The sequence below is a fragment of the Vulpes lagopus genome, chromosome 23 (genome assembly GCF_018345385.1).
Source record: "Vulpes lagopus strain Blue_001 chromosome 23, ASM1834538v1, whole genome shotgun sequence".
Lineage (NCBI taxonomy): Eukaryota > Metazoa > Chordata > Mammalia > Carnivora > Canidae > Vulpes > Vulpes lagopus.
Window position 1 is genome coordinate 49,138,132 of NC_054846.1, and position 252,390 is coordinate 49,390,521.

The following is a 252,390-nucleotide window of genomic DNA, read 5'->3' on the forward strand; positions in this document are numbered from 1 at the left end:
CGTTAGAAACGTTAGCTGTTATTACTAGAATTCTTCCTTGCTCCTAGCTGGATTGTAACACCCAGAACAATGTGTCGCTGTTTCAAGACTTCAGGCTTTTGTTCAAATATGAAGAATCTGTTCCCTCCTAGTGGGCCTAGAGAAAATGTCTTTGAAGACCGCTGAAGCATGACTTCTGGAACTGTTGGGGACCTTGGCTCATCCTCAGAAGTCCTGGAAAGCTATTCTGGCTTTTGCTCCTCCCCAGAATTTACCATTTAGTCCTTTGTGCCCAAAACAACATCCTGTAAGGCCAGAAGCTATACAAAATACCTCTTTTTAAAAATATATATTTTTTATTTATTTATTCATGAGAGACACAGAGGCAGAGACACAGGAAGAGGGAGAAGCAGACTCCATGCAGGGAACCCGACATGGGACTCGATCCTGCATCTCCAGGACCACACCCTGGGCCAAAGGCAGCTGTAAACCACCGAGCCACGGGGGCTGCCCTCTTAAGCTATTTTATATGTTTATATGCCTGTCTCTTCTTGCTACATTGACTTTCTGGAAAGTAAGGTTTGGATTACACACACCTCATGTCCCTAAGACATAATAGAGCACTCGATAGAAAATAGGAGCATGTAATAAATACATTATGTCCACACTGCCTCTATCATGGCCCCCCAACCACCACCATCCTATTAACTGCCTTATGTATCATAGCAGGATAAAAAATGGGAACATGCTGGGATGCCTGGGTGGCTCAGCAGTTGAGCATCTGCCTTCTGCTCAGGGCATGATCCTGGGATCTGGGATCGAGTCCCACATCGGACTTCTTGCCAGGAGCCTGCTTCTCCCCCTTTCTCCCCCCTTCTCCCACCTTTCTCTCTGTGTGTGTCTCTCATTCATTAATGAATAAATAAAATCTTAAAAAAAAAAAAAGTAAGAAGATTTTAAAAAATGGGAACATGCTGTGTCAAGGTGCCTGAGCATCTCAAAATTTTTCTGCATTTATCACCCTATCTAGCAACAATCATAATGTTGTTTGTTTCCTTCTCTACCTGAGAATGAACAGTTATTTGGCCATTATTTATTTCCTTCAAGAGGCAGCAGGGGAAATGTAGAAGTTCAGAGCTTTATAGTGGATGGTTATTGCTATGGCCAGGTTAAACCAACAACACACAGTCCTATTTCAGCCAGAAAAAAAAAAATTATTGTATCTTCCATGTGCCTGGACTGGGGCACCTGGACTTATTTGTGTCATTCAAAAACCAGAAGAGGGATGCCTGGGTGGCTCAGTGGTTGAGTGTCTGCCTTCAGCCCAGGTCATGATCCCTTAGTCTCGAGATGAAGTCCCACATGGGGCTCCCACAGAGAGAGAGAAAGAGAGAGGCAGAAACACAGGCAGAGGGAGAAGCAGGCTCAACACAGGACTTCATCCAGGGACTCCAGGATCACACCTTGGCCGGAATGCAGAAGGCTGAAAAGTCACTCATGAAGATAGACTGTTTCTAAGAATAATTTCCTTTGGTCCCCACCATCAGCACTGAAATTGCCTGCACTTGGGCAAGGGTAACAACAACATTAAAAAGGAATGTGTTGAAAAGTCAAATAGTAGCCACACAAGCTGCCACCTAGGAAATTTACTTAGTAAGTTTCCTCTAAAATCCTTAAAAAGAAAAAAAATAGGTGCATATCTGTTACTAAGTTGTTGGTTGCTGAAAGCATTAGGTGGGGCATTTGTTAGGAAGAATTACTTGGAAAAAAAAATTGCTTGGTGTCAGGGCAGTTACTAAGAAAATGCTTGCATGAATCATGGTTTGCTCTATTTCTTAGACGTGAGGCTCTTAAATTTTTCTCTGCCAATTCAAGTAAGTATGGCTCTTTGCTGGGTGAAGCACCAGTTCCCAGCTCAGTTCTTCAGAAGATCTGACTCCCTACACCTACTTTTTTTTTTTTTAAGAATTTATTTATTGGGGCAGCCCCTGTGGCGTTTGGTGCCGCCTGCAGCCCAGGGCGTGATCCTGGAGACCCAGGATCGAGTCCCATGTCGGGCTCCCTGCATGGAGCCTGCTTCTCCCTCTGCCTGTGTCTCTGCCTCTTTCTGTGTCTCTCATGAATAAATAAATAAAATATTTTTTAAAAAAAGAATTTATTTATTTAGGGATGACTGGGTGGCTCGGCGGTTAAAGTGTCTGCCTTCGGCTCAGGACACAGGGCAAGCATCCCAAAAATAATTTAAATAGTTTAATGAAAATGTTTTCCTTGTTAATTACTACTGTTGCTGAACTATTAAAAATTGAACCATACAAGATGGAGAAAAAAAAAGAAATATACAAGATAAGATTTCTATAAGCCATATCCTCCCCAAATACGGCCCCAATGCTATGGTGCATTTCCTCCTGGGTTCTGCATAACTGTAATTGCCTGTACCTAATGTTGGTGACTCAGTTTTCCCACCACCTTTCTCTGTTTAAGCTAGCATGAAACTTTGTTCATAAGATGTTCTTAGACATCATCTGGTCTTCATTTTTTTTTTTTTTAAGATTTTATTCATTTATTCTTGAGAGGCACAGAGAGACAGACAGAGACACAGGCAGAGGGAGAAGCAGACTCTGTGCAGGGAGCCCAACATGGGATTTGATCACGGGTCTCCAGGATAACACCCTGGGCCGAAGGTGGCGAAGGTGGCGCTAAACCGCTGAGCCACCCGGGCTGCCCTGGTCTTCATTTAAACAAAATACTGAAATTAAAAAAAAAAAAAAAAAGGGATCCCTGGGTGGGTGGCACAGCGGTTTGGCGCCTGCCTTTGGCCCAGGGCGCGATCCTGGAGACCCGGGATCGAATCCCACATCAGGCTCCCGGTGCATGGAGCCTGCTTCTCCCTCCGCCTGTGTCTCTGCCTCTCTCTCTCTCTCTGTGGCTATCATAAATTAAAATAAAATAAAATAAAATAAAATAAAATAAAATAAAATAAAATAAAATAAAATAAACAAAATACTGCGCAGCACTGATTTACTATGGTAAGCGCAGTTAACTGATTCATGAACAGCCATTGCCCCTTCTTTATAGCTAATTAGATACTGCAGGCAAGGCAGTTCAGTAGGAGTATAAAGCAAATGTCCTGTAACAGTGATCATTTTAACAATAGGAGTTGCTAACCTAATAATAGTCTATCATAAATTTATAAAGCATTATATTATACCTATAAACCATTAACGGTAAATGTATATACCATTAAAGCTAAATGCTTTCTTCTAATTGCCTCAGTTCTGTTTTTATCTTCTACCCTTTCTACAGGTGTCATTTTATTTTACTAAACTTGTCTTATATTTACAATAAGGGCCTCTGTGTCACACAGCTTTAGGGGGTGATATTCACTTTATGTTTTCCATGAATAGTGTCCCAGGAATTGGGCAGCACAGCAACCCTGTTTGTAGTAATGTTTCCAGTATTGCAGACCTTTCATGAAGTGAAATATTATAACTCGGGATCCCTGAGTGGCTCAGCGGTTTGGCACCTGCCTTTGGCCCAGGGCGTGATCCTGGAGTCCCAGGATAGAGTCCCACATCGGGCTCCTTCCATGGGGCCTGCTTCTCCCTCTGCCTGGGTCTCTGCCTCTCTCTCTCTCTCTGTCTCTCATGAATAAATAAATAAAATATTTTAAAAAAAGGAAATATTATAACTCTTGGTTACTTGCATGATTAAATATTTACATATGAACTGTTATCTCCTCAAAAAATATATAGAGCCCTAGACCCTCAGAGTTGGAAAGAATCACAGTTAACTAATTTAAATTTTAGTTCCCACCATGTGCCATGTACTCTTCTAGGCCCTGCCCTCCATGCCTTACACTAAGCATGGAGCTTAACATCCAACCTTCTACCCATTACCAGAATCCCTTCTTTAGTAGGCCTAATCATCTCTGGGCCTTGACTTGAACACTTCCATGATGACTGACTCCTAGATGCTCATATTGGTGCTCTCTGGACTGTCCATGACACCTAAAAAAGGGCGGCAATTCAGCTGCATAGAACTATAGTATTCTCCTGTAGAATACAGTCTCCCTGCCTTGGGTGGCTCAGAGTTCTAGAGTAGTTTATTATACAAACATACATAAATGAGATCCCATGTAACTCCCCTCAGCCTTAGTTTTATCCTCATGAAAATGATGTAACAGAATTATCTCTCACAGAGTAAGTTAACCATTCTTATGATCATCATTATCTGCATCAAAATTTGTTGGTTTGGCTCCAACCTATCATCTGAGTCTGTCAAAGAACTAATGGATTTGGGGCACCTGGCTGGCTCAGTTGATTGAGTATCCAAATCTTGTTTTTGGCTCAGGTTATGATCTCAGGGTTCTAAAATCCAGTTCCAGGCTCAGCAGGGAGTCTACTTGAGAGTCTCTCTTCCTCTTCCCCTGCTCCTCCCCCACTAAAATCTTTATAAAAAACTAATGAGGTTTTTAAAATTTGTATTTATTTATTTATGAGAGACACACAGAGAGCCTGATGTGGGGACTCGATCCTGGGACCCTAGGATCACACCCAGGGCTAAAAGCAGGCATTCAACCATTGAGCCACACAGGCATCCCAAGAAAAATAAAGTGTTGATTTGTCTTCTCTTCCTCCGTCTTCTGTCTCCCCATTTTTAGGAGAACTAGAATGAATGCACGAAGAAAGTTGAGACCAGAGCATTAAGGCAGAATTGCTCATGGAAGCACCACGGTGGTGTATCAGTAAGTTGGACTAACAGCAGGATTTGAAGCCTATGTTTATACAGTTAAAGTGGGATTCTACTCTAATGATTTGATGCTTCAGAGACTATGGCTCAAATCCTTTTAACCCCCTAAAACCAAATCCTTATATATATTTTAAGTGTTTTTTAATAATTTTTTAAAAAGTTGTATTTATTTATGACAGACACAGAGAGAGGCAGAGACATAGGCAGAGGGAGGAGAAGCAGGTTCCATGCAAAGAAGCCAATGTGGGACTCGATCACAAGACCCCAGGATCATGTCCTGAGCCGAAGGCAGAAGCTCAACAATTGAGCCACCCAGGTTTCCCAAAACCAAATCCTTTTATTTTTTTTTACCAAATCCTTATAAACATAAGCATTTATCAGTTATTTTCAGCATCAGTGTTATCAATATTTTGATCCTGATAATTCTTTTTTGGGAGTGTGGGGGGCTGTCCAGGGCATGATAGGATGTTTAGCAATATCCTGCCCTATATTTTTTAAATTTATTTATTTATTCATGAGAGACACACACAGAGAGAAACAGAGACATAGGCAGAAGGAGAAGCAGTTTCCATGCAGGGAACCTGATGCAGAACTCAATTTCGGTACTCCAGGATCACACCCTGAGCTGAAGGCAGACACTCAACCACTGAGCCAGCCAGGTGTCCTGATATCCTGTCCTCTAGATGCCAGGAGCAAACCGCACCCCCCACCATTACCAAATGTGCCCTGGGGGACAAAATTTCCCCAAGCTGAGAACCTCAACCCCAAGTTGAGCTAGAGAAAGTCAAATAAATGACTTGAGGACTCCTAGCCTATCTAACCTTCTGGCCCATTTGTCTTGGCTGGTAGGGTCTTCTCTGCCTGGAAGCAGGAAAAAAAATAATGTATTTCTTTCATGTATTCATACTTCTAGAAATCTTTGCTAAAGCTTCCAGAAAAGAGTGCCTTGACTGTCAGAAGCATTGCAATTAGGAGACTGATGATACTGAGACCAGAAAGGCTCACACCCATTTTAATGACTCTTTGGCTGTTCTGAGAGCCACTCTGCCAGATGGGAAGGAAAAGAAGACAAAGGACAAAGGCTCTGAAAGCATGCTGATGGAAAAGGAGAGCTTTACCTCTGGGCAAGGAGGCTTCACTAATTCATTCCTAGCCTCAACCACACCTCTAACCACAAACTGGGATCCCGCCTTTCATGGCGCCCTTAGTCATGTTCCCTTAGCTCCCTGTAAACTGTAATTCTGCAACTAGAAGCATCTCCACATTCTCACCTTCCACCTTCCCCAGAGGAACATCAAGGCTGATGAGTAAACCCTAATCTGAGAACTCTTAAGACCAGAGTGAGATAGGAAGCAAGGCCATCCTATATGATTGAACAGTTTGGAATCAAAGACACCACTGGAAGTCTGGTAACCTGTCCAGAACCAGGTTATCAGGCATGGTTTGCCAAGCCAGGGCTTGAACTCACAACCCTGAGATCAAGACCTAGGCTGAGGGGGATCCCTGGGTGGCGCAGCGGTTCGGCGCCTGCCTTTGGCCCAGGGCGCGATCCTGGAGACCCGGGATCGAATCCCACATCGGGCTCCCAGTGCATGGAGCCTGCTTCTCCCTCTGCCTATGTCTCTCCCTCTCTCTCTCTCTCTCTGTGACTATCATAAAAAAAAAAAAAAAAAAAATTAAAAAAAAAAAATTAAGACCTAGGCTGAGACCAAGAATCAGACACTTAACTGACTGACCCACCCAGGTGCCCCAAAAGTTGGCCTTTTCTAATTCTGAGGTAACACAGAATAAAAAGCCAGTACATGCTATAAACCAAAAGGTTTCTTTCCCCTCAGTATTCTCCTCAACTTAAACAGACCCATTTCCCTAGCTGTTCCTTATGTGAAGTGATTTCCAACCCCCTTGTGCTGATCATCTCCCCAGAGCTCTGAGCTTAGCATAATATTCAGCATAGTATTCCTTATCCTGACACATATACCCTCCACCATCTGACATCCTGTCCATCCTCCCTCCATGTTGTTCTAACTATAAAGCACAAGTGTATAATCCCTGAGTGTACCATAATGTTACACATCTCCTGCATCCTATTCACAGTCTTATTTGCCTAACTCTTGCTTGTCTCTCAAAAGTGGGTTTAAAAGTCACCATTCTGGGACACCTTTACTGATAACCTCCCCGTTCCTAACCTGATTTTCAGTGCTCCTTCCTCTGTATTTCTACCATACACTGTGCTCTGTGCTTATTTCTATCAGATACCACCTATCACATCATTCCATAATTATTATTTCTTTTTCCGGCTCCTGCTTCCCCCCATGACCATGATCTTAGTAAGTCAAAGATATGATAGTAGCAAGTACCCCATAGCATCAAAGAGAAAACAGATTGAGAACCATTGCATTGGACTGTCCTTTCCTTAAGGGCAGAACCACATCTTTACCTCTTCACCTCCAGCATCCAGCACATGGCCTGAAAGGAATTGATGCTCAGTGAATGTGGAGTAAATGTATGAATACCTCAGGCAGAAGGGAATTGCTCTCAGGTGACTAGCCACATATTTAGTGATTTTTTTTCAATATTTTATTTATTTATTCATGAGAGACACAGAGAAAGGCAGAGATATAGGCAGAGGGAGAAGCAGGCTCCTTGAGGGGAGCCTGATGTGGGACCCAATCTGGTCAGTCTGGGACCACGACCTGAGCCAAAGGCAGACGCTCAACCTATAAGCCACCCAGGCAACCCAGTGATCTTATTTTTGAATGTCATGGGACCAAGCTGGAGCCAGAAAGCTGACGGAATCCTATCATCACCCCATTCCTTTATCTGGTCACCCCAGGTCCTTTATCTGTCATAGGTGTGCAAGTTCCTTATTCATTACCAACAGCAGAGAAATTACTGAACAGGTATTTGCTGAGTTAATCATTGTTACAATTTCCCTACTTTCAAGAACTGAGGTTCCTGCTGCCTTCCCCCATAGGCTAGCAAGATTAAATAATTAACTATAAAATAAAAAGCATGGGGTTTCTGGGTCATTTAATTGTTAAAGTGTCTGGCTTCAGGTCAGGTCATGATCCAAGGGTTCTGGGATTAAGCCCCCTGTATGTCCTGTTGGACTCATGTCACTGTATGTCATGTTGGCTCAGTGGGGAGCCTGTTTCTCCCTCTCCCTCTCCCTCTGCCTGCTGCTTTTGTGCTCCCGCTCTCTATCAAATAATAAGTAAAATCTTAAAAATAAATAAATAAAAAACCCAGCCCTACCACATTTTTAATACTACTTTCTGTGTTCCCTGGGTTGGGGGGGTGTGCGGGAGAAGCATTAAGAATCAGCTCCACTGAAAACTGAGCCAACCACAGCCATTCTGGTCTGGACAGTGACCCAGAACCACTGACAGGAGTAGTACTAATCTGGGCCTGAGAATTACACTATGACCTCTGTCCTCCTCCTCTTGGGAATAGAGGTGGGGGAGTACAAGCATTTTTTTCAGAGTGTAAGAATTGGGGCCCTAGTATCTTAGGTGGGAAAAGCCAGTGTGGAGACTTTCACTGGAAAATGTTTTTGGTTTTTTTTTTTTTTTTTTTAAGATTTTATTTATTTATTCATGATAGTCACACAGAAAGAGAGAGAGGCAGAGACACAGGCAGAGGGAGAAGCAGGCTCCATGCACCGGGAGCCCGACGTGGGATTCAACCCCGGGTCTCCAGGATCGCGCCCCGGGCCAAAGGCAGGCGCCAAACCGCTGCGCCACCCAGGGATCCCATGGAAAATATTTTTGATCAGTAAGTGTTACACACTAGATTTTCTACTTCAGTCCCAAGAGGGTTTCTAGATAGGCCCCTGGCCTGGGAGTTCCAGAGCTCTAATTAGCTACTAATTGGTCAATTAAGTCATAATAGTTTGTCCAACATTCAGATCTTAAAGTATTTTATCAAATGAAGAAACTATTTTGCTTCCTAGGATCTTACTGGAAGCCGAGGCTTATATGAAACATAGTGTTGGGATCCCTGGGTGGCTCAGTGGTTTAGCGCCTGCCTGTGGCCCAGGGCATGATCCTGGAGTCCCAGGATCAAATCCCATATCGGACTCCTTGCATGGAGCCTGCTTCTCCCTCTGCCTGTGTCTCTGCTTCGCTCCCTCTCTGTGTGTCTCTCATGAATAAATAAATAAAAATCTTTAAAAAAAAAAAAAAAAGAAAGAAAGAAACATAGTGTTTATCAAGTACCTACTATTGTGTTCCAGGGAACTCTGAAATCTCATGATCTTCTTGCCCCTCAGAAATGGACTCACTATCTCTCCTCTAACAGAACATGACCAAGACGAGTATTCTGGCTATAGCTGGTCTGTGCCTAAAAGGGCAGCCTCATAGGAAAGGCTTATCTGCTAGGTTCTCTAGGAAAAGGAAAACAGATTTCCAAAGCCTAGCACTAACAAAGCTCACAGAAGTCACTTTCTTGTCCTAAATAAGCAAGAAGGGCACCAGTAAGTATCTAGGGCTTTAACCTTCACCCACATTCTGGCCAGAGAAGGAAATCTGGGTTCCAGTGCAGGGATCTGGCTCCTGGGCTCGGTCATGGCCTTGTCAGAGCTGGAGAAGAAATCCCCACCCCCACCCTAGGCTCAGGGCCAGCCTCCTCCCTCGTTGTGCACAACTTTGATCCAGGGGCAGGAAATGGCACCCTGGCTTTTTGAAGCCCAAGGACTTTGATCGTTTGAGCTGAATGACCTGAATAAAACTAGTGCCAAACCTGCCTTTTTTTTTTTTCCAAACCTGCTTTTGATAAGCACCTTTTTAATTTTTCCCCTTCATTTAACATATTGTAGACATTTTTCTTTTCTTTTTAAGATTTTTAATTTATTTATTCATAGAGACACATAGAACGAGAGAGAGAGAGAGAGAGGCAGAGGGAGAAGCAGGCTCCATGCAGGGAGCCCAATGTGGGACTCGATCCCAGGACCCCAGGATCATGCCCCGGGCTGCAGGCGGCGCTAAACCCCTGGGCCACTGGGGCTGCCCTGTAGACATTTTTCTAGTACAACACAGATCTACTTTCTCCTTGTGGCTACATCATTTTTGTTGTATGGATGTACAATAATTTATTTTTTTTTATTTTGTTTGTTTTTTGTACAATAATTTATTTTGCCAATTCCGTCCTTAGAACATTTGAGTAATTTTTCTTTAACAGCACAGTAAATATCCTTGTCACTTTATTATTTCCTTTAATATAATTTTTTTTTAATTTTTATTTATTTATGATAGTCACAGAGAGAGAGAGAGAGAGAGGCAGAGACACAGGCAGAGGGAGAAGCAGGCTCCATGCACCGGGAGCCCGACGTGGGATTCGATCCCGGGTCTCCAGGATCGCGCCCTGGGCCAAAGGCAGGCGCCAAACCGCTGCGCCACCCAGGGATCCCCTTTTTTAATATAATTTTTTTTAAATTTTTATTTATTTATGATAGTCACAGAGAGAGAGAGAGAGAGAGGCAGAGACACAGGCAGAGGGAGAAGCAGTTATTATTTCCTTTGAGTAAATTCCTAAAAATTGGTGTATCAGAAAGGATGAAAAAAAAAAAAGGGGGCAGCCCGGATGGCTCAGCAGTTTAGCATCACCTTCAGCCCGGGATGTGATCCTGGAGACCTGGGATCGAGTCCCATGTCAGGTTCCCTGCATGGAGCCTGTTTCTCTCTCTCCCTGTGTTTCTCATGAATAAATAAATAAAATCTTTAAAATAAATAAATAAATGTTACTATATATTATGAAATTATCCTATAGAAAGATTATACGATTTTGAATTCCTATCAATAGGATATGAGTAGATCTTTTTTGTCATACTGTCCCCAACACTGGAGATTTATTTTTAATTTTATCAATCTGATGGGGAGAATGATTTGTATTTCTTTCATTGTTGAGTATATTCGAATACCCTTTTTTATTTATTTTATTTTATTTTCGAATACCCTTTTTTTAAAAAAGATTTTATTTATTTGAGAGAGAGAGAGTGCATGTGGGTACACAGAGGGAGAGAGTGAGAAGGAGAAGCAGGCTCTCCACTGAGCAGGGAGCCCAATGCAGGCTCCATCCCAGGACCCTGGGATCATGGCCTGAGTAGAAGGTAGACATTTAACCTACTGAGCCACCCAGGCTTGATTTTATAGCAGTTTCTTACAAAGTAACATTTGAACCCTTTGACCATTAAATACTGCAAAATCTTTTCTTACTTTGTCATTTGTCTTCTAATCTTGCTTATGCTGTTTTTGCTGCACAGTTTTCACTTTTGAAAAAATTTTTACTTATTTATTCGTGAGAGACACACACAAAGACAGAGGCAAAGACACAGGCAGAGGGAGAAGTAGGCTCCATGCAGGGAGCCTGAGGTGGGACTCGATCCTGGGACCCTGGGATCTCGCCCTGGGCCAAAGGCAGCGCTAAACTGCTGAGCCACCCAGGCTGCCCACAATTTTCACTTTTATCTAGTGAAAACTGATGTAGGAAAGATGTCAGGGTTTGAAGCCGACAGTCAAGAAAGAATTCTTGAGATGTGTTTGGTGCAAAACAGTGGTTTAATTAAAGCACGGGGACAGAACCCATGGACAGAAAGAGCTGTACTGGCATCATGAGCAGTGGCCTATTACATACTTTCAAGTTGAGAGCAGGTTAAGGATAGGGTAAGTCTGTAGGGAATTTGGAAGCAAGGTTTCCAGGACCTTGAGGGGGCTAGTTATTGGGGGAACAGATTATTTATTACTGCCTAATAAAACCTTAGTCATGACACCCTTTAGATGTATATCAGTAGGTTATATGCTTGGGGGATGATTGCCAACATGTATCTTGGGGAGTATAGATAAAGGAAGTTTCCAAAGGAATTTTTATATGCTAAAATAGACTTAGAGGATCCTGGAGGAGGGTCTGGCTTAGATTGCCTTTTGCCCTCAGCAAAGTGTTAACATCGAGGCAGGAATGTCACCCTGCCTGTTTCAAGGACTTGTCGATGAAATGTACGTAGTAGGAAATTTAATAATTTTTCTTCTGCCTTTGTTTCTCACAACAAAAACTGTCAATATTTTCCTTTATACCTTTTTTTTCTTAAAGATTTTATTTATTTATTCACGAGAGACACAGAGAAGCAGAGACACTAGCAGGAGAAGCAGGCTTTCTGCAGGGAGCCCAATGTGGGACTTGATCCTGAGACCTTGGGATAAGGCCCTGAGCCAAAGGCAGATGCTCAACCGCTGAGCCACCCAGGCATCCCTCCTTTATACTTTCTAACTTTGAAAAGTTAAGAAAGTCCTTTTCCACCCTAAAATTATACAACTATTCTCCTATTTCTTCTTTTAGGATTTTATTTGCTTGTTGTTTAATATTCAAACCTTTAAACCTTCTGAAATTTACCTTTGTATCTAGTATAACGTAGGAATTCAACTTTTTAATCCCCATATAGTTAGTCAATTATCCAGACATTTGTATGTGGCAACTAAGGTTCCTTATCAACTGGTTTCATCCTACTTCTCCAATTTCACCTCCCAATTTTCTGTCCTGCAGCACCATGCCCCCTTCTTATCATACCATATATAGTTCCTAGAATGTATGATCCTGTTTCATTCCTCCACAATTTGACACATTACTTTTTTTGTCTACACTGCCCTTCCCTAGCTCCCTTTATTTTCCTGGCCAGCAACTGTTTATCCTTCTAGAAAATTTCTGGCACGCGGTAGGTGATATGAAAATATTGGGATTCGGAGCTGATGGCCAAGAAAGAATTCTTGAGATATTTTTGGTGCAAAAAGGTGTGTCTATTATAGTAGGGGGACAGGACCTATTGGCAGAAAGAGCTGGCCTGGGATTATGAGGAGCAATTCATTCTATACCCGGAGTTGGAGTAGGTACAGACAAAGGAAGTTTCCAAAAGGATTTTCATATGCTAAAAAAGACTCAGGATCCTGGAGGTGGAGCTATTGTCAAGCTAAAGTTGTTTGTCCCTTTAGGGACAATTAATTAATTAATTAATGCCCTTTTAGGGGCATTAACATTAAGATAGTTGGGAATTAAAAAAAAAAAGATAGTTGGGTATTCCTGGAGGAATGTCATACTCTGCCTGCCTCAAGTATTTGTCAATGGGTTGTGGGTTATAAGGAAATTTAATTTTTTTTTTTTTTGGAAATTTAATTTTATCTACATTCCCTTCTTTTTTTTTTTTTTTTTTTTTATTATTTCTACATTTCCTTCTGCCTTTCTACCCCATATCAGTAGGTATTATTAAATGTTTGTCAACTGAATGAGTAAATCAATCACTTCTGCCCACTTTTAGCACCAAGTGGCCTCTGTGGGTGACATGTGCAATGGAAGGATGTAAAATTGGGAAGTGAAGTTGACAGGGGAAATCCGTACTGCCATATGATTTAGGGTGTCAGCTTCCTGCTGTGGTTCTGCATGCTTGCCTTGCCAGACGGGCCCATGTCCCTCCTGTTCCCCTCCCTTTTCCAGCCCCAGACCAACAATTTCAGTTGGCTGTAGCCTTCTTTCCACTACTTCACTGCAGCATTGATCTTTGTGACTTTGATTACTGCACTGATACAACCATAGCTTCTACACCAAGAGCTGGTGCTCTGCATAAAGGTGTGTATGCACACGTGTCTGAGAGAGAGAGAGAGAGAGAGGGAGAGAGAGAGAGAGCTGGAGAGAATGAAACCTTTCTGCAGAGTCCTCCTCCATTCAGAATTCCTGCTATCTCTCTCAGGTCTGGGGAGCAGTTTCAGCAGCTTTACTGGGAGGGGAAGGGATGGTTCTCTTACTTCAGCCTCCTTTGCAGCAATCTACTCTGAATAAAAATAATAATCCTTACCATTCACTAAGTCCCTACTCTGCACTAGCAGGCAGTTTACATCCATTGTTTCATTTAAAACACATCGGCAGGAATCCCTGGGTGGCGCGGGGGTTTGGCGCCTGCCTTTGGCCTGGGGCGCGATCCTGGAGACCCGGGATCGGGATCGAATCCCACGTCGGGCTCTCTGCATGGAGCCTGCTTCTCCCTCTGTCTGTGTCTCTGTCTCTCTCTCTGTGACTATAATGAATAAATAAATAAAATCTTTTTTTTTTAATTGTTTTATTTATTTATGATAGTCACAGAGAGAGAGAGAGGCAGAGACACAGGCGGAGGGAGAAGCAGGCTCCATGCACCGGGGGCCTGATGTGGGATTCGATCCCGGGTCTCCAGGATCGCGCCCCGGGCCAAAGGCAGGCGCCAAACCGCTGCGCCACCCAGGGATCCCAAATAAATAAAATCTTAAAAATAAATAAATAAATAAATAAATGAATAAATAAATAAATAAATAAATAAAACACATCGGCAGCCCCGGTGGCCCAGCGGTTTGGCGCAGCCTGCGGCCGGGGGTGTGATCCTGGAGACCTGGGATCAAGTCCCACATCAGGCTCCTTGCATGGAGCCTGCTTCTCCCTCTGCCTGTGTCTCAGCCTCTCTCTCTCTCTCTGTGTGTCTCTAATAAATAAATAGGTAAAATCTTAAAAAAAAAAAAGAAAAAAGAAAAAAGAATTGCATGCTGTTCTGAATAAGCCAGCTAGGTACCCCCTCCAGTTCTTTTCTTAATTCACTCTAAGCTTTGTCTGCACTGCTACACTGAAGCCTCTGTGTCAAGATCACCAATGGCTCCCATTATTCCAAATCCAATAGTCAAGCCTTAGTCTTCATTTACATGAAGCATTTGTCCTGCTTGATCATTCTTACCTCGAAAATATTTATTTGACTTCTGGGATTTTGCACTCTACTGATTTTTCTTTCATTTTATTGGCCATTCCTTTTCTGGGTCTTTTTCCTGACTTCTAGATGTTGCAGGGCTCTCCACATGAGAATCCTTGGTTCTTATTTCTCTTATGTCTCCCTGATTCCCTAAACTCATCCAATTTCAGGTCCTTAGACATCATTTATACAGCCCTGACCTCACCAATGGGCTCCAGACTCATATATTCAAAAAACCTACTTGGCAACCCTTTTTCATGTCTTCTTCTTCTTCTTTTTTTTAAATTTTCTTTCGTGTCTTCAAAAGGCATTTGTACTACTTACATTTCCCATTTAGTAAATGACACCACCAGTTGGCCAGTTGCTCAGGTCAAAAATCCCAGGGGTCATTCCTTATTCCTCTTTCCTTGATATTCCTCATCTAATTTATCCTGACAGCTGGGTCTTTTTTTTTGGGGGGGGGGGTCTTAAAAATGTATCCTGAGGCTGTCCGGCCAGCTCAGTCAGTAAAACATGCAACTCTTAATGTTGGGGTTATAAATTCAAGCCCCATGTTGGGTGTAGAGATTACTTAAAATTAGGGATGCCTTGGTGGCTCAGCAGTTGAGAGTCGGCCTTTGGCTCAGGGCATGATCCTGGAGTCCTGGGATCAAGTCCCATATCAGGCTCCCTGCATAGAGCCTGCTTCTCCTGCCTGTGTCTCTGCCTCTCTGTGTGTCTCATGAATAAATAAATAAAATCTTAAAAAAAAAAAAAAAAAAAAGATTACTTAAAAATAAAATCCTGGGCGGCCGGGGTGGCTCAGCGGTTTAATGCCACCTTCAGCCCAGGGCTTGATCCTGGAAACCCAGAATCGAGTCCCACATCAGGCTCCCTGCATGGAGCCTGCTTCTCCTTCTGCCTGTGTCCTGCTTCTCCCTCTGCCTGTGTCTCTGCCTCTCTCTCTCTGTGTCTCTCATTTATAAATAAATAAAATCTTTAAACAATAAAATAAAATAAAATCTTGAATAAAAATGTATCCTCAATCTGACCACTTCTTACCACCTATTGCTTCCACTCTTATTTAATTCACTACCACCTCAATTATGGTTTACTCAACTATGGTTTACTCTTAGAGCTGCCTAAGTGTTCCTCACACAGCAGCCAAGGATGTAGGCTAAATGCCAGGGCAATATCTTGCTTGGTCACTTGTAGCCCAGGGCCTAAGCCTCAACTCTATTCTGTTAGAGAATTCTAACTCAGGGAAATTTACATATTCAAAGGACTGATATATAAATTAGAAAATCAATATATTAATTCACCATGAAAAGACTGCATTTCAAGGATTGCTATGTTTCTGGCTGCCCTCCAGAAGATTCTCTTTTTGGCATTGAGGAATATAGGAAGCAAAATATTAATAAAAACCTTGGGGGATCCCTGGGTGGCGCAGCGGTTTGGCGCCTGCCTTTGGCCCAGGGCGCGATCCTGGAGACCCGGGATCGAATCCCACATCAGGCTCCCGGTGCATGGAGCCTGCTTCTCCCTCTGCCTATGTCTCTGCCTCTCTCTCTCTCTGTATGACTATCATAAATAAAAAAATAAAAAAAAAAATTAAAATTAAAAATAAAAAAAAAACCTTGGAATCACTTTGATGATCAATTTAATATATATGGAATATATGAATGTATATTCACTCTGGCTGAAGGAAAGCTGGATGGACTCTTAAGTTCCCATTTGCCCATCAGAGGGGACCTTGCCTAGTTACTACCTTTCTTCCACAACAATTTCTAGTACCTCAATTCCTTTAGTCTTTGCCATTAGAATGATGCTAAGTAAGTTGGTTTCCTAGGTATGCTATGACATATTACAGTTTGGTAGTTTTATTTATTTATTTATTTTTATTTTTATTTTTATTATTATTATTATTATTATTATTATTATTATTATTATTATTTTTGGTAGAGTTTTAGAAGTTTGCTGGTTCCAAAACTAAAACTGGTGGCATTACAATCCCGGGCTTCAAGCTCTATTACAGAACTGTACTCATTAACACAGTATGGTACTGGCTCAAAAACAGACATATGGAGCGGGACACCTGGGTGGCTCAGTGGTTGAGTGTCTGACTTTGGCTCAGGACCTAATCCCCAAGTCCCGGGATTGAGTCCCACATCGGGATCCCTGCATGGAGCTTGCTTCTCTTTTTGCCTCTCTCTCTCTGTGTCTCATGAATAAATAAATAAAATATTTAAAAAAACAACAACAACAGACACATAGAGGTCCCTGGGTGGTGGTTCAGTGGTTGAGCATCTGCCTTTCGCTCAGGTCATGATCCTGGGGTCCTGGAATCAAGTCCTGAATCAGGCTCCCTGAAGGGAGCCTGCTTCTGCCTATGTCTCTGCCTATGTCTCTGTCTCTCATGAATAAATAAATAAAATCTTTAAAAAAAACCAAACAGACATATAGATCAATGGAACAGAATAGAGAACCCAGAAATGGACCCTTAACTCTATGGTCAACTAATCTTCGACAAAGCAGGAAAGAATATCCAATGAAAAAAGATAGTCTCTTCAACAAATGGTGTTGGGAAAATTGGACATACACATGCAGGAGATTGAAACTGGATCATTTCCTCACACCATATGCAAAAAGAAATTCAAAATAGATGAAAGATCTAAATGTGAGCTAGAAATCCATCAAAATCCTAGAAGAGAAAACAGGCAGCAACCTCTATGACCTCAGCCATAGCAACTTCTTGCAAGACATGTCTCCAAAGGCAAGGGAAAGAAAGGCAAAAATGAACTATTCTGACTTCATCATGGTAAAATACTTTTGCACAGCAAAGAAAATAGTCAACAAAACCAAAAGACAACTGACACAATGGGAGAAGATATTTGCAAAAGTCTTGTTAGATAAAGGCCTAGCAAATAAATAAATAAATAAATAAATAAATAAATAAATAAATAAATAAAGGCCTAGCATCCAAAATCTATAAAGAACTAATCAAACTGAACACCAAAGAACAAAGAATCCAACCAAGAAACGGACCGAAGATATGAACAGACATTTCTCCAAAGAAGACAGACACATGAAAAAATGCTCAACATTACTTGGCATCAGGGAAATACAAATAAAAACCACAACATAGGGATCCCTGGGTGGCGCAGCGGTTTGGCGCCTGCCTTTGGCCCAGGGCGCGATCCTGGAGATCCGGGGTCGAATCCCACATCGGGCTCCCGGTGCATGGAGCCTGCTTCTCCCTCTGCCTATGTCTCTGCCTCTTTCTCTCTCTCTGTGACTATCATAAATAAATAAAGATTTAAAAAAAATGTTTAAAAAAAAAAAAAAAACACAACATACTACTTCATACCTGTCAGAATGGCTAAAATTAACAAGTCACGAAAGGGAAGCCCTGCAGCCCTGGTGGCCCAGTGATTTAGCACCACCGTCAGCCCGGGCGTGGTCCTGGAGATCTGGGATCCAGTCCCACGTCGGGCTCCCTGCATAGAGCCTCCTTCTCCCTCTGCTTGTGTCTCTGCCTCTCTCTCTCTCTCTCTCTGTATGTCTCTCATGAATATTTATTTATTTATTTTAAAGATTTATTTATTTATTTATTTATTTATTTATTTATTTATTTATTTAAGAGAGAGAGAGAGAGAGAGAGAGGCTGAGGGAGAAGCAGACGCAGGGAGCCCGACGAGGGACTGGATCCGGGTCTCCAGGATCACGCCCTGGGCGAAGGCGGTGCTAAACCGCTGGGCCACCGGGGCTGCCCGTCTCTCATGAATAAATAAATAAAATCTTTTTTTTTTTTAATTTTTATTTATTTATGATAGTCACAGAGAGAGAGAGAGAGAGGCAGAGACACAGGCAGAGGGAGAAGCAGGTTGCATGCACCGGGAGCCCGACGCGGGACCCGATCCCCGGTCTCCAGGATCGCGCCCTGGGCCAAAGGCAGGCGCTAAACCACTGGGCCACCCAGGGATCCCCAGAATATGTGGTATGTATATACGTGTGTGTATATATACATATATTTTTTTAAGATTTTATTTATTTATTCATGAGAGACACACAGAGAGAGGCAGAGACATAGGCAGAGGGAGAAGCAGGCTCCATGAAGGGAGCCCGATGTAGAACTCCATCTGGGGACTCCGGGATCACACCCTGAACCGAAGGCAGATGCGTTACTGCTCAGCCACCCCAGAATCTATATATAGCTATATATATAGCTAATATATATATATCATATATACATACGATATATATATCATATATATATATATATATATATATATATACACACAACAGAATACTACTCAGCCATCAAAAAAAAAAAAAAGAAATCTTGCTGCTTGCAACAACATGGATGGAATTAGAGAGTATTATGCTAAGCGAAATAAATCAATCAGAGAAAGACAATTATCATACGATCTCACTTATGTGTGGAATTTAAGAAATAAAACAAAGGATCAGGGCATCCCTGGGTGGCTCAGTGGTTTAGTGCCTGCCTTTGGCCCAGGGCATGATCCTGGAGTCTCGGGATCGAGTCCCACATCGGGCTCCCTGCAGGGAGCCTGCTTCTCCCTCAGCCTATGTCTCTGCCTCTCTCTCTCTCTCTCTGTGTATCTCTCATGAATAAATAAATAAAATCTTAAAACAACAACAACAAAGGATCATAAGGGAATAGAGGAAAAAAATGAAGCAACACAAAATCAGAGAGGGAGACAAACCGTATGAGTCTCTTAATCATAGGAGACAAACTGAGGGTTGCTAGAGGGAAGAGGGGTGGGGGGAGGGATAACTGGGTGGTAGATATCAAGGAGGTCATGCATTTGCTGACCACTGTGATTTAGTTGAGCCATCAACTCTTGATTTCAGCCTAGGTCATGATCTCAGGGTTGTGGGATTGAACCCCTTGTTAACATGGGCATAGGTGTGTGCTCTTTCTCTCTCTCTCTCTTTATTTCTCTACTTCACTTTTCTCTACTTCACCACTCTAATTCAGACTCTTACCACATAGGCCTTGGCCTTCTGGTAGCCCCTAATTTCCAACTATTACTCCATCCATTTTGTGTATTTTACCCAATTAATCTTCTCAATGAACTGCTTTAATTATGTCTTCTTTCTGCTTAGAAAACCTTTACTGTGTCTACAAAGTTCAAACCTCTTGGCTAAGTGTTCTACATAAATCTACTCTGCAGCTGAGGTGGCCCACTTGCTAAGAGTACCTTGGTTCTTCTTGCCAACATACTTTTGCTAATTGATTTTCTGTAAATGCTCGTTCCCTCCATTTCTACCTATCAAAATGATTCATGGGAAAATACCATCTCTAAAGTAATAGCTTTCAACATTTTCTGGTTGATATCCTTTGAGTCACTTCACAAATACCCTTGGTCCTACTATTACATACATTTTTTAAAATTTTAATTTAATTTATTTGAAAGATTTTTATTTTATTTTAATTGTATATTTAAAAAATACATTGCTTTTATTTATTTATTTTTAAATTTTATTTATTTATTCATGAGAGACAGAGAGAGAAAGAGGCTGAGACACAGGCAGAGGGAGAAGCAGGCTCCATGCAAGGAGCCCAATGTGAGACTCGACCCCGGGTCTCCAGGATGACACCCTGGGCTGAAGGCAGCACTAAACTGCTGAGCCACCCAGGCTGCCCTTTTATTTTAATTTAATTTATTCATGCATGAGAGACACGGAGAGAGAGGCAGAGACATAGGCAGAGGGAGCAGGCTCCCTGCGGGGAGCCCAATGTGGGACTTGATCCCAGGACTCCAGGATCACTACCTGAGCTGAAGGCAGACACCCAACGACTGCATCACTCAGGTACCCTAATTTATTTTATTTTTTTTAAAGATTTATTTATTAAAAAAATAAATAAATAAATATTTATTTATTTATTCATGAGAAACAGAGAGAGAGAGACAGAGACAGAGACATAGGGAGAGAGAGAAGCAGGCTCGCCACAGGGAGCCCTATCTGGGACTCATCCAGGATCCCAGGATCACACCTTCAGCTGAAGGCAGACACTCAACCACTGAGCCACCCAGGCATCCCTACATACACTTTTTAAACTCTATTTTTCCCATATTCATAGACATGATTGAAAATATACTGAATTTCTATGACTAGATCACAAACTAATAAACAATAATTATTTTAGTAGTTTAGACTGCAATAACACAATTAAAAACAAACACACATGGGACACTTGGGTAGCTCAGCGGTTGAATGTCTGCCTTTGGCTCAGGCGTGATCCCGGAGTCTCAGGATCGAATCCCACATCAGGCTCCTGCATGGAGCCTGTTTCTCCCTCTGCCTGTGTCTCTACCTCCCTCCCTCCCTCTCTCTCTCTCTCTGTGTCTGTCATGAGTAAATAAATAAAATCTTTAAAAAAAATTTTTTTTAAATGTTAGCTAAGTCATGTTTCCTAAACTAGTCTCTGGCATTGTAGAGGGTTCCCAGTTCTATGGATAAGAAAGAACACAGAGTCACAGGCCACAGTGAAAACAGTGAAATGTGGTACAGTGGCCTCATGCACAGGTGTACTTGCATGCTGGGAAAAGGAGGGGGTATTGGAGCTTGGATCTGGAAAGATGAAGAAGCAGACTGCCCACAGAGCTTGGCCTTCAGGGGGCTCTTGAATTGGACAGGATCCAAGGGACTGAGAAAGAAAATAATGTCTCTGTGCACAAGCTTATGGCCATTCCCAGTAGCTACTGGGTGGGATTCTCAGTCTTTTTTAAAAATGTTAGGTCTTGGGGATCCCTGGGTAGCTCAGTGGTTTAGCACCTGCCTTTGGCCCAGGGCATGATCCTGGAGTCCCAGGATCGAGTCCCACATCGGGCTCCCTGCATAGAGCCTGCTTCTCCCTCTGCCTGTGTCTCTGCTTCTTTCTCTCTCTCTATATATATATATGTCTCTCAGGAATGAATAAATAAAATCTTTTAAAAAAGAAAATATTGGGATCCCTGGGTGGCGCAGCGGTTTGGCGCCTGCCTTTGGCCCGGGGCGCGATCCTGGAGACCCGGGATCGAATCCCACATCAGGCTCCCGGTGCATGGAGCCTGCTTCTCCCTCCGCCTGTGTCTCTGCCTCTCTCTCTCTCTGTGACTATCATAAATAAATAAAAAATTTAAAAAAAAATTAAAAAAAATATTAGGTCTTTTATAAGACTTTATAGTTGGCATCATCCCTTTGCTACAGAAAAGTTAACATCCTTTTTTATAAATAAAAAAGATTTTTTGAAAATAAAATAAAATAAAAGATTTTTTATTTATCTATTCATGAAAGACACACAGAGAGAGAGGCAGAGGCACAGGCAGAGGGAGAAGCAGGCTCTATGCAGGGAGCCCAATGTGGGACTCGATCCTGGGACTCCAGGATCATGCCCTGGGCCAAAGGCAGACACTTAACAGCTGAGCCACCCAGGCATCCCCAAGATCTTGTTTAAGGTATTCTCAGCACGCTAGCAGAATTTTTAGCACACTGTAGGACCTCAGTACTAGTTGAATGAAGGACACTACTGAATGGAACAAAACTCAGCCATTAACTCTTGGAGGTGAGTCTGGATATGTGGTCTCCCTCTCTTTCCAGGGGTACTTATTGACACTGGTAAGAAGTCTGGAGAGGGTCTGAGAGTATGCATCTCTCCTCATTGTCTTGCCTCAAGTTTCTTTTATTTAGGTAAAGTATATAGGCCTACTCTGTTTCCAGGCTGTGAGCTTCCAAGGTGGCTCCTTTATTGTCCTGCTTTGCATATGGGAATCTGTTATGGGAACCTGAACTTTGTTTTTAGTTTCTGCTTGGACACCCCAATCTAGAGTAAACAGGAAGTGCCAGCAAATAAAATACCAGGATAGCCTCAAGACACTCAGACACTTGGGAAGAGAGGGTGTGTTTCCTCATCCCTCTGACCTGACCACATTCCTCTCAGTCTGGATACTCCTGCCTTTGGCTCAGTGAGGGAGGGTTGAGAACTTGTCCCTCTCACCTAGTTGTCCAGAGAGGGTCATGCCTTCCTGCTTCCTAGGAAGCCCTTCTCACTTTCCAGCTCTTTATCAGTTTCAGCCTCTTCCCCTTGCATCCCCAAAGGCCTCCTCTGTATAAGCACTTCTCATTCTGCATTCTTTTTTTTTTTTAATGAAAGATTTTATTTATTCATTCATGAGAGATACAGAAAGAGAGAGGCAGAGACACAGGCAGAGGGAGAAGCAGGATCCCTATGGGGAGCCTGATGCGAGACTCAATCCCAGGGCCCTGGAACCATGCCCTGAACTGAACGCAGATGCCAACCACCGAGCAATCCAGGCATCTCTCATATGTTGAAATACTGATGCCCAATGTGATGGTATTAGTACATGACACTTTTGGAGGTATTTAAGTCATGAGGATAGAACCATCATGAATTGGATTAGTGCCTTATTAAAGAGGCTCCTGGGGCTCCTGCGTGGCTCAATTGGTGGTACTCTGTTATAGCAGCCCAAACGGAGTAAGAGACTAGGACTTAATAAATGCTCAATAAATGTTAGCTAAAAGCACAATTCCATTATTCTCTCCTCTTTTCGCATCTGCCTTCAGCTCAGGGCGTGATCCCAGAGTCCTAGGATCAGGTCCCACATCGGGCTCCCTGTGGAGAGCCTGCTTCACCCTCTGCCTGTGTCTCTTCCTCTCTCTCTGTGTCTCTCATGAATGAATGAAGCATTAAAAAAATACTTTAAAAAAGATTTTATTTATTCATGAGAGACAGAGAGAGCAAGAGGCAGAGGCAGAGGGAGAAGAAGGCTTCTCACGGAGCAGGGAGCCTAATGCGGGACTCCATCCCAGGACCCCAGGACCATGACCTGGGGCCAAAGGCAGATGCCCAATAAACTGTGCCCCCCAGGTGCCCCCCACTTTTTTTTTCTTTTTTTAAAATAGGCTCCACACCCAATGGGGCCTTGAACTCAGAACGCTGAGATCAAAGCCTGAGGTCAAAAGTTGGACACTCTACCAACTGAGTAACCCAGGTGACCCTTTCTCCCCTTTCTTATCTCCAGTCACTCACTGGACACTACCATTTATTTATTATTTATTTATTTATTTAATTTTTAAAGATTTTATTTAGTTATTCATGAGAGATACAGAGAGAGAGAGAGAGAGAGAGGCAGAGACACAGGCAGAGGGAGAAGCAGGCTCCATGCAGGGAGCCCAATTTGGGACTCAATCCCTGATCTCCAGGATCACACCCTGGGATGAAGGTGGCGCTAAACCACTGAGCCACCTGGGCTGCCCTGTACGCTACCTTTTAGCACATGTTCATGTTCAAGTTTCCCACATAGTGAAAAACTATCTGCTTTTCTCTCAAGCCACTAATCTGTCACTTTCCTTTTCTTTATATTCTTGAGAAATCTGTTCTCTGATTCTCCACATCTCATATTTTGTTCGTTCCTAAATCCTGACCATTTGGCTCATGGGTAACCATTCCACTGACCTTCACAAGGTCACCAGTGACCTTCATGTCAATCAAATCCAAAAGTTTCTGCTGCAGAGGGGCAGCCTGGGTGGCTCAGCGGTTTAGCACTGCCTTGAGCTTAAGGTGTGATCCTGAAGACCTGGGGTCGAGCCCTGCGTTAGGTTCCCTGCATGGAGCCTGCTTCTCCCTCTGCCTGTGTCTCTGCCTCTCTCTCTCTTTTTTTCTAAGATTTATTTATTTATTTATTCATAATAGACATAGAGAGAGAGAGAAAGAGAGAGAGGCAGGCAGGGGGAGAGGGAGAAGCAGGCTCCATGCAGGGAGCCCGATGCGAGACTCGATCCCACGTCTCCAGGATCAGGCCCTGGGTTGAAGGTAAACCACTGAGAAGGTGGTGCTAAACCGCTGAACCACCCGGGCTGCCCTATTTAGCTCTTTCTTGAAACTAACTTCTTTCGTGCCATTGTATTCTTATGGCTCAGTTTGGGTTTATGGGAGGCTACAGACAGTTTCAGATAATCTTGCGGAAGGTCATTTGAGAGAGCTCCCAGAAGTTCTGGGGGAAAAGTGGTAGCTGACATGAAAGCGAGTAGTGCCACAACCATTTTGCCACCATGAGGAGGTCAATTTCAGGATGAAGATGTGAGGGGTGCTTGGGTGGCTTAATGGTTGAGCATCTGCCTTTGGCTCAGGGCAAGATCCCGGAGTTCTGGGATCGAGTCCCACTTTGGGCTGCCTGCAGGGAGTCTGCTTCTCCCTCTGCCTACGTCTCTGCCTCTCTCTGTGTGTTTCTCATAAATAAATAAATAAAATCTTAAAAGAAAAAAAGGATGTGATGTGAGATTGAAAAGTAGAGAGAAAAAAACAGAAGAAGGATCCTGGTGTCATTGTTGAGCTGCTGATTCAAACCAACTCTAATCCTGCCTATATAAGTCCATAAATTTCCTTCATTGTTGAAGCCAGCTTAAATTGGGTTTTCTGTTAAGTGCAACAGTCTTTTAAAAATTTTTTTTTAAAATATTTTATTTATTTATTTATTTATTTATTTATTTATTTATTTGACAGAGAGAGAGAGAGAGATAGAACACAAGCAGTGGGAGTTGCAGGCAGAGGGAGAGGGGCAAGCAAGCTCCCGGCTGAGCTGGGAGCCTGCTGTATTGCTGGATCCCAGGACTCTGGTATCATGTCCCGAGCCAAAGGCAGACTCTTAACTAATTGAGGCACCCAGCTACCCCGTATCTTAACTTATATGGGGTAAGAACAGGAAATTTCGGGAAAACAGAAGAGGAACATTTAATTCAGCCTTTCAGGGAAGGCTTCTCAGAGGAGATATTTGGGAGTTGGGGATAGTTGAAGGAAAGAGTGCTCTAGGCAGGGGAACAGCATATGCAGACTCAACGTGGGAGAAAATATAATGCATTTAGGAAACTACTGTCTGCTGGAAATCTAAGAGTGATTCTGACTCTTTTTTTTTTTTTTTTTTAAAGACTTTACTTATTTATTCATGAGAGACACCGGGAGGCAGAGACACAACACAGGCAGAGGGAGAAGCAGGCTCCATGCAGGGAGCTCTGCATGGGACTTGATCCCAGGTCTCCAGGATGACACCCTGGGCTGAAGGCAGGTGCTAAACCGCTGAGCCACCCAGGCTGCCCCTAACTCTTCCTTTAATTTTACTTCCCATGTCTAATGGATCACCAAATACTGCAGTTCTGCTCCTAAATACATACATATATATATATATATATATATATATATATATATATATATATAATTATTTTTTTTTAATATATTCTTGGGCAGCCCTGGTGGCGCAGCGGTTTAGCGCTGCCTGCAGCCCAGGGCGTGATTCTGGAGACCCAGGATTGAGTCCCACGTCAGGCTCCCTGCATGAAGCCTGCTTCTCCCTCTGCCTGTGTCTCTGCCTCTCTCTCTCTCTCTGCATCTCTATGAATAAATAAATAAAATCTGGGGATCCCTGGGTGGCTCAGCGGTTTCGTGCCTGCCTTTGGCCCAGGGTGCGATCCTGGAGTCCGGGGATTGAGTCCGGTGTCGGGCTCCCAGCATGGAGCCTGCTTCTCCCTCTGCCTGTGTCTCTGCCTCTCTCTCTCTCTCTCTCTCTATGTCTATCATAAGTAAATAAAAATAATTCTTTAAAAAAATAAATAAAATCTTTAAAACAATATATATATTCTTTTTTTTAAAGATGTTGTTTATTTGACAGAGGGAGTGCAGAAATGTGAGAGCACAAGTAGGCAGAGTGGGAGGCAGAGGGAGAGGGAGAAGCAGGGTTCCTGCTGAGCAGAAAACCCCAGTGCAGGGCTCTATCCCAGGACCCTGGGTTTATGACCTCAGCGGAAGGCAGATGCTTAACTCACTGAGCAACCCAAGCGCCCCTGCTCCTAAATATTTCTAAAATGTATCCTTTCCATGAGTGTGAGTTGCTGTCTTAGGACAGACCCTCATCACCTCTCACCTAGATCACTGCCTACCACCAAGTGTTCCTGCTTCCAGGTTTGCACTTATATCAGTCACTCCCTTCGCTGCTACTACTACAATGACCTTTCTTTTTTTTTTTTCTTTAAGATTTTATTTATTTATGAGACACACACACACACAGACGGAGACACAGGCAGAGGGAGAAGCAGGCTCCATGCAGGGAGCCTGATGTAGGACCTGATCCCGGGTCTCCAGGATCATGAAGGCAGCGCTAAACCGAGCCACCTGGGCTTCCCTACAATGACCTTTCTTAAATTCATATCCGATCATGGCATAATCCTGTTTAGAATGTTTCCCAATTTTCTTCAGGATAAACTCTAAGATTTTTAGCTTAGCACACAGGGCCTTACTTACTTCTCAGATCCCATCTCTTTCACTTTCCCCATAGGGATTCCAATCTAGAGTTATACCAAATAACTTGCCATTCTCTTCAACAACCTCTTTTTCTTACCTCTGAACTTCTTACATGCCTTCCCTTCTGCAGAAATGCCTGACTCTATCTTCTTCTGTAATACTACTGCATGTCTCCATCAGGATGCTTTCAGTTGCAAATATCAGAAAACCTTGATTCAAACAAAGCTTTACACAAAAAGGAAATTTTATTATTATTATTATATTTTTTAAATATTTTATTTATTCATGAGAGACACAGAGAGAGAGTCAGAGACATAAGCGGAGGGAGAAGCAGGCTCTATGCAGGAAGCCCGACGTGGGACTCGATCCTGGATCTCCTGGATCAGGCCCTGGGCTGAAGGCAGCGCTAAACTGCTGAGCCACCTGGGCTGCCCCTATTATTATTATTATTATATTATTATTATTATTATTTAAGATTTTGTTTATCGAGTGGGGAATAGGGGCAGAGGGAGTGGAAGAAGCAGACTCCTTGCTGATCAGGAAGCCTGATGTGAGTCTTGATCCCAGGACCCTGAGATCATGACCAGAGCCATCCAGGCACTCCAGAAATTTTATTATCTTATATAATTCCAGGGATAGGGCAAATTCCAGACATAGTATGACAATCAAGGCTTAATATTTTTACTTCCCTGACATTCTCTTGGCTTTGTCCTCCTCTTTGTACTGGTTTTATCTTCATTCTGGAACCAAAATGACTGTAGCAGTTCCAGGGTCACATCTGAATTTGATCATCAACATAAACAGATCATATTTATATATTTTAAAAAATATTTTTATTTATTCATGAGAGACACAGAGAGAGGCAGAGACATAGGCAGAGGGAGAAGCAGGCTCCCCATAGGGAGCCAGATGTGGGACTCGATCCCAGGACCAGGGGATCATGACTCGAGCCGAAGGCAGATTCTGAACCACTGAGGCACCCAGGTGTCCCAGACCATATTTATATCTAACTTGAATTATCCCTCTTGCATTTTATGCAATCCTGAACCTAAGGAGAGATGTGAAAAAAACACATCCACATTTTAGTCATATTCATTCAGTTCTAATTTGACCTTTTCTCTATTACCTCTTTTTTTAGAGTTCCTTGTGATTTATTTCCTCTTCCTCTTCTTCCTGTAGCATCTGATACTATTTTTACTCATTGTATCTGTTAGGCTTCCTTGGTTATAAGCAACAAAAACTGGCTCTAACCAAAGAAAGAGAAAAGCTTTTTGGGAAGGCTATAGGAGAACTTGCAAGATAAAAGGGAAGGTATGGCAGGGAATTAGCAGGACCCAGGTGGCTTCAGGAGGTCCTATTGGCAGAGGTTGCTTGGCAGCCTCGGTAGGGTGCTAGTGAAATGCATTTCATGATGAAAGGCATGAAATTCAGTTGATTCTAGTCTTTTGATGACTATATTAATAATTCAGACTCAAGGAAGAAATATATTTTTTTAAAAAAAAGATTTTATTTATTAATGAGAGAGACACACACACAAAGAGGCAGAGACACAGGCAGAGGGAGAAGCAGTAGGGAGCCTGACATGGGACTCGATCCTGGGTCTCCAGGATCACGCCCTGGGCTGAAGGTGGCTCTAAATTGCTGAGCCACTCGGGCTGCTCCAAGGAAGAAATACCTAATTGGTATATCTTGGGTCATTCACACACATGTTGACTAGGTGAGGGCAGGTAACTGAATTATTATTATTATTATTATTATTTTAAAGATTTTTTTTTCATTCATGATAGAGACAGAGAGAGAGAGAGAGAGAGAGAGGCAGAAGACACAGGCAGAGGGAGAAGCAGGCTCCATGCAGGGAGCCCGACGTGGGACTTGATCCCGGGTCTCCAGGATTACGCCCTGGGCCAAAGGCAGGCACTAAACCACTGAGCCACCCAGGGATCCCCAGGTAACTGAATTAATGACTGCTGAATTTCCAACAAGGAAGAAATTCTCCAAAAGAAGGAGGAATGGACATTGGACAGCCAAAAAGCAATACATTCCCACTATCCTTCCTACCTGAACTACTCATTTCCCTTGCATTCTGAGACAACTCATTCACTTGGTCTCCTCCTACCTCTCAGGCCTCCTTGTTTTTACACTGGGGCAAGGCACCCTAGAAGTTGACTGAGAGTCTTACCTTTTGTAAAATGGGAGGATGGTTGCGAAAGAAGTGATGTGTTCTTGAGCCAATCTGTTTTATAAGCTGACAACTACTGCTTAGAAAACTCTTGGAGGAATAGGGTTGTACCTCGTATGAAACATTCCCCAGCACCAGATCTAAGAGCAAAAGCCCCAATGCTGGGGAAGGAGAAGGCCTCAGCAATTCATATGGTGGCAAGGTCACCACCTGATTGCTTCCCTTCAGACATTTAAGAAGTCAGACTCAGCAGAAAAAAATATGGAGTCTGTGAGACTGCAGAAAAGTGGGAGGGATGGGATACATGGCATGTGTCTCTTGATGGCAAGTCTTTGGTATCCTTTTTTTTTTTTTTTTTTTTTTAATGAAAGGACCCTTAAGCCTCATCAAGGTAAGTGTCACCTTTCAAATTCTTTTTTTTTTTAATTTAACATTTTATTTATTTATGAGAGACAGAGAGAGAGAGCGAGGCAGAGACACAGGCGGTGGGAGAAGCAGGCTCCATGCAGGGAGCCCCACGTGGGAATCGATCCTAGGTCTCCAGGATCACACCCTGGGCTGAAGGCAGCACTAAACCGCTGAGCCACCCAGGCTGCCCAAGTCTTTGGTATCCTAACATGAGTCTGAGGGGTATTAAATTCTGATCACAGAAGCTGGAATCTTGAGTGTCTTTATGAGGATAGTTAGCATCAAACGTTGGACATTTACTCTATCAGGACACTACCTATATTGAGGAAACAGGGAGTAATCCAGGGAGCAAAAAAACAATAGGAAAGAATAAAGGAGCAGGGGACTCGGAGGTGTGGGGAGAAAAAGGCAGAGCTACACAGAGGGGAAAATGTAAAATGCAAGCCACCTCTCAGGCAAGGGCTATTTCAACCATAAAATCCATGAACTTAATAGCTGTGTGACTTTGGGCAAGCTACTTTACCTCGGTGAGTCTGTGCAATCTGTAAAACTGGAAGGTGAATACCTCCCTCACAGGCGACTTCCAATGTGCTGGTAACATCTGTATCTTCACTTCGATAACAATTATATGGGGGAGGGGGGGACTCACAGAGCTGCACATTTAAGATTGCTGCGTTTTGGGACGCTTGAGTGGCTCAGAGGTTAACGCCTGCCTTTGGCTCAGAGCGTGATCCTGGATTCCAGGGTTCAAGTCCCACACTGGGCTCCCTGCATGGAGCCTGCTTCTTCCTCTGCCTATGTCTCTGTCTCTGTGTCTCTCATGATAAATAAATATTTTTAAAAAAAGATTGCTGCATTTTTCTGTATGTATGCTATACTGTACTTCAATTAAAAAGCTTACAAAAAAAAAAAGCTTACAAAAAATTTAAAAAGAACACTCCCTTGGGGCAGCCCCAGTGGCTTAGATGTTTAGCTCCTGCCTTTGGCCCAGGGTGTGACCCTGGAGACCGGGGATTGTCGGCTCCCTGCACCAAGCCTGCTTCTCCCTCTGCCTGTGTCTCTGCCTCTCTCTTCCTTCTGTGTCTTTCATGAATAAATAAGTAAAATCTTAAAAAAAAAAAAAAAAAAGAGAGAGAGAGAGAACACTCCCTTTACAAGATTGTTGTGAGGAAAAACATGTTTAAAAACATGTCAGTAAAAACATGTTTATAGGGGCGCCTGGGTGGCTCAGCGGTTGAGCGTCTGCCTTCAGCTCAGGGTGTGATTCTGGGACCCAGGTTTGAGTCCCGCATTGGGCTCCCTGCGTGGGGCCTGCTTCTCCCTCTGCCGGTGTCTTTGCTTCTCTGTGTCTCTTGTGAAAAAATAAGTAAAATCTTTTTTTTTTTAACACATGTTTATAGGGGATCCCTGGGTGGCTCAGCGGTTTAGCACCTGCCTTCGGCCCAGGGTGTGATCCTGGAGTCCCCGGATAGAGTCCCACATCCGGCTCCCTGCACGGAGCCTGCTTCTCCCTCTGCCTGTGTCTCTGCCTCTCTCTCTCTCTGTGTCTCTCATGAATAAATAAATAAATAAAACCTTCAAAAAAAATAAAACATGTTTATAAAGTCTAACACAGGACCTGGGACATTAATTTTTTAAGATTTATTTATTCATTAGAGACACACACACACAGAGAAGCAGAGACACAGGCAGAGTGAGAAGCAGGCTCCATGCAAGGAGCCCTACATGGGACTCGATTCCCGGTCTCCAGGATCAGGCCCTGGGCTGAAGGCAACGCTAAACCTCTGCGCCAGCGGGCTGCCCGGGACCTGGCGCATTAACGCGCAGCCAAGGTCCACAGTCCAGGGTCGGGACCCATGCACTTTCTATCTCTTGGAGCCCATAGGCCTGAGGTCTTCCTCGTTACAGACAACTCTTAGGCTGCGGCTACTTTCTGAGCCTGTTTACCTGACCAGGTAAGCGGGCCGGCCTCAGGTAGACGCCGGGAACCTGGCTGACTCTAAGGGAAAGGAGCGGGAGCTGGTTCTTTCTTTCTTTTTAAAAAATTTTTATTTATTTATTCACGACAGACAGAGAGAGAGATGGAGGCAGAGACACAGGCAGAGGGAGAAGCAGGTTCCCCGCAAGGAGCCCGACGTGGGACTGGATCCGGGATCGCGGGACCGGCAGGCGTTGGTTCGGTGAATCCAGGCGGAGGCGGCCGGAGGAGCAATTGCCACGCGACACTGTGGCCCTCCCACTCCCGCAGCGGCCGCTCCCCAGAAGGCGGCGCGGCCTAGAGCGGCGGCGCGCGGTGCACTGTGGGCCAGCAGAGGCGCGGGCCGGCAGCCGCCGGAGCCCCCACGTGGCAGACAGCTGGGGGTTCGGCCAGCCCCGCGTGCTCCAAACTTGCGCAGCGAAGCGTGTCTAAACTCCTGCCAATCCGACCGCTAACCCCTAGAGGTGGGGAAGGTGCAGGCTGCCTGCTCTGGCTTCCGCCAGCTCCTCACGGGGGACAGGGGTGGGGTCCGCCGCCGCGCGTGATGTTGAAAGCCCAGCCCTCTCCCCTCTGGGAGGAGCTTCCTCGTCGCTGCCAGACTTAAGCCAGGTCCCGGCCTTCAGCATCGGGCCATCTTCCCTCGCAGCCCAGCAGGTCCCGGAGCTGAGGCGTGTTGGATCGTGGGCAGGGCACAGAACCGAGCAGAGGTCACACTGCCTCGTTGACGCTCTGCGCTCCAGCCGGGGTGAGTTGCTGCTGCTGCTCCCATCTCCTCCTGCCCTCCCCGAATAGAGCAGAGAGCTCAGGCTCTGGAGGCAGTCTGACTCGGTTTCCCATTTGAACCCTGTGTGGTGATGTTTAAATTCTCAGTTTGTCTGGACCTCAGTTTTCTCACCCATGAAATGAGTTCCTACATCGCAACTGCGGTGTGAGTTAAGTGAGATAAAGCTTTTAAAAGCGTGTGTCCAGGGATCCCTGGGTGGCGCAGCGGTTTGGCGCCTGCCTTTGGCCCAGGGCGCGATCCTGGAGACCCGGGATCAAATCCCACGTCGGGCTCCCGGTGCATGGAGCCTGCTTCTCCTTCTGCCTGTGTCTCTGCCTCTCTCTCTCTCTGTGTGTGACTATCATAAATAAATAAAAATTAAAAAAAAAAAAAAAGCGTGTGTCCACTGTTAGGTTGCTCAGGAAGTTTTAGTTGAACTCTTTTGAGGACAGGTCTGAAACCTGGACTTTGCCATGAAGAGGTGGGAAAATGAAGAAGGAGGGAGCCAGGTTATGAAAGATATTACTAAGGAGCGCTTAGGTAGGCAAGAACTGCTGGAAGACTTTGAGCCTTGGAGTCACAAGGTCAGATTTAATGAATGGATTGTAGGGAGAGGGGCCGCACTGAAGCAGAGAGATTGGTGGTTCAGGTAGGTGTGGTTCAAGCTAGAGCAGTGGCGGTGGAGACAGACATGGATGGACTGGAGAAAGACTTAAGAAATATATTTTTTATTTTACTTTTTAAAGATTTTATTTATTTATTCATGAAAGACCAGAGAGGCCGAGACACAGGCAGAGGGAGGAGAAGCAGGCTCCATGCAAGAAACCTGATGTGGGACTCGATCCCGGGAACCAGGATCACACATGCCCTGAGCCAAAGGCAGATGCTCAACCTCTGAGCCACCCAGGCGTCCCATGAAATAATATATTTTTAAATTCTTTTCACATACATCAAGAAGTACATGAAGTGTTACTGCAATTTTAGGTTTTACATTACAGTTTAAACTATATCTGTTAAAAAAATTTACCAATATTAATAGGATTTTTAACCCAGCCAAATAGACCAAGTCTTGGTCACTGTTACTGTTAGTTCTCTGCTGAGCGGGGAGACAGTGCAGGGTTCAGTCCTGGGATTATGATCTGAGCCAAAGGCAAACGTTTAACCAACTGAGCCACCCAGAGGCCTCCTTCCTCTTTGTTTGCTCACCAACACGATTTTTGCAGGAACTCTGGCCTTTCTATGGAATTGCATAGATACTTCCTAGAAGTGGCTGGAATGAGTAAAGTTAGTTTAGGCACCTGTGGTGGGTTTGGGAAAGCTGGGGCATGTTTTTCCATTGCTTCAGACCTCTGTTACAATGAGACTGGAATCTGAACTGTCACCAGATGGGGTTACTGTTAATTCGGCTCTTCAGCCTACCCATACACAGGCTGCAAGACCTCCCTAAAAGAGTCTTTTTTTTTTTTTTAAATTTTTTTAAATTTTATTTATTTATGATAGGCACACAGTGAGAGAGAGAGAAGCAGAGACATAGGCAGAGGGAGAAGCAGGCTCCACGCACCGGGAGCCCGACGTGGGACTCGATCCCGGGTCTCCAGGATCGCGCCCTGGGCCAAAGGCAGGCGCCAAACCTCTGCGCCACCCAGGGATCCCCCCTAAAAGAGTCTTGATGGTTCTGATCAGACCTGTTACTTTCCCCAAGACCTCAGTTTTCTTTCTTTTTCCTTTTTTTTTTTTTTTAAGATTTTATTTATCTATTCATGAGAGACACACACACACAGAGGCAGAGACACAGGCAGAGGAAGAAGCAGGCTCCATGCAGGGAGCCCGATGCGGGACTCGATCCCGGGATCCAGGATCATGACCTGAGCCGAAGGCAGATGCTCAACCGCTGAGCCACCCAGGCGTCCTGATCTCAGTTTTCTTATTTACACAGTAGCGATTCCAGTATCATCCTGTATGAAAACATGGTTGTTGTTTTTCTGAAAATGGTAAAGGGCTTTGATATCTTTCAGAGATTATTCTTTCCAGGTTACCCAAGAAGTAAAGAAAGAAGGTGATGAAGGCAGTGACTTCCTCAGATGTTCCCCCCCCACCAGCTGTTAAGTTCTCCCCCTTGACACATTTGCCTTTGTGTGTGTCTTTATTGTGTATGTGTGTTTGTGTATGCTTACATGTGTGTTTCTTTCTTTCTTTTTTTTTTTTAAGATTTTATTTATTCACGAGAGACACAGTGAGGCAGAGATACAGGCAGAGGGAGAAGCAAGCTCCATGCAGGGAGCTTGATGTGGGACTCGATCCTGGAACTCCAGGATCACACCTTGAGCTAAAGGCAGATGCTCAACCGCTGAGTCACCCAGACTTCCCAACACGTGTGTTTCTATGTGTTGTATGGGCCAGGCATTCTAGGAGTGAGGGGTTCAGATAGGTATTATGCTCTGACCTCAAGGAGTACCTTGGTTTGTGAGGGAAACAAATATAAACAAAAAACTGCCACCATGTGCATAGCTATTGGTGCGTGGGAGGAGAAATGCTAGCCAAAGGATGAGCAGCAGTTAGCTAGGCAGGGGTAGGACTTGGGGAAGCAAAGTGTGCCTGGAGTCACGTAAGTGAAAGCTGGTTCTGTAAAGTCTGAAACCTGGAGTTTGCCATGAAAAAGTGGGAAAGTGGGAAAATGGGAAGGTGGAGGCCACGTTATAAAAGGTGTTACTAAGGAGTGTAGACTTCATACTGAAGGTAGGCAAAAACAGTTGAAAGATGAGCCTCTGAGTCACATGGTCAGATTTAGTGAATGGATTATAGGGAGAGGGGCTACACTGGAAACAGGAGATTGGTTCAGGTAGGTGTGGTTCAAGCTAGAGCAGTGGCAGTGGAGACAGATATGGATGGACTGGAGAAAGAAAAAAGAAATATTTTGAAATCCTTTTCACATACCTCAAGAAGTACGTGAAGTGTTATTGTAGTCTTAGGTTTTACATTACAGTTTAGAGCAAACTGTATCTTTTTAAAAAATATTGACCAATATTAATAGGGTTTTTAACCCAGCCAAATTGACCAAATCTTGGTCACTGTTACATATTTAAAGTAGTTTTCTATGCTGGCTTCTTAGAAGTACAGGCAAGGATATACTCTCCTACCCATCACCTGTCAAACCATAATCTGATAGATAATACTAAAAAATGCCAAATGAACTAAAATAATTTATTTAGATATTTTTTTCAAGACCCTGTGGATTGTACTATGAATTGTTTAACAGTTGTTATCCAGGGCCTTGAGTCCCTGCTGAGAGAGGTATACCGAATGAAGAGCATTGGTCAGGCACTGTGCAAAGTACTTGATAGGGCGTCTCTTCAAAATGGGGGAGGGGTCCTGAGATTCAAATCCAAGTCTGTGCAATCGCAGGCCTTGAACCATTTCCTTTGTGGTTTGCTGCTGGATACAATGAGTAGAGTTTTGGACATGTTGAGTCTTAGATACCTATAGGATGTATGGGTAGAGATGTCCAGAGGGAGCTGCAGGTCCAGGACTGGGTTGGGCAGAATCAGTGCTTAACATGGTAAGTGAAGACATGAGCTTAACTAGGGAGTGGGAGGAGGTTTGGAGACAGAACTCTGAGGGACACTAACATTTGTGAGAGATAGAGGAGAGGCCCATGCAGCCGGGAACACTCATGTAAATACTGCTTCCTCTTTTTCCTGTGTTTTTAAGTTTCCTGCATCCAGGCAGCAGCTGTAGAGTCCTCCTCTGAGAAGGGAAGACAGCCCCAGACAGAAGGAATGTAGATGCTGATTTGGGAATAATAAAACCCGAGTCCTTTTTTTATTTTTATTTTTATTAAGGATTTTTTTAATTAAGGATTTTAAGTAATCTGAACATCCAACATAGGACTTGAACTTACAACCCCACGATCAAGAGTTGCGTGCTCTACCAGAGCACGATCAGAGTTGCGTGAGCCAGCCAGGTGCCCCTAAAACCTGAGTCCTGGGCAGCCCAGTGGCTCAATGGTTTAGCGCCGCCTTCAGCCCAGAGTGTGATCCTGGAGACCCGAGATTGAGTCCCATGTCAGGCTCCCTGCATAGAGCCTGCTTCTCCCTCTGCCTGTGTCTCTGCCTCTCTCTCTCTCTTTCTCTCTCTCTGTGTCTCTCATGAATAAATAAATAAAATCTTTTTTTTTTTTAATAAATAAAATCTTAAAAAAAATCCCTTCCCTCCATCAATATCAAAAGTATTTACACAGGATACATTTTTTCCTCCCCCACAGAATACATATTAAAAAAATAAATAAAACCTGAGTCCTGATACCACTTATGCCCCCCTCCCCACCATGCAGCTTTTCTTTTTTATGTGTAAATCTTCTCCCAAGTTCTTTTTTTTTTTAAATTTTTTTAAAGATTTTATTTATTTATTCATGAGAGAGAGAGAGGCAGAGACACAGGCAGACAGAGAAGCAGGCTGCATGCAAGGAGCCTGATGTGGGACTCGAACCTGGGAATCCAGGATTACACCTTGAGCCAAAGGCAGGCGCTCAACCACTGAGCCACCCAGGCATCCCATTTTTAATTTTAATTTTTTAGGATTTTATGTATTTGAGACAGCGCACAAGCAGAGGGGAGTGAGAGGGACAGAGAGAAGCAGCCTCCCCGCCAAGCAGGGGGCCTGACGTAGGGCTCCATCCTAGGACCCCAGGGTCATTACTGAGCCAAAGGCAGACCCTCAACTGACTTTGCCACCCAGATTCACCACCACCCCCTTTTTATTTTTATTTTTTAAAATTTTATTTATTTATTCATGATAGACAAAGAGAGAGAGGCAGACACAGGCAGAGGGAGAAGCAGGCTCCATGCAGGGAGCCTGACAAGGGACTCCAGGATCACGCGGGACTCCAGGATCATGCCCTGGGCCAAAGGCAGGCGCTGTACCACTCAGCCACCCAGGGATCCCCCACCACCCCCTTTTTATTTTTATTTTTTATTTTTAATTTTTTTTACCACCCCCTTTTTAAAGATTATATTTATTAGAGAGCCTGTGAGGAGGGGAAGAGCAGAGGGGGGAGGAGAGGGACAGTCAGACACTATGCACGGAGCCCAACACGGGGCTCCATCCCAGGACCCTGAGATCACGACCTGAGCCAAAGGCAGATGCTTAACTGACTGAGCCACCCAGGTGCCCCAAACGTCTCCCAAATTAACATAAGGGTTTCTGATTGCTGCCAGAGGCCAAGCTAGGCAGTTCCTGACAGCTTCAGAGCCTGTTAATGCAGGAGAAGGCTGGAAAGTGAATCCCCGAGGCAGAAGATGAAGAAGTCAGGAGCTGGCAAAGTATGATTTCCTGTCCTAGAGAAAAACATTTGTTCTCTGTGCCCCTCCATTCTTTCCTTTGAAGCTCTTGTCCTTTGAACCTCTTCGTTAGGTGTTCCTTATTCTATGACACCCCCCCTCACACACACCCCCTTGCCCCGCGCCCAACCTCCCGGCCTCTTGGGTTTTTGTTTTTTTTTTTTCCTCTTGGGTTTTCTGTTTCACCATCAAAAGGGAGAAGCAAGCATCAGGTTTCTTCCTTTTTGCCTTAGACTAGGCTTTTGTTCAAGCTCTCAGCCTAAGTCCATGTGTAATTTCAGAGTTCTCCAATGTGTGCTAGGAAATCTGGAAGAGGCCAGCAGGTCACCTGTTTGGGGATCAAGCACAGGTCACCAGCCACAGACTCTGGTGGCAACTGGCAGACTAGTTCCTCCTGTGAAGTCCAGACAAACTTGCCTGATCCCTGGGAAGTTTGGTAACAGTACTACCCTCAGTGATCTGTGGTTTGCTGCCCAGACTGAACAATTTTGTTTCTGTTTCAGCAGAAAAAGGTACCCATAAACCATGGTATGCTAGACTATAAAAATCTTCCAGAGTTGGAAGTATTAGGAAAAACAATTGTGGTATGTCAGTTATATTTACAACTTGTCTTATTTCCTGCTCTACCATAATATTCTTGATGTCTTTTCAGAACTTAGAAACAAAGGTTATATTTATAAAGTTATTGCTGGCAATGAAATCAATCCCAAGGAAGTGATATCTATAGTATTGAGGAGATCAAGGGAAAAGGTTATTTCAAGCTCATTGGCTCTTAGGTTGAGCATTCTTTTTCTTTTCCCTTTCGCTTGGATAACTCCTATTCATCAAGACTTGATTGACTCACGGACGCCTTGCTGGCTCAGTGGTAGAGTATGCACCTTTTATTTATTTATTTTTTAAGAGAGAGAAAGAGAGAACAGAAGTGAGAGGGAGAGAGAGAGAAAGGCAGACGCTCAACCACTGAGCCACCCAGGTGTCCCTTCTTTTTTTTTTTTTTTAGATTGGTGGATTGAGGCAAAGGGAGATGGAGAGAGAGAATCTTTTTTTTTTTTTTTTTTGGAGAGAGAGAATCTTTTTTTTTTTTTTTTTTTTAATTTTTTTTTTTTTAAATTTTTTATTTATTTATGATAGTTACAGAGAGAGAGAGAGAGGCAGAGACACAGGCGGAGGGAGAAGCAGGCTCCATGCACCGGGAGCCTGATGTGGGATTCGATCCCGGGTCTCCAGGATCGCGCCCTGGGCCAAAGGCAGGCGCCAAACCGCTGCGCCACCCAGGGATCCCTGAGAGAGAGAATCTTAAGTAGGCCCCACACCCAGCTCGGAGCCCAATCTCAGGATCCTGAGGTCATGACCTGAGCTGAAATCAGGAGTTGGACACTTAACCAACTGAGTCACTCAGGCGCCCCAAGCATGCAACTATTGTTCACGGGGTTGTGAGTTTGAGCCCCAACATTAGATGTAGAGATTACTTAAAAATAGAATCTGGGGATCCCTGGTGGCTCAGCGGTTTAACGCCTGCCTTCGGCCCAGGGCGTGATCCTGGAGTCCCAGGATCGAGTCCCACATCGAGCTCCCTGCATGGAGCCTGCTTCTCCCTGTGCCTATGTCTCTGCTTCTCTCTCTCTCTCTCTCTCTCTCTCTCTCTCTCTGTATCTCTCATGAATAAATAAAAATATATATATATTTTAAAAAAATAGAAAATCTTGGGCAGCCCCAGTGGTTGAGTGGTTTAGCGCCACCTTCAGCCAAGGGCCTGGTCCTGGAGACCCGGGATCAAGTCCCATGTCGGGCTCCCTGCATGGAGCCTGCTTCTCCATCTGCCTGTGTCTCTGCCTCTCTCTCTCTCTGCGTCTCTCATGAATAAATAAATAAAATAAAATAAATAATTTGTCTTAAAAAAAAAAGAAAAAGGAAAGAAAATCTTGGGCAGCCTGGTGACTCAGCGGTTTAGCGCCGCCTTCAGCCCAGGGTGTGATCCTGGAGACCTGGGATCGAGTCCCATGTCAGGCTCCCTGCATGGAGCCTGCTTTTCCCTCTGCCTGTGTCTCTGCCTCTCTCTCTCTCTCTCTCTCTCTCTCATGAATAAATAAAATCTTAAAAAATAAAATAAAATGAAGTCTTTTGGGATGCCTGGGTGGCTTAGCGGTTGAGCGTCTGCCTTCAGCTCAGGGCATGATCCCGGGATCTGGACTCTGAGTCCTGTGCCAGGCTCCCTGTAGGGAGCCTCCTTCTCCTTCTCCTCTGCCTATGTCTTGCCTCTCTGTGTGTGTCTCCTGGGATCACATCCTGAGCCAAGGCAGATGCTCAGTCTCTGAGCCACTCAGGTGCCCCAAAAATAAAATCTTAAAAAAAAAAAAAATCAAATATTATTTCCAAGAAGCCATCCTAGCAGGGTTACTCTTTTCTTGTAGCAGTTGTGCAGATTTTAGTCCTATCTCATACATTGTACTAATACCCTCTCTCCTCACTACACCAGCCCATAATAAACTCCAAGAGGGCAGGGACTCTGAATATGTGGGTCTCTTAGGCCCACCACAAGACCTGGAGTATTCATCTTTTACTGACTGAATGAGTATTTGTGGGCCCTTTGGAGACTTCTGATTTTCAAAGCTCTCCAAAGAGGGTTGCTCCAGTAACACCTGTTTTGTTCAGTTGGAAATTTTCTTGTGTCTATAATTTATTGCTTTCTGCTATATCTGATTCCCCTTCCTGGAAAGCCTTCTCCCCTTGACTCCCCTTGGGGAAGTCCAACTTAAAAGCCAATGTCTATATTCCCTGGTCCTTGCCCTACAGACGTCATTTGCTTTTCTGTAGCACATTGTAATAGGTGTCTACTGTGAGGTACAACACATGAATATTAGGAGTCTGTTTACCTGGCCCTTTTTTGTCTTTTTCCATTGGCTCCTCCTTGGTTCCTTTGCTTTGCTACTTCTCAGCTGTTGATTTGGGGGCAAATAACTTCACCTCTCTGAGTTTGCTTTTTTCTTTTCTTTTTTTTAAAGATTTTATTTGTTCATGAGAGACACACACACACACACACACACACACAGAGGCTGGTGGTATGCTAGTGAGCCACCCAGGGATCCCCTGAGTTTGTTTTTTTCTTTTTTCCTTTCTTTTCCTTTTTTTTTTTTTTTTTTGATAAAGATTTTATTTATTTATTTATTTTATTTATTTATTTTTTTTAAATTTTATTTTTTATTTATTTTATGATAGGCACACAGTGAGAGAGAGAGAGAGAGAGAGAGGCAGAGACACAGGCAGAGGGAGAAGCAGGCTCCATGCACCGGGAGCCTGACGTGGGATTCGATCCCGAGTCTCCAGGATCGCGCCCTGGGCCAAAGGCAGGCGCCAAACCGCTGCGCCACCCAGGGATCCCAAGATTTTATTTATTTATTCATGAGAGACACACAGAGAGAGAGAGAGGCAGAGACACAGGCAGAGGGAGAAGCAGGCTCCATGCAAGGAGCCTGACATGGGACTCGATCCTGGGTCTCCAGGATCACGTCCGGGACTGAAGGCGGCGCTAAACCACTGAGCCACCTGGGCTGCCCTGAGTTCGCTTTTTTCATCTAAAAAATGGTATACTGGGCAGCCCGGGTGGCTCAGCAGTTTGGCACCTGCCTTTGGCCCAGGGCATGATCCTGGAGACCTGGGATCGAGTCCCACATTGGGCTCCCTGCATGGAGCTTGTTTCTCCCTCTGGTGTGTCTCTGCCTCTCAATGTGTGTGTGTGTGTCTCTCATGAATGAATAAATAAATAAAATCTTTAAAAAATTAAAAAATAATAAAAAAATAAAAAATGGTATACTTCCCTTGTAAGACTCCACTCTGGCCTAGCAGCATGCAGATCAGACCAGTCTGTGAGGGACTAGGAGAATCTCTAGTTTCTGAGAGCCTCCTGGGAATGTTTGTTTCATCCTCAGAAAGGTGACCTGTTCCTGAATCTGTTCTGTCACTTGGTCTCACTTTGACTTATCGTGGCCTTTGCTATCTTACAGTGGCTTGAGACTTTATGTTGTCAAGTCTGGGTACTTCAGGGAGCCACCCACCTTTGTTTTTAGGTATTAGAGCTCTCTGACACAGATCTTTAGCCCGGTAGAAGGAAGGACAGCCAGGCTGGTGGTCCAGTTAATGTTTGTCCAGGAACTCCTAGCTTTGGTTGGTTCTGGTTATGCTGTTTTAGCTGCCCTCTGCTTACAGGCATGTATGCACAATCATGTATTTGTTGTCTCACGTCTGTGCTCCCTTTACCACCCATGTTTTATGGCACTCTTGACCAATGGGTAGCAGAGGCTCAAGCAGCAACACTGACCCCCATACCATTCTCTTCCCATTGGTGTTTCAGGGGGCGATGGCGGCTTCATGTGTCCTCCTACACACTGGGCAGAAGATGCCCCTGATTGGGCTGGGCACCTGGAAGAGTGATCCTGGCCAGGTGAGAAATGGAGGACAGGGAGGAGGGCTTCTTGCACCTCTGCCAGGGAAAAGGGAGAATTTGAGAGAGGGCCCCTGAATTTTCCCTAGCAGCCCCATCCTGGTACTCTATTTCAGGTAGGGATGAGCCTGAAAGGCACTGGGAAGAAACAAGGGAAGAAGAGGCCAGCAGTGAGCCCTTGGCTTCCTCAGCTAACTCAAAGGAACGGCTGCGGGGCCCAGAAGGGCTAAGGGAATAGGAAGGAACCGTTTCCCTAATGAGATCTGTACTGAGTCCTGTGGCAGACATGGGACCCCACTGTGGCCCTGTGCTGATCCCTAATATGGCGTTTATGTGCTGTGATCATATCTTCCTCTCCCACACAGGGCTCAAGGGCTGGGCCACTCCCTAGTGTTCAGTCCAGAAGTAGGCACATGATAGGTGTCAGGGTTTGAAGAATAGCTGTCAACTGTAGAGACCAAGGGTTAGTAAACTTTTTCTTTTCTTTTAAGATTTGTTTATTTATTTATTCATGAGAGACGCAGAGAGAGATGCAGAGACCGGTGGAGGGAGAAGCAGGCTTCTCACAGGGAGCCCAATGTGAGACTCAATCCCCAGACCTGGGATCACACCTTGAGCCTAAGGCAGATGCTCAACCACTGAACTACCCAGGCATCCCAGCAAACTTTTTCTTAAAGAACCAGATGCTTAATGGTTGAGATTTTGCTGGACAAGTTGCAAAATGGGGGCAATTATATCCTTAAGTAACCTTTTAAAGATGTAACAACCATTCTTAGCTGAAAAAAACAAAAGGCTAAAAAAAAAAACAAAAACAAAAACAAAAAAAACAAAAAAAACAAAAGGCTAGCTGGAGTTTAATAACCCTAGTATAGACTCTTCCAATTTAGGGGAGTGTGGGAATCGAGACCAGCTTTCCTAGGGTTGTTGTAACTAGAGATGCAGCTCCCACCTGGGGTGGGGCATCTTCCCAGGGCTTCTTCCTGCTTTGGAAATCTGAGTCAGAGTTTAGAGAAGTTTGGGGATTAAGTTTGAGAAGGACTTTTGGCAGGGAAAAGAGCCTCTTCTCTCTTGGAATTAGGCTGGTATTTGTGGTGTGCTCTGCCTCTTTTTCCTTTGTTTTCCTTCCTCTAGCTGCCTAGAACCCTGGAGCCAGGGTGTCTGTACTCCAGGCAGTTGCTGACACCGCCCAGGACAGGTCTAGGAGCTAGGTAAAGGCAAGGGGTGGAAATCAGAACCTGGGCCAAGACTGGGGGTATGGGTCAGCAGGATGAGGGGAGTACGTCTGGATAGTAAGAGCTGTACCTAGATGGAGACTTTTTTTTAAAAGATTTTATTTATTTATTTTTTATTTATTTATTTATTTTAATTTTTTTAAAAATTTATTTATTTTAGTCACAGAGAGAGGGAGAGAGAGAGAGGCAGAGACACAGGCAGAGGGAGAGAGAGCCCGACGTGGGACTCGATCCAGGGTCTCCAGGATCACGCCCCGGGCTGCAGGCGGCGCTAAACCACTGCGCCACCGGGGCTGCCCTGATTTTTTTTTTTTTTTAAGATTTTATTTATTTATTTATTTATTTATTTATTTATTATTTATTTATTTATTTTAAAGATTTTGTTTATTCATTCATTCAGAGAGAGCGAAGAGAGAGGCAGAGACACAGGTGGAGGGAGAAGCAGGCTCCATTCAGGAAGCCCGATGTGGGACTCGGTCCCAGGTCTCCAGGATCACACCCCAGGCTGCAGGCGGCGCTAAACCACTGTGCCACCGGGCTGCCCTTAAGATTTTATTTATTTGAGAGAATGAGAGAGAACGAGCTTGAGGGAGAAAGGGCACAAGCAGAGGGAAGGGGTAGAGGAAGAAGTAGATTCCTCACAGAGCAGGGAGCCTGATCCCAGACTTGATCCCAGACTCTGGGATTATGACCTGAGCTGAAGTCAGACATTTAACTGACTGAGCCACCCAGGCACCCTAGATGGGGATCTTAAAAGGCAAGGCCCTGGCACCCTTGGTTCTGCTTTTTTTTTTTTTTTTTTAATATAGCTGTATTTTTATTATTTTTCTTAAAGATTTTTATTTATTCATGAGAGACACACACAGAGAGAGGCAGAGACACAGGCAGAGAGAGAAGCAGGCTCAACGCAGGGAGCCCGACGTGGGACTCGATCCCGGGTCTCCAGGATCACACCCTGGGCTGAAGGTGGCACCAAACCACTGAGCCACCAAGGCTGCCCTGGTTCTGCTTCTGATGCCAGGTTTCTAGTTTGTTTTTTAGCAAATTGACTGACCTGTCCGCCTACTTTGTGTCTGCTTTCTTCTCTCCCAACAGAGGGCTCTGGGCCCAGCTTCCATCTCACTTCTCTGCCTTCCTTAATTTTTTCCCCCCTCTCAGAGCTCTTTTGCTCCTTCGAACTCCCAGAGCTCACTTGATCTACAGGGCTCCGTAAGGATCTCTCAGTGTAGCACTGGCCTATAAATTATTTACCTGTGTATTGTGTTTCCCTAATCAGCTCCTCAGACCTAGAGAACCAGTCTCCATGACCTAAACTTCTGTTTTCTTTTAATGTATCCATCCATCTACTGAGCGTCTGAGAGTACCAATGTTAGGTTTTTTTGTTTTTTGTTTTTTAAAGATTTTATTTATTTTTTCATGAGACACACAGAGAGAGGGGGGCAGAGACACAGGCAGAGGGAGAAGCAGGCTCCATGTAGGGAGTCTGACGTGGGACTCCATCCCAGGTCTCCAGGATCATGCCTCTGGCTGAAGGTGGCACTAAACCGCTGAGCCACCTGGGCTGCCCCAATGTTGGTTTTTTACTAGGCCCCACTGAGATTGCTTGGGTAGGAGGGAATCTAGGGGATTATTAGGCCAGCGCAAAGGGTTTGGGGTCTCTGAAGAGGCTTCAAGTCCCCTAGACTAGAACCATTTTTCATCTTCCCACTCCTACATTATGGATAACTGCCCCTTTCCCCATTAGTGACCCTCAGGAGGGCAGTTTCTGGCCTAGGCCAACAGAACTGAAACCTTTGCATCTCACCTGGCAGGTAAAAGCAGCTATTATGTATGCCCTGAGTGTAGGCTACCGCCACATTGACTGTGCTGCTATCTACGGCAATGAGGCTGAGATCGGGGAGGCCCTGAAGGAGAATGTAGGACCTGGCAAGGTGAGGACTAGGGTGATGGAGGGGTGGGGTGAGGGCTGGAGTCCTGGCTGGAGGGATCTGGCAACGTCTTCCTTCTAATTCCTTGCCCAGAGGTGAGGGTAGGTGAAATTATTTACCTGTGTATCGGTTGCCCATGGCTCTTCTCACTATGGGCCCTGCCCCTGTACCAGGTGGTGCTTCGAGAGGAGCTATTTGTGACTTCTAAGCTGTGGAACACTAAACACCACCCCAAGGATGTGGAGCCTGCCCTCCGGAAGACACTGGCTGACCTCCAGCTGGAGTATTTGGACCTGTACCTGATGCACTGGCCTTATGCCTTTGAGTGAGTCTTGCCAGGGTCTTCATCCAGCGAGTCAGGTGTTGGGGGAGTTATGGTAGTAACTTGTAAGGCACAGGAGCAGGGCAGGAGAGGAACATTCCTCAGCTTGCCATGGGAACTCAGCCTTTTATGCCATCACAGCCAAGAGTTTAGCTACAGCAAAGGAGTGTAGCTTCACATGAGGTGGATCCTAGGGATACATGGGTGGTCCCTCCCCCTCCCTTTATTCATTCAGGAAACTACTGGCTTCTGCTGAGCTAGGCCTAGGATTGCAGTAGAGAATCAGCTCCAGCAGAGGGTATGAGAGGAGCCTACCAGGAGCTCTGTGCCAGTCCTAGAAGAAGGTTGCAAGAACATGCAACTCTTTGAGGAGGAAGGAGTTCAGAAAGACTTCCCAGAGGAGAGGAGATACAATTTGTATCTAGGAAGAAGAGGAGAGGGAATGGGCGTTCTATATAGAGTTAACACCTGGGTCATGACCTGAGAGGGTGGAAGAGCATGCTTGTTTTTTTATTCTTGGCCTTTTGCCCTTTCTGGGCTTGGTATGGGGACACAGAGTGGCTGGATGGGCAGATAAGGCAGGAGCCTTGCATTTGTGCCCACTCATGGGGGGCTGTCTTTACTTAGGCGGGGAGACAACCCTTTCCCTAAAAATGCCGATGGGACAATCCGCTATGACTCTACCCACTACAAGGAGACCTGGAAAGCTCTGGAGGCACTGGTGGCTAAGGGACTGGTACGAGCACTGGGCCTGTCCAATTTCAACAGTCGGCAGATCGATGATGTGCTCAGTGTGGCCTCTGTACGCCCAGCTGTCCTGCAGGTGAGCACAGCAACACAGATCTGTTGCTTTGAGGGCATATGTGTGTGCGGGAACATAAGTGAGCAGATGATGGGTCTACTTCATGGAGATGGCTAGCAAGTTTTCAGAAGTGTTGGCGTAGGAATTTTCTGCATAAAGGAGAGCATTGAGATAACTACACTGGAGTTAAAAAAAAACTAAAAAGTCTTTGATTCAAGCACAATGGAAATAAATGTGAACGATGTATGTGTAAAGTAAGGTTCTGTCAGTAAGAAGAAGTACTATGTATTGGTTCATATCAAACACAAGAATGTTAGAAAACCAAAAATAAAGACATTGAGGTGTGGGAAGAGAATGAATTGGAGTGGCAGGTGGAGAGTGGGGAAAGTGGGCTGAGGGGAATTGGGGAATCAGCAATGCAAGGTTGGCCGAGATGTGGGGGCCTCACAAGCTGGGTGAGACCAGCCGATAGTGATGGGTTTTTTTTTGTTTGTTTCAGGTGGAATGTCACCCATACTTGGCTCAGAAGGAGCTGATTGCTCACTGCCAAGCACGCGGCCTGGAGGTGACCGCTTATAGCCCTCTGGGATCCTCTGATCGAGCTTGGCGTGATCCTGATGAGCCTGTCCTACTTGAGGAGCCGGTAGTCTTGGCACTGGCTGAAAAGTATGGCCGGTCTCCAGCTCAGATCCTGCTCAGGTGTGGGCAGTCTTGGGGAAAGAAGTGGGGAGAGGGCACCTGGGTTGGGAGGCAAGGGTTGAGTGATTCCTTATCCAACTACCTGAGTGAGGCTGCTAATCTTGCTGTATAATCTAGGGGAAGCTACTCTGAGGCATGTTCCCCATTCTATTGGGGCTCAGGGACACCAGGAGTTTAGAGAAGGCTGTGTGGAGGACAAAACAATGATTGTGAGTACTGACTCCTCTTCCTAATCTACTTCAATCCCCCACCTAGGTGGCAGGTCCAGCGGAAAGTGATCTGCATCCCCAAGAGTATCACACCTTCACGTATTCTCCAGAACATCCAGGTACTTGGTGATGGGTCCTGTCTTCTTGGCCTCAACCTTTAGCCCGTTGGGACATAGTTTGGCTCCGACTCTGCCTGGCAAGAAGAAGAATCCTGGCTTCCACACACAAAGCTGATTTTCCTGATCCCTACTTCTTATCCCCAGGTGTTTGACTTCACCTTTAGCCCAGACGAGATGAAGCAGCTAGATGCCCTGAATAAAAATTGGCGATACATTGTGCCCATGCTCACAGTGAGTATATATCACCTGCCAGAGTTAGGGAGTATAAGATTTGGGGCAGAATTCTGGCCCAGATCTAGCCTCTCGGCCTTGCTGGTCAGAGGAGGAGCTGGATGTTGTTGGTAGGATTGCTGTCCTGAACACTGTGGGTTCTTTTCTTTTTATTAAGCTTGGGAAAGTAATAAGGCTTGGGGATAAAGCAATAGCCTTTGAGTCCCAGTCCAGCTTCGATATCTTGTGACCTAGAACAAGTTATTTAAGTTTTACAAGCCTCAATCTATCTGTAAAAGTATCCCAGTTCTTGATACATTGCAAGTTCTCAGTATATGGTATAAATGAGAAGAGGCTTTAAGGCATTCTCAGTCTTGGTAGAGGAATTGAGGTTGGGTTGAAGCCTGTTACGGGTAGGGAAATAAATAGTTCCTTATTCCAGTTGAGACTATGAACTCTTAGGGGCAGGGACAGGTATACACCAGGCTATGGATTGCTAGAATGTCAATACTGGCATTCTCTGGTGCTCAGGGTCCTGCCACTGCCATCTGGCATAGTGCTATTTATAGGTGATGTTCAGGAGGATTCAGGGAAAGGCCCTGTGTCTTTGGAATGTCAACTCCTGCTAATAGAGTCATCTGTCTGTCTCTTTCCAGGTGGATGGGAAGAGGGTCCCGAGAGATGCAGGGCACCCTCTGTACCCCTTTAATGATCCATACTGAGACCACCACTTCCTGGTTTCCATCCCAGCTCTTCAACTACAAGGTCCTGCCACCCCCAGAAAGGAGTTAATAAAGCCATTGGAGCAGCCACACTACTTGCTTATTTGTCTGGTCAGACCTGAGATGGAAACTATTTCCCTTAGAGCTGCTGAGCTGAGGGATGCTGGATGCCACCTGTCCCAAGCCCCGACTTCTTTTCTTTTTTGTTTCTGGAGAAACCAGTATGTGGCTGAATTCCAGTTCTACTTTCTTGAATTAGGTACAATTGAGGTAGTACTGCCATCTAGTGGCAGCTCACAGCACTACATACTGTCCCAGAGTGCCCAAAATTAGTCTTCTCAGAGTGCCATCAAGGTACAGAGAGTCGTGTTGTTTCCTGGCACTGCTGGGCCTGGGTCTTGGATTCCCAACCACGACCACCACCACCTTGTTCAGTGCCTAGGTTTAGGACTATGAAGAGCCAAAAATACCTGTATATTTATAAGTTCAGGAATCCCAGCTTACAAAATCAGGAAAGGTAGGGATAGGGGCTTTGTCTCAGATGCTACAATCAGTGTGCATAGGCTCCGTGAAGAAGGTCTAGTGAGTCTGAAAACTGGTCACTCTGCACCTATCTTAAGGTTCTATCTTATGTATTTTGTAGTCCCACCAAAGGCTACTGAGGCTTTAGGAGAGCTTTTAAAAAATTCTAAACTTAAGTCACACAAAACTAATTTTAGTTTTCCAGTGGAACCATTGTTCTTCATTCAACAAATATTTATTGAGTACTTCTATGAGTTAGGCACAATACCATACCCAGGAGACCAAGACACATAGGTCCCTATGGTTTGAAGGAGGAGACAGACTTTAATTGCATAATTAGTTTAATTGCACTTAGAAGAAGTGCTATGAAAAGTGCAGAGTGAGGAGCCTACTGATTTAATCAGCTGAGGTATGAAGGAGGAATAGGAATTAATTAGTTTAAAAAGGTGAGAGTGGGAATAGTCTTCCCTGCAAATTGGATAGCTTAGGGGGGAAAAGCCTTGAAACTAGAAGTTATTGGAAAAACCTAAAGAAGTCTTCCATAAAAGCAAACAAACAAAAAAAAGTCTTCCATGATAGAACCTAAAAGTGAGGGGATCCCTGGGTGGCTCAGTGGTTTAGTGCCTGCCTTCAGCCCAGGGTGTACTCCTGGAGTCCCAGGATTGAGTCCCACATAGGACGCCCTGTGTGGAGCCTGCTTCTCCCTCTGCCTGTGTCTGCCTCTCTACTCTCTCTGTCTCTCATGAGTAAGTTAACAACAACAACAAAAACACCTGAAAGAGTGCAGATGGAATGGCATGGAAGAATGCTAAAATTAGGTAGGGCCTGGTGATAGCCTAGGAAACTGAGTTGGATTTTACTTTTATCCTGTATACAGCAGGAGGCCGAGGAAGAGAAGCCCCTGGGTGGCTCAGTTGGTGGGGCATCTGCCTTTGGCTCAGTTCATGGTCCCAGGGTCCTGGGATTGAGCTCTGCATTGGGCTCTCTGCTTGGCAGGGGCCTGCTTCCCCCCCCTTCCTCTGCCTTCCACTTTGCCTACTTGTGTTTACTCTCTCAAATAAATAAAATCTGGAGGAAAAAAAAAGCCAAGGAAGAGTTTGGAGCAGAATTAATTTGGTTTTATTTGTGTCTTAGCAGCACAACACTGGTGTAGTGGAGAGAATGGATCAAACAGATAAAATGTAGATAAAGGGAAGCATGATGGAAGTTAGTCTTTTTTCTCGTCCTTTGTACCTGAAACAACCCACACCTTAGCCCATTATACAGTTAACAAAAGTTACTTAAATGTTCAGTTTAGCTGTCACTTCCTCTGAGACATCTTTCCTGACCTCACCCTCCTCAGGTGGCTTGCTATACAATTCCATAGCTCCTTGACACACTTTGATGATCTAAGTTTCTACAGTTATGAAGTAGTTTGAATATGAGGCATATTAGTTTGCTAGGCCTGCTCTAATGGTACCACAGAATAGGTGGCTTAAAGAAAAGAGATTGATTTCTCTGGAAAGCTACAAGTCCAAGATCAAGTTATCAGCAGGATCGCTTCCTTCTGAATGTCATGAGGGGAGGATTTGTTCCAGGCCTTTCTCCTTGGCTTATAGGTGGCTATCAACCTGTGCCTCTAGATTTTCTTTTCTCTTTGTTGTATCTACATCCAAATTTCTTCTTCTTCTTCTCCTCCTTCTCTTTCTCCTTCTTTTGGCACTAGAAAAAACAGGATTTTATTATTCCAGTTATAAAGGGCAGGTCTTTGTAAGATGAGGGAGGGGATTCTGACAGCAGGGAGGAGGCCCCTACTTGCTGGTGATGAGTAGGTTCCATAGGACCATGATGGCCAAGTCCTCACACAGAAGCATCTTGGAGATGTAACAGTCCTTGTTGATTGACTTAGATTTTTTGCTTAGCCACTCTTGGGGACCTCAGTCCACATCAGTTTCACATTCTTCAGCACCATGTTGTAGTGCCTGTCTCCAAATATAGCTACATTCTGAGGTATTGGGAGTTAGGACTTAGTATATAAATTTGGAGAGGACACAATTCAGTCGATACCAGGAAGCAGAGGTTATAACATTAAATTATTCACAAATAAATAAATAAATAATTCCCTAATAAATCGACTGCTTAAAAATTATTCCTGACTCAAACATCTCACGCTGCTTAACTTTAGCATTGCTCTCTTGACATCTTTGTCTAGTCACTGGATAACACAGCATGCATTCACTGCAAAGTGAAGTTGCAAATTTTGTAAAAGATTGAAACCATGAAATGGTGATGTATGGTGAACTTCATACACCATACCCAAAGCCATTGAAAAGTGAAGATCTGAGAGTTAACCAAAAAAGAAAAGCAAAGATGAGGACACTCTCCTTTATTATTATTTTTAAAGATTTTATTCATGAGAGACACAGAGAAAGAGAGGCAGAGACATAGGCAGAGGGAGGAGAAGAGCAGGCTCCATGCAGGGAGACCAATGTGGGACCCCACTTCCAGGACTCAGGGATCACACCCTGAGCCAAAGACAGAAGCTCAAACACTGAGCCACTTAAAGATTTTGTTTATTTATTCATGAGAGAGAGAGAGAAAGGCAGAGACACAGGCAGAGGGAAAGCAGGCTCCATGTAGGGAGCCGGATGTGGGATTTGATTCCAGGACCTCAGAATCACACCTTGGGCTGAAGGTGGTGCTAGACCGCTAGCCACCAGGGCTGCCCTACATTCTGCTTTCTTATATCGAGATTTTTTATACACAAGTACAACCTAAGACCTCTCAGAAATTGCCTTGGGTCTGCAAGAGAGGAGGGTATGTCTCATACTCAAGTAGGAAAAATGAGACTTTGTGGCATTGTGTAGAAGGCATGTGAACCCTGTAGTCAGATTGGCAAACTTAAAAAAGGATACTTAAAAAAGGGACTGAATAAAAAGGGATGGATAACATGCATTTGAAAGAAATCACAGGGCAGCTTAGGTGGCTCAGCGGTTTAGCACCACCTTCGGCCCAGGGTATGATCCTGGAGACCTTGGATCAAGTCCCACATTGGGCTCCCTGCTTGGAGCCTGCTTCTCCCTCTGCCTGTGTCTCTGCCTCTCCCCCCCACCGCCCCGCCCTCTCTCTCATCTCTCATGAATAAATAAATAAAATATATATATATATATATTTTTTTAATGATAGTCACAGAGAGAGAGAGAGAGAGGCAGAGACATAGGCAGAGGAAGAAGCAGGCTCCATGCACCGGGAGCCCGACGTGGGATTCGATCCCGGGTCTCCAGGATCGCGCCCTGGGCCAAAGGCAGGCGCCAAACCGCTGCGCCACCCAGGGATCCCAATAAATAAAATCTTTAAAAAAAAAAAAAAGATCACAGTATTTGTTTAGGAGAATATCCATGAAGGAGCCCTGACATTTGTTCAAAGTACTAAAACACTGAAAATCCCTTTCTTGGTTGGGATGTTAACTTCTAGAATGTTCATGACAAGTTCTATTGCTTTTTTTCTCTACATTTCTCTCAGTGGATCATCCACACTTCCAATACCTGTATATACATCTGGAACTATCAATATGCCCATTCAGATATAAATGCTTGTTTTGTTTCTCTAACACTTGGGCCTTTGGCCTCTCAACGTTTTACTCTATCTTATTTTCGTTTTTGTTTTTGTTTTTTTTTTAGTTTTTATTTATTTATGATAGTCACACAGAGAGAGAGAGGCAGAGACATAGGCAGAGGGAGAAGCAGGCTCCCCACTTAATGGGAAGCCCACCTCGGGGCTTGATCCCAGGACCCTGAGATCATGACAGGAGCCAAAGGCAATGCTTAACCAACTGAGCCACCCAGGCGCCCCTCAACTACAATTTTTGACTTATATTTATTTATTTTGCAAATTTTTTTTAAAGATTTTATTTCTTTGTGAGAAACAGAGAGAGAGAGAGAGAGAGAGAGGTAGAGACACAGGCAGAAGGAGAGGCAGGCTCCATGCAGGGAACCCAATGTGGGACTTGATAGAGAGAGAGAGAGAGAGGTAGAGACACAGGCAGAAGGAGAGGCAGGCTCCATGCAGGGAACCCAATGTGGGACTTGATCCCAGGTCTCCAGGATCACGCCCTGAGCCAAAGGCAGATGCTCAACTGCTGAGCCACCCAGGCGTCCCAGTCTAACTGCTGCTTAAAAATTTTCAGCCTAACCTTTTACATCCTTATCTCCATCCTCTATTCCTAAAGGTAACTGCTGCAAACCTTCTCTTGCCAATCTGGTTGCCTCTTGGCTTTCCCCCATTGGGATTCTCCTTTCTTAGCTAGGTCAATTACTACCTGTCCGTCACTTTTCCAGCTTTTAAAATTTTAATGCTGTGGCTTCCTGGCCCATTATATTTAATCTTGTTTTACCTTAACAGCAACAACAAAACAAAAAACAAATAAAAGAATTTCGTTTATTGTTATGTAGACAGGCTTCAAAAGGGACTGGATGGATGTAAATGTATGTGTTCAACCCACCATCTTTAACTAGAAGTCTTCCTTAAATCTTGTTAAATATAAGACTCCTGCCCCCTTCAAAGTCCCATTACCTTCATTACTTACTATGAAATTTGGTTCTTATTTTAAGTAGATTCTTTCTTTCTTTCTTTCTTTCTTTCTTTCTTTCTTTCTTTCTTTCTTTCTTTCTTTCTATTTTTCTTTTCTTTCTCTTTTTTAAAGATTTGAGAGAGAGGGAGTGTGAGAGAATATGAAGAGGGGAGAGGTGCAGAGAGAGAAGTAGACTCCCTACTGAGCCAGATGCAGGGCTCAATCCCAGGACACTGAGATCATGACCTGAGCCTAAGGCAGACACTTAACTGACTGAGCCACTCAGACACCCTTAAGCAGATATATTGAGTTTCTGAGTGAAATTTCTTCCAGTTTTATTTATGATTATACTAGGATTGCTTCATTCATTCATTCATCTAACAAGTTCATTTTGGATACCTAATATGAGTCAGCTACTATTTTTTTTTAAGATTTTATTTATTTATTCATGAGAGACACAGAGAGACAGACAGAGACACAGGCAGAGGCAGAAGCAGGCCCCACGCAGGAAGCCTGATGTGGGACTTGATCCCGGAACTCCAGGATCATGCTCTGAGCCGAAGGCAGATGCTCAACAGCTGAGCCACCCAGGTGTCCCAAGTCAGCTACTATTATATGCATTGGGGATTTAGCCGAAAACAAAACTGAAAAGGTCACATGGAGCCTATACTTAAAGCTGGGTGAGAGTAAACAACAACAACAACAAAACACCCAAGTAAATAACTTCAGATTTTGATGAGCACAATGGAAGAAATAAACAAAAGGAAGCTAATTTTGATTGAGTGGCCTAGGAAGCCCTCATTGGGGAAGTAATATTTAAGATGAGGCCTAAAGGATGAATAAGAGCTAGTCATTGGGAGAAGAGCTTTCTAGGCAGTCAGGTAGCAAGTGCAAAGGCTCCTGGATATGAAAAAGGGCTTGGGTGTTTTGAGGAACAGAAAGATCAACATAGTATTAGGATGGTAAAGGAAGGAGAACAGTAGGAGATGAATTTGGAGAGGTGGATTGGAGCCAGATCATGTAGGGCCTTGCAGGGAATGGTAAGGAGCTCAAAACATCTTGTTTTCTTTTCTTTTTTCTTTTTTTTCATTAGAGAGGAGGAGGGGAAAGAACAGAGGCAGAGGGAGAATTTTTTTTTTTTTTTTTTTTTAAGATTTTTATTTATTTGAGGAGGGAGAGGAGCAGAGGGAAAGCAGGGAGAGTCCCAAGCAGGCTCTGCAGTGGCAGAGCCCCAGTCAGGATCTATCTGAGGACCCTGAAATAATGACCTGTTCCAAAATCAAGAATCAGATGCTAATCCAACTGAGCCACCCAGGCGCCCCTTAAAATCTATTTTTAAATTTTTTTTTTTTTTTTTTTTTTATCCTTGGGTGGCTCAGCGGTTTAGAATCTGCTTTTGGCCCTGGGCATGATCTTGGAGTCCCAGGATGGAGTTCCAAATCAGGTTCCCTGCATGGAGCCTGATGTGGGACTTGATCCCCAGACTCTGGGATAATGCCCTGAGCCAAAGGGAGATACTCAACCATCCCTAAAATCTATTTTTTTTAAAGATTTATTTTTATTTATTTATGATAGACATAGAAAGAGAGAGGCAGAGACACAGGCAGAGGGAGAAGCAGGCTCCGTTTTAGCTGGTGGCTAAAAGCCACCCAGGATTTTAGCCATCCCCCCTAAAATCTATTTTTTAAAAAACATATTATTTAGGGGATCTCTGGGTGGCTCAGCGGTTTGGTGCCTGCCTTTGGCCCGGGGCGAGATCCTGGAGTCCCACATCGGGCTCCCTGCATGGAGCCTGCATCCTCTTCGCCTGTGTCTCTGCCTCTCTCTCTCTCTCTCTCTCTCTCTCTCTCTGTGTGTGTCTCTCATGAATAAATAAATAAAATCTTAAAAAAAACTATGTTGTTTATTTGAGAAAGAGAGAGCATAAGAGAGAGATCATGAGCAAGGGGGAGGGGCAGAGGGAGAAACAAACTCCCCTCTGAGCAGGGAGACCTACTCAGGACTTGATCCCAGGACTGGGGCCATGACCCCAACAGAAGGCAGATGCTCAACTGACTGAACCACCCAAGTGCCCTAAAATCTATTTTTCATACAGCCAAGTTCCTCAAAGTCAGAAACCGTATCTTTTGTCCTTAGGACCTAGTACAAAGCCTTGCACATCATAGTTGCTCTGTGAATATTAGTCTAACAGATAAGTGGGTCACACAAAGTACTAGACGTGTTTCTCAGACCCTAGCCCTGGCTGCAAGGGCTCTGAAGAGACCTCCCCTTCTCCAAACCAAATCTCCAGTTATCATGTAATCAGACAATAGTAGTCATTTAATGAGTGCTTTTAATGAGCCAGGTACAGTGCTGATCGTGAAATAAGCATTACTTCTAATTCAATATTCTTTTTATTTTTTTAATGATTTTATTCATTCATGAAAGACACACAGAAAGAGGCAGAGACATAGGCAGAGGGAGAATCAGGCTCCCTGCAAGGAGCCCGATGTGGGACTGGATCCCAGACCCTAGGATCATGCCTTGAGCCAAAGGCAGACGCTCAACTGCTGAGCCACCCAAGCGTCCCTCTCTCAATATTCTTAAGGAGTGATACCAATATTGTCCTCATCTTACATATAATCTTAAAAGATTACATGACTTGGCTCAGGTCACCCAGCTAATAATGGAGATCCCACGTGTTTGCCACAGGAATTGGTATTTTCAGGTCCAGTTCTATGCCACCCAGATTTCAAATTGCCTGACCCTTTACAGAGTGCAGGAAAAATCCTTTGCAGAAATATTTCCCATTGTGTCCAATCTGGACAGAAATAAAATTCCTGTTCTGATCACTGTAGGGAAGGCCAGAGTTGAAGGCAATGGAAGATGCTCCAGGTGTGAGAAAATGCGACCATTGCGGCCTGCCAGTTATCTTCCACTCTGCCAGTTGCAGGAAATGAAGCACACTGCTTTCCAAAACCGACTTGTCTTGCAACTTTCTGAACAAGTCACACCTTCCCTAAACCTTGGTTTCTGTTTCTACCAAATGGGACTGATAATCTCGACCTCACCAGTAGCTTTGTTTAGATTAAATAAAACGGCTAACATCTTTAAAGTGTCTAAGCACAGGATTCTGGCACGTACTGTGCAAACGACAAACGGTACCTCTGAGTGGAGGAAAAGAGCTGGGAGCACTAGATCAGCTAGATTTGGAGTGTGGGTAGGGGCTACGAGGATGGCGCCAGCGGATTGGGCGAGCCGAAGGGGGCGGGCCCAGAGGGAGGAGCTAGCCGTATCCCGCCGCAGCACTGACTTTGAATCAAGCGCGGTAGTTTCAGCGGTAGCCAATCCTAGGGTAGCATTTTCTTGCGTCAATTGTTGCTGAGGCTGAGAGCCACGAGTCTCACCGAAATCAGTTCTAGCCGTTGCTGCTGTACCGGTGCTCAGCTCTTACGTGTCCATCCGTTAGGACTGAGAAGACGGGCAGAAAGTTTCGGATCACCTCCCTGAGTATCAGGGCCGGAAAGAGACTCTCGGCTACTTGCTCCAAACATGCAGACCAGCACCAGCTTCCCCTTCTGTGGAAGCCGCTGGCCGACGCCCAGTCAGGAGTTGTAGTACCAAGATTCCAGTTTTTACGCGACTTGCTAGAGAAGCAGGAAGTTGCTTTTTTTTTGGGGAAGGCGGGCCAGGCAGGGAAGGTACCCCGCAGAGCAAGTCGGCGAGGGCGGGGATGTCCTTGGGCTGGACTGGGGCAGAGTCCTGGCTCTTTAAATTCGAGGGGGAGGATCCGGAAGTGGATGGGCGGGGCAAAGGGCTTTGGTATATATAGGGGCCCAGCCGCGCGGGGTCTCCAATCTGCCATTTTCTGTCCCTGAATAGGTTTTTGGCTTCCCAAATTCCCTCTGTTTTCCTCACAGACTGTATTCTGCCCGCTGGCCCACCACCTCAGGGGAACGATGGCCGCAGAGTCCACAGCTACTGCCGCCATCGCTGCGGAGCTGGTTTCCGCCGACAAGTAAGCGGGACTGTGGAGCGCTTGAGGCACTGGCCAGTCCACGGGGAGGGGGTGGTGGACGGGGGAACCCCGGGAGGAAGAGACCGGTGAGAGGAAGGACTTGCCTCCACTGAGGAACCGTCGCAGTTCGGGGAGGCCTGGACTGTAGAAACCCACCTTTGCAGAGAACCTCGCGTATTAGCAGTAACACTATTCGGCTGGCGCCCCCTGCCCCGCTTTTCGCGGCCGCCATCTTGCCGGGGGCAGCGGCGGCTGCTCCGTCGCCTGCCCCTTTCCTTCCTCCCCCGGCCCGGGGCTATCCGCGAGGAGGCGGGGCCACAGGGCTCCTGTCCGTCTCTATGCCCCTACAGTCCCTGCACTCCTTGCTTGCACCTCCAATAGCGTTCCCAAACAACCCAGGAAAATAATTAACAGAGATTTGGCGCCAAAAAAAAAAAAAAAAAAAAAACCACGAGGAGGGAGGCTGGCCCCGTGGGCTCGGGAGGGGGCGGGGCCTCCAGGGGCGGGGCCATACGCGCGAGCGTTCGCTTTCCTCCGCCGGCTCAGGAGCAGGGGGCGGGGTCCTGAGGAGGCGGGAAAACTCCATTGTTTGGGGCTGTGCGGCTAGCGGAGATTTCTCCGACTTCCGCGGTGTGGCGCGGTGAAGCTTGTTTTCCACCGTCTCTTCGCGCATCTCCTAATCTCCAGTTCTCAGCTGTCCTCGTTCTTAGTGGAGAGAATAGTGACTCTTTAGGCTTTGGGACTGTTGGCGAGAGAGACTTTACTGTTTCGGAGGCGTTTTATCGAGACGCAAAGCATCTTCACCTAGGGTTGCTTGGAGCTCTGATTACTTCCAGCAGTGTTTGGTTGCTAGGCGAATGGGTATGTGTGCACAAAGTGTCTTAGGAATATGGAGTAGAAACGGTTGCTTTGAAAGCGCCACAATGCTCGTCAAACGGAAGGTATTTCTTGAAGAGTGAGAGGGAACACTCCGTTAATTTGAGGAAGCAAGTGCTCTTTCCCTCTGGTGGGTCTGACTTCCCAGTCGTCCCTTGTTTTTTAGGGGCTTTTGCTTTTTTCTCTTCTGCACTTAAGAAGTTAGCTTCCTCCTCTATAAAGAGAAAGGTTATTGTGAAATTTTATGATTGGTCAATAGATTTACACTCTGATGGTGTTGATACATTGACAATTACTAGAGAATTACTTATCTCTACCTGTGCTACCCACCACTTCTTGGTTCGTTTCCCTGTGGGTTTCATGTTGAGCAGTGGTTCTCAAACCACCCTCAGAATCACCTGGGAACTCCTAGAAAATGCAATTTTAGTTTCAAGTTCCGTTTTCAGACTTCATTGATTTGTGTGTGTGTGTTTTGTTTTTTTTTTTTAAGATTTTATTTATTTATTCATGAGAGACACGGAGAACGAGAGAGGCAGAGACACAGGCAGAGGGAGAAGCAGGCGCCATGCAGGGAGCCCAACGTGGGACTCGATCCTGGACCAAGGATCACAACCTGGGCTGAAGGCGGTGCTAAATCGCTGAACCACGCGCCCTGCCCTCTATAGCTAAAGTTAGTAGTGATCTAGTCTCCAGCTTCCTGGCAGGTCACATACACAGAGAAAGTACTGGTGTGCCTCCAGAAAGGAAAAATTATTAAGTGCCTTCTACCATAAGGTGCAAACTAAAACCGGCCAATTCTATGTATCAAGTGCTTTTTTGGGTGTTTTTACTTAATCCACATGAGTTTGCGATGAAGTAGTTATCTTCCTTTTATAGGTAAAAATAAAGATTAGAGTGGTTAAATAATGTCTACGTTCATAAGTGGCACAGTCTGGGTTAAATCCCAGTATTTTGATTTTATACTTTTTAAAAATATTTTATTTATTTATTTGAGGGAGCACACAAGCAGAGGGAGAGGGAGAAGCAGACTCCCCTGTTGAGCACAGAGCCCGACAAAGTGGGGTTCAATTCAGGACGCAGGATCATAACCTGAGTTGAAGGCAGATGCCTAACCATCTGAGCCACCCAGATGCCCCTTGATTTTATACTTTCATTACCCATGAATAAGCTTACCTTGAGAGTAAATTACATGAAAACCTAATTAGTCTGAGAGAACAGTAAAGATGGCATTTCTCTGTGGTATTCAGAGGTAAATGTCTAAAGTGTTTAAGGGGAAAGGTAAAGAAAATGACTTATTATTTATTTATTTTTAAAAAGATGTATGTATGTATTTATTTATTTATGAATGATAGACATACAGGCAGAGACACAGGCAGAGGGAGAAGCAGGCTCCATGCAGGGAGCGCGACGTGGGACTTGATCCCCGGATTGCAGGATCACACCCTGAGCCCAAGGCAGGCGCTAAACCGCTGAGCCACCTGGGCTACCCTGTACTCAATCTTTTTGATAGCTGAGAAATATTCAAGTGTGTTGTGTATATTTTTATCCATTCATCTGTCGGACATCATGGCTTCTTCCAGTTTGGCTTTGAGGACATTGCTCCTATGAACATTGGGATGCAGGTGTCTCATTTCACAATCTCTGTATCTTTGGGGTAAATACCCAGTAGTGCAATTGCTGGGTCGTAGGGTAGCTGTATTTTTAACTTATTTATTTTTTTCTTTTTTAAGGATTTTTATTTATGAGAGGCACAGAGAGAGAGGCAGAGACATAAGCTGGCTCCCCACAAGGAGCCCAATGTGAACCAAAGGCAGACCCTCAGCTGCTGAGCCACCCAGGTGTCCCTATTTTTAACTTCTTGAGGAACCTCCACACTTTTCCAGAGTGGCTGCACCAGCTTGCATTCCCACCAACAGTGCAAGAGGGTTCCCTTTTCTCTACATCCTTGCCAACATCCTGTCTTGTTAATTTTAGCTATTCCCACGGGTGTAAGGGGTATGTATTGTGGTTTTGATTTGTATTTCCATGATGGCAAGTGATGTGGAGGAGTGTCTGACTCTGTTTCAGCTCAGGTCATGATCTCTGGTTCATGATATCAGCACCTCATCAGATTCCACACTCAGTGGGGAGTCTACTCTTTTCCTCTTCCTGTGCCCCTCCCCCTGCTGGCATGCACAAATGCTCTCTCAGATCTTTTTATTTTTATTTATTTTTATTTTTTAAAGATTTCATTTATTCATGAGACACAGAGAGAGGGATGCAGAGACACAGGCAGAGGGAGAAGCAGGCTCCATGCAGCTTGACCTGGGACTCGATCCCAGGTCTCTAGGATCAGCCCTGGGCCGAAGGCAGACGCCAAACCACTGAGCCATCCAGGGATCCCCTCAAATCTTTGAAAAAAAAAAATTTAAAATGAAGTCCACTCAATTTTTTTTTTTTAAGATTTTATTTATTCGTGAGAGACAAACGGGTAGAAACACAGGCAGAGGGAGAAGCAGGCTCCATGCAGGGAGCCTGACAGGGGACTCGATCCCAGGACTCCAGGATCACACGCTGGGCAGAAGGCAGGCGCTACACTTCTGAGCCACCCAGGAATTCCCTGTTTCCTGTTTTTTTTTATTTTTTTTTATTTTAATTTTTATTTATTTATGATAGTCACACACACACACACACACACACACACAGAGAGAGAGAGAGAGAGAGAGAGGCAGAGACACAGGCTGAGGAAGAAGCAGGCTCCATGCACCGGGAGCCCGACGTGGGATTCGATCCCGGGTCTCCAGGATCGCGCCCTGAGCCAAAAGGAAGGCGCTAAACTGCTGCGCCACCCAAGGATCCCTTTTTTTTTTTTTTTTTTTTAATATTTTATTTATTTGATAGTGAAGAGGGAGAAGTAGACTCCCCGCTGAGCAGGAAGCTCAATGTGGGGCTTGATCCCAGGACACTGGGGTCATGACCTGAGTTGAAGGCAGATGCCTAACCGACCAAGCTACCCAGGCGCCCTAGCAATTTTTAAAAAGATTTTATTGATTTATTTGACAGCACAAGGGCAGAGCAGGAGGCAGAGGGAGAAGAAGCAGGCTTCTCACTTAAGGAGGATGCGGGGCTCGATCCCAGAACCTGGGATCATGACCTGAGTGCAAGGCAGATGCTTAACTCACTGAGCCACCCGGGTGCCCTGCAAACAAATGTATGTATGTATGTATTTAAGATTTTGTTTATTTATTCATGAGAGACAGAGAGGGAGGCAGAGACACAGGCAGAGGGAGAAGCAGGCTCCATGCAGAGAAGCAGGTTCCATGCAGGGAACCAGGATCAGGCCCTGGGCTGAAGGTGTTGTTAAACCGCTGAGCCATCCGGGCTGCCCACATGTATTTAATATATATATAATGTGTTAGGTTTTAGAGATACAAAGATGAATTCAGTCTCATTTTCTGGTCATCAGATCATAATCTAATAGGGCAGGTGTGTATTAAGTATACACATTTGTTCAGCTTGTATCAATCTGGCTTCTTTCCTTTCATGCCATCTAAGCAACATTACTAAAAATAACCATTGATTGTCTACATGCTAAATTAGTTTTTATTCTTAGCTTTCTAATTAGTTCTTAACCTTTTTGCTGCATCTAATACTGGTCACTCCCTCCTAATTTTGTTTTTCTTACCTCCATTTCTTCCTATCTTTGTTAATAATTGCTATTGATTCATTGAATAAAGTGCCTTGTCAACTTTCTTGTTTGATTTTCAAAAATCCTGTGAGATAAGTACTATTATAGTTGATGAAACTGAGGCACCTCACAAGCTAAGTGGCAGTCACTTGCCCTCTCCTAGTGATTCAGAATTGGTCACTTATTTTCACAAATACTGACCAGGGCTTGTGCTTGGTGCTAGGAGACAGCTAGAATAAGATAGATAGGATTTTTTTCCTTAGAGCTTAATCTTCTTGGGCAACCCAGAAAGTCAGTAGGCAATTGAAGTATAGTATGAAATGTGATGTGGTCATACATGTTAGTAAATCATTTGTGTAATGGAGTAAGTTATTTCTCTGTAAAATAGAGGAGTATTGCCATCTACCACAAAATTTGTGAGAGGATTAAATGAAAATGAATAGGTACTGCATGTGTTTTTGGCAGTCAGATGTTTGCATTGAATTTTTTTTTTTTTTTAAGATTTACTTTTTTTTCTACTTTTTTTTTTTTTTAAAAGATTTTATTTATTTATGAGAGACACACACAGAGAGAGAGAGAGGCAGAGGCAGAGACACAGGCAGAGGGAGAAGCAGGCTCCATGCAGGGAGCCTGACATGGGTCTCGATCCTGGGTCCCCAGGATCACACCTGGGGTTGAAGGCGGTGCTAAACTGCTGAGCCTCCCGCGCTGCTCTAGAAAATACATTCCTGATTCAAAATCCAGAATGTTGGTTTTACAGTAAAGTGTCCTCTACCCCTTACTTCCTAATTTTCACATAGTTTTTCTTCTCACAGTGAACCAGTGTTAGGAATTTATTATGTATCCCTAATGACAACCTTATGCATGCATATAGAAGCAAACTAGGGGCACCTGAGTGGCTCAGTGGTTGAGCATCTGCCTTGGAGTCAGGTCATGATCCCGGGGTCCTGGGATCGAGTTTTACATCAGGCTTTTCACAGGGGCCTGCTTCTCTCTCTGCCTCTCTCTGTGTGTTTCTCATGAATAAATAAATAAAATCTTTAAAAAACCAAAACTGTGTATAGTTATTAATTCTAAATTGTATAGATGATAGCCTGTTTGACACATTTTTAGGCATTTAGCAATACATGTTGGAGATCATTCCTCATCAGGGCATAGTTTCCTTAATTTTTAATGGCTGTCTTGTGCTCTATTTTGTGGCTATTGAACAAATTACCTACTGATAGACGTTGGAGTTGTTTCAAATACTGAGTTATTATAAATAGTGCTACAGTGAGTAACTTGTATATGTGCTGCGAAGCCAGCACTACAGTGGATAGCCTTGTAATAAACAATGGAGTAGTGTATCTGCAGGGTAAATACCTTTCCTTTTTTTAACTTAAAAAATTTCATTATAACTAACATACAGTGTTACGTTAGTTTCAAATGTACAGTATAGTGTGATTCAGCAATTCTATACATTACTTAGTGTTCATAACAATAAGTGTACTCTTGATCCCCTTCACTTATTTCACCGTCCTCCCCACTGAATTCTCTGGTAACTATCAGTTCTCTAATAGTTGAGTGTTTTTTTGGTCTATTTTTTTTCCTTTGTTTTGTTTCTTAAATTCCACATATGAGTGGAATATGGTATTTATTTTTCTCTGATTTATTTCACCAAGCTTTTTTTTTTTTTTTAAGATTTTATTTATTCATGAGACACACACAGAGAGAGGCAGAGACACAGGCAGAGGAAGAAGTGGACTCCATGTAGGGAGCCTGATGTGGGACTTGATCCAGGGATTCCGGGATCATGCCCTGAGCCAAAGGCAGATGCTCAACCTCTGAGCCACCCAGGCGTCCCATTCATTTAGCATTTAACATGTTCTTGGGCAGCCTGGGTGGCTCAGCAGTTTAGCGCTGCCTTCAGCCCAGGGCGTGATCCTGGAGACCGGGATCGAGTCCCATGTCCGACTCCCTGCATGGAGCCTGCTTCTCCCTCTGCCTGTGTCTCTCTCTCTCTCTCTCTCTCTCTCTCTCTGTGTGTGTGTCTCTCGTGGATAAATAAATAAAATCTTAAACAAGGGATCCCTGGGTGGCGCAGCGGTTTGGCGCCTGCCTTTGGCCCAGGGCGCGATCCTGGAGACCCGGGATCGAATCCCACATCAGGCTCCCGGTGCATGGAGCCTGCTTCTCCCTCTGCCTGTGTCTCTGCCTCTCTCTCTCTCTCTCTCTCTCTCTCTGTATGACTATCATAAATAAATAAAAAAAAATTTTTTAAAATCTTAAACAAAACAAGTTCTCCAAGTAATTATCAGGTTGACTGAAGTTTGTGAACCACTGCTTTAATTCATCTCTTCTTCAGACTATACCAGTGCTACCTTAGTTCAGGCCCTTTTTATTTGTCTAGGCCATAAACAGTGGAAGTAAATTTTCTCACTGGTGAGTGCTTAACAATGTTATTTTTTAAAGTATTGTTTTAAAAGATTTAAGTAATTTGTTTTTGAAAGATTTTATTTGACAGCACAAGCAGAGAGAGCATTCAGCAGAGGCAGGCAGAGAGAGGGAGAATCAGAATCAGGCTCCCTGTTAGCAGGCCAGGTCCCAGGACCCTTGGATCATGACCTGAGTGGAAGGCAGATATTTAACCAACTGAGCCACCCAGGCACCCCAGTATTTTATTATTTATTTGAGAGAGAGCACATACAGGTGTACGAAAGCTGGAGAGAGAGGGAGAGGAAGAAAGAATCTGAAGCATACGTGGACACTGGGCCTGATGTCATGATCACTAGAACATGACCTGAACTGAAACCAAGTGTCAGCCAGCTACCTGACTGAACCACTCAGGTGCCCCTACAATGTTATTATTTTTTTTCAAGGTACAATGTTATTTTTATAATGGTTTTACTGATTTTCTAGTTTCTAATTTTATCTACTTCAAACTATTTTTTGTACTACAGTTAGAGTATATAAAATATAAATTTGATTATATTATACCTGAGTCACTTCAGAATAAAAACTTTTGGGATCCCTGGGTGGCGCAGCGGTTTGGCGCCTGCCTTTGGCCCAGGGCGCGATCCTGGAGACCCGGGATCGAATCCCACATCAGGCTCCCGGCGCATGGAGCCTGCTTCTCCCTCTGCCTGTGTCTCTGCCTCTCTCTCTTTCTCTCTGTATGACTATCATAAATAAATAAAATTAAAAAAAAAAAAAAAAGAAGCAGAATAAAAACTTTTAAAGCCTTACATGGCATTAAAACAAAATAATCTGGCTCCTATAAACTCATCCACTTGCTCCTTGTTACCTCTTCTAAATGGAAAGTGGGACAAGGCAAGTTAGATAAAGTCTAGTGCTTGGAATTTACATTCTAGTTTAAGGAAGTGTTCTCCAAGATAGGGAAGAATTAAGCTTTAATAATGATACAGAGATTGACACTGTATGACACTTGCCTTATTCATGACTTATTTTTAAACATTAGGATTTTTATTTTTTAAAAGATTTTATTATTTATTCATGAGAGAGAGAGAGGCAGAGGCAGAGACACAGGCGGAGGGAGAAGCAGGCTCCAAGTAGGGAACCTGACATGGGATCTCCCAGGCTCTCCAGGATCACGCCCTGGGCCGAAGACGGCGCTAAACCGCCCAGCCACCCATGACTGCCCAACATTAGGTTTTTTTTTTTTTTTTTTTTTTTTTTTTAAATTTTTATTTATTTATGATAATCACAGAGAGAGAGAGAGAGGGGCAGAGACACAGGCAGAGGGAGAAGCAGGCTCCATGCACCGCGAGCCCGACGTGGGATTCGATCCCGGGTCTCCAGGACCGCGCCCTGGGCCAAAGGCAGGCGCCAAACCGCTGCGCCACCCAGGGGTCCCAGGTTTTTTATTTTTATTTTATTTATTTATTTTTAAAGACTTTATTTATTCATATAGACACGGGGGCGGGGGGGCAGAGACACAGGCAGAGGGAGAAGCAGGCACCATGCAGAGAGCCCGAGGTAGGACTCTATCCAGAGTCTCCAGGATCAAGCCTGGGGCTGCAGGTGGCGCCAAACCGCTGCGCCACCAGGGCTGCCCAACATTAGGTTTTTTATTTTTATTTTTATTTTTTCAAAAGATTTTTATTTATTTATTCATAGAGACAGAGAGAGAGAGGCAGAGACACAGGCAGAGGGAGAAGCAGGCTCCATGCAGAGAGCCCGACGTGGGACTCGATCCAGGGTCTCCAGGATCATGCCCTGGGCTGCAGGCAGCGCTAAACCGCTGTGCCACCAGGGCTACCCACATTAGGTTTTTTAAAAATGAGATCTAATTGACAGTTTCAGGTATGCAACGTAATGATCCAATGTTTGTGTATATATCGGCTAAATGATTGATTGCTACAATAAGTCTTGATAGGACTTTTTCCAGTTTATTTTTTTATTTTTTATTTTTTTGACTTTTTCCAGTTTAAACTAGCTCTTACAAAATGGACAATGTGTTTAAAAGATTCCTGCTTAGGGATGCTTGGTGGTTCAGAGGTTGAGCGTCTGCCTGTGGCTCAAGGCGTGATCCTGGGATGGAGTCCCCCATCGGGCTCCCCACAGGGAATCGGATTCTCCCTATGCCTGTGTCTCTGCCTCCCTCTCTGTGTCTCTCATGAATAATAATAATAAAAAAGATTCCTGCTTGGAAGCGGTGGATTGAAGGTGATAATGCAAGCACAAATAGCAAGAATATGGCAGAATTAGCACTTATGTTTATAGCTTGTACTCCTAGCTCTTTGTTAGCCATATTGGGAAGTTAAAAACCAGGGCTGTCAGTAATAAACCCACTAGCAGATACTTGAAAATAATCTATTTAAGATAAAGTCTATTTCTTTTAAAGATAAGATAGATTTATTTATTTATTTATTTATTTATTTATTTATATTTTTAAAATTTATTTATTCATGAGAGACAGAGAGGCAGAGACATAGGCAGAGCGAGAAGCAGGCTCCATGCAGGAAGCCTGTTGTGGGACTCAATCCCAGGACCTCAGGATCACGCCCTGAGCCAAAGGTAGACCTTTGGGAGCCACCCAAGCATCCCTAAACTTGGTATTTTAACAGTGGGAAAGTACCTGCTTTTCAAAAGAAACATGCTATGGAGAAAGCTTTTTTTTTTTTTTTTTTAATGGTTAAAAAAATTTATTTAAATTCAATAACATAAAATGCATTATTGGTTTCAGAGGTAAATGTGATTCATCAGTCTCATACAATACTCAGTGCTCATTAAATCATGTGTCCTCCTTTTTTTTTATTTTTATTTTTTTAAGATTTTATTTATTTATTCATGGTAGACACAGAGAGAGGGAGAAAGAGACACAGAGACACAGGCAGAAGCAGGCTCCATGCAGGGAGCCTGACGTGGGACTCGATCCTGGGACTCCAGGATCAGGCCCTGGGCTGAAGGCAGCGCTAAACCGCTGGGCCACCAGGGCTGCCCATCGTGTGTCCTCCTTAACGTCCATCACCCAGTTACTCCATCCCCTCATCCCTGCCCTCAAGCGACCCTCAGTTTATTTACTGTGATTAAGAATCTTATGGTTTGTTTCCCTTTCTGATTTTCTTTTTTTTTCCTTTTTTACTCTCTGTTCCCGTTTTGTTTCTTAAATTCCATATATGAGTGAGATCATAGAATTGACTTTCTCTGATGGACTTATTTCGGTTGGCATAATATCCTCTAGTTATGTCCTTATCATTGCAAATGGTAAGATTTCTTTCGTTCTTTGTTTTTTTTTTTGATGGCTGAGTAGTATCCTTGTGTGTGTGTGTGTGTGTGTGTGTTGACCACATCGTCTTTATCCATTTGTCCATGGACATCTGGGCTCTTTCCATAGTTTGGCTATTGTGGACATTGCTGCTATAAACATTGGGGTACAGGTCCCCTTTTGAATCACTACATTTGTATATTTGGGGTAAATAGGCAGTAATCGCAATTGCTGGGTGGTAGGGTGGCTCTATTTTCAATTTTTTGAGGAGCTCTCATGCTGTTTTCCAGAGTGGCTGTGCCAGCTTGCATTCCCACCAACAGTGTAACTAGGGTTTCCTATAGGGGAAAGCTTTTTATTTTTTTTAAAGATTCTATTTATTCATGAGAGACATAGAGTGAGAGAGAGAGGGAGAGAGAGGTAGAGACATAGGCAGTGGGAGAAGCAGGCTTCATGCAGGGAGCCTGATGTGGGACTCATCCCAGGTCTCCAGGATCATGCCCTGGGGTGAAGGCAGGTGCCAAACCATTGAGCTACCCAGGTGTCCCACCTCTAAAATCATCTAAACACCTGTAGCTTGTTCTCTGTACTAAAAAGAAACGTGCAGCTGTGCACCAGAATACATACAGGTAAGTTGTCATAATAGGCAAAAACTAAAAATGAGACAAATGTTCATTAAAGTTCAAAAAACCAATTAAAGGGGCATCCCGGGTGGCTCAGCGGTTTAGCGCCTCCTTCATTCAGCCCAGGGTGTGATCCTGGAGACCTGGGATCGAGTCCCTCATCAGGCTCCTCGCATGGAGCCTGTTTTTCCCTCTGCCTCTGTATCTATGGCGCGCGCTCTCTCTCTCTCTCTCCCATGAATAAATAAATAAAATCCTAAAAAGGAAAGTGATTAAAAAAGAATGTTTTACATTTACCCTCATTTACCATTGTCAGTGCTTTTTATTTATGTAGATCCAAATTTCTACCTGGTATTACTTTCTCTACCTAGACTTCCTTTATTTATTTTTTTAAAGATTTTAAAATTATTTTTTCATGAGAGACACAGAAGGAGAGAGAGGCAGGGACACAGGCAGAAGGAGAAGCAGCCTCCACGCAGAGAGCCTGACCTGGGACTGGATTCCAGGTCTCCAGGATCATGCCTGGGGCCGAATGTGGTGCTAAACCACTAAGCCACTGGGGCTGCCCTTCCTTTAATATTTTTTTTCTCATAGTTGGCTACTGGTGTAAATCCTCTCTCTTTTTTAAAAAAAATTATTTACTCATGACAGACACACAGAGGCAGAGACCTGCAGAAGGAGAAGCAGGCTTCCTGGGGAGAGCCTGATGCTGGACTCATCCCAGAACCCCAGGGTTCATGACCAGAGCTGAAGGCAGATACTCAACCACTGAGCCACCCAGGCGCCCCTAAATCCTCTCTCTTTTATAGGAAAGAAAAGGATTTATTTCTTATATTTGAAAGATAATTTCTTTAGCTATAGAATAGGTTGATAGGGCACCCCCCCCCCCCCCCCCCCCGTGGCGCAGTGTTTTAGCGCCACCTGTGGTCCAGGGTGTGATGCCGGACACCTGGGATTGAGTCCCACGCCAGGCTTCCTGTATGGAGCCTGCTCTTCCCTCTGCCTGTGTCTCTGCTTCTCTCTCTCTCTCTTTTTCTCTGAATAAATAAATCTTAAAAAAAATAAAAAAGAATAGGTTGATAGTTTCTTTCAGTATTTTATTTTATTTTTTACTTTTAAAGATTTTATTTATTCATGAGAGACACAGAGAGAGGCAGAGAGGTAGACAGAGGGAGAAGCAGGCTCCATGCAGGGAGCTTGATATGGGACTCCATCGCCGGACTCCAGGATCACGCCCTGGGCTGTAGGCCAGGCGCTAAACAGCTGGGCCACTGGGGCTGCCCTATTTCAGTATTTTAAAAATAATGCTTTACTATCTTCTGGCTTGCGTTTCTAACAAGTTGGCTATCATTCTTATATTTGTTATTATGATTAAGTATCTTTTTGTCCTTTGCCTGATTTTATATCTTTTTTTTTTTTTTTTTAACCATAAGCTCCATACCCAACATGGGGCTTGAACTGACTATCTTGAGATTGAGAGTTGGATGCTATACTGATTGAACCAGCCAGGCACCACCCCTATGGTTTTTTATCTATCACTGGTTTTTAGCACTTGACAGTTATGTGCTTTGGTGTGTGTTTTTTTTCTTCGTGTTTCTTTTGCTTGGAGTTTGTTGATTTTTGGATCTGTGGATTTATGCTTATAAAAATTGGCAAGTTTTCTGCCATCTTTTATTTTTAAAATTTATTCAATTTTTTGGTGTTTATTTTTGCCATAGTTTCTTTCTTTTTTAATATTTATTCATGAGAGACAGAGAGAGGCAGAGACACAGGTAGAGGGAGAAGCAGGCTCCATGCAGGAAGCCCAACATGGGACCCTATCCCTGGACTTCAGGATGACACCCTGGGCCAAAGGCAGGCGCTAAATTGCCGAGCCACCCAGGGATCCCTGCCATCTTTCTTTAAATATTTTCTCCATTCCTTTATTTTTTTAATAAAAAAAAAAAGATTCATTCATTCATTCATTCATTCATTCATGAGAGACACACAGCCAGAGACACAGGCAGAGGGAGAAGCAGGCTACCTGTGGGGAGGGAACCTGACATGGGACTTGATCCTGGGACTCCAGGATTGGGCCCTGGGCCAAAGGCAGGCGCTGAATCGCTGAGCCACCCAGGGATCCCTGACCCTAGGATTTCTAAATGAGCCAAAGGCAGACGTTCAACAACCCAGGCGCCCTTCCTCCATTCCTTTAAATATTTTCTCTCCCACCCCTATCCTTTCAGGACTCTAATCCACATTTGTTAGTCTGTTTAGTGTTTCATACTCATGAAGTTATTATTATTACTTTTTAAAGATTTATTTATTTATGATAGAGAGGCAGAGACACAGGAGGAGGGAGAAGCAGGCTCCATGCTGGGAGCCCGACGCGGGACTCGATCCCGGGACTCCAGGATCGCGCCCGGGGCCAAAGGCAGGTGCCAAACCACTGAGCCACCCAGGGATCCTGAAATTATTTATTTATTTATTTTTTAAATTTTATTTATTTATGATAGGCACACAGTGAGAGAGAGAGAAGCAGAGACATAGGCAGAGGGAGAAGCAGGCTCCATGCACCGGGAGCCCGACGTGGGATTCGATCCCGGGTCTCCAGGATCGCGCCCCGGGCCAAAGGCAGGCGCCAAACCGCTGCGCCACCCAGGGATCCCCTGAAATTATTTTTTTAATTAAAATTAAAATTTATTTATTCATCAGAGGCAGAGACCTAGGCAGAGGTGAAGCAGGCTCCCTGCGGGAAGCCCGATGTGGGACTCAATCCCAGGATTCCGGGACCATGACATTATTTTTTAAGATTTTATTTATTTATTCATGAGAGACACACAGAGGCAGAGACACAGCCAGAGGGAGAAGCAGGCTCCATGCAGGGAGCCTGACACGGGACCTGATCCAGGATCTCCAGGATCAGGCCCTAGGCCGAAGGCAGCACTAAACTGCTGATCCACCCGGGCTTCCCTACTCATGAAGTTCTATTAAAAAAAAGTTTATTTTAGAGGGGCGGGGGGAGAGGACAGAGGGAGGAGAACTGAAAACAGACTCTGCATTGAGCATGTATGTAGCCTGTCATGGGACTCAATATCATGACCCTGAGATTATGACCTGAGCCAAAATCAAGACTCAGAACGCTTAATTGACTGAACCATCCTGGTGCCCGAAAGTTCTGTTTTTGTTTTTTAAGCCTTTGTGTTTCCGTTTTGTATAATTTTCACTGCTGTCTTTAAATTCCTTTTTTTTATAAAATTTTTATTTATTTATGATAGCCATAGAGAGAGAGGCAGAGACACAGGCAGAGGGAGAAGCAGGGTCCATGCACCGGGAGCCTGATGTGGGATTCGATCCCGGGTCCCCAGGATTGCGCCCTGGGCCAAAGGCAGGCGCGCCAAACTGCTGCGCCACCCAGGGATCCCTGTCTTTAAATTCCTAATAATATTCTTGTTTAGTCTGATCAGTGCTAACCTTATTAAGTATATTTTTGTCTCCAGAAGTGTTATATGAGAAAAATATAATTTTTTTCTTTTTTAAATACCTTCTATTTTTCGTCCTGCTTTCCTTACATTCTTGAACATGTGGAATACATTTATTTATTTATTTATTTATTTGGAATACATTTAAATAACTGCATTTATGTCCTCATCTATTTCTATCATCTATGTCCTTTCTGGTCTGTTTCTATGATTACCTTTTTTTCACTATGAATTTTATTTTTATTTTATTTTATTTTATTTTATTTTATTTTATTTTATTTTATTTTATTTATTTTATTTATTTTTCACTATGAATTTTAATTCTCTGCTTCTTTGTTTGCCTGTTACATAACTTATCAGACATTGTGAGGTTTATTGCCGAGTGGTGGTTTTTGTGTTTTGTTTTTTTAATTCCTTTGGCTATATTTTGATTTTGGGATGCAGTTACTTGGAAACAGTTCAGTCCTGTTAGGATTGCCTTAAGTTTTATTAGGCAGTCCTGGATCTGTCTTTAGTGGATTTAAAACTCTATTACTAAAGGGGTACTTGCCCTCTGTAGTGCAGGTCTTTGTACCCTGGCTATTGGGAATGTGAACTATTGTCGACCCTGTGTGATCTCCAAAGATTGATCTCTTTTTTGGTAACTCTTACCTAAGTTTCCTCATGGAGAAGCTGATTAGCAGTTAGCCAAAGACTGGAGAGAACCTTCTGTAGATATCTGGAGCTTGCTGTCTCAAACCTGTGTATTCTAGCCACCTCGACCTCTCCAAACCCCAAATTCTTGTCTCAGTTCTATAAGACAGCCCTTTTGGGTTCTGTGCTATGGACAAAATTCTGTACGCAGTAAGTTGTGGACATTTACAGGGCTTATTTCATTTATTTCTCTTCTCTCAGGTCAGTGTTCTGTGCTACTAGCTGTTCATTGTTTGAAAACTGATATTTCATGTTCTTGGCCATTTTTTAGTTGTTTGAGGTGGGTGGGTGAGTCTGGTATCTGTTAACTTCCATTATGGCTAATAGTTAAAAAAATAGTACTTTGACCCTCATCTATGTGGGGTATAAAACATTTTGTGTATTTTTGTTGCCAGTAGAGTGCCTCAATATTTGTAGCATGTATATACAGCATTCCTGTGTGTGTGTGTGTGTGTGTGTGTGTGTGTGTTTATTTATTTATTTATTTTTAATTTTTATTTATTTATGATAGTCACAGAGAGAGAGAGAGAGAGAGGCAGAGACACAGGCAGAGGGAGAAGCAGGCTCCATGCACTGGGAGCCCGACGTGGGATTCGATCCCGGGTCTCCAGGATCGCGCCCTGGGCCAAAGGCAGGCGCCAAACCGCTGCGCCACCCAGGGATCCCTGTGTGTGTGTTTAATGTTAGGGAGTATCTCCCTTTATTTTAACTTTTTTTTAAAGATTTTATGTATTTATTCATGAGAGGCAGAGACATAGGCAGAGGGAGACTTGATCACCACCTGAGCCAAAGGCTTAACCACTGAGCCACCCAGGCTTCTCTCATGTGTTTGTTTTTGTGCTCATATTCCATTCTATTTGGATATTTGTGTTACTGTCACATTGGGTGATCCTAGACTGGTTTGTGATCTGTTGTTACTAGTCTACAAAGATCTGTTGTTACTAGTCTACAAAGAGAGAAGTATAAAAATTTGGAGTATTTATAAAAATTCATCTAATGGGGTGCCTGGCTGGCTCAGTTGGAAGAGCATGGGACTCTTGATCTTGGGGTTTTATATTTGAGCCCCATGTTGGATGTAAGTGATTCCTTTTTTTTTTTTTTTTTTTTATGATAGTCACAGAGAGAGAGAGAGAGAGAGAGAGGCAGAGACACAGGCAGAGGGAGAAGCAGGCTCCATGCACCGGGAGCCCGATGTGGGATTCGATCCCGGGTCTCCAGGATCGCACCCCGGGCCAAAGGCAGGCGCCAAACCGCTGCGCCACCCAGGGATCCCCTGGATGTAAGTGATTCCTAAAAAAAAAAAAAAACTTAAAAACCCAGCAAGGCGTGACTTTTTTTTTTTTTTTTAAGATTTTATTTATTTATTCATGAGAGACACAGGCAGAGGGAGAAGCAGACATCTCTAGGAGTGACTGTTTAAAAAAAAAAAAATAAAACACAAAACAACAAAATCTGTTGTACATTGGGGATCCCTGGGTGGCTCAGCGGTTTAGCACCTGCCTTCGGCCCAGGGCGTGATGCTGGAGTCCCGGGATCGAGTCCCACATCAGGCTCCCTGCTTGGAGCCTGCTTCTCCCTCTTGCCTGTGTCTCTGCCTCTCTTTCTTCTCTGTGTGTCTATCATGAATAAATAAAGTCTTTTGAAAAAAATAAAAATCTGGTCCTTCAACCACAGGTAATTTGAGAAGCTTCTATTAGAATCTGGCCAAAATAACCCCTTAGTGAACTATTTGAACATAACTATGTATGACAAAATGTTTGTAGGTGAGGATCCACAGCCATCATTCCAAGATTCTGGGCAGATTATCTGCTTGCTTACCTGCAGCTAGAAGTACTGCCTTTTATTTTTTTAAATGTTTTATTTATTTATTCATGAGAGACATCACAGAGAGGCAGAGACATAGGCAGAGGGAGAAGTAGGCTTTATGCAGGGAGCCTGATGCGGGACTCCAGGAGCACGCCCTGGGCTGGAGGCAGATGCTCAACTGCTGAGCTCCCTAGGTGTTCCTGAAGTGTACTGCCTTTTAAACTATTCCTCATTCCTATAGATCTAGCTATAAAGTGTCTGCTTATTTTCAACCCAGTTTTTTCCCCATTCCTCGGGGCTTTTCATTAAACTTGTTGATCAATATAATGTTCACAGAAGGATTAGCTTTGTGCAGTGGCAATATCGTAGCCAATGAATGAGGTATATCCGAGGCAAGATTATTGCTAATTCACAGAAGGATTAGGAGTTGGAAGCAAAGAGTTTGAATTCTCCTGAAAGTAACTGGCAAATTTTTAAAATTAAAATTTAAATCTTTGAAGTATGTTCTAAGACTCAGACTCCCAATATAATTCTCACCTGTCATTTATTTATTTATTTATTTTTAAAGATTTTATTTATTTATTCATGAGAATACACAGAGAGGAGAGAGAGAAGCAGAGACACGCCGGCAGAGGGAGAAGCAGGCTCCATGCAGGGAGCCTGATGTGGGACTCGATCCTGGGTCCCCAGGATCACTCCCCGGGCTGAAGGCGGCGCTAAACCGCTGAGCCACCGGGGCTGCCCTCATCTGTCATTTATAATATCTTCTGCCTTTCTCTGTCTTTCTAAATAAGCTGTCCCCTCTGCTGGTTTTGTCTTGTTTTGTTTTTAAGTTTTTTTTTTTTTAGTGGTCTCTACACCCAGCGTGGGTCTTGAACTCACAACCCCCTGATGAAGAGTCCCGTACTCTATTGACTGAGCCAGCCAGATGCCTCCCTGTCCCTTCTGCTTTTTTAACTGTTTGGTTGGAGACTGACTGTCTCCAAGGCACACAGTAGGTACTAAAATTAAAATATCTATTGGATTTAAATATCTATTGAATTGAGCAAGCTATTTTTTCATTTATCTTTTTATCTGTTTAACATATTGCATATGTTACTCATCTCTTTTCATAAATTTGTTATAACTAAACAAGAAGAAAGTCCAGTTTTAAAAAACTAATAGGCTACATTCTGTTTGTGTTTTTAAACTTTTGGAGAGTTTTTAGTTATTTTCTACATAGGAGAGCCCTTTTATCTTCTATAGCTTCTGTTCTCATAGTTCTAGCTTTCTTGCTATATGTACTCCCAATTCTGATTTATTGCTTCTGGGTAATACTTGGTTGTAAAGTACCTAGTAGTAAGGTTGCCTCTTTTCCTACTATTCTTTTCTCCATTTCACCAGTTTTGTTTGTTTCTTTAAGTAGGCTCCATGCCCAGGATGGAGCCCAACACAGGCTTGAGCTCACAGCTCTGAGATTAAGACCTACGCTGAAATCAAGAGTAGGACACTAAACCGATTTGGCCATCCAGGTGCCCCTCTCCATTTCACCAGTTAACAGAATTCTTAGCTCTTTTTTGAGATCTAGCATGCTTTGTGGGGCACATTTAGAAATGATGTATGTCCTTATCTGCCTTTGGGGTATATTTGAAAACTGATGATTAGAGCAGGTACAAATGCCAAGGATTTAAATAGCAAGTGCATGGGGGTCAATCTATAGGGTTCCTACTAGTAACTTAACAACCATGTCTTAAAACCTATCTTAAATAAAGTACAACTGTATTATGAAGAAATTGCAAATACAAGTGGATTGTAAATTTTTCTTTCACTTTATTTACCAGCTAAAAAAATTTTTTAGGGATTGCCTGGGAGGCTCAGTGGTTAAGCGTCTGCCTTCAGCTCAGGGTGTGATCTTGGAATCCCAGAGTTGAATCCCACATCGGGCTCCCTGCATGGAACCTGCTTCTCCTCCCTCTGCCTATGTCTTTGCCTCTCTCTCTGTGTCTCTTGTGAATAAATAAATAAAATTTTTTTTAAATTTTTTTTTTATTATTATTTATTCATGATAGAGAGAGAGAGAGAGGCAGAGACACAGGCAGAGGGAGAAGCAGGCTCCATGCACCGGGAGCCCGACGTGGGACTCGATCCCGGGTCTCCAGGATCGCGCCCTGGGCCAAAGGCAGGCGCCAAACCTCTGCGCCACCCAGGGATCCCAATAAATAAAATTTTTAAAAAACATTTTAGGGAGGTGTGACGGGGGTGTGACAGGGGGAAGGGCCGAGGCAGAGGGAGAGAGAATCCCAGGCAGACTTCCTGTTGAACCTAGAGCCTGTCTCCGGTGATCCCATGACTCTCAGATCATGGCCCTAGCCAAAATCAAGAGTTGGATGGTCAACCAACTGAGCCACCCAAGGCACTCTTATTTACCAATTTTCAAAATAATGCAGTGGTTTCCTGTCATTCTCCAAAGAAAACTAATAAGTTGTTTTTGTTAGAGAACTCATTGATTTAAATATTTGAAGCTTTTAATCCATTGTAGCTATTATTTTTGTTGATGCTCAGATTGACACTTTTTGACCAGTGAGATTTTATTCAGGCCGACTCTTGTTTTTTTTTTTTTTTTTTTTTTTAATTTTTTTTTTTTTTTTTTATGATAGTCACAGAGAGAGAGAGAGAGAGAGAGGCAGAGACACAGGCGGAGGGAGAAGCAGGCTCCATGCACCGGGAGCCTGATGTGGGATTCGATCCCGGGTGTCCAGGATCGCGCCCTGGGCCAAAGGCAGGCGCCAAACCGCTGCGCCACCCAGGGATCCCTCAGGCCGACTCTTGAGTGTACTTTTGTAATTTTTTTGTACATTATTATTTTTATTTTTGTACGTTATTACACATACCAAACTTAGAGAAAAGTTGTAAAACTTCTATAAAGAAAACTTTTATTGCTTTTCCCTGGATTCCTCATATTTGCTTTATAATTCTTTTTGCATGAATGTAAATATATATGACGACTTGGATACAGCTTCGTTGCTTTCTGGCATGAAAGCCAAATTCACCTTTGTACTTTCTGTGCCTTGGCTTAGAATCTTTTTTTCTTTTCTTTTCTCTTTTCTTTTCTTTCTTAGATTTTATTTATTCATGACAGAGAGCGAGATAGAGACATAGGCAGAGGGAGAAGCAGGCTTCTTGAGGGGAGCCTGATATGGGACTCAATCCTGGGACATCGACCTGGGACGCCGGGAGCACACCCTGAGCTGAAGGCAGATGCTCAACTGCTGAGTCACCTGGGCATCCTGAATCTATTATTTTTCAATGGGGTTTTGGTTCCTTCTAGTGAGAAATATATTTTTTGGAGTATAGTCTGAGTATCTGGGGGTGGGGTTTTTCATTGGTACTGAGTTGGTCATTATTTCTAAATCTTTTCAGTAAACCCAACAAAATTTTTTAAAGATCTTTTTTTTTTAAGCAGTTCTTTTCTCCAAGTTTGTCTTTTTTTTTTTTAATTTTTATTTATTTATGATAGTCACAGAGAGAGAGAGAGAGAGAGAGAGAGAGAGAGAGAGAGAGAGAGGCAGAGGCAGAGACATAGGCAGAGGGAGAAGCAGGCTCCATGCACCGGGAGCCCGATGTGGGATTCGATCCCGGGTCTCCAGGATTGCTCCCTGGGCCAAAGGCAGGCGCTAAACCGCTGCGCCACCCAGGGATCCCCCTAAAGATCTTTATTCAAACTTTTCAAAACTGAATATTCATGGAAACTTTGGGTTTTTTTTTTTTTTTTTAAGAACTTTAGTTTTAGTGAGCAATTTAACAGAATGTGAGGCTTTTAGGAATGCATATGTTAGATTATAACATATTTCACTCTTTTCCACCTGATCCTAAACTCAAAGCTAGGATGTGACCATTTTGTTTACTGTAGTATTCTCATGCTAGCAAATAGGCATTTAACAGATATTTGAGTGAAGATTAAATTTGATTATGTAGGTGAATAATACTTTTGAGATCTTAGTATCCTATTGGGCACTTAATAAATGGTAGCTCTATTATGGCTTTATTTTTTTCTTAATTTATTTAATTTCCAGGCTTAGAATAGCTTTCATCTTATTTTTTTTCCCTTAATTTTTCATTACAGGATTGAAGAAGATGCTCCTGCTCCTTCTACCTCTGCAGATAAAGTGGAGAGGTAAGATTATTTACAGTACAGTAGATTGATGTTTGGAATATAAACTAGAACTATATAACTTAAGGGCAGTATTATTCTTAATAGATAACAGTTGAGACTGAATATTAAGATACTTGTCTGTAGTTTATGGAGCAGGGAGCCTGATGAGGGTCACCGTCCCAGGACCCTGGGATCATGACCTGAGCTGAAGGCAGGTGCTGAACTGAGCCACCCAGGCACCCTGGTTTTTCATATTGAGTAAAATATCAGAATTGAAAGTTACTTAGTTCTGCTCCTCATTCGTTACTTGCCTATTCTTTTTGAATATTTCTGCTGATTTAGATCTTTATTTTTTTTAAATTACTTATTTGTTCATGTAGACATAGAGAGAGAAAGAGAGAGGCTGAGATAGAAGCAGACTCCACGCAGGGAGCCCGACGTGGGACTCGATCCTGGGACTCCAGGATCGCACCCTGGGCCAAAGGCAGGCGCTAAACCGCTGAGCCACCCAGGGATTCCCCGCCCCCCTTTTTAAAGATTTTGTTTATTTATTCATGAGAGAGGCAGAGACACAGGCAGAGGGAGAAGCAGGCTTCTCACAGGGAGCCCGATGTGGGACTTGATCCTGGATCCTGGGATCACGCCCTGAGCCAAAGGCAGGCGCTCGGACTGCTCAGCCACCCAGGCCTCCCCGTATTTATGGTTTTTTTTTTTTTTTTTTAAGGTTTATTTATTTATGATAGAGAGAGAGGCAGAGACACAAGAGGAGGGAGAAGCAGGTCCATGCCCGGAGTCCGATGTGGGACTCGATCCCGGGACTGCAGGATCATACCCTGGGCCAAAGGCAGACGCCAAACTGCTGAGCCACCCAGGGATCCCCTATATTTATGTATTTTTATTTATTTTTATTTATTTGTATTATTTTTTTAATTCATGTATTTTTAAAGTAATCTCTACACCCAGTGTTGGGCTCAAACTTATAACCTTGAGATCAAGAGTTTCCTGTTCCATGGACAGAACTAGCTAGGTGCCCAATTTTTAGGGCTTTTAGTTGTACGTTTAGAAAGTCTGTTAATCCATTGGAGTTAATTTTTGTATGTGGTATGATAGACGGTTGAAGTTTACTTTATTGCATATGGATATCCAATTATTCCAGTACCATTTGTTGAGAAAGATGATTTTTTTTCCCTCATTGAGTTGTCTTGGTACCTTTGTCAAAATTTCAAATGGTTGTAAGTATGTATCTGTTTTTGTGTTCTGGTCCATTTCATCTATTTGCCCTTTTATGTCAATTCCACATTATCTTTTGCTCTGTCTACCTACATATTTTTCATTTATTTTTCTTAGAGGTAGTAAAGCTTGCTGTATGAATTTATGGTTCTTTTAGATTCCTTTTTTGTTTGTTGCTTAATTAGCAAATGTTTATAGTGACATACAGTATGGGCTTTGTGAGTAGATAAACCTTAAGAGAAAGTAATCTAGGAAAGCTGTTGAGAATATTGCTTTGGGATTTCTTTCTTTTCTTTCTTTTCTTTCTTTCCTTTCAAGATTTAATTTATTTATTCACGAGAGACACATACAGAGGTAGAAACAGAGCAGACCGAAAAGCAGGCTCCTTCTGAGGAGCCTGTTGTGGGACTTGATCCCGGGATTCTGGGATCCTATCCTGAGCCGAAGGCAGATGCTCATCCGCTCAGCCACCCAGGCATTCTTTTCTTTTGCTTTTATAGTGATGAATAAATGAGTTAACTAAGCTTTGCTGGAGAGGTCAAAGTTTGAAAGAAGTCAAAATGGTTTAAATGTAACAGGTATTCAACAAATGTTGTTGTTGTTGTTTTAAGTATTTGATACTTGAAAAAATATTTTTTTCTTGCAGCCTGGATGTGGATAATGAAGCTAAGAAACTGTTGGGTTTAGGACAGAAACATCTGGTGATGGGGGATATTCCAGCAGCTGTCAATGCATTCCAGGAAGCAGCTAGTCTTTTGTAAGTATTGTGTTTTGCTATGATGTGCTATGTTGTGTTAAAAGGTTTCTTTTCTTTTTCTTTTTCTTTTTCTTTTTCTTTTTCTTTTTCTTTTTCTTTTTCTTTTTCTTTTTCTTTTCTTTCTTTCTTTTCTTTTCCCTTTCCTTTCCCTTTCCTTTCCTTTCCTTTCTTTTTTTAAATTTTTATTTATTTATGATAGTCACAGAGAGAGAGAGGCAGAGACACAGGCAGAGGGAGAAGCAGGCTCCATGCACCGGGAGCCCGATGTGGGATTCGATCCCGCGTCTCCATGATCGTGCCCTGGGCCAAAGGCAGGCTCCAAACCACTGTGCCACCCAGGGACCCCTCTTTTACCCCTCTTTTTTCTTTTCTTTTCTTTTCTTTTCTTTTCTTTTCTTTTCTTTTCTTTTCTTTTCTTTTCTTTTCTTTTCTTTTCTTTTCTTTTCTTTCTTTTCTTTTCTTTTCTCTTTTCTTTTCTTTTCTTTCTTTTCTTTTCTTTTCTTTTCTTTTCTTTTCTTTTCTTTTCTTTTCTTTTCTTTCTTTTCTTTTTTCTTTCTTTTGATTTTATTTATTCATGAGAGACACACAGAGAGAAGCAGAGACACAGGCAGAGGGAGAGGCAGGCTCCTCACAGGGAGCCCGATGTGAGACTTGATCCTGGACCCCGGGATCACTCCCTGAGCCAAAGGCAGATGCTCAACTGCTGAGCTACCCAGGCATCCCAATGTGTTAAAAGTTTCTTATGGGGCAGCCTGGGTGGCTCAGTGGTTTAGCACCTGCTTTTGGCTCAGAGCTTGATCCTGGAGACCCGGGATCGAGTCTCATGTCAGGATCCCAGGATGGAGCCTGCTTCTTCTCCCTCTGCCTGTGTCTCTGCCTCTCTCTCTCTCTAAGTCTCTCATGAATAAATAAATAAATAAAATCTTTTTTAAAAAAAAGTTTCTTATGGGGCTGGGGAGGGAGAGGAGTTTTAAAAGACTGGATATTTTTCACGTACAAGTTTATTCCTGTAACTAATGATAAGACTTACATATCACTGAGCAAATCTCACTCAGTCTTTGCTTTTACTGAGTAAGGTCGTTTGTTTTCCAAGGACTTTTTATAGTCCTTTTAGTAGGCTCTATGCCCAGTGCAGACCACAGTGCAGAGCTCAAACTTAAAACTGAGATCAAGGGATCCCTGGGTGGCGCAGCGGTTTAGCGCTTGCCTTTGGCCCAGGGCGCGATCCTGGAGACCTGGAATCGAATCCCACGTCAGGCTCCCGGTGCATGGAGCCTGCTTCTCCCTCTGCCTGTGTCTCTGCCCCTCTCTCTCTGTGACTATCATAAATAAAAAAAAAAAAAAAAAAAAAGAAAGAAAGAAAAAAAAATAAATAAAACTGAGATCAAGACCTGAGCCCAAATCAATAGTCTGATGCTCAACTGACTGAGCTACACAGGTTCCCCTGTTCTGGGACTTAATTTTAAAACTTGAAGTTCTTGGGGGATCCCTGGGTGGCTCAGTGGTTTAATGCTACCTTTGGCCCGGGGTGTCATCCTGGAGTCCTGGGATCAAGTCCCACCTCGGGCTCCCTGCATGGAGCCTGCTTCTCCCTCTGCCTGTGTCTCTGCCTCTCTCTCTCTCTCTCTCTCTCTCTCTCTCTCTCATGAGTGAATAAATGAAATCTTTAAAAAAATAAAAATAAATACTCTTATAGGCAATTATTCAATTTTTAGAGTAGATCTTTTTTTTTTTTTTTTTATTAAAAGAGTTTATTTATTTATTTTAATTTTTTATTTATTTATGACAGTCATAGAGAGAGAGAGAGAGAGAGGCAGAGACACAGGCGGAGGGAGAAGCAGGCTCCATGCACTGGGAGCCTGATGTGGGATTCGATCCCGGGTCTCCAGGATCGCGCCCTGGGCCAAAGGCAGGCGCCAAACCGCTGCGCCACCCAGGGATCCCTAGAGTAGATCTTTAAGCAGTTTATAAAATATTTCTTTTTTTTATAGATGTGTAAAAGCATATGAAATGTAAGGTTTATATAGCTAAAGTTTAGAGGTGAGGGGATGCCTGGGCGGCTCAGCAGTTGAGCGCCTGCCTTCGGCTCAGGGTGTAATCATGGAGTCCCGGGATCGAGTCCCACATCAGGCTCTCTGCATGGAGCCTGCATCTCCCTCTGCCTGTGTGTCTGCCCCTCTTTCTGTGTCTCTCAGGAATAAATAAATAAATAAAATCTTTAAAAAAAAGTTTAGAGGTGGGATTTGAACCCAGGTAGTCTGACTCCAGGGAATAAGCTGTTAGCTCTATAACACGATACTTTCTACATACTTTATTCATTTTTTAAAAAATATTTTATTTATTCTTGAGAGAGAGAGAGAGAGGTAGAGACACAGGCAGAGGGAGATGCAGGATCCATGCAGGGATCCCAATGTGGACTCCATCCCGGGATTCCAGTATCACGCCCTGAGCTGAAGGCAGATGCTCAACCGCTGAGCCACCCAGGCATCTCTACTTTGATTCATTCTTCAGGTCTCAGCCAAAGGTCCCGTTACTGTTCTGGGCTATACTGACATTCATCTTACGGGAGGAAAAACACCTGTTAATGTAGTTTGTCTCTTAGATTATATACTATAACTGTAGCAAATTGATGTCACTTATATATATAGAGAGAAAGACCAGGCACTATATTAACTTTCTACATTGTGTGTGTGTGTGTGTGTGTGTGTGTAAGATTTTTTTTTTTAAGATTTTATTTGTTTATTCATGAGAGAGAGAAGGAGGGAGGGAGGCAGAGATACAGGCAGACAGAGGGAGAAGCAGGCTCCATGCAGGGAGAGAAAGAGAGAGAAGAGAGAGAGAGAGAGAGGCAGAAATACAGGGAGAGGGAGAAGCAGGCTCAACTCAGGGAGCCTAACATGGGACTCAATCCCGGGTCTCCAGGATCAGGCCCTCTGCCGAAGGTGGCACTAAATCACTGAGCCACCTGGGCTGCCCCCAGCTCTTTTTATAAAGTAAGCTTCAGGGGATCCCTGGGTGGCTCAGCGGTTTAGTGCCTGCCTTTGGCCCAGGGTGCGATCCTGGAGTCCTGGGATAGAGTTTCGCGTCGGGCTCCCTGAATGGAGCCTGATTTCCCTCTGTCTGTGTCTCTGCCTCTCTCTTTCTCTCTCTGTCTCTCTCTCTATCATGAATAAATAGAATCTTTAAAAAAAAAAAAAAAAAAGCTTCATGCCCAGCATGGAGCCCACAGTGGGGCTTTGTTTTTAAAGATTTTATTTAGAAAGACAGCATGATCTGGAGGAAAGGCAGAGGGAGAGGAACAAGCAGATTCCCCACAGAGTGCAGAGCCTCACACAGGGCTCAATCCGAGAACCCTGAGATCATGATCTGAGCCAAAGTCAGAAACTTAACCAACTGAGTCACCCAGGCACCCCCCAGCATGGGGCTTTGAACTCAAAACCTTGAAATCAAGAGTAGACCTTTAACTGAACGGCCCAGGCACCCCATACATTTTTAAAGTCCCTTTGTCCTTAACTTGAAAGCACGAGAAGGGGGAAGTATTAGTTTCCTGGAAGGATGTGTCCCTGAAGAAATGTCATTTTATAATTTAAAGAACTAGAAATATTTCAGGTTAGATGTTAATTTAGATCTTTCATGTTTATTCTCTTTGTAGAGGTAAGAAGTATGGAGAGACAGCTAATGAGTGTGGAGAAGCCTTCTTTTTCTATGGGAAATCCCTTCTGGAGTTGGCAAGGTATGTCTTTCAAGCTGCACTGTTTTTATTTTTTAAGATTTATTTGAGAGAGAGCAAGTGCGGGGTTTGGGGTGGCAAGGGAGAGGGTGAATCCTTAGGCAGATTCCCTGCTGAGGGGGGAGCCCAATGTGGGGCTCCCATCTGACAAACCTGAGATCATAACCTGAGCCAGAAGCAAGAGTCTGAGGTGCCCCACAAACTGCAATTTATTTATTCATGAGAGACAGAGAGAGAGAGAGAGAGAAGCAGAGACATAGGCAGAGGGAGAAGCAGGCTTCACGCAGGGAGCCCTATGTGGGACTCCATCCTTGCATTCTGTCACCATGCCCTGAGCCAAAGGCAGACGCCTAACTGCTGAGTCACCCAGGCGTCCCTCAGACTGCAGTGTTTAAGTAGGGTATTTTGTTTGTTTTTTGTTTTTGTTTTTTTAAATTTTTTTATTTATTTATGATAGAGAGAGAGAGAGAGAGAGAGAGAGGGAGGCAGAGACATAGGCAGAGGGAGAAGCAGGCTCCATGCACCGGGAGCCCGACGTGGGATTTGATCCCGGGTCTCCAGGATCGCGCCCTGGGCCAAAGGCAGGCGCTAAACCGCTGCGCCACCCACGGATCCCCTAAGTAGGGTATTTTGAATCGCATTAATGGTCTATTTAAAAACTTAAGTTTCAGTTTTTGCCAAGATTATTTACTACCTTCACAACTTTATATGAGGCAGGTAAGACTGGTTTCACTAAGAAAGGGGGTTTAGAAGGAATGCAAAATATTGATGGAAGTTTTGGAAGGCACTTGATGCAGAGTAAACTTATGCTTGGTTTTGACTTTTAGGATCTTTTGAAGCAGAGATCTTTCTATTAGAGAATGGTCAGTAATTTATTAAGGTCCAATAGAGAGCGAGAATTTTCTTTCTTTTTTTTTCTTTTTTTTTTTTTAATTTTTATTTATTTATGATAGTCACACACACACATATAGAGAGAGAGGCCGAGACATAGGCAGAGGGAGAAGCAGGCTCCATGCACTGGGAGCCTGACGTGGGATTCGATCCCGGGTCTCCAGGATCGCTCCCTGGGCCAAAGGCAGGCGCCAAACCACTGCGCCACCCAGGGATCCTCTAGAGCGAGAATTTTCAAAAGCACTCTCAGAACAGTCATCCTCAGCCAGGACTGAATGAAGGACAATTTGAAAACACTACCATATGAAAATGTTTAGTAAATAAAACAGTCTTAACTATTGGAAAGTTGTGTATTTTTCACTGGAGTTTATTAACCAAAATAAAATCTATTGAGGGTACACAAACTAGCAAATATTTTATGCCTCATTTAATCCAGTTCTGGTAAGTATTTTGTAGGTCATTTTGATGATTTGTCAGGAAAGTCTTGCCAGAATGTTTTTAAGCCAACTAGAGGAATATGGGGTAGATACAAGGTTTGAGAAATACGGCCCTATGGTAAAGTGAATATAAATTGATCTTTTTTTAATATATTTTATTTATTTATTCATGAGAGACAGACAGAGAGAGAGAGAGAGAGAGAGAGAGAGAGAGAGACGCAGAGACACAGGCAGAGGGAGAAGCAGGCTCCATGCAGGGAGCTGGATGGGGGACTCGATCCTGGGACTCCAGGCCAAAGGCAGGCGCTAAACCGCTGAGCCACCGGATCCCTAAATTGATCTTTTGATAATAGTCATCGGTGCTTTTTAGGCAGGTGGATGAGGGGTGTGCTTTTTTTTTCTGAGTGCTTTTATGGCCTTAATTTATATTAGTTTTGGTCACTGCTTTTCTTCAATGAATACTTAAAGTTTATATTCTCTGCACTTGATTGTTTTTCTGTTGCTTTTATAATATAGCACTATAATTTCTGTTGTAGAAAAACCATTAGGTTCTAACTATCATAACTTTGGTGCTTTGTCCTTTTGTTCTAGAATGGAGAATGGTGTGTTGGGAAATGCCCTAGAAGGTGTGCATGTGGAAGAGGAGGAAGGAGAAAAAACAGAAGATGAATCTCTGGTAGAAAATAATGATAACATAGATGGTATGTGGAGTTGCGTGTGACGTTCAGGAGATGCGACGTTTATTTCTTGTGTACAAGTGATGGGAGTAGGTCTCTCCCTGTCCTGGATGGTTTCTCCTAAGTTGCATTGGGTCGTACCTGCATCTGGTGGAGACTACAGTGTGGAGATAGCCAATTACTGAAATTGACAGCAGGCTTTTGTAAAAGGAAAACTGAATTTCCCCAATAAATGTGGTCATTTAAATTGACATTTTAAATATATAGCAACTTTAAATATTTTTCTAATGCAAATATTTAAAAGTCTGCGCAGCTCAGTTATTTTATTTTAATTTTTTAAAAGATTTTATTTATTCATGATAGACCTAGAGAGAGAGATAGGCAGAGACACAGGCAGAGGGAGAAGCAGGCTTCATGCAGGGAGCCCAACGTGGGACTCGATCCTGGGTCCCCAGGATCGCGCTCTGGGCCAAAGGCAGGCGCCAAACTGCTGAGCCACCCAGGGATCCCCAGCTCAGTTATTTTAGTAGCAGTGCTTCTGGAGTATTTTTACATTTTTTTGTCTAAGAAAAGTAACTTCTTAGTGGAGTTTGGCTACTAGAGTTTTACATATTAGTTGGAGGTTTATAATGTTTAGAGGAGAGCATAAAGCTTGGCATCTCTTAACCTAACTGATAATCAAAATGCTCAAGTAAAAACAATATCTAATTTAAGGAGCTTGGGTTTCTTTTGCAATAAGTTGCTCTGCTATCTGGGACTTTTCCCTTTGCTTTTCTCAAGGGGGCAGATAATTTTTTAGGCCATCTGCTAAAATTTAAGCCAGGCTGTTTGAGGGTTTAAAGGGAATGTATTTTTAGTTTCCATTTATGCCTTTATCACTAAATTCGAAGACATGTTTATGCTTCATGTTCTTTAACCATGTAGAGGAAGCAAGGGAAGAGTTGAGAGAACAGGTTTATGACGCCATGGGAGAAAAAGAAGAAGCAAAAAAACCAGAAGACCAGTCTCTGGTAAAGCCTGAAATTGATAAAGAGCAGGAGAATGAAATGGAGAAGGGTGGAAGAGAAGACATGGATATAAGTGAGCCTGCAGAGGAACTACAGGAAAAAGTTGAGTCCACTCCAGATCAGTTAACTGAAACCACTGAGGCAAAAGAAATAGCAGCACCAGAAGGACTGAATGAAGCCAAGGTCACTTCTGGGAAGCCAGAACAGGAAGCCCCAGATGCTGAGGAAGGAAAATCAGTTTGTGGAACTGACGTGCAAGATGAATGCAGAGAAAAAGGTCAGGAGAAGCAGGGAGAAGTAATTGTGAACATAGAGGAGAAGCCAAAAGAAGCTTCAGGAGAGCAGCCTGTTACAACTCTTGAAAAGCAGGATACTGCAGTGGAGGCAGAAGCAGAGCCTATAGATTCAGCAGTCAAGCCAGTGGCTGGGGGTGGGAATGAGCCAAAGGAGCAGGTAGCAGCTGCCTCTGAAAATGAGCCAGGAAGGGCTGTTCTTGAGCAGCTGGTAGGGCAAGAAATGCCTCCTGCTGAAGAGTCACCAAAGGTGACAATAGAGCTTGCAGAGGCCTCAGCTGCAGAAGCTGGGTCAGAAGTCTCTGAGAAGCCTGGGCAGGAGGCCACAGTTCTCCCTAAGGATGGTACAGTCAATGGATTGTCAGCTGCAGGAGATCAGACTCCTGTTGAACAACAGACTAATGTAGAAGAACTGACAGAAACAAAAGATGGCTCAGGACTAGAGGAGGAGGTCAGGGCAGAGTTGGTTCCTAGCCAGGAGGAAACTAAGCTGTCCATAGAAGAGTCTGAGGCAGCTGGAGATGGGGTTGAGACCAAGGTACCCCGGGGGGCTCCTGAGAAATCGCCTGAAGACAAAGTTAAGATAGCTGCTAATGAAGAAACACGAGAAAGAGAAGAACAGATGAAAGAGGGTGAAGGTAACCGGGATATGCAAGAGCTGCAGTGGGTGGAGTACATTCTGGATTTGACTCACTAATCATGGGTAAAAGTCAGCCTTCCATTCAGGATTTTCCGTCTGCCTTTGGATTAGAAAAGGGCTAAATGAAAATGGGGATAGCTTAAGAAGATTTTGATAAGTTGAGCAAGTCAAATGCAAGTCTTCAGGCTTATAAACTAACGCTTTTACTAACTGCAAAATAGGCCTTCTCTGATTTCTGAGACTTGGCTAGCTATCAGTAACTTATACATACTAGCCAATAAAGGTGGATGGGGGCTGGTGGAGTAGGTAGGGAAATAGTGGGCTAGGCTGGCAGAGAATGCTGAATGGATGTTCACTTGCATGCCTCTGGATTATTTAATTTACTGTTCACATGGTTCCTATTCTCTGCTTTAGGAAGCAGGATTAGAACAGTAGAATCCAGTGAGTTGGTACACTTAAGCAGGCATGCCATTTAAATGAAGGCAGTTAACCACAGTGAAAGAATTCTGGTGACTCTCTTTTACTTTTAGTCTTCAGGAAGTGTTCAGAGGCTTATTTACATTAGTTTTAAATTAGCCTCCTCCAAAAGATAACAAAAAACTTAACATTTAGCCCTCTTGCTGCTTTCCCCCTCATTTCATGCTTGCTTTGGCTGCTAAACCGAAGTTTTTGTTACTTAGAACATAAACTGTGGGATGCTTTGTGTAGTATCACTGGTTTAATTTTGATTCAATTCCATCAAGATGTATAAGCCTCTAGCATTTACATAATTGGCACGTCTGACTTGAGTGGTACTATCATTTGAGGATTCTACTGTCCGTAAGGCTTATCTAACGTTGATATTAATAACTACAGGTATATTCCAGTTAATAGTTATTAGTTCATATAACTGACAGACTACTTTAAGAGTTCTCATCAGTTTTAGATTTTCAAAGACCCACTATCAGTATTTGCAGCTCATTCTGGTAAAACTACATTTTACCTATGTGCAGGTCCTTGCACTCCAGCCAGCACAGGCATGGTAACCAGAAGTGAATTGGCTAAATGATAGCGCCACTGGGCTGCTTATTGGGTTTTAGGAGTTCTTTATGGAAAAAAAACTGAATGCCTCAATTTTAAAAAGCTACCATGTCTTAATCTTTAATGATAGTGATCAAAGACAGAAGATCTGCTGGCTCTATTAATTTGGACTTTGAATAATAAGGTATAGTATAGTAGAGAGGTCCTGCTTCTCCAGTTCAAAAACTATTCAGTTGGATTATAAGTAACATTGTTAGAGTTCCCTCACATTCATTATTATTATTATTTTTAAAGATTTTATTTATTCATGAGAGACACACAGAGGCAGAGACACAGGCACAGGGAGAAGCGGGCTTCATGCCAGGAGCTCCATGTGGGACTCGATCCTGGAGCTCCAGGACCATGCCCTGAGCCAAAGGCAGACGCTCAAACGCTGAGCCACCCAGGCGTCCCAATTATTTTTGATTCCAAAAAAAAATACTATACAGTAGGTAGTACTCCTCTGGGGAGAGCATGAAGAAATTGAGACTTAGGGCTTATGTTACTTGTTTAGGGTCAAACACACTAAGTCATAGAACTAGAGTCAGACCCTAGATCTGACTTGAATGTATATTCTTCTCAAGCCTACCTCACAGTGAGGAAGGAGACTTTTATCTGGTCACTCTTTTTATTTATTTGTTTTTTAAAGATTTATATATTTGAGAGAGTGAGCAAGTGAAGCAGGGAGAGAGAAACTTTAGCAGATTCTATGTTCAGCACAGATCCTGATTGGGGGCTTGATCTCACAACCCTGCAATTGACCTGAGCCAAAAACCAAGAGTCCTTTATTTTTTTTTTATTTTTTTTTAAAGATTTTATTTATCTATTCATAGAGACACACACAGAGAGGCAGAGACACAGGCAGAGGGAGAAGCAGGCTCCATGCAGAGAGCCTGACGTGCGACTCGATCCCGGGTCTCCAGGATCACGCCCTGGGCTGCAGGCAGCGCCAAGCCGCTGCACCACTGGGGCTGCCCCCAAGAGTCCTTTATTTTATTTATTTTTAAAATTTTTATTTATTTTTGATAGTCACACAGAGAGAGAGAGAAAGAGAGGCAGAGACATACGCAGATGGAGAAGCAGGCTCCATGCACTCAGAGCCCGACGTGGGATTCGATCCTGGGTCTCCAGGATCGCGCCATGGGCCAAAGGCAGGCGCTAAACCGCTGCGCCACCCAGGGATCCCAAGAGTCCTTTAAACATCTGGTCACCAACATGCCTCTCTGGTCACTTTTTTTTTTTTTTTTTTTAAGATTTTGTTTATTCATGAGAGACACACAGAGGCAGAGACCTAGGCAGAGGGAGAAGCAAGCTCTCTTTGGCGACCCAATGCAGGACTTGATCCCAGGACCCCGGGATCACACCCTGAGCCAAAGGCAGACACTCAGCCACTCAGCCACCAAGGCATTCCTCTCTCCTCTTTTTATGTAGCAACATTAGCTTGCAAAAAATCTTCTAAGTATTTTTTTTTTTTTTAAGATTTTATTTGACAGAATGAGTGACAGCACAAGCTGGGGGAGCTATAGGCAGAGGGAGAAGGGAGAAGCGGACTTCCCACAGCTGGGAGCCCAGTGTGGGCCTTGATCTCAGGACTCTTTTTTTTTTTTTTTTTTTTTAAGATTTTATTCATTTATTCATAGAGAGAGGCAGAGACACAGGCAGAGGGAGAAGCAGGCATCATACAGAGAGCCTGACATGGGACTCCATCCAGGGTCTCCAGGATCACGCCCTGGGCTGCAGGTGGCACTAAACCGCTGCGCCACAGGGGCTGCCTGATCTCAGGACTCTTGAGATCATCTGAGCTGAAGGCAGATGCTTAACTGGCTGAGCCACCCACGCATCTCCTTCCTCTTTTTTTTTTTTTTTTTTTTTTAAGATTTTATTTAAGTGATCTCTATACTTAATGTGGGGCTCAAACCCACAACCCTGAGATCAAGGGTCCAGTGCTCTACTGACTGAGCCAGCCAGGCACCCCATAGGTTTTCTCTTAAAATCCCATTTTCTACCACCTCTCAGGCTGTCCATATCCCTAGTAAAGATAGTTGGTCTGTTCTTTTCTAAGTGTCATGCTAGATATGATTGGTAAGTGAACAAAGCCTAAAAGTTATTTTTTTCAAGATTGATTTATTCATGAGAGACAGAGAAAGAGTGAGGGGGGTGGGGCACAGACCTAGGCAGAGGGAGAAGCAGGCTCCATGCAGGAAGCCCAATGTGGGACTCGAGCCTGGGTCCCAGGATCATGCCCTGAGCTGAAGGCAGACGCTCAACTGCTGAGCCACCCAGGCGTCCCCAAAGTTTTTAAATTTTAGGCACAGAGCGTGGCCATTCTCAGACTATACTGGTCAATCTGTAGTGTTTACCTGACTTAATCCTGTGGGAGTTCTAGAGTAACCAGAGAATCAGCAGATTGCCTTTACTTTGTCTTTAAGAATTTTTCTTCTTTGTGCTGTTCTGTGCCCTTAACTTTTGAACAGGCTGCAAATCAGAGAAATGGTATAAAACTGTGTTTCCCTTTTCTCCAAGGCATACTACAAAGAAGATTCCATTTTTAGAGAGGCTTGGAAAATATTTTAACAGATCACTTTACTGAGGACATAAAGGCATTCCAATATCTGGGTATAACTTACCAGGTTGGAAAGTATTGTTTTAAAGTAATGGCTTTCTCATAACCTAGCTTCCTTTCCACCATTCCTTGAGGATAGTACATATTTCTCAAGGAAAACCAGTATTTTTTTCAGATATCATAAGAATTTTTATTTTAAAATTTGATGTAAAAATAAGGTTTTATGTCAAATTAGATGTCACCTGGCATTCTGGTATGAATAGGAACAGATACGAGATAATTTAAGAATACAGAAGAACAATACATATTTTGTCAAATTTTCCTACAAATTAGGAAGGTAAAAGTGTTTGTTTCATAGATAAACTTCACCCATCTAGAGAATTTTTTTTTAAAGATTTATTTATTCATGAGAGACAGAGAGAGAGAGGTAGAGCCATAGGCAGAAGGAGCAGAGAGAGAGAGAGGTAGAGACATGGGCAGAGGGAGAAACAGGCTCCATGCAGAATGCCTGATGCGGGACTTGATCCTGGGACTACAGGATCCCACCCTGAGCCGGAGGCAGACTCAACTGTTGAACCACCCAGGCGTCCCTTGTCTAGAGAATTCTTGAGAATGGACTGTATTGTTAATAGAACCACCCATCTAGTCTAACAGTACTGAGTATACAAATGATTTGGAAATATGGGTACAGAAAGATAATGGTGTATTATGATGGTATTTATTTCAGAAGTACTAAATTACATGGTCAGCATCAACAGGGGAAAAGTGAGCCATTTGATAAAATAGTTTGCTATAGGTTAATTAGCCTGTAACTGGTTCTTAGAGGAATTTTTTTTTTTTTTTTAATTTCTTAATGTAATCTCTACACCTAGTATGGGCTAGAACTCCCAAAACTGAGATCAAGAGTTGCATGCTCACTAACTGAGCCAGCCAGGCACCTTTCTTAGAGAACTTCTTTAGATTGTCTTATTAATTTATAATGTTTAGGAATTTTCTGTGCCTGTTCCCATTCTGAGGCAGTATTGTTAAACATAAAAGTCCTTTAACCTGACATGGCATTAAGGCCTAATTGCATATTTATGTTCCTATAATAGCTTGTTAGGAGACCGTATTTGGGTTCTTTTGCTTGTGTTAAAATGCTTAATGAAAAATGGCAGAGGTAGGCACGTTATACCCAATTCATGCGTTATGTGCCCCCCAAGGCCTATTTTTATTTTTAATCACTTGACATTGCTATTTATTAGCAGCCTGTCCTTAAAGGCAGTTGACTTGTGAGTGTATGTTAATATGGTGAAATACAGTGTCAATATGGCTACAAATTTTAACATTATAGTGGAGTAAAACAATTGGTTTTGGTACTGCTCACTCAATTCTGTACATGCTAGAGCTGGCTGGAGTCTGTGGCATGCTCATTGGTTAGAGTTGCTAAGGACTACGCTTTTCTCTTCACAGCTGTGTTGTGGGAAAGCTAGTCTCTTGAGCATTCTTGTTCTGAATGGACTGGAGTAATTTAACTTTTGTACTTTCTCAGCTCGTTAGTATTATATAACAAATGGCTGCTTAAAGACACCAGGAACACTGGCTGGGATCTCCAAGTGCTGTTGGCTAAATAGATGGGAGGGGAGCTTCTAGTGACTAAGAGACTATAGTAGCTAATCTTTTTTATCTGAATGATCCAGATTGACTTTTAGAAGAAAGACAGCCTTCTGATCAGTGAAGATGTAAACCACAGACACTATAGGATATACAATCTAAATCTAGATTATACTTGAATTAGACTGTAATCGCTGACTTCATATGCAGTTCAGATATTAACTGATTTAGCATCTGGTGTGTTCTACCTCAGAATATAGGTTATTTAACTGGCATATATTGGAATCTTGACTAGTTAGAAGATAGCTTTAGTATTCTCAATACTGAGGAATTTTTACTTACAGAAACTGAAGGCTCAGAAGAGGAGGATAAAGAAAATGACAAGGCTGAAGAAACACCAAATGAATCACTTCTTGAAAACAAGGTAAATTATTATTCAGTATCATCTTCAGCTTTCTTATTGTAGGACTGTAGCTTACTAGGGTAGGCCTTATTATCATAGCCATTTCTTGGTTAGGGATTGGGGACCCTTTATTTGTGCCTAGAATCCACACATCCATTTAATCCCAGGATGTCCTATCTATTAAGATAGGACCCAACATGTCACTGTTAGATACCATTCACATAAGGTGATAACTTGGAGAAAGATTATAGGGTTTTAGGTTTCTGTAGGTTTTAGGGAGAAAGCCTAAATTTTGAATCCTATATCCTGTGGGGTTTTTTTTTTTTTTAAGCTGTATTAAATGATACATTTAGATTTGTGATCTAAAAATGCCTGTCTTCTGAATAATACCAATGATTTGGATATACCTTTTAGTCTCTTCAAGAAAACGAAGAGGAGGAGATTGGGAATCTAGAGCTTGCCTGGGATATGCTGGATTTAGCAAAGATCATTTTTAAAAGGTAAAACTTATGGTGTTTCTAGGCTCAGGTTGGGAGTTTGGAGGTTGGAAGTAGAATATCAGTTAGGCTTGGATGAACGCTATTAGGATTTCTGATCTTTTCCTTTCAGGCAAGAAACAAAAGAAGCTCAGCTTTACGCTGCACAGGCACATCTTAAACTTGGAGAAGTTAGTGTTGAATCTGGTAATACATTTTCTCTTTCCTTTAATGTTCCCCTTTACCCAATTCTTCCTCTAATTCCTTAAAATTCAGCTTAATTGATCATCAGTTGTGGGCAATTGAAATAAGATTTTATTTATTTGAGACAGAGAGGACAAGCAGGAGGAGAAGCAGGCTGTCTGCTGAGCAAGGAGTCTGACACCAGGCTCCATCCCAGGACTCCGAGATCATGACCTGAGCTGAAGGCAGACTCTTTTTTTTTTTTTTTTTTTTTTTATTTATTTATGATAGTCACACAGAGAGAGAGAGAGAGAGAGAGAGAGAGAGGCAGAGACACAGGCAGAGGGAGAAGCAGGCTCCATGCACCGGGAGCCTGATGCGGGACTCGATCCCGGGTCTCCAGGATCACACCCTGGGCCAAAGGCAGGCGCCAAACCGCTGCGCCACCCAGGGATCCCGCTGAAGGCAGACTCTTAACTGACCCTGGCAGTTGGCTTTAACATGGCAGTTGGTTTGGGTTCCTATAGTTCTTAGAATAGTGAAAAATCTCTTCTGAGTCTTTTTTAGTCATTTCCCCCCACCCCACCCCCAGTTTCCTGTACAGTGATCTAAAATTAGGAGTATTAGGACACCTGGGTAGCTCAATGGTGGAGTGTTTGCCTTTGGCTCAGGCCATGATCCCGGTCTGGGGATCGAGTCCTGTATCAGGGTCCCTGCATGGAGCCTGCTTCTCCCTCTGCCTGTGTCTCTACACCGCACCCCCGTCTCATGAATAAATAAAATCTTTTTTTTTTAATCTTTTTTTTTTTAAATTTTTATTTACTTATGATAGTCACACAGAGAGAGAGAGAGAGGCAGAGACACAGGCAGAGGGAGAAGCAGGCTCCATGCACCGGGAGCCTGATGTGGGATTCGATTCCGGGTCTCCAGGATCGTGCCCTGGGCCGGAGCAGGCACTAAACTGCTGCGCCACCCAGGGATCCCTTGAATAAATAAAATCTTTAAAAAAAATTAGAAGTATTATATATTAAATCCCATCCATTTGCTTGCTATTCTTTTTCTCTTTTTATTAGAAAATTATGTCCAAGCTGTGGAGGAGTTCCAGGCTTGCCTTAACCTGCAAGAACAGTACCTGGAAGCCCATGATCGTCTTCTTGCAGAGACCCACTACCAGCTGGGCTTGGCCTATGGATACAACTCTCAGTATGATGAGGCAGTGGCACAGTTCAGCAAATCTATTGAAGTCATTGAGAAGAGAATGGGTGAGTGATCATCAACCGTTTGCTGATAAGCTTGACTGGATCCAGTAATCGACAAGATTAAAAAGAAAAGGATCCTTTGGTGGTAACTCTTACTGATCACTTCAGCCTGTTCTTTGTAGCTGTACTGAGTGAGCAGATGAAGGAGGCTGAAGGATCATCTACTGAATATGAGAAAGAAATTGAAGAGCTGAAGGAACTGCTTCCTGAAATTAGAGAGAAGATAGAAGATGCAAAGGAGTCCCAGCGTAGTGGGAATGTAGCTGAATTAGCTCTGAAAGCAACTCTGGTTGGTTTGGTTTCCTTTTAAAGTTTTGATAATAGAATGTTTGATATTGTTGGAAGGCTCATGGCATTAATGTTCCATTTGCCTAGGAACCATGACATGGTTTCTAGGGAGTTGGTGGTTAGAAAGAATGTGAGCATTTATCTAATTATTCTTATCAAATGGTATAATGCTTAAGAAATATACTTTGGAGCCAGACTGGGTTATATGTCTGTATGTGACCATGAGCATGTTACTTTAGTGTTTGCTTAATAAATGTAAGCTATTACTTCCATCTTTGAGAACTCCTCTGTATAGATTAGTAAGGTATTGATGGCTTTTAGCTTTGGCTCTGCTTTTGACTGCTGGAATGTCAAGGAGCTTTCTATGCCACAGGTGATGACATGATATGGAGGAGTTAATTTAACATCTACACTGTGCCTAAATCCCCAGTTTGGGGGTAGCAGGTGCAGGTAAAGTGGGGATGGATGAAATTGCTATTATATGTAGGCCCACTAGTATTGAGGTCTTAATCAGTTATTTGATAATTGGTACCTACCTGTGGTAGGTGTGTGGGTGATCCTGGTACGTTCTTTTCTGGGGCCCACTTGGGTCTGTCCCCTCTCATACAGGTGGAGAGCTCTACTTCAGGTTTCACTCCTAGTGGAGGCAGCACTTCAGTCTCCATGGTGAGTATTCAGGTTATTTTTGTCACTTAATATTAGGCCTATTTGTGTCCTGTGTAGTTGTACATTGTTAATAAAGTCCTTTTTGTCAGGTTGCCAGTAGAAAACCAACAGATGGTGCTTCCTCATCAAATTGTGTGACTGATATTTCCCACCTTGTCAGAAAGAAGGTAAATCTACATGTGGTCATTTCCCTTCTATTTTCTTTCCGTTTGCTTTTGTTTTGTTTTTTTTGCTTCACATGATACATGAGGAATCATTTTTAGTATTTGGTGTGATAAGTCATTCGTTTTGTGAAGTTGGTGAGGATTTGAGTGAAGGTAGTTTTCACTTGAATATGTGTTCTGACAATTTTTCAGGCCTCTTTTGGCCCAGGACTATCAGGGAAAGCTGCTGAGAATTGCTTACGTCGGCTCTTCTTTTTCTTTGATAGTAGTCATTGAGCTGCAGACCTGCTGATAGTTAAACTTCTGAGTCTGCCTTCTCCTTCTGGTTACAGTAGTTTTTTTCTCTTGTGAGAGACTGATTCCTTTGTTTCTGGATTCACAAACTTGGGGTTGGCTTACTGTTCAGATCTATTCTTCACACTCACTCCCACCCTTCCCAGTAGAGAGGCTGGATTGGTATGTTGTGGTTTCTAATTTATTGTAGGAGCAGAGGTTGGCATCTGCTTCCTATGGCCATGAGAGGCCCTGAGAGCCATGGATCCCGCTTTTGAGGATATCTGCACCATGGGGTGGCAGCAGTGGGGGAGGAGAGGCGTGAAGGGGTTGTTAGTTTTGCAGTTCTTGTAAAAAACATTCAGCACATTTGTGAAGCCTTCACAATTCTATCTTTAGAGGAAACCAGAGGAAGAGAGTCCCCGGAAAGATGATGCAAAGAAAGCCAAACAAGAGCTGGAGGTCAATGGAGGCAGTGGGGATGCCGTCTCCAGTGGAAATGAAGTTTCAGAAAACATGGAGGAGGAGGTGGGCAGTTAAAGAGGGCTTGGACGACTCTTGCCTTATTTCCCTTTGTTCTCAGGCCCTGGGGAAGCTAGTCCTCCTAAGTGCATGTTCCTCACCTTGAGACTGTTTGGATTACTTGAGTGCAACCCTTATAAGAACAATGCAGGGAACTATTTGGTTATAGAATGTAGGATGTCTCTCTCATTGATGAATGGAAACTATATACATATCATAGGTCCCACTCTAATGAATGTATGAGAAGGCACTTGATTGACAAGACCATTGGGTTACTTCTGCTTGTTCCCTTTCCAAGTAATGTATGAACATTGGCTCTGTCAGCCAAACTATAGAGAATTTAGGATATGGCCTTACATTTTGTGGTAATTGTCCTGTTAGTGTAGGGAGCCTAGCAAGGTTTAGGAGACCTGTTCACTTGCTCTAAGGCCTGCTTGATTGTATAAGACAATAGCTTAAACTAGGGTCATTTATGCCCAGGCTCCCTATTTATCTTCCAGGCTGAGAATCAGGCTGAAAGCCGGGCAGCAGTGGAGGGGACAGTGGAGGCCGGAGCTACAGTTGAGAGCACTGCATGTTAAGAGAGGGCACAGAGCCTTCCTCCTAAGGGAAAGTGTTTTTGTATATAATGTATTTTTTCACTTTGGGGGGATTCTTTTTGTATAACTTCAATAAAGATTGTAAGCAAAGGTTGAGGCTTTGATTTTTTTTTTTTTCTTAAATACTGGCTGAAACTGTGCCTTGGAGCACTCTGGGTTTATAGAGTGGTCAAAGGTGTACCCCTCTCTCCCTTTCTGTACTGATCTGTTGGAAATTCTCATCCAAGTTCCTGTCTAATGTGGAGGTGATCAAATCAAGCATAGCCATAGGCCCTTTGTTTTCCAATGGTGCTATATATTTTTCCCATTTTAAATACCGGACTGCTGTCTTGCAAACCCCTTTATTTTGGTGCTTTCCTTTGATGGGGGCTATAGAAGCAAGACTTGGTTAAGATCTTTACTCTTTGGTGCTGATACTGTTTGATGGACTTTGAGCTGGTAACCTACCTGCCTGAGCCAGGCCCTAAAGTGATAATTTTTATGCACCTAATCTCCAACTGGGGGTCAATAATTCTGTCCTGTTTTAAAAAGAACTCTGAAGAAAACTTGTGAGGGAGGGGTGGGGGAAGGTGACCCCTGAAGAAAACCAGTGTGCTAACTGGAGAACTGAGTGTTCTGGTTTGAAAGTGGCTATGAGACTGGATGCTTTGGATGTAGTTGGAACAGTTTGTGGGGAGGCTGGCTGGTGAAGTTTTGTTTTTTGTACAGAAAGGCTGAAATATATCTTATTACTTGAATCCAAATTGTTACCCATCTGCAGTTTTGACTTCTCAAATAAAGATGCTAAAAAATGTTGCTGGTCTGGACTTGTGTTTAAAGATTTTCCATTGGGATCCTGTGCTATCTCAAGCATTTGAATGTGGGATGTGGGGTTGAAAGAAACTGGGCCACCAGTGTTGGCTGCCCAGTCTAAGAGTGCTGGTGCTCATGATTCTGATATATTTTTTTAAATTTTTATTTATTTATTATAGTCAGAAAGAGAGAGAGAGGCAGAGGGCAGAGACACAGGCAGAGGGAGAAGCAGGCTCCATGCACCAGGAGCCCGACGTGGGATTTGATCCCGGGTCTCCAGGATCACGCCCTGGGCCAAAGGCAGGCGCCAAACCGCTGCGCCACCCAGGGATCCCTGATAATATTTTTTGAAGATTTTATTTATGAGAGAGGCAGAGGGAGAAGCAGGCCCCATGCGGGGAGCCCGACCTGGGACTCGATCCCAGGGCTCTAGGATCACGCCCTGGGCGGAAGGTGGCACTAAACTGCTGAGCCACCTGGGCTGCTCAGGATTCTGATATTAAAGCCATCCCCTTGAGACCTCACTCCTGTTCAGGGTGCAAGGCTAGTGGGAGACCCCTCCTGCCTGAACTGCTTCTGCCCCTGTGACCCTTAGTTTAAGAACCCGTTATGCCAAAAAAAAAAAAAAAAAACAAAAACAAAAACAAAAACAAAAAAACCCTTTATGCACCAGTTACTACTGGGATCGGAATTCCAAACAGGGCCTGCCCTTACCTAATGGGATATAGTAATTCTGACCACCCACAGGGCTACTTTGGTGCACTGGACAGTATTTCAGAAACTGCTATTTGAATGTCCAATGTCTGAGGCAGTTTTTCAGTGTATATTTTGTTTTCTAAAGAAATATAAGGGAAAATGGTTGGAATTTTTCTGGGCTGGTCATGGTAACTCATGGCTCCAGAATTTTTGGCTTTGGACTTCCCGAAGATACCCCTGTATTGCATGTTTTTCCAAGTCCTGAAGATTTTAGGCCTTTGACCTTTGGTTGACACTGGGTTCTGGGGCTAGGCCGGATATCAAATTTCAGCCAGATTTTACATGTGACCCTCTGTAAGTGTGTAAGGTACGGGAGGGCCTAGTTTATGGGGACCTTTATAGCCCCAAAGGCTTCCCAGGGGATGTCCTGAATGAAGAAGTGTGGTAACAAGATGGGCTTTAGCAAAACAGCAACAACAAAAAAAAATAGGTGAGAACAAATTTATCAAGTTCCTTTAACAAAGAGTGCCCCCTGCTCATATTTCAAAGAATTTATATTCCAGGCAATATTGCAAGAACTCACATGGGGTGGGGATGGGGGGAGACAAAAAAAAAATCCTGTTTTACAAAAGGAAAACTGGTGAAGAAACACCAAGTATTTGTGGAAGGTGGTAAAGCTGTGCTTGGACCTCCTATCTTGAGCTTGTATCTGCTATTTACTGTCTAAAACCCCCTGAGAACATGGAGTAGTAAAGCTGCAGGTCTGGCAACAGGCCTCATTCTAAAGTCCTAGTTCTGTGTATGGGAAGCTACTCATGTCCACGTTCCTTAAACTCAAAGCCAGAGGGGGTGGGTCAAAGCTGGGATGAGGGCCCAAACCCTCATCTGTCCTTGACTCTGCTGCTGAGGGGCTCTTCTGCAGGAGGAGGGGGGTCGACAAAGCCAGCTGTGGGGACAAGGGAGCTTGCTTCTAGTGAAGGTAAGCAGGACATCTGTGGACAGGGATAAATTTATCTTTAGCAAGAGGTTAATATCTTGTCTACCTAATGTAAAACCAGGTTAAAAACCTCACTGCTGATTTTATCCCTTTATATAGTTAAAGGAGTTAATTCACAGAAAGCTTGGAACATGGTGCTCAACAAATGCTGGCACTGAACCACGCCAATGACACCTTGGTGTCCCCAGCTCTAGGCAGGCCCTTACTGGAGGTGGATATTGGTACTCCTGGGTGCTTGCTGGGTTGATCTCTGCCAGTGTCTGGACACCCGCATCTCTTCCGTTAACCAGTCTCAGAAAGAGCTCGGCCTGACCTACCTGGAGAGATGAAATGGTACTGCATCCATCTGTACCTGGAGAAGCACCTGGCCCCTGTCCTCCAAACTCACCTGGGGAATCCCATTCAGCTGTCCAAGGCTAAGGCTGGGGTCCAGAGGGAGGGTCCGAAGTGGAAGACGCCAACGTCCACTCAGCACCCTTTGATCCCAGTCAAAGAGCACCAGGGAGGTCCAAGCCTTTGGCTGTGGTTCCCCAGCCCCTGCCAGCCCCTGCCAGGTCTGTAGCTCACAGACCAGGGATACTGATGGTGAAGGTGGCAGTCTAGAAACAACCAAAACGAGGTGTCGGAAGCCAGAACTGTTCTTTCCTAGGGCAGCTCTCCGAGCCAGCAGCCCTGTATACAGATAAGAAAACTCAGCAGGATGAGGGAAGAGCCTCAATTAAAAAGCACCAGAGTCGGTCTCCATGTCCTGACCTGGGTACAGGCTGCCTGCTGGCAAGGATGGCACAGTTGCCCACGGGCCCCGGAGCTGGAGGTGGGGGCAAGCAAAGGGCTGGAGGCAATGCTGTGGCCCCTCCTGTATCCTGTCCATCGCGGGTCAAGCCAGTTACCAGTCGCACCCAAATCCAAGAAGCCTCAAGGCCCCGAAGGAAGTCATAGAAAATGACCAGGCCAGCCCTGAAGAACACAGGTCTCAGCTGGCACCTATAAGCCCCATTACCCGCCCCCTCCAACTCTCAACCCTGACCGCCCTCCCACCCCCCAACCCTGGCCCTCAGCCGTCAGTTCCCCAACCCTAGCTCTTTCTAGTAGGTCTCCAGTTCAGAGTATCAGAAGAGGGAGCAGGCCTCACCCAGGGTCGTAGGGTGCAGGGCCCAGAACGTCAGGAGCGGGCAGGAGGAAGTGCGGATCCAGGCCTAGGTTTCTGGTCATGGTTCCCAGGGCCCGCAGCTGTGAGTGGGGGAAGCGCTGACTCCGGCGCGGCCCCAGGCACCCCGGCTTCCCAACTACCCAAACCAACTGCCCGGGCCCCACGCCCTGGGCCCTCACGGCCTTTTCGGCGCCACTCAGTAGGACGCCTGCCGAAGGTGGACGCGGCGGCAGCGGAGGAGCCACCGGCGGAGGGAGGCGTGGGGGATCTTCCCTCCTCAGGCACGGGCTGGGATCCACCACGGGGCGAGGCTCCCTGGGCCCTGGGAGCAGAGTTAAGGGTAGGGCAGCCGTGCGCAGGCCGCGGCAAGTACCAGGGCTGAGAGGCCCTCTCCCTGACGGCCGGCGATGGCGGGGGCAGGAACGCGCAGCCACAGCGCGCCCGGTCCCCACGCGTGGTCCCTCTAACCCCTTCCTCTGAGCTCGGCCTGCTGGGAGAGCGAGACGGCGCGGGGCAAGGACGCTCGCTGACCCCAGGACGCAGGGCCTGCGCCCCTCTGCATCCGCAAGGCCAGGATTTCTGCCTCCAGGCGCCGGTTTTCAGCTTCCACTGCCAGAAGCTCCTCCAGGGCGGCACCTGTCCGTCTTCCTGAGATGAAAAAGTCTGTCACCTCTGACCCCTGGTGACCAGCTGGTGCGATCGGATCCGAGCAGCTCTCTCCAACTCCAAAGCCTCTGGTCAGGGCTGGACTCACTCCAGCTAGCCGTTGCCACAGAGGCACCCACGGTTTCCACCTTCGGGTGGTTCCCACGCCAAAGCTGCCCGCCCGCCCTTTCTCCTCCCAGAATTAAGGCCACGGCTTCCGAGAGGCCCTCCCGCTGGCTCCGCCTGTTCACCTCTGCGGGGCTGCAGCCGCCGCAGATCCATTGCTGATGCCTCCACTTGCAGTTGGCACATGTGGCCCAGAACGTCGGGGTTCCGGCCCCCACCTCGAACGTAGGCCTCACGCAGAGCCCTGGGGACGCAGTGGCGGACAGGACGCAGCAGGGATTTTCCAGGACTGAGCAGCGCTTCGCCCCAGCCGGCCCACCCCGGCCCCCGGTCCTTACCCGATCTCGGCAGCCAGAGTCGCCGGGGTGGCCTGCAGCACCGGGCAACACAGCTCCGCCTCTCGCGAGGCGTGGGGCCGGGTCCTGGGGCCGGGGGCGGGGTGGGGGGTGGGGGCGGACCCGGCGTTGCTGCTCCCGACGCCGCCGCCGGGCCCCCGGAAGCCCCGCCCCCTCCCGGGGGGCACGTGCGGCCCTCCCGCTGCTAGGGGGCCTCCGCCTCGCGCGCCATGCCCCGCCCCGGCCCCGGCTCGGCCCCGCCCCGCCCCCCCCCGGCCGCGCGCCGAAGCCCCGGCTCCCGCTCTCACCCGGGCTCGGGCTGCAGCAGCCGAACCTGCGCCCCCAGCGCGTCCAGAGCTCCGCGCGATCGCCTGGCTTCCGCCCGGAGTTCTCGAAGCTCCCGCTCCAGGCCTCGGAGGCGCGCCTGTCCGGCCCGGGTCTGGGCCAAACCTTGGAGGCGTTGGCTTAGTTCTGAGGCGTTAAGGGACCGAGTCGCAAAGGGTCCGACAAACTCGAAGCCGAGGGCGGGGGCTCCCCTCCCCTCACCCTCGCGGCGTCGCTCCAGAGCCCGGCTCTGCGACTCCGTCTCCGCCACCCGCTTTGCGTGAGTCCCTTGCAGCGCCCGAAGCCGCTCCCCAGGGCTTCCAGCAGCTTCGGCGGTGGGGCCGTACGCGGGCGCCTCCCTGCGGGGCCCTTCTAGTCCCCTGGGGACCTCTGTTATCCAGGGCAGCATGTCCTGAAGGTACAGCCACAGCCGCTGCACCTGGACGTAACGGGAACCCGCGAACCCGCGATCCATGTTGGGGTAACCTGCCCCAAGATGGCAGGGACCTGGGGGAGGAGGCTTCATTCGAGCCAGTGGGGAAAGCGGGGAGTACCTCCTCGGTTAGCTGCTTTAGAGCCAATTCGCTGGCCGCCTGGTCTGGGAGGCCCTGGTGTTCTTGTGGCACAACCTGGCGACAGGGCGTGGGGTGAATCCGAGGCTCCGAGTTGCTTCAATACCCACCCGTGCGGCCACGGACGCGGCCCTTTCGAGGGGGGTGACCCGGGGTCACCTCGCGGGTCAGACGGCCAATGCAGAAGCGCTGAGTGTGGGTGGCCAGCAGTGGCCAGGAGCGGAAGACCATGTCACAGGACCTACAGGACAGGAGCCCTGGCTCCTCCGGGGACGCGGCCATGGGACGGGACCCTTCACTCTGCCAGCCGGGACCTGCGGGAGGGAGGACAGAGCAGGGCCAAGGGGGAGGACGAAACTAAGCCAGAGGCTGAGGCAAGGCCAGGTTGGCCGAGTTTACAGGATTGTGTATGTTTGGGGAGGAGACTCTGCTCCCTGGGCAGCAAATACAGGTCTGGGCAGGTCTGGAACATGGGTGGGGAAAGGCTCCCCGCTTGAAGAAGCGTCACCAAGTGGGCTGCACCCCATTCCATGAGCACAGTCGAGGCCCTTCGGAGGCTCCCCCTTGGGTTTCCTGCCCTGGCAGCTGCCCCAGGCCAGCCCGTTGTCACACACTCCAGTCTCCACCAGGGAAGAATCTTGTCCTTGTTTTGCCCAAGTGGATGTCGCCCAGGTTAGTGTCACTCCCCATGCTGGGGAACACCTGGGGAAGGAAGCCGTCTGCCTTTGTGGGTTTTGGGCCAGGAAACCTGTCCCTCCCCTAAGCCGAAGCTCGCCCGCAACCATGGCTTTTGCGGCACCAAATCGAGCAGTTTATCCCTAACGTGCATTCCCGATTCCTGTTTTCTTGAGTAGTTCTGTCTCTCGAGGGAAGAGAATTCGCAGCCCAAGGGATGAAACTTCTGGGAGGACGTAAGGAAGCAGATGAGGGAATCCGATGTAGAAGGGTAGGTATTCCTTCACCGGAGGCTGGCCTGGGGCCCAGCAGGCCTCCTGTGCTGACCCAGCTCGGCCACTTCCCCATATGTACTCGGCCACCAGTGGCAGGAACTCCGGCAGGGACTCCGTTTCTCGGCTCCCTTTCCTAAACAAGCAGGGACGGACTGCGGTAGCGTCCCCAGCACCAGGTAAGGCCGAGGTGTGACCAGCAACAGGTTACAAGCGTTTCAGCGCATGTGATCTCAGCCAGCTTAATTTCAAGCAAGCAAAAGGGCAGATGCTAAACAGCTGAGCCACCCAGGCGTCCCTAATTTCCAGTTGAATGCTTTTACAACTTAATTCATTTTACAGTATTTCACGGATTCTATGATGCACTTTTTTCCCTCTCACATTTTATTTTTATTTTTTTTTATTTTTATTTTTTTAAATTTTTATTTATTTATGATAGTCACAGAGAGAGAGAGAGAGAGAGAGAGAGAGAGGCAGAGACATAGGCAGAGGGAGAAGCAGGCTCCATGCACCGGAAGCCTGATGTGGGATTCGATCCCGGGTCTCCAGGATCGCACCCTGGGCCAAAGGCAAGCGCCAAACCACTGCGCCACCCAGGATCCCCCCTCTCACATTTTAACACTGAAATCAGGACAATGGAGTATCGTAATTGGCAGGGTTTTTTTTTTTTTTTAAAGATTTGATAAGAGAATGAGTGGGGGTAGGGGCGGGGGGTGGGTGGGGGAGAGAGAAGCAACTCCTTGCCGAGCAATGAGCTGGACTCAGGGCTTCATCCGACAACCCTGAGATCATGACCTAAGCCAGAATCGAGACTCGGAAGCTTAACAGACTAAGCCACCCTGGCGTCCTACAACTTTTCTTGTTTTAGAGGAAGTCTAAACATTGTCTGAAATTGTCATTATCTAAATTTTTAAAGAGAAAGAGTAAACACAAGCAGGGGGAGTGGCAGAGGAAGAAGTGGGCTCCCCACTGAGCAGGGAGCAGGATGTGGGGCTTGATCCTGGGATCATGACCTGAGCCAAAGGCAGACACTCAACCGACTGAGCCACCCAGGTGCCCCTGTCTAAATGTTTTAGGACATTTTTTTTTAAACATAATGTCTTAAAAGATTTATTCAATGAAATATGATACAGTTCTTACTGCTCTCATCTCAACCACCATTGCCACATGAACTGCTGACAACACTGGGAGAGACCCTGTACAGGTGGCAGATTGGGTCTCTCTGCCTTCCTAGCCTTTAGAATCTAGCAAATGTCCTGCGGCTCTTTCTGCCCCTAGCCTCTATCCCTTCTGGAGACACTCCCAGTTGGTGATCTTTCTAACATGCAATCAGGGCTGTTACTTCTGGCTGTCTCCCATGAAAGTACGATCTCGGACCCCTATCTCCACTGGGGACCGTGCAGAGATGGCCAAAGAGTGCCAGTGTCAGGAAATGCTTACTGTAACTTCTTGTCCAACAGGTTTTGGCCTAAGGTTTCAGTTTTAATATAACTGTTTATTCTCTTCCCTCCTGGGCCGGATATTCCCTGCATCCCCAGAGCTTTGCAAAATGCCAGGGCTGTAAAGAGATTGCTGGGAAGTGAACCTTGCATGGAAACTGTGCCTCCTCCACTGGTCACCCAGACAGCACAGGCTTTCCCATGTTATTATTTAGCAGGAGAATTGAGGTACAGGCCTTCCTTAAAATAGGCACAGTGATACATACCCAGGCAAGTGAAAATCAGTTTCAGGAAGGAAACTTGGGTTTCTGATTTTATTACTGATAATTTATTGCACAAGTTTTTCTGCATCAAAAAAGTATCTGCTAAAAGGAGAAACAGCTGTGTCTGAATTCAGACTTCCTTCAGACTTCTGAAAGTATTTCCCCCAAAGAATCCACTCATCTAATTTTAAAGGAAATATACTTCTTACACAAGACAATCCAAACTGATGCAAAATATTTATTCCAAGTTAGTTATTTTATGCAGTAGTTTTTCCCCTCAACAGACTTGTGATAACCACATCTTTTAAATCTGTAAATAATGTTATCAAAATAATCTTAATCTTTGAAATCTCACAAAAATTTATATTTTACAATCCACCCTGAATATCAAGGCTGCAAGAATAACACATTTCCTATATCCAAATATTTTACAGCTGTACCCAAGAAGGAAAAGAAAGAAAAAGAAAGAGAAAAAGAAAAAGAAAGAAAGGAAAGAAAGGAAGAAAGGAAGAAAAGAAAGAAAGAAACAAAGAAACAAAGAAAGAAAAAACCATGTATGCTTGGTTAAGGGCTAACGTTACCCGAGCAGCCAAAAATAAAATAAAATATCCAAATTATTAGCATTAATTTAATACAATTATAACTTCAATAGTCACTTTGTCATTGACAATGATTGCTTGAGCACAGGGGTGAGTGCCCCAAGGGCTGGTAGTAGAAGCTGACTGGTGTCTCCTCCTCTCTGCACAGCCAGCTCCCACCTGTGCATCGCCCCATATATACTGTGTCTGTGTGTGTGTGTATTTAAAAATTCTTTCCCATCACACAAACTTCTCTCTATTAAGCAGATAACAGGGAAGAACAATAACAACAAAAGCTAAACAAGCCAATTGCTCTCTCTTTGGGATATGATTATTTCCCTTGTGCATGAAGTATTCAACAACATAAGAAAAGGAAAAGAACGATTTCTTTTGTATACTCCCTAAACACACAAGCTGAGTTCACTGGGTCAGATTTGTGAGCCTTTATATGCCTACTTCCAGGCATCGTCATCAGATGTTTCGCTGCTACTGGTTTCCGTGTCTGAGTCCTCAAACTCTGCTTTACAAGTGCTTCTCCAAGCGGAGAACAGGCTGGAACCGCGGCTCTGCAAAAAGCCGTTCTTCCCAAAGCCGTTTCTTCTCAGCTACAGTTAGCACAGGAAAAAGAGAAAACTGTCAAAAACTATAGTGGCAGCGGGCCCTGGAAAAGGCCAGTACTCAAAATTCTAGACAGAATATAGAGGCGGCTCCTCTTTAAAAAAAAAACAAAAAAAACATTTATTTATTCATGAGAGACACAGAGACACAGGCAGAGGGAGAAGCAGGCTCCATGCAGGGAGCCTGATGTGGGACTTGATCCCGGTTCTCTGGGATCACGCCCTGGGCCAAAGGCAGACTGCCCAACCGCTGAGCCACCCAGGTGTCCCAAGAGGGGGCCCTTCTAAGAGATTCAAGATTTCTTATAGCTGTGCTTTTCAAACTTTATTTTTTATTTATTTATTCATGAGAGAGAGAGAGAGAGGCAGAAGGAGAAGCAGGCTCCATGTAGGGAGCCCGATGTGGGACTCGATCCGGGTCTCCAGGATCACACCCTGCACTGAAGGCAGGCGCCAAATCGCTGAGCCACCCAGGCTGCCCGCTTTTCAAACTTTAATGTGCAAATCAATCACCTATGGATCTTTTTTTAAAATGCAGATTCTGGGACACCTGGGTGGCTCAGCGGTTGAGTGTCTGCCTTCTGCTCACGTTATTTGTCCTTTAAATATAAATACCATAAATATAAATAAAATATAAATATAAATAGCACCAGAATGTAAAATCCAAGAGGTCTGCAAACTCCATTTATCTTGTTCACTGCTATATACTCTAGGACCTGGCAGTGTCTCACCCACAAAAAGAATCCAACTATTTGTTGAATAAATTCAAATAGGCTGTTTCTTGGCTCCAGAGAGAGTATCAGAGGCAAACCTCAGGGCCGGAGGCAGGGGAGGACGAGTCTGCTTCCCTAGAGACCCAGGTCAGCCCCTAACTCTGGAACACAGCCTTGTGGCTCTGATAAGGGGGTAGAGCTGCCACGATGAAAGAACATACTAGTTTCTGAGATCTCCTAGCCTGACCTAGTTCTTTTGTCCACTACTGGAGATCCCTACTGCCTAGGCAGTGATACGCTCCTCTGTATTTCTTCTATGGCAACTTAATTTACATTTTCTTTTCCGAGCTCCTTCTCTCACACTAAACTGGGGCCAAGTGCAAGGACTGTCCTGGTTCCTTTCTTTCCTCATCCTTAACAGGTCTCCAGGAAAGGTTTAGGACATACCTGCTCTGTTTTCATGTGGAACTCTCTGAGCTCATCTTCTGTGAGGGGGAGGCAATTCTCATCATTTTCGGGATATTCCTGCCATCCCATTGCTTTCAATAACCTGGTAGAGGGAGGTCAGGCAAAGAAAATATGACACCTTTCAGCACAAGTGGGAAGCCCACAACTTTCCAGAGAAAATTAACTCACCCAGGGGCAATGGTAGTCCCTTAAATTTTTCTTTTCTCCCCAGTAGGATAAGCTTTTTTTTTTTTTTTAATTAATTAATTAATTTGAGAGAAAAGAGTGTAAAAGAGACAAAGTATATGAGCACGGGGAGGGGGGGCAGGGAGGGAAGGAAGAGAATCCTCAAGCTTTCTGCTGAGTGAGCCTGATGCAGGGCTCAACTCTAGGACCCCCAGATCATGACCTGAACCAAAATCAAGAGTTGGCCGTCCAACCGACAGCCACCCAGGTGCCCCTCCCCAGTGGGATAAGCTTTAATTATGGCTACTTAGTTGTTTGAATTAAACGAGGGATCTCCACAGTTGCTCTTTCCAGAGTGTAAAAGCTACAGACAGGAGATAGTAGCAGCAGCAGAAAATAAGACCGCATAGGAGCCAAAGTGTAAGGGCCCTCTCTGACAGAACAAAGAAAGAACTATCACTTTTGTCTTTTGTAAGCAAATTAGCACATCTCCACATGTAGCTAAGTTCTCTCAATTTCATGGCAATGTGGTCTCCTTCATGCTCTTGTGATCTTGCTGACTCCTAAAGTTCTTCGGGATAGGAACTTCCTTTCAGAAAGGTACTGCCACACATGGCAGGCCCCCCATCTGCTATCCAGGTGCCCAAACTGTTGGCGGCTCTGTGTTTAAGACCCTCATTTAAAGAATAAGCTCCATCCATGGGGATCTTATACCTCCCAAGGCCCTTTAAAGGGGTCTTATAATGGATCACTTGGGCTAGGAGGGTCCAAGGGCCAGCACAGCAGTCCTAGAAAACAAGTTCCCCTCTCCACCAAATGGAGTTATAAACAGAGTCTGAAACTAAACTACATGAAAACCTTGGAAAGCAAAGCTGGCAAATCTGTACAGTTTCCAGTGGGCAACAGACCAAGCTGGGGCATAAAAAGAGAACAAGTTATGGTGCCCATAGACACTTCTCTTTGTAGGCTAGACTCAATCTGACATGCCTTAGGATGTTCAAGCTCCTTAAAGGCCATACACAGCATGCCCTGTAATCTGATCTTCACTTACCTGTGCTCTGCTTCCAGAGAGTGTGAGAGGACTTCCCCTTCCTCCTCCACAGGGAGAGTAAGACCATTCTGATGACAGCCTTCCTCACCATTTTCCTTTGGTTCAGGTGTGCTGTTGTCTTCCAACTGAAATAAGAAAGGACACACTTGGTTTAATGATCCTTTGTGGCAAGATACATAATCTGTAAGATTAAGGAGTCAGAACTGAGGAAAGCGCTCTCCAGAAAACAACTTTAGCCCACACGTTTTCCCCATTTAAAAATGAGGATTTGCGGGGATTCCTGGGTGGCTCACTGGTTTGGCACCTGCCTTCAGCCCAGGGTGTGACCCTGGAGTCCTGGGATTGAGTTCCGCATCGGGCTCCCTGCATGGAGCCTGCTTCTCCCTCTGCCTGTGTCTCTGCCTCTCTCTCTCTGTCTCTCTCATGAATAAATAAACCTAAAAAAAAAAAAAAGAGGATTTGCTTATCTTACTAAGATTTCTAAAGTTTACCAACTGGTCAGGAACTTAACTTCAGGTTATGTCAATGGTGGTAGATGTGAAGTGATACTAATGCAGTATCAATGCTCTAGTCTTAACAATTTGGACTAGAGAACTACTGTGCTCAACTTTAAAAAGTTCACCTTCCTAGAGTCTTTTGCAACTAGGAGCTGCCATCTGACAGTGGGCCAATGTTGTGCTCATTGCAGGGTGTAGCTTTTAAGAAAGCATTTAAAAAAGGGACAGACATTACCTTCCTTCAGGTTTTTGGCTTCCTGTCCTTTCCCTAACCAGAATATAGAGGGGAAGTATAGAGGGCAAAACCACTCTAGTCCAAGGTGACCAAAAGTTGTAAGCTTTCTTTGTTTCTTTCTTTCTTTTTTTTAAAAGATTCTATCTATTTATTCGTGAGAGACTGAGAGAGGGGCAGAGACACTGGCAGAGGGAGAAGCAGGCTCTGAAGGGAACCTGATGCAGGACTTGATCCCAGGACCCTGGGATCATGCTCTGAGCCAAAGGCAGATGCTCAACAGCTGAGCCACTCAGGCATCCCAAGTTGTAAGCTTTCTGATAATCCCAATGAACTTAATCTCTTAGCCTGCAACTTCTTTGTGTTTTGTTTTTTAAAGATTTTATTTATTTATTCATGAGAGACACAGAGAGAGGCACAGAGACACAGGCAGAGGGAGAAGCATGTTCCACATAGGGAGCCTGACGTGGGACTTGATCCCGGTTCCCCAGGATCACATCCTGGGCTGAAGGTGGTGCTAAACCGCTGAGCCACTCGGGCTGCCCTAGCCTGCAACTTCTAACTTTCCTGTTGTGGGATATAAAAAAACCTCCCTCTTGTTTTATGCTATTTTTCAGATTTTCTTATACTGCAATTAAATATAATCCTGATAAAAGCTTCTGTAATTCATCAACTTTTTACAGCACTACCCAATTCAAGACTTTAAGAAAGCACATACACAACACAGGAAAATCCCTTTGCTGCCCCAGAAAAACCTTATGCTCTTACATCCTCCAGCTTGTCACAGTCTCTGTTCTCTGAGAAGTCTCCATTCCGGTCATCCTTTAGAGTCTTCAAAAACTCACTCTTCCTGTCGGTAGTTCGGCGGGTCAGCTTGGTCAGGCGAGAGGAGCTGATCTCAATTGGAGGAGTAGTGCTGGAGGGACTCTGGGCAAATAACACAAAGAGGTTGTTCCTGATAGCAAACAGCAAGAACTGGGATTCTCTGGGTCACTTCTACATGGTATTAATTTCTGGAATCTGGTAGCCTAATTATCACTGTGTTTTTTTTTTTTTTTTTAATCAAAAATAAACTATCCTTTTCATTTAAACAGATTTCAGCTTCTCAGGGTTTTTGCAGTTAAGACTGGATGGCTTATACAGCACCTCTGATCTTTTTACAGACTCGAGCCACAATGCCAGTCTGCCACAGGCTGGACCCAGTCTACCACACAGAGACTACTCCACTCAGCTACTGCCCATCTCTGGGCTAAGCACACTACAAAAGAAATGGAATTAGAGCTGTACATGTCACACCGTGTATCTTAGTTTTAGTAAATGGCAAATTGGCAATTGCAGAAAAGGCTGCTTGGCCTTATCTTCAACTCACCTCTTTATTTTTTTTATTTTTTTAAAAACTATTTTATTTATTTATTCATGAGAAACAGAGAGAGAGAGAGAGAGAGAGAGAGAGAGGCAGAGACACAGGCACAGAGAGAAGCAGGCTCCATGCAGGGAGCCTGACGTGTGACTCGATCCCTGGTCTCCAGGATCACGCCCTGGGCTGAAGGCAGATGCTCAACCGCTCAGCCACCCAGGTGTCCCTCAACTCACCTCTTTAGGAGAGCTTAAAACTGCGCCACCAGCCAGTACTGGTTTGGTAACAGAGATTGGACTGGTAAAGGCGGACTCCCGGCCAGAGGAAAGGGATCCTGATTTGTGTTCCATTCTGTTAGCTTTCCATGCACTGGGCTATGTGGGAAGAAAGAACAAATCAGACCACGTATGGAGACAGAAGCTCAGCCTGGAAGATCACATGAAGCAGAGTAAAATGTTATGTGGGGACACGAGTACTAGAGCTTACCCATCTTAACATGTTTGGGAGGTATGCAACCTCTTTCTGAGGTTAGACACTTGAAGGAAAAAAGCAGATGGGAACCAGAAGTGTCCTGGGTTATTAATAGGTATACTCAAAGAGAGCTCTGGTTCGATAAGTGTGGGAGATGCTGAGGAGAGTAAAGTTCAACAGTTTTCTTCACTATGCCATTTGTCAAAGCATTTAACTATACATGCGAATTTGAGAGGCAATATTTTCTAAACTTACTGGACTGCAAAATGTTCTCTTTTTATGGTGTGTTTGTTAACCTCTGATGTAATCCTGATTTTTAGTTTTTAAATAATTTTTAGGGCAGCCCAGGTGGCTCAGCAGTTTAGTGCCACCTTCAGCCCAGGGCCTGATCCTGGAGACCTGGGATTGATTGGGCTCCCTGCATGGAGACTGCTTCTCCCCCTGCCTGTGTGTCCCTGCCTCTCTTTCTCCCTGTGTCTCTTATGAATGAATAAATAAAATCTTAAAAAAAAAATTTTTTTTTATTTATTCATTTGAGAGAGAGCACAAGCAGGGGGGGAGGAGAAGAGAGGGAGAAGCAGACTACCCCACTGAGCCAGGAGCCTGATGCGAGGTTTGATCCCAGGACTTGGAGATTATTATGATTTGAGCCGAAGGCAGGCAATTAACCATTTGAGCCACGCAGGTGCCCCATAATCCCAATTCTTAGAAAAAGGAAAAAAAAAAAAAAAAGCTGTTTTCCAGGAACTTCAACAACAGGAAGCTATTTCTAGGCCAGGGTGGGCAAGTAAATGGCGAGATAATTCTGGTTTGCTCCCTTCTCTGCTTGGCCTGTGGGGTCTAGGACCATTCTGTCACTATGGTCCTGGTCCCAATTATGGCTGGGCACCATTGTGCAGCTGGAATATTCCTTTTTTCTTTTTCTTTTTTTTATTTTTTATTTTTTAAAGATTTTATTTATTTATTCATAGACACAGAGAGAGAGGCAGAGACACAGGGAGAGGGAGAGGGAGACGCAGGCTCCATGCAGGGAGCCCAATGTGGGACTCGATCCTGGGTCTCCAGGATCACACCCCAGCTGCAGGTGGCGCCAAACCGCTGAGCCACCTGGGCTGCCCCCTTTTTTCTTTTTAAAAAGAGGTACTGGGGATCCCTGGGTGGCGCAGTGGTTTGGCGCCTGCCTTTGGCCCGGGGCGCGATCCTGGAGACCCGGGATCGAATCCCACGTCGGGCTCCCGGTGCATGGAGCCTGCTTCTCCCTCTGCCTGTGTCTCTGCCTCTCTTTCTCTCTCTGTGTCTCTCATGAATAAATAAATAAAATCTTAAAAAAAAAAAAAAAAACCGAAAAACTCATTTATACCTCACAAAAACCTTAAAAAAATAGGTACTACTATCCCATTGTATAGATGATAAAACTGAGACTTAGCACTTAATAAACTTGCCCACGGTCATATCACAAAGAAGGTGCAAAGAGGGGATGCCTGAGTGGCTCAGTCCGTTAAGTGTTTGCCTTTAGCTTAGGTCATGATCCTGGGGTCCTGGGATTGACCCCCACGTTGGAATTGGGTTCCCCATTCAGTAAGGAGTCTGCTTCTTCCTTTCCCTGCTGCTCATGGTCTCTTATGCTATTTCTCTCTCTCAAATAAATAAATTCTTAAAAAAAAAAAAAAAAAAAAAAGGTGCAAAGTGAACTCTATCTACTCCAGAGACCTGCTGTTAATTTCCACGCCATACTGTTTCCTAGGCAGTAGTTGCTCTCTTGACTTAACGTTCACATTCTTTCCCTTCTATATCAGACAAACAAGTATCTTAAACCCTTTCAAAGATAAATCCACTCATCAATCAGTTTTATTCCCACTCATTTCTTCCTAGGCCATGATCCTTTAATGAACTCTTTCAGATATACTCCAAGTTGCCCTCAAGGGCTTCTTCTTTTTTTAAAGATCATTCATTCATTCATTCATTCATTCATGAGAGACACAGGCAGAGGGAGAAGCAGGTTCTCTGCAGGGAGCCTGATGTGAGACTCGATCCTAGGACCCCGGGATCATGACCTGAGTCAAAGGCAGACGCTCAACCACTGAGCCACCCAGGTGCTCCTCAAGGGCTTCTTCCTAGATTTTCTTCATCCTTTCACTTAACTTTCCCATCACCTACATTCTATTTACTTTTATTTTCAAATCTCAAAGTTGCCACTACCTCCACTTCCACCCACATAATTCCAGAACCCCCTGAGATCTTGTTTCATCCCTACACTACTCTCCTAAAACCTCAACTCAAAGGTCACCTAAATCTTCCCAAGTGCTAAGGTCAAAAACCCTTTTTCAGTTACTTTCCTCAACCTGTTAGCAGCATTTGTCAAGTGTTGACAAACCCAGTTGCTATCTTAAACTCATCCACCCAAATTTTTGTGATAGCATGCTATTTTTTTTTTGATATCTGAATTAGTTTCTTAGCCCCACTGACTATATCATTATTTTAATATTTATAAATTATTAAATATTCCTCCAACTTTTATTTTCCCATTCTTTACTGTCTTATCCTCTTTCCTTAGAGATCTTATCCACCATGAAGGCTTCATTTATTTTATTTTTAAAAAGATTTTATTTATTCATTCATGAGAGACATACATAGAGAGAGAGAGAGAGAGAGAGAGAGAGAGAGAGAGAGGCAGAGACACAGGCAGAGGGAGAAGCAGGCTCCATGCAAGGAGCCCGACATGGGACTCGATCCCGGGTCTCCAGGATCCCACTCCGGGCTGCAGGCGGTGCTAAACTGCTGCGGCACTGGGGCTGCCCGAAAGCTTCATTCATTACCACTAGGATAAGGACCTCTTGTCTGGATATTTCCCTAGTGCTCACAGGAGTAATTAATGATCATTTACAATCCCCCCAAATATGTCCAGTGTTTTCTGGTTTCAGAACTTGTATTTAACTGCTTCTCTTATGATCTGCAATACTCTCCAGACTTTTTTCTGCCTATTCAAATCTGGACCATCCTCCAAAAGTCAGTTCAAATGACAAATTTGCAGCAAAATTTTCCTCAATGGTCATAATCTGAACTGATCTTGATCTTCTGAACTGACTGAACACTAATGTTTAATTCATTTAGTTATTCTAAGTCTGTTTAGAATTTGTTATTAGCATCTGTTACTTTATGCATAATCACACGACCTTTTATATTGTTATATCTTATCCCAATTAGACTTTCAGTTCATGGAGAGTCACAACCAATGTTGTTACTTCTCTGTATTACTCAGAACCACCAAACACTGCTTACACACAGAGGAAAATGAATAAATGCTCTTTAGTTTCCCTCTCAATAACAAAGTAAATTCTATTTTTTAAAAAGATTTTATTTATTTATTCGGAGAGAGAGAGGCTGAGTCACAGGCAGATGGAGAAGCAGGGAGCCTGGTGTGGGACTTGACCCCGGGTCTCCAGGATCACACCCCAGGCTGCAGGCAGCGCTAAACCGCTGTGCCACCGGGGCGGCCAACCAAGTAAATTCTAATTACTTGTGTATGGTGGCTACAATTCATTAAAGCAATTATTACGTGCTTTTGTGAGGGTGCTAGGGATACAAATATGAAAAGGACCTGAAGGCTGCCCTTAAGGAGATTACAAGTGAGGAAATAAAGAGATGCAATAAAGTGTTATAGATATTATGATAAGAGACAGAGTGCTATTCAGAGTTATAAAGATTAATGAGATCTTTAGATGTGTGTGATAGAAAAGGATTCAGAGCAAATGGCATGAATTTGAAGGATGAATAATTTCCTACACAAGAGAAAGAAGAGGTAGTAAAATATAAAAGATGGTTTAGGCTTAGAGTATAAAGAATTATTCATGCCACTGGCGAAGGAGTTTGACTTGTACTGTACTGTAGGATCAGGGTTGGCAAGGAATACCCATGGGTCTGAGGCTTGTTTCTATATGGCCCATGAGCTAATAATATACTTTTTACATTTTTCAAGTGTTGTAAAAGAAACAAAAATCAGAAAAAAAAGAAAAAGAAAGGAAAAATATAACAAAAACTGTATGTCATATGTGACCAGCAAAGCCTAAAATATTATCTGGCTCTTTATAGAAAACGTTTACCAAACCCTGTTATAGACAGTTTGGGACTGCTGAAGTGATTGAGGAAAGGATGTCATATATTCAAATTGTTTTAGGATGATCATTCTGGCAGTTCTGTGCAAAATGAATATAGAGAGATGAGGAAATAGTAGGGTGCACTACAATAGTACCGGGAGGTGACAAGGGCATAGGACATCATAGAGGGAATAACAAACAGGGAATTTATAATTGCTTGGTAGAGGGGAATGAGTAATGAGGAGGAGGAAATAAGAAGCCAATCTAGAGAATCAGCTAAGTGATCAGATGGATGTTCATGCTATTAATGGAAACAGCAAATGAGGAGAAGCAGGTTTATGAGATAAAGGTAATGAGTATGAGAAGCCTATTAAAAATCCAGTTAGCAGAAGTAGAGAGTTTGGAGACAGAGTAAAATACTATACATATATTAGATATTGAATGAATATCTGGTGAATGATTCAACGGGAAAAAAATAAATTTACTAAAATTTTTCCTGGTTTCCAGACCTCTGCTATAGAAGGTTCTTACATGGATTCCAAATCATACCTTGGAAGGAGGTGGTGCAGGCTTAGGAACCAGGTTCTTATAGACACTTGGAACCATGGTTGATGATTTGTTCCCATTTGCATGGTGAGATCCTGGTGAGGTGAATGCAGCGGAGAAGGCAGCAGAAGGATCTTCTTTGGAAACTTTTTTGATGACTAGCATTTTGGAGGGTTGCTTGGCACTAGGTGGGTTTTCTGTGAGACAAAATAGTGAAGAGACAAAAGAATGTCAAATAATGGTTAACATGAGGCACAGTTAATATGAAGTCCTCACTTTCAACAAAGAGCTGTCAGTTGAGACTGAGGGACAAACATTTCCTGGTATGCACTTAACAGGTATTCTCGAAAATGACAATACTTGGGAATTATAGGAAAAAGGCAGCATATGAATCTAAATTCATAAATCAACCAGGAAGCCCAAAAGTGTTAGTAATCCTTTAGGGGCATAACTTGTCTAGTGTATGATGTGTTCACTCAGGCACACACCAAACAAGAATGTATCCAAGGGTGACAGTTCCTGTCAGTATGAGAATGGAGACAGATGTGGAAATTGGGGAAAGGAGGCTACCTTGGGACCTTCTGATGAGGCTAAGTGAAGCAAAGCTTTACACTATTAACAAAGGGGAAACAGTACAACAGGCACCTTTAATCCTATAGTTCAAGATTCAAAACCAGTACTTAGATATATTAAAGCCTTCCTAATAAGATTCCTAACTACTGAATAGGTCTAGTGTAGGGACTAGGAGAGTCTCATTTGTAAATGCCAACAATTCCAAAACTACAGATTACATTTGGTATGAAATACACTGATTTGTCTCTTAATTTTTTATAAGGCTAATTATTCCCAACATGTACACATAATCATGTGTATTTATGTTTTTATCCAGCCCTCTACAACAAGCAACATTTATAACTGCCAAACCTGCCCCTTAACCCCCTCAAACAAAAAAATACCCTCAACTACTGGAACCTGGTTGAGCAAAATCATCTATAGGATGTAGTATTATACAGCCTTTCAAAGAACATTTCAGAAGATTAGTATGAATGAATGCTTAGAATATACCGTTATTTTTTTTTAAGCCTTTTTTTTTTTTTTTTTTTTTTTTAATGATAGTCACACACAGAGAGAGAGAGAGGCAGAGACATAGGCAGAGGGAGAAGCAGGCTCCATGCACCGGGAGCCCGACGTGGGATTCGATCCAGGGTCCCCAGGATCGCGCCCTGGGCCAAAGGCAGGCGCCAAACCACTGCGCCACCCAGGGATCCCTAGAATATACCGTTATATTTGCCTACCAAATATTTAGGAGACAATTATAACACATAAAATTCAATTTAATTGTTACAAATGAATTAGCAATGTTAATTAAACATTACTTCTTACAAGCTTTAGATAATTCTCCCTTTGCTTAAAATCTGCTTTCAAATTCAGGGCTCTACAAGCTCTCAATTATCTGTATTATGACTCCACTACCATTATATTTCAATGGTATTCTGGGTGGGCAGAGTAAGAGATGTAACAGGTGTTAGTTACCATGTGCAAATGGATGAGATGAAGAAAAAAAGAGAAAGAAACAAACAAAAAAGAAATAAAGAATTTTTGCTCCTCTCCATGCTAAGAAAAATGTAAAATTGTGCCTTTAAAATGGCAAAATCTACCTACCCCACACTCCAGAAGGGGTCCCAATAGGTCTGCATGGCTGATTCTGTTTGCCAGCTTCTGGATTCAAAGAAGGCTAGGAAAAAAGGGATATTAATGGTTGATAAAGAAAGCTAATCATTTTGGCACTTTTCACAAAGTAGCCATCACCATGGAACCTATCTGATAATTATGTATCAGCAGCACATATTTAACGCTGTATTCAGAATCAACAACTGAGCAGAAGATATCAAAATGCTAAACCAATAGATCTTACATTAATCTCAGGTTCTCTTTGGTTTCATTTCCTTTAATGTAAGAGGATTAAAAAAATTTTTTTTAAATAAACAGACTAAATGTGCAAGTTCTCATCTTCTGATAGGATATGCACGCCAAATAAGGAGGCACAGAAAACTGAACGGACAAGAATGTAGATCACTTTTCTCAGATTTAAGGACAATCTGGTCAGGGAAATGTGTAGTATGTGTAGTTTTTCTAAGACTGCTTTATGACAGAAGCAGACCATGTGCCAGGCTGGGACTGTGCTAGGAATACAAAGGCAATTAAGACCATTAAGAAGAGCCTCTGTGCCCACAAGAGTCACAGTCCCTACTACAAAGATATACACTTGTAGACAAATAAGCACAGTAAAAGGTTACAGGGTCTATGATAAAAATTTATTATTAGGGAAGAAGGAATAGCCAATTCCATGTGAAAGAAGTGCTATCAGAAAATGTTTCATTAGAGGTTTGATGGACTAAGAAGAATCCTTAAAAGATGAATTCCAAAGCTGGAAAAGTGATTCCAGGATCATATTGTTCAATGAATACCCAGACAGGAAAGTATGATAAAGAATATTCAGAGATCTGCAAATAGTTTAGAATGATTAGTACTAGGGAAGAAAGGGACCTTCCTTTCTGTGGTGAAAGAGAGGTCTGGCAAAATAGGCAAGAGCCAGATTTTTTTAGGAAGACTAAATTTTATTCTGTAGATATTGAAGATCCATCTCTCATGCAGTTAATATAATCCATAGTCATTTAGTTTACAACAGTCCAGTAGCAGCTTGAAGGATGTGTTTGAGAAAAAAAAAAAAAAAAAAAAAAAAAAAAGGATGTGTTTGAGAGGTTTAAACATCAACTAGGAGACCATTAGAGGAGACCAATTCCTTAGTTCAGGAGAGTAATGAAGGTAACAGGAATAGAGAAAGAGATGAGGGAAAGGATGGAAAAGTTAAGAGCAATAAACTGGACTTAACAACGAACTGTACAGGAGGTGTATGATACTGGTGTCCATGCCCCAACTTTATAATGTGTAATAGAGTAGGAAAATGGCTTTTCAGTACAATTACACACAGAACATTGAACAAACAACAGAAAGATGCTCAGACTCCATTATGGGGCTTCTGAATCAAAAATTCTCCAGGGATGGGGCCCCAGGTGTGTACATCAAGGTGAGCACCACAAGCACAGAACAAGCACAGATACATACATAGTGAACAACCAACTCATATTTAAATGGACAACATAGTGACAAAATATGAAGGACTGATAAATACACTCTACTGGATGGAAAACATAGGTAGCAGGAGTCCCATGGATAAAAGCTGTATTTTCCTATTTTAATTTGCTTGTGTTCTTAGTCACATTTTATTTAGGGTATTCAGAGATACTGCCCCTATTTATATGGTATCTTTTCTTTCCACTGATTTCTTAAAATAGTAAAATGTAACACAGATACAAAAAAAAAATGCAGAAAGCAAATGGGTAAAAGTTCTTGTAATCACCACTCGGGTCACTCAGTTTAAGCAACAGAATTATTACCAGTCAAACCAGAAACATTTTATAAGCTTCATTCAAAAAAACAAAAAACCAACAAAAATCAAAACAAACCTACCTCGCCTCTAAAAATAACCATTACCTCACCTATAGTGATCACTTCTTTGCTTTCTTTTACCACCCGAGGTCATATCCCTCAAAATGAGTTTTGTCTCCAAAAAACATCTCTTAATTCTCTTAACCTACAGGTTACTTAAAAAAGAAATCTTACCCCTCTGTATTCCCTATAAACTGGTAGTTGGTTCTAGACTATAGAACCCTTCTATACACATCTTTATTTTTGCAAGGCAGCTTCTTGCTAGTTTTGGGTTCTTCCATTAGGAGACACATAGTGTCTGATTATGCTTCTTTTTGTGATGTTGGCAGACATAGATGCTCATGGCCTAAAACTAAAACTAACTCACTACAAGCTGCAAAATGATGATCTTCCAGTTTTATCATTCCTTCTTTATTAGCTAGTATCCTTCCATAAGGAACCTCCTCTCATCTATTTGGTGACTTAGTGGTTCAATCCAGAGGGATAGGTAGACTACGTGCTTGTTTCTAAGGTGAGGTATCACTGTGAACTCACATCACAAATTTAATCAGTATCTTTAACTGATGTATGAAATATTTGTATTTGGCCAGTGGGAACCTCTTCAATTTGGCTTCTGAATCCTTATACTTTTTAAAAAAGATTTTATTTATTTATTTATTCATGAGAGACACACAGAGAGGCAGAGACATATGCAGAGGGAGAAGCAGGTTCCTTGCAGGGACCCTCATGTGGGACTCAATCCCTGAATCCCGGGATTCCGGAATCCCAGGATCATGCCGAGTTGAAGGCAGATGCTCAACTGCTGAGCCACCCAGGCATCCCTTCTGAATTCTTTTGATACAACTCTAGTAGTCTTTAATTACTTCTTTGCTATGTAGTATGACAAAATATCCCAAGCTTATCTTACAAATATCCTGTCCAGAAATGGTATTTCAAGACTACAGTCTGGGCACTAACAATGCTAACTGCTAAGGGGGCTGGTCAGTTCTTAGATCTTTTCACTGGACAGAATCTACATATATGCATTTCCATTTTTTTAAAAAGATTTTATTTATTTATGAGAGAGAGAGACTGAGTCACAGGCAGTGGAGAAGCAGGGAGCCGGTGTGGACTTGACCCGGGTTCCAGGATCACCAGGCCAGGCAGCGAAACGCTACCACTGGGCGGCCCCATACATACTTGTTAAATCATAAAATATTCATGCTTTTGTAGTTGCTAATACAAATTGAAAACTGAAGTGCTTAAAAACACGTGGGGAATAGAGAATTAGTTATGATATTTGATGAGATGAGGCTCAGTATAAAGATTTGATCTTTCATGTGTGTGAACAAAATCAGAGAATGCATGAATAAGATGAATCACCCAAGAAAGAATGTAACATATAAAAGATGGTGGCTTAGAGTATTTATTCTGCTAACATTTGACTTGTACTGTACTGTAGGATCAGGGTTGGCAAGGAATACCCCATGGGTCTGAGGCTTGTTTCTATATGGCCATGAGCTAATAATATACTTTTTACATTTTTCAAGTGTTGTAAAAGAAACAAAAATCAGAAAAAAAAAGAAAAAGAAAGGAAAATATAACAAAAACTGTATGTCATATGTGACCAGCAAAGCCTAAAATATTATCTGGCTCTTTATAAGAAAACGTTTACCAAACCCTGTTATAGACAGTTTGGGACTGCTGAAGTGATTGAGGAAAGGATGTCATATATTCAAATTGTTTTAGGATGATCATTCTGGCAGATCTGTGGCAAAATGAATATAGAGAGATGAGGAAATAGTAGGGTGCACTACAATAGTACCGGGAGGTGACAAAGGGCAATAGGACATCATAGAGGAATAACAAACAGGGAATTTATAATTGCTTGGTAGAGGGGAATGAGTAATGAGGAGGAGGAAATAAGAAGCCAATCTAGAGAATCAGCTAAGTGATCAGATGGATGTTCATGCTATTAATGGAAACAGCAAATGAGGAGAAGCAGGTTTATGAGATAAAGGTTAATGAGTATGAGAAGCCTATTAAAAATCCAGTTAGCAGAAGTAGAGAGTTTGGAGACAGAGTAAAATACTATACATATATTAGATATTGAATGAATATCTGGTGAATGATTCAACGGGAAAAAAATAAATTTACTAAAATTTTTCCTGGTTTTCCAGACCTCTGCTATAGAAGGTTCTTACATGGATTCCAAATCATACCTTGGAAGGAGGTGGTGCAGGCTTAGGAACCAGGTTCTTATAGACACTTGGAACCATGGTTGATGATTTGTTCCCATTTGCATGGTGAGATCTGGTGAGGTGAATGCAGCGGAGAAGGCAGCAGAAGGATCTTCTTTGGAAACTTTTTTGATGACTAGCATTTTGGAGGGTTGCTTGGCACTAGGTGGGTTTTCTGTGAGACAAAATAGTGAAGAGACAAAAGAATGTCAAATAATGGTTAACATGAGGCACAGTTAATATGAAGTCCTCACTTTCAACAAAGAGCTGTCAGTTGAGACTGAGGGACAAACATTTCCTGGTATGCACTTAACAGGTATTCCTCGAAAATGACAATACTTGGGAATTATAGGAAAAAGGCAGCATATGAATCTAAATCATAACTCAACCAGGAAGCCCAAAAGTGTTAGTAATCCTTTAGGGGCATAACTTGTCTAGTGTATGATGTGTTCACTCAGGCACACACCAAACAAGAATGTATCCAAGGGTGACAGTTCCTGTCAGTATGAGAATGGAGACAGATGTGGAAATTGGGGAAAGGAGGCTACCTTGGGACCTTCTGATGAGGCTAAGTGAAGCAAAGCCTTTACACTATTAACAAAGGGGAAACAGTACAACAGGCACCTTTAATCCTATAGTTCAAGATTCAAAACCAGTACTTAGATATATTAAAGCCTTCCTAATAAGATTCCTAACTACTGAATAGGTCTAGTGTAGGGACTAGGAGAGTCTCATTTGTAAATGCCAACAATTCCAAAACTACAGATTACATTTGGTATGAAATACACTGATTTGTCTCTTAATTTTTTATAAGGCTAATTATTCCCAACATGTACACATAATCATGTGTATTATGTTTTTATTCCAGCCCTCTACAACAAGGCATATTTATAACTGCCAAACCTGCCCTTAACCCCCTCAAACAAAAAAATACCCTCAACTACTGGAACCTGGTTGAGCAAAATCATCTATAGGATGTAGTATTATACAGCCTTTCAAAGAACATTTCAGAAGATTAGTATGAATGAATGCTTAGAAATATAACGTTATTTTTTTTTAAGCTTTTTTTTTTTTTTTTTTTTTTTAATGATAGTCACACACAGAGAGAGAGAGAGGCAGAGACATATGCAGAGGGAGAAGCAGGCTCCATGCAAGGAGCCCGACATGGGACTCGATCCCGGGTCTCCAGGATCACACCCCAGGCTGCAGGCAGCGCTAAACCGCTGTGCCACCGGGGCGGCCAACCAAGTAAATTCTAATTACTTGTGTATGGTGGCTACAATTCATTAAAGCAATTATTACGTGCTTTTGTGAGGGTGCTAGGGATACAAATATGAAAAGGACCTGAAGGCTGCCCTTAAGGAGATTACAAGTGAGGAAATAAAGAGATGCAATAAAGTGTTATAGATATTATGATAAGAGACAGAGTGCTATTCAGAGTTATAAAGATTAATGAGATCTTTAGATGTGTGTGATAGAAAAAAAAAAAAAAAAAAAAAAAAAAAAAAAAAAAAAGGATGTGTTTGAGAAAAAAAAAAAAAAAGGATGTGTTTGAGAAAAAAAAAAAAAAAGGATGTGTTTGAGAAAAAAAAAAAAAAAGGATGTGTTTGAGAAAAAAAAAAAAAAAAGGATGTGTTTGAGAAAAAAAAAAAAAAAGAAAAAGAAAGGAAAAATATAACAAAAACTGTATGTCATATGTGACCAGCAAAGCCTAAAATATTATCTGGCTCTTTAAAGAAAACGTTTACCAAACCCTGTTATAGACAGTTTGGGACTGCTGAAGTGATTGAGGAAAGGATGTCATATATTCAAATTGTTTAGGATGATCATTCTGGCAGTTCTGTGCAAAATGAATATAGAGAGATGAGGAAATAGTAGGGTGCACTACAATAGTACCGGGAGGTGACAAGGGCATCATAGGACATCATAGAGGAATAACAAACAGGGAATTTATAATTGCTTGGTAGAGGGGAATGAGTAATGAGGAGGAGGAAATAAGAAGCCAATCTAGAGAATCAGCTAAGTGATCAGATGGATGTTCATGCTATTAATGGAAACAGCAAATGAGGAGAAGCAGGTTTATGAGATAAAGGTTAATGAGTATGAGAAGCCTATTAAAAATCCAGTTAGCAGAAGTAGAGAGTTTGGAGACAGAGTAAAATACTATACATATATTAGATATTGAATGAATATCTGGTGAATGATTCAACGGGAAAAAAATAATTTACTAAAATTTTTCCTGGTTTTCCAGACCTCTGCTATAGAAGGTTCTTACATGGATTCCAAATCATACCTTGGAAGGAGGTGGTGCAGGCTTAGGAACCAGGTTCTTATAGACACTTGGAACCATGGTTGATGATTTGTTCCCATTTGCATGGTGAGATCCTGGTGAGGTGAATGCAGCGGAGAAGGCAGCAGAAGGATCTTCTTTGGAAACTTTTTTGATGACTAGCATTTTGGAGGGTTGCTTGGCACTAGGTGGGTTTTCTGTGAGACAAAATAGTGAAGAGACAAAAGAATGTCAAATAATGGTTAACATGAGGCACAGTTAATATGATGTCCTCACTTTCAACAAAGAGCTGTCAGTTGAGACTGAGGGACAAACATTTCCTGGTATGCACTTAACAGGTATTCTCGAAAATGACAATACTTGGGAATTATAGGAAAAAGGCAGCTATGAATCTAAATTCATAAATCAACCAGGATCTGCAAAATAGTTTAGAATGATTGTTTAGGATAGAAGGACCTTCCTTCTGTGTGAAAGAGGTTGGCAAAATGGAAGAGCAGATTTTTTGCTAAATTTTATTCTGTAGTATTAAGACATTCTCTGCGTCCCATTGTTTCAAAGTCCAGTAGCGCTTGAAGGATGTGTTGAGAAAAAAAAAAAAAAAAAAAAAAAAAAGATGTGTTTGAGAGGTTTAAACTCAATAGGAGACCATTAGAGGAGACCAATTCCTTAGTTCAGGGGTAATGAAGGTAAAGGAATAGAGAAGAGTGAGGGAAGGTGGAAAAGTTAGAGCAATAACTGGACTTAACACGAATGTACAGGAGGTGTATGATATGGTGTCATGCCCAACTTTATAATGTGTAATAGAGTAGGAAAATGGCTTTTCAGTACAATTACACAAGAAATTGAACAAACAACAGAAGATGTCAGACTCATTATGGGGCTTCTGAATCAAAATTCTCAGGATGGGGCCCAGGTGTGTACATCAAGGTGAGCCCACAAGCACAGAACAAGCACAGTACTACATAGTGAAACCAATCATATTTAATGGACAACTAGTGACACATATGAAGGACTGATAAAACATCTACTGGATGGAAAAATAGGTAGCAGGAGTCCATGGATAAAAGCTGTATTTTTATTTTATTTGCTTGTGTCTTAGTCACATTTTATTTAGGGTATTCAGAGATACTGCCCTATTTATATGGTATCTTTTCTTTCCACTGATTCAAATAGTAAAATGTAACACAGATACAAAAAAAAATGCAGAAAGCAAATGGGTAAAAGTTCTTGTAATCACCACTGGGTCACTCAGTTTAAGCAACAGAATTATACCAGTCAAACCAGAACATTTATAAGCTTCATTCAAAAACAAAAAACCACAAAATCAAAACAACCTATCGTTAAAATAACCATTACCTCACCTATAGTGATCACTTCTTTGCTTTCTTTTACCACCCGAGGTCATATCCCTCAAAATGAGTTTTGTCTCCAAAAAACATCTCTTAATTCTCTTAACCTACAGGTTACTTAAAAAAAAAATCTTTACCCTCTGTATTCCCTATAAACTGGTAGTTGGTTTCTAGACTATAGAACCCTTCATACACATCTTTATTTTTGCAAGGCAGCTTCTTGCTAGTTTTGGGTTCTTCCATTAGGAGACACATAGTGTCTGATTATGCTCTTTTTGTGATGTTGGCAGACATAGATGCTCATGGCCTAAAACTAAAACTAACTCACTACAAGCTGCAAAATGATGATCTTCCAGTTTTATCATTCCTTCTTTATTAGCTAGTATCCTTCCATAAGGAACCTCCTCTCATCTATTTGGTGACTTAGTGGTTCAATCCAGAGGGATAGGTAGACTACGTGCTTGTTTCTAAGGTGAGGTATCACTGTGAACTCACATCACAAATTTAATCAGTATCTTTAACTGATGTATGAAATATTTGTATTTGGCCAGTGGGAACCTCTTCAATTTGGCTTCTGAATCCTTATACTTTTTAAAAAAGATTTTATTTATTTATTTATTCATGAGAGACACACAGAGAGGCAGAGACATATGCAGAGGGAGAAGCAGGTTCCTTGCAGGGACCCTCATGTGGGACTCAATCCCTGAATCCCGGGATTCCGGAATCCCAGGATCATGCCGAGTTGAAGGCAGATGCTCAACTGCTGAGCCACCCAGGCATCCCTTCTGAATTCTTTTGATACAACTCTAGTAGTCTTTAATTACTTCTTTGCTATGTAGTATGACAAAATATCCCAAGCTTATCTTACAAATATCCTGTCCAGAAATGGTATTTCAAGACTACAGTCTGGGCACTAACAATGCTAACTGCTAAGGGGCTGGTCAGTTCTTAGATCTTTTCACTGGACAGAATCTACATATATGCATTTCCATTTTTTTAAAAAGATTTTATTTATTTATGAGAGAGAGAGACACAAGCAGAGGGAGAAGCAGGCTCCACGCAGGGAGCCCGATGTGGGACTTGTTCCCGGGATTCCAGGATCATGCCCTGGGCCAAAGGCAGACAGACGCTCAACCACTGGAGCATCCCCATACATACATTTTCAAAGATAAAATATATCATGACCTCTTATTGATATTTCTAATATATACTGAGAAACTTGAGTTTTTACCAAACACGAAGGGGGAGAGGGAGAGAATCTCAAGCTGACTCTCTGCTGAGCATGGAGCCAGATGGGGTGCTTGATCGCACAATCATGACCTGAGACAAAATCAAGAGTCGTCAGTCCAATAGACTGAGTCACCCAAGTGTATTTGTGACTTTTATAACTGAAGATTAGTGTGCTAAGAGTATAAATCGTTGGCTAACATTTTGAGTACTGTAATTCTTATTCCATTGACTTCTGTTATAAAACTTTGTCAAAGTCTGATTTTCTTTCTCCTATAAGTTACTTGGACTTGATGCTCAAAGGATAGTTTTCTTTTTCACTTGAGCCTAGCATTTTATAAGTCTATGTAGGTACTGGCTGTTCTAGCTATATCCTTTCAATTCATAGCTTCAAATCTTACTGTATTTCAGAAAGTTATTCTTGAATTATAATTTTTAGCCTTTAAAAAGCTGTTTTTTCTGTGTGTATAGAATATTATATATATATCTTATATATATATAATCTTTTCTATATATATATCTTATATATATATAATCTTTCTTTTTTGGCCAACTATGTATCATTTCTCAATTCTAACTTTTATTATTATTTTAAAAACAATGATGCAAAAAAAAATAAAAAATAAAAACAATGATGCATTATAACATTTTTTATTAAGTAAACTCTACCCCCAGTGTGGGGCTTGAGCTCAAGACTGAGACAGAGTCATGAGCTCCTCAATTCTAGCTTTTTTAAAAAAAGACTTGAGAGGGAGGAGAGAGAGAATGTGCACATACACAAGGAGTGGAGAGGTGCAAAGGGAGAGGGAGAATATCAAGCAGATTCCTGAGTGTGGAGCCCCACTTGGGCTTGATCCTACAACTCCAAGATGAAACCAAGCCAGTCACTTAACTGACCGTGCCCCCTCGTGGCCCCTCAAGTCTTTTATTTTTTTTAAACCCCCTCCACTTTTTAAAAGATTTTTCATTTATTTATTCATGAGAGACACACAGAGAGAGGCAGAGACACAGGCAGAGGGAGAAGCAGGCTCCATGCAGGGAGCCCAACACGGGACTCGATCCTAGGACCCCAGGACTACACCCTCGGCCGAAGGCAGCGCTAAACCGCCAAGCCACTGGGCTGCCCCGATTTAATCTGTTTCTCCCTCACTTGAAAATTTTCTTCTGGGGTGCCTAGGTGGCTTAGCTGGTTAAGTGTCCAACTCTTGATTTTGGCTCAGATCATGGTCTCAGGATCGTGGGATCGAGCCCTATACCGGGCTCTGCACTTGGTAGAGTCTTATTCTTTCTCTCCCACTGCTACTCCCCCAAATACTGTAATAAACAAAATCTTTAAAAAAAAAAAGTTGTAAAAAAAAAAAACAAAACCACCCACGAAAGTTCTGTCCTCTTCTAATTCTTGAAAAACATGGACTATTCTCTTGTGTTCTTTAGTCTCCATTTTTCTCAAATTTCAAATTATTTCCTGATTTCTAGCACCTTGAGTTTTTCTGGTTTAGACTGTCCTTATGCCATTCTCTTAGGATCATTTAAATTTTAAAATATTTTAAGTAATATTGTAGTAACAGTAAATTTTAAAATGGTTATGTTTTGTGGAAATGCTGTACAGGTATACTTTGCACTGTCTGTAAGGATGCTATTCTATTCCTTATTCTCTTGATCCTTTGTGTTCATTTACATTCAGTTTTTGTGAATGTGGGTCAAGATAGCTTTTCTAACATCAAGCTTTAGAGCTCTCTCTTCTGTTATTTTTATAGTATTCAAAAATATGGTGCCTTAGTTTCTTTCATGTCCTGGCTGTCATCCCTACCTTCTTTCCTTTTATCTGAACGTTCTCTTTGTTTCCATTGTTTCCATCTCTGCAGCTCAATATGGATTCTATTTCTGATAGTTTACATTCTAGAAGGGAATATTGGCTGGTTAATACAAACAATGGTAGTACTCAGTGCTATTTATCAACTTCTCGCTTCTTAGTCCAAAGTCATCCTTTCTGCCCGCTCTGTGTAAATGTGTCCAGGCACTTACATTTTTTTCCTTTGCTAGCTGGCAGGTTAACTTTTTGTCAGTAGAGACCAAGAGAAAGATTTTTTTTTTTTTTTAATTTTTTTTTTTTTTAGATTTTTTTTTTTTATTCCAGTGTGCTTAGTCAGCAGGCTCCTGCAGCACCCAGTTCCTGCTAAGCCAGGTTCTAAAGTGTGAGTGAACTTTGACTTGAGTGGTTTTGGTAGCAGGGACATGTGAACAACTTTACCAAGACCTCAAGGGGCCAGGATTTTCAGTATGTTCCTAGGAGAAGCACTTCAACAACTCTTCTGTCATTCAGTGAGCCACAACTAAGCCCTTTCTAACAAGGTCTGGTGGGGATGGGGGAAGAGGAAGACTCTTCCTTGGGCACTCTATCTTAGCCCTAGGGTTAATGGTTGTCTTTTATATTGGCTACTTCCAAATTCTTCAGTGTTCTCTTTATTACTAACCAACTCATTACCCTAATCCTGTACTTTCCCTCTTCAAACTATTCTATGGTTTCTCTCTCGATTGATCCAGACAGACCATACCTCATTCCAGAACTTCTATACTGACTAGTTTTGTATAACCACTCCTAATTTCTAGCTGTTCTCAAACATACCCTCTAAACTATCTAGAAGCAACTGTTGGTTCTTTTGGGGTTGCCAGATGTTCTGTTGCTTCCTTCAATTCCTCCTGCACAAATGCTATCACTACCCAGGTATTATAGTTTTTGGTGGTTTGTCTCTGTAATGACACCTTACTTTATTTTGCTGTAGATAACTTCCATGAATTTTTGTTGTTGTTGTTGTTGTTCAATACCAGTTGCTCTCTGCGTTTTTGTTTTTTTTTTTAAACAACTTTTAAAAAATGACAGAGCCCAACACAGGGCTTAAACTCACGACCCTGAGGATCAAGACCTGAGCTGAAATCAAGAGTTGGAAGCTTAACCAAGGAGGCACCCAGGTACCTCTCTCTCTGTTCTTTCTTATTATTTTGAAATAATTTCATCCTTACAATAAAGTTGCAAAAATAAACACATTCTGTACATCCTGCACAGATGTCTAGATTCTCCTCAACATTTCACACCACTTGCTCCAACATTCTCTCTAAATGTTATTGTTTCCTGAACCATCTGCAAGTTGAAGGATTTGATGCCATTTACCCTTAAATCCTTAATTATGTATTTCTTTAAAAACACATGAACACAGTGCAATTATAAAAATTAGGTAATACTACAATAAATGCTACAGTCTAATCTAGAACACTTATTCAAACTATAACATTGATTACTTTAATGGTAAAACAAAATTTTAAAGATGTACACTGTTTTCTCCCATCCAGTCTCCAAAGGATCATGTTTGTTGTTGTTGTTGTTGTTTTTGAGTAGGCTCAAGGCCAACGTGGGGCTTGACCTCATCACAATCCGGAGGTCAATAGTCCCACTCACTGAGCCAGCCAGGTGCCTCTCACATGCTTCCTTTATCTTATTTCCCTTTCTTTTTTTCTAAGATTTTATTAATTCACGAGAGATACAGAGAGAGGCAGAGACAAAGGCAGAGGGAGAAGCAGGCTCTCCGAGATGAGCCGGATGTGGGACTTGACCACAGGACCTGGGATCATGCCCTGAGCCAAAGGCAGATGTTCAACCACTGAGCCACCCAGGCATCCCAGTTATCTTATTTCTTTAGTTTTCCTTTATCTGCAATTTTTTATTTCAGGACAACATTTTTAAAGGGCAGAGGGCTAGTTCTTTTGTAGAATCTTTAGTAATTCTTTAGTAGAAACTTCAAATTGAGTTTGTGTGATATTTTTCTCATGGTTAGATTCAGGATATGCATTCCTGGAAATAATTTACAGAGGTGAGGTTGCATCCTCAGTGCATTACATCAGGAGGTTTATTATATCTATTTCCCCCATGACTGGTGATAATCTATTTTTTAATAAAATTTACATAAAAGGATATGCACATATATTAAATATATCATTCTAGTAGTTTTGAAAAATGCTTGTAACTCCTCAACCTCTCCAAAAATAAAAATTACTTCCTGCAACCAGAAGATTCCCTCATGCCCTATCCCAGTCAATTCCCACTCACTACAGGCAACCACTGCTCGGATTATCTTTCCAACCATAGATTATTTGCCTATTCTAGAATAGCACATAAACAGAATCAGAGAGTATGCACCATCTTGTGTAAATCTTCACTGAAATTTATATTAGTCACTCTTTTTTAGTCACTCTTTATTAATGAATATATGTAGTCCATTACATGATTATACCACAAATTTTCTATTCTTGTGTCAAAAGACATTTAAACTGATTCCAGTTTATGAATAAAATTATAATAAATGCACATATACCTTAGTTTCTCTTGAGTAAATATCTAGAAGTGCTGGATCATAGGATAAGTTTATGTTTAGTTTTATAAAAATTTGCCAAACCTTTCCCCAAGTACAAAACGGTTGTACTACCTCATGCTCCTACAACATATGAAAGTTCCAAATGCTTGAAAATGTCACCAAATTTAGTGTTTTCAGACTTACAAATTTTAGCCATTTTGGTAAGTGGGTATCAGTATCTCATAATCTTAATTCCAATTTCCACATTTCCCTGTGACTAATGACACAGACCATTTTTTTTCACGTGACTGTTGGCCGTTTGTGTATCTTCCATTGTGAAGAATCTGTTCAAATTTTGCTCATTTTTAAAAATATTGAGTTGTCAGAGTACGTGGCTGGCTCAGTCAGAAGAGCATGCAACTCAATCTCAGGGTTGTGTCTGAGTCCGGCAGTGGGTAGAAATGACTTAAATAAACTTTAAGTTTTATTTTTTTTAGAAGAAAGTGCAAGTGTGTGAGCCCTGGGGTCGGGGAGGGTGCCCAGAGGGAGAGGGAGACACAGTTCAAAGCTGATTTCTCATTCAGCACAGAGTCCAATGTGGGGCTCAATCTCACAACCCTGAGATCACAACCCAAGCTGGAAACAGAGTCCCACACTCAACTGACTGTGCCACCCAGACACTTCTAAATAAATAAACTTAAAAAAAAAAAAAAAAAGAAAGAGGGGCACCTGAGTGGCACCACTGGTTAACTGTCTGCCTCGATTTTAGCTCCGGTCATGAATACAGGATTCTAAGATCCAGCCCCAAGTTGTGTCAGCTTAGCACTGGGTGTGGAGGCTGCTTAAGATTCTTTCTCTCATAGGCAGCCCGCGTGGCTTAGCGGTTTAGCACCACCTTCGGCCCAGGGCGTGATCCTGGAGACCTGGGATCGAGTCCCATGTCAGGCTCTCTGCATGGAGCCTGTTTCTCCCGCTGCCTATGTCTCTGCCTCTCTCTCTCTGTCTCTCTCATGAATACATAAAATCTTAAAAAAAAAAAAAGATTCTCGTTCTCCCTCTGCACTCCCCCAAATCACACTGTCTCCCCCGCAAAAAAAAAGGAAAGAAAAATATATACTGAGTTGCTTTTTTATTATTGAATTCAAGGAGTTATTTATATTGCAGATGCAAGTCCCTTTTCATACATACGCTTTATAAATATTTTCTCTTTTTTAAAAGATTTTATTTATTCATGACACACACACACACACACACACACACACACACACACACACAATTATTCTAGGACCATTTGTTAAAAATACATTTCCTTCTCTATTGGTCTGCTTTAGTATCTTTGTTGAAAATCAAATGGCTGGGACACCTGGGTGGCTCAGCGGTTGGAAGTCTGCCTTTGGCTCAGGGTGTGAACCTGGAGTCCTGGGATTGAGTCCCACATCAGGCTCCCTGCATGGAGCCTGCTTCTCCCTCTGCCTCTGCCTCTGTCTCTGCCCCTCTCTCTGTGTCTCTCATGAATAAATAAAAATCTTAAAAAAAAATTCTTTAAAGAAAATCAAATGACTATATAAGTTTATTTCTTTTTTTTAAATTTTTTATTTATTTATGATAGTCCCACAGAGAGAGAGAGAGAGAGAGAGAGAGAGGCAGAGACATAGGCAGAGGGAGAAGCAGGCTCCATGCACCAGGAGCCCGACGTGGGATGCGATCCCGGGTCTCCAGGATCGCGACCTGGGCCAAAGGCAGGCGCCAAACCGCTGCACCATCCAGGGATCCCTGTAAGTTTATTTCTGAGCTATTCTGCTTCACTATTGGTCTATCCTTATAATAACATAACATTATCTTATTATAGCTTTGTACTAAGTGAAGTTAGGTAGTATAAGTCCTCCAACTCTGTTCTTTTTCAAGATCACTTTGGGTATTCCAGGGTCTTTCTAGTCAATGAAAATTTTAGAATAACTTAGTCCATTTCTGTAAAAACCCATGCTTGGTGGTGCTGTGCAGAATCTGTAGAACTGATGTCCTAAACATGTTGAGTCGTCTAATTCAAAGCCTCACATTCACAATGATATATCTCTTTTATATACATTTTCTTTAATTTCTCTTGGCAATATTTTGCGAATCAGTATAGAAGTCTTTCATATCTTTCGTTAAATTTATTCCCAAACATTTTATTCCCACACAGTTTTAAAAGTTTTTTTTTGCTTTACAAAAGCATTTTATAAAACTTCATTTTCCAATTGTTTACTGCTAGCACATAAAAATACAACTTTATTTCTAAAAAGTAAGCTCTATGCCCAATGTGGGGCTCAAACTCATGATCCTGAGATCAAGAGTCACATGCTCTACCAACTGAACCAGCCTGCAGTTAATTTCAACATAGGTGACCTTTACTCTTTACTATATAACATTGCAAGTTTACTATCTACGTAGACATTACTATCTATGTGACAATGCAGGGAAAATTATTTAACTTGTCCAAGATAACTGAGACTGTTAAGTCAAATACCATTTTAAAACAAAAAATAACTTTCTAATTATAAAATGTACAGTATAGAAAAACATATAGAAAAATCACTGTAAACATGTCTACAAAATACCTAGATTTTGCCATTTTTGGTTAACTACTCTTTCTTGACAAACCCCTTTCTTCTTCAACCAGTTAGTTCCCAGACTCCTTATTGCTATTTCCACATATTCTAGGTTTCCTCTGAATAGATCACTCTCCTTGGGTGATTCTTATCCATTCACCATCGTCAACTATCATCTTTACTTCCATGTGCATATCTCTAGATCTCACCCATATTTTTTGTACGAAGAAATTATCTTCTCCCTTCAATTATGCTGTTTTTCCTTTTCAAATAACTTATATTCATCAATCTACTTAAAATTTTTTTTTTAATTTTTATTTATTTATGATAGTCACAGAGAGAGAGAGAGAGAGAGAGACAGAGACATAGGCAGAGGGAGAAGCAGGCTCCATGCACCGGGAGCCTGATGTGGGATTCGATCCCGGGTCTCCAGGATCGCGCCCTGGGCCAAAGGCAAGCGCCAAACCACTGCGCCACCCAGGGATCCCTCATCAATCTACTTTAAATAGAAATCTTATTTTTGACTCTTTCTTCTCTAGTTACAATACCTCAGGTTCCAATCCTTTAAATTTGTCCTCCAAACCATGATCTTTTACAAGCTAAATGTCTGTCAACAGGAAAATGGATAAATAAATCCAGTATACTCACACAACAGAATATTATATAATAGTGAAAAAGATTTAAAGCAACATTTCCCAACCATGGTACTACTGCCATTTGGGGCTAGGTAATTCTAGAGTTCACCAGGTGTGCATTGCACCATGTTTAGCAACATCCCTAATCTCTACATACTAGATATAAATTGCACTATCTCCAGTTGTGACAACCAAAATTTGCATAGATATTGCCAAATGTGCCGGGCACACATTGTAAAATGTGCTCCTGGCTGAGAACCACTGATCTAGAGCTATATGTATCAATGCAGATAAATCTCAAAACAACTTTAAGCAAATACAAGAGAACTACAATACTATCTGTATAAACATAAAAATCAAGGAAAATGATATATATTACTTATGGATACATATATGTAGTAGAAGTTTATCAAAAACATGAAAAAGCACTGAAATCAAGATTACCTCTGGGAAGGAAGTGAAGAGAGTAGGATTAGGGAAGCTTTCATTTGGTGATGTGCATACTTGACTATTTTTCTCCAGACTTTTATGTACATTTCAGATATTTTAAAACACAAATGTAGTATTAATTTCCCTTATTGACCTAGTTTAGGTTTGACTGACAGCTAACTTCCACTTAAATCACTTAGCAGGCATCGAATGTGCTACTTTAATATCTTTCTTTGTTATTCATTTCCCACTGGAAATGCCACAGAACTGATATTGAGCCTTCTTATCAAACTCTGCCAATTAGTAGTACAAAACCTATTCAAAAGGTGCTCTTAAATACTCAAGCAACTTCCACTTTACTCCACATGACTTCTAGTTTGCTATAATCTTTTTCTTTTTTTTTTTTAAACCAAAGCATGTAAGAAACCAAAACTTTTAATAAAGAGATCCTAATAGACTTTACCATATGCTCATCTGGCTCTGGTCACAATGTAAGGTATACTTTTAGATAAACATTCATGTCATATAAATTATAGTTACAGTGGGTTAATTTACTTACGTGGAATAAAATACAAAAAGAAACTCACAGGAATACAATTAAACTTTTTGTTGTTGCTGGTCTGATCAAGGATTTTAATCAAGTTCCCAAAGTGTAATGAGCAACAGAGATTTTAATTATACCCATTGGTCTTTCTTAAATGTGCTAAGTTTATTGAATAAATAATGAAAGTTATAATTTGGTGTCATAGTAAGTTCTGGACCACTGGATACTTAGAACATTCTGTACAAATATTCAAGGTCAGGGCAGTATAAACCTTTCCACAAATAAAGTTTTGAAGAATAGGTGCCTGGGGGTTAAGAATTCACATTAAAAAATAACATTTAAAGAAGCCCAGAACATTTGCTATATGAGAAGAGGAGCTGACACCTAAATTTGACTCTTATTCAGTTGGCTTTATTAATTTATTAAATTGACTGTCACGGAAGTGATTGGCTAATTTAACGTGCTACCTAAAAATAACTAGAGCTGTTTTGTTCAATATGGTAGCCACCAGCTAAATGTAGTTGTTAGGCACTCAGAAAGTACGTGATTTATACCGAGATCATGCTACAAACAAGTATAGAATACACAAAGGATCTTGAAGACCTAGTACAAAAAATAACGTAAGTTACCTCACTAATGATTTAAAGATACCAATCACATATTAAAATAATTTGGATATGTTTTGTTAATAAAATATAGTAAACTTTTTTTAAGGTGCACTGAAAACTCTTCTTCAGGTTAAGAAGCCAAAAGGCATATAATTCAACATACAACAGCAAAGTTTTACTGTATATACAGGCAACAGCTTAAATACTTACAATTGCATATTTGTAACATCACAATTATTTTATATAAAAGAAAAAACTTAGGATAGTTGGAGAAAGACAATTCAACATGCAAGACTACATCTTTATACATAATTTGAGTATCAAATTTTGAATGCTGACCTTATAAAACTTAAAGGGAATTAAGCATTTTTAAGTTTCAAAGGCATAAAGATGAAAAACAAGATCTGCTAAAAGTTACAGAGGAATTTTCATCACTATCTTCCTACTAATCAACTCCTTCCCTCTAAACACAGTAAAAATCTAAACGTAGGGACTTTCTTTTTAGTAATTTCTTCAATCTTATTATTAACAGTCTTCTATTTACAGCATTATTTGTTAGGTTTTAATCACACATCTAAACCTTCATACTTACAAAGTCTTCCTCTTCAAATTGTAATTTTTCCACCTTGTCTTCTTTCTTTTCTTCCCTAATCTCTGTAGGTGGCTTTTCTTGAAAGGCACAGCCTTTCCGGGAGTGGAAGCTGCCATTCCAGTGGCGATGGTTGCCTGTGCCACCCCCACTACGCTGGTTCATGCCATCATGACCTCGGGAAGAGCCATGCCAACCAGAGAGGTTCCCTGTGATTCCAGCATAAGCTCCTTTAGAGACACCAGAATCCACTGAATCGTGGCGGAACAGGGAGGGTTGGTGCCAGGAATCTAGAATAGTAAGGAGAAATAACACATTAGATTTCTGCTTCCTGATCTGATTAATAGTACTACCAAAAGCTCTTCAGGGGACCTTTTAAAATAAAAGATTAAGTCCACAAAAAAGAAATCAAGAAATTATCTTTCTTAAAAAATATAATTTCTACATTAAATCTTCAACTGAAAAAAATGACACATGAGAACACAAGAATGTTAAAAAGCCAACGTAACTGAATAATGACAACTGGAAGATCAAATTGAGAAACTTTGTTTTTGAAGATTTTGTTTATTCATTCACGAGAGACACGGGGCGGGGGGCGGGGGGTGGAGGCAGAGACACAGCCAGAGGGAGAAGGGAGAAGCAGGCTCCATGCAGGGAGCCCGACGTGGGACTCACTGAACCACCCGGACTGCCTGAGAAACATGTTTAAAAAACATCATGTCGGGCAGCCGGGGGTGGGGGCTCGGTGGTTTGGCGCCGCCTTCGGCCCAGGGTGTAATCCTGGAGACCCGGGATCGAGTCTCACATCCGGCTCCCTCCCTGCATGGAGCCTGCTTCTCCCTGGGGCTGTGTCTCTGCCTCTCCCCGCCCGCCCCCCCCCCCTCTCTCTCAAGAATAAATAAATAGGGATCCCTGGGTGGCTTAGCAGTTTGGCGCCTGCCTTTGGCCCAGGGCGTGATCCTGGAGTCGCGGGATCCATTCCCATATCGGGCTCCCGGCATGGAGCCTGTTTCTCCCTCCTCCTGTGTCTCTGCGCCTCTCTCTATGTCTATCATAAATAAATAAATAAATCTTAAAAAAAAAAGAATAAATAAATAAAATCTTAAAAAAAAAAAAACAAGAAACAAACCATCATATCAAGATTATGGACATGCACCCCCAATGTGGGCTCGTCTAGCTTATTTTTTTTTTTCGTCTAGCTTAAATACAGTCATGGAAGTTGGGCATGGCTCACCTCCTGTGGTACGTAGAGGTCCATTGTTAAAAAAGCCATCAGAAGAATTATGTCGACGGCGGCTTACTCCAAATCTACGGTCTCCTCGGGGTAGGTGCTCTCCGTGTTTTTCGAAGGTGGCTGTAGGTGACTAAGATGGTAAAGTACAGAGAAACAGATTAAGAAGATATCAATCTCAGTATCTTATGTTTTGCATCAGCCTTTCAGAAAACAAGTAATAATAGTGGAAGAAACCCCCATTATGAGCATATGGGTCATAATAAGGTACTATAGGCCCCTAAGTTAGAGAAGTCCTAGGTTACATATTCAAACAAGATTGGGCATTGTCAGGGCGGTATGGTCATAGACATAAGTTACACATTCACTCATTAACTCATTTACTGTATCCCAAAAAGGGAGAAAAGGCAGCTACTTCAATTATTTGCAAAAGAGAGGGTGAAGAAAAAAAAAAACCCTACTGATACCCATAAATAAGCCCTCAAACTTTACACTTAAAGATATTATGTTAACCTTATAATAGGAAAGGAAAAGCAAGATGTTTGCTTAAAAAAATTCTAAATAGGGATCCCTGGGTGGCGCAGTGGTTTGGCGCCTGCCTTTGGCCCAGGGCGCGATCCTGGAGACCCGGGATCGAATCCCACATCAGGCTCCCGGTGCATGGAGCCTGCTTCTCCCTCCACCTGTGTCTCTGCCTCTCTCTCTCTCTCTCTGTGACTATCATAAATAAATAAAAATTAAAAAAAAAAAATTCTAAATAGCTTCATTATTTCTGTAAATTATTTTAGAATTGGGGAGAAAGAAATGGTTTAAATACCACCCCAACTTGGTAGGCCATTAACAACTTTAACAACGACATGGTTTTTATAGTTTCATAGCACTTACTTCTAAACATTAATTTTATATTCATAACAGTACTATAATTTGGCATCCTCATTTTACTCATTTACACATGAGGAAAGAGGTCAGGGAAAGTAAGTCTTTAAGGTTATACAATGTAAAAGTGGCAGATTGAGAAACACGGTTATAGATGAATTCTCATGTCCCTCCCTATTCCAAATAATTTATTCTAGAACATTCTATAGTTTCAAATGAGAGGTCAAAGTCTAAAAAACTGAAAAATATGGACATATTTAACAAAGGCATAGAGGAAAACTACAGGTTGGGGCAAAGTTATCTTTACATCTATTTCCTTGGTTTTATAGTTTTTAGCTCTTTAACTTCAGTTATAATCCACTTCAGGTTAATTTTTGTGTGTATGATAGAAGATTGAGGTCAAGGTTCTCACTCCCCTCCCCATAGATAGATAGATAGACAGATATACACAGTTCTAGAACCATTTCCTAAAAATACTAAATCTAAATCACTAAATGCTAAATCACTTTGCATTAAATTACCTTGGCACTTTAGTCAAAAATCAACGGACTGTATGTATAGGACTATTTTTGAATTCTCTATTCTCTTCCATTACTTTATGTCTATCCTTATCCCAACACTGCATAACTTTGTTTACTGCAGCTTTACTGTAAACAGTGAAATCTCATTTCCCAATTCTTTTTACTTACTTCACTGTGCTAAATTATTCTTCGCAGATAATAAGATCTACATACTTTCATTCTTCAAAAATATTTATTTATTTGAGAGAGACAGAGATAGTGACAGAGAATAAGCAGGGAGGAGAGTTGAAGAAGCAGGCTCCCTGCTAAGCAGGGAACCCGACGTGGGGTTTGATCTCAGGACTCTAGGATCATGACCTGAGCAGAGGGCAGACACTTAACCAAGTGAGTCACCCAGGTGCCCTCTACATACTTCTATATTATTATTATTATTATTATTATTATTATTATTATTATTTTAAAGATTTATTCATGGGAGACACAGGCTCCACGCAGGAAACCTGACGCGGGACTCGATCCCAGGCCCCCAGGATCAGGCCCTGGGCTGAAGGTGGTGCCAAACCACTGAGCCACCCAGGCTGCCCCTACTTTTATTTTTTAAAGATTTTATTTTATTTATTCATGTGAGACAGAGAGAGAGAGAGAGGCAGAGACACAGGCAGAGGGAGAAAGAAACAGGCTCTACACAGGGAGCCCAATATGGAACTCAATCCCAGGATTACGCCCTGCGCCGAAGGCAGATGCTAAATCGCTGGGCCACTCAGGCGTCCCGCTCTACCTACTTTTTTTTTTTTTTAATTTTTATTTATTTATGATAGTCACACACACAGAGAGAGAGAGGCAGAGACACAGGCAGAGGGAGAAGCAGGCTCCATGCACCGGGAGCCCGACGTGGGATTCGATCCCGGGTCTCCAGGATCATGCTCCAGGCCAAAGGCAGGCGCTAAACTGCTGCACCACCTAGGGATTCCCCCTCTCTACTTTATTATTTATTTTTTTTAATTTTTTATTTATTTATGATAGTCACAGAGAGAGAGAGAGAGGCAGAGACACAGGCGGAGGGAGAAGCAGGCTCCATGCACCGGGAGCCTGATGTGGGATTCGATCCCGGGTCTCCAAGATCGCGCCCTGGGCCAAAGGCAGGCGCCAAACCGCTGCGCCACCCAGGGATCCCCCCCTCTCTACTTTTAAATGCTTTCCTGGATCCCACACCTAATCCCCCAAGCTCACCATCCCCAACCTTTTTTTTTTTTTTTTTTTTTTTTTACCATCCCCAACCTTTGGGTCAGATTATATCAATTATGAGATCTTGGGAATTTCAAAAGGGCAATTCAAAATTAAGTTTAGAGCAAAAGACTGTGGGTCTAGATAGATCAGGAACATCTGCCCCAAAATTCACATTTAAAAACAGGGAAAGGGGCCTGGCCAGGTCAGTCAGTTGGGTGTCTGACTCTTGATTTCAGCTCGGGTGGTGCTCTCAGGGTTGTGATTATCAAGCCCTGTGCTTGAGATTCTCTTTCCCTCTCCCTCTGTCCCCTCCACTCCATTTTCAAGAGTAGGCAATCTCTCTGAAAAAAGAAAACAAACAAACAAACAGGGGCGCCTGGGTGACTTAGCCAGTTAAGTGTCCAACTCTTGATTTTGGCTCAGGTCATCATTTCAGGGTTCTGGGATCAAGCCCTGTGTCAGGACATGTTCTCCCCCGTCACACACACACCCTTCCCTCTGATTATGCTCTCTAAAATAAGTAAGTTCTTTAAGAAAAAAAAAAAAAAAGGAAGATAGGCACCCCCCCTTTTAAAATTACACATCAATTTTGTCCCTCCTCTATTAGTTGCCAAAACGGGGAGCATTTTTTTTTTTTAAGATTTTACTTATTTATTCGTGAGAAACACAGAGAGAGGGAGAGAGAGGCAGAGACACAGCCAGAGGGAGAAGCAGGCTCCATGCAGGGAGCCTGTTGTGGGACTCGATTCCGGGTCTCTAGGATCACGCCCTGGGCCAAAGGCAAGTGCCAAACCGCTGAGCCACCCAGGGATCCCAATGGGGAGCATTCTTAAGTTTATTAACTTTCCAAAGGTCTTCTTTATCAATAGTTGAGGTTGTTCTTTTGTGTACTGTGACTAAGGATGCTTCACTCTATATGAACTGGTTGTTGTCACTTGTCTATTCCTAATACAACATACATCTGTAATCATTAGATTATTGCCCCTAAATCAGAATTTCTAGGATTTTATATGAGATCCATGTAGTAGTGAAAGTCTCTTCCTTTCCTCCTTATCTACTACTATAGACAAATTGCATTCACCCTAACGGTCTATTTCTCAAAAAAAAAAAAAAACTATTTCCCTTTTACCTCTACCCCTCTTTACCTAAATAATAAATTAGCAGATATGTTTTAGTTCCAAAGTGTAGTGCAGTTAATCCAGGAAATCTTAAATGTGCCACATAATGAGAAAAGCTTAGCAAACAATGAAAAAAAGAAGAGGGAAAGACATTTGGCAGTGGGCAGTGGCAGGGCCCACAATGACTTAGACTGCCTAATTATTTATATCCTGTTAAAATAAATTAGTAAGTCTATGAAAATATATTTTAAACAGGCAAAACTGAATATACAAGAACACCTAGACTGAAAAATAGAAGCCATTAATAAGTTGGGGATAAAAAGAACTGGTATTTGGAAGGTTACTATAGGAATGAAGAATAATACCTTAGCTGACTGTGGTGTTGAGAAATTTAGCCAAGCAGGAACAAAGTCATGCTGCGCCATTTAGGTCCAGTGTCTCTTTTCAGCAAGGTGAGGCATCCAACCTCATGGCCAGGATCTGAAAATAAGAAAACTCAAATCATTTACATTTGTAAGTATCTGGTATCAATGTAGAATCTGTGATTACTCTAAGATCTCCTCTTTACAGAAAGACCTGCCCTCTGAGCCTCTCTAAGATTACTTATCAGGCTCTATATCTCAAAGAGGTTCTAAACAAAACCAACAGTCCATGAATAATGACTATGAAAAACGCATAATCAGAAAACTTTGACACAGATCTGGAAGGTTATATGAAAGCTAATGAATTCTTGAGTTTTAACAGAAGAACATTAAGAATAAACAACTACTTTAAACTACTGATACTAAAAAAAAAAAAAATAAACTACTGATACTTATGAAAAGAGATTAATCTGCTTCAGGTACTCTGGTAACTTGTGGCAAAAGCAGAAAATATCTTCCTAAAGAAGGAAGATACAGATTCTCAAGAATTGTTCCATTTAGTTCCCATTAATTTCCTCAAATACTAACTAGTATCAGTTTTTTTTTTTTTTTTACGGTCACTATCAGTTTTTCTAAGAGATCCACTGGTGTCTCCACATCACCTCACTCAAGTTCTCCAAAATTAAATATACTAGAAAACAGTATACACGATACAGTTTCCACAATACATAACAGTCTTCTTCCAAAATTAGACATAGGAGAATATTTACCCCAGAGTGTAACCTCTGTGGTCCTGTTTCCCGAACTCCTTGAGTCTGCCAGCTGGTTTTCCCACGAGGTTCTCTTGTTAAAAGGGTGCTTAAATAGGCTGGCCAGCAGCACGCCTTGTGATAAAGCACAAGGAAGCCAGGCTCTGTATGTATTACTCTCTCAAGTCCCCTCAATTGCTCATCTTAAACTATCCAGGTTCCTGACACGTCTCCAAAAAGGGGAAGGGGAAAGGGGAAGGGGAAGGGGAACATAAAAAGTATTTGTTACATTTAAAAAATGGGGGGAAGGGGAAGAGCTATGTCTATGTTCACCTCATTCAACTTCCTTGAGTGATGGCACTATTTTGTTGCTTAAACAGATAATACATGGACATTTGCACATCGAGTGCAAACACTGTTCATGGCAAGGTCATAGCTGGAAAAACAAGTGAACTCATGTGTGGGCAAATAATGGCATCCAAGCAACAGGTCAAAAATATAACATCAAAGAGCTAAAAAGATCTTCTGAGCAATCAATTCCTGTGGCAAAACATCCACATAACAAAGCCCTTAATTTACAAATCTCATTATTCCTACAGAGCTGCTAAAATGTGTGCAGATATTTATATTTGTTTTATTCTTCAAAATCTAAGGACATAAAGAAATCTTGTTTGTTTTTAATCTGACAGAAAATATGTTTTCCTCCAAAGAATAGCAGCTTTCAAGGCAAATTTCTTGGTAACATAAAGCTCCCAAATGTATCTTCTATTTCTTTGGTCTTCACTATTTATAAATTCACAGCAAAATTAAAACAAGTAGAAAGAAAGAAGTTAAGGAGCAGTCAGTCAAGGAGGAAGTAAAACAGTTCCTCAGTGAGGTTTTCTTCTCTTCAGTTTTCTCTCTTTCACTTGTTCTGCTTCTTCCTAAAGACAACTGAACTGGAAGGTGATATGAAGAAATAATCTTCTACTGCTTCAGTAGAGTGGTCACTTATAATTTTGGATCCATTTCCATCATTATTCAACCATTTGAAAGGCCACAGGAATCTATCACTATAAATGAAAAAGCAAAATAACACAATATCACAAGAGGCAAAACTCCTTGTTACATAGAATTGCTAAAATAAGACACATATGATCAATCAATAATAGGTACTAGTAATCAAAACTTAAATCCAATTTAGAAAAAAATAAATCCAATTTAGGCATTAATTTAATGTGCCACCACCTATAGCAATAACATAATTCACTATAATTCTAAGGCTTTCTTTTTTTAAATATTTTATTTATTCATAAGAGACACACACACACACACACACACACACACACACACACACACACACACACAGAGGCAGAGACACAGGCAGAGGGAGAAGGAGGCTCCACGCAGGGAGCCCGACGTGAGACTTGATCCCGGGACTCCAGGATCACTCCCTGAGCTGAAGGTAGGCGCTAAACCGCAGAGCACCCTGGTCTGCCCTTTTAAGGCTTTTTAAAAAAGATTTTTGTGTATTTATTGGACAGAGAGAGAGCACAAGGAGGGGAAGCAGCAAGGAGAGAGAAGCAGGCTTCCTGCCCAGCAAGGAGCCCAATTTGGGGCTCAAATGACCCGGGCTGAAGGCAGATGCTCAACCGATTGAGCTACCCAGGTGCCTCTCTTTTGAGGATTTTTAAAGGACTTTAGAAAAGTCACCTGAACAGAGTTTTGTTTTGTTTTTAATTTTTTTAATTTATTCATGGGGGAGGGGGGCGGGCAGAGACACAGGCAGAGGGAGAAGCAGGCTCCATGCCGGAAGCCGAACACAGGACTGGATCCTGGGACTCCAGGATCACGCCCTGGGCCAAAGGCAGGCACCAAACCGCTGAGCCACCCAGGGATCCCTCACCACAGCTAGATTTTTAAAAACAAATCATGTGTCATAGCATTCCTTCCTTTCCAGATACCTAGTTATCAACTGAAAGGCTTAAGCTCTTAGGCTCTGACTTAAGATATGCAGTAAGAGATGACACAAATAGTTCTTTGGCAAATTCCCAACATTTTTCCAGGGGCTAGAAAGTTTTTGATATAAGAGGAGGCTTGCATCTGTAGGCAATTCTGGTCTATACTGGTAAAGTCTAATTTGGAGGATATATCTCATATAATAAACTGGTGGCCTTGCTCTAGTGTTTTAGGTTCACAGGAATCAGAAATACCAAATTTGGGGCAGTAAATACCTTTGTGGGGAAACAAAAGGAATCAAAAAGAGGTCTTGGGTGACTTTAACTGCATCTGTAACGTATTTTTTTTTTCCTTTTTTAAAGGTTTCATTTATTTATTCATGAGATACAAAGAGAGAAGCAGAGACATAGGCAGAGGCAGAAGCAGGCTCCTGGCAGGGAGCCCGACGTGAGACTTGATCCCAGGTCTCCAGGATCACGCTGTGGGCTGAAGGTGGTGCTAAACCACTGAGCCACCCCGGCTGCCCATATAGTTACTTTTCAAACCCAACTAGGCATGTTCTAGTCTCCCTACTGACATTTATATACCATCTTTTTAGTCAATTCTCAATTCCAAGTATCTCTAGCAGAGTCCCAGTTGAGGCAGTGAACGCAGAGGAAATATTAATTGGCGATGATCTGCTACTGGTGTGAAAGTTCTAAAAGCTGACATATATTCCATAATTACTTACCTATCAGCCTGCACGGATACATAGGATATAAAGTTATATAAGAACGTGGTCTATGGGAAAAAAAAACAGAATGTGGTCTACGCACACATATGCATAATATGTGGTGAGGAGGAGATGGATAACAAATCAGAGTGTTTAGTAAAAGGGAAGAAATAAACGAAGATGAAAGAGGACAAAAAGAAATTCCTGTTCTGGAAGCAAAAGACTAAAGAGATACATAACAAAATGCCAATAATGGTTTTATTTATTTTACATTGCTGGTAGAAATATTAAATGGTATAACTGCTGAAAACAATTTGTGGTTCTTCAAAAAGTTAAACATAGAAGTTACCATATATGACCTAATATTGCCACTCTTAGGTATATATCCAAGAGAAATGAAAATATACGTCTACACAACAATTTGTAAATCAATGTTCACAGCAGCTTTATTCATAATAGCCACAAAGCAGAAACAATCTAAATGTCCATCAATAGATGAATAGAGAAACAAAAAGTGGCATATCCATATAATAGAATATTATTCAGCTATAAAAAGGAATGAAGGGCAGCCCGGGTGGCTCAGTGGTTTAGCACCACCTTCCTGGAGACCTGGGATCGAGTCCCAGGTCCGGCTCCCTGCATGGAGCCTGTTTCTCCCTCTGCCTGTGTCCCTGCCTCTCTCTCTCTCTCTCTCATGAATAAATAAAATCTTAAAGAAAAAAAAAAAAGAATGAAGTATTAATACATGTTACCACGTGGATGAAACTTGAAAACATTATGCTAAATGAAAGATACCAAATACACAAAATGGCACATATTATATAATTCCATTTGTATGAAATATCCAATCCATAGAGACAGAAAACAGATTACTGATTATCAGGGGCTGGTGAGAAGGAAATGTGACTACTTAATGAATATGAGGTTTATGTTTGGGATAATGGAAAAGTTCTGCAACTGGATAATGGTGACTGCTGCAAAACACTGTGAATATATTTAATGCCACCAAGTTGCATACTTTAAAATGATTACTATAGTAAATCTTAAGTATATTTTGCCACAATTAAAAAGTATAATAAAGTGTTAAGTCATCAGAAATAGTCAATATTAAATATAAACAATCCTCTATCTCATCCATTTTTTAAAGATTTACTTATTCAGAGAGAGACACAGAGAGAGAGGCAGAGGGAGAAGCATGCTCCATCTGGGGACCCTGATGCAGGACTTCATCTCAAGACCCCGGGATCACGACCTGAGCCAAAGGCATACCCTCAGTCACTGAGCTACCCAAGTGCTCCTCAGTACCTGTTTTTTTTTTTTTCTTTTCACAAAATGGTTTCATTTTTCATGTCTTTCAGTTTTGCCTGGAAGTCAGACTTAGCTAACACAAATAGAGGAGTACAAAAAGAAAGGCAAAAATCCCATACTTGTTAATTAACATCCTTATTTAGTACACCTGCTCCATAAGGAGTTTCCTAATTTTAGGAATCATACTTTACAACTGGAGAATAAGAACCACAGTGTAATTCAGAAGGCAGCAAATTTAGAAGACTTGGTTCCAGGCCTGATCTGCTTATTAGATGTGTTACCTTGGATAAGTCCCTTAACATCTTACAGCCTGCCTCAGTTGTTTGTTTATATTTGTTTTGTGAGCTCTACACCCAATGTGGGGTGTTCTTAAACTTAAGACCCAAAGATCAAGAGTAGAATGCTCTGATTGATCCAGCCAGGTGCCACTACCTCATTTTTTTCTTGTTAACCCTTGGAATGGATGGCTAATTGACATTAGAGGGAGAAAAGAGAAAAAGATAAGGTGTGTTAAGAGTTATATAGATCAGTGTCTTAAGAATTCTCCCAGAATAGGACTAAATAATCTATCTGGCTTTAGTTTCATCCATCCTTTGATTCAGAATCAATTAAAATGTGGTTTTTCTCATTAAAAAAAAAAAAAAGATTTTATTTATTTGAGAGAGAAAGAGGAAGAGGAGAGAGTGCAAAAGTGTGGAAGAGGAAGAAGCAGGCTCCCCAACAAGCAAGGAGCCCAACACAGAGCCTGATCCCAGGACCCTAGAATCATGACCTGAGCCAAAGACAGACACCTAACTGCCTGAGCCATCCAGGCACCCACTGTTGGGAGTATTTCGATTGCCAAGTGTCATGAAAGGAATTTCTGTTTAATGATCTCATCTCTTGAGCCCTTTACTACTATCAAGGAATGCCTTGCTTCTGAAAGCAAATATGAGCACAGAAGATGGGGATAAGGTATAGAGCATTATTTCATGTAGTTAACAGACTCATCCATGCTCCTGGTAAAGAATGCTTCATAATCTATTATAAAGCTCAGCAAGGACTTGTTGAACTGTGTCTAAAATTGTGTCTAAGCTGCACCAAGGTGTCCCAGTTTCATGTTTCACATGGTTCTAAGTGTTGAGGGTGAAAAGATCCAAATTTACCTCCAAGAGATCAATGTTACATATCTGAATAAAAGGGACATATCGTAAAGTTTGAAAATGTGCTTTTTAAAAAAGAAATAAATTAAAAATATGTTGGGGGTTTATATTACATTTTCCTGAATAGGTATTCAGGACATGAAACATTTCAATTAACTTTTGCTGAAAGATTTTGGATACTATAAATCTATATTCATTTTTAAGTGCAAGTCTTTTGTTCATTGTCAATTATCAAGTATTTCAATGCACATTTACTCATTCCTATCATATACTTATTTGCTTAATATAAAGTAACTTCGTGAATTTTACTCTTCAAAAAGTTCCTAGAAAAATAAATCACGCTCTTAAAAACAGAACACCTACATCTACCTATTAGGTAGGATAAATGGTCCTGAAAAGCAATCTAGAATATAATGCCTTAAACTTATAAACAACAAAAATCATTTCATTTAACTCCAATAATTTCTCCCTCTCAGATGCTAACATCCCATTTTAATTCAGTCTAAAGCAGAATTATAAACATATCTTCAACCATGAAATGAAATTTCCATCTCTACCTGCACTAGATGCAATAATTGCAGTTACTGCTATTACACCACTGAGGTTTGTCCCTAATAGAATTTTTAAAGTTTTATTCATTTGAGAGGGAGCAAGAGAGAGAGAGCAAAGCATGGGTTAGGAGTGGGGTGCAGAAGGAGAGGGAAAATCCCAAGCAGACTGTGCACTGAGCAAGAAGCCCCATGCAGGGCTTGAGCTCACCATCCTGAGATGATGACCCAAGCTGAAATCAACGGACACTTAAACTGACTGAGCCACCAAGGCACCTCTCTAATTTTAATAACCTATGGGAAAGGATGCCTGGGTGGCTCAGCTGTTGAGTGTCTGTCTGCCTTTGCCTCAGGAAGTGATCCTGGGGTCTGGGATGGAGTCCCACATCGGGCTCCAAAAAAGGAGCCTGCTTCTCCCTCTGCCTATGTCTCTGCCTGCCACTCTATCTCATGAATAAATAAATAAAAGAATTTTTTGGGGGGGAAAAAAAAACCTATGGGAAAATTAAAAAATACAGTGTCTTAAAAAAAATAGTGTCTAAATTTTAACCAATCTTTTTAAAGATTTTATTCATTCATTCATTCATTCATTCATTCATTCATTCATGACAGACGAGAGGGGGGGGGGGCAGAGACACAGGCAGAGGGAGAAGCAGGTTTCATGCTGAGAGCCTGACGCGGGACTCGATCCCGGGTCTCCAGGATCATACCCTGGGCCGAAGGCAGTGCTAAACCCCTGAGCCACCTGGGCTGCCCAATTTTAACCAATCTTGTGTTTGATTTTAGCTTCATAAAACTTCTATAAGTGCAAGAGTAATAGATACAGTAATTTAGTAACTTCTTTAGAAAAGGCTTTTGGGGGATCTCTGGGTGGCGCAGCGGTTTGGCGCCTGCCTTTGGCCCAGGGCGCGATCCTGGAGACCCGGGATCGAATCCCACATCGGGCTCCCGGTGCATGGAGCCTGCTTCTCCCTCTGCCTGTGTGTCTCTGTCTCTGTCTCTCTCTCTGTATGACTATCATAAATAAATAAATAAATAAATAAATAAATAAATAAATAAATAAATAAATAAATAAATAAATTGAAAAGGCTTTTGGGTCTAGCTGTTAGAAACTGACAAATTTAATGACTAGGTAACAAATTATTAAACAGATCAGGTAATTTACAATCTAATCTGTGTTCCAGTGTACTTTGGAGGTATTACAGATTCAGTTCCAGACCATGGCAATAAGGCAAATAGTGCCACAGAGCTAGTTAAATAAACTTTTTGGTTTCATGGTGCACTAAGCTGTTTACACTATACTGTAGTTTATTAATAAGTGTGCAGTAGTATTATGCCTAAAAAAAGTACATATAGCTTAATTAAAATATTTTATTGCTAAAAACTGCTAACCATCATCTGATTTTTCCAACTAGTCATAATCTTTTTGCTGATGGAGGGTCCTTACTTGGATGTTGCTGCAGCTTCTTATTGCTTTAGCACTTACTGCTTCAACTCATACTTTTCTGTTATGGAGATGGCTTCTTTCCTCAAACCCCATAAATCCACCTTTGTTAGGTTTAAACCTTTCTTCTGCAGCTTCCTCACCTCTTTCAGCCTTCAAAGAATTGAAGAGGGTTAGGGTCTTGCTCTGGATTAGGTTTTGGCATAAGTGAGCGTTATTATGGCTGGTTTGATCTTTTCAGACCACTCCAACTTTCTTCACGTCAGCAATAAGACCATTCTGCTTTCTTGACATTCATGTGTTCACTGGAGTAGCACTTTTAAACTTCCTTCAAGAACTTTTCCTTTCCAGTCACAACTTGGCTAACTGACTCAAGGGGCCTAGCTCTTGGTCCATCTCTGCTTTCAACATGCCTTCCTCACTACGCTTGATCATTCCTAGCTTTTTATTTTATTTTTATTATTTTTTAAAGATTTTATTTATTTATTTATTCATGAGAGACAGAGAGGGAGAGAAGCAGAGACACAGGCAGAGGGAGAAGCAGGCTCCATGCAGGGAGCCTGACATGGGACTGGATCCCAGGTCCCCAGGATCACGCCCTGGGCCGGAGGCAGGCGCCAAACCGCTGCCCAGGGATCCCCACATTCCTAGCTTTTGATGTAAAGTGAGACACCTGTAACTCTTCCTTCCACTTTGAATGCTCAGAGACCATTGTGGGGTTTACTGCCTAATTTCAACATTGTTATGTTTCAGGAAATAGGGAGGCCTAAGGAGAGGGAGAGAAACAGGGCAGGAGTCAGAACAAACACATTTATTAAGTCTGCTGTTTTAGTGGTATCCAAAACAATTACAATAGTAACACCAAAGATCACTGATCACAGATCACTATCAGAAATATAGGGCAGCCTGGGTGGCTCAGCGGTTTTACACCGCCTTCAGCCCAGGGTGTGATCCCAGAGTCCCAGGATCGAGTCCCACGTTGGGCTCCCTGCATATAGCCTGCTTCTCCCTCTGCCTGTGTCTCTGCCTCTCTCTCTCTCTCTCTCTCTCTCTCTCTCAAACAAACAAATAAATAAATAAAATCTTATATATATATATATATATATATATATATATATATATATATATATATATATAGTAATAATGAAAAAGTTTGAAATACTGAGAAAATTACCAAAATGTGACAGACATGAAGTGAGAAAATGCTGTTGGAAAAATAGCACCAAAAGACTTGCTCAACAGAAATCTTCAATTTGAAAAAAATGCAGTTATCTGTATAGTGCAGTAAACAAGGTATGCCTATATTCCACAGACCTGAAAAAGGATGTAACCTAGTTCTTAGCTAAGAGATCACTAAAAATAACTTTTGATGACAGACTGTGAAATGATTCTTGGAAAATAACAAAATTCAAAGGAGTGAGTGGCACTGACATAAAAAAATCACATACAGCATTCTTAGAAATCACATTTGGGGGTGCCTAGGTGGCTTAGTCAGTTGAGCAACTGATTCTTGGTTTCAGCTTGGGTGGTTGATCTCAGGGTCAAGGGATTGAGTCCTGTACTGGGCTCATGTTGAGCATAGAGCCTGCTTGGGATTCTCTTTCTCCCTCTTTCTGTGGCCCTTCCCTCCACCACTGCATGTGCACACACTCTCCCTCTCTCTCTCTCAAAAAAAGAGATTCTCTCCCTCTATCCCTTTTCCTTCTTAAAAAAAAAAAAAATCATATCCATACAAAATATATGAAGAACTTATAAAGTTCAACTAAGAACAAAAAATCCCATTTAAAAAGGGGAAGACATGAACAGACAATTCTCCAAAGAAGACATACAAATGGCCAACAGACACCTGAAAAGATGCTCAACATCACTCATCATTGGGGAAATGCAAATCAAAACACAAGCAACAAGCTGGCGAGGATATGGGTCAAAAGGAACCCTCAGGTACTGCTGGTAGGAATGCAAAGTTGGTGCAACCACTGTGGAAAATAGTATGGAAGTTCCTCAAAGTTAAAAATAAAACTACCTTATGACCCAGCAATCACACTACTAGTTATTTACCTGAAGAATACAACAACACTAATTTGTAGAGATACATGCACCCCTATGTTTATAGCAGCATTATTTACAATTGCCAAGATGTGGAAGTAGCTCAAATGTCCATCAACTGATGAATGGATAAAGATGTGGTATAGGGGTGACTGGCTGCCTCAGTTGGTAGAGCATGTGACTCTTGATCTCGGGGTTGTGAGTTTGAGCCTCACAATGGGTGTAGTGATTGCTTTTAAAAAAAAAGATGTGGGGATCCCTGGGTGGCGCAGCGGTTTAGTGCCTGCCTTTGGCCCAGGGCACGATCCTGGAGACCCGGGATCGAATCCCACATCGGGCTCCCAGTGCATGGAGCCTGCTTCTGCCTCTGCCTATGTCTCTGCCTCCCTCTCTCTCTCTCTCTCTCTCTCTGTGTCTGTGACTATCATAAATAAATAAAAAAATTTTTTAAAAATAAAAAAATAAATAAAAAATAAATAAAAAAGATGTGGGGAATCCCTGGGTGGCTCGGCGGTTTGGCACCTGCTTTTGGCCCAGGGCATGATCCTGGAGTCCCGGGATGGAGTCCCGCGTCGGGCTCCCTGCATAGAGCCTGCTTGTCCCTCTGCCTGTGTCTCTGCCTCTATCATGAATAAATAATTAATTAATTAAAAAAAGTTGTAGTGTATATATACAATGGAGTATTTATTCAGCCATAACAAAGAATGAAATTGGGATGCCTGGGTGGCTCAGTTGGTTAAGCATCCTGACTTCAACTCAGTTCATAATCTTAGGGTTGTGGGATCAAACCTGTTTGGCTCCATATGTTCAGTGGGGAGTCTGCTTGTCCCTCTATCTCTGCCACTCCTCCTCATGCACTCTCAAATAAATAAATAAAATCTTTAAAAAAAACCTTTTTCCCCTTGAAACAGTATGCATGAGCAGGGGAGGGAGGGCTGGAGTGGGGACAGGGCTAGAGAATCTTAAGCAAGCCCATGCCCAGTGTGGAGATTAATTTCATGATGCTGAGATCATGACCTAAGCCAAAATCAAAAGTCAGCCACTTGACTGAGCTACCCAGATGCCTCAAGAATGAAATATTTCCATTTGCAACAACTTGGGATAGAGATAGAGGGTATAGTGCTAATTAAGTCAGTCAGAAAAAGACAAATGCCATTATGATTTCACTCATACATGAATTTAAAGAACAAAATAAGTAAAGGAAAGAAAATGAAAGAGACACAATAAGACTCTCAGGTGCCTGGGTGGTTCAGCTGGTTGAGCATCTGACTCTTAGTTTCAGCTCAGGTCGTGATCTCAGGGTTGTGATATGGAGTCCCACATGAGACTCTGCACTCAGCTGAGAGTCTGCTTAAGATTCTTTCTCCCTCCCTCTGCTCATACTCAAGCATGTTCTCTCAAATAAATAAATCTTAAAAAGTGTGTGTGGGGTTACCTGGGTGGCTCAGTGGTTGAGTGTCTGCCTTTGGCTCAGGTTGTGATCCTGGGGTCCTAGGATCGAGTCCCGCATTGGACACCCCAAAGGGAGCCTGCTTCTCCCTCTGCTTCTCTCATGAATAAATAAAATCTTAAACTGATGGTTACCAGAGGGGAAGGTGATGGAGGGATGGATTAAAAAGCTGAGAGTGATTAAGGAATGCACCTGTGATGAGCACAGGGTGATGATGTATGGTACTGCTGAATCACTATACTGTATACCAATTCTTATCCTTTAAGCATTCTTCATTCGGCTGTTCTTTCTCTTACTTATCTGAAGTAAGAGAATTACAACAGATCCTAATCTTCTGATCGTAAATGCTGCAAATATCTTTTCCAACTTCATGTAGTCATTTGTCTTTGTTGTCTTCTTACTTTTGTAGTTTTACCTTCACATTTAAGACATCAGTAGGGATGCCTGGGTGGCTTAGCTGGCTAAGCTTCAGACTCTTGATTCCAACTCAGGTCATGTTCTCTGGGTCCTGGAATCAAGCCCTGCATCGGGCTCTGCGCGTAAGGAGGCGGTTTTGTCCCTTTCTGCTCCTTCCCCTGTTCTCTTTCTGGCTCTCTAATTAATAAATATTTTTAAAGATTTATTTATTCATGAGAGACACAGAGAGAGAGGCAGAGACACAGAAGAGGGAGAAGCAGACTCTTCGCAGAGCCTGATGCGGAACTTGATCCCAGATCCCAGGATGATGACCTGAGCTGAAGGCAGCCGCCCAACCATTGAGCCACCCAGGCGTCCCTAAAAAAAATAAAATCTTAAGGAAAAAAAAAAAGGGATCCCTGGGTGGCGCAGCAGTTTAGCGCCTACCTTTGGCCCAGGGCACGATCCTGGAGACCCGGGATCGAATCCCACGTCGGGCTCCCGGTGCATGGAGCCTCCTTCTCCCTCTGCCTGTGTCTCTGCCTCTCTCTCTCTGTGTGACTATCATAAATAAATAAAAATTAAAAAAAAAAAAAAAAACTTAAAAAAAAAAAGGCTTCAATTAGTTAGAAATGATTAGTATCTGGTATGAGATCTTGGTCCAATTTCATTTTTCACCAAGAATAACCAACTGTCCCAGAACCATTTTTTTCCCATGGATTTATAAAGCCAGCACTTTTTTTCTTTTCAATTAAGATTTTAGTTATTTATTTGACAGAGAGAGAACAAGCAGAGGGAGCGAGAGCGAGAGAGGAAGGTTCCTCACCCAGCAGAGAGCCTGATATGGGGCTCAATACCAGGACTCTGGGATCATGACCCGAGCCGAAGGCAGACATTTAACTGACGAGCCACCAGGCACCTCTAAAGCCAGCTCTATTATAAATTATTTCTATACATGTATGGGTCTATTTCCAGGCTTCTGTTATACTGGTCTATTTATTCCTACACTACTACCACATGTCTTAACTATTATGGCTTTATAAGACCTTGATACATAGCAGGCCATACATATACCTTATTGAAGGTCTTGGCTATTCTTTAACGTAAATTTTAAAGATTTTTTTTTTTTTTTAAGGATAGACAGAGAAAGAGAGAGAGAGAGAGAGGCAGAGACACAGGCAGAGGGATAAGCAGGCTCCATGCCAGGAGCCCAAAGCGGGACTCAATCTTGGGACTCCAGGATCGCGCCCCGGGCCAAAGGCAGGCGCCAAACCACTGAGCCACCCAGGGATCCCCTCATGTAAATTTTAAAACAAGCATGGAGTGAGAGGCTGTTATGACACTGCTTAGAATAGTAATGAATCAATCTAGGGATCCCTGGGTGGCTCGGCAGTTTGGTGCCTGCCTTCGGCCCAGGGCGTGATCCCAGAGTCCCAGGATCGAGTCCTATGTCGGGCTCCCTGCATGGAGCCTGCTTCTCCCTCTGCCTGTCTCTCTCTCTCTCTCTCTCTGTTTCTCATGAATAAATAAATAAAATCTAAAAAAAAGGGATCTCTGGGTGGCGCAGTGGTTTGGTGCCTGCCTTTGGCCCAGGGCGCGATCCTGGAGACCCGGGATCGAGTCCCACGTCGGGCTCCCAGTGCATGGAGCCTGCTTCTCCCTCTGCCTGTGTCTCTGCCTCTCTCTCTGTGTGACTATCATAAATAAACTTTAAAAAAAAAAAAATCTTAAAAAAAAAGTAATGAATCAGTCTAGATCAATAGGAAAGAACTGATATCTTTATGATAAATCTTCCACATCACGAGTATAGTCAATTTCTTATTTAATATTTTCAAATAAAATTTTTAAATTTCCTCCATAAAGATCTTACATATCTTTTTAAAAAGATTAATTCCTACTTTATATTTTTTGTATTATGTTTTTCTTTTAAATGGCAGTATTGTTTACTACTGGTATAAATTATATCCAGCCATTTTGTTAAATAGAGATTTTTTTTCAAGATAAAAGTCTTTTATTAGATACATGTTTGGCAAGTATTTCCTCACATCTGTAGCCCTCATTTTCATTTTGTTAACAGTATCTTTTTTTAAAAAAAGGATTTTATTTATTTATTCATGAGACAGACAGACAGACAGAGAAAGGCAGAGACAGAGGCAGAGGGAGAAGCAGGCCCCATGCAGGGAGCTCCATGTAGGACTCATTCCAGGGAAGCGGGATCACGCCCTGAGCTGAAGCCCAATTGCTGAGCCACCCTGGTGTCCCTGTTAATATCTTTTGAGGAATAAAAGATTTTAATTTTTATGAAGTTAAATTTACCAATGTTTCCTTTTATAGATTGTGCTTATGTCTTAACTAAAAAAAAAATTGCTAAACCAACAACATAAAGATTTAGTCTTGTTTTTTTTCCTATGGTTAATTACAGAAGTTTTATTTTATTTTATTTTTTTAATTTTTTTTTATTTATTTATTTATGATAGTCACAGAGAGAGAGAGAGGCAGAGACACAGGCGGAAGGAGAAGCAGGCTCCATGCACCGGGAGCCCGACGTGGGATTCGATCCCGGGTCTCCAGGATCGCGCCCTGGGCCAAAGGCAGGCGCCAAACCGCTGCGCCACCCAGGGATCCCCAGAAGTTTTATACTTTCAGGTTTCACATTTAGGTCTATCATTCATGACCATATTAAGTTGTTAATATTTTTGTGTATATTGTAAGATAATAACTCTTAGGGATTAAATACAATTTGTAGATTCTACAAATGATAAATTATTTGAACAGGTTAACTTTTAGGTGCTTATCAGACATCTAAGTGGAGATATGCTGGATAGGGTAGTGGTGAAGGCCTGATTTAGGTGCATTCTAAAGCAAAGGAATTATAGACTTTTAAATGCAGACCATTCTTTTCGAGGGTGCTACTATAGAGGGGGAGAGAGAGAGAGAGAGAGAGAGAGAGAGAGAGAGAGAGAGAGAATCTAAAGCAGACTCCATGCTGGGTGTGGAGCCTGATGCAGGGTTGATCTCATGACCCTGAGATTATGACCTGAGCTGAAACCAAGAGTCAGATGCTTAACCAATTTAACCACCCTGGTGCCCTCCCAATCCCATCTTAAAATGCCCTCTTGTGGTTTCTATCACATCATTAGATGAGCAGTTTTCAGTCTTGGATTGCAGCAAGCTATAAAAATTTCAAAGTATGTTTTAAATGCTGATATTGGTTGCTAATTGTATTTTGTAAATAAAACATAAAAGTAATTCTAACAATGTCACTTCATAAAAGAAAAGGCATTACTGCTGTAAAAGACAAATCTGGGAAAAAGGATTTTTTAAAAAGATTTTATCCATTTACTTCAGAGAGTGAGAGAGCAAGGGAGAGTGTGCGCATGGGGGGGTGGGGGAGGGCAGAGGAAGAGGGAAAAGCAGATTCCCAGCTGAGCAGGGAGCCTGATGTGGGGCTCAATCCCAGGACCTCAACATCACAACCTGAACCCAAGACAGAAGCTTAACTGACTTAGCCACCAGGTGCCCAGGTCAACTCATCTTAAAAATTTTTTTTAAAAAGGTGGCATCCTTACACTAATACTATTTACAAAGAGCTGGTGAAATCTTTGTCAGCGTGTAGCAGGAGTGGCAACCACTGCATTAAGATATCCTGGTCTTCTCCCTACCCTGTGATTACTTTTCTTTTGCCCTGTAAATATAACAGCTACTTAAAAGCTTTGATGGAGCACTTTTTTGGTTTCTCTGTAATTTCTTCACTATCTCACTCATTTTTAAGTCTTCACTTTTCATCTCGGAGTGACTAAGTAAATTTCCATTTCACGAAGTATTTTATCACACACACCCATACTCAAGCATCTATCACAGTACATTACATTTACCTATTTACTTAATTATCTCCCCTACAAACAGGGCACACCTGGGTAGGGATTAACAGCAAATGGGGTAATTTCTTAGTACAGACATAACTGTGTTATTTAATGTGCCCATTAAAAAACTGATTTAAGGGATCCCTGTGTGGCGCAGCCGTTTGGCGCCTGCCTTTGGCCCAGGGCGCGATCCTGGAGACCCAGGATCGAGTCCCATGTCGGGCTCCCGGTGCATGGAGCCTGCTTCTCCCTCTGCCTGTGTCTCTGCCTCTCTCTCTCTCTCTCTCTGTGTGTGACTATCAAAAATAAAATAAAAAATAAATAAATAAATAACTGATTTAAGAGATGTCAACAATTTCACCAATTATTCTCCTTTATCTTACTGTTAAGACCTCTCCCTGAACATTCCTTAAACTGCAGAGCTCAAGCCTATACCTCTGTGTATCTTCAGATACTCACTGGCTTTAATATGTCCTTTCTAAATCTCAGGATTTGAGGGGTACCTGGCTGGCTCAGTTGCTGGAGCATGTGGCTCTTGATCTCAGGGTCATGAGTTTGAGCCCCACACTGGGTGCAGATTGCTTAAACAAATCTATCACAGGATCTGAAAAGAAAAGTTAGGTCTAAAAGTTAGGTCTACCACTTTCACTCTCTCTAAAGGACTTAGTAATCCTACTGTTGTCTATACTCGCTTCCTAACTGTCTGCATATGAATTTTTCCTCCTTAAGTCCTCAATAGGAAGAATGTCAGGGTTACTGGTGCATTGCTTAGTTCATCTTTTTTTTTTTTTTTGCTTAGTTCATCTTTAATCCTCATGTTGATACTTCACAGCCCAGGAAAGAGTCCAAATCCATATATTTTAGTTTTAGAGGAGACAAATTCCTAAAAATTTCTAAAGGACATGAAATTTGAGCATGTCTTTCAAATGAAAAGAAAAGGAATATAGGATACCTTTAAGATATTTTTTCCTTATGGCATTTCTGTTAGAAAATGCTTAATTCCATGGTTATTAATATTAACACGTAAAGTATGCTATTAGAGGGTTAGGGTCCAATAAACAACAGAAAATCTATTTCTAGTATCAACTCAATGACAACAAAATTATCTGTCAATAACCCTAACTGGACATTTAACACATTACCCTGCCCGTAAGAGATAGGCAGGTGATATGCAAGTCCTCTGAAATTATCACAAAGCGTGATATAAAACACTACATTCAATTAATCACAAATTCATACTTTTAAAACCTGAGTCATGGACAGCCCCGGTGGCGCAGCGGTTTAGTGCTGCCTGCAGCCCAGAGCATGATCCTGGAGACCCGGGATCGAGTCCCACGTCAGGCTCTCTGTATGGTGCCTGCTTCTCCCTCTGCCTGTGTCTCTGCCTCTCTCTCTCTGTCTCTATGAATAAACAAATAAATAATCTTTAAAACAAACAAACCAACCTGAGTCAACTTATGACATACTATTTCACACCTATCAAACTGGCAAAAACAAATTCTGAAACAATTAAGTGTTGATAAAGATGTAAAGTGAACAAAGAATTCTTATATATTGCTGGTAGGAGTGTAAATCCATATAACAGTTTGGAAAATATGAAGTTGAAGATGTGAAGCTTCTATGACCCACCAATTTTTTAAAAAGATTTATTTATTTTGTGGGGATGGGGGGGGGGGAGAGAAATGCAAGCAGATTCCTTGCTGAGTGTGGAGCCGGATGAGTGGCTTGATCCCACAACCCCAAGATCACAACTTGAGCCAAAATCAAGAGTCAGACACCCAACCAATTGAGTCACTCCACCCACTCGAGAGGGTGACCCGACCCACCAATTTTAATCACACATTAACAAAACACAAAAAATATAAAATGTTCACTAAAGGATTAGACAAAAACTAAATTATCTACATTTGGTGCCTTTTTTCTAAACACCAAAAAGTGAAAAATGTAAAAATTAAGAACTATCTGCTACTATATAAAATTTTAATATTACATATTGTTTTGGGATATAATACTACAAAGCAAAATTATCTAGTAATGCAAGAGAACTATCAACACCAAATACAGGATGAAAGACACAAGGAAGGCTATGCAACCAGAGAGGACTACATAAAGGGCTTCAATTCCGCATACACACATAAGGATAGACATAGAGATCAATGGAATAGAACCAAGAGTCCAGAAATAAACTTAATAACTATGGCCAACTGATTTTCAACAGAGGCCAAGAAATATCAATGAGGGGAAAAATGGTCTTTCTTTTCAAAAAATGGTGCTATGATAACCAGATGCCCACCAGCAAAAGAAAGAAAGAAAGAAAGAAAGAAAGAAAGAAAGAAAGAAAGAAAGAAAGAAAGAAAGAGAAAGAAAGAAAGAAAGAAAGAAAGAAAGAAAGAAAGAAAGAAAGAAAGAAAGAATATAGACCTGTATCTTAAACCACATAGAAAAATTAATTTTAGGGAGGGCAGCCCGGGTGGCTCAGCGGTTTAGCACCGGGGCGTGATACTGGGGACCTGGGATCAAGTCCCACGTCGGGCTCCCTGCATGGAACCCGCTTGTGTCTCTGCCTCTCTGTCTCTCATGAATAAATAAATAAAATATTTTTTAAAAAATTAACTTTAGGGGCACCTAGGTGGCACAGTTAAGCAGCCGGCTCTTGGTTTCAGCTCAGATCATGATCTCAGAGTCCTGGGATTGAGTTCTGTATCAGGCTCGTGCACTCAGCACGATGTCTGCTTCAGGATTCTCACACTCTGTCCCTACCCCAGTTTGCTTGTGTTTTCTCTAAAATAAATAAATAAAGCTTAAAATTTTTTTAAGTGGATCAAAGGCCTGTATACAAGAGCTAAAAGTAAACATTGGAGTAAATCTTTGCAATCTACGTTGCTTAGGCAATCATCAATTAGATGTCATCAAAATTAAAAATGTTAGTGCTTCAGGGGCGCCTGGGTGGATCACTCAGAAGGGTGTGCAATTCTTGATCTCAGGGTCATGAGTTCAAGCCCTATGTTGGGTGTAGAGATTACTTAAATAAATAAAACTTGGCAGCCCGGGTGGCTCCGCAGTTTAGCACTGCCTTCAGCCCAGGGCGTGATCCTGGAGACCTGAGATCATGTCCCACGTCAGGCTCCCTGCATGGAGCCTGCTTCTCCCTCTGCCTGTGTCTCTTATGAATAAATAAATAAAATCTTTTAAATCAATCAATCTTTTTTTAAAAAAAGTGTGCTTCAAAATATAGACCCCCTCAAGAAACTGAAAAGACAACACAAAAACTTAGAGAAAAGATCTGCACACCATGTATCTGATAAGGGACTTGTATTTAACATAAATTAAATCACAATGAGATTTCACCTCACACCTGTGAGTGACTATTATCAAAAAGAAAAGAAATAACAAATGTTGGTGAGGATGTAAATTGGTTTGTTATGGAAAACAGTATGGGGGTTCCTCAAAAAACTAAAAATAGAACTACCATATAATCCCGTAATTCCACTTTCAGGTATATATCCAAAGGAAAGAGAGTGCTAACTTGAAAACAAATGCACCCCATGCACACTGCAGCATTATTTATAGTAGATAAGATATGAAAACAACCCATCTGTCTGCCCACGGATGAACAGAGAAAGACGGAAGCCTAAGTGGCACATGTGGTTAAGTGACCGACTCTTAGTTTCAGCTCAGGGTTGTGAGATGGAGCCCTGCATCAGCTCCACACTCAGCTTAAGTTTATTTCTCCCTTTCCCCTCCTCACTGCTTACTCTCCCTCTCTCTAAAATAAATAAATAAATCTTAAAAAAAAAAAAGAAAAAGTGTCACCCTCACCACACACAGAATATTATTTAGCCATTAAAAAAAAGAAATCTATGGGCAGCCCGGGTGGCTCAGCGGTTTAGTGCTACCTTTGGCCCAGGGCCTGATCCTGGGGACCCAGGATAGAGTCTCACGTCAGGCTCCCTACATGATGGAGCCTGCTTCTCCCTTGGTCTGTGTCTCTGCCTGTCTCTCTCTCTCTCTCTGCCTCTCATGAATAAATAAAATCTTAAAAAAATAAAAACAAAAGAAATAAAAATAAATCTTTCCATTTGTGACAACATAAATGGACCTCAAAGGCATTATGCTAAGTAAAAGAAGTCAGACAGAAAAAGACAAATACCAAAATACAGATACTCTCTTATATATGTGGAATCTACAAAAAACATCAAGGGGGTCAAAAAGTAGAAACTTCCAGCCATAAAATAAATTTCAGTCATGGAGATATTACATACAACATGGTGACTATAATTATACTGTATTGCATATTTGAAAGTTGCTGAGAGGATCTTAAAAGTTCTAATAAAAATTTGTAGTGAAGCATAGTGCAGATATTAGACTTACTGTGATCATTTCACAACATTTATAGATATCTAATCATGTTATACATGAAACAAATATAATCTCATGTCGATAAAGCATCACTAAAATAAAAAATTCTTACAACTCAACAATAAAAAGACAATCCAATTTAAAAAGTGGATGGGGCGGCTGGGTGGCTCAGTCAGTTAAGCATCTGACTCTTGATTGTGGCTCAGGTCTTAAACTCAGGATTTGAATAAATAGCCACAGAGAAGCAACAATTCAAATGCCCATCAACTGATGACTGGATAAAAAACAAGGTATAGGATACATTTAAAAAAAAAAAAAAGAAAGAAAGAAAAGAAAAGAAATACTGATACACAGTACAATGTAGATGAACCTTAAACACATTATGCTAAGTGAGGAAAGTCGGACATAAAAGATGACATATAAAAGATGACATACCGTATCATTCTATTTATATGAAAAGTCCAGAACAGGCAAATCCATAAAGACAGAAAGATTAATGGTTGCCTTAGGGCCAGGGAGGTGACTGCTAATGGTTATGGGGTTTCTTTTTGGGGCAATGAAAATGTTCTAAAATTAGACAGTGGCAGTGGTTGTACAACTCTGAACATACAAAAAGAATACTGAATTGTACATTGAAAACGTAGAAATTTTATATTATGTAAATTATATATCAATAAAGCTGTCTTTAAAAAATTAGGACGGGGCAGCCCGAGTGGCTCAGCAGTTTAAGTGCCACCTTCAGCCCAGGGCGTGAACCTGGAGACCCGGGATCAAGTCCCACGTCGGGCTCCCTGCATGGAGCCTGCTTCTCCCTCTGCCTGTGTCTCTGCCTCTCTCTCTGTGTGTGTCTCTCATGATTAAATAAATAAAATCTTTAAAAAAAAAAAATTAGGACAATGATTGGTAAGGGATTGGGAACTTTTAGTTGAAAGTAACACCATGCAAATTAATTTCTTGTTGCAAGGAGAGAAGATTCATTGTTTAATATATGGATCAGAGACTACTATTACCTTAATCCAAGGATCAATCTTAGCATTATGAAAGTAGGTCAACAGGTATTATGTGTTTATGAATATGATGCGGAATGATATAGCTATGATGTATCCTGGCTAAAAATGTTTTGAAGTAAACCTATCAAGTTTTTAGATGTACACTTTAGAGAAAAACACAAGAATTAAAGGAACAAAATAAGTGACAACACAGAATGCAACTGTACAAAATCATTCTCATGACAGTCTCTCAAACTCAGTGTTACTAAAAAAATAAGGACCATGCTAGATTAAAGAGATAAGGAAACAAAAGTGTTACATGTAACAAGATCTTGGATCAGACACTAGTACTGAATAGCTAGCTTATGATTCTATTTTAGATCAGCTGGAGAAACTTATTTATCTATGTTTTTAAAGATCTATTTATTTGGGCAGCCCTGGTGGCGCAGTCGTTTAGCGCCGCCTTGCAGCCCAGGGCGTGATCCTGGAGACCCTGGATCGAGTCCCACGTCAGGCTCTCTGCATGGAGCCTGCTTCTCCCTCTACCTGTGTCTTTGCCTCTCTCTCTCTCTGTGTCCCTATGAATAAATAAATAAAATCTTAAAAAAAATATAAAGATCTATTTATTTATTTGAAGGCAGGGGACGAGGGGCAGAGGAAGAGAATGTTCATGCAGACTCCCTGCTGAGCTCCAAGCGATTCCATGATCCATGAGACACAACCTGAGCTGAAACCAAGATGCTTAACCCACTGAACCACCATAGTCCCCCTGGGGGAATTTAAATAGCACCTGGATGTTAGAAAAAATGAACATTTATTCACATTGAAGAAAGGGTATCACCAACAAAAAAAGCAAGTTGCAAATTAATCTTGTTTTAGTAAAATAAAAATAAAAACTTACATATACGTGCTTAAAGAAAGATATGGAAAAGTGCACCAAAAGTTACAGTAGCGATTTCTGGATGAGGAGAATGTTTTTATTTTTGCATATGTATATCTTTTTTTTTTTAAGATTTTATTTATATATTCATGAGACACACAGAGAGAGGCAGAGACATAGGCAGAGGAAGAAGCTGGCTCCCTGCAGGGAGCCTGATGTGGGATTGACCCTGGATCGTACTAAACCAAAGGCAGGTGCTCAATTACTGAGCCACCCAGGTGTCCCGCATATGTACATTTCCTAGTATTCTATCCAGCATAATACTGCTTTTATAATAATAAAAGAATCTTTAAAAGACAGAAAATCGCACAGGGAGCTTTAATAAACTAATGGTGCACAAGCCTTACTCCAGCTAAATTTTAAAAGGTTGAGCACAACTGCTTTAAAAAATTGGGAGTGGATAAAAAGGAAAATTCTTGTCTAAGATTGTCTTTAAAAAAGACATACAAGTTTTTCACTTCATAAATGAGGAGACTACCCTAAACAGAGGGAATCACAAACAAAATCTTCTACGAGGAACAAATTATATTAGCCAATTTTATAAATCAAGGTCTTTGGTTAAAAAAAAAAAAAAAACTATACTTAGGTAGACTAAACAGAAAAGGAATTTATCAGAAATATATTGAAAGTTCAGAGAATGAATGAGAGCCTCCTTGACTTTGCAAACACGCACAGTCAAAAATCATCAACCAAGGTCACACCACAGGAAGAGTTGCTTAGGAAACTGCCCTGCTAGCACTGCCACCAGCCAATAAAATGGATTCTAAACTGTCCTTGCTTCTCTGCATCTCTCACTTCAGATTCCAGTCCCCACTCAAGTGTCTGTGACTTGCACAACTTGGGTCACAACTGTCAGGTGTTAAGGACAGAAAGTGTAAGGCACCTATATGTGTGTACACATCAAGTAACATACACACAGCCTTTCCAGCTTCCTCTCCCACTAAGATTCACAAAAAGCCAATATATGAAGGGGGTTAAAATAGTAAACAGTCAAAAGAAATAACGAAAGTCACTTAAAAACCCAATTAGAATGTCCAAAACAGGAATCTTGCCAGTCTTCGCATCAGTAATAAACTTTAATCATTGTGCCTTCTACTTCATTGTTCCAAAAAAACATTTCCTGAAAGTAATTTCACAAAATGCAAAAATTTTCAAGAGTAAAATTTACTTTCCAGACAATCTTTCCAATATTGTGTCATTCAACATTTACGAACATTTCCTGTAACCATAATTAAACACTCACTATCCCACTGATAGAAATGGAATTTAATGAAACTACAAAATTTCCAAGTAAGAATGGTATGGTACAGAAATACATTATCTAATGCAATCTGACACATTAAATTCTGGCTGTAAGATTCAAATAACTACGTGCATTAGATTTATGCAAGTATCTGAAACTCTAAGGTTTAAGAACCAGCAAAAATGCTTTTACAGTATTTTCTCCAAAGTGACTATATCAACTACGCTACAAACAAGCCACTAAGTAGTGATAACTTTTATCAAATATCTGCAGCTATGCTGACCCTGAAGGACTCAAATTCCCTATTAGAGAATAGACTGTCACATCTAAAAACTATACATCTTTTTTTTTTTAGGATTTTATTTATTTATTCGAGAGAGAGAGAGAGAGAGAGAGAGAGGCAGAAACATAGGCAGAGGGAAAAGCATGCTCCATGCAGGGAGCCCGATGTGGGACTCGATCCCGGAACCCCGGGATCACGCCCTGAGCCCAAGGCAGACGCTCAACCGCTGAGCCACCCAGGCGTCCCTACATCCTTTCTTTAATTGAGAGGTGTAATAGTAAATACTGTATCACCAAACATATATTTTTACTTCAAGTTCATTTTACTTTACAAGCATTTCTAAAAATTTCTTCTCAAGAATAAACTTTGCTTTCAATCCAAACATTTAAGCTAGAAGGGCAGACTGGATCTAGCTGGTTCTAGCTGTGTAACTGGGCAAGTCATTCCATCTCTTTTTGCTTCAAATCTTAATAGTGTGGAGACTGTTGGAAAGTTGATGATTAAAGGGTGACTATAAGTAGTGTTAAGAATACGCCTGGAATGGGATGCCTGAGTGGTTCAGTGGTTGATCATCCGCCTTTGACTCAGGGTCTGATCCCAGGGTCCTGGGATCAAGTTCTACACCAGGCTCCTCACAGGGAGGCTGCTTCTTCCTTTGCCTACAACTCTGCCTCTCTCTGTCTCTCATGAATAAATACATGAAATCTTATTTTTTTTAATAATTTTTTTGATTTTTTATTTATTTATGATAGTCACAGAGAGGGAGAGAGAGAGAGAGGCAGAGACACAGGCAGAGGGAGAAGCAGGCTCCATGCACCGGGAGCCCGACATGGGACTCGATCCCGGGTCTCCAGGATCGCGCCCTGGGCCAAAGGCAGGCGCCAAACCGCTGCGCCACCCAGGGATCCCTGAAATCTTAAAAAAAAAAAAAAAAAAAAAAAAAAGCACATACCTGGATGTTTTCCCTGGGGGGTGTAAGGGGAGAAGTGCCTGGCCTACATACAGTCCATGTTCAAGAGGTATCGGAATAAAATGCTTAAGGGGGTTCAGAAGGGGGCAAAAGCAATAGGGGGAAAAGTGGTTGTTGTTGGATTTTTTTTTTTTTTTAGATTTATTAATTCGTGAAGGAAAGTGCAGAGGTGGAGAGAGTTTTAAGTAGACTCCTTGCAGAGTACAAAGCCCAACTCAAGGCTTGAGCTCACGACCCAGAGATCATGACCTAAACCGAAACCAAGAGTCTGATTGCCTAATTGACTGCGCAACCTAGGTACCCTGGGGAAGAACAGTTTTGAGAAGAAAAAATTTCAAACCAAATAGGCTGAGAAAACTACTCACTAGTAACCAAAACTAGAAAACAAGACCATTGCAAACCCAGCACACTCAACTCAATTTTATATACAAAAATACATACTATGAAGAAAAAAAAGGACAGGAAAAAAAACTTCCTGTTAAAGTAAATAGTGGGTTGGCAAACCAAACCCTCCATTTTATATGCATATCAAAGGAAGATAAATAACTCCTCTAATTCCTCTATGCTGCTCAATTGAGTAAGAAAATGATACATATGAGACCTACTGAACCAGAAAAAACTCCAAATGCACATAATCACCTATGAAGCTGTCTTCTCTCCTTCCCCCAACAAATCTCAATATAAGAGTCAATACCCAACTACCAGCTTATAGGAATTCAGGAAAATCTCAAATGTGGCAACTACGCAGGATAAATAACCTGGTTTCTTCAACAATATACAAGGGAAAAAAACCCAGAAGAAACATACAAATTAAGAGGTTTGAAATAATGTCAGTCATGGTATATGGGAACTAGATTCTGATTCAAATAAACTAGAAAAAACAACAGAAAAATACCTAAGAAAGAAAGAAAAAAAATAACCTCCACATGCAGTAATCTGCTCAGATGTCAATAAATTTCATTTGATTGGTAAAAGGACATTCATTAAAGACAATTTTATACAGTTTATTAACAATTATGAAGTGCATTGCTTTAAGAGCTCTACAAATATTTGCCCCAATAACCCTCTAAATTACTATTATCCCCCATTTAACAGAGGAAGAAACAGGCACAGAAATTTCACTTTAAACTCTCTCCCACTCACAAAGTTCTAAGTGGCAAAGCAGAGATTCAAATCCAGGCTATATAGTTGAGGTCCTTAATTAAAATAACAGCTCTCTACATGATGTGGTGCAAACTGAGCTTTAGAATGAGAGAAAGGTGCCTGAATTCTGACCTCTCATGTTAGGTAAATTACTTAACTTCTTGGAGCCTCTGTACACTCACCTGTTGAAGGGTTAGTATCTATTTTTAAAAAGAATTTTGAGGAATGAGATTATATACATTGGCCTCTATTACAGCCTCCAGCTTTATGAAGCCCACAATAAACTATCCTTCCCATCGGACCTCATAAGACTAATTAAAAAGTAGAGCTAATAATTCATAAACATATAGCAGGAACATTGGAATGGCTCTGCCTTTTAATTAACTAGCCAAAGAGCCCCCCAAACAACTTTTCAACATACTTCAAAGAGCAATAATTCAGAAAAGAATTTTTTATATAATGAAATTTAAACTTACAGTCAGAAGAAACAAGAGTCTGAAATCTGAAGTACAGCCAAACTTAAATGAATTTGATTTTTCTGAAAACAAAATGTATTCCACACAAATAGACCTATTGTTCAGAAAAGTGTACTAAAATTTTGTTCATGCTGGTGATTCTCTGGCCTGACGTCTGATTAACATAAGGCAAAGCAGTTTTATCACTGTACCCGTACAAGTACTAGCAAAAAGAAAAAGAAGGTAAACATAATGAGTACGTTAAAAGCCAACCCCTTTAAGAAAGACAGCTTTCTATGTTGTCATTCTGTAACATTTTCCACTTATGTTAATCTACTAAATTCTTCGGTGGCAAAATGTTTCATGGTCATTTAGGTATTTCTCATCCTTAGCACCCAAAACTGGCTCCACAGTAGAGCCTGTAGCATTTCTTGAAATGGGGGAGAGGGGCTAATTGTTGCTTTAATAAAGGAAAATAATTGACTTTTTGAAATATTTACCATTTATCTGAAATCACCTATAAAAATTCAATTTATGTAACAGCAATATTTTACCTCCTTAGTTAAGATTACCAATGGATGAAAGTTCAGTTATTCTTGAGGAACTACTTTTCAAGTTTGAATGTAGCCAGTTTTGTTTTGGGGAGACTTCAATGGGAAATAAAAATCAGAGTCTGATTTAGAAATGACTTGGACTCTAGGTCTCAGCATACCAAATATTAAACTCCAGACAAAGACAACTACAGTCGTATGTGAGGTAACATGATATCTATGTGCCACCTAGATTTTTCCTCCCATCTATTTGAAAAACCCTAAATAGCCCACCATAAAATTTACCTTTTCCATGAAGTACTTTTTTAGTTGGGATCCTTTAAAACTGTTGTACATACATACATACATACATACATACATACATACAATACAATACAATACAATACAATACAGGGATCCCTGGGTGGCGCAACGGTTTGGCGCCTGCCTTTGGCCCAGAGCACGATCCTGCAGACCCGGGATCGAATCCCACATCGGGCTCCTGGTGCATGGAGCCTGCTTCTCCCTCTGCCTGTGTCTCTGCCTCTCTCTCTCTGTCTGTGACTATCATAAATATAAATAAATTAAAAAATTAAAAAAAAATACAATACAATAAAATAAAATAGAACTGTTGTATCTCCCACCTTTTCCAACAGTCTTATTTTAATCATTAAAGACAGCACCCATAATGGTTAAGCACAATGACTTAGAAACAGATTGCTTAGGTCCTTGCACATTAGTTATCACGGTTAGTAAGTACATACAATTTAACCATAAAACAAAGATATGCAATCTCCTGAAGAATGATTCATAATTGTGTATTATATCTTTAACTGAGAATTTTAAAATGGATTAATGAATTAAGCAGAAATGTGCTTCAGATTTCTTATCATTACAAACTTATTAAAATGGTTGCATGTGCCCTCCCTCAGCCAAGCTTTTAAACAGCCACTAGTAAGAAAACTGGTGAATTGCATTTATACAAAATAAAAAGGCTTCCTAACATCAACCTCCCATTTCAAGAACTCTGAAACTATCCAGAATCAACTGAAAAAATACTTATATCAACATGTACAAACCATTTTGAGTACCCAAGTTTTAGTTGTTCAGTAGGCAAACTGGCAAAACAGAAAGCAACGGACTTGTTATTTCTATAAAGTACTTCAAATGTTTCTCTTATAAAATCATGAAAATTATTTAAGAAAAAAAAATTCCAGGGGAACTGATAAAAATAAACTTTTGTGTTGAAAGAATGTAAAGTGAAACTGACTCCCTAGGGAAGATGACAGCTTATTTTACTATTAATTACCAAGTTCTCATTCACAATTAGCATTTTATTATTTTTACCTTTTACAAAGATTGCAACCTGAAACTGAAGCACCTTTCCAAACCCTGAAGTTATCTGTTCTTGGTTTCCATTCTATGCCTTTGTGTTTTAAGTTAAATTTCTGGATCTAATAGTTTAAAAGGGGGGGGGCAAACAAAAAAGACAGCCTTTTGTTTGAAAGAGCACAACAATCAGGAGCTCCACATCTAAAGTTCGTTTTCACTTGTCTCACCATTGCAACAAATATCCCAAACTTAAGAGTACCGTGATTCCCTTTCAAGTATTACACAGAAAAGGCCAAAAGTCCGCCAAATTAGAAATCTAAGTCTTTAGAAGACTACCAATCACTTTACTTTTTGATGGGATTCACATAGAAACGTGTGACTTCTGTTACTAAACTAAAACATGAACCACCATTAGCTGTTTTTTTTTTTTTTTCCTGGTAAGCAAGAAGTATCAAAGTTAAGAGCAAGTATTTCGACAAATATGACAAACCAACCTCAGAGCACAAAGTTGGCTGATAAAATTACCATCGTAGCACAATTTCAAAACTATAAGCAACCACACACACACACACACACACAACCGCACCCACTCTTACGTAAACTTTTCGAGTAAGCAAACTTATTTAGCCTCACCTTTGTTTTCACCTAGCAAGGTCTCTTCAAGACAAGACAGCAATTGCAAGAAGATCAAAACATCCAAAGATTCAGTTGCTGTCCTCGTAGGACAAACAGCCAACAATTTAAGACATGGTAACGTATTTAAGTTACCGAAGCTTAGGGCACTTCCCCAAGCTACAGCCATTTTAGATTCAGCCTTTCTTTTGAATTTCACGGGGGGTGGAGAGAGGTAGATTTAAAACAGGAAAAAAAAAAATCTAGCTAAAACTCTTCAAGATCGACTGGTTTTTCGGGGGGAGGGAAGTAATCCGTAGGTACTGGAAACCGACTTAATCAAAATCAAAGAAAACACCTCGCCCCCAAGAAGGACCTAAAAGGCTGGTGGTCAAAGCTCCTTTTCCCCTCAGATGCCCCACAGCGGACTTACACAATTTTCTTACTCCTTAGGTTTTCCTTCGTTGGAAAACAAAAGCCCCTGGCTCTAATTTGGGAAGGAAAAAGGAACCCGTAAAAGCAAGCCCCTCAAAAACACCAACAAGCCGGAACGCCTGGAGAGGAGCCAGGGAGCCGCAGGTGAGCGTTCCGACCCGGAGACCAAAGTTGAAGTAGGAGCGCACGGGCAAAGCCGCCGCGACCTCGACCGCAGAGCTCCGCGCGCGGAGGGCGGCCCGAGCGAACCGCAGCACCGCGGGCCCTCGGCCGCTCTCCCCGCCCCGGGCCGACCTGCACCAACCACCTGTGTGAGAGCCTCCTTCAACTAGTTCCAGCAGCTGGCCCGTTGGGCACCGGGCGGGGCCCCGCGGCGGAACGACTCAGGATCCCCGACCGCTCCGTCGTCTGGAACCCCCACTCACCCGGCAGCAGCGGGGCTGCAGCTAGGGGCCAGACACGGCGTCTGAGGGCGCGTCCCCAGCTTCCTGATCCCGCAGAGGTGGAGAGCCCACAACCATAACAAAGCTCTTCCCAAAATGGCTGCCCGGCCCACACGGCGCTGAGGGGCAGAGGCGGGGAGGAGCGACGACCGGCCCGGCCCTCCCCCCTCCGGCCCCGCCTCACACACGCCCACCCGCTCGCACCGCCCACAGGAGCGCAAGCGCAGGAGCGCCGCTCGGGTGACCCTGCCCGCGCCCCACGCCGCCAACGTTCCGCGGCGTGAACGGCAGTTATTCCCCGCGCGGTCCCCCCCCCCGCCGCGGCTCGGGGCAGTGCGCGGCGGCCCCTACCCCTCTGCGGACCTGAATGCTGGGCTCTCCCTCGCGCCCCGCGGGGGTGACCCGCCGAGTTTGGAACCCCTCCTCATTCCCCGGCCCAGCACGAGGGCCTGGATGCGAGTGAATGAGTGGGTGGGTATGTATGTGTGTACCGCTTTCCCCGCCCCTTCAGCCTCGCGTACCCCACTTCTGGGCATGCTCGCGTCCCCAAACTACCCGTACAAGTACTAGCAAACCGGTTTCGTAGGATCGTGTGTGTGCCGACCCTTCCCACCTTCTGCTCCTTCCTTCCTTCACGTGCGCGCGTCCTGGAAGACTCCAGCCCCCAGCGGGATGCGCGGCGGTGCTCGTGGGGCCTGCGCGTCCGGGGCGCACGCGCTACCCGCTGGGAGTGGTAGTTCCGCCCGACGGCTGGCTTCGCGCCCCGGGCCCGGCGCAGGGCGGGTTTGTGTCTGGAGCCTGCTCCTCTGCCGGGGCGGAGAAGCTGTTTCCCTGACCCAAAGTCTCATTGGGTGTCGCACTACGAGAAGGGGCGGCGCTGCCCTGGCAGACGGAGAAGGAAATAAAAGTGAAAGCCTAGCGCTTACTCCGAAGAATTCGCGGTGGGCCCATCCCGCACGGAACGCTGAGCCTAGTGACCGCCGGCAGCCCGGAAGCTGGTGACCTAGGATCCGGAGGAGTGGGAGGAACTGGCCGTGGCCAGCCTGGGCCTTTCGGCTGTTTTCAGAAGGACGCTCAGATTGCCTGGTGCTCTCTTCTCTGATTGACTTAGCAAATAGAAGACCACTCCGTCCGAGGTCACAGAGCCGACAAATAAGTAAAAGCAGAGGGTGACGGAAGGAATAGTTGACTTTTCAGATCAACCCTAAGCCCAAGATTGTGATCACTACACCTACCACGGAAGCGAAAACCCTACCCTTTGTGCTCTTTATTTTACTTAATGGAGTTTCCAGGTCCAAGCAAAGAGAATGGAAGTAAAAACAGTTTTTGTTTTTCTGAGTAGTTCAGGAGCCTAATTCGGAGTAAGATGTGCCCCCATCGATCCTTGAAACCCTGTTATGGGTTTCAGTGATGGCAAGCAATTTGGCCAAGTCACACCTGCCCTAGACTCCAAATCTCTCCAACCTTCCTAAAACACCATCATTCTTGAGATTGTTTCAGTAGTTGTGCTCTACCTTCCCGAACTCTTAAGGGCCAGGTTCTGCTGGCTGGGAAACCTGGAAGAGAGAGGCAAGGGCCATCGAGGTACCCTACAGAGTTCAAAAGCCGGCTTCCAGAATTTTTTTTTTTTTAAAGATTTTATTTATTCATGAGAGACACAGAGAGGCAGAGACACAAGCAGGGGGAGAAGCAGGCTCCATGCAGGGAGCCCGACGCGGGACTCGATCCCGGGACCCCAGGATCACGCCCTGGGCCGAAGGCAGGCGCCAAACCACTGACCACCCAGGGATCCCCAGAATTAAGATGTAAAAGAATGACCCAAGATGGAAAGCCCGGAATGGGAACCAGTCAGCTCTGGTTAGGTCCCCACCCGGACTCTTTTTCTTGTTCTCAGGAAGTGAGCGGGCACTGTCAAACCCCACCCGCCGGAAATACGTTTTCGTGAGTTTCTGGCTGTTCTTGCGGCTGTTTTCCATCTCCGGGTTCGACACAGGCAAGTATACTTCTATATACAGCAGAGCTGCTGGCACAGAGTGCAAATTGGGGAGTGGAGGTGGGGCTGGGACCAAGGGTTGACAGTAAATCAAAGCCACGGGCACTGTCGGACAAAGCGTCCCGGGGATCTTTGCGTTCTTACCGCGCGCCTTTTTCTCTAAAGTCGGCTCTGAGGCTTGCAGTTAGCAACTATTTCCTCGGGCAGTGGCAGCATCGGGCGTTTTCACCTAAATTGAGCGGATTAACCCTTGGGTCTTTGCCCTTAATTATCTCACCAGTTTCCGTCCCCGGGCTATAGGCTATCACTCTTCCATTGAACACCCAGTAGATGAAAAGCACATGGTCTCAGTACACAGGGAGTCCCCGATGAGAAGAGCGCTTTGAGATTTTTAAGGGGAGTGGTCTGGAAAGCCCTTATGCAGGTGATTTTGACCAAAATCAACTTACAGTGAACAATCAGCGTACAGTGAGTGTGTAGGCCCTGCAGATGTGTTTGGAGGTCAGGAGGTGGGTGTAAGTGCCATCTAAGATCTCCTCAGAGGCCCAGCATAACTTACCTCCCTGCGTCTTTATGTTATAGAATGAAAGCATTGGTGGAATACAGGATTTCTCTACCTGGCCCTAAAAGCTGTGACCTAGAAATCAGTTCAATAAAGTGTTTAATTAGGTAGCAAATATGGGTTCTGTGTCTTTTAGACACCTCATTCTCCTGGTTAAGAATGAAACTCGTGTAAAACACATCTGGATCCATATTCTCAACCACTTACTGAAGGCTTAGGTTAGAGTTCTTAACCATTTCCTCTTGTGTACGGGGAATATAGCTAATATTTTTTGAGCGCTTACTTTGTGTCAGGGACAGTTTGCAGCTCTTTACATATATTCATTTAATTTTACAACGACCCTATGTAGTTATTTTAGTTCTTCATTTCAAAAATGAGTAAACTGCAACATGACAAAGCTAAATAACTTTTCCAGAATTACATACCTAATAAGTGTTGGAGCCAGGATGCCAACACAAATTGTTTGACTCCAAAATCTTCACTCTAACCTAACAGGCTATAGTGTCTCTCAGCACCAAATGGATGAGGTGGTTGTATTAAGTGAGTTAATAGGGCAGCCCAGATGGCCCAGTGGTTTGGCGCCACCTTCAACCCAGGGCGTGATCCTGGAGACCCCGGATCGAGTCCCACATCAGGCTCCGTGCATGGAGCCTGCTTCTCCGTCTGCCTGTGTCTCTGCCTTTCTCTCTTTCTCTGTGTCTGTCATGAATAAATAAATAAAATCTTTAAAAATAAATAAATGAGTTAATGCAGAGTGCCTGGCTGGCTCAGTGACTCAGTGTGGGGGTTGTGAGTTCAAGCCCTACATTGGGTGTATTACTTAAAAATAAAATCTTAAATAAGTTGATGTATCTAAAACACATAGTTACAGTACTTGGTTCATACAATTGAACTTGGTTCAATACAATTGTATTAATTGCTATTATTCATTATTTTGAGTCTAAGCCCCACAGATAGGGTAAAACAAGAGAACAAGAGAAGCTATAACCTTCAGTTTTAAAGGTAAGAAAACAGGGATCCCTGGGTGGCGCAGTGGTTTGGCGCTTGCCTTTGGCCCAGGGCGCGATCCTGGAGACCCGGGATCGAATCCCACATCAGGCTCCCGGTGCATGGAGCCTGTTTCTCCCTCTGCCTATGTCTCTGCTTCTCTCTGTCTCTCTGTGACTATCATAAATAATAAATATAAAATAAAGGTAAGAAAACAGTGCTTCAAGGAAGCAATTTACATAAGGTAACACAGCTGGGGAATTATAAATGTAAAATACAGATCTTCTTCTGTCTCTATGCATTACTTTTCCTGTTACACCAAACAGCAAAAGATAAATGGTTATGAAAAGAAAAGGATCTGTTTACTTAATGTATTAGTGATTTCTGCAAAACATTAATGATTATTTTCTTTTTTTTAATGATTATTTTCAAAGGAAAGTGTGTTATATGGAAAAAATTCTTTAGTTCCTACTTACAAAAAAATTATGCATAAAATGAAAAGTAAGTAACATCTTGTTTTATTGCAACATGCTTCTGATTCAGCTCCTCCACCTAGATGTAAAAATGCATTAATCAGAACTGCCTGGCATCTTCCTGAGCAAGACTTTCAGTAGTACCCAGTATGCTTCATTTCATCCAGAAGTTTCCTCAAGCATCTTCAAAGGTTGGTTTATCCAGCAAATATTTGCTGGCATTGATTCACTGGGGCAATAGCAGTGAAAAAAAAGACAAAATCCTTATCTTTATATGTTTATGTAATAGGGGAAAGGGTGAGTAAAAAATAAGTAAAATATTTAATATTGCAAGTGGCAAGTCCTCTGGAGAACATAAAGCAGGGAAGGAGAATAGGGAATATCAACAATAGATTTAGGATTGCACTTTAAAAATAGAGTCAGTTAAGCATCTGCTTATTGATTTTTTTTTTTTTTTTTTTTTTTTAGATTTTATTTATTCATGAGAGACACACAGAGAAGCAGAGACACAGACAGAGGGAAAAGCAGGCTCCTTGAAGGGAGCCTTAATGTGGGACTTGATCCCCGGACCTGGGATCACGCCCTGAGCCAAAGGCAGATGCTCAACCGCTGAGCCACCCAGGCATCCCTCAATTCAGGTCTTGATCTCCTTACTTCCACACTGGGCATGGAGCCTGCTTGAGATTCTCTCTTTCCCCCTTTGCCCCCACCCAATGCTCTCTGTCTGAAAGAAAGAAAGAAAGGAAAGGAAAGGGAAGGGGGAAGGGAAAGGAAAGGAAAGGAAAGGAAGAGAGAAAAGAAAAAAAAGAAAATAAAAAAAGGGGGGGCAAAGTAATAGGTTAGAATTCTAGGCAAAGACAAGTAGAAACGAATGGAGCTATGGAAAGTATGCAGTGTCTCTAAAGCTAAGTTGGAAAGTAGACTGCTTTCTCTATATAAAATAGCATTCCCACAGTAATTAATGCTGCTTCTTTTGCAGGTTATAAATAGCAGAGGCAGTTTAAAATGCCAAGTACTAGGGACGCCTGGGTGGCTGAGCGGTTGGGCGCCTGCCTTCGGCTGAGGTCATGATCCCCAGATGGAGGATCAAGTCCCGCATCAGGCTCCCTGAGAGGAGCCTGCTTCTCCCTCTGCCTGTGTCTCTCATGAATAAATAAATAAATCTTTTTTAAAAATGTCATGTAATAAAGATAGAGTCTTTACCTGTTCTCCTTTCATTTTTTTTTTTTTAATTTTTTATTTATTTATGATAGTCACAGAGAGAGAGAGAGGCAGAGACACAGGCAGAGGGAGAAGCAGGCTCCATGCACCGGGAGCCTGACGTGGGATTCGATCCCGGGTCTCCAGGATCGCGCCCTGGGCCAAAGGCAGGCGCCAAACCGCTGCACCACCCAGGGATCCCACCTGTTCTCCTTTCAGATATTCCTCTTATGGGATAAGATTAGTGGTAGGCTAAACACATCACTAGGTTTCTATTTGCATGTTGTATAGCTGTTTGCTAGCCTTAGCTAGCATTAACAGCACCCTGTAGTCCAACCTTTCTGTAAAGTTTGATGTAGTAATAGAGGGTAGATGGTTTGTTTTTAAATTGTTTCAATTTGGGATTAACTAAGACATTGTGGTTATTCAAAAATCTTTTTATCTACTGATTTTGTTTTTTCTGTAGATGCTGAAGTACCCTTTCCCAGTACGACTAGGAGTCAGCAGAATTCAAACACTTTCTCTCAAGACATGTCACCAGCAGAACTTTTTCCCTTTGTTTCCAAGGCCTTGGTTTTTCTCATCATTTCCAGTGTATATGAGGAAGACACAGTACTATCATACTTCCCCATGCAGCTTTAAGAAGAAGAAGCAAGAAGTACTTCCAGCCAAGCCACCAATCACCATCACTTACCTGCTTGACAGCCCAAAGCCAGCATTATACATAACTCTGGCAGGACTAATCCCCTTTGTTGTTCCACCAGTGGTCATGGTGATGACAAAGACCTATATCCCCTTATTAGCTTTCACTCAGATGGCTTATGGAGCCAGTTTCCTATCTTTCTTGGGAGGGATCAGATGGGGTTTTGCTCTGCCAGAAGGTAGTGCAGCCAAACCAGACTTCCTCAATTTAGCTAATAGTACAGCTCCTGTTGTGTTCTCATGGTTTGCCTTCCTTATTTCTGAAAGACTCAGTGAAGCTATAGTCACAGTAATAATAGGTTTGGGGATAGCATTACACATTGAACTTTTTCTCTTGCCACATTATCCCAATTGGTTCAAGGCCCTTAAGATAGTAGTCACTTTAGTGGCCTTGTTTTCATTTATAATCACTTTACTAGTTAAAGAAATTTATCCAGAGAAAGGACCCAAGAGACCTGGTCAAATAGAATAAATATAAAACTACTCTGTAGATGACGTTAGCATGTTGGCTATAAGCCTTGGAATGTTTTGTTTTAGCATCACCTTTTTTCTCCTCCTGTTTAGCTTTTTTTCTCCATCAATGGTTATTTATCCTTAACAGATTATTTTCATTTCTAGAAATCTTTATTGTCAAATATTTATTTGATAACAGTTTGAAAATCCCTAACAAGTCATTTTCACTTAACAGTTTTTGGTCTTTTAATGTTTTACTTCTTTTAAAGGAATATAAAATAATAAAAATGATAATCCCTTTTGTTGAGCCTTATTATGATCATTGAAAAATGACAGGCACATTCTCCTACAAGAGGAAAACTTTGTATCCATCAGTGTGAAAATAATAGGTGGTTCCAGTGTGGAGTATTCATTGCAGCTGGCCCTGGGGATTGCATTTCGAAGCTCATTTCATCTGGTATAAGCTAGTTATATGAGCTGAAAGGATCTGTGAAAGGATAAAGTCAGGAGGAAGCAGTGTCATGAGGGGAAGCCAGGTTCAAAGAAAAGCTGGACATATTTTCCAGTTTTTATGGACACAACTTCATCTCCAAAGAACACCAGCTAGTCAAAATAATTTTGAAGAATAAAATAAATTTTACTAGTATATGGGGGATCCCTGGGAGGCTCAGTGGTTTAGAGCCTGCCTTCAGCCCGGGGTGTGATTCTGGAGACCTGGGATTGAGTCTCACAACAGGCTCCCTGCATGGAGCCTGCTTCTCCCTCTGCCTGTGTCTCTGCGCCTCTCTCTCTCTCTCTGTCTCTCATGAATAAAAGTCTTTTTTAAAAATTAGTATATGTAAACTAGGGAAAGTCAAGATGGAGCCATCTTTTTAATTTTTTGTCGCTTTTTGTTTTGCCACCTTGATGTTCTAACAGGGCTCTAGTTTTACTTATTAATTCAAAAAGAAGCTTTTTAATTTTTAAAAATTTTTATTATTTTTAAAGATTTTATTTATTTATTCATAAAAGATACAGAGACAGAGAGAGGCAGGGACACAGGCAGAGGGAGAAGCAGGCTCCGCGCAGGGAACCTGATGTGGGAATTGATCCCTGGTCTCCAGGATCAGGCCCTAGGCTGAAGGTGGCACTAAACCTCTGAGCCACCTGGGCTGCCCCAAAGAAGTTTTTTTAAAACAAGCAAAAGCAACACCTTAGATTCTAACTTGAAAACTTGGTCTCTTGAGCATCTTATAAAAAAGGAAAAACATTCTAAATAGCATAAATTCTTATGCTATTCAGTAAAGTGGGATCCCTGGGTGGCGCAACGGTTTGGCGCCTGCCTTTGGCCCAGGGTGCAATCCTGGAGACCCAGTATCGAATCCCACGTCGGACTCCTGGTGCATGGAGCCTGCTTCTCCCTCTGCCTATGTCTCTGCCTCTCTCTCTCTCTCTCTCTCTCTGTGTGTGACTATCATAAATAAATAAAAACTAAATAAATAAATAAATCAGTGAAGTATCACATGGTATGTTATCTTTGTATAACTCAAATATTAAGTCTGGGGATCCCTGGGTGGCGCAGCGGTTTAGCGTCTGCCTTTGGCCCAGGGCGCGATCCTGGAGACCCAGTATCGAATCCCACGTCGGGCTCCTGGTGCATGGAGCCTGCTTCTCCCTCTGCCTGTGTCTCTGCCTCTCTCTCTCTCTCTCTCTGTGTGTGTGTGTGTGTGACTATCATAAATAAAAATAAATAAAAAGACAAATTACAAATATTAGTCTGAATTTCATAAGCTGAACTGTGTTTTCTCCACGTCCCCAATATCTCAGAATGTGACCTTATTTGGAGACAGGTCTTTACAGAGGTTATAAGGCTAAAATGAGATTTTAAGGGTAGGCTGTAATATTACTGGTATCCTTATAACAAGGAAAAACTTGCATACCAGGAAAATGCCACATGTACATGAAGTTAGCCATCCAGATTCCTAGGAGAGAAGCCTGGAATAGATGCCTTCCTTTTAGCACTTAGAAGGAATGGGCTACTAACACCTTGATTTTAGACTTCCAGGTTCCAAAACTTTGAGAATAAATTCTATTGTGTTAAATTTCTGTGGTACTTTGTTACAGTAGGCCTAGCAAACAAGTACACCACCACAGAGCTAGACCTTGTTCTGATCATTGAGAAGCTTACTAATGAAAGCCCATAGCTGAAACCACTACACAATTCTTCTTTATTAATACAAAGAATAGTTCACGACAGCCGGATATTGAAGGAAGGAAAGCTTATCCTCTTTAGATCTTTCTCAAATCTACTAAGTGTTTTCGTGAGGAAACTTAATTCTTTGCTTCTAAATTGCATGAGGACTACACAAAAAAACTTCTCTAATCTCAAATTCATCATCTTTCAGAATAGGGGCAAGTCACTTTTAAGCTAACTGCCCGATTTCACTAAACAAAGGCAGGTAAATGCACTTTACAAGTGAATTACAGTGTATGATTCTTTAAAAAAAAAACTGATTTTAAAGTACACCTGACTTTAAGTACATTCAACAGGATATTTAGAAGTTTATTAGATTGTCAAATATTTGGAGGATCACATTAGTAGCTGCTCAGAAGACAAATTTATTTTTCTTAAGATTTTTTAAAATTTATTTATTCATGAGAGACACAGAGAGAGAGAGGCAGAGACACAGGCAGAGGGAAAAGCAGGCTTCATGCAGGGAGCCTGACATGGGACTTGATCCCTGGTCTCCAGGATCACACCCTGGGCTGAAGGCGGCGCTAAACCGCTGAGCCACCCAGGCTGCCCAGAAAACAAATTTAAATGTAAGAAGTAAATGTACAAGTCCCTAAATGTAAAATAAAATAATAAAAAATGAGCAATCCTAATACAGTTGGGTAATCTAGGAAGACTGGTAATATACTAAGTTAATAAACACAAGGAAAGGGATGCCTGGGTGGCTCAGCGGTTGAGCATCTGCCTTTGGCCCAGGGCATGATTCTGGGATCCAGGATTGAGTCCCACATCCGGCTCCTTGCAGGGAGCCTGCTTCTCCCTCTGCCTATGTCTCTGCCTCTCTCTCTGTGTCTCTCATGAGTAAATAAATAAAATCTTAAAAAAAATAAAATAAATACAAGGAAAAGCAAAAATTAACACACTTTATTAGCACATTATTTTTAAAACCATATCATTACCTAGAAAATAATAAGCATTTTTACAATAATATATTTACAAGGATTGTTAGGACCTATTAAGCCCAAACACAGATTGTCTTGACATGTTTCTGCCACAGCAGTACAAAATGCCTCCCTTCACAGTGCCATTTTAGGTTGGCACCAGGCAATAAAGGGAATTAAATTATAGGAATATTCTGTAAATCTCTTGAACCAAAATGCAGATTCTCTCTAACTAGAAATATTAAAGGCACATTAATTAGAGTTTAAATAATCTACAAATTATCTGTCACTCCTTGACATCTTATAGATCTCAACCAGGCATCTATGACCCTTCAGACTTTAGGATACCCCAAAGAAAGGGACACAGAGCTTTCTGTCTGTACTACATAAGCTTTTCTTATACATGCATATGGTTAAGTTATGAAAGAAAGTATCCTTGTGGGTCAATCCAAATATTTTGGATGTGAGTGCTACCTGAATCTTTAATGCTTACCATCAAAGATTTTCTATCTAAATAAGATGCTGATGCCTATATAATTATAATAATACACTTAAGGACTTTAGGAAATAAAAGGAAATCAGGGGTGTCTGGCTGGTTTGGTCAGAGGAGCATATAACTCTTGATCTTAGGGTTGTGGGTTCAAGCCCCAACCTCGGTGCAGAGATTACTTAAAAACAAAATCTTAAAAAAAAGGGGGGGGAGGAAAAGGGGGAAACCAGGGATATACAAATCAAATCCTGGAATCACTAGATAAACCTAAATGTATGCAAGACCTTTAATATGTATGGCTCTAAACGACTAGTAGAAATAACTAAAAGTGATGGTCAGGTACACAAAGAATGTTCCTCTCAGAACTGGACAGATAACCATTCTTTAGAATGTTTCTCAAGGGAAAAACGAAAAGTTTTGAGAAGTAGTTCTGGACCACAGGCCTTTCAACTTAACACTTTTATCAATGTCTATAAAAAGCTTCATAAGTACCTATAATTCCACTGTCTCCAAACCAGGCAGTGGCTTTGTACTAAGTTCATACTTAGGATTGCCCAAGTACAAGTAAGTTTCACAAAGCTTGATAGTCTAATAAAATCCCCTCTTCCCAAAACCAAGCAGATATTTTTGATAACCATTTAGAAAATAGGAAAGAAATTTAATAAGTACATACATCTCACTGGGCTCTGTCACCCATTATATCATCCAATTGTACTAAAGGACTGTCACTAAGAACCTCCTAGTAATTTCTCACTTGCATTTTCAGCATTAAGATAAAAAAACATAAGTGAGCAAAAGCTTTTTTAATCCTGTTATCAACAGGCAAAAATTTATTTATCTATATAAACATCTATACAGATAGGTAGATATTTCCCACATGTTCCTCCCAGTATATCTGGTGCCAATAAAAAAAGTTTGGGACTAGTGAAAACTCCTAGCATCAAATAAAAAGGGAATTGTTTCGTTGGCTTTTCTCTGTTAAGTTCAACTGTGGCCATGGAAAACTGTCTGTGGATTGAACCATGAATCTACAGACATCTTTAAACTGCTCACTGATATTCCTACAGTACTTAAGGGTCATGTTACAGCATGGTTTGCACTGGAGAAGCGTAAATGGGGCTATTTGCCAAGAAGCTTCTAGCAAATCATTTTTACAAATAGGACTCTAAGGGGAGAATTCTAGAGCATAAACAGCATTTCTATTGGTAAGCTTGGCAAATTTGTGTGAGTTCTTTAATATTTAGGATATGTTCCATATTTCTCCTTACTCAAATTCTTAGAAAAATCATTCTTTAGTCATTTATCTACCAAATACATGGAAAATTCAGTAGAATCAGAGGGTCCTATCACCAAATACATGTGTGACTTGCAAAGGGTCAGATCCTCTATTTTCAAAATGTTTCTTGTGCTCTCTATGCTTTATATTTCATAGTACAGCAACACCTCCTTCACAACGACTGGTGATCATGTTACCAATTTCTGTCCATGTATCTGAATGAGGGTTATAAACTTCAACTGAGTCCAAGGTACCTGGAGCCAAGAAATCATGGCTGGAAGATCGACCTCCAGAAACATACAGAAGCCCATTGACTGCCACAACACACATGCCTGCTCTAGGCACTTTCATTGAGGCAACTTCAACCCACTTTTCCTGTTTAAGAGAAAAAAAAAGCAGAATCATAAAATGATAGTAAAGAAAACTGCTGAGAAATCAGATATTCTAATTCTTTATATACTTAAATTTCAAACTCAGGGTCTAGTCATAAATATATATATATGTATGTGTATATATATATATATATATATATATATATATATATATATAACATTTTCTTTTTTTAAGAATTTATTTATTCATGAGAGACACACTGAGAAAGTCGGGACATAGGCAGAGAGAGAAGCAGGCTCCCTGCAGGGAGTCTGGCGTGGGACTCGATCCCAGTACCCTGGGATCACAACCTGAGCAAAAGGCAGACCCTCAACCACTGAGCCACCCAGGTGCCCTATACAACACATTTTCTGGATGCCTGGGTGGCTCGGTGGTTGGGCATCTGCCTTTGGGTCAGGGTGTGATCCCTGGAGTCCTGGGATCAAGTTCTGCATCCGGCTTCCTGCATGGAGCCTGCTTCTCCCTCTGCCTGTGTCTCTGCCTCACTGAGTCTCTCATCAATAAATAAATAAAATCTTAAAACAAAATTTTTTTTTCAAATGAACTTTTGAGCAGGTATAGACAAAGTAGCAAATTTAGAGGAAAACAACTGAAAAACATGTCTGTGATTAACTATAAATCATGATCAAGAGACAATATAGAAATCCTATATAGGAAGACATTTTGTGAAATTTGTTCTATGGAATACAAGTAGGTAATGCACACACAGAACACAAATCCAATAAAGCTCCAAGGAGATAAAAGCTAATATACAGAATGGCTTTTAAAAAGCCTTAATATGCTAATGACCCGGGATGCGTGGGTGGCTCAGTGATTGAGTGTCTGCCTTCTTCAGCTCAGGCTCAGGGTGGGATCCCTGGATCCAGGATAGAGTCCTGCATCGGGCTCCTTTAGGGGAGCCTGCTTCTCCCTCTGTGTCTTTGTCCCCCCCCCAACCCGTGTCTCTCATTAATAAATAAATAAGATCTTTAAAAAAATTTTTTAGGGGCAGCCGGGGTGGCTCAGCGGTTTAGCGCCGCCTTTGGCCCCAGGGCCTGGTCCTGGACACCCAGGATCGAGTCCCACGTCAGGCTCCCTGCGTGAAGCCTGCTTCTCCTCTCTGACTGTGTCCCTGCCTCTCTCTCTTTGTCTCTCATGAATAAATAAATAAAATCTTTAAAAAAATTTTTTAAACATGCTAATGACCCTTATAGATCTCCAAGAGAATGCTGCTATCACACTTGCTGAGTTATTGACCATGGAATCCTTTTTTGCAAAGACCACCTAGTGGAGTTAATAATTTTTATTTTTTTTATTTTTTTTAAAGATTATTTATTTATTCATATTTATTCATGAGAAACAGAGAGAGAGAGAGAGAGAGAGAAAGAGAGAGAGACACAGGCAGAGACACAGGCAGAGGGAGAAGCAGGCTCCACACAGGAAGCCCGATGTGGGACTTGATCCCTGGACTCCAGGATCACACCCTGGGCCAAAGGCAGGCGTTAAACCACTGAGCCACCTGGGCTGCCCGAGTTAATAATTTTTAAAACATTTTCAGAAAGGTAGTATAGATCAGGGGTTGGAAACTATAGCCTACTTTTGTAAGAATGATCTTCTGGGTTAAAAGGTTATTTTATAAAAGGAGACTATTTCAACAGTGTTGGGGAAACTGGATAGCTACATGCAAAAGAATGAAACTGGACCACTTTCTTATACCATATACAAAAATAAGCTAAAAATGGATCACAGATGTAAATGTGAGGCCTGAAACCATAAAATCCTAGAAGAGAGCACAGGCAGCCATTTCTCTGACAGCCATAGCAACACTTTTCTAGATAGGTCTCCTGAGTCAAGAAAAAAATAAAAGTAGGACGCCTGGGTAACTCAGTGGTTGAGTGCCAGCCTTCAGCTTGGGGTGTGATTCTGGGGTCCCAGGATGGAGTCCCACATCGGGCTTCCTGCATGGAGCCTGCTTCTCCCTCTGCATGTGTCTCTGCCTCTCTCTCTCATGAATAAATGAATAAAATCTTTAAAAAAAAGCAAAAATAAACTATTGGGATTATATAAAAACAAAAAGCTTTTTTCTGCATAGCAAACAACGAAACTAAGACAACCTACTGAATGGGAGAAGATATTTGCAAATGACATATCTGATAAAAGGGTTGCTATCCAAAATACAAAAAGTACTGACTGTTACAACTCAATACCAAAATCATCATCATCATCATCATCATCATCATCATCATCCAATTAAAAAATGGGCAGAGGGAAGTTTGGGTGGCTCAGAGGTTTAGCACCTGCCTTCAGCCCAGGTTGTGATCCTGGAGACCCAGGATTGAGCTCCCTGCAGCCCACATCGGGTTCCCTGCAGGGAGCCTGCTTTTCCCTCTGCCTGTGTCTCTACCTCTCTCTCTCTGTCTCTCATGAATAAATAAAATCTTAAAAAAAAAAAAAGGTAGAAAACATGAACAGACATTTCTTCAAAGAAAACATATTGATGGCCAACAGACGCTCAAAAATATTCAACATCAGTCATCATCAGGGAAATGGAAATCAAAACTACAATGAACTATCACCTCACACCTGTCAGAATGGCTAAAATAAAAAACACAAGATGGGGCACCTGGCTAGCTCAGTTGGTCAGGCATGCAATGCTTGATCCTGGGGTTATGAGTTCAAGCCCCACATGGGGGCAGACATTACTTTAAAAAATAAAAGTAAAACACAAGAAACAAGAGTTGGTGAGGATGTGGAAAAAATGGACCCCTTATACACTGTTGTTGGGAATACAAACTGCTGCAGCCATTGAGAAAAACAATATGAAGTTTCCTCAAAAAGTTAAAAATAGAACTACCCTATAATCCAGGAATGGCACCACTGGGCATCTATCTCAGAAATACAAAAACACTAATTCAAAGGGATACATGCACTCTATGGTTACTGCAGCATTATTTACAATAGCCAAATTATGGAAGCAGCTCTGGTGTCCATTGATGAATCGAAATACACACTGAAATATAAAAAAGAATTAAAAAAAAAGAATTCATAAAAAAGAATGAAATCTTGCCATTTGCAACAACATCAATGAGGTTAGAGAATATAATTCTAAGTGAAATAAGTCAGAGAAAGACAAATACCATATGATTTTACTCACATGTGGAATTTAAAAAATAAAACAAACAAGGGATCCCTGGGTGGCTCAGCGATTTAGTGCCTGCCTTTGGCCGAGGGCATGATCCTGGGGTCCCAGGATCAAGTCCCACATCGGGCTCCCTGCATGGAGCCTGCTTTTCCCTCTGCCTTTCTCCCTCTATCTGTGTCTCTCATGAATAAATAAATAAAATCTTAAAAAAAAGAAAAAGAAAAAGAAATAAAACAAACAAGAAAATGAATACAAAAAACTAGAGACAAATCAAGAAACAGACTCTTAACTATAGAGAACAAACTGATGGTTACCAGAAAGGAGGTGGGATGGAGGATGGGTGAAATAGTTGATGGGGATTAAAGAATGCACTTAACATGAAGAGTACCATGTAATGTATAGAATTGGTGAATCACTATATTGTACACCTGAAACTAACAGCACTGTATGTTAATACTGTAATTAAAATTAAAAACTTACTAAAATTTTAAAAAACTTAATAAAAATAAAAATTAATTAATTGAAAAGTAAAAAATAAAAAACCAAGAATATGCCAAAAGAAGAAATTGTATGTAGCCTGCAGGTCTAAAATATCCACTATCTGTCCCTCTCTCTCTCTCTTTTTAAAGATTTTATTTTATTTATTTATTTATTTTATTTTATTTATTTATTTATTTATTTATTTATTTATTTATTTATTTATTTAAGATAGAGCATGCATACATAGGAGGAGGAACAGAGAGGGAGGGGGAAAGAATCTTAAGCAGAGTTGGAGCTGAGCATGAAGCCTGATGTGAGGCTCAATCTCATGACCCTGAGATCATGACCTGAGCTGAAACCAAGAGTCGGTTGCTTAACTGACTGAGCCACCCAACATCCCTAACTGTCTAACAAAAGGTTTACTAACTCCTGGTACACACTATTCCCTGAAGAAATTTCAATAAGCTGCTATAACCAAAATTACTCATAATATCCTTCTCTAGAGAAAATATCTATACCCAGAAAACAGGAAAGCTAATAAAAGTCCTGAGAAATAATCAAGAGAGAAGAGAGCAAGTTGCCAGGTAAAATAAGAGTCTGGAAATAAAGCATATGATGAATAGAGTTTACAGAAACATGAAGGGTGAACCCTGATTATTCATCAATGCTAAAAAGCTAACTTTAAAATATATATATTTTATTTATTTCAAAGCCCTAATGTGGGGCTCAATCCTAGGACCCCAGAATCATGACCTGACTGAAGGCAGATGCTAAACCAACTGAGCCACCCAGGCACCCCTGAAAGTGAACTTTTTGAGGACAGGAACTTAATGAGCTTCACATCCCAGGACCCAGCATAGCACTAGCACATTACAGATAGTCAATGAATGTTTGCTGATCTGAATTTAAATTAAAATCAGAGATACTAAAAAAAATAAAAATAAAAAAAATAAAATCAGAGATACTAAAACTAGAGACAAGCCTTAGAAATTGAAGGATCTTTATTAAAAATTGAAGACTATTAAATCATCTGAAATTACAGAATACATCACAGAGGTGGCACAGTTGAAAAAATACTTGCATTTTATGTATTTATCTGGAGAGAGAGTATGTGAGGCGGGGTGGTGGTGGTGGGGAGGAATAGGGAGGAGAGAGAAAGAATCCTAAGCAGGCTCCACACCCAGTGCAGTGCCCAACACGTGGCTTGACCTCACAACCCTAAAATCATGTCCTGAGCCAAAAGCAAGAGTCAGACACTTAACCAACTGAGCCACCCAGCACCCCCAAAAATACTCATATTTTATTTTATTTTATTTTTTAAATTTTCTTTTCTTTTTTTTTTTAATTTTATTTTATTTACTTATGATAGTCATACAGAGAGAGAGAGAGGCAGAGACATAGGCAGAGGGAGAAGCAGGTTCCATGCACCAGGAGCCCGATGTGGGATTTGATCCCAGGTCTCGAGGATCGCGCCCTGGGCCAAAGGCAGGCTCCAAACCGCTGCACCACCCAGGGATCCCAAATACTCATATTTTAAAAGGGATATTCAGGGAACCCTGGGTGGCGCAGCGGTTTGGCGCCTGCCTTTGGCCCAGGGCGCGATCCTGGAGACCCGGGATCGAATCCCACGTCGGGCTCCTGGTGCATGGAGCCTGCTTCTCCCTCTGCCTGTGTCTCTGCCTCTCTCTCTCTCTCTCTCTCTCTGTGACTATCATAAATAAATAAAAAAATTTAAAAATAAAATAAAATAAAAGGGATATTCAGAAAAATTGGGGAACCTGGGTGGCTCAGTCCATTAAGCATCTGCCTTTGGCTCAGGTCATGATCCCAGGGTCCTGGGATAGAGCCCCATGTTAGACTCCCTGCTCAGCAGAATCCCTTTCTCTCCCTCTCCCTCTGCCTCTCCACTTGCTCCTGCTCTCTTTCTCTCAAATAAATAAAGTCGATTAGGATATTGGCGTTATGTTTATCATTAGGGAGATCTAACCTTTGCTCCCCTACAGAAATGGCTCTTGACAAAAATAAAGGAGCTCATCCCACAATGTTTACCTTTCATTTTTATCAGTGTATTAGAACTATAGTTTGCCTTTTCTCTTGAGTAACTTTCTCCTGACCAGATACATGTTTTACATTATCATTAAGATTTGGATCTATAAGACTTCAGTAGACTGTAAATAACAATACCATTTTAGATTTATGTATGGAAAAACCAAGGTAACTCATTAGTGATTAGCACATACTTTGAAATAAAAATGTTTGTTTCCAGCAGTATAGAAAAATTAGCAACAGAAAGTGCCCTCAGAGAGTTCATTTTCTAAATTCCCAAATAAGATCACATAGAAGGTAAAAGGAATTTGTATTTTTTTAAAGATAAGCTGTATCTTTTGTTTTTCAAAGATTTTATTTATTTATTCATGAGAGACACACACACAGAGAGAGAGAGAGGGGGCACAGACACAGGCAGAGGGAGAAGCAGGCCCCATGCAGGGAGCCCAACGTGGGACTCAATTCCGGATCTCCATGATCAAGCCCAAAGCTGAAGGCAGCACCAAACCGCTGAGCCACCTGGGATGCCCGGTAAAAGGAATTTGAACTACCACCCAAGTTTGAAATTTTAAGAAATAAGAATCAAAATCATGCTTTACAATAAGACAATGTCACTCTTGTCCCTTCTATTCAACACTGTAATGGAGGTTTTAACCAGGGCAATTGGGAAAGAAAATGAGGGATGCCTGGGTGGCTCAGGGGTTGGGCATCTGCCTTCAGCCCAGGGTATCATCCTGGAGATCTGGGATCGAGTCCCTCATCGAGCTCCCTGCATGGAGCCTGCTTCTCCCTCTGCCTCTCTCTCTCTGTCTCTCTCATGAATGAATAAATGAAATCTTAAAAAAAAAAAAAAAAAAAAAGGAAAGAAAACGAAATAAAAGGCTTTGAGACTGGAACTTTTAGAAAAAGTAAAATGATCTCTTTTTTAAAAAAGATATTATTTATTTATTATTTATTCATTCATGAGAGACACGGGGGGGGGGAGGGTGCGGGGGAGAGAGAGAGAGAGAGAGAGAGAGGCAGAGACATAGGCAGAGGGAGGAGAAGCAGGCTCCATGCAGGAAGCCCCATGTGGGACTTGATCCCGGGACTCCAGGATCACGACCTGAGCTGAAGGCAGACGCTTAACCTCTGAGCCACCCAGGTGTCCCAAATGATCTCTATTTATAGAAGACAAGATTTTATATATAGAAAATCCTGAGGAATACATACACACACACACACACACACACACACACACAATTATCAGAGTATGAGTACTGTAAGGTTTCAGGATTAAGATAGACAAAAATCAATCGAATTTCTATGCACTAGCAATGAAAAATCTGAACATGAAATTAAGAAAACAATTTATAAATATCATAAGGAATAAAATATTTAGGAATAAATTAACCAATAGAGTGCAAGTAACTGAAAATTATAAAATAATGTTGAAATGAATTGAAGAAGACTAAATAAATAGAAAGACATTCAATGTTGAAGATGAAAAGTCCTAATATTGTTAGGATAGCAATACTCCCATAATGATCTCTGCTTCAATGTAATCCCTATTAAAACCAAGCTAGCTTCTTGGTAAAAACTGAAGCTGATGGGAAGCTTGGCTGACTCAGTCAGAAGAACACAAGACTCTTAATCTTGGGGTTGTAAGTTCAAGTCCCCTGTTGGGTGTAGAGACTACTTAAAAATAAATTTTAAAAAAATATGTCATGTATTTGAGAGAGACAGAGCCTAAGTGAGAGCAAAGCAGGGGGAAGGGCAGAAAGAGAGGGACAAACAGGCTCTCCACTGAGCAGAGACCTGACTTGGGGCTCCACCGCAGGACCCTGAAATCATGCATGACCTGAGTCAAAGGCAGCTGCCCAACCAACTGAGTCACCCACATGCCCCCTCAAATAAATAAATATTTTTTAAAAATTTGAGGGGGGGGCAGCCCCTGTGGCGCAGCAGTTTAGCGCCGCCTGCAGCCTGGGGTATAATCCAGGATCACACCGGACCCAAGGCAGACACTCAACCCCTGAGCCACCCAGGTCCCTCTACTAGCATTTAAATGTTCAAATTACATGGGACAGACTGTATTCTATTATGTTATATTATAGTGGTTTTTTTTTTAAGATTTTATTTATTCATGAGAGACACAGAGAGAGAGGCGGAGGGAAAAGCAGGCTCGGTGCCGGGAACCTGATGCAGAACTCAATCCCGGGACTCCAGGATCACACCCTGGGCTGAAGGCAGGCGCTAAACCCCTGAGCCACCCGGGCTGCCCTATGCCTATTATAGTGTTCTTTAATTGTTTTGTATTCATTATTTTTATCTTCCCATATAAATTAGGTGTTCTGAGACTCAGTTTTCATCATGGGGGTGAGGGGCAGTTTCCCTCCTACTAACAACAAGCAGTTCTCAGAACACCAACTGGGTGTTGGAGAATTCAACTCAATTCTAACACTACGTACCCATATCTGGAATAGCATCAAATTCCACGGGTTGAAGCTCAGTTTTATAAGACATTGATCCTCCCCAGTCTGTTTCTTGGGCTGCTTTTTTTTTTTTTTTTAAGATTTTATTTATTTATTCATGAGAGACACACAGAGAGAGGCACAGACACAGGCAGCCGGATAAGCAGTCTCCTGGGTCCCCAGGACCACACCCTGGGCCAAAGGCAGCACTAATTGGCTGAGCCACCCGGGCTGCCCATTACCTGTGCTTCTGATTGGCTATAAATCAGAGTTCCAATGGTCCCTCCTTTTCATGTTCAATTATTTGCTAGGGTAGCTCCCAAAACTCAGAGAAAATGTTACTACTAAAAGGATATAACTCAGGAACAACTAGATGGAAGAGATGCAAAGTCAAGTTATGGGAAAGGGGTGCAGAGCTTTCAAGCCTTCTCCACATGCGCTACGGTCCCCACATCTCACGTGTTCATGGTCTTCCAGGCTTTCTGTCTGGTGGGGCTTTCTGAACAATAGTACAGGAAGGGGATTCCCAAGCACAGCATGACAGTAATCTGATTTAGGACACAGAGATCAGAGATTAAAGAGGTTGAAGCAGCTAAGATTTGCAAACAAGACTGCCAGAGGTCCCCTTGTGATTTTAGCTGAATACCACTAATCTGTGCAATGCATAAAGTGAAACTCCATGAGAACAAGCAAAGAACAAGTCATAGGAGGATATGACATAAAAAGAAACATATATTTGGCCTCTGGCCCCAGTTCCTGACACAGAACTCCTAAATCCCTGGGAATTCCCTGGGTGATAGAAGTGTCTTTTCTCCTAATGAGGCAACTCTTGGTAGACTTCTTAAATAGCTTCAGAATGAAGCCTGATTACAAGAAAGACCAAGCCAGAATTAGATGCTTGGAATGTTTAGCCCTAACCCCCTATTATGTGGGGAAGGGAGAGGGACTAGGGGCTGAATTAATAATCAATTATGCCTATATGATGAAGCCTCCATAAAGATCTCTACACTACAGTGTTCACAAAGCTTCCAGGTTGGTGAATAACACGTCCATATATCAGGAGGGTGTCACACCCCAAATTCTACAGAGACTCCTACACTCAAGCCTCTTCTGGACCTTGCCCTACATACCTCTTTATCTGGCTATCCATTTGTATCCTTTATAATAGATCAGTAATAGTACATACAGTGTTTCCCTGAGTGTTATAAGCCATTAGAGCAAATTATTAAACCTAAGGAAAGGATTATGGGAACCCCCAATCTGTAGCCAAGTCAGGCAAGTGTAAACAACTCAGTGGTTAACCTAAGGCCCCACTACTTGAAACTGGTGTGTAAAGTGAGAGGCAATCTTTTGAAACTGAGCTTTCAGGACCCCTGGTGGCTCAGTGGCTTAGTGCCTGCCTTCGGCCCAGGGTGTGATCCTGGAGTCCTGGGATCGAGTCCCACATCAGGCTCCCTGAATGGAATGGACCCTGCTTCTCCCTCTGCCTCTGCCTGTGTCTGTGCCTCTCTCTCTTTCTGTGTGTCTCTCATGAATAAATAAATACAATCTTAAAAAAAAAAAAAACAGAATACAAATTCCTTTCAGGTGGACATGAAACATTTATCAAGGCAAAAATCATACAAAGTATGCTCTCTGGTCACAATGGAATTAAATCAGAAATGAATAACACAATGAACTAGAAAAATCCCCAAATATTTGGAAATTAAGTAACATATTTCTTATAACTTACTGGTTAAAAAGGAAATTACCAGGGAAGTTAGAAGCTATTTCAAGATAAATGTTAATTAAAATACAACAATCAATCAATCAAATATAACATATCAAAATGTGAGGGATACACTTTAAAGCAGTGCTTGAAAATAATTTAGTTTTAAACATTTACAGGGATCCCTGGGTGGCGCAGCGGTTTGGCGCCTGCCTTTGGCCCAGGGCACGATCCTGGAGACCCTGGATCGAATCCCACGTCAGGCTCCCGGTGCATGGAGCCTGCTTCTCCCTCTGCCTGTGTCTCTGCCCCTCTCTCTCCCTCTCTCTCTCTGTGTGACTACCATAAATAAATAAAAATTAAAAAAAAAAAAAAAACATTTACATTATAAAAAAGGTCTAAAATCAATCATTCAAGCTTCTACTTAAAGAATTTAGAAAAAAAGTGCAAATTAAACAGATAGAAGTAAAAAAAAGAAACAGAAATCAATGAAACAGAAGATGGGCAATCAATTGGAAAAAAATGACATCAAAATTGGTTCTTTGAAAAGAAAAAAGGAGAAAAAAACTACAAATGATCAATATCATGAATAAAAGAATGCATATCACCACAGATCTTATAGACATTATAAGAATAATAGGATATTAAGCATTTGAAATCATTCAACCTACCTCTTCGAAGGAATATTTTTCTACAGTATGAAGAGCATCTTGTGTCTCATTCCACCCTCCAACAGAATATATACAGTCATTGAGTGCAGCTACACCAAGGTATGCTCTCCTGGTTCCCATTGGAGGAAGTGGAGACCAACGCTTAGAAAGTGGATCATACACTTCAAAAGAACGAAGCTCTATTCCTTCATTGCTGATACCCCCAATTACGTAAATTAAACCTGGAAACAGAATAATTTTACTCAGATGCTACAGAAAATAGAATATAAACAGTTATAAGGAGTAATAGTTGTCATTTATCTCTGCTATGTTAGGGACACCTGGGTGGCTCAGCGGTTGGGCCTCTGTCTTTGGCTCAGAGTGTGATCCTGGAGTGCCCGGATGGAGTCCCAGAACGGGCTCCCGGCATGGAGCCTGCTTCTCCCTCTGCTGTGTCTCTGCCTCTCTCTCTCTGTGTCTCTCACAAATAAATAAATAAAATCTTAAATATATATATACATATATATATATATGTCTGCTATGCTGATGCCATATTTAATGTACTGCTCACGTTATCCTTTGAAAAGAGAAAACAGACTTCTATCTCATGTATTATCTCACACTTAAGCACGTTACAAAGAATTAGAGGTATAAAGTGGCATTTAAAGATTTTATTTATTCATGAAAGACACAGAGAGACGCAGAGACATAGGTAGAGGGAGATGTAGGCTCCCTAAAGGGAGTCTGATGGGGGTCTCAAACCCAGGACCCCGGGATCACAACCTGCCCAAGGCATCTGAGCCACCCAGGTGCCCTTAAAGTGGCATTTAAAGGGTACCTGGTAGCTCAGTTGGTTAAGTGTCAGACTCTTGATTTGGATTCACGTCATGGTTTCATGTTCGGGACACTGAGATCTGTGTGTCGTTGTGCTCCATGTTCACTGTGGAGTCAGTTTAAGATTCTCTCCTGCCCCCCTCAACCCACATGAACGGGCTCTCTAAAATAAATAAATCTTAAAAAAAAATTTAGCAGCATTTATTTTTCAAAGAACTTACAATGCCGTAACAAAACAGTCAGACAAGGTTTTCCCATCTTACTGTCTGCTTGATGAGCTCAAGTTCCAGAACCACTGCACCATAAGGTAAAATTGGAAAGGGAAAGGGATTTTTTTTACCCTAAAAAACGCCATACACTTAACCTGAGAACGATATGGCCTTGTTTGGTGACAGCCTACCTGTTGCTCAGACGGATATAGAAAATTGAATTCAAATTAGAATAGTTATATAGCTAGGTTAAGGTATTCAGGATTAATCAATAGAATACAATAGAACATAATTAACAGTGAGTTTATTATTTTTTTAAAGATTTTATTCATTTATTATGAGAGACACAGAGAGAGAGGCAGAGACACAGGCAGAGGGAGAAGCAGTCTCCATGCAGGGAGTCTGATGCAAGACTCCTTCCCAGACTCTGGGATCCCGCCCTGAGCCCAAGGCAGAGACTGAGCCACCCAGGCATCCCACACAGTGAGTTCCTTATTATTTTTTTTAAGATTTTTATTTATTTATCCATGACAGAGACAGACAGACAGACAGAAAAACACAGGCAGAGGGAGAAGCAGGCTCTGTGCAAGGAGCCTGACATGGGACTCGATCCCAGCTCTCCAGGATCACACCCCAGGCAGAAGGTGGTGCTAAACCGCTGGGCCACTGGGGCTGCCCTGAGTTTCTTATTAAATTTGATTTGAAAAATAAATAAATAAATAAATTTGATTTGAGACTAATGGTTCTTTTTTTATTTTTAAGATTTTATTTATTTATTCATGAGAGACACAGAGAGAGAGAGAGAGACAGAGAGGCAGAGACACAGAGAGGCAGAGATACACAGGCAGAGGGAAAAGCAGGCTCCATGCAGGGAACCTGATGCAGGACTCCATCCTGGGACTCCAGGATCACATGCCCTGGGCTGAAGGGAGGCACTCAACCACTGAGCCACCCAGAAGTCCTGAGACTAATGGTTCTGACAATCTACAATTATTTTTTCTTTCTTTCTTTCTTTCTTTCTTTCTTTCTTTCTTTCTTTCTTTCTTTCTTTCTCTCTCTCTCTCTCTCTCTCTCTCTCTTTCTTTCTTTTTTCTTCCTTCCTTTCCTTTTAAAAGTTTTATTTATTTATTCATGAGAGACAGAGAGAGACAGAGACACAGGCAGAGGGAGAAGCAGGCTCCATGCTGGGAGTCTGACGTGGACTTGATCCCGGGTCTCCAAGATCCCGCACTGGGTCGAAGGCTGCACTAAACCGCTAAGCCACCCAGGCTGCCCTACAATTATTTTCAAATGCCAGCATTGTTTCTTATATTCTTTTTTTTTTTAATTTTTTTTATTTATTTATGATAGTCACAGAGAGAGAGAGAGGCAGAGACACAGGCAGAGGGAAAAGCAGGCTCCATGCACCAGGAGCCTGATGTGGGATTCGATCCCGGGTCTCCAGGATCGGGCCCTGGGCCAAAGGCAGGCGCCAAACCGCTGCGCCACCCAGGGATCCCTGTTTCTTATATTCTAAAGTGAGAAGTTATAAACTGTTAAGTTATAAAGAATGGCATTTTAAGAAATGTGAGCTTGGGTAGCCCTGGTGGCACAGCGGTCTAGCGCCACCTGCAGCCCGAGGTGTGATCCTGGAGAAAGGGGATCAAGTCCCAAGTCGGGCTCCCTGCGGGGAGCCTGCTTCTCCCTCTGCCTGTGTCTCTGCCTCTCTTTCTCTCTATGTCTCTATGAATAAATAAATAAAATCTTAAAAAAAAAAAAAAAGAAAGAAAGAAATGTGAGCTAAATGTCAGTGAACTTGGGTTCCAGCTCCAGCTTTGCCAGTAATCAGCTATGAGAAAAGACAATTCACAACCTTCCTGATCTTCAGCTTGCTTACCTATAAACAAAGGAGAAATAGATAATCTCCAAAATGCCTCTCTAGCTCTATGATTCTAGAAAGCGCAATACTGTAATTTGTAAGAAATACATATTTGGGGGGCACCTGGGTGGCTCAGTTAAGCATCTGGGTTATCTCAGGGATGTAGCCCTGCATTGGGCTCTCTGCTCAGTGGAGAGTCTCCTTCTCTCTCCCACTGGCTCTCCCCCTGCTAGTTCTCTCTCTCAAATAAATAAAATCTTTAAAAAAATAAAATTACTTTAAAAAAGAATACATATTTGGTCATTCAGATGACCAAAATACATATTTCTCATCTACATTTGGTTTTCATTCACAATTCCTTGCTCACAGCAACCCCAGACCCTAGGAATTTCCAAAGTGTTGAGAATGATAAGGGTGTCTTGTTATGTTAACGAGCTAACTTTTGGAAAGCACTTAAGGATGAGGGCTGCTAGCCAAAGGAGCCAAATTTAGGATTTGAGCACTGGGAACTTTCAGTCTCAATCCCTGACCTCTGGGAAGAGGAGAAGACCTAGAGGTTGGATCAATTACCAATGACCAATGATTTTAATGCCTATGTAATGAAGCCTCCATAAAAATCCAAAAGGACAGGGTTTGGAGAACTTCTGGGTTAGTGAACACGTGGAGATGTGGGGACCGTAGCGCATGTGGAGAAGGCTTGAAAGTTCTGCACCCCTTTCCCATAACTTGACTTTGCGTCTCTTCCATCTAGTTGTTCCTGAGTTATATCCTTTTAGTAGTAACATTTTCTCTGAGTTTTGTGACCTACCCTAGCAAATTTTTTTTTTTAATTTTTATTTATTTATGATAGTCACAGAGAGATAGAGAGAGAGGCAGAGACACACGCAGAGGGAGAAGTAGGCTCCATGCACCAGGAGCCCGACGTGGGATTCAATCCCCGGTCTCCAGGATCGCGCCCTGGGCCAAAGGCAGGCGCCAAACCGCTGCGCCACCCAGGGATCCCCTACCCTAGCAAATTAATTGAACATGAAGAGGAGGGACCATTGGAATTCTGATTTATAGCCAATCAGAAGCACAGGTAACAGGCAGCCCAGGTGGCTCAGTCCCACATCGGGCTCCCTGCATGGAGACTGCTTATCCGGCTGCCTGTGTCTGTGCCTCTCTGTGTCTCTCATGAATAAATAAATAAAATCTTAAAAAAAAAAAAAAAGCAGCCCAAGAAACAGACTGGGGAGGATCAATGTCTTATAAAACTGAGCTTCAACCCGTGGAATTTGATGCTATTCCAGATATGGGTACGTAGTGTTAGAATTGAGTTGAATTCTCCAACACCCAGTTGGTGTTCTGAGAACTGCTTGTTGTTAGTAGGAGGGAAACTGCCCCTCACCCCCATGATGAAAACTGAGTCTCAGAACACCTAATTTATATGGGAAGATAAAAATAATGAATACAAAACAATTAAAGAACACTATAATAGGCATAGGGCAGCCCGGGTGGCTCAGGGGTTTAGCGCCTGCCTTCAGCCCAGGGTGTGATCCTGGAGTCCCGGGATTGAGTTCTGCATCAGGTTCCCGGCACCGAGCCTGCTTTTCCCTCCGCCTCTCTCTCTGTGTCTCTTATGAATAAATAAAATCTTAAAAAAAAAACACTATAATATAACATAATAGAATACAGTCTGTCCCATGTAATTTGAACATTTAAATGCTAGTAGAGGGACCTGGGTGGCTCAGGGGTTGAGTGTCTGCCTTTGGCTCCAGTGTGATCCTGGAGTCCCGGGATTGGATCCCACATCGGGCTCTCCTCATGGAGCCTGCTTCTCCTCCCTCTGCCTATGTCTCTGTCTCTCTCTCATTGTGTCTCTCGTGAATAAATAAATAAAATCTTAAAAAAAAACAAAAAAAGAAAACACTGAAAATTCCAAAAGAAGAGACAGGGAAGATTGTTTTTTGTTTGCTTTTGAGATTCTTTTTTTAAATTTTTAAATTTATTTATGATAGTCACACAGAGAGAGAGAGAGAGAGAGAGACAGAGACATAGGCAGAGGGAGAAGCAGGCTCCATGCACCGGGAGCCCGACGTGGGACTGGATCCCGGGTCCCCATGATCGTGCCCTGGGCCAAAGGCAGGCGCCAAACCGCTGCGCCACCCAGGGATCCCCAGTTTTTGAGATTTTATTTGAGAAAACAAAAAGATTTTATTTGAAGGAAGGAGAAAGAGCATAAGCAGAGGGGAGGGGCAGAGGGACAGAGGGAAAAGTAGATTCCCCACTTGGCAGGGAGCCCAGATACCAGGCTCAATCCCAGAATTCTGGGATTACAACCCAAACCAAAGGCAGACACTTAACCAACTGAGCCACCCAGGTGCCCCTGAAGATTGTTTTTTATAGCCTCTTCCTACTTAGAAATACTTACTAAAGACTGTATGGGAGAGAAAGTGACAAAGATGGACGAAAGTTCAAATGCTTATTTTGTTAGTCAGGTATTTGTGTAACTTTTTAAATCTAGCTTTGTTTATTTTCAGAAAAAACTATTATTTTGGCAATACAGAAGTAAAGATATAAGAGGTTAAAACATAAAATATTAAAAGCAGGACTCCTGGGTGGCCCAGCAGTTAAGGCATCTGCCTTCAGCTCAGGGTGTGATCCTGGAATACCAGGATTGAGTCCTACATTGGGTTCTCTGCATGGAGCCTGCTTCTCCCTCTGCCTATGTCTCTACCTCTCTCTTTCTGTGTCTCTTATGAATGAATGAATGAATGAATGAATGAATGAATGAAATCTAAATCTATCTACATATATAATGCAATACTTCTATACTGCTAGTGCCAATCATTCAATACGAACAGACATAAAATAAAGGTTTATGAAAATAAAGCCTCAAGCTTAGTTTTTTTTTTTTAAATATTTTTACAAGGAAAGTAAAGGAGGGAGCAGGGTGGCTCAGTCAGTTAAATATTTGACTCTTGATTTCGGCCCAGGTTATGATCTCAGGGTTGCTAAAACTGAGCTCTGCATTGGGCTCTGCAATGAACATGGTGACTGCTTCGGATTCTCTCTCTCCTCTCCCTCTGCCTGCCCCCAAAAATAAATAAATAAAACAAATTTTCAGGAAAAATTTTTTAGAAAGCAATTACCTTGCATTTCACAACACCCAAAGTAGTAGCGCGACATAGCCATGTTGCCAACTACTTCCCACTTATTTTCATCAGGATCATATCGTTCAATGGTGTTCCCTATCTCAGCTCCAACCCATCCACCTGTAACCAAATAGAAAAATGTCATTTCTGGATAAAGAGTCTTATCTATGAAAAATACCTTAGAAAACATCGAATCTGGCAACTTTATATTGTGAATGATTATCACATGGACCAGAGAGGTTATTTGTCTAAGATCAGACAGAAAGTTAGAATCTGACTATAAAACTTAGATCTTAACTCTCTGCCTAGTTTTCATCAGAGATTTAAAAAATAAACAAAATTTAAAAAAATTAAAAAAAATAAAAATAAATAAATAAAAAATAAAAAATAAAAAATAAACAAAATAAAACCAAAAGCTCCTACTGCTTAGGAAATAAGGTATTTTGCAAAACTATCTTTTGAAACAACTTCTGCATATTCAGAATAGTTATCTTTATCATGGGATTTAACTAGTTAGATAAAGTGCTTCACTCGACATGTTATCTACACTTTACCTCCATCTCCTAAGAACTCCATACTTGACAATATTCCCCAAGTAATTCAATTTTGAAAATAAAAATTTAGGGGCGCCTGAGTGGCTCAGTCAGTTAAGCATCTGCCTTTGACTTAAGTCATGATCCCAGGGTCCTGGGATTGAGCCCCTCATCAGAGACTCCCTGATCTGTGAGGAGCCTGTTTCTCCCTCTCCCTTTGCCTGCCACTCCCTCTGCTTTTGCACTCTGTCAAATAAATAAATAAAATACTTTAAAAAAAAATTATAAAGCTGAGAAGCCCCGGTGGCGCAGCGGTTTAGCACCGCCTGCAGCCCAGGGAGTGATCCTGGAGACCCTGGATTGAGTCCCATGTCAGGCTCTCTGCATGGTGCCTGCTTCTCCCTCTGCCTGTGTCTCTGCCTCTCTCTCTCTCTGCGTCTCTATGAATAAATAAAATCTTAAAAAAAAAAAAAAAGAAACTAGGAGTGATGATTTAAAAAAAATTATAAAGCTGAAAAGACATTAAGTTGCTTATGGGAGGGAAGAAAAATGCCTAAAGTAATTAGAATCTAAGAACTTAAATAATATTAGACATCTTAAACTGAAAAGCATAATTACCCAAAGCATAGATAGCCCCATAACACACACACACTCCCAAGCCACAGCGGGGGTGATTCATTGAAGCTACAGTTGTCCACTGTTTAGTAACTGGATCATAGCATTCGGTACAGTCAAAAATCATTGAATCCTTTTCACCTAAGTTAAATAAAAGAGATATATCAGAAGGTTTAGTAATGCTAATAGCCTAGAACCATAATACAATATTTAGTAGCATTTCATGTTATCAGAAATTCACTCCTTGGGCAGCCCTGGTGGCTCAGCGGTTTAAGCGCCACCTTCAGTCCAGGGCGTGATCCTGCAGACCCGGGATCGGGTCCCACATCGTGCTCCCTGCGTGGAGCCTGCTTCTCCCTCTGCCTCTCTCTGCCTGTGTCTCTCTGCCTCTCTCTGTGTCTCTCATTAATAAATAAATAAAATAAAATAAAATAAAGAAATTCACTCCTTAATGTCTGATTTTATACTATTCATTACAATTAATTTGCTCAGTGTTATTATGAATCAATAGCATTGTCATTTATTAAAGCCCACTTAATGAAGCAAGGCATAGTTTTCCTATTATCTATTTCTAATTCTACCACCCAAATAATCCATGTAAGTTTTGAGGATAAAATTTGTACTTTAAAACTTTTATATTTTTTCATGTATTTAGTTTGGATACCTGGCTCTGGTATAATGTGAATTTTAATGCAATCCTTATCTAGCAAAAAAGAGAAAATAGGGGCAGCCCGGGTGGCTCAGTGGTTTAGCGCTGCCTTCAGCCCAAGGCCTGATCCTGGAGACCCAGGATCAAGTCCCACACCTGCTCCCTGCATGGAGCCTGCTTCTCCCTCTGCCTGTGTCTGCCTCTCTCTCTCCTCTGTGTTTTCTCATGAATAAATAAATAAAATCTTAAAAAAAAAAGAAAAATTTCTAAAAAGGTACCACTTAAAATACAACTTTAAAATATACTATACCTAGAAGTAAAACTAATTAGATTGTACAGGACCTCTGGCAGATAAAATTTATAAACTTCATTTAGATATAATTTTAAATTAAGGAATATGTAAGCAAATAAAGAGATATATGATGTTCATGAATTAGAAGAGTCAATGTAGGGGATCCCTGGGTGGCGCAGCGGTTTAGCGCCTGCCTTTGGCCCAGGGCGCGATCCTGGAGACCCGGGATCGAATCCCACATCAGGTTCCCGATGCATGGAGCCTGCTTCTCCCTCTGCCTGTGTCTCTGCCTCTCTCTCTCTCTGTGACTATCATAAATAAATAAAAAATTAAAAAAAAAAAAGAAGAGTCAATGTAAAGATGATTATCCCCAAACTGATTTACAGATTTAATGTAATCTCAACTTGAAACACATTTTTTTATTGTGATAAAATACAAGTAACATAAAATTTACCATCTTAACCATTTTTTTAAAGATTTTATTTGAGGGCAGCCTGGGTGGCTCAGCGGTTTAGCACTGCCTTCGGCCTGGGTGTGATCCTGGAGACCCAGGATCAAGTCCCACATCGGGCTTCCTGCATGGAGCCTGCTTCTCCCTCTGCCTGTGTCTCTACCTTCTCTCTCTCTCTCTCTCTCTGTGTGTGTCTCTCCTGAATAAATGAATAAAAATTTTTTTAAAAAAGATTTTATTTGAAAGAGACAGTGGGGGCGGGGGGAGAGAAAGAGCATGCGTGCACATGTGCAAGCACATGAGCAGAGGGAGGGGCAGAGGGAGAAGGAAAAGCAGATTCCCAGCTGAGCAAGGAGCCTGATGAGTGGCTCAACCCTTGGACCCTAAGATCATGACCTGAGCCAAAGGCAGACACTTAACTGACTGAGCCACCCAGGCACCCCATCTTAACCATTTTTAAATGTAGAGTTCAGTAATGTTAAACATGTTCATAGTTTTGTGCAACCATCACCACTATCCATCCCCAAAACTCTTTACATCTTGTAAAACTGAAACACTACACAGATTCAAACAATAACTCCCCTATCTCCCCCCTTCTCCAGCCAACCATCATTATACTTTGTCTTTTATGATTTTGTCTACTCTAGGTACCTCATATAAGTGGAATTATACATTATTTGTAAAAATAGATTTTGCAAAAGAAAAAAACAGATTTGGTGAACTGGTTCTAAAATTTATATGAAAGTACATAGGACCTAGAATAGCCAAGTAGTCACACACAAGAATAATGAGAGAAACTATCCTATCAGATAAGCTTATCAGACTTAAAACAGAGGTATAATAATTAAGATAAGGATATACAAAGACTGAACAGAACAGAAATTCTAGAAACAGATACACACATATATGATTACCTGATATATGACACAGTTTGCATACACATCAGTAGAGAAACAAAAGCCTTTTATGCTGGGATAATTGATTATATATAGGAGGAAAGGATGAAACTGGTTCTCTATTCATACTAACTAAAATCTCAATTCCTGGTGGATTACAGACATATATAAATGACAAAACTAAAATTTTAGAAAACAATAGAAGTATATATCCTCCTGAGTTTAGAGTAGGGAAGTATTTCTTTAACACTAACCAGTGAGGGATCCCTGGGTGGCTCAGCAGTTTAGTGCCTGCCTTTGGCCCAGAGCGTGATCCTGGAGTCCCGGGATCGTGTCCCACGTCAGGCTCCCTGCATGGAGCCTGCTTCTCCCTCTGCCTGTGTCTCTGCCTCTCTCTCTCTCTCTCTGTGTCTCTCATGAATAAATAAAATCTTAAAAAAAAAAAAAAAAACACTAACCATTGAGTTGGCTACATTAAAATGAAAAATATGTTTATCAGAAGATATCATAAGAAAAAAAAGATAAAGAGAGTGAAATATGAAACACAGGAGTAGCAAAAGGTATTTGCAGCATAATACCTTATGAGGACCTAGAATCCTGAACATATACAAAACTGCCCAAAAAAGAATTAGCACAGCAGGCCTGAGAATGCATGTCCTTAGAAAGGCCTACTTGCCAGACTGAACATAGCTCATAAACAATTCCCTATGCTGATATAAAAATTTCCCTAAAAAAAATATAAATAAATAAAATAAAATAAAATAAAAATTTTCCTAAATAATAAAAGTGGCTTTTTGCAGTGATAAAAAATGTTCTGGAGGGATCCCTGGGTGGCGCAGCGGTTTGGCGCCTGCCTTTGGCCCAGGGCGCGATCCTGGAGACCCGGGATCGAATCCCACGTCGGGCTCATGGAGCCTGCTTCTCCCTCTGCCTATGTCTCTGCCTCTCTCTCTCTCTCTCCCTGTGTGACTATCATAAAAAAAAAAAAAAAAAAAAAAAAAAATTAAAAAAAAATGTTCTGGAATTAAACAGTAATGATGGCTGCACAACTAGTGAATATGCTAAAAAAAAAAAATAAACAAAACCACTAAACCGTATATTTTAAATGGTGATTTTTTTTTTTTTAAGATTTATTCATGAGAGACACAGAGAAAGAGAGAGAGAGAGAGAGAGAGAGAAGCAGAGACACAGGCAGAGGGAGAAGCAGACCCCATGCAGGGAGCCCAACGTGGGACTCGATGCCGGGACTCCAGGATCATGCCCTGGGCCAAAGGCAGGCACTAAACTGCTGAGCCACCCAGGGATTCCCCTCAAATGGTGATTTTTATGGTATGTGAATTATATCTTTTTTTTTAATATTAAAACACTCTAATTTTTTTAATTTATTTTTTAATTTTTATTTATTATTTATGATAGTCACACACAGAGAGAGAGAGAGAGAGAGAGGCAGAGACACAGGCAGAGGGAGAAGCAGGCTCCATGCACTGGGAGCCCGACGTGGGATTTGATCCCGGGTCTCCAGGATCGCGCCGTGGGCCAAAGGCAGGCGCCAAACCGCTGCGCCACCCAGGGATCCCTGTAAATTATATCTTAATTTTTAAAAATAGTACTTAGAATATTAACTCAGATATGTATGTAGAAGGAAATAAACCAAATATTGTGATTATCTCTGACAGGATTAGAGTATGGGTGATTTTTATTTTTTTTCATATGCCTCAATTTCAGCAAAATTCTCTATCACAAATCTACATTATTTTGATAATAAAAATTATATATTATAAAATATCTTAAGATAGCAATGTTGATAGTATTAATAATAATAGACAAAGTTGGGCACCTGGCTGTCTCAGTTGGTAGAACATGTGGCCCTGAATCTCGGTCATGAGTTTACAACGGGTGTGGAGCCTACTTATAAATACATTCATACATAAATAATCTATTTTATTATTTATTTAATTTGTGAGAGAGAGTGTGTGCAAGCACAAGGGGGAGGGGCAGATGGAGAGGGACAAGCAGACTCTGCACTGAGCAGAGACCAACATGGGGCTTGATAGGGCTCACAACCCTGAGATCATGATGAGACTGAAATCAAAAGTCAGCTGCTTAACCATCTGAGCCACCCAGCTGCCTCTTAATGAACTGTTTTAAAGGGACAATTATGGGGATCCCTGGGTGACTCAGTGGTTTGGCGCCTGCCTTTGGCCCAGGGCATGATCCTGGAGTCCCGGGATCGTGTCCCACATTGGGCTCCCTGTATGGAGCCTGCTTCTTGCTCTGCCTGTGTCTCTGCCTCTCTCTCTGTGTCTCTCATAAATAGATGATAAAATCTTAAAAAATAAAAATAAAAATAAAGGGACAATTATGTTCCCTCCAAAAAAGAAGTAAAAACCAAATATTCTCTTTATCTCTCTTATCTTAAACTGATGGTATCATCAGTATCATAGGCAATAAATAATAACATTTTCAAGAGATGCCTGGGTGACCCAGTCGGTTAAGCAACCAACTCTTAGTTTCCACTCAGGCTATGATCTCAAAATTTTGAGGTCAAGCCCTACATTGGGCTAAGCACTGAGTCTGCTTGAGATTTTCCCTTTTCCTCTGCCCCTCCTGGTAGTGCTCTCTCTCTAAAATAATAAACAAATAAATCTTTAAAATAGGTTTTTTCAATTTACAAAAGACTAACCCAAAGAAATAAGGCAGAAAGATTAGTTGTAAGGGTTAGAGATGACCTAACTAGGCTTGTTGCTATAAAAACAAACTATCCAGAAGTAAATATTGATATAAAAGTGTTAGTATTTTTCTTTAGATCTTCCTCTTATAATTAGTTCCCCCCAATAGTCAAAACTCCTTTACTTAATTTTATTAAACATTTTATAATTCATAATAGTTTCAGAAAACACAGTGATTTCAATCAGGAAATATATGCCAATGTCTAGCTGATTTGGTTTTTATAAATTGCACTGTCCAGATAACTTGTGTAATTAAAAGTGATTTGTAATGAGCTTCCAGTATATGAAATTAAATTTCAAAATTAAAACAGTTTTTATCACAAACATTGACCTAAAATTTGGTGTATTTTATATACAACTTTTCCTTAAAACCAAACCTAAATATTCTGTCTTGTGATAGATACATCAGAGTATTCCTCTGGTCTGAAACATTCAATATCTTCTGTTTCTTTTTTTTTCATTAATTTATTCATTATTCATTAAATATTTATTAAGCACAATGATATCTATGTATATCCCACAGTACCTAACAATATATATGAGTCTATAAGAATGCAACCAGCTTACAACTAGAGACTAAGAAGGGAAAAAAGACATTTTCATTATTACCTCCAATAGCGTAAACCATCCCTCCCAGAACTGCTACTCCCAGCCCGCATCGGGCCTGATGAAGTGAAGACACAGTGGTCCAATACTGGCTAAAGGTGTCAAAACGTTCTACACAGCTGAGAGCTCTGCTATCACTCCAACGACCCCCCTGCAACCGAGTATATCCACCTGAATGAAGGAAAGGAAATATATAGTGAATACTTTACTGCTAAATATGGAAATGACAGTAATGAGAAAAACCTAGCCCTCTACATCTTGACAGTCTATATTGCATAGCAAGGAATAAGTGCTTTCTTTTTATTCTTTCCTTTCTTCTTTCTTTCTCACTCTCTTTCTTTCTTTCTTTCTTTCTGGAATAAGTGCTTAAAACCTATCATACATACATATATTATTCTTTTTTTTTTTAATTTTTTTTTTTTTTTTATTCATGATAGTCACAGAGAGAGAGAGAGAGAGAGAGAGAGAGGCAGAGACACAGGCAGAGGGAGAAGCAGGCTCCATGCACCGGGAGGGAGCCTGACGTGGGACTCGATCCCGGGTCTCCAGGATCGCGCCCTGGGCCAAAGGCAGGCGCCAAACTGCTGCGCCACCCAGGGATCCCTACATATATTATTCTTAAATGAGCCAAGTCCTAAAAGATTATGGCTTAAATGCAATGAGGCCAACCATAGTGTTATACCACCTGGTTTGGGTTATAATACAATGTTAGATAAAACATAAAAGGAACTGATTATCTGTCTAGTTAGGAGGTCTCATTATGACTTCTATTAGTATTTTTTTCACTTAAAAATAGTGAGTTGAGGGGTGCCTGAGTGGGTCAGTTGGTTAAGCGTCTGCTTTCAGCTCAGGTCATGATTCCAGAGTCCTGGATCAAGCCCCCACATCAGGCTCCCTGTTCAGTGAGGAGTCTGCTTTTCCCTCTGCTCCTCATCCTAATTGTGCCCTCTCTTACTTTCTCTCTCTAAAATAATAATATATATTTTTTTAAATAATAATATCTTTAAAAAAATAGTGAGTTGAAACCTTTAACTGCATATCCCATAGTAAAAAATTACAGTATACACTCAAAAATTACATATTTATATGTTATAGCATACATGAAATTATACATATAATTATATACAAATTATAAATTATGTTATGAAGTATATATGAAATATGTACATAAATTTGGACAATTTGTCTAAATATACATCACATATTAATAAGATTTAATGCTTTTTAAAGTTTAAAATATATTTTAATGTGTTCATCTGATACTCCTGTGGATTATCCTGCAACAACCCACACTTTAGAGACCATTGGTTCCTATAATCCCTAATCATCTAACACCATGAGTAGTTAACATTTTTGAGATTTTCCTTATTTTTCATTAGAATTCACATTTTTAACCTTTAAAGCAGTATTTCGTAAGTTGGATTTTTTGGCGGTAATTGGGCAATCTAAGAACCCAACAATTTAAATCACAGAATAATAGATGTCGATTAAATAGCTATTTATTCTTAGATGTAGCCACTGTAATTAAACACAATTAACTAATTTGTAGCCTATACGTGAAATTAAATATGCCTTTTTGACACACTTGCATATTCTGATGTTTAAAACAACAAAAAATAAATAACAACAAAATATTAAAAGGTTTTAATCCTAAAAATAAAGATTATTTGTATCATTTTTAAAATAGTTCTCACCTACTGCATACAGGTACTTTCTTGCTTTCTTCCGAGGTCGAACTTTAGATGTCTGCAGAAAACTACAAAACTTGTTCTCTTTGGGAGATTTGCACACCTCACAGTACTCTTTCAAAAGTGTTTGCAATGCAACACGAAGATTAAAATCGGATACTCCTAAAGCAAGTTTAACAAGATAGTGTTTTAATCAACTTTTAAGCAATATTGAAAAGACATGTTCCCATAAAGATAAAACACATTTATCAAAAAATAAAAACTTATCATCAACCAATGGTGGTTGTGTCCCACATTACCAAATATTATTTTTCTCATTGTTACTAAAGAATATACTTTTCTGGGGACGCCTGAGTGGCTCAGCTGTTGAGTACTTGCCTTTGGCCCAGGGCGTGACCCTGGAGTCCCGGGATCGAGTCCCACATCGGGTTCTCTGTGTGGAGCCTGCTTCTCTCTCTGCCTGTGTCTCTGCCTCTCTCGCTGTGTCTCTCATGAATAAATAAAGTCTTAAAAAAAAGAAAAGAATATACTGTTCTAGGGGTGCCTGGGTGGCTCAGTGGTTGAGCATCTGCCTTTGGCTCAGGTTGTGATCCCGGAGTCCTGAAATCAAGTCCTGCATCAGGCTCCCTCTGCCTATGTCTCTGCCTCTCTCTCTCATAAATAAATAAATAAAATCTTAAAAAGAATATACTTTCCTTAAATCAAAGATTGTTTTTAACAATATGCTTCATAATATCTAATTTGAGGATTTTTTTTTTAATTTTATTTATTTTATGATAGGCACACAGTGAGAGAGAGAGAAGCAGAGACATAGGCAGAGGGAGAAGCAGGCTCCATGCACCAGGAGCCCGATGTGGGATTTGATCCCGGGTCTCCAGGATCGCGCCCTGGGCCAGAGGCAGGCGCCAAACCGCTGCGCCACCCAGGGATCCCTGAGGATTTTTTTTATTCTCTAATTTGAGGATTTCTAAACAAATATGGCAAGGTAAAATAGAATAATGATTATCTAACTAAATAGAAAAATAAAATAGCCCAATATTCTACACTCATGACTTAATAACAAAAAGATAAAAATTAGTCACATAGGGATCCCTGGGTGGCGCAGCGGTTTGGCGCCTGCCTCTGGCCCAGGGCGCGATCCTGGAGACCCGGGATCGAGTCCCACGTCGGGCTCCCGGTGCATGGAGCCTGCTTCTCCCTCTGCCTGTGTCTCTGCCTCTCTCTCTCTCTCTCTCTCTCTCTCTCTCTCTCTGTGACTACCATAAATAAATTTAAAAAAAAAATTAAAAAAAAAATTAGTCACATATTTAAAAAAATAATAGTCAAAGCATGAAACATGAAACAAAAGATTCTAGGGATCCCTGGGTGGCGCAGCGGTTTGGCGCCTGCCTTTGGCCCCGGGCGCGATCCTGGAGACTCGGGATCGAATCCCATGTCGGGCTCCCGGTGCATGGAGCCTGCTCTCCCTCTGCCTGTCTCTGCCTCTCTCTCTCTCTCTGTGTGACTATCATGAATAAATAAATAAAATCTTAAAAAAAAAAAAAAAAAGAAACAAAAGATTCTAGTGGCATGAGGTCCGACTTTGAGCATGACTAGGTAGATTGTTCCTGCTCAAGGATGCTTAGTTGAGGTGAAGTGGGGATGAAAGTCAAACTGTGTCCCACTTGGCAAGCTATAAGACCTGGTCCCTTGAAAGGGCACTATTTTCTAATTTGCAGAAAGGCACCATATATGCTAGCAAGGGACTGTCTCCTAGCCTTGTCCCTATAGTCCAGAAGCAATTTTGAGCAAACAAGGTCAATTAACTAAATCTTGAGAATTCTCACTAATGACTAATATTTTGGAAAGGTAGAATGAGCAGATAAGAAGCAGAACTGAGAAGTCAAAGAAAAAACAAGAAAACTACAAGAAGTCCTTTATAGGACCATTGGTCTTTACCATCTAACAGAGTATAGTACTAGCCAAAGTCCACACTAGTGAGACACATCCTTAGCATCCTTAGCTGGGTTAAGTAAGCCCTGATACGAGATCAAGAACAAAATCTTAGAGAGAACTCAGAGCCCAGGTCTCTAAGCAAATATCTAAGCCTTAGCTGATCTCTGTTCTTCTAACACCTTCATACTCAGGCTAGAAAGAAGAGGAGAAAACACAACACAGTCTTCAAATTTTATTTTATTTTTTTTAATTTATTTTTTATTGGTGTTAGTCCTCAAATTTTAGATAGAAGTTACACTAAGGTAGAAAGGATATCAAGAAGCATTAGCTCTTCCATTATCAGAGTGAACTGGTTTGAATAAAGTTGCCCAAGTTATACATGAGAAATATATCAAGAAATAACAATACAACTATTAAAATATATCCCAGGAAAAAGAAGAGAGATTGAAGAATTTACTCTGGAAGAAAACATTAGCCACAAATGGAAACAGAGTTGCCATACAGACTTCACAGGATGGAAATACTTAAGAATACAGATCTGGGGCACCTGGCTGGCTCAGTTGGTACAGTATGCAACTCTCGATCTCAGGATCTCAGGGTTGTGCGTTCAAAGCCCTGCGCTGGGGCAGCCCCGGTGGCGCAGCGGTTTAGCGCCGCCTGCAGCCCAGGGCGTGATCCTGGAGACCCCGGATCGAGTCCCGCGACGGGCTCTCTGCATGGAGCCCGCTTCTCCCTCTGTGTGTCTCTGCCTCTCTCTCTCTGTGTCTCTATGAATAAATAAATAAAATCTTAAAACAAAACAAAACAAAACAAAACAAAAAACAAACCCAAAGCCCTGCACTGGATATGGAGCCTATTTAAAACAAAAAATTTGGGATCCCTGGGTGGCGCAGCGGTTTGGCACCTGCCTTTGGCCCAGGGCGCGATCCTGGAGACCCGGGATCGAGTCCCACATCAGGCTCCCGGTGCATGGAGCCTGCTTCTCCCTCTGCCTATGTCTCTCTCTCTCTCTCTCTGTGACTATCATAAATAAATAAAAATAAAAAAATAAAACAAAAAATTTAGGGGATCCCAGATGGCTCAGCAGTTTAGCGCTACCTTCAGCCCAGGGTATGATCCTGGGGACCCGAGATCGAGTCCACATCAGGGTCTCTGCATGAAGCCTGCTTCTCCCTCTGCCTGTGTCTCTGCCTCTCATTCTCTCTGTGTCTCTCATGGATAAATAAAATCTTTAAAAGTAAATAAACAAAATTTTTTTTAAAGAATATAGATCCTATTTTAAAAAAAGAGCTCCAAGACAGAATGAGATGCCTTGCTAAGTAAACAAAGTGAGAACTTGAAATGATAGTACTGCAGACTTAGTAAATTAGAAAAAAGAAGCACAACAGACATGACTAAAAAACTATTGATTTAGACTAAAGACTTAAACAACTGTGAATACATAGCAAAAGAAAATATTTTAACATTAGATGATAAATCTGAAAGACCAAGAAATTCCAATAAAATGATGAAGACTGACACTCCTGGGCTGCTCAGTCAGTTGGGTGTCTGACTCTTGATTTTGGCTCAGGTCATGATTTCAGGGTGGTGGGATCAAGCCCTGAGTCAGGCTCTGCACTCAGCGTTCAGTCTGCTTGTTCCTCTCCCCCAGCTCCTCCTACCCCTGCTCTCATGCTCTTTCTCTAAAGTAAATAAATAAAACCTTAAAAAAAAAAAAAAAAGGATGAAGGCTACCAAGCATTAGAAGTATTGAGAAATCTCATATAGGAAGATTTCCCCTAAATGAAGGAAAAACCGAACCTTAGAAGGAAAGGGTATATATTATATTCTAATGAAAAATGACAAACTTTAACACAAATCAAGAGTAATAAAAATAAACAAATGCCATTACCATTGCCTACTGAGTGTCATATTTCAGAGAATAAATAAAGCTTTATATTTGCTTCCTGAAATAACTGATCAGTTATTACTAGGTAGTAAAAACAATGAGAACTAAGGTTTTAAAACAATGAATCTATTCTCATACTTCAAAAGTACTTTTAGGGGGTGCTTGGGTTGCTCGTTGGTTAAGCATTCACTCTTGATTTCAACTTAGGTCATGATCTCAGTGTCATGAGATCAAGCCCCAAGTCAGGCTCCACACTCAGCATTGAGTCTGCTTAGGATTCTTTCCCCTTCCCTTTTCTTCTCCCTCCCCTTCTACTCCTCCCCTCCTCCCATTTTCTCTCAAAATAAATATATAAAATCTTTTAAAAAGTTCACTGAGTCCTAGGGAGATAGGCAGGGAACAGTTAAATATATGATGGGGATTAAGGAGTGCACTTGGTGTGATAAGCACCAGGTGATGTATGGAAGTGTGGAATCACTATATTGTACACCTGAAATTAATATTACCCTGTATATTAACTAACTGGAATTCAAGTAAAAACTTTTTTAAAGGATCACCTGGTGTACAAGTGGTTGGGAGTCTGCCTGTGGCTCGGGTCATGATCCTGGGGTCCTGGGACCTGGATCAACTCCCCTCCCCGCAGGAAGCCTGCCTCTCCCTCTGCCTCTCTCTTTCTCTGTCTCTCATGAATAAATTAAAATAAAATCTTTAAAAAAGGAACTTTTTAAAAAAGCACACCTGGGTGCTAATCTTTTATATGAGTTGATACTAATCTTTTGGGGAAAAAAATAACAAAATAATTCTTCAGGCATTTAAGCAGAAAAAGCAAATCATTTAAAAACAAGGACCAAGGGATCCCTGGGTGGCGCAACGGTTTGGCGCCTGCCTTTGGCCCAGGGCGCGATCCTGGAGACCCGGGATCGAATCCCACATCGGGCTCCTGGTGCATGGAGCCTGCTTCTCCCTCTGCCTGTGTCTCTGCCTCTCTCTCTCTGTCTGTGACTATCATAAATATAAATAAATAAAAAAAATTTTTAAAAATAAATAAATAAAAAAATAAAAACAAGGACCAAGTCATAAACTTTGATTTGGGGCAGGGAGGAATATCATCATAACTTAAGAATATTATGCTGGGGGGTAGCTGGGTAGCTCAGTTGGTTAACTGTCCCACTCTTGATTTGTCTCATGATTTCATGGGTCATGAGATCAAGCCCTGTATTGGGCTCTGAATTCAGCAGGGAGTCTGCTTGAGATTCTCTCTCTCTCCTCTCCCTCTGCCCCTCCTCCCCCTTGAGTGTGCCTGCACTCTTTCAATAAATAAATAAATCTTAAAAAAAAGATTATCCCCAAGGCAACTAGGTGGCTCAGTCAGTTAAGCAACCAACTCATGATTTCAGCTCAGATCATGATCTCAGGCTCATGAGATTGAGCCCTGCATCTGTAGCATGAGATTCACCTTTTCTCTTTCTTGGGTCTTCCCTTTATATGCATGGGTGTCCAGCACCTAGCTGGCCAAAGTGAGAGTTGATGGTTGTTATCAAGCAGTTATATCCCTCTGTTAGAAGCATCAGAGAGATTCCATTTATGAGTTTTTAAAAAATCTTATTCATTTATTTGACAGAGAAAGAGAGCACAAGCAGGGGGGGGCAATATCAGGCAGAGGGGGAGGGAGAAGCAAGCTCTCAGCTGAGCAGGGGCTCAATCCAAGGACCCTGAGATCACGATCTAAGCTGAAAGCCAACACTCAACTGACTGAGCCACCTAGGCGCCCCTCCATTCATGACTTAAAGCTGAGCCTTCTAGGACACATGTGCTGAAATAGTACCTATAGATAATGCCCACATTCATGTTTCTAATTTCCAAGGAAGGGTAGGGGCTGGGGATGGGGCTGGAGGTGAGGTTGAAGAATATTAGGTTAAGCTGTAGATTGGAAGACACCTGGGTTCAAGTCCAGACTTTACCACTTACTAAATATGTGATAGGGACAAATTACCCAATCTCTCTGACTTTAGTTTACTCCTCTGTAAAATGGAAACGATTAGGAGTAAAACCTATTTTCTATACTATGAAAATTACGGGGTGCCTGGATGGCTCAGTTCATCAAGACTCAGACTCCTGATTTTGGCTTAGGTCATGATCTCATGGGTCATGAGATTGAGCTTATGTTGGACCCTACTCAGAAGGGAGTCTGAGATTCTCTCTCTCTCCTTCTGCCCCTCCTGCTCACGGCACAAGCCATGTGCTCTCTCTCGCTCTCTGAAATAAAATCTTAAAAAAAAAAAAGAATATTATGCTCATCCTTGAGGTGCCTGGATGGTTCATTTGATAGAACACACGACTTTTGATCTCAGGGTTGTATATTCGAGCTCAATGTTGGGTACAGAGATTACTTAAAAAATAATTTAAAAAATTTTTTTTCTTTTAAGATTTTATTTGAGTGAGAAAGAGAGAGCGAGAGCGAGAGAGCGCACGCGCGAGCGCACCAGCAGGGGGAGTGGCAGAGAGAGAAGCAGGCTCCCCACTGAGCGGGCGCCCAACGCTGCACTTGATCCCAGCCTGGGATCAAGACCTGTGCTAAAGGCAGATGCTTAACTAACTGAGCCACCCAGGTGCCCCAAATTTTAAAAACCTTTTTAAAAAAGTAATATTGGGCAGCCCGGGTGGCTCAGCGGTTTAGCGCCGCCTTCAGCCCAGGGCGTGATCCTGGAGACCTGGGATCAAGTCCCACGTTGGGCTCCCTGTTTCTCCCTCTGCCTGTGTCTCTGCCTCTCTCTGTGTGTGTGCCTGTCATGAATAAGTAAATAAAATCTTTTTAAAAATAAATTAATTAAAATTGAAACATAAGGGGTGCCTGGGTGGCTCAATCAGGCTCCCTCCCTCTCCCCCTGCTCATGCTCGCTCTCTCAAATACATGAAATCTTTAAAAATAAAAAAAATTTGAAAAACAAAACACTGTATGTTTAAATATACTAGAATTAAATTTTTCAAATAATAAAAACAAAAAAATAAAATTGCAACACAAAATGAAACTTCTAATCTTTTAATGATTTTCATCTTTTGTCCTTAACTGGTTAAGAACTTTTTAGAATGAGTACTTCCTGAGATAAAGAAACATTCATCTGAAATTAGTTATTACTTCCCTTTCTTTAACTTTTAATGAGATTTAAATATACTTTTTGTATTATATAAATAGTATGTACAGAATGATTCTTATATTTTTTTCTGTTTATCCATCCAACCATACATCCACCCATCCATCATTCATCCTCTTATACAGAAATATCTAGAATGATGTTTACTGAATGTTAATTATAACTGGTTATTTCTGGGTAGTGGACTTTGGGGGAATTTGTTGTTTTATTATCCTTTATTACCCTACACGTTTGTAGGAGAATGTACCATTTTTAAAAAGTAGTCATTCTCTAAAATGGCAAGAAATAGATGTATTATCATATAGATAGTACTATTAAATCTCCTGAATTATTCCAGTGATAAATACAAAAAATATATGTACTGGAAGAAAATCTACATATTTCACATAACATAATTTAACCATTTCTTTTTTTTTAAGATTTTATTTATTTATTCATGAGAGACACACACACAGAGAGGCAGAGACATAGGCAGAGGGAGAAGCAGGCTCCATGCAGGGAGCTCAATGTGGGACTAGATCCCAGGACTGTGGGATCACATAGAAGGCAGGTGCTCAATTGCTGAGCCACCCAGGTGTCCCAATTTAACCCTTTCTATTAATTTTTTTGTTCTCTCTGAATTTTGTGGTAGAGTCTCAATATTTTTCTACATAAATTGCCCACTTTTTCTCTAATATGATCAAAAAGAAAGTTTCAAAGTTGAAATATCTTAAAATCTTTTTTTAAAAAATCCTCCATTTGGGACACCTGGGTGGCTCAGCGGTTTAGTGCCTGCCTTAGGCTCAGGGCGTGATCCTGGAGTCACAGGATCAAGTCCCACACCAGGCTCCCTGCATGGAGCCTGCTTCTCCCTCTGCCTGTATCTCTGCCTCTCTCTGTCTGTCTCTCATGAATGAATAAATAAAATATTTTTTAAAAAAGGCTATATATATCAATATGAAATTAATTTTATAATGAGAAGACTTACAGGATTTATTGAATTTGGGTTTTGTTTTTAGCATATGCATTTTCCTCAAATGTCAGGTTTTGCTGAATTTTTTAAAGAAGCATGAGGAAATCTTACACTGAAATAATCAGTACTACCCAATACAGCAGTGGTGTTTTAGCTCTGTGAATAATTTTATCTATAGCTCTGATCTCTCTTAGTATTTAATCTCAAGAAAGATATGTAAGGATTTGATTAATATAATGGATAGAAATCCTGAAATACTACTAACTGCAAAACACAAAAGTTGTATCTTGCATATAATAATCATTCAGTAAATGTTTGCTATTGAACTGAAAAATGAAAACATCACATTTCAAACAGAAAAAGACACTGGATATTGATATTTGATATGCAAAAAAAATTATTACCTTCTATATACTTTAAAAGCCTCTGAGGAGGTAATAAAGGGAATCGAATTGGTTCTAGTACTTCCACCACATGTTTTCTTCTTTTTCCCAGGTCCTTCAGAATCCATTGCATTGCAGCTAAGAAGACCTGATATTCATCCTCAATACTGAGCTCTTCGCTTCGCAAAATTTTGATCAATTGATCTTTTGTAAGTGCCAGGAACTCTTCCCCACTATGAACCTCTAAGAAATGGACATGAATGTAGTTTTCTGTGAATTCCAAAAGGTCATGGCAGGCAATTTGCTCAGAGAACTGAAAGATCCCAATGCAGTTCAATGGATCAATCTGTCCTTTCAGAAATTCACAGCACAGATTAACAACTTCAGTCAACTGTAGCATGTCTGCTGCGACAATCAGTTCCTGGACGTTATTCACACCTATGTTCACTATACCTGGGAAAGTAGGGAAACAAAATGAACAAAATAAACACAAACATTTGATTTATATTAAAAAGCATTATACTTAATTCCACTGATAGCTTAGAATTTGCTGATAAATGCTAAATAAAAAGGCAACAAAGGATTTGTAGAAAGAGTGCAAAATTTAAATGATGATACCTAACATTTATGGAACACTTACAATGACGGATTCATTGCTTTATACATTCATTTAACTGTCCCTAAAAGCCCATATGGTAGGTATTATTTTTTCTTTTTCTATCAATTAAACAAAGTTTATTTATTATGTATTTTAAAAACTTTAAGTTGGCTCCACATCCAGCATGGAACCCAATATGGGGCTTGAACTTACAACCCTGAGATCAAGACCTGAACTGAAATCAAGAGTCAGATGCTAACCAACTGAGCCACTCAGAAATCAGAAAGTTTAAATGTGGGCAGCCCCAGTAGCTCAGTGGTTCAGTGCCATCTTCAGCCCAGGGCATACATTCTGGAGACCCAGGGTGAGTCCCAGATCGGGCTCCCTGCATTGAGTCTGCTTCTCCCTCTGTCTCCTGCGCCTCTCTCTCTCTGTGTGTCTCTCATGAATAAATAAAATCTTTTAAAAAAAATTCGTAAGCCCCTAAACTGCACTCTCTATAAAGCTCTGAGAAGACAGCAGCCCTGCCTGTCTTGTTTACTGTCATATCCCTAGAGCTTAGCTCACGGAAAGTATTCATATGGGGCACAATGCTGGCTCCGTCAGCACAGCATGTGTTTCAGGGGTTCTGAGTTCAAACCCCATATTGTGTATAAAGCTTTTTTTTTTTTTTTTAAGATTTTATTTATCCATTCATGAGAGACACAGAGAGAGAGGCAGCGACACAGGCAGAGGGGGAAGCAGGCTCCCTGTGGGGAGCTCGATGTGGAACTTGATCCTGGGACTCCAGGATCACATCCTGAGTGGTTAGGCAGATGCTCAATGGCTGAGCCACTCAGGTGTCCCTAAAGGTTATTTTTCTAAAAAAAAGTATCCATAAATATCTGTTGATAGAATGAATGATTAAAGTTAAATGGAAACATCATATATCACATAGCTAATTAGTGACAGAGCTAGATCACAAATCCAGGTTATTTGATTCTAAGTATATAAATATCTATTATGAGAAATATCTGTAAAGACCTATCAGCACTGGAGCAGCCCCCGCGGTGCAGCGGTTTAGCGCCGCCTACAGCCCGGGGTGTGATCCTGGAGACCCAGGATCGAGTTCCGCGACGGGCTCCCTGCATGGAGCGGGCTTCTCTCTCTGCCCCTCTCTCTCTCTATGAATAAAGAAATTAAAAATCTTAAAAAAAATAGTTAAAAAAAGACCTATTAGCACTGTGAATGGTTAATAAGTAATGTATACATTAGCCCAAAGGAGAGACCAACAGAATAACAGGTTTTGTTGCACCCTCATCCCCCAAAAAGGAAAAACTATTACAATGAAAATGAAAGAACATATTTTTTTAAGAATGAATTGTATCAAAGACTGCAAAGTTCCCTGTCCAGTAAATACTCAATATTCATTTTCTTTTCATCCTTATAAGGTTCTGTTAAGGGCAGCCCCAGTGGCGCAGCAGTTTAGTGCCGCCTGCAGCTCAGGGTGTGATCCTGGAGACCCGGGATCGAGTCCCACATCGTGCTACTTGCGTGGAGCCTGCTTCTCCCTCTGCCTGTGTCTCTGCCTGTGTGTGTGTGTGTGTGTGTGAAGAATAAATAAAATCGGGGATCCCTGGGTGGCGCAGCGGTTTAGCGCCTGCCTTTGGCCGGAGGCGTGATCCTGGAGACCCAGGATCGAATCCCATGTCGGGCTCCCCGGTGCATGGAGCCTGCTTCTCCCTCTGCCTGTGCCTCTGCCTCTCTCTCTCTCTCTGTGTGTGACTATCATAAAAAAATAATAATAATAAAAAAATAACCTTGATTTTGTTGTGGGTGGTAACTGTGCCCTTACAGATAGGGATAAATGTTTTACTGTTTGGCCAATGGGTTATAGACAGCAGTTATTGGGCACAGCTAACAGAAAAAGCTTAAAAAGACAGCACAGGCTCAGCTAGCAGGCCCTTTGCATTTCCCCTTCCTCCTTCCACTGGGTGGAATTCAGCGATGGAGAGATTAGAAGCTACAAGCTATACATGGTAGAGCAAATTGTTGGGAGACTAACAGACACTAGTGACCTCATGAAACCACCATACCATCTTTGGGACACCTACTATGAATTCACTTTTGTGGAAAAATAAACTATCTTGTTAAGCCATGTGATAGCTTTTACTAGTAGCCAAATTCTGTTCTTAATTTTTTTTTAAAGATTTTATTTATTTATTCATAGACACACAGAGAGAGGCTGAGACACAGGCAGAGGGAGAAGCAGGCTCCATGCAGGCAGGGAGCCCGATGTGGGACTCGATTCCAGGTCTCCAGGATCACACCCCAGGCTGCAGGCAGCACCAAACTGCTGCACCACGGGAGCTGCCCCTGTTCTTGTTATATCAATTTTAGCCTTAAATGTCAATATTCTAGAATGTTGTTTCTCCCAGGTATACTCAACAGCTTTTATTTCTCTGAGTTTTACTACTTTTTATTTACTCGATGGAAGTGCTAATCACCAATATGGTGATAGTAGTGGGAACATCTTTCACTAAGTATCTCTTGTTGCTACCCTTAGACAAGAAAGGCAGAATAGACACTTGGCAGCTTTTCTTGTTTTTATGTAGTTCAACACTAATCCCATTGGATTAATCTGTGTTAATTTACATTTTGCAAATAAGAGAAGCAGGACATTTATGAAGCTGTCTTCAGCTCACTCAAGTCATTTACAAAAGGTAAAAAAAAAAATCCCTCAATGCTAATTTGCATATTAGCCAATAGATAAGGCTGAACTTTCAGCAAATAAGTCATTTTTATAATCTCCAAATTAAGAGTTATTTTCTGATACTTTCACAAAACGTAGTATGAAACAACACAATAAACCTCCTTTTGTCATTTTCCAGGTTTAAGTACCATGCATTAAATAAAGAATACTTTAGCAGGTCACATAATTATCTTCCAACAAGTAATCCTTTTTTTTTTTTTCCAACAAGTAATCCTTTAAGGACAGCATGATGACCAAACATAGTTTTTGTTTTCAAACATTTTTTTCCAATTATAAGAGTAATATATATTCACCACACACACAAAAAAACTTCAAAGCAGAAAAAGTATAAAAACGAAAATCATGCATTTTCCCACAGACATACACTATATTAACACTTCAGCATCTTTCTTTCAAAGCTTTTTTCCATATATATTTGTTATATATCATATAAAACTTATACTTCATAGTTTTTTGTGTACATTTTCTAATGTTTTTTTTTTTACATTTTCTAATGTTATTAAAACTCTTCAAAAACATTTTATTTTATTTTTAAAAAACATTTTATTTATTTATTCATGAGAGACAGAGAGAGGGAGGCAGAGACACAGGCAGAGGGAGATGCAGGAGCCCGACGCGGGACTCAATCCCGGGACCCCGGGGTCACACCCTGGGCCGAAGGCAGGCGCTAAACCACTGAGCCACCCAGGTGTCCCCAAAAACATTTTTTTTAATTTTTTTTAATTTTTTTTTTTTTATTTATGATAGTCAGAGAGAGAGAGAGAGAGAGAGAGAGAGAGGCAGAGGGAGAAGCAGGCTCCATGCACCGGGAGCCCGACGTGGGATTCGATCCCGGGTCTCCAGGATCGCGCCCTGGGCCAAAGGCAGGCGCCAAACCGCTGCGCCACCCAGGGATCCCCCCAAAAACATTTTAAAAATAAAAGTTTTAACTAAAATACATACATACCGATTATAAATATTTTAAGAGGCAAAAGAAAAAGAAGGAAAAATAAAGATCTTCCATATTCCATGAGCCAGAGATAAACACTTAGCAACATTCTGGTCTTTTTCCTATGTATAAATATACATAATTTTTTTCTTTACAAGACTAGAGCAGTATTTATATGCAATTTTTTTCATTTAATATATTGTAAACACTCTTCCATAATATATTTATTTAAATAATTTGAGAGATCTAAAAAATATTCCATGGTATATAATGTGCCACAATTTATTTAACCATATAACCCACTGAAGGGTAATTAATTGTATTCAATTATGTACTGTTATACATAATGTTACAATACACATCCTGCTACATAAACATTTGTCTGTAACACTAATTAATTCCTTGATTCCTAGAAAAGGAGTACTGAGTCAAAAGATAGGAACTTTTCAAACACTCATAATAACATACTATCGAATTACTTTCCATATAAGTTGTATCAACTCATTGCAATGAGTGAGTGATTACATCATTCTTCACTCAAAGCTATAGGCTCATTTAACATACCTGTATAAATGAAATCTAGAAGTATTTGAAAGATTCCAGCTTCAATTCCTAGAATCTGTACAACATCTTTTGAGGACTCTTTCATTCCTCCAGTGAACAAAGCTGCAAAGTAAGGACTACTGGCAGCCAAAACCAGTCGATGAACTTTAAAAGTTTCCTTTCCAACTTGTAACTGCACATCACAGAAATGCTCTCCATTCCTCATTTTATTGACCTGGGCCAAGATGAGTTGGGCATGTTTATCTGATGAAAAAGGACTATCACCAGCCTTGGGACAGGCCTCATTAGCCATGATGGTGACAGATTAATTAAAAGGACTGTTGCCCATAATCTGGTCCTACCCTGAAAAACAAAATAGAAGGAAATAAGACAAAATATTTTTGTGTTTAACACATCTTCTATTTACACACAAATCAAATATTCCCTACCTTCAAGAAGCTTACAATCTATTTAGGGACATAAAATACACATGAAACAACTAAGGACTAAAGCTGTGTGGTACTATTCCTAATAGGGTTTCAGGAAGGGAATAAGTAATAAGGCCTAAAATAATTGGAGGATGCTTCACAGTAGAAATGGGACCTGAACTGGATGCTGCAAGATAAGTATTAACATATGAGGAGGGGGCATAAGCCCTTCTGGGTGAAATAAAGAAAATAAGGTACAAAGGTAGAAGTTTTTGTACACTGTAGTAGGGAAGCATACACTCAAGCCAGAATGAATTTTCAAAAAGCAACTGTGATCAGCCCAACTGTCTGCTTACAGTCCTTCAATCTGACACTAAGCACACAAAGCCCTTCAAATCTCACCTCCATCTACCTGTCCAGTCTTATCTCCCGTACTCTTCTTTGAACTTAATACTCCAACAAAACCTAAGAATTTGTAGTTCTCTAAAAGTGTCTCTTTCAAGATATCCTTCCCCACCTTTTCCTTTCGGATCTTTATTATAAATTCAAGACTCTGTTCATACATAATTTCCTGCAGAACTTCCCTGTTCCTCTCTCCTCTGGATTTGTTGCTCACCCTAAATTTACTTATTTTTTTTTTAAAGATTTTATTTATTCATTCATGACAGACACACAGAGAGGGAGAGAGAGAGAGGCAGAGACACAGGCAGAGGGAGAAGCAGGCTCCATGCAGGGAGCCCGATGTTGGACTTCATCCCAGGTCTTCAGGATCCGGGCCTGCGCTGAAGGCAGCGCTAAACCGCTGAGCCACCAGGGCTGCCCTAAATTTACCTATTTTAGAGCCTATAGCACGCTCTATCTTGCCAGACACTCTACCACTCTATTCCCTACAGACACACACATCCTCTGAAAGCTTCCCTTTTTCTAAAAAAAAAAAAAATTTTATTTATTCATGAGAGACACACAGAGAGAGAGGCAGAGACACAGGCAGAGGGAGAAGCAGGCTCCATGCAGGGAGCCCAATGCGGGACTCGATCCTGGGACTCCAGGGTCACGCCCTGAGCCAAAGACAGACGCTGAACCCCTGAGCCACTCAGGCGCCCCTCTGAAAGCTTCCTGAAAGACAGTTCCTTAAAGTTAGGAACTATTTTTCATATCAATAGCACCAGTACCTAAGATATATTAGGTTTTCAAATATTTGTGAAATGAACAAGTACAGTGAGAAAATAACAGCTTAGCTTGTTTTTGTCTAACTACGATAGGCTCGCCACACATTCTGCCATTTGTAATCCTCACAATTAAGAGGCTGGAAGAAAAGATACTGTTATTTGAAACCAGAGAGTAAGAAACTGAAGCTCAAAGCTTCTCAAGGACACAGCATTAGTATAATGAGAGTCTCAGTATTTGAATCTAAGTCTTAGTACTCTAAATCCTAGGCTTTTCCTACCAGTTCACCCACACAGTAACTATTAGGCCAACCTATAGAGAAAAGGGTTTGAAACCCAAATACAGACATTGAGGAATGAGCCCTTATGGACTCAAGGGTAAATTGTCATGTCTCAGAACTGTTACATATACTTTCCAGGGGATGAACGGAGAGGTAGCAAAGACCTGAAAATAGCCTTACAGCTTCAACAATGAGAATTGAAAGGATAAATCCAACTTACTTTTTAAGTAAAGAAACCATGAGATCCGGTAATATAAGACATTTGAAGATGAAGCACAGGGACATCTTAAAATGACTACGGTTCTGTAATCTAGTCATCAAAGGGAACTAGTAATAAAACTGACAGAAAGGTGTGGGCTGATATTAGAAAAAAGTGGCTACATTTACAGCGCTTAAACTTACCAAAGTAAAACTAATGAAGCTGATTATCATGATTATCTAGGAATTGAGAGATTTGAGAAGTTCCAGAGCAGCTGCTAAAATTTCACATCAGCATTTACAGAATGTCAACATATTACATTTAACTGGCATATAAAAGCAAACAGTGCATTTATCTCTACATAGAAATTCGACCTGCAGATATTATTAAACATGACGTAGCTGTGAGGCATTTTTGTTTTAGATTTCTTCCTGTCACCAGAGTTTGGACCCCAGTGGCTTAGTTACAAGGCACCTCCTCTATCCCAGCTTCAAGTCATCAAGCACAGCCACTGAATTAAAACGCTGCCTCCTGCTACAAACGAGCTCACTGAACACCCATCCACTCCGGTAGCAGACAGCAGAAATCCTAATCTGTTACCATGCTTCTTAGTAATTGCTGATACTATCCCGCTGCCAGAGAAGAACTTCATTTCCAAAGGAACGAGTACAACTAACTCCGGGACACTGCACAGGAATGTGAGGGACGTGGTTCAAGAGACCCAAGCTTGAATGGGAGATTATCAGGTGGAGAAGCCCGGAAGTAAAGACCTATGTTTGGTGTCCTTGACTTTACCGCCGAGAGCATCGGGAAGCTGCTTCAGCAAAGGATGGCAGAAAGAGCAAGCGTTTAAAAAAAAAAGGGGGGGGGGGGCCGCAGCAGCAGCTCTTGGGCAGCCCGAGTGGCTCGGCGACTGGGTGTCTACCTTCAGCCCAGGGCGTGATCCTGGAGACCCGTGAGGAGCCTGCTTCTCCCTCTGCCTTGTCTCTGCCTCTCTGTGTGTCTCTCATGAATAAATAAAATCTTAAAAAAAAAAAAAAACCAAAACAAACAAAACAAAACAAAACAACGGAGCTCTCTGCGCCTGAGTGAGAACCCCCTAAGCTGCTGCGACTCTACAAGCGGATAAACATTCGGCGCTACCTAAATGGCAGAGAAGGCATCCGCCACGGGCTGGGGCTGACCGGCTGCGGGCTCGGCCTTCGGATTCCCGGGTGGGGGCGGGGAGAGGAGAGGCAGGAGCGGAGCCGACCAGGCGAAAAGGTGCGGACGGAAACACTTGGAATAGGAGGCCGGCCTGAGCGGCCGGAGGAAGTGGCTCCGGAGGCTCTTCTGCTCTGCTCAGGGAGCCCGAGAGCCGCAACCGCGAAGAGGTCGTTCCCAACCCCGTCACAGTCGCGCTCGGACGCAGGCCCTTCTTACCCGCCGCTTCCCCTTCCCGCCGGCGCCCGCTCCGGGCCTGCGCGCGCAGTCGCCACCCGCGCCTGCGCGGAGAGGGCGGGGGAACCCCGGCTGGGCCGCCGTGGCGGAGGTGGCTGGGCCCCGCGAGCCGCCGGGGGCTGGAGGCGACGCCAGGCCGGCCGCAGAGCGCTCCTCGCGCGCTGCCAGCCCCGGTCGCCTGTGCGCGTGCGCAGTGTTCTTCCGCTCGCGGGGAGCGGCCCTGGCCTGGGGATGGTGTGGAAACCGCTACCCGCGACCTGCGCGGCTGCGAGTCCCAGCACCTGCCTGCTGGGGTTGGCCCGCCGGACCGTCCCACGCCGCCCACGCCCTCTCCACTCTTGGGGTGTCCCAGGCACCTAGCGAACCTCATGGTTAAAGAAAAGACGGAGACGAGCCCCCGGCCCTGAGCTGCTCCCTATTCTTTTTTTCTGAGATTTTTAAAAAAGATTTTATTTATTTAATCATGAAAGACACACACACAAAGACACAGGCAGCGGGAGAAGCAGGCTCCACGCAGGGAGCCCAACTTGGGACTCGACCGTGGGTCTGCAGGATTACACGCCCTGGGCTGAAGGCGGCACTAAACCGCTGAGCCACCAGGGCTGCCCTGAGATTTTTTTTTTTTAATCGAGACATATAACATTAGCTTCATTTACAACGTAATTCGATATTTCTGTCTTCTCTTGATTCCTCACCATTCACTCAAATCATTTTCTGAGTTCGCCTGACCAAGCCTGGCATTTGGATGGATGCCTACTTTGAGCGAAGGGGGGGACTCACTGTCTGACTGTCGAACCTCGTAATATCCCACATTCGTGGCTTTCAAATGTTTAGACCTCAGCCAACGGTGAACAAAAACATTCTGCTTCAGACCCAATGATACCACATACGTATATACAGATGTGTATATCTGAAACAATTTCACAGAACTATATACTTACTGCCAGCAAGGCACTGAATTTCTATTTCTTTTTGGTTTATTATCCCCCACCCTCCCAAAAAAGCTAAGAGGGACCCGTTGTCAGAAAAATTATTTTCAAAGACTTGGAAATGAGCAAAAGCAATTACCTGGGTGCCCTTCTCGTGTAAGGCTGGGCACTGCCTAGCAGACTCTGGAAGGATTTGAGTCCATAAGGACCTCTGACTTTCTATTAACTAAGCTATTTTGCAAGAGAATAGGTGTTTAAAATGATTCTTGTCCACTGTAGAAAAGATAACACAAAAAACATTATGTTATGTTGACCTATGGGATATAAACCACTTTTGCCTCTCAGCAAATTCATTTCAACATTCCTGATTCTTAGCAAATTCATACAGAATTCCTGTAACATTTTCGTGGCTCTCATTAATTAATATAAATAACATTTTTGGCATGTGTTTATTTTATATTTCTATGACAGTCATAATTTTACCTTTTGGAAAATTATACTTTAGCACCATTAAAATTAATTTCCCAACCTAGTATTGGATTGCACCCAGCAATTTGAAAACTAGTGTATATACCTAGGAGCAGAATTGCTGGGACATATGGCAAATACATCCTCTTTTCAAATCTCAGGGGGATTTACATTCCCACCAGCTGTGAATGAGTTCCCTTCCTCCACATACTTGCCAACCGTTAATATCATAACCTGGTGACTGTAAAATGGTGTTTCATTTTGTTATAATTTACATTATCTCATTATTTATTAGATCAGGCAGTAAAAAGATGTTCATAAGATGCTACAACTGAATTGTGTCCCCCCCACCCCGCGCTAAAATTTATGTTGAAGCCCTAAATACCCAGTGTATTCCCCTTGAACCCATTTACCCACTATGTACATAAAGAAGAGGTCAAGTGAGCACATGGAGGCGGTAGCTGCCTACAAACCAAGAGAGAAGCCTCAGAATGAAACCTACCTTGTTGGCACTTTGATCTTGGACTTACAAACCTCCAGAACTATGAGACATAAATTTCTATTGTTTAAGCAACCCAGTCTGTGATATATATATATTTTTAAAGATTTTATTTATTTACTCATGAGAGACACAGAGAGAGAGAGACAGAGACACAGGCAGAGAGAGAAGCAGGCCCCATGCAGGGAGCCTGACGTGGGACTCGATCCCGAGTCTCTAGGATCATGCCCTGGGCCAAGGCAGGCGCTAAACCGCTGAGCCACTCGGGCTGCCCTGATGTTTTGTTATAGCAGTCTAGGGATCCCTGGGTGGCGCAGCGGTTTGGCGCCTGCCTTTGGCCCAGGGCGCGATCCTGGAGACTCGGGATCGAATCCCACATCAGGCTCCCGGTGCATGGAGCCTGCTTGTGTCTCTGCTTCTCTCTCTCTCTCTCACTGTGTGCCTATCATAAATAAATACAAATAAAATTAAAAAAAAAACTGTTATAGCAGTCTAAACAGACTAATATATAGCCAGCTAAGTTTCTTCTTCCATAAAATGGCTATTCATGTATTCTCTATTCAATTCCTTAGACTATTCATCCATGCCGTACTTTTTTTTTTTTTTTTTTTATTCATGATAGTCATAGAGAGAGAGGAGAGAGAGGCAGAGACACAGGCAGAGGGAGAAGCGGGCTCCATGCCTGGAGCCCTACGCGGGACTCGATTCCGGAACTCCGGGATCGCGCCCTGGGCCAAAGGCAGGCGCTAAACCGCTGAGCCACCCAGGGATCCACCCACCATACTGTTTTAATTACCATAGTTTTGTAATAACTCTGGTAGGACAAGTTTCCACCTTGTCCTTCTTCAGCAGTGTCTTGGCTGTTCCTGGGACTCTGGGTTCTTCCACATGGACTTTAGAACTAGCCTGTTAAGTTTTACACTCACTTTTACACAAGATAGAACTCCTATTAGAATTTCAATATGTCGGAGGATCCCTGGGTGGCTCAGCGGTTTCGCGCCTGCCTTTGGCCCGGGGCGTGATCCTGGAGTCCTGGGAGTCGGTCCCGCGTCGGGCTCCCAGCATGGAGCCTGCTTCTCTCTCTGCCTCTCTCTCTCTCTCTCTCTCTCTCTCTCTCTCTCTCTCTGTGTCTATTATAAATAAATAAAAATAAATCTTAAAAAAAAAATAATTTCAATATGTCTAAAAAAGAAGAATTTCAATACCTCTATAGGACAATTTGGAGACAATTAACATTTTTATAACATTGAGTATTCTTATCCATTAACAAAATTAAATTTTAGAGTTGTTTTTGATTTATGTAATCTCTATACCCAATATGTGGTTCGAACTCACAACCCCAAGATCAGGAGTCACATGCTCTTCCCACTGAACCAGTCAGACTCCCTTGAATTTTAGAAATTTTAAAAGCTTGTTAAGCTTTAAGATTCCATAAGAGGGATCCCTGGGTGGCGCAGCGGTTTGGCGCCTGCCTTTGGCCCAGGGCGCGATCCTGGAGACCCGGGATCGAATCCCACATCGGGCTCCCGGTGCATGGAGCCTGCTTCTCCCTCCGCCTGTGTCTCTGCCTCTCTCTCTCTCTCTCTGTGACTATCATAAATAAATAAAAAATTAAAAAAAAAAAAAAAAAAAAGATTCCATAAGAATCTTATATATGTTTTATTAAATTTATTCCTGAGCACTTTTATCTTTGTGCTATCCTACATTATATCTTTTTAAGAATTACACTTTTTGTTAGGTATAGAAACTAAATTCACTTCTGTACACTAATTTTATTTTTATTTTTATTTTTTTAATTTTTATTTATTTATGATAGTCACACAGAGAGCGAGAGAGAGAGGGAGGGGCAAAGACATAGGCAGAGGGAGAAGCAGGCTCCATGCACCGGGAGCCCGACGTGGGATTGGATCCCGGGTCTCCAGGATCGTGCCCTGGGCCAAAGGCAGGCACCAAACCGCTGTGCCACCCAGGGATCCCTGTACACTAATTTTATAGACAACAAGCCTACCTCTCTTATTAATTAAAGAATTATAAGTTTGTGGGGTGCCCAGGTGACTCAGTTAAGTGTCCGACTCTTGATTTCAGCTCAGGTCATGATCTCAGGGTTGTGAGATTGAGCCCCACATCTGGTTCTGTACTGGGTATGGAGCCTGCTTAAGATTCTCTCTCTCCCTCACCCTCTGCTCTTCACCCCCTAAAATAAAAATTTTTTAAATATATGCATCTATATTTATAAATGAGGCCAACCTTTACTTTTCCTTTATTACACTATTCTTTTCTGATTCGAGTATCAAGATGATGCTAACTAACCTTCTAACTTGGATTTGGGAGTGTTTCCTTTTTTCCTTTTCTCTCTCTGCATGAGTTTGAGTAAGGTTGAAATTGAGTAAGTTTGGAAGAGGTTGAACCTGCCTATAAAATTATGTGGCTCCATTGTTTTCTTTATGCAAAGATTTCTACCTGTTGATTCATTATCTTTAATGGTTATAAAACTAGCATGTTTTCAGGGCACCTGGGTGGCTTAGCAGTTGAACATCTGCCTTTGGTTCAGGTCATGATCCTGGAGTCCTGGGATCGAGTCGTGCGTTGGGCTCCCTGAGGGGAGCCTGCTTCTCCCTTACCTATGTTTCTGCTTTTCACTGTGTCTCTCATGAAAAAATGAATAAAATCTTTTTTTAAAAGCATATTTTCTCTTTTTTAAAAGATTTTGTTCATTTATTCATGAGAGATGCACAGAAAGAGAGACATAGGAAGAGGGAGAAGAAGCAGGCTCCATGCAGAGAGCCCAGTGCAGGACTCGATTCTGGGTCCCCAGGATCACGCCCTGAGCCAAAGGCAGACAACCACTGACAACCCAGGCATCCCAGTTTTATGAGTCAGTTTTGCTATTTTATATTTTTCTATAAATTTATCCCTTTAATAAAATTTTCAAATTCATTAGCACACAATAAAACAATACTATAGTTAATAATATTCTGAAATTTTAATTTCTGTTGTATTTATAGTTGTGGCTTCTTTTTAATTCCTTTTTTTTTTTTTTTTTTAAGTAGGCTCCAGGCTGGGCCTGGAGCCCAACATAGGGCTTGAAATCACGTCCTGAGATCAAGTCTTGAGCTGGACATCAAGAATCAGATGCTTAACTGACTAAGCCACCAAGGCACCCCTTCTTTTTAATTCCTAATATTATCTTTTATCTTCATCAGTCTTGCCATAGATCTCTCAATTTTATTCTTTTCAAAGAACTATCTTTGGCTTTGTTGATCCTCTTAATTTTTTTTAAAGATTTTATTTATTTATTTATGAGAGACAGAGAGAGAGAGAGAGAGAGAGAGAGGCAGAGACACATGCAGAGGGAGAAGCAGGCTCCATGCAGGGAGCCTGACATGGGACTCGATCCCAGGTCTCCAGGTTCACGCCCTGGGCGGAAGGCGGCGCTAAACCGCTGAGCCACCCGGGCTGCCCGATATTCTCAATTTTATCTTTGTTTCCTACTTCATTAATTTCTGCTCTTATGTGTATTATTTACTTATCTTAGTTTTCATTGAACTTATTGTTTTCTTACTTTTTAGTTTCTTAAGTTTTTGAGTTGCTTAGTTCCTGATTTTCAGTCTTTTTTCTTTTAAAATCTAAGTTAAGGCTATAAATTTTCCTCTCAGTAGTGCTCATAATGTAGACATAAATAGTACCCCTGGAAGTTAGGCAACGAAGTAGCCCTGTTGGTTATAGTTGGTGGTAGAGAAAGAGCTGACAAGGGAAACAATCAAATTGTCTGGCAGGAAAGGTTAAAAGCTCAAGTGATAAAATCAGAATGCCTGAGTTGAAAATTCAGACTCTGTCCTTTACTAGTTGTGTGACTTTGGGCTAGTTATTATGCTTCCATTTCTTCATCAATAAAATGCAATGAATATCTACTTTATGATGCTTTATAAATATTAAATGCATTAATGTATATAAGGTATTTATACGAGGACGCCTGGGTGGCTCAGTGGTTGAGCGTCTGCCTTTGGCTCAGGGCCTGATCCTGGAATCCTGTGTTAGAGTCTCGTGTTGGGCTTCCTACATGGAGCCTGCTTCTCCCTCTGCCTGTGTCTCTGCCTCTCTCTGTGTCTTTCATGAATAAATAAGTAAAACCTTAAAAAAAGAAAAAAGGTATTAATATCATTTTCAGGAATAAACATTTAGCTATTATTTTTCTTATTTATCCTGTTTTCATTGCTTGAAATAAGTAACCATGAATTTATAGTGGCATTGATTTACCCAGTTGAATGATTTTCCCTCAATAGAACTTTGCAGCCTGCCTGGATACAGAAAAGCAATCATTTGGACCGATCCAGGATTAAGGTTTTGCCACATAAATAGAGTGAAAAGAAAAATGGGTCAAGGACATTGAGGATTTTATGACAGTGGTTGAATCAACTGAAAGAGTCATTCTTAAGAGCCCCAGGAAACTTGTTCAATACAGCATGGCAGTATGTTCAAGGCCCCAGGTAAATATGTGGCTAAGGTCTACTGTTTGCTAAGATTCTTCTCTTGCTAACTTTTGTTTTGTTTTGTTTTGTTTTTACTGAGAGGACCTGAAGAAGAAAGAGAAAGGAGACATGAGAGTGAGCTTCATTTATGCAATCAATGCTTAATGAGTGCCAACAATGTGCCAAACACTGGTTCTGGTGATACAGCAGTGAACAAAAAATTTCCTGTTATTGTGGAATTATATTCTGACTGAGGAGGCAGAAAATCAACAGATAAGTGAATAAATATATGATATATCAGGGGATGATAAGTGCTATGAAGAGGATAAAGAAGGATAAAATGATAGAGTGACATATTAGGGAAGGAGTGCTATTCTAGACATGGTCAGGGAAAGCCTTTCTAAGAAGGTAACATTTGATCAGAGGCTTTAATGGAGAGGGAGAGCCATGTAAAGAAGAATTCTAGATAGATAAAAAAGTAAATGCAGGGGCCCCTGGGTAGGGTCTATTAGGCTTCTAACTCTTGATTTCAGTCCAAGTTATGATCTCAGGGTTGTGAGATTGAGCCCTGCATTGGGTTCCACGCTGGGCATGGAACCTGCTTAAGATTCTTTCTCTCTGTCTCTCCCTTCCCCTGTTCCTCACTGTCCTTGCTTGCTCTCTCTTTCTCTCTCTCTCTCAAAAAAAAAGAAAGAAAAGAAAAGTAAATGCAGGGGCACCTGGCTGCTCAATCAGTAGAGCACGCGACTCTTGATTTCAGGGTCATGAGTTCGAGCCCCACATTGGGAAAATAAACTTAACAAAAATAAATAAATGAAAGAAAAGAAAAGTAAATGCAAATGTCCTATGGTGAGAGTATGCTTAGGATATTTAAGAAATAGTAGGGAATCCATTTTTACTGGAGAAATATTAGCAAGGGGGAAGAAGAGTCTTAGAATATGAAGGTAGATGGGTAGCTTAGAGCAGTATCACATGGTGTCATATACAGCAAGAGCTTTGGCTTTTTTTCTTGGTGAAATAGCTATGCTGCTGAATGTGTTTTCATTGTTGTTATTTGTTTTGTTTTCTGAATGACAAAGGACAAATGGCTCACACACTTCTGCATATAAAAGCCCAAAGAATTACCAAAGAATTAAAAAACACTAATTTGAAAAGATATATATGCACCTCTATGTTTATTGCAGCACTATTTACAATAGCCAAATTATGGAAGCAGGGCAGCACGGGTGGCTCAGCGGTTTAGCGCTGCCTTCAGCCCAGGATGTGATCCCAGAGATCCGGGATTGGGTCCCACATTGGGCACCTTGCATGGAGCCTGCTTCTCCCTCTGCCTGTGTCTCTGCCTCTCTCTCTCTCTCTCTGTGTGTGTCTCTCATTAATAAATAAATAAATAAATAACCTTTAAAAACAAAAAAAACAAATTATGGAAGCAATCCAAGTGTCTATCAAAAGATGAATGGATAACGAAGATACATATATATATATATATAGGGATATATATATACACACATATATAAAGGAATGTGATATATTTATAAAGGAATATTATTCAACCATAAAAAATGAAATCTTGCCATTTGCAACAGCTTGGATGGATCTAAAGGATATAATGCTAAGTGAAATAAGTCAGAGAAAGACAAATACCATATTATTCACTCATATATGGAATTTAAGAAATGAAACAAACAAGCAAATGAAAAAAAGAGACAAACCAGAAAATGCTCTTAACTATAGAGAACAGAAGGTTATCAGAGGGGAGGGGGGTGGGGGGAAGGACTAAATAGGTGATGGGCATTATAGAATATACTCTTCCTGATGAGCACAGGGTGATGTACAGAACTGTAAACTTCCTGGAATTTAAATTTAAAAAAAAAAAAAAAAAAGGAAAACCCACCTAGTCAAATTGTCTGAGTTCAGTTCAGTCCTTAAAGAACTACACTGGGGATCCCTGGGTGGCTCAGTGGTTAAGCGCCTGCCTTTGGCCCAGGGCATGATCCTGGAGTCCCGGGATCGAGTCCCACATCGGGCTCCCTGTATGGAGCCTGCTTCTCCCTCTGCCTGTGTCTCTGCCTCTCTCTCTCTCTGTGTCCCTCATGAATAAAAAAATAAAATCTTAAAAAAAAAAAAAAAAAAAAAAGAACTACATGTGTTCCAGAGACCTGATTGTTGAGCAGATAATGGAGGGACTCTAAGGTGTCTAGCCTGGGCACTCTTCTCCCATGCCCTGATCTCTCACCTTTTCCTTGTATATTGGTTGTAAACATTTGTGTTTCTGGCTAACCCTGAGACCAGGACAGGCAGACATGGGGAGCACCTGAGCAAGCAAATTATAAGTTTGAGTAGATGCTCAATGTGGTCATTGTGTGATATGGAATTTCAGCATTCCAGGACATGGGCTTGGCAATGGATGGTTCAAATAGAGTGGAGAACAGTCATGATTTACCTGCTGTTGATAAATGTTTAAAACTAACATTTTTTAAAGTCAAGTTTATTGTTTTACTATTTTATTTATTTATTCACAAAGACAGAGAGAGAGGAAGAGGGAGGAGCAGGCTCCCTGTGGACCAGGAGCCTGATGTAGGACTCAATCCCAGGATCCTGGGATCATGACCTGAGCCGAATGCAGATGCTCAGCCACTTAACAACCACCCTAAGTTAAGTTTATTGAGGTATAATTTACATACAGTGAAATTTATCCTTTTTAAGTATATAGGTCTGAGTTTTGACAAATGTGTTAGTCCAGTTTATACATAAATAACCTGGATTTTGGACAGTTATCCATCCAAAAATAAGATGCCAATACGAGATCAAACATGCAAGGATTTCTTTTTTATTTATTTATTATTTTAAAGATTTTATTTATTTATTCATGAGAGACACAGAGACAGACAGAGGCAGAGACACAGGCAAAGGGAGAAGCAGGCTCCATGTAGGGAGCCCCTGATGTGGGACCTGATCCCGGGTCTCCAGGATCATGCCCTGGGCTGAAGGCGGCACTAAACCACTGAGCTACTGGGCTGCCCACATGCAAGGATTTCTTGGGAGGGACAATACTTATAGCAGAAATGAGGAGGGAGCCAGGAACAGCTGGGTGAACTATCTGATCACAATGCCAACCTCATTCAGAGGAAAAAACAAAAGCAAACAAAAAAACAAAGAGAAAAGGTTGAGAGTATCCTTGAATGTTAGGAAGTCTAAAGAAAGATCAGATGACAAGGCCTTTGGGAGTCTTTGAGCTAAAGCTGACCTTCTGGGCAACCCAGGACCCAGCAGGTAGGGCCCTTGGTCAATTATGCTTCCTGCAGTTGAAAGTCTGCAAGGCACTTTCAAACGGCCATCAGAAGTAGAAAGTCATGCAGCCTGCCACAATCAAGATATAAATTATTTCCATCACCCCATAAAGTAACATAACTTTTGAGGACTTATTTTCTTTTACTCTCTAACCACAAATATTTCCATTATCTTCAAATACCTTTTGCAATTTGCTTGGTAAACTTTTGGAACAAATTATCATAGTCAATTTCAACAGCTTAATATATGGCTTCCATTAATAATTGAATTCATCATGGCAAAGGGAAAACTTTTCACTCCCAGTGGGCAGTTTGAGGATCAGAATCCTTGGAGCACATAGCTGGCTCAGTCAGTAAGAGCATGTGGCTTTTTTTTTTTTTAAGATTTTATTTATTTATTCATGAGAGACACAGAGATAGAGAGAGAGGCAGAGACACAGGCAGAGGGAGAAGCAGGAGCTGGATGTGGGACTTGATCCCATGACCCCAGGATCACGCCCTGGGCTGAAGGCGGCGCTAAACCACTGAGCCACCTGGGCTGCCCGAGCATGTGGCTCTTAATCTCAAGGTCATGTGTCTAAGTCCCATGTTAGATCTAGAGCTAACTTAAAAATTAATTAATTAATTAATTAAAAAGAAATTCAATTAATTAATTAAAAAGAGAAGCATGAGTGTGAGCCATTCACCCAACACCCATCACCCAACACCCATCACCCAACACCCACAGCAGCTGGGGATTGTACCAGCCTAGTAAAGAGGATCTGGGCAGGACAACATCTGATATGCCCAATATTACATTCAATTGTCACTAAGTTCTATTAATCCTGTTGTCTTAGCATCTATTGTTATTCTGATTACCACTGGGCTAGTTTCTACACTTTTAAAAAAATATTTTATTTATTTATTCATGAGAGACAGAGAGAGAGAGACAGAGGCAGAGACACAGGCAGAGGGAGAAGCAGGCTTCGTGCAGCGAGCCCGACATGGGACTTGATCCTGGGTCTCCAGGATCACACCTTGGGCTGAAGGCGGCCCTAAACCTTTGAGCCACAAGGGCTGCCCAGTTTCTACACTCTTACATCATTCCCCCCCTACCCCGGAACACTGCAAGCCATCACTATCTCTCACCTGGGTTATCATAGTAGCATCCTAACCTGTCTCTCTCTGTGTAGCAGAGACCTCACTCAGCTACAATCCATTTTGCCCTACAGAGCAAGCAAATGATCCATTTAAATTAAATGTAAGGTGCCCTTTCATGATAAAAACACACAACAAACTAGAAATAGAAGGAAACTCCACCTATCTGATAAAAGGCATCTACAAACAACCCACAACTAACATCATACTTGATAGTGAAAGACTGAATACGTTCCCACTAAGATCAGGAACAAGATGAGGATATACGTTCTTACCACTTTTATTCAACATTGTACCTGAAGGTTAGCCAGGGAAATTAAGAAAGAAAAAGAAATCCAGATTAGAGAGGAAGAAATAAAAGGTTTTACTTGCAGTAATATGATCGTGTGTAGAAAATCCTACAGAATACACACACACTCAAACTGTTAGAATTAATAATTGAATTCAGCAAGGTTGCGAATATATCAAAATACAAAAATCAAAAGGATTTCTACATACTAGAAATGACCAATCTTAAAATTAAGAAGAGAATTCCATTTATAATAACATCAAAAACGGTAAAATACTTAGGGATAAATTTAACAAAAGAAGTATAAGAGTAGAAACTAAAAACTATAAAACATCATTGAAGGAAATTGAAGGAGAGCTAAATGGAAAGATATCCCGTGTTCATGGATCAAAAACTGAGTATTATTAAGATGACAACACTTTTGTTTTTTTAAGATTTTATTTATTTCTTCATGAGAGACACACACAGAGAGAGGCAGAGACACAGGCTGAGGGAGAAGCAGGCTCCATGCAAGGAGCCAGAATGCAGGACTCAATCCAGAGTCTCCAGGATCACACCCTGGGCTGAAGGCGACGCTAAACCGCTGAGCCACCTGGGCTGCCTGACAACACTTTCTAAATTTATCTCAGATTCAGTGTAATCCTTATAAAAAACTCCGCTGGTTTTAGGGTGCCTAGGTGGCTATCAGTTGAATGTCTGCCTTGGGCTCAGATTATGATCCCAGGGTCCTGGGATCCAGCCCCACATTGGGCTCTCTGCTCAGTGGGGAGCCTGCTTCTCCCTCTTACTCTGATGCTCCCCCCCCTGCCTGTGCTCTCTTGCTTTCTCTCTCTCAAATAAATAGTAAATAAAAATCTTTAAAACCACCACCACCAACAACAACAGCACTCAGCTGGTTTCTTTGCAGAAATTGACAAGCTGATCCTAAATTTATATGAAATTCAAGGGTCCCAGGATTGCAAAGCCAATTTTTAAAAAGAAATACAAAGTTGGAAAACTTACACTTTCCAATTTGAGAATTTAATACAAAGTTACAATAATCAAAACAGTGTGATTTGGGCATAAGGACAGACATATAGATAAACAAATAGAATTGAGAGTCCAGAAATAAATCCTCATGTCTCTTGCCAATTGATTTTCAACGAAGATGCCAAAACAATTCAAATGGGAAAGAAGAGTCTTTTCAACAAGTGGTGTTGGAACAACTGAATATCTATATACAAAAGAATGACAGTGCACCTCTCCCTCATACCATATGCAAAAATTATCTCAAAATAATCAAAGACAAAAGTGACAATCTATGACATTATAGAAGAAACATAGGCATAAATTTTCGTGACTTCGGGTTAGGTAATGTCTTCTTAGACACATACCAAAAGCATAAGAGACAAAAAGATAAAATAAAATGGACTTCATCAAAAATAGAAACTTTTGTGCTTGAAAGTACACCATTAAGAAAGTGAAAAGATACATGTATTAACTAACTAGAATTTCAATAAAATTGCACATACACACACAGAAAGTGAAAAGACAACCAAAAAATGGGAGAAAATTTATGCAAATCATATATCTGATAAGGGACTTGTATTCAGAATATATAAAGAGCTCGTACAACTGAAAAAAAAAGACAATTCAAAAATGGGCAAAGGTCAATAGTCATAAATCATGTCGATATGTACCTTTAATACAAGATAACAAAAGTAGCATGTTACCTCTGTGATCCTCCCCCAAACCTACAACCCTTGTCTAATCATGAAAAACACATCAGAAAAATCTGATAGAGGAGGATCCTACAAAAAACCTAACCACTACTCCTCAAAACTATTAAGGTCATCAAACACAAGGAAAGTCTGAGCAACTGTCATAGCCTAAGAACACAAGACAGCTAAAGATAATATGGTATTCTGAATGATATCCTGGAACAGAAAAAGGACATTCAGTAAAAACTAAGAAAATTTGAAAAAAAAAACTGTGGAATTTAGTTAATAATGATTTATCAATACTGATTCATTAATTGTAACAAATGTACTATATTAATGCAAGATGCCAATAATAGGGGAAATTGGGTGCTGGGTAGATGGGAACTCTCTTCTATCTTATCAATTTTTGTGTAACTCTAAATCTGTTCTAAAACTCTAAAAAAAAAAAAAACTCTAAAAAATAAAGTCTTTAATGAGCAAAGGATTTTTTTATTTTTTATTTTTATTTATTATTATTTTTTGAGAGAGAGAGAGAGAGAGAGAGAGAGAGCATGAGTAGGGAGGGGCAGAGACAGGGAGAGAGAGAATCCCAAGCAGGCTTCACACTCAGCTGGGAGCCCAACACAGGGCTGGATCTCAAGACCCTGAGATCATGACCCGAGCTGAAATCAAGAGTCTGACACTTAACCAACTGAGCCATCCAAGGAGCCCTTATTTATCTCTATTTTATATTCCTATATTTTCAATACCTAGAACAGTGGTTGGTGCAAAGGAGATGTTCAATATTTATTAAGTGAATGAATAACATTTTACTCTTTCTGCCTCAAGTTTATCCCTGCTCCAATCCATCTTCACCTGCAAATCAGAGTGATCTTCCTATATGTGGGATTATATTACACCCTTGCTTATATTCCTTCAGTAGTTTCCTATTACGTTCAAGAAGAAATATAATTAAATATTTAAGAGTAAATATTTCCAGAGTGCCTAGGTTCAAGGCAATTTGCCTTTGGCAAGTTATTTAACCTTATCAGTAAAATAGGAATAATTAGGGTGCCTTTCTCTTAGGGTTATGGTAGGGATTAGATAATCTTAAACATATGATGTTGCCTAGATAATTGCCAAATCCATTATTTCATTAGAGGTTGCAAAACGTTGACTTTTAAAATCCTATCACTGGGGCAGCCCAGGTGACTCAGGGGTTTAGCGCTGCCTTCAGCCCAGGGTGTGATCCTGGAGACCTGGGATTGAGTCCCATGTCCGGCTCCCTGCATGGAGCCTGCTTCTCCTTCTGCCGTTGTCTCTGCCTCTCTCTGTGTGTGTCTCTCATGAATAAATAAATAAATAAATAAATAAATAAATAAATAAATAATCTTTTAAAAAATTATGACTAACTCAAATTAGAAAAAACAATCAATATAATACCTTTTAAAAAATTTTTTAAAAAATCCTGTCACTTCTTTATCATCCACTTACTAGCAGTAATACTTCTATAAAGAACTTTCTCACATCATATTCTTGAAGTATAGTCTATATGGTAAAGGCAGGATAGAAGTTGGATGCTTACTGTTATTAATCAATTTTTCAGAGTAATGATTCAGTGCCTAGAAACTTCCAAAGGTGACCAAAGAATACATTTTAGTGTGCTTATGAAAGAACAGATTTTTTAATATTTGATTCAATTCATTGCAGTCATTATTTTTATTGATACTCAAATTATTTCATCTTTTGTATGTAGAAATCACTTTCTAGGGACACCTGAGTGGCTCAGCAGTTGAGCATCTGCCTTGGGCTCCCGGCGTGATCCTGGGGTCTGGGATGGAGTCCCGCATTGGGCTCCCTGCATGAAGCCTGCTTCTCCCTCTGCCTGTGTCTCGACCTCTCTCTGTGTCTCTTATGAATAAAATATATTTTTTAAAATCCCTTTCTAGTTGGTTCCTATATCATTTTGACACACTACTAGTAGTCTTTGATAACTTCCCTGCTTTCAGGCCCAAGATATTTTAGGCTCATCTTAATCTTTCTTGTCCAGAATCAGCCATTTATTGAAAGAGCTCTAGATTCTTTTTAATGGGAAATGGTATTTAGAGATGATAATTTGGGCACCAGAGGGAGCTAAATCCTGCTGGGTTAGAGTGTACATCTTTTTTTTTTTTTTTAAGATCTTATTTACTTATTTGACACAGAGAGAGATAGAGAAAGAGAGAGAGCAAGCACATACACAAGCAGGAGGAACGACAGGCAGAGGGAGAGGGAGAAGCAGGCTCCCCATCGAGCCGGGAGCCCGATGTGGGGCCAGGACCCTGGGATCATGACCTGAGCTGAAGGCAGATGTTTGACTGAGCCACCCAGGCACCCTGAACATACAACATTTTTTAAAGATTCTGAATTATTAGTACACAGTTTGGATAATACCATTGTTTTCCTTAGCAGATTGTGTTAAAGACTAGAGAATGGAGACTTTCTAATTAAGCAAACTACTTCACAATGAAGTAGTCTAAATTAAAAAGTTCAATTATTTGTGTTTTTCTTTTCACTTTTTTTCTTTTTTTTCATTTTTCCTAAGAAATAATAGTTTGCGCTGGAAATGAGGAATAGGGAAGAAAAATGGTTGATAAAAGAGCCTACTTTAAGGATTGAGCAGAGGGACACCTGGGTGGCTCAGTGGTTGAGTGTCTGCCTTCAGCTCAGGGCCTGATCCCGGAGTCGCATGATCGAGCCCAGCATCCGGCTTCCTGCATGGAGCCTACTTCTCCCTCTGCCTATGTTTCTGCTTCTCTCTGTGTGTGTGTGTGTCTCTCATGAATAAATAAAATCTTAAAAAAAAAAAAAAAGGTTTGAGCAGAACACTTGCTGTAGAATTACCACAGACAAAACAATTTCTCATATTAACTAAAGAAAGACTCTGGGGCTCCCTGCTCTACTGCTTGTGCTCTCTCTCTGTCAAATAAATAAATAAATCTTAAAAAAGAAAAAAAGAAATACATAATTCTAGATTGCAGAGAAGACAGAAAATGGCAGGGTTCCTTCAGAAAAGGGTCATGGAAGGAAAGTATATGAAATTTTGCTTCTTTTTGGTGCACAGCCCAATAATTCCACAGTCACTATATATACTAATTTGGTAAGCAAATAAACAGAATATCAAAGAACAAGTAAAGTAGCTTATTTACACACCAGAAGAGAGCTGAACTCAAAGTTCACACTACACCATTGTCCTGACTTCCTTGAAACTTAATCTTGAATCTTGATTGAGGCCACCTTGCATCTAAAACATATGTTGGTTTTGACCTCTATTTAATATCCATGATTTAATTTTGGTTAAGAAAAGAGAGATTAGGGTCTGTCTCCCTCTCTCTGTGTCTTTCATAAATAAAAAAACAAACCTAAAAAAAAAGAAAAGAAAAGAGATGAATGCTGGCTGGACCTCTTGTGATCTGGATTATATTTCCTCTAGGGGTCAGTTTCAGGGCTTCCAGGAGTTGGGCTTAGCTAGAGAATTATATCTTAAACAGGATTTTTGTCAACTAGGTCTTTTTTCACGTAGTACTTTTCAAAGACAATTGCCTGTTTCAAGGCAATAGTTCTCAGCCCTGGCTGCCCATTAGAATCACCTAAAGAGGGACCCCTGGGTGGCTCAGCAGTTGAGCACCTGCCTTCAGCCCAGGGCGTGATCCTGGAGTCCTAGGATCGAGTCCTACATCAGGCTCCCTGCATGGAGCCTGCTTCTCCCTCTGCTTCTCCTTCTGCTTCTCCCTCTGATATGTCTCCCTCTGATATGTCCCTCTCTCTCTCTCTCTCTCTCATGAATAAATAAAATATTAAAAAAAAAAAAAAAAGGAATCACCTGAAGAGCTTTTAAAAATAATACCATGCCAGAATGCCTGGGTGGCTTAGTCTGTTGAGCTTCTGACTCTTGGTTTTGGCTCAGGTCATGATCTTAGGGTCATGGACTCAAGTCCCATATGGTGCCTGGTGTAGAGCCCAAATTTGGGCCTCACACTCAGATTGGAGTCAGCTTGGCCCTCTCCCCCTCCTCTACACCTCTACCTCTGTACCCTCCGCTCTATACATGCCCTTTTGCACCTCCCCACCATGTGTGTGCATACTTTCTCTCTCTTTCAAATAAATAAATACAATCTTAAAAAAAAAAAAAAGAAAAACCCATGTCTAACCCTCAGAAGTGTTGATTAAATTGGTTTGGGGTGGTATATAAGCTTCTTATGTTCTAAAAAGTCCCTAAGCTGGGCACCTGGGTGGCTCAGTCAGTTAAGCAACCAACTCTTGCTTTCTGCTTCAGTCCTGATGAACACCACATCAGGCTCCCTACTCAGTGGGCAGTCCATTTGAAGATTCTCTCCTTCCTCTCTCTCTCAAATAAATAAACATATCTTAAAAAAAAAAAAAAAAACTAAAAATAGGGGGATCCCTGGGTGGCTCAGCAGTTTAGCGCCTGACATTGGCTCAGGGCGCAATCCTGGAGTCCCAGGATCGGGTCCCACATCAGGCTCCCTGCATGGAGCCTGCTTCTCCCTTTGCCGATGTCTCTGCCTGTCTCTCTCTTTGTGTCTCTCATGAATAAATAAATAAATAAAATCTTTAAAAAAAAATAAAAATAAATAGGGCACCTGGGTGGCTCAGTGGTTGAAAGTCTGCCTTTGGCTCAGGTCATGATCTCAGAGTCCTAGAATGGAGTCCCACATTGGGCTCCCTGTGGGAAGCCTGCTTCTCCTTTTGCCTGTGTCTCTGTCTCTCTCTCTGTGTCTCTCATGAATAAATAAATAAATTCTTTAAAAAAAATTTACAAAAATTAAAAGACCCTAAGTGATTCTAATTAGCAGCTGGGGATGAGAACTATTGTTCTAATAGAAGGAAAAACCTGAAGACTTTTGAGGTTTTGTTTTTTTTTTAAGGTGGCTTTTGATAATAGGGCAAAAGGTATATATAGAAAACAGTATGTCCCAAACTGTTTTTTTTTTTAAATTTTATTTATTTATTCATGAGAGATACCGAGAGAGAGATAGAGACATAGGCAGAGGGAGAAGCACACTCCCTCGGGGACCCTGATGTGGGACTCGATCCCAGGACCCTGGGACCATGACCTGGGCCGAAGGCAGATGCTCAACAGCTGAGCCACTCAGGTATCGCCCAAACTATTTGATTTTATATACTATTAGTAAAATATTTTGTGTCTTCCCAATACATGGGTATTTATTTTTGTGTAAAATATATATAACACAAACTCTAAAATTAAAGAGGATTAAGGGACATCTGGGTGGCTCAATTGGCTAAGCATCTAGCTCTTGATTTTGGCTCAGGCCATGATCGTCAGAGTCCTGGGATAGAGCCCACATCAGCCTCTGTGAGGAGTCTGTATGTCTCCCTCTCCCTCTGCTCCTCCCCCACCACGGTTTTGCACTGTCTTTCTCAAATAAATAAATAAATAAATAAATAATAAATAAATAAATAAATTTGAAAAAAAGATGATATGACATAAGTAGTGTTTCTAAGATAGTTTTTATTTTACTTTTAATGGTATAAAACCCCTTTTTACTCCTTCATATTGTGTGTAATGGGACAGAATAAGCTTCATTCTTCTTAAATATTTTGTGAAATAATAATTTGAAGATCCAGTTCTAAGTTTAATTCATTTCTGTACTTGATTTTTTTTTAAAGATTTATTTATTTATTCATTCAGAGAGAGCGAGAGAGAGGCAGAGACACAGGCAGAGGGAGAAGCAGGCTCCATGCAGGAAGCCCGATGTGGGACTCGATTCCGGGTCCCCAAGATCACACCCCGGGCTGCAGGCAGCGCTAAACTGCTGCGCCACCAGGGCTACCCTCTGTACTTGATTTTAATGGATATTATAGTTTAAAAAGAAGAGGATCCATGAGTCCTTTCAGTCCTTACACTAAAATATGTGAATAACTAATTATATTAGCTATTTATTGCTATGTAACAATAATATCATGAGCTTAGTGGCTTAAAACAACACATACTTATTATCTCACAGTCTCAAAAAGTCAGGAATCTGGTCATGGCTTCATTGGATCCTCAGGTCTTACAAAATTATAATCCGCTTTTTTTTTTTTTAAGATTTTATTTACTTATTCATGGGAGACACACACAGAGAGAGAGAGAGAGAGAGAGAGAGAGAGAGAGGCAAGAGGCAGAGACACAGGCAGACGGAGAAGCAGGCTCCATGCAGGGAGCCCGATGTGGGACTCGATCCTGGGTCTCCAGAATCACACCCTGGGCCAAAGGTGGCACCAAACCACTGAGTCCCCTGGGCTGCCCTATAATCAGCTTTTTTTTTTTTTTTTTTTTTTTTACCAGGGCTACCATCTTATCTGGAGCTTGACTGGATAAGGGTTCACCTCCAAGCTCATGTGTTTGTTGGCAGCATTCAGTTCCTGGCAGGCTGCTGGACTGAGGGCCTCTCTCTTGTTGGCTGTCAACAGGAGGCCACTCTTAGCTCTTTGAAAGGTGTTTCTCTCCATATGGCAACTTGCAACATGGCAGTTTATTTCTTCTAATCTAGCAGTTAGAGATAGTCTCCTAGCAAGACAATTACAATCTTATGTAATATAATCACAAACAGATACCCACATGTATATGTAGTCACTTTTGCCATATTCTATTGGTTAGAAGCAAGTTACTGGTCCCATTCACATTCAAAAGGAAGATATCATATAAGGCAGTGAACACCAGGAGGCAGGGATCATGGGAGCCACCTTAGCGTCTTTCCACCACACAAACTAAATACCTAAATACATGAGTGAAAGAGGAGAAAGGGAAAGCTATTGTTTGTGGTAACAGACCAACTAAAAAATGTGGAAAAGTGATAGGTAATCACTATTTTCAACCATTGTAGCAATAAATTATATAAATAATAGTTAATGGATGCTAAAACCATTGAATAAAAAGATGTCAGAGAACAGGATATTTATATAATCTCAAAGTATCTCCTTATAAACTTTCACTTCCAACCAATAACTTACCCTCCAGCATAAAATATGTAATAATGTGGACAAAATATTTAGAATAATCTTTTTTAGATGTTGGAAAACAGGCAGAACAAGACAATGATCTTTAAGAGAAGGAAATCAAGTGAAATGAGCCCTACAATTGCCCAAGTTTACTGCATGGAGAGAATTTCATGCCACAGTTGAAGGACCGAGAACCCGGGGTCCAGCATTCCTACTGAGTTGAGGAGACAAAGTTATTTCTTAGTAGTGTAATTTACCTTTTTCTTCTATTCCTTATTTTTCTGTAACTGGAAGTTAGGACTAAAAGTTTGGTTAAATTCAATTAAATATTGAGGCAAGAATACTTAATAGGTTTTACTGTGTATATTATACTGTATCACATCATGATGCCCATAATGTAAGGTTGTTTCATTAATAGTGGTGCTAGATTTGATCACTTGGTTAAGTTAGTGATCCCCAGATCTCTATATCGTAGATAGATTTTTTTCTTTTTTCAATTAGCAACAAAATAATTTGTGGGTGATGCTTTGGCGTGGTGCAAATATCTTGTCCCCCAAAGCCTTTAACTTGTAATTTCAGCATCCCCTGGTTTTTCTTGCCTTGAGTATTTTATGAGGAATAGAGAAATGGCAATTCCTTTTTTTTTTTTTCTAAAGATTTTATTTATTTGTTCTCAAGAGACACATAGAGGCAGAGACATAGACAGAAGGAGAAGCAGGCTCCTCACAAGGAAGCCTGATGTGGAACTCTATCCCAGGTCTCCAGGGTCACGCCCCAGGCTGAAGGCGGTGCTAAGCCGCTGAGCCATCCAGGCTGCCCTCAATTATTCTTTTTATATTTACTAGCTGGCATTTTCCCATAAAGAAAAGCTTTTCCTTATTACTGTTCCTCCTTAAAGGTAAGGTAAATGCTTAATTTCTTTTAGTTGCCAATTTTCAGAAGAGTGTGTATAAGTTTATTTTCAGTTAATTCTCTTTTTTAAAAAAAAATGTTTTATTTATTTATTTGACAGAGAGTGAGAGAGAACAAGCAGGAAGAGTGGCAGGCAGAGGGAGTGGAAGAAGCAGGCTCCACCCTGAGCGGGAAGCCCAATTCTGGGTCTCAATCCCAGGACCCTGGGATCAGACGTTTTACGCGAAGGCAGAATCTTAACCAATTGAACCATTCAGGTGCCCCTCCCTTTTTCTGTCTCTTTGAGCATTGCTATGGACTTGCTAGTTATTATGTATTCTATGTCTTAAAATTGCAACCATTTTTCTTTTTGATTCTAAAGTTATCCCAAACTTGGCCAATGGGAATTCCTTAAACTTTCCTCCTTGTGCTTATATGTTTCCATATAAGGAATCTTTGAGAAATTCCTTGTTTTCTGGCATAATAAAATAACCTAGATTTACCTTATACTTTTCCTACTCCATACCTTTCTTTTTTTTTAATTTTTTTTATTTATTTATGATAGTCAGTCACAGAGAGAGAGAGGCAGAGACACAGGCGGAGGAAGAAGCAGGCTCCATGCACCGGGAGCCTGATGTGGGATTCGATCCCGGGTCTTCAGGATCGCGCCCTGGGCCAAAGGCAGGCGCCAAACCGCTGTGCCACCCAGGGATCCCCTCCGTACCTTTCATAAGCAAGTTCTTTAAGGAATTGTGGCTTGTTTTAGTTAAAGATAGTAATTAGAGATCACAATGTCAGTGCTAGGTATACTGATTACTATTGGAATTTGTATTCATCTGGATTCCCTTGAAAGCAGATACTGAGATAGGGATTTGAGTGCAAGTATTTTCTTTGGAAGATGATCCAATAAGTATAAATCAGGAAGTGGGGCAATGAATCAGGAAAGGGAAAAAAAAACCTATAAAGTGTATATTAATGAACACATTACTGTTGTGAATAAATGGGGCTCAACTCTGCTGGGAATCCTCTGAGGAAAAGCATAAAATATGCCCCAGAACCATCCCAACCAGGGATAGAAATACTGGGATTATCCACTAAGCTTCATCCCTCATTGTTTGAGGGATTGTCTAGATTGTTAAATCCCAGCACTTCTATCAGAGGTTTGAATTCATAAGTATGACTAGAACTATTTACTACAGCTTCAAATGAACTCAGAGCAAGCAGAGGTAATATAGTGTAGGCCATCCATAGAATCAACTAGTTTATAGCTTCTAGGTGCTTTCAAAAGACAGAGCTGAATCTATTCTAATTTCCAACTCAAAACGAACATTGTAGGACTTTTTCTTTATTTTTAGTTATTTTTAAGATTTTATTTATTTATTCATGAGAGACACAGAGAGAGAGGTAGAGACATAGGCAGAGGGGGAAGCAGGCTCCCTGCAGGGAGCCCAATGCAGGACTCATCTCAGGACCTTGGGATCACAACTTGAGCTGAAGGCAGATGCTCAACCACTGAGCCACCCAAGTGTCCCTATTTTTTAAATGTTATATTGCATCTTCATTCTCTTTTACTGAAAATCTTAGTGTTCTTTAAAGATTTTATTTATTTATCTGACAGAGAGAGATAGAGAGAGCTTGAGCAGGGAGGAGAGGGAGAAGTAGGCCTCTCATGAGCAGGGAGCCTGATGCTGGACTCAGTTCCAGGACCCTGAGATCACGACCTGAGCTGAAGACAGATGCCCAACCAACTGAACCAGGTATCCTGAAAATCTTGGTTTTTAATACTAATAATGTTTACTTATTTGTTTTATCCTACCATACACATCATTAAATTCAAAGGGCACTACTGGGGATCCCTGGGTGGCTCAGCGGTTTGGCGCCTAACTTCGGCTCAGGGCATGATCCTGGAGTCCCAGGATCGAGTCCCACACTGGGCTCCCTACGTGGAGCCTCCTTCTCCCTCGTCTGTGTCTCTGCCTCTCTTTCTCTCTCTCTCTCTCTCTACCTCTCTTTCTGTCTCTCATGAATAAATAAATAAAATCTTAAAAAAAAAAACAACCAAAGGGCATTACCAATATTACTATTATCAACAATAACATTATTGGGGCACCAGGGTGGCTAAGTCCGTAGAAAGTCCTGTTCTAGGTTTTGGCTTGGGTTGTGATCTCACGGTTGGGAGATAGAGCCCCGCCTGGGTTGGGCTCTGTCCCTCCATTCTCTTTGCTTCTCAATTTTCCTCCCTTACTTCAACATATACCAAGCTAGCCTTACCCATAGGAAGCTTACTCTTATTATATCATATTGCCTTGAAACCTAAGGTTTTAATTCTCAGAAACCAAGACACAACTTTTTAGTCTGCTATGTCATTTTTCCCAGAGGTAATAAGTGAGGCTCACTGAATGGTAGAAGAACAAAATATACAAGGAAATATAGAGAAATAGTCTCAATTAATTTATTCTCTCACAGATTAGGATTCTTTTCATTTTCAGATTAGGATTTCTTTTCCATTTTCATATCCAGGAATTAAGGGCATCAGATCTCCTGCTGGGGCTGAGGTACTTGTACCTTGATTCTGATGGAAGAGTCCTAGAGTTTCTGAGAGTCCTAGAGTCCCATGTTTCTGCCTCTCTTTCTGAACCGAACAGGCCCAGGTGCATACACTGGGCAAGGTTTCTAATACATCTGGACACTTCCTGAGATATTCTGTTCCTAGGTTTCCTCAATCCCAGCCCATACAAGGTTCCCTGGATGAATTGTCAGGAGAAACATTATGTGGCTGAGGACTCTATCTAATCTGTTTGAGGGGGGATCCCTGGGTGGCGCAGCGGTTTGGCGCCTGCCTTTGGCCCAGGGCGCGATCCTGGAGACCCGGGATCGAATCCCATATCGGGCTCCCGGTGCATGGAGCCTGCTTCTCCCTCTGCCTGTGTCTCTGCCTCTCTCTCTCTCTCTGTGACTATCATAAATAAATAAAAATTAAAAAAAAAATTTTTTTAAATCTGTTTGAGGACAAATTCTTGGGTATTATAGGGCCCAATGAAGTGGATCCTTATTTTTCCAGGAGCCTCTGTATGTCTCTAGGAGCATTGAGGAAAACAGTTTAGGAAAGGAAATAGAAGAGACAGAATTTTCTGGTTTTGGAGACAGACAAACTTGAATTCTAGTCCTAGCTGTGTCACTAACCAGTTATATAACCATAGGAAAATGACTTAACTTCTAAGCTTACATCACTTTAACTATGCAATGCATATTACACTGTCCCCAAAGGGCCCAAATGAGCCTCAATGAGATCATACAGTTAAAAGGCCTCATAAACTGTTTGTCCCTATGCAAGCATATGCCATTGTTATTGTGAGGATGATTGCTTCCTGTATGGCTAAAGTGGCTAGTGGATTTCCTGTACGTGGAGTGTGCATCTGCTTAGACTCTGGCTGCTGTACTGGGTCCCAGGGAAGCCTGCTGAGTTTCTGCCTTCATCCAAGTAATTTATTTTGTAACTTGGCCCTGTTCCTTTTGGGCTGGCATTGAACATGACCATCCAGGAAGTTTGCCTGGCTAATCTGGGCCTCCTGAGATAAGGGGTTGGAAAATCATTATCTGGATCCTGTATAACATAGAAAAGGGCTTCTCAGTTCTTGGCTCTTGACTCCAGGGTTTTTTTTTTTTTTTTTTTTTTTTTAGTATGTGAAAAAATTGTGTATAGTTGATACACAATGTTATGTCAACTTCAGGTGTACAATATACTGATTTGACAACTCCATACATTATATTATACTCACCACAAGGGTAGATACCATCTGTCATCATAATAACACCTACAATATCACTGATTATATTCCCTATGCTGTACCTTTCATCTCTGTGACTTATTCATTCTATAAGAGCTGAAAGCCTATAGCTCTCATTCCCCTCCATCCATTTTGTCCAACCTCTGACCCCCTTCCCTCTGACAACCACTGGTTTGTTCTCTGTATTTATGGGCCTGTTTCTCCTTTTTTGTTTATTTGTTTCTTGGCTTTGGTTTTTGAGCTGTCCACATCTGCTTCACCTCTCTCTGCATTCTCTGTTTCCTATCCCTGCTTCCCCTGCTCATGGTCATAAATGTGCTTTTTAGGCTCTGGCCCAGGCTCTGTCTGGCTAGACAGTCAATCATCTATTTAGCCCACCACTCAGCCTCTATGCAGCTGGCCCCAAGAGGAAAGGCTGCCTGAATAATTGGTCCCTTCAATTTCTCTCAGATCCAAAATCGTTTTGGAGGAGAGAACTTGGTACAACTTGCAGAGGAGAACAAGGCAGTGTCAGCCCCACTCCCCGGCCCCCACAGACTGACACACTTGCCTACGGACATGCACACATGAACACATATACATTGTTCACACACATTAGAGACATACACAGAAACATGCACGTTGATGTGGTCACACACACACACGTGCATACACACTGACACAAATACCTTACATCAGAAGGTCTAGATGGGGTAGGAAAAGTGATTGGCTCTGATTCCCTTTTATTCCTCAAACTCTGAGCCAGACACATAAGAACTTTACAAAGGACTTGGCTTTTTTTTTTTTTTAAGATTTTATTTTTAAGTAATCTCCACATCCAACGTGGAGCCCCAACTCACAACCCTAAGATTAAGAGTCACACTTCTACCAGTTGAGCCAGCCAAGGTGCCTCAGGACTTGACATTCTGAGAGATGTACCTTCCGTCATTGATGAACACTTTCACGGACTGAGATCACAAAAGTAATAAAAGTACCTTTTATTGAATGTACCTCTGTGTTCATTACCATCTAGCCCCTTTGTATATTCTACATGTGAGCTCATAAAATATCACCACAGCTCTATGCAGCCAGAATATTCCAAGGCCTCACCAGACTGTGGTTCAAAAGAAACCATCTTGATATTAATGTCTAATCACAGTGATACTTTGCCCTCATTTGCCAATGCAGGACTTCAGTCTCCCTCAAAATTCTTCCCAGATATTCCAAGGAATACTCAGAAGTGTCTGAAAGAATTGAGGGAAATTTGTTTATACACTTATGGCCTAGCAACCTCTTCAAGGAGCCTTCTCATTGCCTGGCATCTTTTGCCAGAATTTCCAGCTGGTATAGACATCTTTCAGCTTTGGTCTTATTACTGTAGTTGGTAATAGAGGAAGAGAAGGAAGGGAATTATCAGCTCCCTAACTTTGTCACTAGAGCCCCAAAGCTTCTCCTCAAATCTCACAAAGATTTGATGCACACCTAGCTCCAGCCCTTTTGATGCTATTGGGGCCCTGTCCTTATACTGTGCACCTTATCGCCTGAGTGCTTACTAATAAACTTCCACTTGTCTGTATCTACATTTGTTTGCCTGGAGGTCACTCAGCCCCAGGATCAGGCAGGCTGCAAATGCACTTGCAGGGTGGTAGTGAAGGGAATGAATACCCCCTGGAACAGTCCTCAACCAATGACTGATGAGAGTTGGTGTATATGTACCCCAGTTCCTCACCCTAGACATGCAATAACTCTGAGGCTTCTATTACACAGTTTCTCCAAGGGATTAAGCTCTAATCACTACAGTGAGAGCTCCTTTTATAACTTGTTCTTTATCAACCTCTCTTTCCCTTCCTCTTTCCTCACTTTCCTACTAGTATTTTCTGTACTGCCTAATAAACTACTTGTTCTTGAATCCTTATTTCAGGGTCTGTTTCAACGATATTCAAATTAAGACAACCACTCTCCAAGGAGATATCAGCCCCTCTGGCATATACAGGGACTGAGTTCCTGACATTCCCTCCATTCATCTCTCATTTCATCCCTGGGAATCTTTTCATGTGTGAACTGATACACAGAACACACTCTAGCCCACTAGTTCCACCACATTTCAGACACTCAGACACTGGATGCAGTTTGGGCTAAACTGGGACATAGTGCTATCCCTGCAAGGAGAAGGAACTGAGGGTCAGAGAAGGAAAGTGATATATTTCTTTCTGGCTGTATCTGTGCTGAGGTTCGGCACATTTGGTCTTGGTTTACACCTGAGGGGCTATTTAGAGCTGCTCCTGGGTGGGAGCTTTGAGAGTGGAAATACAGATCACAATGCTGCCCTTAATCCCAGGGACACAGTGACATGAGGCTGGGACTTTTTTTTTTTTTTTTTACGATAGTCACACACACAGAGAGAGAGAGAGAGAGAGAGAGAGAGAGAGAAAGAGAGAGAGAAGCAGGCTCCACGCACCGGGAGCCCAACGTGGGACTCGATCCCCAGTCTCCAGGATCGCGCCTTGAGCCAAAGGCAGGTGCTAAACCGCTGCACCACCCAGGGATCCCCCGAGGCTGGGACTTTTGAAAACGATTTACCGGGATCCCTGGGTGGCGCAGTGGTTTGGCGCCTGCCTTTGGCCTAGGGCGGGTCTTGGAGACTGGGGATCGAATCCCACGTTGGGCTCCCGGTGCATGGAGCCTGCTTCTCCCTCTGCCTGTGTCTCTGCCTCTCTCTCTCTGTGTGACTATCATAAATTAAAAAAAAAAAAAA

The 252,390-nt window shown here is 42.0% G+C and overlaps 6 protein-coding genes and 1 pseudogene across 12 annotated transcripts; 4 read left to right on the top strand and 3 right to left on the bottom strand.

The window, feature by feature from the left end:
- The first annotated feature begins 31,699 nt into the window (after positions 1-31,699).
- Positions 31,700-48,206, top strand: AKR1A1 (aldo-keto reductase family 1 member A1). 2 transcript variants are annotated; one of them, XM_041738964.1, is made up of 9 exons: positions 31,703-32,081; positions 41,784-41,873; positions 44,917-45,036; positions 45,207-45,358; positions 45,983-46,178; positions 46,657-46,856; positions 47,112-47,184; positions 47,329-47,415; positions 48,051-48,206. In XM_041738964.1, exons 2-9 carry the CDS (start codon positions 41,790-41,792, stop codon positions 48,114-48,116), a joined length of 978 nt encoding a protein of 325 aa, XP_041594898.1. In that variant the 5' UTR covers positions 31,703-32,081; positions 41,784-41,789; the 3' UTR covers positions 48,117-48,206. The 2 variants fall into 2 exon arrangements, with proteins under 2 accessions (XP_041594899.1, XP_041594898.1); XM_041738965.1 differs by lacking the exon at positions 41,784-41,873 and having other exon boundaries at positions 31,700-32,081.
- An 8,328-nt stretch (positions 48,207-56,534) lies between these two features.
- LOC121481573 (nuclear autoantigenic sperm protein) lies at positions 56,535-97,949 on the top strand. Of its 2 annotated transcripts, XM_041739050.1 has the most exons (15): positions 56,535-57,184; positions 78,120-78,170; positions 80,026-80,136; positions 83,789-83,869; positions 85,786-85,895; positions 86,796-87,809; positions 93,371-93,450; positions 93,844-93,929; positions 94,039-94,112; positions 95,162-95,350; positions 95,470-95,636; positions 96,245-96,301; positions 96,391-96,468; positions 97,138-97,266; positions 97,761-97,949. In XM_041739050.1, exons 1-15 carry the CDS (start codon positions 57,126-57,128, stop codon positions 97,839-97,841), a joined length of 2,367 nt encoding a protein of 788 aa, XP_041594984.1. In that variant the 5' UTR covers positions 56,535-57,125; the 3' UTR covers positions 97,842-97,949. The 2 variants fall into 2 exon arrangements, with proteins under 2 accessions (XP_041594984.1, XP_041594985.1); XM_041739051.1 differs by lacking the exon at positions 86,796-87,809 and having other exon boundaries at positions 56,557-57,184.
- On the top strand, positions 74,361-74,530 carry LOC121481721 (annotated as a pseudogene).
- Positions 97,950-99,037: 1,088 nt separating the features above from the next.
- Positions 99,038-104,367, bottom strand: CCDC17 (coiled-coil domain containing 17). Its single transcript, XM_041737821.1, is given in 12 exon segments — positions 99,038-100,234; positions 100,236-100,339; positions 100,551-100,661; positions 100,733-100,943; positions 101,098-101,301; positions 101,477-101,816; positions 102,026-102,142; positions 102,391-102,509; positions 102,604-102,687; positions 102,909-103,071; positions 103,147-103,363; positions 103,479-104,367. Coding segments are annotated over 12 exon segments (2,076 nt in total). The 5' UTR covers positions 103,779-104,367; the 3' UTR covers positions 99,038-100,128.
- A 1,998-nt stretch (positions 104,368-106,365) lies between these two features.
- GPBP1L1 (GC-rich promoter binding protein 1 like 1) lies at positions 106,366-172,681 on the bottom strand. Of its 2 annotated transcripts, none has more exons than XM_041738078.1 (12): positions 172,547-172,681; positions 143,374-144,404; positions 142,607-142,721; positions 138,503-138,632; positions 137,272-137,558; positions 118,597-118,669; positions 116,938-117,131; positions 112,060-112,197; positions 111,235-111,393; positions 109,738-109,862; positions 108,501-108,603; positions 106,366-107,328 (listed from the first exon to the last, which is right to left on the bottom strand). In XM_041738078.1, exons 3-12 carry the CDS (start codon positions 142,664-142,666, stop codon positions 107,176-107,178), a joined length of 1,422 nt encoding a protein of 473 aa, XP_041594012.1. In that variant the 5' UTR covers positions 142,667-142,721; positions 143,374-144,404; positions 172,547-172,681; the 3' UTR covers positions 106,366-107,175. The 2 variants fall into 2 exon arrangements, with proteins under 2 accessions (XP_041594012.1, XP_041594011.1); XM_041738077.1 differs by lacking the exon at positions 172,547-172,681 and adding an exon at positions 171,916-172,066.
- A 342-nt stretch (positions 172,682-173,023) lies between these two features.
- TMEM69 (transmembrane protein 69) lies at positions 173,024-178,602 on the top strand. Of its 2 annotated transcripts, none has more exons than XM_041738079.1 (3): positions 173,024-173,926; positions 176,019-176,139; positions 177,615-178,602. In XM_041738079.1, the coding sequence occupies exons 2-3, from the start codon at positions 176,098-176,100 to the stop codon at positions 178,320-178,322; spliced, it is 750 nt and encodes a 249-aa protein (XP_041594013.1). In that variant the 5' UTR covers positions 173,024-173,926; positions 176,019-176,097; the 3' UTR covers positions 178,323-178,602. The 2 variants fall into 2 exon arrangements, with proteins under 2 accessions (XP_041594013.1, XP_041594014.1); XM_041738080.1 differs by lacking the exon at positions 173,024-173,926 and adding an exon at positions 175,238-175,490.
- LOC121481087 (intracisternal A particle-promoted polypeptide) lies at positions 176,550-225,326 on the bottom strand. Of its 3 annotated transcripts, XM_041738075.1 has the most exons (10): positions 224,916-225,049; positions 221,720-222,061; positions 216,899-217,330; positions 208,574-208,729; positions 206,883-207,050; positions 201,260-201,397; positions 200,106-200,228; positions 194,095-194,315; positions 183,477-183,597; positions 176,550-176,672 (listed from the first exon to the last, which is right to left on the bottom strand). In XM_041738075.1, the coding sequence occupies exons 2-10, from the start codon at positions 222,009-222,011 to the stop codon at positions 176,599-176,601; spliced, it is 1,725 nt and encodes a 574-aa protein (XP_041594009.1). In that variant the 5' UTR covers positions 222,012-222,061; positions 224,916-225,049; the 3' UTR covers positions 176,550-176,598. The 3 variants fall into 3 exon arrangements, with proteins under 3 accessions (XP_041594009.1, XP_041594008.1, XP_041594007.1); XM_041738074.1 differs by lacking the exons at positions 176,550-176,672; positions 224,916-225,049 and adding an exon at positions 225,195-225,326 and having other exon boundaries at positions 181,418-183,597; XM_041738073.1 differs by lacking the exon at positions 176,550-176,672 and having other exon boundaries at positions 181,418-183,597.
- Positions 225,327-252,390: the final 27,064 nt, after the last annotated feature.

Excerpts from the sequence above, each read along its gene's own strand:
- LOC121481573 (XM_041739050.1), top strand. The coding sequence starts at position 57,126 with ATGGCCGCAGAGTCCACAGCTACTGCCGCCATCGCTGCGGAGCTGGTT. Across the intron at positions 83,870-85,785 it reads TCCCTTCTGGAGTTGGCAAG|AATGGAGAATGGTGTGTTGG; the intron begins GTATGTCTTTCA and ends CTTTTGTTCTAG. Across the intron at positions 95,637-96,244 it reads TAGCTCTGAAAGCAACTCTG|GTGGAGAGCTCTACTTCAGG; the intron begins GTTGGTTTGGTT and ends CCTCTCATACAG.
- TMEM69 (XM_041738079.1), top strand. The coding sequence starts at position 176,098 with ATGCTTCATTTCATCCAGAAGTTTCCTCAAGCATCTTCAAAG. Across the intron at positions 176,140-177,614 it reads TTCCTCAAGCATCTTCAAAG|ATGCTGAAGTACCCTTTCCC; the intron begins GTTGGTTTATCC and ends TTTTTTCTGTAG.
- AKR1A1 (XM_041738964.1), top strand. The coding sequence starts at position 41,790 with ATGGCGGCTTCATGTGTCCTCCTACACACTGGGCAGAAGATGCCCCTG. Across the intron at positions 45,037-45,206 it reads AGAATGTAGGACCTGGCAAG|GTGGTGCTTCGAGAGGAGCT; the intron begins GTGAGGACTAGG and ends CCCCTGTACCAG. Across the intron at positions 46,179-46,656 it reads TACGCCCAGCTGTCCTGCAG|GTGGAATGTCACCCATACTT; the intron begins GTGAGCACAGCA and ends TGTTTGTTTCAG.
- LOC121481087 (XM_041738074.1), bottom strand. The coding sequence starts at position 222,011 with ATGGCTAATGAGGCCTGTCCCAAGGCTGGTGATAGTCCTTTTTCATCA. Across the intron at positions 207,051-208,573 it reads AAAGTACCTGTATGCAGTAG|GTGGATATACTCGGTTGCAG; the intron begins GTGAGAACTATT and ends TCCTTCATTCAG. Across the intron at positions 194,316-200,105 it reads TGGGTGTTGTGAAATGCAAG|GTTTAATTTACGTAATTGGG; the intron begins GTAATTGCTTTC and ends TTCTGTTTCCAG.
- GPBP1L1 (XM_041738078.1), bottom strand. The coding sequence starts at position 142,666 with ATGGCGCAGCATGACTTTGTTCCTGCTTGGCTAAATTTCTCAACACCA. Across the intron at positions 137,559-138,502 it reads ACCTCTACGTACCACAGGAG|ATTCCTGGCACCAACCCTCC; the intron begins GTGAGCCATGCC and ends TTACTATTCTAG. Across the intron at positions 112,198-116,937 it reads CTGCACCACCTCCTTCCAAG|CCCAGTGCATGGAAAGCTAA; the intron begins GTATGATTTGGA and ends CTTCCCACATAG.